The 288358-nt window shown below is 34.4% G+C and overlaps 9 protein-coding genes across 13 annotated transcripts in view; 3 read left to right on the forward strand and 6 right to left on the reverse strand.

Annotated features, from left to right (window-relative positions):
- Positions 1 to 19298: 19298 nt before the first annotated feature.
- On the reverse strand, positions 19299 to 36502 carry LOC128212149 (uncharacterized). Its single transcript, XM_052917443.1, has 3 exons — positions 36453 to 36502; positions 24142 to 25047; positions 19299 to 22492 (listed from the first exon to the last, which is right to left on the reverse strand). The coding sequence occupies exons 2-3, from the start codon at positions 24808 to 24810 to the stop codon at positions 21242 to 21244; spliced, it is 1920 nt and encodes a 639-aa protein (XP_052773403.1). The 5' UTR covers positions 24811 to 25047; positions 36453 to 36502; the 3' UTR covers positions 19299 to 21241.
- Positions 24966 to 72662, reverse strand: LOC128210730 (uncharacterized). The gene is made up of 12 exons (XM_052915084.1): positions 72547 to 72662; positions 62108 to 62169; positions 53956 to 54073; positions 53019 to 53249; positions 50554 to 50714; positions 49783 to 49876; positions 48353 to 48504; positions 44831 to 45043; positions 43692 to 43897; positions 42456 to 42680; positions 41748 to 42143; positions 24966 to 25047 (listed from the first exon to the last, which is right to left on the reverse strand). Exons 1-12 carry the CDS (start codon positions 72608 to 72610, stop codon positions 24966 to 24968), a joined length of 2004 nt encoding a protein of 667 aa, XP_052771044.1. The 5' UTR covers positions 72611 to 72662.
- Positions 72663 to 78191: 5529 nt separating this feature from the next.
- LOC128211756 (RING finger protein 37-like) lies at positions 78192 to 81897 on the reverse strand. Of its 2 annotated transcripts, none has more exons than XM_052916796.1 (2): positions 81840 to 81897; positions 78192 to 80853 (listed from the first exon to the last, which is right to left on the reverse strand). In XM_052916796.1, exon 2 carries the CDS (start codon positions 80789 to 80791, stop codon positions 79055 to 79057), a length of 1737 nt encoding a protein of 578 aa, XP_052772756.1. In that variant the 5' UTR covers positions 80792 to 80853; positions 81840 to 81897; the 3' UTR covers positions 78192 to 79054. The 2 variants fall into 2 exon arrangements, with proteins under 2 accessions (XP_052772756.1, XP_052772755.1); XM_052916795.1 differs by having other exon boundaries at positions 81747 to 81880.
- A 2035-nt stretch (positions 81898 to 83932) lies between these two features.
- Positions 83933 to 125356, forward strand: LOC128211323 (disintegrin and metalloproteinase domain-containing protein 12-like). Of its 2 annotated transcripts, XM_052915985.1 has the most exons (21): positions 83933 to 84076; positions 84628 to 84731; positions 92909 to 92985; positions 98517 to 98598; positions 99087 to 99169; positions 100006 to 100121; positions 100561 to 100634; positions 101856 to 101939; positions 103056 to 103127; positions 103733 to 103902; positions 104833 to 104917; positions 105654 to 105787; positions 106250 to 106264; positions 112809 to 112980; positions 113710 to 113805; positions 114565 to 114696; positions 115118 to 115293; positions 116861 to 117065; positions 117849 to 118035; positions 118702 to 118834; positions 119559 to 125356. In XM_052915985.1, exons 1-21 carry the CDS (start codon positions 83992 to 83994, stop codon positions 121033 to 121035), a joined length of 3759 nt encoding a protein of 1252 aa, XP_052771945.1. In that variant the 5' UTR covers positions 83933 to 83991; the 3' UTR covers positions 121036 to 125356. The 2 variants fall into 2 exon arrangements, with proteins under 2 accessions (XP_052771945.1, XP_052771946.1); XM_052915986.1 differs by lacking the exon at positions 106250 to 106264.
- A 1394-nt stretch (positions 125357 to 126750) lies between these two features.
- LOC128211777 (pentatricopeptide repeat domain-containing protein 3, mitochondrial-like) lies at positions 126751 to 147035 on the reverse strand. Its single transcript, XM_052916828.1, has 23 exons — positions 146965 to 147035; positions 144568 to 144904; positions 144039 to 144104; positions 143078 to 143182; positions 142156 to 142279; positions 140880 to 141006; positions 139847 to 139934; positions 138218 to 138275; positions 137211 to 137296; positions 135877 to 136039; positions 135138 to 135224; positions 134702 to 134797; positions 133931 to 133959; positions 133474 to 133580; positions 132521 to 132602; positions 132250 to 132343; positions 131880 to 131962; positions 130412 to 130485; positions 129179 to 129253; positions 128435 to 128488; positions 127879 to 127942; positions 127383 to 127492; positions 126751 to 126898 (listed from the first exon to the last, which is right to left on the reverse strand). The coding sequence occupies exons 1-23, from the start codon at positions 147027 to 147029 to the stop codon at positions 126865 to 126867; spliced, it is 2208 nt and encodes a 735-aa protein (XP_052772788.1). The 5' UTR covers positions 147030 to 147035; the 3' UTR covers positions 126751 to 126864.
- A 2905-nt stretch (positions 147036 to 149940) lies between these two features.
- Positions 149941 to 154763, reverse strand: LOC128212197 (hydroxylysine kinase-like). 3 transcript variants are annotated; one of them, XM_052917524.1, is made up of 6 exons: positions 154677 to 154763; positions 151980 to 152202; positions 151710 to 151823; positions 151344 to 151474; positions 150728 to 150899; positions 149941 to 150496 (listed from the first exon to the last, which is right to left on the reverse strand). In XM_052917524.1, the coding sequence occupies exons 2-6, from the start codon at positions 152200 to 152202 to the stop codon at positions 150015 to 150017; spliced, it is 1122 nt and encodes a 373-aa protein (XP_052773484.1). In that variant the 5' UTR covers positions 154677 to 154763; the 3' UTR covers positions 149941 to 150014. The 3 variants fall into 3 exon arrangements, with proteins under 3 accessions (XP_052773484.1, XP_052773485.1, XP_052773482.1); XM_052917525.1 differs by lacking the exon at positions 154677 to 154763 and adding an exon at positions 153344 to 153396; XM_052917522.1 differs by lacking the exon at positions 154677 to 154763 and adding an exon at positions 153266 to 153379.
- A 5360-nt stretch (positions 154764 to 160123) lies between these two features.
- On the reverse strand, positions 160124 to 180312 carry LOC128211520 (homeobox protein Nkx-2.5-like). The gene is made up of 2 exons (XM_052916415.1): positions 179585 to 180312; positions 160124 to 161954 (listed from the first exon to the last, which is right to left on the reverse strand). Exons 1-2 carry the CDS (start codon positions 180156 to 180158, stop codon positions 161365 to 161367), a joined length of 1164 nt encoding a protein of 387 aa, XP_052772375.1. The 5' UTR covers positions 180159 to 180312; the 3' UTR covers positions 160124 to 161364.
- A 33217-nt stretch (positions 180313 to 213529) lies between these two features.
- On the forward strand, positions 213530 to 223711 carry LOC128211893 (uncharacterized). Its single transcript, XM_052917006.1, has 4 exons — positions 213530 to 214279; positions 216198 to 216307; positions 218220 to 218422; positions 221001 to 223711. Exons 1-4 carry the CDS (start codon positions 214125 to 214127, stop codon positions 221781 to 221783), a joined length of 1251 nt encoding a protein of 416 aa, XP_052772966.1. The 5' UTR covers positions 213530 to 214124; the 3' UTR covers positions 221784 to 223711.
- A 22253-nt stretch (positions 223712 to 245964) lies between these two features.
- LOC128211535 (adhesion G protein-coupled receptor A3-like) overlaps positions 245965 to 288358 on the forward strand; it is a 55035-nt gene continuing 12641 nt past the window's right edge. The window contains exons 1-12 of the mRNA XM_052916439.1: positions 245965 to 246744; positions 250618 to 250689; positions 264496 to 264567; positions 268346 to 268417; positions 275740 to 275811; positions 276317 to 276480; positions 276855 to 277011; positions 277858 to 277984; positions 278671 to 278928; positions 279486 to 279653; positions 280881 to 280975; positions 281681 to 281927. Coding sequence (XP_052772399.1) covers positions 246425 to 246744; positions 250618 to 250689; positions 264496 to 264567; positions 268346 to 268417; positions 275740 to 275811; positions 276317 to 276480; positions 276855 to 277011; positions 277858 to 277984; positions 278671 to 278928; positions 279486 to 279653; positions 280881 to 280975; positions 281681 to 281927 — 1824 coding nt within the window. The 5' untranslated portion in view covers positions 245965 to 246424. The remainder of the gene's footprint in view (positions 246745 to 250617; positions 250690 to 264495; positions 264568 to 268345; positions 268418 to 275739; positions 275812 to 276316; positions 276481 to 276854; positions 277012 to 277857; positions 277985 to 278670; positions 278929 to 279485; positions 279654 to 280880; positions 280976 to 281680; positions 281928 to 288358) is intronic.

Raw genomic sequence — 288358 nt, forward strand, 5'->3', positions numbered from 1 at the left:
TCTGTAGTTTTACTTAGTTTGACAACCTACACCTTACGTTATGCAAACGAATTTTGAGTGTCCGACAAGATACCTCTAACGCGGCTGTTCTGGGTGAACTTGGGCGTTTTCCACTATCTGTTTTATGTAAAGTGGGAGCTCTTAAATTCTGGTGTAAGGTTATAAATTCCCCAAACTCTATTATAAGATCTGTTTATGATAAGAATGTTAGCGACACTGTATTCGTAAATATGAATATTAAACTAAGTTGGGTTAAAGCTGTTAAACATCTACTTAATGAACTTGGGTTTAATTATATTTTCTAACATTTTAACTACGAAAATTATTATTTCCCATTGCTTAAACAAAGTATGTTTAAACATGGTTCAATATTGTGAATTCACAGAGCAAATCTGAATATTATATTAAAAAAGAATTTAAATTTGAAAAATATACAGATACCATCGACAAAGAAAATCATTAAATTGCTGATCAAGATTCAGACTGAGTGCCCAGTCCTTAGAAATTGAAACTTGAAGACACAATAACATTATTAGCGAAGATAGAAAATGTAATCTATGTACTTTCAATATGGTTGAATCAGAATATCACTGTTTTATGTATTTGTCCTTTATATATGGACCTTAGAAACAAATATACCATAAACAGATCGTTTAACACTATTGGAAAATTTGTATCTACCTTCTCTAGTATAATTTTAGGACTAATTTTAGGATTTTAAGGTTTGTTGTTTCCGAATGAAAACTGGACCTATAATGATTGGCTAACATAGAAGTAATTATTGATTATAACTACTTAAAAACTGTTTCTAACTAAACTGTTGATTAATTAATTATGCATTAGACCAACAATATTCAGCGGGTAAAGCTCTTAACGCTTTAAATGTTTCATTGTTTAAATGTAAAGAATACAATTGAAAGCCTCATAATTTTATATTATGCCAGTTGATTGATGCTTTTGTAGGATCTATATTAAAATATTCAAGTGAAATATGGGGTTATACAAAATCGAAAGAAATAGAACGAACTCATTTGAAGTTTTGCAAAACATTGTTACATGCTAAAACTAGCACTTGTAATGATAGTGTATATGGATAACTGGGTAGATATTCTTTATAAGTTACGCTCTTTATCTTGTACCAGTAGTCTCCACAGTGTCTGTTCGTCTGTTCGCATTTTAGATAAACATACTACTTAAATAAGATAGTACAGTTTTGGCTCTTCACATTGTACAAGTATTCTCCATTGAATAATCAATTAGATTAACAAACATATGATCAACAGACACTTAACTATGTAGATCCCTGTGTTGTGTGTTTCTCATATATTTTTACACACAATAACAATAATTATGAAGTAGTGTTTTCTCTCTTATACAGAGTGACTGGTTACCATATGCATTAATCCGATCTATGTTTCCATCAACGTGTACACTGTTATCGGAATAAACGCTAACAGTAGCTTCGAACATACCAAATCCTGGTGTTGTTAGAAATTGCACAATATATCGTTCTGAAGCACTTGAGCCCGCAGACGATGTATCTTTTGGCATGTTTGAATCCTCAAATGTGATGATAAATTTTCGAAATGATGTTATGTTATGAAGCGCACGGATAGCACAGCTTTCTTCCGTCGACACCAACTTGTTTAATCTTTTCACGCCCGTCTTTGCCAGCATTATTGCCAAACTGGTTGTCGCTGATTCCTGCACTGTTGACCAACACACACAATACTTGACCGGAATCCACGCGTCCTCGCACGTTCTAGTTGAAGGAATAACTTTAAAGAGACTTATTCCACGGGTCTTGCCATTATGGAATGACTGGGATGGTGTCATAATTTTCTGCTCCATAATGTCAGTAAGAGTTTGGTGCAGATCAAAATTCGTTGTTAATCTTTGCGTATTAGATAGCAAAGACGTTTGTGCCCTTGAAAACCTTTTCTTGAAATCATGTTGCATAAGAATCTGTAATAATGGCATTCGATCTTCTAAATATCCTGCAGACGTGTGTCTTATATTACTGAGTCTTTGCCCATGGTCTCCGAAAATGAGCAGTGTTGTATTTTTTAAATGCTCTTTCCTATTCATCCATAAAACAAACTCGCTCAAGTCGGTGTCGCCGTGCTGAAGGTTGTGTTCATTGTCATGGCATAATACGTTGATCATAGACACCGCAAATCGACGCTTCTTCTTGTACCGACTCAGAAACTGCTTCAAATAGTTGATTTAAATCGAGTGCCTTGACTTTCCGTTATAGCAGAACTCGTTGATATGTGGGTATGATTTCTGTTCAATTTCCCTTAGTTTCAACTGAAAAGGCCTCGTGTAGGATTTTTAAAACCTCTAAATCGGAAATTGAAAGTATCATATTCCGGTTTATCTTCAGCGTAAAAGGTTGCATACCCGTTTGATGAATAATTGTTCCACAGAAATGATACTGACTCGAATGTTTCTACCGCAGGTAATTCAGAGACATTTAATCCCGTCAACAGTGGTATCATATTTGGAAATGTGTTTTCACCAACCTGCAAAAATTGAAAAAGGTACAATTAAATTTTTGAACTACTTAAAGTAATGTCATCTTGTTAGAATATTGTGAAAAAAATATGTTTTATTATCGAAAATTGTTAGTAAACATTGATATATCTTGCATAATGAACATCAGTATCTCTTAAAAAGATAACCATCGTGATGTTTTGCGATTTAAAACCATCTAAACACAAACACAGCAGAAGATACAGAAGTTATATATAATGTGCATATATAAACATACAAGATACAGTTCGTTCTGTATATTGCAATGTAGTTGAAATATATCTTAATGGAATATATACAAAAATAATCGAGGCTTTAGAGAGGGGGCCTATAAACAGGCCAAATGCGTATCTAAATAATGAATATAATGAATATAACATGAAACACCCATGTTGGTGCCTCTTCATTTAAAATGTAAACTAATCAAAACCTTTTATTAGCTTTGTATTTTATGACGAAAATATTTTACGAACTACTTCTACTAATGTAACGGCAAACATCAGAGGTTGTTTTCGATGCAAATTGGCCAAGGTACTTCGAATGATGCATGAATGTTTAATTCACATAAACTAAAAAAAGTGTATTTCAATCGAGTTAATTGGTAATAAATTGCAAAAAATATACTTACTTTTATGAGTCCTTTGAAATCGTATAGAGTAAATTGGTATGTTAAGATATACTTACTTTAATGTGACCTTTGAAATCGTACAGAGTAAATTGGTAATTAATTGTTAAAAGCATACTTACTTTTACGTGACCTTTGAAATCGTACGCTTTAAGAGCTTTCAGTATTTCCATTGTCTTCGGAAGTCTACGAATGGCGGAAGACCGATGCCAAACAGAATGACGCTCATTTGATGTGGCGACTCGTCTTCCACGGGTGTTTCGCGGTGAACAGACTCTGGAGCGATGTTTGTGAATATATGATGAAACAGCATTTTCTTGGTTCCGTTGCGGTAGCATTTAACGCTGATAAAATCATACCTTGGTCTTGTCGGTGGTTCCAGAATATGTTCAAAACTCATTGTAACAGCCCGTCACCGTTTGTACGTCTAACTTCCTGTGAGAAGCATTGTATAGTAGATTCTTTGATGTTCATGATTCGCAAAAGACTTTCATTGAACGCTAGTGTGCCATTATCCATCTGGTATATTCGATATAAAGTTGAATTACAAACCAACGGGGTAGGTTTATCCAAGTACGAACGAATGGATCTGTCGAAAGGATTCAATTTTGGAAAAGAGCATCCACTTGTTGCATATGTAACGCTATGTTTATCATTTGTCTGAATAATAAGTCTTAAAAAGGTACCGCATACAATACATACTATCAAAACACGGAATATATGCGTCCTTGTTGGTTTTGCCATTTTCTGTCCAAAATTCATATGGCTTAAAGTCTTTACAGAAGGGACATATTAGTGCAGTTTACAACATACAATGCCAAGCTAAACATTGTTCAGGGCAGACGCCAGCTTCGGGAGAGAATAAAGCTTAATCTTCTTGGATGAAAACCTGGTCCTCATCCGGCGGGAAATGCACCCTGAAGCGTAATAAACAATCGCCTATCACAGAAACATGGACGCATGACAAAGCTTTACTGTGTTTGTGTTTTATTCTTTTTCAATTATTATTTTTTCTTAATATCATGAAATCTTCATAAAGCTGAACAATGCATTAATTTTAGAGTGTTTTTTTACTAAACTCATAAATCCTTTCCTACTTTTTTCATTCCAACAAACATTAACCTTTTAACGAGCGCGCTACTTCTCTAGAATTCAAATATTTATTATTGTGTATGCTCCATTATATACAAAAAGTATTAGCACCCGTCGACATGTAGCAAATACAATTGGGCCAAATTCAGAACATCCACTCTCACTCACACTCCAACCACTTTCCCGTAAGGGTCACTGTGATCACTGGAGTGAAATAAGGGGAGTGACACTCAAGTGATCTGTTCGTATTCACACTCCTCGCTAACACTCCACTTCATCCAGTGACCAATACAGTACAAATACATGTATGTATTCATGATCATATCGGATTATCTGTTTGACAATGGGTGTGTGTTTACATTATACAATGTAAACATATGTTTATTTGAGATTTGAGTACCTTATTGTTAGAAATAGCGACAATAATCATTATGCTGAAACTGAAATTAACATTTTAAAACAATTGGTTAATAAAAAAAAACATTCTGAATTGTAAATAACTGATGCAAAATGCATTCAAATGCATGTCTTTTTGTAGTTGTTTTTTAAATATGTTGCCGTTTTCCATTGTATCACGTGATTTAAATATGTTTTCGTTTACAATCTTGCTTTTATATTCTGCAAAATGCGGTCTTAGCGTTTGAAAATAAAAGAAGAAAGTTGAAAACACTTAATAAAAATAGCACATGGATAGAATCTACTTCTTATAGGGCAATTTCACCTCGGAGTGAAAAACAACTCAAGAAATGTACGAAAAATAATAATAATAATAATAATAATTATTATTATTATTATTATTATTATTATTATTATTATTATTATTATTATTATTATTATTATTATTATAAAAATGATGAAAGCTGCCAAGTACGTGAAGTAAGCGGCCTGTTGGCATATCGGCCTAGAGGTGTGAAGTAAGCAACCTGGCGGCCTAGCGGCCTAAAATTGTTTCCTATTTCAATGCATTTTATATGCGGTTTTTTTTTCTAAAACAAAAGTAAATCAAATGTTCTCATTCACAAATCAACATCCTTTAGCGAATATCAGCATTTCCCCCCACATTTTAGACTGCTGGAGTTTTGTTTGTGAAAATGCTGATATTCACTAAATGATGTTGATGAACTTCGGGCTGCTTAATCGCCTTTTTGAAACAACTGTTAATAATCGCTTCAGAGTGATACATTTTGCATTAAACAATTATTTTAGCATTGTTTTAGAAGAAAGCTCATATAAAATACTCAATGTTAATGTATGAATAAAAAAAGATTTATCATTGTTTTCCAAGAAAACGTATGAACAATTACATTGAAATAGAGAACAAGTTTAGGCTACTAGGCCGCCAACTTCACGCCGCTAGGCTGCAAGGCTGCAAGGCCGCTAACTTCACACCGTTAAACCGCTAGGCTGCTAACTTCACAGACATAAAGTGTATATGGGGAAATGGGTAGATACCCATTACATGTTAGTCTCTTTATCTTGTACCAGTAGTCTCCATATTGTCTGTTCGTCTGTTCGCATTTTAGATTAACATACTAATAATATAAGAAAGTACATTTTTGGCTCTTCAGCTTGTACAAATATTCTCCATTGAATAATCAATTAGGTTAATAAACATAAGTTCAACAGACATCTACTTAACTATGTAGATCCCTGTATTGTGTGTTTGTCATATATTTTTACTAGGGATGGCAACGAGTACTCGGAAAAAATCTATAAAAATCACAAAATACACGATTTACAGACGAAGTAACAGATCTGGTTAGTTGCCAAGAGGACAATTTACGGTCCCTCTTATCCCCGCTGTGTACACAATTGACCCTAATAAATTAGTTGAGAGTTGCAAACTGTCAACAAATGGCCCTTATTTCCAATTAGCACTAATGTCAAATAGCGAAGTTTTGATAGCGGAACTTTCAACTACACAATTCTATTGTTTACCGATTAGAGTCCTTTCACCAAACAGAGGACGCCAACGAGCGAACGAGTAGCGACTGTTTCGGGCATTGATTTCTTAATGGGCAATGATTATCACAATTGATTGGTTGATATCTTAAATGAAGAATTATGAATATTAATGAGGTAAACATCAATAATACAGTACGAAGTATTTCGTTCTTTATTCTTATGTATGCTATTAATTTTCGTTCATTGTAATTCTGATTGATGTTCATTATAAATTTCGACTATCTAGACGCTCGAATAAAATCCGGGTACAACTTTCAAGCTATATTGTAGCTAATTTGCAGTGCATACTTATATGTAAAATCATTCAAGTGAAATGAAAAAGACAAAATTAAAAGCATGAAACAGCATTTGTTTTCCTTTTATTTAATTTTCTGTTATAGTAAATAATGAAAGTCTAATTTAACGATGACAATGACCAATTATACGACCAACGCACAGCACAATATACCCCATGAACGGTACATGTATACGCGATCTTGTCTTTCCAAAAAACAAAATATTTTTTTTCCGAGTAATCGAGTACCCGAGTACTAGATCGAAAGAATACTCGAGTACCAATTTTACTACTCGTTGCCATCCCTAATTTTTACACACAATACCAATAATTTTGAAGCAGTGTTTTTCTCTTATGCAGGCTGGCTGAATTGTATGATTTATGGTGAACTTGGTTTAAAACCAATTTCCATACAAGCTAAAACTAGGCTTTTGACCTTTTGGAGTAAAATAGTAAATTCTGCTGATGTGAGCAGCAGCAAAATTAGTCATTTATTGTATAATACTGCATATTCTTTGCACAATGATGTTACCTCTGGCTTAAAGTTCCCATGGCTTTCCTTTGTTAAGAATTCTTTAAATGATTTAGGATTAAGTATGTCCTTTGATTTGCAACAGGTTAATAGTGTTATTGTTTTTAAAAATATGGTTAAAAACAGATTATCTGACCAATTTATTCAAAATTGGTATAGCATTGTTTCAAATTCACCAAAATGTCAAATGTATAAAGTATACAAAAAAGATTTTGGGTTTGAAAGCTATATTGATATACTACCCAAGGATCTTTCATTGTATTTGCTTAAATTTAGAATTATGAATCACAAATTTCCTATTGAAGTAGGGCGTGGTCAAAATGTTGAGAGATTTTGTAGAACATGTCATTTTTGTGTAGTTATAGTTTAGGTGATGAATTTCATTACTTGTTTGAATGTCAACATTTTTCAGACGATAGAAAGAAAAATATTAAATTGTACTTTTGTCGTAACCCTAATTGTATTAAGTTAGATCAATTAATGAACAGTAAAAACAAAAATGAACTTATTAAACTGGCTATATTTTGTAAATCCCTTTTATCTAATGTCAAATAGTCATTCTCCTTTAAAAACAATACGACTTATTTGTCTTAGTATTTCCTATTATAGGATACTGTATGTAATATATGTCCACTTTGTTTATATATATATGTTTAATTAATTGTTTGTTAAAGCGTTATTGTTCTGATCACATGGTTGTAATAACCCATGATCTAAATAAATCTTGAAATCTTGAAATCTTGGTTACCATATGCATTAATCCGATCTATGTTTCCATCAACGTGTACACTTTATCGGATTAAACTCGGTATCCTTCATAAGAACCATTGTTTTCGACATTTGTTAATTCTTTTCGGAACATTAAAACAATATTATTCATTTTGGTCAGTCTTATTTGGGAGTAAGATAGTTGTTAATCAATTAATTTATCGTAATTGAAACTATTAGACGATGTTTACATATCAGTTATTTTCAATATAGTATGTATTCACTTTTACCTGAAAATATTAATTTAAGAGAAAATAACATGATTGCTTAAATCCGTTTACAACTGAAAATTGATAGATATATATGTAACACTTATTTTCGTCATTTATATTAGTATTGCTTAACAAAATAGAATTTGATTCGTGTAAGAATTATATAGAAATAGGTTTAAAGCTTTTTATTAGTTCATTGCAAACTTTTGAGAAATCCAGTGTAGTGAAAGTGGCTACATAGTTATATAGGGAAAATATGGTAAGACAATTATCACGAATTAGAATATCGACTTATGGAAGGGTATTGACGTAAAAATTGCATTATGCTTTATGACATTTGTATTATGCTTGACGGCATTCCCGTTCGGGTATTGAACCTTAAAATATGCATTATGACATGTCGTATTGCATGATGGCATTTGCATTCTGGATTTTGACATTCCAAGCTTGTTTAGAGCTGTTACAATAACAACATAACATACTAACTTCATGTTGTTTAAATGTCTGTGGACGTCATTTTCATCTTTCGTTACAATCAACATAAATTCGAAATTTGACCAGGCCGAATAGAAATACAAGTACGCACAATGCAACAATCACCAAGCATTGTACAATTATCCGAATGAAACAGTGCAAATTAGACAAGCCGAATGACGCAACCCATGTCGGGGGTTTAACGAATTATATGCATTGCAGTTACTTCCCTTCTAAATCGGTCATAGCAATAAGTTGATGTGATTTGTGTATGCTGTATATTTATATTTCGACTGAATATATTCAACACTCATGTACAAGTTCCTAACCTACACCCATAACACTGTCATAAATGGATCAAAAGTAAATCCGATGACAGATGATACAAGGGACAGGATATTACAGCTTGCCAATAATATTTTGAGCTACCGCATGGAAAGTACCTTGTGGAATACCATTTTCAGACAATACAGTAATGCACCAATCAATTGTAAACCCCCCCCCCAGGTCCAGGGAATAGCGGGGACATTGACTTTCGGTACAGCCAAGCCCGGGCAAAGTCCCCGCCCTGCAGGGCGGGGACCAACTGCTACTGAACCCCCGCCAAATGCTCCAAGGGACTCTAGGTAAGGCCCATTCCCCGCTGTATTTGGCGGAAGACAAAACCACCACATTCACCCGGTATTGCGGAGCCACCTGGAAGGTAAAAACACGGCCCATTTCCCCGGCCATCTCTGGTATAGTACAATCGTAGATTTTCGACATTTTCCGTATCATTTCGTAAAAAAACGAGGAAGCGCCATCTACTGTCTGTTTCGTCATAACATCTTGTCACAAACTTCGAATGCAGCCAGGCAAGAAAGAAGGATATATGTTTACACACAAGGCATGCAAGAACAAACGTTGCAATGATATACGCGATAAAAAGCACCCAAATTGTAAACATAGGCATGCATTGTATCTTAATAACATACCATCAGGCAACAAGCAATAAGCAGAATGGAACGTACAATGCTAACAGGCGGAATAGAGGGGTCATAAGGCAAACTACAAATGTCATCAAGCATAATGCATTTTTTTGCGTCAATACCCTTCCATATCGACTTACTTCCTACATATACGTTAGGATAATTCTTCCCCTTTAATATGATGTCTTTGTTTTAAATTTTTACATTTTGGTCCTTTTTTAGGGTTTTGTTGGTCTAACAAAGCTACATTGATTTTAAGAAGGAGCAAACATTTGAAGTATTTTAGACGTCCGATCACTTACTCTTAGCTTCATGCGGATTACAGTGCAGATTTTTTTCTCTTTTCAATGCACTATTCGAATATTTTTTGGTCATTTTGAACATTTATGTCAAATCGATGCCCAGACCTGTGTATTCTGTACGATATAGGTTTTATTGCCCCCTCCCCCCCCCCGCGCATGATCTAAGCGGGGTGGGAATAATCCATCGGCAAGGTAATGACACAGTTTTTAATTTTCTTATGAAACGTTACTGTTTTAAGTTTAATTGGCAATACATATGGATTTTGAACTATAAGTGTGTGTATAGATCTGCATCGAGTCAACATGCTATATAGGCAATGCTTAAGTTATGTTTCTTAAATGTTTTCTTTTATTGTTAATGGATTTTATGTTATCTCAACATTAATGATATTTTAACTTGTTGCCGTATAAGAGTACACCGGTACTTAATGATTGGGACAGCCGATTATATTTTTGTGCTTTTTTTCTGTCCCTTTTCTGAAATTTCACACCCAATTTTTTTACACCTCCTTGTCCTTGGAAATGATCAATTATGGATAATGCATACTTTGATAAGATTTACCTTTTGCGTTTTATCTTTATTAAGGATTGTTGGGAAAAGAGTGAGGTTTGTGCACATAAACTGGTTTAAACCCCCAGTAATTTTACATCTTACTGACCGTTCCAAGGCGGTACCTCACAATTCCTGATAAACATACCTAGTTGTTTATATCTAGTGTGTATGCACTTTATTGTTTGTGGAGTTTTGTGCTGTTCTTCTGGGTTTCTTGTTTGTGATTTTATATTATATGTCTTTGGCGTTTACCTAGTGCCACTAAACCGGGTTTATGTTTAAACTTCTTGCTACTGAGCTTGTTTCTGTAGCTTTTTGCATAAATATGGACTGCTAACATTAAATACCATAACATGAAATAACATAAAATAACATAACATAACATAACATACCATAAAGTTTATTCTGATGTTAGCATGAACAGAACAGAACAGAGTTTATTCGACTTAATTTCTGACGGTTTCGATTCTCATCATAAAGATATACAAAATACATCAATACAATTGTAAAACAATAAGCAATACACAAGTATGAGTTGCTACATATGACTTATCAATAAAGTGACAATTAAATATTAAGCAATGCATGAGTTCATAAAGATGAAAACAAGAGAACAAATCCTAATATTTCATCGAATCATGAATATATAATGCAAGGAAAAAAATATCATACTGTGTTGTATAATATGTTATTTCTAATTCTATATGTATATTTTCTAACATTCATGTATGTTAATGGTATAGTAAAATAATAACATTAATAATGCTACAAACATAGAATGCAAAATAATACGTGAATTTCGACACATGAGAGTTAAAAACAAAAAGTAATATATCACACAGGAATGTTGATTGCAGAGTTTCTTACTTTATTTCCCTTAATGAAATAAGTTGCTATTGCGTGCAGTAAGTGTTTGTCGTTGTATTCAGCATGTTTACAAAGTTGGGCATATTTGGTCTTCTCCGATAATACAAAGGAATATATTGTTCATGTAATTCCCTATATGTTGGACAAATTAGAACGAAATGAAATTCGTCTATGTCATTATTTCCACAAATAATGCACTTCCGATCACTTGATGCAGTGTTCTTATTTCGTCCTTGTTCTACAAATAGTTTGTGTGAAGACAATCAAACGTTACATAAGTCTTGTCGATGTTCAACATTTGCTATAAGTAACAGTGACAGTGCAAACGACGCTTGAGCTCCCTCTCGCCAGTACATAATGTAGAGGTCCTAAAATCTGAGTTTAAATTGTTCGTTAACATCAATGGGATTACTTAAAAGGGATTAAACATTTATGTTAATAAAACAAAGATATGCATTTTTCAAAAGAAAAAGACAAGGGCTAGCTTTGTCTGGTCATTGAATAGTCAGAACAAAGAGATAGTTGGGTATTAAACTTATCTACAATGGTTCTTTAAATAATGATGTTAAAATGACTAATGAACAAGCCTTAAAGGCATATAGTAATCTTTTAATCTCTATTTAGCAGAGTTAAGCTACATGTTAAGACGAAATTATTACTATTTGATTCTTTAGTTCTGCCTATTATCAGGTATGGTTGTGAAGTCTGGGGAATCTATAGTACATGTTGACAAGCTACACCTAAAGTTCTGTAAACGAAGTTTGGGTGTCCGACAACAGACCTCTTACGCGGCTATTCTGTGTGAACTTGGTCGTTTCCCACTATCAGTTTTATGTAAAGAGAGAGATCTTAAATTCTGATGTAAGGTAATGAATTCCCAAAACTCTATTATAAGATCTGTTTATGATAAGAATGTTAGAGAAATTGTATTCGTAAATATAAATATTAAATTAAGTTGGGTTAAAGCAGTTAAACATCTACTTAATCAACTTAGGTTTAATTATATTTTCTAACATTTTAACTACGAAAATAAATTTTTCCAATTGTTTAAACAAAGGCTACGTGATCAGTATGTTCAAACATGGTTCGATATGGTGAATTCACAGAGCAAATTAGAATAGTATGTTAAGTTAAAAAAAATAATTTAAATTTGAAACAAATATCGTTATAATCGACAAAGAAAATCATCGAATTGCTTTATCAAAATTCAGACTGAGTGCCAATTTTGCCAAAATTGAAACTTGAAGACACAATAACATTATTAGAGAAGATAGAAAATGTAAAATATGTACTATCAATATGGTTGAATCAGAATATCCCTTTTTATCTATCTGTGCTTTATATATGGACCTTAGAAACAAATAAACCATAAACATATCGTTTAACACTATTGGAAAATGTGTATCTGACTTCTCTAGTAATAATTTTAGGATTATCAGGAACCTAGCAAAGTTTGTATTTTTTTGCCATATCCAAACGAAACAATGTACTAGCTGCTGGTGTCACTTGATTCGTTTCAATGTTACATACAGTGACATTTTGAATGTATTAGTATATGTGTGCGTTTATATGCGTGAATGTGAGCATGTGTGTGTAGTCATGTGTAGCTTACAGTTATAGTTATCAAATACGTATATGTTTGTATGTTGATAATTTTCTTTTTAATTTCCTAATTTACTCGGTAAACCTCGTTTCCGCAAAACACCCTACGCTCGGGTCGGGATGAGCCTATATTACACTCATGACCATGGAAGATTCTTATATATCCTCCAAACAATGTTCGTGTACAAGTTTTTACAAGTTTTTTTTGGCAAATCGGCATCTTGCCTTTGGCCGTTTAAACATTGCATAAATATCGATTTGGCCAGGACACAAACTTACATAAACACATATTACAAATATGCTATAAAATGCATATGGAAATATATATATATATATATATATATATATATATATATATATATATATATATATATATATATATATATATATATATATATTGACAATTGAAATTATCTATATTGTATTAACGAGTTATATTATACCAAATATATCGTTATTAATTAGTGGCATTACTATAATTTTCATAATAACCATTTTAATCAATATTATTGACATAACTATTATTATTAATTAAGTAAAATTAAGAAGCAGCCAAAATTTGGAGTTTTTACTCTCGAAATTTCATAGCATCGGAAATAAATCTAGCAACATTGTTAATAACCTTAACATTTTGACAGGATAACAAATTCTTAAATTTAAGTAAGCTAGGCCAGTTTGATTTTATTCCATGTTTTCTTCGCATATCACTCTCAGCGGAGCAGCATAATAGAAAGTGAAATTCTGACTCAACAGCATTCTGTGCACATAGTTTACTTTTACGTTCTGCCCTTGTAACATTAATGAATCTACCTCTTTCAACTTCCAAATAATGTGAAGATAATCGAAATTGTGACAACTTTTGTCTAAGTTTAACATTATAAACACAATCTAATTATTTTTCGTATTTAAATTCGCATTTAAATGTTTTATAGTATTCCATTTTGGGTTGATTAGGCAATATATCACTCCATTGTTGTAGGTATTGATCTTTCAGTCTTTGCACCAAATTTGGTATATAATTGATATCAGCATTACATTCAAAGAAATTGTTACTATGGCCGAGATTATCTTACACCCGTTTGACTGATGAACACCATAGGTTTACATTTGTATTATTAGCGATATTTCTATTAAAATCATTATATAAATTACATTGTTCAGTAAAAAGTTAAACATAAGTGAATCTGGGTTATTCATAACCTCAGCCCAGTAGCATAAAGGTGTTTGTTTACATATAACAGACGATGGGAATCGACCCAGCTCAAAATAGCTGCATTTGAAGTTGGGGGGGGGGGGGCGTATTCTTAACAGCAATTTACAAAATTTTGAGTGCAACTTGTCGACATCATTTGAGTTGTAAATCCCCCATACCTCTGAGCCATATAAAATAATTGGTACAACAAGTTCATCAAAAAGAGAGTTTTCTTTTAACATCTATATTGACACGACTAAATATCGATAATAAATGGTTATGCTTTCAAAGTTTGCTCATTTAATGTATTTATTACCCGTGATAAATTACCTGTGCAATGAAACTTAATTCTTAGGTAACAGAATTCAATGACAATTTCAATAATATCACCATTAATAGACCAAATGAATATACAATGGCTTTTTCTTTTCTCAAAAATACATACTTTAGTTTTGTTTACATTTATCTTTAAACCCCATTTGCATGAATATTGTTATATAGTGTCTAGTTGTAATTGTAAACTATCTGCACTGGTAGTGAACAGCACAATATCGTCAGCAAATAGTAAAAATTATTTACATATAGAAATAATTTCATTTATTAAGACGGAATAAATTGTTTTCTCTTTTTATCTACGATTTCTCGGAAATACTTCCTAGATACGGGTAAACACACGTGGTTGCCCGGAAATCAACATGCGGAACGCTTCGGTCATCCGATTACTTGACCACGTGACTAGCCCAGCACGTTCTTTTCTCGCTAACCTTCGAAGGAGTAACACGTGGGGAAAATACCGAAAAAATATTATTTATTTGTTTTTGAGTTAAGTTAAAAGTTTGTGAAAATGCCAGGACGGGGGAGAGGAGTTAAGAGGAGGAAAACTAGGCAAGCGGAAACGGAGCCAGAGGAAGAGCTGAGCAGCCCGCTGGACGACGTGTCCAAAGGTAATAAAAACGTTGTTGACTTTGAAGAGATTCTTCAAAGATCAAATGTGTTAGAAACAAATACATCGTTTAACATAGGGTGTGGTGCGGTAGCGGGGAATACCCCCGAACTTGTAGCAGCGTCCTCCACCGTCCCTCCCCTGCCTGCCCCCATTACACATCTGCCTTGCGCGCCGGGGGGACCTAGTCCAATTAGGTTAGCCCCCGACGACGTAGCAGCCCACGTCCCCGACCTAATTAGAAGTCAGATCAGGAGGGGAATTCGTAAATTTGGCTCTGCTTCTGAAAGGTTCGCTCGAACTTACCGATTTCTGTTCGGGAACAACTTTACAATTGACGGCGGAAGGCCAGTTGCTCTCTAGGCCGAGGGAATGTAGGGATAAAATCGGCACGATCGAGAAATGGACCGATGCTTTTATTATATACATGTCCATATACATTCAGGCCAATCCATCTAAAGCATCCGAGCTACTGCAATACATGTGGACGATTAGAGAATGCGCGGGACGCCAGGGCGGGCTGGCGTGGCGCAGCTACGACGAACAGTTTAGGCTACGGCAGGCATTCGAACCCTCATCATGGGCACATATTAACACGGACTTATGGTGGCGATGCATGTTAATGCCGGCCGCGGCCACGCCTGCCCCAAGCCCAAGGGGAACCTTTCCAAGCAGAATGGCGAGAGTGTACCATTTTTTCAACATGGGCAGCTGCACGTGGCCTAACTGTAGGTTTCGGCACATTTGCTCTTCCTGCGGCCAAGGTCACTCAGCATCAGTATGCAAATTATCTAACCGCGTACCACAGCGCGCCCAGTCATTTCATACGTCACAACATTTCAATGTCCCGCGCCAGCCCTTTCGCGGGCGCCATCCCACCTCATTCAATGACAACATTAGGGGAGCAACACCACGTCATTTCTAACCCGAATACTTGGGACATCGCGCTTTCACCAATCGATTTGACTACATTACACATTCACTTATCTTCCTATGACGAACAGGAGGCAATTTTCTTAGAAAACGGGTTTAAACACGGGTTTAGTCTGCAATACCAGGGCCCTCGCCTGGGTAGGGAAGCCACTAATCTTAAATCAGCCAGAGAACAGCCAGATATTGTAATCGATAAAATTAATAAAGAAATTTTAGCTGGCAGAGTAGCGGGTCCTTTTGTTGTTAAACCATTCAAAAACCTTGTAGTTTCACCCATAGGCTTGGTACCAAAGAAAGAGCCAAATGAGTTCAGAATGATACACCACCTATCCTACCCTGCCGGATCCTCAGTAAATGACCACATCGATCCGAAAAACGCATCCGTACAATATACAAGTTTCGACGAGGCGGTCAAAATGATACAAACCCTGGGCAGGAATTGTAAGGTTTTTAAAGTCGACATAAAGAACGCATTTAAACTGCTACCGATACGACCGGAGGACTTTGAACTCCTCGGCTATAAATTTAATGACCGGTATTTCATTGACAAAACACTTCCTTTTGGCGCTTCAATCAGCTGTGCGACTTTTGAGCGTTTTTCAACTTTCCTCGAATTTTGCGTAAAAATCAAATCAGACTCGGGAATGCTAATTCACTATCTAGATGACTTTCTAGGCGGGGACAAAGACACAACAGCGGCTAACGCCCTACTCCAGTTGTTTATAGAAGTAATGCAGGAATTAAAAGTCCCCTTAGCCCATGAAAAAACCGAGGGCCCTACAGAGGTCTTAGTTTTCCTAGGTCTCGAACTTGACACAAGGGAAATGGTAGTACGCGTACCGACGGAAAAAGTCGAAAAAATAGTGGGGTATATCCAAAATATCATGGCCAAACAATCAACTACTTTGAAAGAAATGCAATCACTGATCGGGTCCCTCAATTTTTGTTGTCGTGCGATACCGTTAGGGCGCCCCTTCTGCAGGAGACTGATTAACTCAACATGCGGTCTAACCAAGCCTTTCCACCACGTCCGTTTAAAAAGGTCCGTTAAGCTAGACTTAAAATTATGGCTCAATTTCTTTAAAAAATTCAACGGCATTTCAGTATTTCATGACCAATTCTGGCTAACAAACGATGACGCAGAGTTATATACGGATAGCGCCGGGGGAAACGGACTAGGATTTGGCATCTACTTCCGGGGGCACTGGGCATGCGCACGCTGGCCCGAATCATGGGAGAAGGAAGGTTTACTCAAAGATATCACCGTCCTAGAGATTTTCCCTATTATGGTTGCTATTTTCATTTTCAAAAAAGTAAGATTTAATTGCGATAATATAAGTGTCGTCCACATCCTAAACTCATTTTCAGCCAAGTCGGATAAAGTGATGGATATTCTTCGGGTTTTGACATTGAAATGCCTCCAGTTCAATATTCTTTTGAGGGCGTCTCACGTACCTGGTTCAAAAAACTTCATATGCGATGCCCTTTCACGCTTCCAGATCGCGCGTTTCCGAAAGCAAGCACCGGAAGCGGACGCGGAACCCCACCCCATCCCGCCCCATCTTTGGGAAATCTTCAAAAAAGAGCTGACACACTTTTGCGATGTTCTTTAGCAGACAACACGCGCAGGACATATACCACAGCGTTAAACGCGTTCCAAGCATTCCTCGCGAAATATAACTTAAAACAAAACATGCCGATACCCGCACCTTATTTAGTTTGGTTCATAGCATACTGTTTCGAAAATAACTGCGCAGCGAATACAATAAAAACTTACGTGGCGGGTTTAAATTACATACACAAAATAAACGGCTTTCAGGACATACACTCTATGTTTGTGGTCAATAGGTTACTCGAAGGTTGTGTGAGAGCTAAAGGACATTCGCGGGATGCGAGACGCCCCATAACAAAATCAATATTGACCGAAATCATCGCAGCATTGCCTAGTGTGTGTTATAACGAATTCGAAGCTAAGGTTTTTAAGGCAATATTCTCAATGGCCTATTTCGGCCTCTTCCGCATCAGCGAACTGGTAGCGACCACACTTAGCGGTTCGTCCAATCAAATTAAGCGAAAAGACGTAGCCATCACAACCAACGAGCAATTCATGTCGGTGACCTTACGAATACATAAAACCAGTCAGCACGGTCCACCGATCACGTTGAAACTCCCCCGGGAAAAAACACACCCATGTCCAGTATTAGCTATGTTAGAGTACCTGTCACTTAAACCTGCGGGAACATCAGCCTTTAGTCACAGCAACGGACTTCCGGTCACTAGACAACAGGTAACCGCTGTCTTAAACAAATGTCTAACGAGAGCCGGCCACAGTACCCAAAACTTTAAGACTCACAGCTTCCGTATCGGCCGTGCGACCGACCTAGCCATACGCGGCGTACCAGAGACAGACATTATGAAACTTGGTCGTTGGTCGTCCCAAGCATACAAGAAATATATCCGTGTGTAAGCTAGAAGGGGCGATATCTGGGCCTCACGCATTACATTCGTACAATTAAATAACATTTATTAACGAATAGAATATACAAAACCCGCACTGAAATACAAATTCAACGCAACCCTACATTAAATAATTATTTCACTCGTAACACGGTATGTCTAATTCTGTAATATAGATATCTGGGTTTTGGGCGACTCGCTACCCAGGCGCGCGGGACGGTACGCACAGGAGAGGGGCTCGCCGAACCTGCGGTTGCCGCGGACCATCGCCTGGCTGGGCGTCGGGGGCATCGGATGGGAACGTTTCCGCAGGTCCGTAGAATCCAATGTCCTTTTGTGCGAGCCACCCAAAATAATAGTTTTGCACCTAGGCGGCAACGATTTAACTGTGTTTCCGCTAACGAAAATATTTAACTCAATTACTCGCGAAATACGCTACCTTAGATCCGCATTTTCCAGCGCCGTTATAGTATGGGTAGATATACTAAATAGATTTCAATGGCGAAACCCACGCCAGTTAACGTCATCACAAATCAATAAAAAGAGAATCCGCGTTAATCGCCACGGGCGCAGTTGGGTAAGGTCGACAGGCGCACACGACACGCTATCCATAGATATAGGTTTAGATACTCCGGGTTTCTTCGCGGCCGACGGCGTTCACCTGTCGGCAGTGGGCAATGCTATGTATATCGACGCACTAAGAGATGTTCTGCTTAAGCACATAGAATAACGCTCCGTAAAGCGCAATTACATTAACATAATCTCGCGGTTTAAAAAAATATATATATATTCAGAATTTTGGTGGATAAATTTAGAAAATTTATTGTGGCGTAAAATTCTGGCGGCAGGCGAATAACAAATCTTTTAAACTGAATTTAGCCAGATTTCTAACCAATACTTATTATACAAGGTCTGCTCTCCCAAACTGCGGGTAAAGGAACTTCGGCTCAATTGTCTTACTCGTGGTGCTGGGACTGCATTCCAATTAATTCTTATTTATTTGCATTAGTTAGGTAACGCCGTGCTGTAAATGTGTTAAACGTGTCTATGTGTAAGTACGCTTGCATGCAGGTGCCGGTGCTTTGGTTCACCGACCAGACATGTGTCAAGCTTGTTGTGTCATGTGTATAAATGTACGCTTGCATGCAGGTGCCAGTGCTCTGGTTCACTGGCCAGTCATGTGTCAAGCTAGTTTCCGTGTCAGTCCCCAGACTTGCATGTGGCAGAAAACCGCGTGGTGTTTTTCTGCCCATTCAAAACATGTGTCAAGTCAGGGACGTCTGTTTGTTTTACTGTACGTGTATGCACGGCGAAAAATTTTCACTTTCGATACGCATAACTTGTTCAACTGGTGCCGGGATTTTACGTCACAAGCCACATGACCATTTACGCCACTCTGATAATCTCTTTACTATATATGTATATTGCCATGCTATGGACAATCGCATTGCTGGTGTTGTTTCGTTTTGTTACATAATAAACAATAAGTTATTGTATGGTTTGTCTGATTTATTCAAATCCATTTAATAATAGCATACATATGGATATCAATCGTATGTATTCTTCCGTAATGTTGGTAAAATCTATACAATCTTTAATGTCATTTATAAATAATATAAACAATACTAGAGACAAGTGTTCGCCCTGCTTAACACCATGAGTAATATTAAACATTTCAGAAATGACATACAAGCAGAATCTTTACACAAGACTTAATATTGAGATTAATAGCTTGAATCATTTTAAGCATTTTGCAACTCATTCCAGATTTCAAACGTTTATTCCAAAGCGCTTCCTGTATGACAGTATCAAACGCTTTTTCGTAGTCTATAAAAGCACAATACAACTTGGATTTATTTTTAATAACATTCTGAATAATAGTATGTACTATAAAAATACAAGCAGTTGTGCTACAGCTATCTCTTGCATTGAAATAGAGAACAAATTAAGATGAGTTTAATATATGTTTTCGTTCACACCACTTTATTCTATTCCGTAAGGTAATTGAAAATATGTAATCAAAAATATGTATTAATGTTATCCCTCTATAGTTAGCAGCACAAGGACGATCACCTTTCTTAAAGATAGGAACCATGACGCATTTACACCAAGCCTCAGGATAAATTACTTTGTAAAAAATAAAATTAAAAATCTTAACAATACTGTTTTCTATATTTGTTGAAGACCTAGAATTGTTTTTTTACAAGATAGCGTTGATTCAATTTTAAACTTAGATAAGGTTTATTAAATATGTTACTTTTTGCCGATGATATGGCAATTTAGGACAAAAAAACTGAATTTCAACACGATTGTAACACATGGGGTATTAAAGTAAACACTGATTCAACCAAGAGCATGGTTTTCCGTAAGCGCGGTGTTGTTGTTTCCGAATGAAAACTGGACGTATGATTGATGGGCTAACATAAAAGTTGTTAGTGATTTTAACTACTTAAAAACTGTTTCAAACTATACTGTTAATTAATTAATTATGTATGCATTAGACCAAGAATATTTAGCGGATAAAGCTCTTAAGGCTTTAAATGTATTATTGTATAAATGTAAAGAATACAATTTTAAGGCTCATATATTGTGTCGGTCGTTTGATGCTTTTGTAGGATCTATATTAAAATATTCAAGTGAAATATGGGGTTATACAAAATCGAAAGAAATAAAACGAACGCATTTTGAAGTTCTGTAAAAGGGTATTACTTGCTAAAACTAACACTTGTACTGCTAGTGTATATGGAGAACTGGGTAGATACCTTTTATATGTTAGGCTCTTTATCTTGTACCAGTTGTCTCCATATTGCCTGTTCGTCTGTTCGCATTTTAGATTAACATACTAGTAATATAAGAAAGTACATTTTAGCTCTTCAGCTTGTACAAGTAATCTCCATTGAATAATCAATTAGGTTAACAAACATAAGTTCAACAGATATGTACTTCACTATGTAGATCCCTGCATTGTGTGTTTGTCATATATTTTTACACAATAACAATACTTTTGAAGTAGTGTTTTCTCTCTTATGCAGGCTGACTGGTTACCATATACATTAATCCGATCTATGTTTCCATTAACGTGTACACTGTCATCGGAATAAACGCTAAAAGTAGCTTCGAACATACCAAATCCTGGTGTTGTTAGAAATTGCACAATATATCGTCCTGAAGCACTTGAGCCCACAATTGGAGACAATGTATTTTTTGGCATGTTTGTATCGTCCAATGCCATGATATATTTTCGAACTGATGTTATGTTATGGAGCGCCAGGATAGCACAACTTTCTTCCGTCGACACAAACTTGTTTAATCTTTTCACGCCCGTCTTTGCCAGTGTTCTTGCCAAACTGGTTGTCGCTGATTCCTGCGCTGTTGACCCACATACACAATACTTGACCGGAATCAACGCGTCCTCACACGTTCTAGTTGAAGGAATATCTTTAAAGAGACTTATTCCACGGGTCTTGCCTTTATTGAGTGAAGAGGATGGTGTCATAATTTTCTGCTCCAATATGTCAGTAAGAGTTCGGTACAAATCAAAGTGCGTTGTTAATCTTTGCGTATTAGTTAGCAAAGACGTATGTGCCCTTGAAAACCTTTTCTTGAAATCATCTGGCATAAGAATCTGTAACAATGGCATTCGATCTTCTAAATATCCTACAGACGTGCGTCTTATATTACTGATTCTTTGCCCATGGTCCCCGAAAATGAGCAGTGCTGTATTTTTTAAATGCTCTTCCCCTTTCACCCATAAAACAAACTCGCTCAAGTCGGTGTCGCCGTGCTGAAGGTTGTGCTCATTGTCATGGCATAATACGCTGATCATAGACACCGCAAATCGACGCTTCTTCTTGTACCGACTCAGAAACTGTTTCAAATAGTTGATTTGAGTCGAGTGCCTTGACTTTCCATTATAGCAAAACTCGTTGATATGTGGGTATGCTTTCTTTTGAATTTCCCTCAGTTTTAACTGAAAAGGCCTCATGTAGTGATCAGTGGGAGGATTTTTAAAACCTCTAAATCGGTAATTGAAAGTATCATATTCCGGTTTATCTTCAGCGTAAAAGGTTGCATACCCGTTTGATGAATAATTGTTCCACAGAAATGATACTGAATCGAATGTTTTAACCGCAGGTAATTCAGAGACATTTAATCCCGTCAACAGTGGTATCATATTCGGAAGTGTGTTCTCACCAACCTGAAAAAGGTACAATTAACTTGTTGAACTACTTACAATAATGTCATCCTGTTAAAATGGTATGAAACATTTAATAAATGTTTTATTATCGATAATTGTAAGTAAACATTGATTGATTTTACATTTTGAACACAAAAATCTCTTTAAAAAACCGTCGTGACCGGAATGATGTTTTGCGGTTTAATACAATAGAAAACAACTAAACAAAAACACAGCAGAAGATACAGAAGTTAAATACATTGTACATATATAAACATGCAAGCCACAGTTCGTTCTGTATATTACAATATAGTTAAATATATCTTAATGGTATATATTTTCAAAAATAATCGAGGCTTTAGAGAGGGGGCCTATAAACAGTCCAAAAGCGTATCTAAATAATAAATATAATATTTTTATAAAACACCCATGTTGGTGCCTCTTCATTTTAAAATATAAACCAATCAAAACGTTTATTTAGCTTTATATTTTATCACGGATGTTTTTGGTTCAAAATATAGGTCAAAAGCAATAGTAAACATTAACGACGATCATTCCTACTTGGGTCGCACCTTTATATTGGTTTGTATTGTTTTGTCGATACCAAGGTCACCTTCAAGTGACATTCGGAACACGTCGACCATTCTCCGTCGAAAACAACCTTTGGTGTATAGGGACGGTTTACAATGGCTAGCTGATTTACATTAAACTACGCTGCAAGTAGATCGCGTAGTAATTTCAATTTAGCAGTTAAACTATAAATGACTTTACTCTTGTGAATCTTAATTAAATATGCAATAACAGTTTTCACAAGCAATATATCTAAACTAAGTAACACAAAATACACGTTAAAACACTTCAGTTAATTAATACTATTATTCAATATTTTACGAACTACTTCTACTGATGTAACGGCATACATCAGAGGTTGTTTTCGATGGAAATTTATCAAGGTGTTCCGAATGATGCATGAATGTTTAATTCACATAAACTAAAAAATGTATTTCAAGCGAGCAAATTGGTAATAAATTGTAAAAAATATACTTACTTCTATGTGTCCTTTGAATTCGTATAGAGTAAATTCGTATGTAAACATGTACTAATCATAATGTGACCTTTGAAATCGTATAGAGTAAATTCGTATGTAAACATGTACTAATCATAATGTTACCTTTGAAATCGTATAGAGTAAATTCGTATGTAAACATGTACTAATCATAATGTGACCTTTGAAATCGTATAGAGTAAATTCGTATGTAAAAATGTACTTATCATAATGTGACCTTTGAAATCGTATAGAGTAAATTCGTATGTAAAAATGTACTTATCATAATGTGACCTTTGAAATCGTATAGAGTAAATTGGTATGTAAACATGTACTTATCATAATGTGACCTTTGAAATCGTATAGAGTAAATTCGTATGTAAAAATGTACTTATCATAATGTTACCTTTGAAATCGTATAGAGTAAATTCGTATGTAAAAATGTACTTATCATAATGTGACCTTTGAAATCGTATAGAGTAAATTCGTATGTAAAAATGTACTTATCATAATGTGACCTTTGAAATCGTATAGAGTAAATTCGTATGTAAAAATGTACTTATCATAATGTGACCTTTGAAATCGTATAGAGTAAATGTGTAATTTATTGTTAAAGTATACTTACTTTTACGTGACCTTTGAAATCGTACGCTTTAAGATCTTTCAGTATTTCCATTGTCTTCGGAAGTCTACGAATGGCGGAAGACCGTGAGGCTGAATCGATGCAAAACAGAATGACGCTCATATGATGTGGCGACTCGTCTTCCACGGGTGTTTCGCGGTGAACAGACTCTGGAGCGATGTTTGTGAATATATGATGAAACAGCATTTTCTTTGTTCCGTTGCGGTAGCATTTAACGCTGATAAAATCAAACGTTGGTCTTGTCGGTGGTTCCAGAATATGTTCAAAACTCATTGTAATAGCCCCGTCACCGTTTTTACGTATAACTTCCTGTGAGAAGCATTGTATAGTAGATTCTTTGATGTTCATGATTCGCAAAAGACTTTCATTGAACGCTAGTGTGCCATTATCCATCTGGTATATTAGATATAAAGTTGAATTACAAACCAACGGGGTAGGTTTATCCAAATACGAACGAATGGATTCGTCGAAAGGATCCAATTTCGGAATAGAGCAACCATTTGTTGCATATGTAACGCTATGTTTATCATTTGTCTGAATAATAAGTCTTAAAAAGGTACCGCATACAATACATACTATCAAAACACGGAATATATGCGCCCTTCTTAGTTTTGCCATTTTCTGTCCAAAATTCATACGGCTTAAAGGCATCTAGAAAAGTGAAGACATGAAGCCTTAATAGGGCTTTATTGAGCATCGGTTGAGAGCCCGTTTAATACAATCTTCGTTAAAGTGTTATTTGTCAAGGAGACGGCCGGTGAGTCAACCGACGATCTTGTCCTTAAAGTCGCCGAGGAGGCTGAGTCCTAAATCGCCAAGAGTGACATCAACCGGTCCCAGAAATGATCCCCTCCACCATATGCCCCAGACGGTTTATCGCGCGACAGCCTGAAAAGAAGGGACACATTAATACAACAGACAAGGCCAAACTAGACTTTATTAAGGGCAGACGCCAGCTCAGGGAGAGAAAAAAGCTTAATCTTCTTGAATGAAAACCTAACCCTCATCGGGTGGTAAATGCTCCCATAAGCGTAGTAAACAATCGCCAATCACAAACACATGGGCGCATGGCAAAACTTGATCGTCCTATTATCATGATCAACTCCCTCACAGACCTTGAGAAATATGGCCACAGGCTTTCAAAGTAAGTTTTCATTGTTTCCTTATCCATAGGAAACACCCAATGTTTCTACTACATCCTAGTTTATATTTAATATTTTTTTTTATTTTTGAATTATGTGGCAAAACTTTGCAATGATAAATATTACATATATGTAAAAGTGTTAATGTTCACTTCCGTCTAGACTTGAACCTTACACAATGCGTAAACGTGTACGTATATAGTGCATGCTATAAAACTATTGTTTATATATTCATTATGTATTAATTACTATGTTTGTGTTTTATTGACAATTCAGTGCCGTAGCTTTACTGCCTCGGTGTATTTAGGCATATAGCAATTTATACAGCTCTAAAAATAACTCTTTTCGACTCTTTTCATTTCCCTCATTGTACACAAACCATCGAGGCGGAATGTCTATATTTTAAAAAAGAACTGAATATTAGATATAATATAATAAGCTCTACAAACTACGGTACCATACCGTTTAATGTTGACTTATTGGTTATGTAACATTTAATTAGAAAGATATCACGAATCAATATTTTTATACATGCACCGGGCAGAATGTAAACAAACGGTGCCAGAAATAAACGAGTTCTAATGCGCCAGCAACCCAATGTTTATGATTTAACCAAGATGACAGATTGAAAGTACACACTATATAGATACTTGTCATGAAGAGTATGAAAATTATACACCTTAACCATAACTAATATAATATTAGGTGGAATTTATCAAAGTCGTTACACGTGCCACTCGGCGCTATTTTGGTGTATGAGTTTATAAATCTTAAATATACGCATGAATTTATCTAAGCCCCCGTGGTGTAGTGGTTACGCTTGAGCGCTTTCTAGAAAGCTGTAGGAATCAAACCTCTTGGGCGATAGTTCGTGTCACATTTTTTTCTGTTTCAAAATTGAAATATTTTTTTTTTCGCTGTTTCAAAGAACAGAATGTTACAAATAAGAATACCCGAAAAAAATCTAAATATCTATAAAATTGAACTACATATTAGAAATGAGGATATGTTTGACAAATTGTACAATCGCGCAGTAAATATTGCTGCATCTATTGAAGTCGTGCCGTCAAAGCCAAATACAGTTAGCCGACAGGGACACCATGCAAATTCATCTTCGGATAAAGCCAATGTCCAAAACCATTACAGATTGAATTATTACTTTCCATTCCTCGACCACATGATTTCACACTTGAAGGCACGATTCCCTGCTTAACTGGAAGGCGCACTTAAGGGAGCTATTCTTCTTCCTGGACTCCGCTCAGATAAAATCAAATAAAGGAGGCATTTCTAGATGACTTGCCGAACCCTGGAGATTTGAAAGTATTGAGATGGACCTTGTTAAACAAAAACTGTACCGAAGTCATGACGCCGGAAGAAGGTGCAGCTGCATGTGACTTTTTTTGCGACTTTTCCCCAAAATTTCAAGAATATTCAAATTAATTATGTGTCTGCCTGTTGGTTCTTGCACTTGTGAAAGGAGTTTCTGTTCACTGAGGCAGCTTTTGACCTAGAGTCGGACATCAATGGGTGCCTCAGGACTTAATGGTTTGACACTTGCCTACGTCCACAGGAACAACATTTCTGTTAACCCTAAACAAATTATTCAGTTGTGGGACGCCACAGGACACCATCGCATAACACTGGCATTCAAAAATTAAAGTGACGATATGTGAGACGTTTAGAAGTAGGTTTATGTTATAGGTAAAAAGTTATATCACTAAAAATGTCAACATTTTTATGCATTTAATTCCACCAAAGATACTCCAGAATGCAGGAAATCGCTTCTTGCAAAAAAAAAATCCGGGGGAGGTGGGGGGGCATGCCCCCGGACCGCCCTAGACCGTTCTACCACGGTGTCTTTTAAGTCTGGCTACGGCACTGAAATATTTCAATTATTATTTTTTCTATAATCATAGAATCTGAATAAAGCTGAATAATGTCTTTCAATTTCAATGCCTCATATATTTAGTATTTATTTCATTTTTTTTCCTAAACTCATAAACCATTAAGTTCTATTTTCATTCAAAATAAAATAACCTTTCAACGAGCGCGCTTATTCTCTAGAAGCCAAATTTAATGTTTATTATTTTGTACGCTCCATTCACTGGCACCGGATTTTCAAACTTAATCATTTTTTATACTAACATGTGTATATTATACAGTACAAAGTGCATATTTAAAAAAAAATAGTTTCCAATATTTTTTCACACATTCGGTATTATAATTTTTAGTAAGGAATTATAAGATTTTATTTTATTTATTAAAAAAATGATTAAGTTTGAAAATCCGATGCCATTGGCTCCATTATATACAAATAGTATATAAGCACTCGTCAACATGTAGCAAATGAAACGTTTGTCTGTAGTTTGAAAATTAACAACTGTGCAATCTGTATAATATGCATACGAGTCATTTTTCTGTGTATCGGTTTCAATACAAATGTCATTATGTTAAAAATATAGTAAGTTTATATTTGCATTTCGGTTTGTTTACGGTATACGGTCAATGGTTACAAATATTATTACCCAGCTGTTTTTCAATCTCTAACACGGCGAGCGAAAAGGCCGCGCACGCAAACTCTTTTATAATATTTTTGAGTGTAGATATCCATATTTGATAATTTATTCATATTCTGGATCCACCGACAAGACCGACGTTTGTTTTTATCAGCTTTAAATGCTACCAAAACGGAACAAAGGAACGGATGTTACATCATCTTTTTACAAACATCGCTCCAGAGTCTGTACAACGCGACATATCAGTGGAAGACGAGTCGCCACATCATATGAGCGTCATACTGTTTGGCATCGATTCAGCCTTACGGTCATCCGCCATTCGTAGACATACGAAGACAATGAAAATACTGAAATATTTTAAAGCGTACGATTTCAAAGGTCACGTAAAAGTAAGTATATTTTACCATACCAATTTACTCTGTACGATTTCAAAGGACTCATAAAAAGTAAGTATATTTTTTTACAATTTATTACCAATTTACTAGCTTGAAATACATTGTTTTAGTAAGTATATTTTAACATACCAATTTACTCAGTACGATTTCAAAGTTCAAAGGACACATAAAAAGTAAGTATATTTTAACAAATTATTACCAGTTTACTCGAAATACATTTTAAGTTTATATGAACTAACCACTCATGTATCATTTGGAACACCTCGGGCAATTTGCATCAAAATCAACCTCGAATGTTTGCCGTTACATCAGTAGAAGTAGTTCGTAAAATATCAAATACTATTATTAATTAATTGAAGTGTTGTAACGTGTTGTTTTTGTGTTACTTAGTTTAGATATATTGCTAGTGAAGTACGTGTATATTAATGCAAAAATAATTAAAATTCACAAGAGTAAAGTCATTTCAGTTTAACTGCTAAATTAAAATGACTACGCGATCTACCTGTAGAATGGCCGACTTTTCCCGAATGACACTTGAATGTGACTTTGGTACCCACAATATAAAACAAACCAATATAAAGGTACGACCAAAGTACGAATTTTCGTCGTAAATGTATACTATGTCTTTTAACTTATATGTTGAACCAATAAAATTTCTTGTTTAAATACAACATACTACATGCCACAGTCTTGTTTTAGATTATTAATTATTTATATATTACCACGTGATTAATTGGGTCATAAATGCTACGTCGGAAGGCAATATTTTGCTTCGATTGAAGACTAAAAACAATGATATCTTTTCATTTTCTTTACCATTTTAAATGAAACAGCGCAGTCTATGCCGTTTACGGAGCCCCGCCTTCGGTCTTTTACCAGATTTTGATTGAGAGTTAAGTTTCTTATAACATTTCGACAAACCTTTTCACGATACGGCCGTCTGACGGAGCACTGTCAAATCTTTGTTTGGGAAACAGGCTTGTCGAAGTGTTTGAAGAAACTTATCATCTTATCAAACTCCGGTTATAAAACAAAGGTGGGGCTCTTAAAGTGGCATAGACTGGCCTTTGTTTCATTTAAAATGGTGTAGTGAGCGAAAATTTATCTTTGATTTAAGTCTTTATTCTAAGGAAAATATTGCCTTCCGACGTAGCATAAATGACGTGATTTATTACGTGGTATACACACACTGGTGGTTCTGGGAAGACTTATACGCTTCTTTTGTTATGTTATTAAAACCATAAATGTACTATGCTACAATTTATTTGTATAAAGGAATTTGGAGCTGTGAATATATTAACACTTAAAATGGACAAGATTGCAAGAAAAAAAATTGTTAGAAAACATATTACACACATCAAGCGATGGAAGTAGTAATATTTGTCGAGTATGATTGTGAAAAAACTAAAAATGACATGATTTATTACTTTATTCATGGTAAGCATAATAATTGTTTCGTTTGTTAGCGTTCTAAATAATATTACAAGACAATAAAACACATAATATCAGTTTGTTCCCATAAGGTATTTTTGAATCCCACCGAAAAGAGAGCATGACATTATTCTCACTGAGCAAAATATTCGCAAATCTCTTTACAATTCAGCATACCATTTTATTTGATTTATTTAGACAAACCAAGAAACTTTTATGGAACATAATAATATAATGGGGTGTTTTAATTATATATCTGTAGAAACACAAAGCAACCAGACTACAACAGGTACACCAAATATTACTAGACACGACATTGTGCTATCAGCCTTTGTTTAAAAGAAATCAAATTAATTAACTTTTGGTGGTCCTAAGGAACCATATGATTTAGACTATGAGCGGAAAAGGGTTTTGCTCCCCCCCCCCAGAGGCAATTTTGTAGTCCATGATTTTATGAAAGTGTATCATCTTACAAACATTTTAAGACATGTTTACGACTTGGCCGTCGGGGCGTTTGGAAACCTTTAATTGCAAAGTTCGTTACCAAATAATTTTAAACTTTCGAACATAGCTTTCACATGTAAAATACTGTTTTATAAAAGAACAAGTGTAGAAAACTGTTTTAATTCAATAATATATGACGTAATTTTACTCACCAATAGCTTTTCCGCTAAAAAGATGTTTCATGGCTCACTTTACTGTAATTTACGTTACTTCAAAACTTGTAATATTTTATGACGAAAAACAAGCATCGAAATAACTGCATCGATTTGAAGAGAAATCTTTAATTAGACATACTACTTCAAACAGTACTGATGAATAAGACATAATGCCAAGTTAACATTTCACATTAATATTACGTTACATCATTAGAAAATTATGTTGGCTGTTTATACATATTAAACAAATAATGCATATAATGAGAATTTATCGTCATTTTGCAATCCTATCTATACAATGATCCTTGTTTATGGCACAAAAGTAATTTACAAATATAATTTAGAAAAAACAATCACATTTTATGATGAATGTGTATGTAGAATACGATACTTTGTAAAAAATACGGTACAGACAATTTCTTAAGTAAACAGGACTAGATTTATTAACTTCACACTTGACACATTACAATTACAATATGTTATTAAAAATTGAATTGCAAAAAATAAAATGAAAGATCATAACATCATTAAATTTAAATTAAAGATATGTCACAAAAATACTAATCTGCATATAAAATACTTTACTTCAAATTCAATAACATGACTTGACATTTTGACTCGATAACTCATCAAATTCCATTCCTATATATTTTATGTTAATGGCCTAGAAATATCAATTACATTCTTAAATGGGAATACTATTGCATCTGTCAATTGTAGTTTACGTTACCAGTGTTAACAAGAATATCCTTAACCATGCAACGGGACAATATATAATATAATTGTAGACAATATGTTAAAAATCACAGTCTAGAAATTTGCTGTACATGCTCGTGCTCGTTTGTTCCTTTGCATGCGGTTCTCTTACATGACATTAAATCAACTTGACATTTGTTAACAGTGTGTGTCATATACGTGACAAACTGTAAATTGTAATGGTCATACATCTTACCAATTTTGCATAATTTACTTGAAAAAAATGACTACACATTTTTAAAATAATTCATTATAGTTAAATTTTGAAAAACATTCTGCAATCAGTGAAGTCAAGTAACTTCATTTAATGTTCGTAATACTTTTAAAGATGTACTCTTATATGATATACCCCAAACAATACAAATGTTTTAACAAACCAAAGAGGATAAATAAACGTTGAAAATAATTGTCCTTATAAAGGATACCGAGTGTAGACGACACGGTATTCCTACCTTATGAGACGAAAATATATCACAGTAAATCTTTAGTACTCACCAATCTCAGAAAACTGCGTGTTAAGATTAAATACACTGTTACAATCTTGTTATCAGTAAATAACATTTTCAAAAAATGCATTATTGCGTGAGTTTCAAAAGTAAAAGTTTTTTCACTCAAACTCTATGTTTGTTGTACATGTGTGTGTATTGATTTGAACTTTAACCGATATGATCGTAATAATAGCAACATCCTGCTCAAGTCTGTATCAGATTCATCTTCAAATACGATGTTGACCAGTCATATTATCAAGCTCCACTTCCTCGTCATCCTTTTCCGTATTTAATAACTTCTTGTGATACAATCTTACCACATGTCCGCACGTTTTCGATATTACTTTTATCCAACCACTTCATTTTATATCTCGAAGTTGTAGTGGGTAATTTTTCATGGAAGTATTGCCAGACGTACAATTGTTGGTCGATCATGCATGTTTTGAGTGCTCTACAACTCATGTTGATACTGTTATAGGAGTCTAAAGAGAAACCTTGAGAAAGTTCTTTTTTGGGGGGCAGAAATTGTCATATCTCAATTTGTTCACCTGTGTATATTTTGGTTTACCATTCAGCAGACAAAGCATTTGATTTTTTCAAGAATGTGACCAAGTTTAGACAGTGAACCAATATGGAATTGGTAAAAGTCCTTTTCCAGGATTTAAAGGGGCGCCATTGTTGTATCACACCTTGTGAAGCTAGGAAAGGCTAATATTACTGAACAAATATCTTCTTTTTTGTTTTGACCAATTTCATTTCAAAAGAAAAATCGCCGCTTGTTACCTACACCAGTATGAAAAAACCTGAAAGACCTCGCTCTTGAAAACCACTAGGACATCTGGAGATTTCACAATGAACGTTTTAATGGCTGGCTGTTGTTAGGATGAAAACAATACCTTCTTGTGAAATATTTCAACATTGGCACCTTCAAGCCTTGTAAGATTTTAACATATTTGGTTTAAACAATATTTATTTCGATATAATATTTACAATTAGTTTAGTTTAACAAATTTGAGCATAATCCAAATTAACAAAGACCAAATACGTAATGCATTGAAAGAGAAGAACATGTAAATTATGCACAAAACAATAGTGTACACAGAATTGAGAAGAAAGCCTTGGGGCTTATACTATGTCTCTCTTCTGTATGTCATTCACGCTGCTAGGCTGGTGCGCAAGTTGCAGTGACTCGAATAAATATAATCTTATAGTCGAATGGTGCAAACTATGCTGTGTAAAAACAAGTTGTTTTAGTTTGTAATCAATTAGTTAGAAGGAAGAAAGGATAAAGGTTGAAGAAAATGAAGGTGTGATAAGCAAGGTGGTACAGGGACTGGTCAGATAGAGGATCGGGATAAGGTTTGTTGGAGCTTGTACTCAAAAACGTTTAGATTGGCGTATATAGTTCTGGACGTGGTTAAAGATAAGTTTGCTCGTTTGATATGAAGCTTCCTTCGATCCAAAGAGTAATAGTGGAAGAGACAAATGACCAACGGTGGATAACTGAACAATGAGATAATTTCGTTGGACGTTATATAATGGACAGGTGAAGAAAAAGTGGAAAGTGTCCTCAATTTCACCGCATTGACAATTAGGGCTGTTGACAATATTTTTTGAGAATAGATGCTCGTTTAGGTTGCTGCAGTGCATACGCAACCTCGCGTGATTGACACAAGATTTGCGGTCACCTTCGTAGTAGAAGTCAGGAACTTGTTTTTTGTTCTTATTAAGTTTGTATTTGAAAGAGGGCACGGATGGCGATGTACGAACTTCTTCCGGGAGTGCGTTCCATGCGGATATAGTTGATGGCAGAAATGAACTCGTCAACAACTGTGATTTGCATGAAATGTTTCGAAGGTTAGCTGCATTTCGAAGGTTATACGAAGTAATGTCGCCAACTCTTGTTGGAATCAGAGTAGTTAGATATGCTGGTGCAAGAGAGTGAAACATCTTGTAAAATAGGATAAGTTTATGTTTACGTCGCCTTTCTTTGAGTGGCTCGATTCCAGTTTCAACATAAAGATTTGTCAAAGATACTAAACGAGTTGCACCGGATATAATTCTGGCCGCCTCATGTTGAACTTTTTCTAAGTCATCCTCGTCAGCTTGCGTCAGATTATTCCAGACAACATCGCCATATTGCAACAAAGGCCTAATGAATGTGAAATACAGAACCTCAAGCGATTTACGATCAAGAACGTATTTGAATGATCGCATGAAGTGAATTCGCTGCCAAGCCTTCTGTTTGACGGATTGAATATGATCGTGCCAGGAGCAGGTGCTAGAAAGTGTGACGCCCAAGTGTTTATGAGTTGTAACTTCAGATATTTCTGTATTATTCATGAATATTGAGGGGTGCATATGCCTATTAGACTTTCTAGTGAATAATAGCGATTTGGTTTTTGCAGGATTGAATGTAACAAGCCATTTCTCAGCCCACATATGAACTTTGTCTAGGTCATTAGTAAGTTGCTGTGCAGCAGACACGGGGTCTTCGACAATTATATATAAGGTTGTATCATCTGCGAAGAGTCGAATATGTGATTGTATATCATCAACAATGTCGTTAATGTAGATAAGAAAGAGCAGCGGCCCAAGAATTGAGCCTTGAGGAACTCCAGCTGATATTGTAACTGTATCAGACATAGAACCAGAAAGAACAACACGTTGTTTACGTTCACTGAGATAATCACGAAGCCATAACAATAAAGAACCGGTAATGCCACTTTCACGAAGTTTATGGATAAGACCGTCATGCCATACTCGATCAAAGGCTTTCGAAATATCACAAAATACTGCTCTTACTTAATTTAACATATTTCTCTTAGAATAACAGGGTCTCGAAACTTTTCTGCAAAATTGTCAATTTTCCCTTGGTCAAAAAGTAAACATGACATTTAGGTTACTAGTATATCATTATTGCCCATTAAAGTCATCCATCCGTAGCAGTTCTTGTTTCGGGACCAACTATCAAGAATGTTGGCGCAGTTCTTTTTTGCATTCAACTTGCTTGAATAAATCAGGGTGATCAACCAGCTTTCCGAATGTATCAGGTACTCATGGTAGGCTTTGAAGTGTTGCATTGCCGACATATGTTTATATATTTCTGTTTTCAAATGTCCATATAACGTTCTAACAGTTGAAGCAGTGAATAATCACAGTTTTAGCATCGGCTTATCACATGGCAAGAATATAAATGGTAAATATATATGTCACAACTACTATCATTATAGAGCACACATTTTCGCTTAACACTCCTTCTCATTGTATTTAAAAGGTATGTAAAAATGTAACATATGGAAACACGTACGGACGGACATGTCCGCCCTTCGTGGGCGTAATGAAAACGTTTGGTAACCATTAATATATATTATGCTAAAGCTTGAAAAACAATATAAACACATAACTTACAAGCATTGTCATAACTTTTTCTGTTTTAAAGACAAAGTGAAGTCTGGAATATAATTTTAAAACAGGAACTTCGACAGATTAACGACAAAACTTAAGAATAGTTTAACATATAATCGTGCAATTTTATTCAAAATTGTGTGTGCTTCCAGAAATCATCTCTTTACATTTGAATATTGGCAAAAGCAGATTGTATGTCAATAATACTTTTAAATAACGGGATATCGATTTCATTTCAATAAGGGTGTATTACCCCACCCTTTAACGAATCGAATACTCCTTTGTTAAAGTTCATTGTGTACCTGAATCCAGCGTAGCAAATAATAATTATCTTTTTTTGTAAATCTGAGTATCGATCAATGTTTATGTTTGAGACCATGAATTCTTCGTTCGAAAAAGAGTGGATAAAGCCTTTGTGTATGGTCATGCTTTAGCAGTACAGTGTTATAACTGGCATGTTCATTCCCCGTTTAGCCGTTTTCCCAACACTGCACGAATTGCCCTCACGTCACTAAATGCATTATTTGTGATAATTGTATCTTGCTTTGTGAAAAAGCTTTTATTATTATAGATACATACAAATTTTAAACATTTGACTGTGGAAACATTAAACTACTTCAATAAAACACAATTTCATTTTCATTATCGAAATAATATAGTTTAAATTCTTCACAACTCGATATTTGCTCTTTTCTGCCTTATAATCCAGCCCTTTTCTGCTTATTCATGCCCTTAAAAGTCTGGATAAAACAAGTTCTGATTTTGGACGGTGCGCAAAAGAATATTCAGAAGTGTTTAAATTAGTTAAACTCTCTTACAATCAAGCTCAATATGCCTGGCCAAGCGTGGAAGATATATTCATACATTTAACGCCGATGATATGAGTTTTCCTTGCCTTATGTCTTAAACAGGTTTTATTTTTGAATGTTCGAATACTGGAGTTGTCCTTGTATTTTCATCGTATTATTGAACTTCTACCGAACATGTATAGGAGTGGTGACAAAATATATTTCAATGGTTAAAATTGTACGTTATTCCAAAAAATGAAAAAAAGAACAAAAGAAAGTGAAAAAAAGCACACACGTTTGTCATTAAACTTCAAATTTCTGTCGAGTATTGTTGATATTTAAACCGACCCACTGTACGTGAACAAAAGGAAAAATGTTTTACGAGAATGAAATTTCAATATAAAACAAAAACATATCGATTTTCTATGAATTATTAGTACATAAAGAAGAAGTTAACTTAAAACACAGTTTGAAGATAAAACACAATTCCCAAGTTGAATAGACCTAAGTTTGCATACTTCCAGCACACGATAGAATATCAACTAATATAAAACGAAATATATAAAGCAATGTAAAATACATGTTTTTCATAAAAATTGAAATCATTTTATTCCTTTTATTTTCTATTACGTGTTTCAATAATTATTTTGTTTCAAACCTTTTTATAAATATTTATTAAAACGTTTAATAAATGTAAAATTATTACTTACCTTCATATCCTAAGCTCAACACTAATAATCACGTTTTGCCTTATATAAACAAATATAGTACATGTTGGCTTTCTCAATTCTATAATTACTCGATGGGTTTTCCATGGATTGTATTACAGAGAAAGTGCCACATTGAGGCACAACACGGGAGCTGCCTTGGTTAAAGTTATGAAGCAAAATAATAAATAAATAGATAATAAAGTACAAAAAGCATCCATATACTGTATACAAATGTTGACTTCTGGTCAAAGTCGGTACAGAATTATACTTCACACCTGCACACTTCTTACGTAACACAGTAATGGTGTTCTCGTTTGCTGTAGAATTCATCATTTCAACTAACGTAATATTTTTTTACTAATCTGTCCGTCTATTTGAGTGCAGTACGGCAATAAACTTGACATGCGTATATGGGTTTGTTTATACAACCATATCTATTAACCAGCGTATAGCCTAGAACCTTTAATAACATTATGTTATGACGCGTTTTTTTGGACATCTGCTACGTTTATATGCAATATTTCAATTTGCTGTCAACTAAACACGTCATCAATTAGTGTTTCATGATCTTATTTTCATGGAAATCTCGATAATCATTCGGCATTGGTATTTTGTTTCGATGTTTCGTACTAAAAGTCGCATCCTTGCAACGGTATAGCGGACTGTTGCAAACGTGGTGCGTGGTCACATGTATGCCTTTTCGAAGACCGAAGATAGTTAATACCGCTAAATTATTCGTTACAAATGTGAACATTTGTCCGAATATGTAGTCAGGCTTGATGTGCGAGAGGACGGAACCTTGCTCGTAAACTGAACTATCGCAAGCAATTGGATTTTGTCAAATGCACCCTATGCTTGATTTGTACATTTAAACGTCACATTCTTGTGTAAAAGCTTGTAGCCATGTCCTTGGCAACTTTTCCATAATAGTTGGCCATTCCGAGCCATGCTCGTAGCTGTGTTATATTATCTGATCATCTAGGAGCTGTCACAATCGGGTAAATCTTCTCTTGTAATTAATGGGTACCATTTTCCATAAAAAAGTGTCCATTGAATGTTATCTGCTTCTCGAAAAATCGGCAATTATACAATCATGCGTGCAGATTGTATTTACTCAACATTTGTTTATTCAAGGAAGGTGTTTGTCATCTGTTTTGCGTGTGATAATCATGTCTTCCAGTACGCAGATGGTTCCGGATATGCCCTTCAATATCTGGTCAATAATACGTTGTCATATTGCTGTACCCATCACAAGAACGTTCTTCTTTTATTTCCCACTATGGCAAAGGTTAATGTCAAAGAAAGAAGAAAAGTAGTGGATCTGTTATCCATTTGTCAGTATGACATGGATTACAAGCTGTAGTGTATATATGAACAAGTTAACCAGAATTATGAAAAGATAAGTGATGTTGAAGCAAAACAAGCAGCATGTTGTGCAGACCTGCAAATTGTTAACAAAAGTTACCAGGAGCCGGATTTCCAAATGAAACATATTGAGGAACTTTGTAAAACACAGATAAACAATGGACCTCAAAGGTAATAAAATACAAATCGATTGATGCAGGAGCACGAAGCATGAGGAATAATGAGTAGTGTATGGGTTGACATAAAGGCTGCGTGGAAAACAGCTAGTTTTTGATTTCATGGACAATAAGCTAGAAATCGACACGAATGACATGTACATAGAGCGGGCGCACAAGAATGGGGACATATACAGAAGGGACCCAAAAATACCTATGGTGCGTTTCGTTTTCTTCTATAGCGTCAACATGGCGACAAAATACCGTACAATGCGGTCCCTGGTTTTGAAGATTACTCAACACGTGCTGAGGTTGAGACCAGTTTTGCGGTACACTAAAACCTACGTTACGCTACATTCGGCGTGCCTGGGACGTTATTCGGCCACCGGTTTCTGAGGCCGCAAAGTGCGTCCAAAACTTTACTTTTTAGCCGGTTCTGCCATACCTTATAATGGGGAGATAATGTCGGAGATATCACCGGAACCACGAATGCGGGGAGGTCCGGACCAGTCTTAAGGTGTCTCGATTCCCTACGTTACGTATAAACCAATAAAATAATATAAATTAAAAGTATTCATATTTCCATACCTCCTCTTGACGCATATCTGCAAAGCGTTTAAAATGGAAAGGGTGGCTCAGGTCAGAAGCAAGTACATTTAAACCTTTATGTGTTTATGGACTTTTACTTTTGTTATGAGATATAAGATAAAGGTCAGTACGTAAAAAGTCTATTAATTTAATAGGGATTTATAAAAGAACGCACTTGGTTACTTTTTAGAATATCTTGAAGCAGAAATACGCTGAATGCATGACGTCATAATTGTGAAAACACCGTGCGACGGAAACCGCTTGAAAGTTTTTTCAAAATCTGTAGCTTTTAAAAATGTGATTTCACCATGGCAAACACATGGCGATGACATGTCCTACATCGACGTTTGTGTTGTGGTCGTCGGCCTCACTTAAGTTTCTTATCAATTTGAACGACTTGGAATTGAAGGCACATTTGTTATGGTCAATAGATGATCACATACGATCACTATGCCAAAGGTTAATGTCATGTTGACCTTTACCATGAAATTAATAACTTCGGAACGATTTGTTTTGGAGTCCTCTAACTCTTAATGAACATTGCTCAAATCCATCTTGCCTTGGTCATTTGAAGATCCCTACTGAATTTGGGGTCAGTGGGGCAAAGGTCAAAGGCCACTGACGTGGTAAACTTTGTTTTGAATGAACATATCTAAGAATACAACCGATACCCAATTAAGCACAATTGGATCATGTGTACAGCAGAAAAAGTTCTTGAAGAAAACATATTTTAAACAATGGATTTAAACCGGACGGCACTAGCATAAAATATACACAAAATGTTTCCACTTGCAACGGCATGTTAATTTAAAACATGTTATTGCTTAATTTCTATGTGACATCTATGTGGTAAGATTCAAAAGAGAAAGGGAATAACAGGCCCAAGTAATCGACCGTTAGTAATAACCTGACATTTATAATTTTCGACGAAATGTTTAATCATTAACTGTTCTTCAATACTTTTCATAACAACATGTATCGAGTTATGAATGAGTGTTTTTAATGAAAACATTTCTTTTATAACAACTTCTTTAAACCTGCACTCTCACAGATTGAACGTTTTGACAAGTTTTTTTTTGTCTTGACAAAAATTTAGATGGCAGCTTTTTACATTTAATTAAATAAAACATGGATGTGTATGTATTTTTTTCTAAACCGTTAGTAACGGTTTAACAATTAAACATTAATTTTCGAACAGAAATATGAAATCTACGATCTGATATTTTGTCAGCAATCTTATATCATTGGTTTGCAGATATTTACGCCATAAAATTCTGTTTCCAGGACAAAAAAAAGAAGTTGTAAAAATGGTATGTCTGTGAGAGTGCAGCTTTATACATATACTAATTTTGGATTGCAACGTTACCAAGAGTTATAACTTAACTGCCTTTTGATGCTTCACAGATGCTCAATTGAAGAGTCATAATACAGTTTGATAAAATCTTTATTTTTTATTTTAATGAATTAATCATGTTAAACATATTCCACTTCAATGATCAAAACAAAAACAAACACACAAAACATATGATTTGTGTACTTCATTGATATCTTTTACAGGTACGTCGAGATTATATTCACAGCGTATTTTTACCTGTGCACAAATCATATTCTTTTCATGGTTCTGATCATAACAGTCAAAGGAGTACTACATACTACTGCATTAAAATCAAAAACAAATGTTAGCGTCAACCTATTTTGAGCCCCTTAAAATGGAACATCTCGTGTTCGGCCGACTTACTTGTATCCATGAGGCAAAAACCTTGTAAATGTTAATCGATTAACATAAGCAGTTAGTAGATTTATGCATGCAGTATCATTACATCGTAGTAAAACAATGCATTTTACAATAATACAACCAAATACCAGTTTGCAATTGTATGACTTATATCACAGAAAGTTAACATAAATTAAAACATACTACTAGAATATGAATTACTTCAGATGAATGATATAGTAACAAATTCATTTTAACAATTTTTCAGGATAACCCGTTTAGTTTTGCATAGGTGCAGGATCTTATTTCCAATGGTGTCCATGTTCATTGTCCGAGCTGTAATCAAATACTATTTAGTACACTGAATTATTCGAATTTTATGTTATGTACCTTGATATGTCGATTTATTATATGCATTCGCACTATAATCAGAATCACATAATTATAACATATTTACAACATGTCAGTTCTGATGGAATTTTTTCCACAAGATAGTTATTGAAATACTTCACAAAAATATAAATATTAAATAACAAATTAATTTATAAGTGGGCAAGTTCTTGTAAAGAACACTTATATCTATTCAATAACTAAACCTTATGAATACACAAAAACAGATTTCTCAGATTTCTCCATATCCTGATATATATATAGATATATATATATATATATATATATATATATATAGAGAGAGAGAGAGAGAGAGAGAGAGAGAGAGAGAGAGAGAGAGAGAGATTTTGTTTCTTTGGTGTTTTTTGGAAGCATTAAGATCCAGTGTTTATATGTTTCATCTCAAGACAGGTAAAAAACTACTAGGTAAACATAAATGCTTTCATATATTCTTCAGCATTTATTCAATCTTTATGAAACCCAGTCAGAATATTTTTCAATAAGATGTTTAAGAGCAATGTAAATATAGGTTTTCTTTGGTCATAAACTAGATCAAATATTAAGAAAAAACTTTGTTCAAGTTTTTTTTAATTCTATTACAAATTCAACAATGTTATCCAATCTTCAGGAAATTAATTCAGTTTATTTCTCATCATGATATTTAGGACCAGTGTGAATTTTGGTCATCTCGGGTCATCAACTATGTGGAATCCTTGAAACTATGGGTCAGCAGCATTTACCTTTACATTATTATATACACATCCTGCTGCAAAGTGTTACTTGTCAAAACATCCGGTTGAGATGCGAAACTGCATTCACCTAGTGTGAGTACTTTACTAAATCAGTTTGGATACTAATAAATCCGAAAAGATACCATTTAAATGTTATCAGATCAAACAAAGGATGCCACTCAAAATCAGAAACATAACAGATAAACATAACATAATAATAATTATACAGTATTGTTCAAGCGGTAAAAGTGTTTGTATCACATTCAGTCCTTAGCTGTTCAAAGCGTTCGAGTTGGAAATACAAATTAAAGTAATTTAAATTAATCGCCAATGTTTGTACACAATTAGATACCCCGGATAATACTGCGCTCTGTCAAACGCAACAAAGACAGCGGGGTCAGTAATAGAATCAACGCATGTATCAAAAAGGTCATGCATGGTTCCTGGTTTGCTCGGTGGCCTTCTGTGGTCATTATTTCCTCTTGTGTAATCTCCGACGAGAACTGACGTGAGAAACACGAATCTTGACCCTCCCGTTGTGTGTCTGTCACTGTAGGAAGCGTCTCTGGCAAAGTAGGCACCGTGTCCGAAAGCAGTGCCGTGTTTTCCTGAAACACGGGGGTCAATGTTATTGATGCATATTCCTCTTGCTGCTTCTAAAGTGTCCGTTCCGTGAAACAGCTCTCTTATTTCAAGATCGTTATCTCTTCCACGTCGTTTTGCCTTGATCTGCATACGTTTTCGTTTGCTACGCAAGAAATCAAACGGTTTAATATAATAATGATAATGTTATACAGGAAAACTGATACAATTGATAGAAACAATGGTAGCCAGTCAGGAAACTCAACGAGTAAAACGTTCTCAGCTTAAAGCTGATTAGAACATGATACGTAAACATTCTTATTATGAAATTGTAAAATAACAATTACATGATTTATAAACAAAACACATTTTACGCCGAAATATGATAATTTCAAATTTACAAAACAAAACATGCTACCAAATATGAAGACAATTCATCTTCTATCAGAATCTTAAAAAAAGATAAAACCCAACTCACCTAATGTATTGACCCCATAGGTCAAGAATTTGAACTCTATAGATAGCAGGGTTATGTATGTCATCCCTTGACATAGTTTCAAAGAACTTGGCTGCCACAGTTTTGTATTCTTGACCTAGGGACACTTTTACAAGCTCAAAGGAGTGAATACTGTCCTGTGGTGACCAATGGTGCGGTGTTTCAATATCTGCCTGCATCGGTTCAATAAGTGAAAGTGACTCGGGTCTGAAATAAGCAAGATCAAGAGTTCCAAGTTGTGATATTGGCCTAGGTCTGAAATCAGCGTGCTTAGGGATCAAGTAATAAAAGTGGTTCAAGAAATATGCATGATAGGGAATAAAGTAGTGGACGTGGCTCAGGTCATAAATAAACATGATTATGGGATCAAGTTGTGAAAGAGGCTGAGGTTTGAAATAAGCATGATAAGGGAATCATGTAATAGAAGTGGCTTAGATCTGACATAAGCATAACTAGGGGATCAAGTAGCGAAGTGGCTTAGATCTGACATAAGCATAACTAGGGGATCAAGTAGTGAAGTGGCTTAGGTCTGACATAAGCATAACTAGGGGATCAAGTAGCGAAGTGGCTTAGATCTGACATAAGCATAACTAGGGGATCAAGTAGCTTAAGTGGCTTAGGTAAGAAATGAGCATTATAAGGTAATCAAGCAGTGGACGTAGCTCATGTCAGAAATAAGTATGATTAGGGGATCAAGTAGTGGAAAAGGCCCAGGTCAGAAATAAGCATGATTAGTGGATCAAGTAGTGGAAAAGGCTCAGGTCAAAAATAAGCATGATTAGGGGATCAAGAAGTGGAAACGGCTCAGGTCAAAAATAAGCATGATTATGGGGATCAAGTAGTGGAAAGAGCCCAGGTCAGAAATAAGCATGCTTAGGGGATCAAGTAGTGGAAATGGCTTGGTAAGAAATAAGCATGCTTAGGGGATCAAGTAGTGAAAGTGGCTGAGGTATGAACAAGGTCTTTAAATTTAGAAAACAATTTTTTAACACTATTTGCGCTATTGTTTTTTACGCCCATATGTACGTTGATCGAAAATACTACAATTAATATAAATGGATTATATAGTGTTTTTGAACTGAAACAAACTAATAAACACGCAAAAATGGAATAATAAACTCGGAATAATTTATGAGTAACAATAGCTAAAATGTTTAAACAAATTACACACTGAAATAAAATATCATTTTTTAAACATTTGATTAATGATATACATACCCAGTTTGATAAATAATGTCGTTAGGCATAACGAGCAAAGGACGTCTTCGAAGTTCTCGTGTCTTGCTGGTGACAATATTTGTCTGTGTCATCTGCTGCAAGTCCACATCATATAAGTAGGTCCCATCTTCAAGAAAGAAGCTATAGTATCGTTGTTCAGTTTGTTGAGTTCGGTATCTTATCTCTAACGTTTGCTGTAACGAGTCCTGCAAAGATTTGTGTGCAACTCAATTTTAAATTCATCAAATATGAACAATAGGAACATTTTTTCCATGAAAATTGGCATTTATATCTTGTCTATGAATAAACATGTGAATAAATATACCTAAATGCATTTTATATTCGAAACAAACACCTGCCAGTTGGTTATTCGACCATTACCAAGTTTGTCGTTGGGAATTCAGACTTCACCTTATTGTTAAGTCAAAGGTTGTAAAGAAATATCACGTATTTTGTCTATTTACCCATGTACACGTATGTTTTTTTTATTACACATCCTGTTTTTCGTACAATTGCCAGTTGGTTTATTGAAAATTAGTTGGATATTAGCATATGACCAATCGGCAAATTTCGAATATCCAACTGGCGAATGCAGAAAAAATACTCAAATAAAACAGTTTTTTCACACGAATATCCATCTGTGTACATGCATGAATATACATGGCGTGTAGTTTCTTCACATGTGTACCTTGCAACCATAAAATATGACAAATTTCAATTTCCAAATACCAACTGGTTGATAGTTGGATACTGGCAAATTACTGAAAAGGGACGAGTAGCTAAACATCAATATCAACCTTTTTCGATTCCTCAACTGGCGATTGCTGAATATTCAAATAACTAACATCCAAATAGTAGGTAGTTGGATATTCGATTCCTCAACTACCTTACAACTTTACCGTCATATTCATAATTAAATCAGAGGAATATTTATGTAGACTTTGTAAACTACCTCATTGTCCACCGATATCATTACCACACTGTTGCCAGACCAAATGTGCTCAACAATAGTATTCATCATTTGAATTGTTTTTTTTTTCTACGAAGAAAACATGTCGCTCTGAATTAAACTTTACAGCAAGACCCAGACAACTTCTTTCATTAAGCGATTATATTAAATGCATCGTTTGTAAACGTACAGGTGTAAACTTATTCCATTCGTCCTCGTCGTTTTGCCAAAACCATCTCCATTGTGTATCAAATTTTATTGGAGCTTCCCAAACGTCCTTTTCAAGTGTGTAATCTGGTGTTGACAAACGACGAACAGCCACCGGCTGGCTAGATCCAGCCTGAACTGCATAGAGGTTCGCTTTGAATTGAATCTGGAACACTACTTCCTTGTTCAATACATTCTGAAAAAGGTGTAATGTAAATTGGTTGATCAATTGCTTACCATCAAAAGTCTGCTTGTATACATTATTAATCATTATTAGTCATCTCTGAAATTAAGTCGTTCTCCTGAAATTGCCATTGTCAAATTTTAAGATACATATTCTTAAACACCTGCTAAGTTCACAATTTTCGTTCCGGTGTAACATGTGTAATATTTTGAATTTTAATATTTTAAATAAATTTGACGTTAGTGACAATATTTTTTTAAATAAAGTATTTTGACTTTATGTAATAATAGATTGTAACCTTTTTGAAAAATTGGCCCCAATAAGTAGCAAATTTCAAAGTTAAATTGTTACTTAATCTTGATTTTCTTAATTGAAAAAAAATGAGTTGATTGCGATCAACATAATGTTTTCTTCCATATAAAGTCCAACTTTTACATAAGTAGGAATAACACACAATGATACTTAAAAATATAGAATGCGTAGCTTTATCCTGCTATTAGGGTTAAAGGTACGGCTTTAAGGTAACCGATGCAAAATTATTAGAGATTTAGATGCCTTGTGACCCCAACAACCATTATCTTTCATATGAAAACTACAATATATGTGGTCACCAGGCATCAGAATAATTGTACATCGTTTACTTTAGACTGAATAACAATATGTTGCCGTAAATTTCGTGTTTGTCTTTTTTGGACTTTCCTTCATGCATTTAAATTTAAATAATATCACCTCTTTAATTTAATATCTTTATAATGATGCATTGTGCTTGCATTTACTTATTTAATTTCATAAGCCAAAATATGCCTTTTACTCGAATTTACTTGTTTAATTTCATAAGCCAAATTTAAATTGTACTTGCATTGAATACAAAGCAGGGATGCAGAATATGAAAACGTTCTACTCACGATATTATATATTTCCGTTCTATCTGCACTGGCACAAAATTTGTCCTCGATTTTCACATTCATGGGCAAACTAGCCCAACTTTTATCTGCCAAATTTATTTGCCACATATACGGCAATTTCTGATCAGGATGAAGAAATTGGCAGATTGGGTCCTTACAGCGATCTTCAAGATATTTTGTGCAAATGGTTTCCGGGCCATCTACAGAAAAACATTCATTATTTTTTATTTATTATAGTTTGAAAACAACAACAACTTTAAAGTTGGTCCTTAGGAAGCATTGACACTGTTAATACAGTCTTAAAATTGTATCTTCATATTTTGTGTAGTATCATGTGCGTTCAATTAATCACCTTTCAGTACAACAACTGCTTTGCATGTTTTCCACGACATCGTTAAATTTCAGTGTAAACTATTTTTTCATACTTTATGCGGTTAAAAGGTATAGTTTTATGCAATATTTGATGTATGGGAAATAAGTGATACGTCTATTAGTGAAGAACTAATATGCAAGCAAGGGGATAATTTGATTCTAATCAACTCTATTTCTATACGTACGAGTAGCTGCACGTACAGGTAAAGGTTGCAGTTAAGTTTAAAATGCAATGCATTTTTTTGCAATAATTGCACAGCACATGTTGGACTAGTGTTTTCATACATGATATATTAAACTAGTACAAAGTGCACATACCTGGGTGACGTAATGCACATAAAAGTTCACCCATGTACATGTATCCATACGCATAATGTTTCGCAACCTTTACTATTTAACAGTATCAGCACTTGTTATGTAGAGAACAAGGATGATCAAATATAAACAAACCACGTTGCCCTGATTTTCCGTAATGTATCATCGATGCAGCAACTGATGTCGACGTCTCCGGCAATAATTCTGTGTCGGTTGCCATGTCAGTTTCAGTTCGAGGCCTTATCTCCTCTTCTAAAATAAGGTTAGTGATTTGTCTTTTAAGTCAAAAACAAATTGCTCATTTGGCTGAATTTCTCGAACAAGTGTACGTGACTTATAATAGGATAAAGCTAAGCAAACCCATTTTGTTTTGGTATGTTTTGGTATAATTTCTGTAATATTCTATATTTAAGGAGTGTAAAGATGATGAAAGAAAATTATTTTTATAATAACACGATATATATTTGTTTTGTTTGTTTTACAAATTGTAAATATTTTGGCTAAATTATATAAGAGACTAAATTAAGTTTGTTATGCTTAAACCTTTTCTAGAAATCGGGCCCTTGTACTTAAATGTTGACACACCAAGGTAAAGCAATTAAAATAAACATAATTGTAAATGATCCGGTTATATACTTAAAAGATAGTTCAAATCCTATGATTGTTTTAGTTTGATTTCCCCCACAAAACGATTCATACAATAAAGAGTTTCATATGTACATGCTATTATATATTTTATAAAGTTATAGAGTAAAATATTGGACTTAAATTAGTATTGTTTTGCAAAAGCATTTGAACAGAAATTAATGTGATGTTTTGGTATCACAACATACCCTATAAATTGTTCATGTTTTTTTTTGCGATCAAATAAGACGTGCGCTTGAAAAATTGTTCAAATTATACCTTATGGAAGATAGGCGTTATGGGGTTGACCTGGACATCGCTCATAATCTTTGAATCTCAGCTCCTGAATTGCAATGTTTCAAAATTACACGAACATTACCTACAAATGCAAGCCAGTAACAGAAAAATCTCATATATATATATATATATATATATATATATATATATATATATATATATATATATATATATATATATATATATATATATATATATATATATATATATACCCTTAAAAGCTAAAACCTATCCAACAGCCTCTGTGTATACTGCCCCGAGAGTGACTCACTGGTAGAGTGTTGCTTCAGGTGTGGAGAGTAGGGGTTACAAATCGTAAAAACCAAAAAAACGTTAATATATAGAACCATTTGCCCAACGCTCGGCATTTTAAGGCTAGTTCTTGGTTAATGGTTTACTCAGTACTGGTTTAACCCAGGAACGTTGTATGCAGTGCATCGGTGTTATAAACAAAGCAAGCTAAAGAACCAAGAGGTCTCATCGCAAAAAGCTAGCGTATCGCCCCAGGATATCTTTTATCTCTGTCAGCTTCTTAAAGTCTTCTAATATCTGAATTTCACTGGGTATTGCAGTCCCTTCTATGTTATGTAATTTGATGCATTTAAACGAAAAACAGCGTCAGTGTAACATGAATTATCATCCGGTCGTTTTGGCTTGGGGATACTTTAATTTAAAAAAGCGATGTCGACACATTAGTGTATTTTAGTTATCCACAAAATACTTTTTGAGTAAAACAAAATATTCGTCAAAATAAGTTGCTATAATGGTTGTTATAAATGTATCTTTAATCAAGTTATATATGTGTTACCTCTAAACTTGTGTGTGTGTACTCCGCCATGGCGGTGATACAATAATGCTGTGTGTTGACGGTTTGTGTCCATTTTTTATTTCTAACTATGGTGTCCAGGCCATTAAGTGGATGAAATTTCACATCATCTGGGAAACGTCTCAGTGTTATGCCTGAAATGTTAGCAACTCGATGTTTCACAGAACGAAGTTATGCTCGTATATATAAATGTACTTACGGCTCAAACATGTAGATACTGTTCAATACTATATGATTAACATGTACACAGCCATTCTATTAAAGAATTATAAGAGACGGATTGGCAGTAACATTATTCTTGCCTATCTCATGTACAAACACTAAAACAATGAAACAGTTACTTGTTTCTTAGCAGCAGTATTTATTTAATAACATAAAGTTTACTTTCACGAATTACTTAAAAAAGTGCATGTCATTGAAAAAGAAGATTTGATGTAGTTTAAATATTTAAAAAAAAACTAAAAGATTGAATAAGAGCAAACAATTTATTTTTATTTTTAAAGGCTAAAATTAAAGTTGTGTGTAACACTTACCTATTACCTTAACTATATAGAACATTAATTCTGCATTTAAGTTTTTCCCAGCAGGATTTTGCTAGTGCATGTTGAAATGTTTTTACATAGGGTTCTGGGTGAGCAAAAAGAAACTCAAATTTGGCCATCTCTGGCATAGCACCAAAATGAAACATTTATACTTTGAGCATTATTAATGCGAAAAGCTACAGAAACAAGCTCCGCAGCAAAACATTTAAACATAAACCCGGTTTAATGGCACTGGGTAAACGCCAAAGACATAGACCATCAAAACAAAAAATCACAAACAAGAAACATGGAAGAACAGCACAATACTCCACAAACAGTATAATTTAAACACATAAATAATCGTCAGCCAAATGAGATTCATTCTAAATTGATCGCGATATATATATATATATATATATTGAGCTCAGACTGTCTAAACCTGAAGGTAAATTGTAATAGCAAGATCGGCACTCGAGGACCCTATAATATTTACTGCTCTGGAAAACGTACTCTCCCATTTCAATTAACGCTGTATCGTTATATATAGGTTTTTAATAGTAAAGGAACTCGTTCAAATATATAATGTTCGAAACTTGTTTATATGTCAATTTAGATAATTTCCTTTTATGAACATATATAACACAGCAACTGACAAATACTAATTTGATAATAATTTTGTAAATTAAAGCATCAATTCATTCAATTTGTATCAGCGTAATTAAAGCCAACGGCAAACAAACATATTGTTTGTTGCCATTATCTTTTCACATTCCACATGTATTTATTTTTGTCAATGTCCGACCCATTAAAACGTAAACGAGTCCCTGTAATGAACATTTGCAATATTTTACTATGTCTCTATGAAATTAGCTTAAGATTGACAAAACCCACGTCCTTCTTGGAGCCTTTTAATTAACGACGTTTCTCTTCCCTTCGGCGGCTTTGGTTTCCCTCTGTTAAACAAGTAGTCCTCGGATCGCAATTCCTGTAACAAATACATTGTATACAGCTAAAGACAAGTCAAACAACACCTGTCAGATACAAGAATGGTATGTTTACCCTCTCAAATGCTCACTTTTGTGGCAATTTGAGCAGCAAACCATTGCGGAGCAACTTCTTTTTTTCAATCTCTTATAAAAAAAAATATCTTAAAATAACCAAATACCCTATAAGTTGTATTCTTAAGAAGATAACTCCATATGAGCAAAAACAAACGAAAAAGCTGTTAGAGTCACGTGCCTTAGGATACTCTAGTTTTGATAGGATAAGCTTTTGTGTTGAAGGTCACTGTGGCCGTGATCTTTGATCTACTGACCTCAATGAATAGGGTCCATCTGCTTGTCATGACCAACCACCCTTAAATGTTTGAGGACTGTAGTCTAGTTATGAAGTGTACAAGCTTTTTCGTTTTCAAGTTCAGTGCGAATGTTATCTTTCACATACTGCTCTCTAAATGAATTTGGTCAACTGTAAGGCAATCATCTTACCTTGCCAAATTTGACAACCTTAGTCCAAAGCGTTTTCTAGGTATCAGAAGGACCAACGTGTGCAAAGCAAAACACACGCCGCTCCTTCGAAGTGTAGTGAGTGTGTGTGTGGGGGGGGGGGCGTACAACAGCTCATAAGCCACGATAAGCTCAATGAATAAATGTTTATACACACCTCTAAGGAGAATTCTTTATGGTCTTCCATCACTGTAATGCACTGATACGATACGTTTTCATTTTGAAGCACTCCATTCTTTACTGACGTGTATAATCCAGTGACGGGGACAAACTCTGACGTGGTTCCAGAGGTTTCCTCCCTTAAGATTGCCGCCAGGTCTGACAAATACAGCATGTTTAAACTAACTTGTTGTACAACAATCATGTGCCTCAACGTGTTTCGAATAATTGATTCAGATGTAGACCGTTCCACAGCGGTAACCAAAACCTATTTACTGACTACAGATTTATATCGTATCTATCGTTGATTGTCTCTTAGCCTTTGACCTTTGTGAATGCTTGCACCTAAGCTCGTTCCTGCAGTTTACATTGAAGGGTAGGTAAAAACTCTCCTCCTGTAGCAGGACTGGACAGATTTTCATAAAATATATCAGGGCAACTCCTAATTTGAGCTATTTTTCCTGTAATATCTCACTGGTCAAATGGTATAACGATCTATTAAATAGTTTATTTTCGTTGAATTAATTGAAAATACATATTATTATATTGAAAATATCTTTACTTTTTTAATTTGACTATGAGATCTACTTATGTTATGAAATTACTTAAGATGTTTTATGAATACTACCTGATTTACACGTTTCTTTCCAATCTTAGTGGATTCACTTTGTGTGCTCATGTTTTATATTTGGAAGTGAGGTATGGTTTGTGTATTTATATCAATGTCTTTAGGATCATTGTCAAGTGCTTCTAAGCAGCGTTTATATTTGATATTTTGGCTACTGGGCTTGCCCGTGACATTGTACTGTTCGGTGTAATATAATGTGAATATGATATCCTATCTTTATATACAACCCGATGAAGGCCAAGATGGCCGAAATGACGTTTTTATGTGTTAAATGTTGAGGTTGGACTTCTATTATAGAATATTATATCAAATAGTTGTTACATGTGTTCACTGTGTGTGGCAATATGATCTCAATACTGTTTAACTTCTTTTGATATATGTATTTTATATGCCAAATTATGTTAAGCACACTTAACTCTTATATGCAGATGATTCTACTACTTCAGGATCCGGCAAACATTAAAATGAGATAGAGTCTACGCTTTGAGCTGTTAATTGTTACTTGGTAGCTCATCAGCAACAAACGAGCCCAATAGTTGGTTAAATACTCAGGTACAACATTTGATAAGAGTTTATGTTTTTATGTTATGGTTATGCATGTTATCAAGCTTAAATATTCTGTATAGAAAACGTGATTTCCTTACACGCCATACCATGGAATTTCTGATTATGTCCTCTGTTCACAGTCCTTTTGACCATGTTTCAATTGTTCTGTGTATTCTATTACTCAAGGATTGAAAAACAAGCTGCATGTTACCCAAAATCAACTAATTGGATTTGTTTCAAATTGTATGGAGCTTTTCACTTAATATCTAAATTGGCTACCTGTGTCAAGTACAGTGTTTGTATTGCTCTCTGTCATGGTAAAATATATCTTTGAAAACATGTCCTTTTGAAAGACGTTGCAACTTCAGTTCATGATTGTAGCACTCGGTTTAGAGAGACCAGATCAACTTGTGTAAATGATACATTGATAAAGTGGTTGCTTTACCTACCTAAAGGTCAAAGGTTTTTGTAAGAAGTCATTTGCCTATCGTGGTTGTTCATTGTGGAATGAGTTGCCGCAATATACGAGTAATATTAAGTCAATATATAGTAAAAGTCCTCTGTAAAAACGCAATGTTGGATTAAGGCAATTCTTTTTTTATTATATTTGCTTTAATTTGGTTTCTTTTCATAGAGTTTTAGTGTTTTTATCGTAGGAATTATTTGTTACACACTTTCTGTGGTAAAACTGTGTTAGGTTTAATAAGTTAGATTTTTTTTTGCAATTTACACCTTCGGCATAACACTTCAATGTTTTGTTTCAGTGATTATTTCATCTGTCCGTGCAATGATAAAAGATATAGATTGATGATTGCCTTTTTAATAAATGTTTTTCTTTGCTACTGTAATATATGTTTAACTGTATGTCAAACCATTTTTTTTCAGGAAAGACTACAATGGAAAAATAGGGATAAGCAATTTCTGTTTTGTGATAACCTTTGTGTATCGTGACATTTTCTTACTTATGCTTGTTGTTTAATTTCATGTATAATGGTTCATATTGTGTACAATCAAACTATCTATCTAATAATACCTGGGTAGGTTTGATAAAGCCAGTGTCCGTTTGTCTAATTTGTTTCATTTTACTCACAACTGTCTTACCAATTTATGTTACTCTACTCATGATAATAACCATGGATATGAAAAGTTTTTCTCGACATGATAACCTAACGACCAATGGACGTAAAATATACTGACTTTAAACTTCTAAGATAATCAGAACTTCTTAATGATTATTCATGAATTTATAAAGGCGTTCCCAGACGAAGATGCAATAAGATTGACACTACCTGAAACACTTAAATGGGCGTGTCTTGGTTCAGATTTTACGATGGGATGCCTCCGCCTGACGTCGGTTTGCAGTTCAATGTGTCGTCGACGATGTTTCTTCTCCTTTTTTTCTTTGTCAGGTGCGAGGCCAATGTCAAAGCGACCAACATGGGGATAGTCTGCAGCAACGTTCATGCTGTGTAATAAGTCTACGATTCCTGACTCATCCAAAACAGTGTTGTTCCGAATATCTGCCAATTGAAAACGAAAGAAAATAGTTTTTAAAGTTCGGGATTTTCACTTTGTATTATTTTGTTCTGATCGTGACGACACGGTAAACCATTTGAATTTGAATACAGTGGAACGACATTCATCTGATAACATTTATAATATAGATTCTATTATTATAATTGCACCGCGATATTAGATATGTATATAGCGAAACTTATACTGTCTCGTTTTAAAGGTTCAAATCCTCGAGATAGATTAACAAAATAAACGTATTTATGTTAATGCATGTTTATGTTTTACTGATTTGACTGAAATTATAATGACGAATCGTTGCATCTCTCTAACTGGCTTCCTATGATTAGGTAATGTAATTGCATTACTACTTTTTTGTCTATGATCATGTGATGCCATAATTTTACGCTTTTACTTTCTGCTGTGATCAAAGAAATTTACTGCATTTTTCTTACTCTTTCCAATAATGGAATTTCATTGCATAACGCTCATTTTCTTCTATGATCATATGATTTCACTGAATGATATTTTGTTTCTTTCATAATGGACTGTGATCGTTCTTCAGATATTCAAAGAATTGCATTTCATTACTCCTGGTTTATTCCTATAATAAAGGAAATGTGTTGCATGACTGCTACTTTCTTCCTGTAATCATGGCATTTATCATATTACTCTTATATTTCTCTATTATCATAGAAATTGCACTACTCTTACTTTCTTCCTTCTCCAAGGTCTGGTCCACTTGTTCCAACAAGCTCTTGCCCCGTGAGCATTGTTTTTCCTGGTCATGTTCATAGTCCTTTATCATATTCTGTATCGCCTCCTTGTTTGTCTTAAAATATATTATTTATATACACTTAATTGATAACTGCACTTATACGGATATCATCTTTGTTATACGTGAAAGTAATTTCACTTGTTAATAAAACTGATACTATTTTCATGGTTTGGTTTATGATGTTCAAGCATTTATATATAAGACACAAACATTTGCTTTGAAAAAAACAACAATTTAGTGTCTTTGAAAAGAGTAAAATGCAGATACTGCAAAAACGAAACAAAACAAAACAAAATACTATAAATATATATATAAAAAAATCTTTGGTAGAAATATCCAATGTTTGAAACACTCACCTAAATAAGCGTACGTAATTTGGGGGTAAAAAAGTTATTTCATATAAAATCAGAAAGTTAACGTGCGACGACCAAATGACAAAAACTCGAAATCCTTCCAAATGTGTTGCACACGAGGTATGGTTTTTTTTGTAAGATAAATACTTATGCGAAAAAACTTCATTGTGGTTGTAAAATTTGAATTGTTTGTTACACATATCACTTGAACGTATCGACAAACTCATCAACAAAACAATCAAAAAATTTATCAGTTAAAATATGAAGGTTTTGTTCATAAAGGTGTGCACAACATTTCATGTTATAGACTGTTTGTCAATATGTCAATATGGACATGTTAACGACTAAAATGGAGCGATTCAATACTGACAAATAAGACAAATGATAATACGAATACTTTTATATCCAAGATATATTTTCCTGTATATGCGATATAGCATACTTATCATACATAAACGTGAACTGGTATGCCATTTCCTTGGTATGTTTATCGTTGATTTACCCCTTCACGTACCCGAATAACACTTTACCATTGTGTGTTACCAATTGGCTTAAAATATGTGTATATTCCATGTCGCCTTTCAATCGTAATGTTTAAATCTAAATATAGATACTAAAGATTCTTGATATTATTCTAAGACCAGTGGACTTAATGTACAGTAATAAAAGCAACAACAATTTTTGTTTAAATAATGTATAACTAAGGTTTTTGATGTTTAAAAAAGTATTTATTTCTCTTCATTAAAATAATATCACAATTTCATTGAAAATTCAGGTTCCATTCTGAATAGTGAAACTAAACAAAAGCGCCCCGGATCGAAGGCCATACGGTTCTTCGTGTTTTCGTAAAAGAGGCTAAGTTATGGGCCTTGATATACATGTGCATTTGTTTCATTTGAATCCCTCGAACGGTAATGTGAACTATTTTCGGGTCATGGTCAACCTTCAGGTTTTGGAAAATACATTTGGTCGAAAAAACCCAGCTACTTCTAAACTTCAAGGATATCTGATTTAGTTATGTCGTTTAGTTTTTATTGATTTGTTGAATCGGTTTGAAATGTAATTAAATTGGAGAAAAATCCACATCAAAATCGATTTATCGCTTCAAAATCTTAATTTCAAAATTTATATGAACAATTCAAGGTACAGTGTCAACTTTGAAATCCACAAAACAATACTTTCTTCAAATTTCTTTGCAAAAAGACTGAAATCAAATGAATAACATAGAGGAAAATTTGCTTCTGTGGTTTGCGACACACACAGAATAACCTTCTCTGTTGCATCTATCTCTTGACCACATATCCACTGTGGTTGGAATATTTCCAGAGTATTCTCGTCCATTCTTTACATGTTTGTTTTTTATAACTTGTGTATCTTCATGTATATGTTATAATAAGGATCCAAACGCATACTATGGCTACAACAACAAACAAAAACAAACCATTAAAAAGCAAATTGTGTAATCTGCTTTTGATTTAAACAAGTCGTCTAACAGCTGCTATAGGATTTGAATGCTGCCCGTAAACGATCTAAATCTATTTAACGTATGTAACAGATACAATGCGAGGCAAAGCCGAGGCTAAAATTGGTGTTCGTCCTAGCGAAACGGTTTCTTATGTCCGTAAAAGGACACTTTTGAAGTTAAAATGAGTAATTGTATCCGACTTATATGACGATAAGTGTATTCCATACATATTAGAGAGCAAATAAATGCATTAATAAATAAATGAATACAGATTTATAAATAGATGAATAGAAATATTATTTTCGAAAGATAAACATTAGATTATTATCACGGCATTTCTAAATAAAATGCACCTGCTAGTGGGATAACTCGAAATTCTCGTGCACGGTCTGCTTACAACCGTAAGAAGACACTTTTTCAATAGATCTACTGTGGGTATGGTCGTATAAGCATTTTTACAAACCTATTTTAGTTTAAACTAGTTACACTGAGTGATAAAATGTCTGATAAATTGTGTTTTGAAATAATGACTACAAATCTTCATTCTATACAATATACTACATTAACTGTAAACATTGTACTTTCTTGATTTTGATTAGCTATAACATATACATATTTTACACAAAAAAAATATACTAAACCTACTAAATAGTGTGTTTAGTAAGGTTTTTTTTTCTCACATATATAATTTAATAAGAACCATATTCACATTGTTATAATTAATGTATTATATTCATGTTTCTTTATGTTTTCGTATAACATTTTAATACGTACCCTTTTGAAATAACATAAATTTATGCTTGCGTTTTCATTCTAAGCATTTATGTGTGTGTGCGTGTGTATGTTCTTTCAGAAGGCCACATTGTAAATAAGTCGTGTGTTATGTTTGTTTATAATATAATGCCTATGTCTTAATGTGTTACCTTCTTTAAATAAAGTTATTATTATTATTATTATTATTATTATTATTATTATTATTATTATTATTATTATTATTATTATATACAAGCTATGCCACTTAAAAACCGTTTCTTTGTCATTTTATACCCTGTCTTGTTCTTATTACAGGTGCATGTAAACAGTGCATCATTTTCAAAAAAATGTGCATGTATTCAATATAGTTTCGATATCGCTTCCCGTAACAATAATAATGATAACCTACTTCAAACTCATCGATTGCCTTTACACAGCCAAACCAATAGCCGTATTCATGAGTTGACGTTTACAATAAATACTTAAATGGGTATTGAAAATAACGTTGTATTTAAATTTGAAACGGTATTATATAAATTAAAACTGCTTTCTGATTCTGATGATTGCTATCATTTTCGCAATAAGGCAAATAAAAGTGTTACATACTTGTAGGTAAATATCACATATATTGCATAAAAACTGTGTTTGTTTGCTGTTGAAATTGTTTTTATTTTCTAAATGTGTTGTATTAACCTGATCCTACTTTATAAACATTAACATATATACCATTAAAGCTGCACTCTCACAGATTTACCGTTTTGAATGTTTTATAATATTTTATGTCTAGGAATGAGCCATTGTAGTACCTTTTAAAAGTTTTTTTTGTTGAAGGGACTCGCTCATGTTTTTTCAGGCACTTTTGGTATGATCAAATAAAGTGGTGCAAATAATTAGGAGCGTTAAAATTAAAATACAAAAAGCTGGACTCCATCAGCAAAAGTTTTGATATTTACTCAAATATCGTCTTTGAAGACCAATATTTGCTGGTGTGTGATTAGTTGATTGAAATTATCACATGATAATATCAATGCATTGTTAAAAGGTCGAAGTATCTCTCACGTCTGTATAAGTCGTGGTGGCCTTGTTGTTAAAGGGTCGGTTTTTGATTATACCAGCGTTGGTTTGCATTCCACTAAAACAAAGTATTTTTGTACTATAATTGTATTTCGTATTGTAGTTTCGATATCACATAGTAAAATAATGATAAAATAAGTGTTTTCATACGTATAAGTGGGACAACTAATTTATGGTCCACAAAAATGAGCGAGTGTTAAGGATTTTGCAATTAGGTAAACCTACTTTTTGCATAAGTATAGGCAACTATGCCATTTATTGCATTCACACCGTGTTTTGTGATCACTTTGGTTTGTAATTATGTAATAAGCAGAAAAGTATTGTGACACAATCATCACGATTTTTTAACAGAATTAGCTAATTGTTTTAACTATGTTCTAGGATATATGAGCATTGCTTTCATATTGCAAGTTTATTGTAAGAGTAAAATTAATCCAATGAAACCCGATATTGAATGAGGACGTTTTTTTCTTTTTGAAGTACGTTAAAAAAGGCATGGCCTTTGTCAACACATTTCCATTTTCTGCGTAATTATTTATAAATATCTTTTCCCCTCGGTTCCTCACCAATATTAATTTAAGATAATTTGGCTTGCTTTCAAATTTACCTTCGCGTTGCAAATTTATGAACGTATTTAAATAAAGTGTTGTTTAGTTTGCACTATGATTTTAAACCGCAAAACACCGTACGTTCCATTTTGTAACACCGCCGATATAATAATTTAAGCATATCATGTAAAAATTAGATCTTGAACTACCTGATTTCGATTTGCGGTACTTAAGTATGTAGGTCTGCGGCTAACAGCTAACAGTCTTAAATCAACACAGCAATATATATTTGCTCCCATTTGAGGCTTAAAATACTTTATATGAAAAGAAATCAAATATTTCACTATTTGTCAAATGGGGTTTAAATTTTATAGACCTCTAGATCCTAAAATTTATTAAATTAGCAATGTGTGAATGCTTCTCTAATTACGACCATTTAAGGAATGAATTGCGGGGTTGATGTTCATATCCCCGATAATGACATCAACCCCGCAATTCATTCCTTATATTTACACCATTATTTTATTCAAGAAACGTTAAAAAAATACTTAATTTCATTTCGGATTACCTTTCAGTAATCCTTTCTAACTCATTCTGTAAATAGGACGACCCGACTGTTACCTGAAACATTTTTTTTTTCAAATGACGTCACAATAGCGCGGGAAAAGATCAACCACTTGAAATCACTTTTAAACGTAAAACTGAAACACTTTTGGCAACAAAACGTTTAAAATATAATAACCTAGCACTGTCTAAATACCCCAAACAATAACAAGAACAATAGTTTTCATGTATATTGTTATGAGATGAATTGCGATCCGAACATATCCGAAGATGCTGCGTTCATCGATTGATGAACGCAATTGCCGAAAGGCAGTTCATTTATGGAATGGAAGTTGAGGTGTAAATATATATATAACGCAATAAGTATACTGTTATCCACAGTACGCCATAATAAACGGCTATACCTAGAACACAAAACACTATAACCAGTCTATATAATGTGAACATATCAAGGCTGCATCTCAATAAGGAACAAGTTTTCACAGACGAAATTTGGCATATAACTAACTTTTGCTAAAATAAAGTATTTGTAACATTGATGTCATTGTACAAATTAACTTCAATTCAGAGACATTATGAAAATTTTGAGTGAGCTGTTACGTTTTGTAAATAAATTGTACTGCTAACAAACAATTCGGAGACTTGGCGTTTGCTAACTGGTTCGATAAAACGTATTACGATTACAATCAATATTGATTATCATTTAAAATTAACAAATAAAAAAATATTATGTAAAATCTTACATGTTGTACACATAAATATTGCCTTATTGCAATGTTAACGTCTCACTGGGGCTACTATATCCGCTGTACGGTAAACCACATGTTACTATCTTACATACTGTTAATATCTATGGAAATCATGTTTTCCAATGTCGTTATACTGGCGTCTTCGTTGTTGGCGACATGAAACGTTCATGGCCGCTTTTTAACTGACATGTATTAATAATTCTTACCAAATGCGGACACAATGTTTGTTTTGAACATTTTCTCGACTGAGTTCGATTAACAGCAAAATCTCATTTTTAATATCATAGATGTATACCAAATCTCTTACTTGAGCTTTTCTCATCCAATTTTGACCGACTTTGATAACTTAGTTTATGGGCATTAGATTTTGAATTTACAGCTTGATAATCACACTATAAACTCCAGAGTATAACATTCAACTATCAAATGTTGACCAAATTCACATTGTCTGCTCTTTAAAGCTTCATTCTCACAGATTGAACGTTTTGACAACTTTTTTTTTTCGTCTTGGAACGAGCCAATTTTTGCGAAAATCCATGGAAATTAGTTATATAAGACTGCTGACAAAAAATTACATGGCAGATTTTTAAACTTAAGTGCAAAAATTGATGTTTAATGCATTTTCTTAAACCGTTTGTAACGGTTTAAGCCATAAAACATTAATTTTCGAACGGAAATATAAAAATCTACGATCTGATTTTTTGTCAGCAATCTTATATCACTGGTTTTCATATATTCACTCAAACATTTGCTTTTTCCAAGCCAAAAATAAAATAGTTGTAAATACGTTTTATCTGTGAGAGTGCAGCTTTAACTGTGGTATTTCATTTACGTCCAATTTATTATTAATTTTTATTTATTACATTTCAAAAAGGTGGCGCTTCAAGCAGGCGATAATTCACTTCTGGTTTTATCGGCCCAGTTGAAGTTATAAACATCAAGTTGATATCATGTTTACAAAAAAACATCTTAAAACAATAGTATTTTATGTTTCCTAAATCTATTTGGTCGAATCTCCATAAACTGAAATTGTGACTTGCATTATAAGTCCGTGATTTTTGTAAGTCTAATTAACCGCCTTCTAAAGGTAGTTTCCCATTGCTACAAAGTGTTCATTTTCCCGAAACAACTCTAATATGTTCCTCATACGGTACAAAATATTTCTATGAGTGATTCAAGAAGTAATGTTTTTCTTGTAGAACAAATAACAGCTGATATAAATAAGGAGCTAAAGGGGAACTTTATCAACATGCAGTCCACGGCAATTTGCCTGACCCCTAAAAAATAAAAGTATTTAAAATGCAACCAGATTAATACGAAAAATGTCCCCAGCGATATGTAGCTTGTAGGACTCTTATGTCAAAATAGTAAATATAAATAAAATCACATGAAACCAAAAAAAAAAAAAAAACAAGTGAAAAATATGGAAATCGCAGATAGTGTGGTGTTTGAGTTCTGAAACGTTAAATAGGCTGAGCTATATTTTTACATGTGTCAATCCATTCCTGTGTACTGCCAATCGGAACACCTCGGCCATTTTCCATCGACAAAATCCCCGGACGAATGCCGGTGCATTAGTAAAAGTAGTTCGAATAATAAAAATAATATCAAGTGTTTGTAGTACTTAACGTGTTATTTGTAGTATTTACTTTTACTTGAGTTTCACTTAAGTGTATAATAGCATAAACAATTAAGTCCTTTAGCTGCTAACTGCTAAATTGAATTGGCAGAACTGTTAACTGTAAATAATTCTGACATTGTAATTCGTCCATAACATCTGAGGTTGTTTGCGATAAAAAGGCCGAGGTGCTCCAATGTGTGTAGAACCTGGTCGGCGATAAACGATGTTGAAAAAGAAAATGTTTAGAATTCCATAACAATCTATATTTTCATTAATCTGTTGTATGTGCTTGAATGGCAAGTGATCTTTCATACAGATGGGATTTCCACCACATGTTTGATTGTATCTATCTTGTCGAATGAATGTATAGTTTGCGATATGTAAATCATTAAATTGATTATCATCAATATCGTAATGCAAAAAAATTTAACAAAATCCAAAAATATATTTAAACATTTTGTTTTTACCGTGAAACTTCAGTTATTATCTGTCTTGATGAAGAAAACATTGTCAACAAAGCCCAAAGCGGTTGTATAAGAGTTTTCGGGGACACATTGTTGTTTGGCTTATAAATATTTATTACTGGTTTCATGGCAAAACGTACTGCCCATTCTAAACTATTCAATATCCTTAATCTGTTTTATCCTGCCAGACTTCGCAGACTTCACACATTTGTTTGCTTACTTCGGCTGTCTTTCTTTTACCTATTGCAACCTTTTTTGCGTTTTACCCTCTGCATATTGTTCATTAAGTAGTGCTACTTGTCTTAAATGATAAGAAATATATACATATATTGAATATATATTGAATATATATCTATATATCTATATATGGCGACAACCCAAAGGTTAAACACGTAAAGGGCAATACTACAAGATGAGTGTTATTTCAATGTATGTTGTATAGACTTCTCTTACATTAACTTAGTAAAGAAATGGGCTATTTGAAATGGTTCACATACCAAATCAGAGTCCACCTCTTCGCTTTGAACCTTGCTTCTTTGTGCCACCCTTTGCAATTTTTCTGCAAAAGTAAAAGAAATACAAAAAAGCGTTAGCAAGGGGTCCAACGTAAAACATTTTAAGAAATTTTAAGTGAGGGACATACTCAAGGCGGAGCACAATTCTTTGAGTATATTGGATTGTTCGAAGGATATTTATCGCAATATAAATACGCCTTCCAAGGGGTCAGAAGTATTTTAACCTATGTTTCTAGAGGCATTAACAAAAAAGTTATTAAATGTATAAGCTGAACGATTGTTTGTTTACAAAGTGAAAATAGAAAATTGCGTGGCTTGAAACCGTGTTTTTAATTAAAATATACTGTTCATGAACCTATTATAGCTAAATGTTGTATATTTTGCATCTTTTTCTTAACGTCGTCTTGTGCTCTTAATATTAGTATTATCTGGGCAATTGTGTTTTTTTTTTTAAACTTTTTGTTTACGTGGAAGTTTCATGCAGTTTTCTTTTGCTGAAGAATAAGAATAAGAGTGGGTTGACATAAGTGTAATTAAGAGCATTGTGTACATAAAACGACTCAATTTGGTTTGATGACCGGTTGCTGTCGAATAATATTAAAAACGATGAATAGAATAATCACACCTGATGCGACAAGCATAATGCAAAAGAATGTCAATGTAGGTTAACAGTTCAACTCCGAACAAAGTAAATGATTCAGAATGAGAGTTACAAATTTACGTAGTGTTAAATATATCAAACATTTATCCAATAAAGTTTGTTCAGTTAGCGTTATTTAACGGCTTATGGGTCATTTCTTGAGGAGTCTTTTTTAGAAATTACTTTCTTACCCCCGTGTGTATACAATCTTACTTAAGTGCATGATTTTGCGGTAATGCTGATATTTTGTGTATTAAAGCGTGATGCCGCTGCAAAACAAATAACAAATATATATACATTGTACATAAAAGAAAGAAATAAAAGGGCTGGAAGCCTTAATAAAAATAAGGTCGGATGTCAAGTTTAGGTCGGTCCGAAAACAGATTTGCTATGGTTTTGGTTAGATACAATTATTGTTGTAAAAAATAACACATGTCTTATATAACGCTGGCTCGATTCTGTTTGATGAAATATACAACTTTGCATGTTTCTGAAAAATTGAATTGGAAAAATTAATTGCTTAATTGTACCATTTTAGCAATTCATACGTTGTTTTTTTCGTAACACAATGTCTATCTGTTAAGTTGGCTTATAAAACAATGATCCCCTTTCTCTCTTGATGACGTAACGCGTACATCTTCACAGTTAACGAAGCTAATTGTATTAAAATTTCGCAGGTTTTATTGCGATTCTTATCGGATTTCTTCTTAAATCTACTTTCAAATACAATCGAAAACATTCGATACAGTCGAAAATCGTCATATCGAAGTCGTCGGGACCATGATAAATACTTCAAAAGAACACTCGACATAGCCGAAATACAAAAAACTTGCAACATCCAACAAACATTGACATAACCTGAAAATCTAGAATACAGAGTTCGACTTAACGGCCTTCGACTGTATGTTTATTTATTTTTTTGTTTATCGATTACAGAGTTTGTATAAAACAACATACCTTATACACCTAAAAGGCTTGAGAATGTCCTATTTTTATGTACATTTATTAAGAAATAACTATTAATGCCTATTCAAATTAAGTTTTGTTGCTAAGCTTAATGTCAATTAAGTTTAAGTTTTAAAGCAAATAGGCGCTAAAGAAAATACGCTCTTACACGTGTTACATGATGTTGTGCCAATCCAGGTAATATGTTCATAAATTGATGTCCGATGGTTTAAATAATACCCCAATTTTTCTAAATATTTTCAATAGCCTTTACAATTTAATTTTGACAATTTTCTCGATTTTTCCTATTCGCAAATCTAATATAAAATAAGGCGTGCTCTCAAAGTAATGCAACCGGATGTATACATATTTTCAACGAATTTGACTTGTTCGTTACTCTAATTCATACTGGTCACAACTCGTACTCACATGGTTATGGTCACTGGTAACATTATTACGATGCTTCATTTAAATACTTGAATAAAGGAGTACTAGGTGTGAGGTTAGTTAAAAATAACAGTTGTTTGCAAACAATCAAAGGGCGTAACTCCGTAACAATTGAAAAATATGAGCCTTACTACAGCTCTGAATAATTGTTACTAGTAACCTGTGTATATCTGAATTGTTATAAATTAAATTTCGAGTTAAAACCAAGGTCAAGGTTTTGATAATACCAAGGGTATGCCTTTTATTTGCAATAAAACAACTACAACCAAAGATGATTCATAGCAGAGCAGGAAAATCATAATAAAAACTAATTTTATTAAAAACATTTATTTTTCAAACATGTTAAAACAATGTGAAAATAAGCATTAGTACATTGTACATTGAATATTGCAATCTTCTTATGTTTAAATTCTATTGAAGGAATTAAATTTACTTTTTTGTTTAATGAGTAGCGCAGTATGTAATTTTCATAACACAAATTCAGAAACTGTGTATGCTTGACAGGGTTAAGAAACGGACTTAAATACATACAACACTTTTTTTAATATATATATTTCATTCAAATAATATCGTGTCCAGTTTGTTTTCTTGTTTACAGAGCCATTTTAGAGGGACTTAATCATTCAAGGTTTTGTGTTTCAGACTATATTAATGATAAAAACATTATCAAAAGTTATCAGGGAAACTAATTTTGTTGATATTGTGTATCTAAAGAAATGGCCCGAGAATCGTTAGAAACACTACTTAATTATTTTAGGCTTTGATTTACCAAATTCTATTAAAATGAACATCTATCAGTGCTTTCTGAGGTTTTCTTCATAAATAAAATAACAAAACTCAATTTGAACAAAGTTTGAAGAAATGATTGCTGAACCAACATAATTGAGTGAGTCTCCTTGATGAACAAATTGTGAAATTATCAGAAACATTTCCATAATTTAGCTTCGTCAGTGTGGAAACGGTTCTTAATCTCAAAAAGTAGGGGAAAGGTCTTGTTGCATCCAGCAACTCGTGTGCTTGTAACCTGTAAAAGATATGTATTGAAAATGAATATTTTGATCCAAACACATCATTTGCATGCATACAATGTTTCTGAAAAGGCTTACAAATGAAGTTAAGAAGACCCATTTCTTAAATATTTTAAATGACGTGAAGACAAACCATTGCTTTATTAGTTTAAATGACATGAAGGCTACCCGTTTTTCAAATATCTTAAATGACATGAAGACTTCTCATTTCTCAAATGGTGTTTAGAAACATTGAACAGAGTTATTTTGCTAAAATCAGCAGCTGCCCTACTTTAGTATTAACAAATACATGCTTGCACTGCATGTTTTCAATTCTGTAATGGAATTCTTGTCCAAATATTGCATTAGTTACCTTGACAATTGACATCCTAACAATCCTGATATAAATAACATAACACTTAAATGTTAAACCATTGGAGAGATTTACTTAAGTTACGAGATAACTCTGGAACAGCAAATTGGCTGACTTCAATTTGACATGTTTTTATTAAAAAAATATTAAATTGTCACAGACCTTCATTATTACATAACACCGGACAAATACGCAATTCAATGGTTTTACACAGTATAGAATTACTTGAAATACCCAAGAAAATAATGTTACACAGTTTATAATTACTTCAAATCCAAATTGCAAAGGCTTTACGCAATTTAGGATGCATAATTATAAAGGCTTAAAAGCCCACAATTTATTTTGACCTGAGTATCTTACCATGTTTGCAAGCAACTTAAGAAATAAATGACTCGTTGCCATGTCTATTGGTTGACAAACTTCTTAATAACATTGTTCTGGCTAAGCATATCGCCAAAAGGACTACTTCGTTCAAATAATTAAAGAATGATCAACCATTCTACAGAACTGAAAACATAAACAATTGTCTTTTTTCTTTTTCAAAATATTCAGATATTTTTTACATAAATTATAATTAGATCAATAGTAAATACTTCAGCTAATGGGCTTTTAAGTTCTTTAGGGAAATACCTTCAGTACTAACTATTCAATTATTGAGTGAAAATATTTACAAAATATTAGAAGATGATTGGTGGTTAATTGTTCAACCTTCGTAATAAATAACATACTCATATTCATTTAGTTACTTATTAACTGTGAACTATGCTGTCATATTGCCTAAAAATTCTTATTGACCGAGGCGATATGATTTTTTATTATATGCTTTTGCCTGTGAAATAATATAAAGACCAACTCTTTCAACTGCGCTTTTGATGAACCGAAAACCCCAAAGCAATATGTTATTAACAAGCTACATGCCATGCATTGCAAAAATGTAGACCGGGAGTAAAACAAAACAAAAAGACGTGTTCGAGCGTTAAAAGCTCATTTATGACATGAACCTAGATGACATGAAGTAAAGTTTTAATGCTAAGAATGGGCGGAGTGAGCGAAACAAATACAAATTCAACAACGTTACTATTCCAGCAGTTGCTGTTGCTCCTTTGAACAAATTTATTTAATTTGTAATTAATTAACTATTACCTAAATACATAACGTATACGATATTCTTTGTATGGAATTTAATTTATTTCCATCTTACCTGAAATATTTCCATTGGTGTTTTAATTCACTACACCTAATAGTTTGTCTTCAGTTCAAAATAATGGACCAAAGATCCGCCTGCTTCTCTGAAATCCATGTTCACTATTATCTATCTTTAAAATAATAAACTCCTTTAGTATTCGGTTTAGCTTCCCTATTGAAACAAAAGGTATACCATTGAAAATGTCTTATACTTTACCGCTTTAAAAATTGATTGGTGAAAATGTTGTAGCTAGAGTGGTTTGCAAAACTATGAGAGAATTCATGTTTAGAGTGAAAGACGCTGTGGTGCTAATGAATGACAATTCTAGGGTCAAAACTTTGTGTTAAAAACTACAATTAGCGGGTATTTCTACAAGATCGGGTCTGGAAAGGACACACTCACTGTTTTGATGCCGCTAGAATGGTGTTGGGAACTAGTAAGTAACAACTAACTATGTCAAGTGACAACTGAAAGAGCACCAGCTCATGCTCACATTATGAATGTTGTTCTGTGCATTTGTCAAACTAGCTACCATACAGTAGCATGAAGCTGCAAGAACGTTGGATTTGATTATGTAAGGCTTCCTCCGCATGCAAAGGAGTCAGCTTTGTGTAAGCTTTGTAAAGCTGACAAAGAGTTTTGAAAATTCTAGAAATTCTCATTTTCGTTAACTTTTACAAACATTTTATCCCAAAAATCATAATTTACAAAATACGGTGTTTCTATACTTATAAGGTATATTATAATGTAATATGATATCAATTAAATATAGTAAGTCTGGTAATGTTATTGCAAAATTAGAGACAGTCATTGGCAAATTCCAGAAATTCTCGCTTTTATTTATTTTTCCAACAATTTACCACCCAAATCACAATTTGCACGATGTAATTGTTCTATCCATTTAGTTAATCAAATGTGCTGCCTGATATGACACAAATCCTCCAAAAATATTTCAGTGCATATTTTTCCTCCTTTTTTATTTTCCCTGGACTAAGAACTGGTTGAACATGGAATGTCATTAAAATGCCAATGTTCGGGTATCGGTTGAAGCGTTTTACTGTGTGCAAGTCTGTGAAATGAAAATTGAAGCAAACATTTTGATAATGGTATAAATTCTGCGAAGCCAATTATGTGAAAACGTTCACGAAAGTTACACTTGTCTGGGAATTAATCATTTGACAAGGGCCATTGACAGGTCTCCAAGGAAATTGACTCCTACTTTATAAATAATAAAGGCTTCCTGAAACTCACAGGTCTATAATTAATAGTATTTACACCTTTTTCCGGTATCAACCATGGGCGCGGGGGGACTTTGTTAATCTATGAAGCGCGAATGCATCTGTCAAAAGACAAATCGTGCCATAGCTTAATCTCATTCGCCGGGTTTAGATAAAAAAGGAGACCGATTTTGTTTGGATATTAAATATTGAATGACCGTTTTTGTACAAGAGCTCTTTTACGAAAGTTTATATGGTATAATTTCAATCAGGAGGTTTGTGGGTGATGTGATTGCATTGGTGCTCCTCTATTTTATACATTATAATTGGCAGAAGTTACGTTTGGCCTCAATGAAGCGGCAAACACTTGAACAAACCTCCCGCTGTTTCAGTTTCAATCTTTTAATCAGCCATGCTGTTAGTTGACAGGTGTTGACACATCTATTTGTTTATCATCTATGAGTATGTCACAATATCTCAACAGCCAAAGTGTCGGCCCGCATGCTATGAAGCATCCATTGTATTGCTGTCATAAATTCCCACTAAGCCATGGTTTTGCATTGCGGGAGGGGAGACCTCTACCGCACCTCCCTTTCAAACTTTAAGTTACAATCTGTCACACAAACACGGTCTTACATGGCAAGAGGGGACACCCTCCCCGTTAAAGTAAACCTGATAGGAAGTGTGTGCCCGGTATGGGGTCTGAACCCATGAACACCAGAACGCAAGTACCATGCCCCAACCAACCAAGCACCCGGCTGCCAATCCTTACATGCCGCCCCCAAGACTACACGTCCACCTTGTTAGTGTAACACAATGGCCCTCGCCAATATTAAGTAACTGTTTATGTCATCATTCATATCTTTACTTACTAAGTGGTCAAACCATTTTCATATGAGTTCCATTACCGTTACCGGCAGGTGTCGATTACATATTCTAGGAAAAGATGGAACAGTCAAACGATTAAGCATATGTTAAGGATGGCTAGAAGACTTAAATAATAATTATCAAAGAACCTGCCTTTTGCTAGACTCATATCTTACTTGGTACCATCGAAGACCAATCGACTTCAACCCTAGATCAACCGCAAATAGCTAATTTAAGTACTGTCCATGAACAAAATGAATTACCCTGATCACTAAATTTCTGTCACAAAGGGCCCAGCTAAACTTGATATCACTGTAACTATTGATTGATCAGCTCCTGTTTGTGGCGATAGCCATTTAAACCCTTTCATTATTGTCACTTGAAGTTAAAGGTATCCGATGAAGTCATCAAACTATTAAGGTGAATTAAGAAACACTTCCTTAATGGTGAACTGCAATTGAGGTCAATTGGGAAGTATAAAACACAAATCCGAAGCTAGAAAGTTTAGAGTGAGTCAGTCAAATTGAGTCTGGGATCATTTTTGCAAAGTGGTTAAAATCTGAAATAATGTAATTGGATTAAAATATGAGGTCTACGGACCGTGCTAAGATCTGAGAGTCAGCTTTACTCTCGTTAAATAGAACAAAAATGATTACTCAGAAATAAATAACTGCTAACAATAACACTTGTATCATCGGACGTACTTGTTTGACTTTATAAACATACGATTGGCTTAGTGTATAAAATGCGAATTGGAGTGAGGTGCTACATTAGTTACAATCTCTCAAACAAGACACGGTGCTTCCTGGCGGAAGGGGACATCCCTCCCCGTTAAACCTTTTAGAATTTTTCTCTCATTCAGAATCGTTGTTGCATGGTAGGTGGGAAATCTCGCCACACTTTTCCAGTACGTACTCTTAGTTTCAATCCATCTATCAGCCATTCTATGGTGTTTTCATTATTATTCGTTATAGTCACTCAGTCTGGTAGTGGCCTGCAATCAACCAATCCATCTTTTCAGTTAAAATGAGTAAATGTCTCACTAACTGAGTCACTCATTTAGTCATAGTGATGCAAAATTAGAACGTCATTATGTTAAACAAATTCATGATCATCCCAACTGTCAAACTGACAGTATGGATTACAAAATATGCATACAGTATATTTCCGTGAACAGCTTTGCTATATGTTGGCAATGGTCGAAATTAAATCGATTATCAGGAAAAATGCATGACAAATATCGTCCGAAATATATTCCGAATTCCAAAGTAAGAATTAGGCGTACCAAAGAACTTAAACTAAATAATGACCTTCGTTTTTCGTTCGTATAAATATCTTCAACGAAAAATTGAATACAAAATATATATCTCCCAAAGCCTATAGAGTTATGATTGTTGTGTGTGTTAGTTTACACAGAGTTTTCATATTCTTTGAATTGAATTGAAGCATACTTGAAAATCTATTTTGGATCTACAATTTGCATCTGGTGGCTGCATTTTCAATGTAAATATTTGTTTACGGAAACGTCCAAGTAAACGATGACGAAAACTACCGAATGAAAGTTCGTCACGCTCCAAGGAAATTTGGTGTCCGGCATTCGAGCGACAATATGGTTTATGAACCGAACATTGCTGTTTCTATCACATTTACGTCTTTTCTCACGGTCATAATGGTTGCACTTTTGAAAGAAAGTAGTGCCCAGTGTCTACGTGCGTAGCCTTAATAGGGCTCTAGCGAGCTTCGCTCGGTTTAGAGCCCTTATTAATTACCAAACGCCAACGTTTTTCCGAACCCCAACGTTATTTGCGTATAAATGTTTATATGGGGAATGTCCTGTGTACATAGATCCCTGAATAACTTATATGAGCGGAATTTCCTAGCATTCTGTCTAATCAACGCAATCGTTGCTAGATACATTTCTTGCTCGATTTTTTCTCGATGGCTTCACTCGCTCATATGTTAATTACAAACTATAAGACCGCGTTTGAAATATTGCTGCTTTAAATTTTCGGTTAGAGTTTTGGTCAAAACATCGTTTTAACAAATCTTTGAAATGATATAGAAAGTCACAGTTTGGTATCCAATTTTAACGTTTTAAGATTTAGCACCTCTGCTCCGGCTTAAGTAATTCATTTTCAGGTAATGTTGTATTCAGCCGTTGAGTTCTTGAAATTACGTGATCAGTTTATAAACTTTATATGTTAGTTTTATTTTCTGCTTCATTGTTTTTTTAAGTCGATGCTGCGTTTAACAAGCTTATATTTTTTATTTATTTTTTTGCAGTTATGAGACACGTGTGAGGTTTAAATCCAGTTTAAATCCCCATATAAACTAGTCTAAATCTTCATATTAACTAGTCTAAATCTCCATATAAACTAGTCTAAATCTTCATATAAACTAGTCTAAATCTCCATATAAACTAGTCTAAATCTCCATATAAACTAGTCTAAATTTTCATATAAACTAGTCTAAATCTCCATATAAACTAGTCTAAATCTCCATATAAACTTTTCTAAATCTCCATATAAACTAGTCTAAATATCCATATAAACTTTTCTAAATCTCCATATAAACTTTTCTAAATCTCAGTATAAACTAGTCTAAATCTCCATATAAACTAATCTAAATCTCCATATAATCTAGTCTAAATCTCCATATAAACTTTTCTAAATATCCGTATAAGCTAGTCTAAATCTCCATATAAACTAGTCTAAATCTCCATATAAACTTTTCTAAATCTCAGTATAAACTAGTCTAAATCTCCATATAAACTAGTCTAAATCTCCATATAAACTAGTCTAAATCTCCATATAAACTTTTCTAAATATCCATATAAACTAGTCTAAATCTCCATATAAACTAGTCTAAATCTCCATATAAACTTTTCTAAATCTCCATAAAAACTAGTCTAAATCTCCATATAAACTTTTCTAAATATCCATATAAACTAGTCTAAATCTCCATATAAACTAGTCTAAATCTCCATATAAACTAGTCTAAATCTCCATATAAAATAGTCTAAATCTCCATATAAACTTTTCTAAATATTCGTATAAACTAGTCTAAATCTCCATATAATCTAGTCTAAATCTCCATATAAACTTTTCTAAATCTCAGTATAAACTAGTCTAAATCTCCATATAAACTTTTCTTAATATTCGTATAAACTAGTCTAAATCTCCATATAAACTAGTCTAAATCTCCATATAAACTTTTCTAAATATCCATATAAACTAGTCTAAATCTCCATATAAACTAGTCTAAATATCCATATAAACTAGTCTAAATCTCCATATAAACTAGTCTAAATCTCCATATAAACTAGTTTAAGCCCCCAGTCGACTCGTGTTCCAATGAACTCGAATTTCACTTAACGTCCAATGGCGATAATCCCATTTTTACCGGTAAAGCTATTTCGATACGTGTGTGAAATGTTGGTGACGTCTGTGCCCCTCATTCAGTTTCGTCTATGCCTCAGAACGGGGTTATTATATGAAAATGCTATTAATTGGTTTGTCCCTGTTGTTTTCATTGTACAGTGTTATTGAAAAAATACATTATGAAATGAAAAGATGTTTTAGTTTGATGGTCGTAACATAATCTAACTTAATAGTTATATTAAAATTTGTATACATTGTAGATTCCAAAATGCGTTTATTTATTAATTAAACAAAACCTTGAAGCCAATTAAACGTTGCACATCAGAAACACATAGCTTTATAACAAAATAAACTAATACCTTTAGAGTGCTTCGGTGACAAAACAACCATTTCCATGCCAGGTTGTTTAAGATTTGATGTCATTTTTTCCGCAATAGTCTTGTATATATCTTGTTTTTCTTTCGAGGAAAATGACTCTTCTATTTTCTTTCTCTGTGAAACTTTCTAGAAAGCGTTGAATTTTAACGGCAATGCCATCATCTTGTACTGTGCTTTCCACAGTGTAACTGCGTTTCCCACATTTTTCGGACACTTGACAGACTAGAATAAGGTTAAATGAATAAATAAAACATACACTTATAAATAAGTCAGTACCTTGCTATATTAACTATAATTTTCACTATAATGTTATTGCTGACAGGCTGCAACTTCTTCTTGTTATTTTACAGTTTGCCCAATGAATATGCTAGGCGCGATTTTACGACAACGCATAAAATACCGTCATTTCCAACTCTGATCCCCAAAACTAGGTCATATTTAGATACCAATGTCAAACTCCACACAGCGGAAACTTATTTTTGCCGTACAGTAAATGTAGATATGTGTAAATAACGATGTTTTTCGTAAATCCAGATTTGTTCGCGCTTGGTGTCCTGAATCTGCTCATCAAGAGAGAACACTGCCTAGGGGATTATAATTATGTGTCCAAACAAATAAATAGACTCTTAGAGAGACTCTTATCAGTTCATGTGAACATCGTAACTAGCAAAAATACAAAAACCGATTATCTAATGAGGATGCCCAGTATCAAATTATATGGCAAATGACAAATGGAAATCTATACTTTTCTTCCTTAACTTACACATTTCGTTAAGGAGAGCCCAACAGCTTTGCCTTGTAATACCAACATAAACTTCAAAGAGAGCGTGGTCGTCATAAGTCCGCATTACCTCTTCAAGAGGTTCAAATAAACTCCCAAACTTTCCCGAAAGGTTGTCTTGTACTAGAGAAATAACTGCGCCTATATCGTGACACTGGATTGATAGAACGAGACAACCCGTGCTGACCTTCGTTATCTCTCTTTTTTCTAAAGAAGAAAAAATAACTTTTTTATTAAAGTAACTATGTACTAATATGTTTTGGTTTAAAATATGAAGAGAATTAGTGCAGAAATAAAATTGAAACTACAAACACAGTTTTGACAAATGAACAAACTTACCGTCAAATAACTTACGAACAAGGGGCTTGACTTCAACGTCCAGCTCACTTGAACTCCGGTCAGCTATAAGCAATAATGAAGCAAATAAGCTATATGCAAATATGCCGTTTTCTTAAAACTGTAGACCATATTTTTGTAACATCGAGAGTATGAGATTTAGACACAAGACGCAAACCTGTATATCTTAGCTTGATAAATTGAATAACAGAACAGAACTGGCAGTGAAAGTTGCATGTTAGTTACCCGTGTGCAAACTTACTAATATTTTCCCTCATCACTCGTTTTCAAGATCATTAATATCAATGACCCTTTGTCACATTTGACATTTTGCTTGATTTCTCACGCAGATGCTAACATACTCAATACATTAGTTTCTTTTACCTGGCATCGCTTCACCATGCTCTAATGCCTGTGAAAATGGTCCACGAAGTTGTTCCGTAATGGCGAGTTCGTCTTCTTTATTGTAGTTTCGAAACATGATCATGACTTCGAGAACTTAAAGTAAAATATTGTTCATATGGCATACATCTTGAAAAAGGTTTGTACAAAAGAACATTAAACAACGAATATGAATCAATAATTGAGTGAACAGTTAATAAATTCCGGATGGCTGTTTTTGCAATTCTGTTCCAGTGATCCCTTTACCATAATGCATGAATAAATACTTGTTAAATCAGTCAACAATTTTATTATATGGCGCTGTACTCTTGCTGGGTTGAGAATCATATGTGCACGTTTCAACAAGGAAAAAACTCTTGTAAATTGAGGTAAACGTGTTAAGTGTCCCTAAAATATCAAATAATATAGTAAGTATAACATTAGTTAGGGAACGGTAGATTACTTGGTATATTTACTAACAACCCCTTTTTCTGAATGATCATCTGTATTTGCTGCAAACCGTTTTCAACCGCTGCGTCAGCTAAAACAGGAAGGAGCTATTATATATCAAGACATAATGATTCGAAATACGAAAAAAGCTGTGAAATCCCCCACTAGCAGAAGTGTGTCATTGACTGGTCAATGTGTATTTTAAAATTATAAAAACTCATTACTGAAGTATATATTGAAAGTCAGTTGTTTTATGAATACTAAGAAAACATACTCACCCTCATTCATCACGTCAACTGATTTGCAACCCAACTCTGAAATAAGACCGTTGGGATAGACCTGCTTCAGGATTTCGTACTTATCAAGTTCTTTTGAAAGTGATTCTTTCAAGTCCGGCTCTTGCATGTAGTCACATATTCGTTGCACAGCACCGACAATACGGCCAAAAAATGTGAGGTAAGTTTGCTCGTCCATTGTTGGCGTTCCCATGTGAAACAGTTTATTCCTCAAACGAATAAGGTTACAGATGTCATGTTTAAGTTGACAGTAAAGCGGGTGGTGGTTTACTTCGCATGCATTTGGAAGTACAAAACCAAAAAAGAGGAAAATCCCACTTGGTCAAATCTTTGCCTTGCTTGAATGGATACAGAATTTTTTTCTTGTTTATATCGCTTCCAATACATATCAAAATATTTTGCATGTTATGATTCAAAAATTCATCTAGTGACCAGGGTTGATTCTGATGATCTTTTGGTGTGAGCTCCCTAACTCTTTTTAGTAGAAGATGTAATAACACTTGTCTACCACAGTCGGTCAGTGCAAGATTTACTCTGGAAAAGTATTCTTTTTTTTCATCCGCCGTATTTCCTGCCTCTGCCATACTGTCCAATCTGAAAAAAATAATACGGGATAATCTCAGAGGTTATGTATTGAATAATTACAAGAGTTGACTATTTGAGAATATAGTACTGCCCCACACAGTGCGGTAAAGGGCAAAAGACAGTGTTTACTATTATTGCAAAACTGTTGGCAGCAGACATGCATAAATGCAACATCCTCACATGGTTTAAAGCCAATTTATCAGCAGTTTCTAAGGACCATGTAACTTGACCATAGAAAAGAGAAAAGGGGCAGTTTTGTCCACAAATGGAATTTTAATGACCTCTTCTATAGTTGCCTAGCCCGTTCCATGAGACAATTTTAAACCTAATTTATCTTACAAATTTTTTTCCACTTATTTATAAATTAATTTTTAAAATGCATTTTAATGAATTTTCACCCTGTATTGTATTAAATTAAAACGTATTTAAGATATGGCATACCTCTTTCATCAAGTAAAATAACATGACTTTATTTGTATAAGCACTCCGTATGACATATTATTTCTATAAAAACGTTTGCTTTTTATGGTACGTTTTAACAGTTACGTAATTTACACCAATTCGCGCGGTATGGAATATTAGAAAACCTTCATCGAACTTAAGAACGATGATTTACCAACTTTCATCTCATAAACAATCATTATACATGGAAGAAATAGTACAGATAAAACTTAAAAGTAACTACTTAGGGTAACGTAGTTTAAAAGTCCGTTACTCACTTATGACCCTTCCCTTAGAGCGTAAACATATCTCATTTTGTGGCGTTTTGCTTAAGCTTTAAGAAAATCATAACGGGGGGGGGGGGCAAATTCGCTAATCATTAGACGATTACAATATGGGGAAGTTACCAGATATGATTGCGTTTAATCACAACCGGCAAATGGTGATACATTTGTATTACAAAACTTGAAACAAATATATAGTCTAACAGATTGAATATTCAGAAAACACGGGAGAGTGTAAACACACAAGTAGATGGGCTAGTTTCTGAAAATGAGTTACTTGAAGAACTGAAGAAACAAATAATTACCGGGATGTAAAAATATAAAAGAACATTTTCAACAAATGACGGATGAATTAATTGACATAGATGAGTTACAAACAGAATTAAACAGAATTTCAAACTAACATCGTACTCAGCGAGATGCTCAACATTATGCTTTAGTACTGGGTATACACAATTAAATAAGCTCCGTAGAACCGTAACGAAACAAAAGGACGCTATGGGTGAATTTGTTTTACTTAAAGAAAAAACATTTCAACAGCTTATGTTTGTTGCCGAAGTATTATTTTTAAGAAAGGAAAATGTAAGAACTTTTAAAAAGATAGATTTAAATGTTGATGAGGGCATACGTAAACAATTTAGAAACTAATTTACAGTTATTACATACGGGTGTTTAGAAACAATAAAGCAGGGAAATACAGAACAAAAAAAATGCAACTTAATGATTTAACCTTTCTGAGTGGGAATCCTGGGTGAATTTGTAGGTATGAAATAGATCACACTTGAAAAAATTATAAGTCAGGAAATAGTAGTTTGTCTTTGTGGTCAGCTGGAAGACCTCAATGTAAAATTTATAAAAAAATAGTGGATGTATTTACAAACACGGATTACATAAATCCCGAAGTTAATCAAAATTTTACTATGCTTAATAGTCATGCGCGTGGTATTCGCTTGCGCACATGGGCAGAAATTGAGTCCGTTTTAATTTTGCATTTTTGTCAAAACCTATATTGTGTGTATGGAAGGTTTAGAGTGGTGCTCCCGGTTTATACGTGACTGCTGCATGTGTCTATAAGTAGCCCTGACTCATCTTACCATGTCATAACCGGCGCGCCTAGAATACGGGTTAGGAACGTTTTATCGAAAATTAATAATTGTTTGTATTTAAAGAGGATAACCTGTTTTTACACATGGTGTCCTGACGTACGGAATGAGACACGTATGCATTAATATGGATTTTAGCACCCACATCAGGGATTTTGGTTTCTGTGATAAAGATAAATGTTTGACACACATGTATAATTTAGGAGATACGAAGCGGACTCGAAATTACACCTTCTCATGTCCAATATGTATGACCAGTCATTTTAGAATCCCTTTAAGCACGGCATGTTTACATCCAAGACAAGTCAAAATACAGGAAATATTGACCAATGATACTTTTGACCTACATTGTGTAGTTGCATTGGTCTTCCATCTGACAGGCCGGCTTCACATGTCGAACATTTGTGTCAAAATATTTAAAACAAAAGACATGCATGGTCAAGTTACAGCCCGGACAAACCAAAATACAAGAATTTTCGTTTTACCTTGACCTCTGACCTACTGACATTGTCCTTTACGTAATACACGGTGGATGTTTGGGCCAATTCATTTTACAATATATGCATGGTCAAGTTACAGCCCGTGTAAGTCAAAATATATGGAATTTAGACCAGTTCCGTTTGACTTTGACCTACTGACATTGGTATTGAACGCTGTACACGGGCTTCTCATGGTGAAAATTTGTGCCAAGTTGTTTCACCTCTTCATGCATGGCTATGTTACAGCTTAAACAAGTCAAAATACAACGATGTATACCACTAACCCTTGAGTACGACCTTAACAGTATGCCTAACTGGCATATGTCTTGCACATATCAAATATCGGCTTCTCATGGTGAACATTTGTGTCAAGTTATTTTAAAATCCCCAAATTTTTTATGCAAGGCCAAGTTACAGCTCGGACAAGCAAAGGTTTCTAAATAATATTTTGGGTATAATACATCTATATAGGTAATGACAAGTATCAAAAGAGCTTTAAAGCTTTATTAAACTTAATACAAATTCATAGTTGTGATGCAATATGCAAATAAAATCATATTTCATGTACTTTTAAAAGGTAAAAGTTTAAACTAGTATATATACTAGGAATTCTCCCATTCTCATCATGGAACATAGAAACAAGAGCACTACAAGTGGATGCTTCTGCTCTTATGTTTTAATTTCAATTGGACAAGTGACTAAACTCAATAACAGTAAAAGCCAGAGATGTGGACCTTGCTAAACATGTCGCTGGTAACATGTCAAGTTTCATGAGCATATCTTAAATAGTTTTTTAGTTATGACCAAGTTACCAAGTGTAGGGGCGGGTCCTGGATTTAAGATAGAGTGGGCTCATCTTAGGGACATGTATTATAGGGACTAGACATGATATAGGTGGTTCTGGTGACCTCCCACAATACAATTTTGGCTTATTTTAGTATAATACGGTGCAATTTTATGTATGCTAGATAGATATGCATATTTTTTCTACCATATTGACAAGTACAAAAGATAAGTGGGAAAGGGGGGACAGATGCACCCTACCAATGGTGACAACAATGACAATGCTCTCACCATTACTCAACTTCTTTTCTGTGAAAAAGAAAACAAAAAATGGAAAAAATTCCAAGAATTTTTTTGAAATAGTATCAAGAGTTATCTTTGAATTTGAATAAAATGATTTTTTCTAATCATATTTGATTGATATCATATAACATACAATGTAGATGAATAAATACATTCTGGAAACAGCACATTTTTAAATTAGCCAGTTGAGCAACATGAATATTTAAATAAATGTAATATCATCATGGCAGTCACATTGGCTTGCATGCAAAAGTTGCTTGTTTCAACTCAAAATTGCCTAACAAGTTCACTCGAGTTGTAACCCATGCTACAAATATCACAGACCATCTTTGATTGATCACTCCCTGCCTTGTGTCTGGTACAATCCCTACACAGTAAATGACCACAGGGGAGCTGATACTTGACAACACTGCTTTCATCCAAACCTATTTGGCATTTAGCGCAATGCGTAAGCTTGTTTGTCAAATTAACTGTGTCTTCATTTGGTGCTGAGTTTGAAGAGGAGTTTGATGACTTCTTTGAAGTGAAAGATGGAAGGCTTCCCAAAGCAGATGACAGTGCCGAATCCAAACTTAGAGTCAAATCAGTTGCATGTGTAGATTTACAAGAAACAGTTTTCTCTACAACTTGATTAATAACACCACTAGATGAAACATTAGCTGTGTGCTTTCCAGTTTGGTCAAATTCTTTATGCTTACTTTCTGACCTACACACTTTTGGTATTGTTGTTTCTTCAAATGCTTTACATTTCGAAACAGTGGCAGAATACTTCCTTTTTCTTCTTACGCATTTAACTGGCTCTAAATCAACATCAGTTGCATTTGCCTTATTTCCAACTTCAAGCGACTGTTCATGTGTACTACATGTTTGGTCAACATTTAAAACAGGTCTGTCCATACTTTCAAAATCTGCCAACCTACTAGACTGAAGTTTAGCTTGTCCTCTCTTCTCGTTGGCTCTACCAAGGGTCCTTGGTACATGCAGTGTATCTGAATGGTTCAGCACAAATGCATCAATACGAGACTTTAAAGAGCTATTCACCAGAGGTTTAGAATTTGCAGTAAAAGGTAATGCAGTGAATGGATCAGAGGGGGATCGACCCCATGAAGCTTCTATATTAACAAACTTGTCCAATGTCAGTTGATCAATGTTCTTCCCAGATGGTAGTAAGATGGGCACAGTCATTATCTCCAGAGTAAGACTGTCCAAAAACTCCTCTGGAATTTCGATCCCATTCAGTTCAAGTGAGGTGGACACTTTTGACAACTCAGATAAACCATCATCACTAGCTTTATCCGATGGTGTTTTGTCATTGTCAGTAACTGTGGCCTCAGGGTGACCTGTTTTGTTATTTTTTGATAATGCTTTTGTGTATACAGTTACAAGCTGCTGCTGAATGTTCCTGGGAACACTGTTTGAAGGAATACCCCACACTTCTAATGTCTTTATTGCAGCCGCTTTGCTACCTTTAGTTCTTTGAATGCAAATGGTCAAGTGGCCTACATTAGTTAAACCACCAGGTTTTCGAGAATTCAAGTTGACATTATAAGGAAAGCATTTATCTGGATGTGCCAGTTTGCCTTTCAATCTAAACAGCTTGTTTTCAAAGCATGTTATTAATGGTTCATTTTGACTGGCAGATCCTGCAAAGTTAAACAATAGTCCATCTGTGTTAACACATTTTAGCTGGCATCCATAGAGCCATGATTCTCTCACAACCTTGGTCGCTGTAAACAGCTTTAGCTCACATGATTTTTGCTGTCCAACTACAGGATCAATTATAATTCTACAAATGGATATGTTACATGGAAACTGTAAGGTAATATTTACTGGAGGTCTAACAAAGTGGTCTGAAATGTAACCTCTTTGTTTGGCAAATAGGTCATCTGAGACCAGATTAGTAACCTCATTTCCATCAAAGCAAACTTTATCTGCTTTAATCAATGTACCGACAGAATGATGACAAAAATTTATCAGCATCTCTACTGCTTGCTGGTGATTCATTCAATCAATTGTTCTCTGTCACAAATTTTAACTTGCAGCCTAGAGGGTATGACAGGTGCTATCTGAAATACAAAAATGTGGCATTTACCAATCAGTTTTTCAATATACATGTACTTATATTAATAGTACAAACTACATGATAATCTAAAAACAATAAATGGAAGATCACATTTGTTTCATGTTATCTTGCTGTATAAATGAATGATGGAAATCTTGCAAATTGCCCAAATAAACTAACTCATCGAGGTACAATGACTGTGAATGAAATACCATGTACACAAATCATGTATAGGCAATATTGGAATTGATTTTATAATTTTTCTTCTACATGTACTACTACTTTTTGCAAATAAACTGAGCAAAATGTACTCGTAAATCAGTTAAAAAATGCATGATCACAATGCCTTTTTTCAGAGAAAGTCAATTTACACCACCCCAAAAGGGCCTTCAAATGAATGCGGGTCAAAAAGGCCCACTTCCAGAAAGGCCCGGTACCAGAAAGGACCAGTCCAAAAAAGGCCCAATTCTAAAAACTGTCTTGGACACATATTGTTTTCCTAAACCTATAGAAGTGGATCATTTTTAAATATACAGAAATAACTTAAACAGCGTGACAACTTTTTTGACCCGACAACCCTTCAAACAGTAAGTTTTCTGCACATCAAAGATTTTTGTGTCACATTGCCATTCCGGTGAACGTAATTTAGAGCTTTAATTTTATTGGCCAGTTAAATTTTGCAATTGATTTTGAAACTCATTTGACAGATATGCTTGGACTTAAAACTATGATCCTTCCATGCCTTGAAATGCGAAGTTCATTTTGAAAATGTTCATACTTAACCTCTAACCTTAAACCCTAGTAGGCAAAAACTTCCGCCACTGAACTAATAGTAGTATGTAACCTATACATATACATAAACAAAGGTGATAATCAAATTAGATTTCAATCACTCACATTTTTTCTACACATCGGGAATATTATTGTCATTGTATTATTGCTAGTGTCGAAAACTTCATAGTGAGTGGTTCAAACAACATTTAGTTTTACCTTAACAAATGTTATCATCTTTGCTTGAAAACATATGTTCCTTAAAAACGTAATGGTAGACACCCAAAATGCGTAATATTGAATTTTCTCCTGATATATATTTGCATGACATTTCAAATTAATGCTTTTAGAAATCTTTTCACATTGAAGACCATAATATGTTATGAGGTCAATAAAAAATAAATGTGTATCGTTAATACTGTTTGGTGTATATGTTGTATTGGTCTAATTTATTAGAAAAAAACTGTTGATGTTAAAACTATTTTATTTTATTTTGAACATTTCTACCATGTAAGTATATTTTCACATTAACAAAGTTTTCATTAAAAAACGTCGACGTCCTTTATAGGTTACGGATGGCCAAATTCACGGCCAAGACGGAAACGGATGTGTACAGGTATAACGTGTTCTTAAAACCCCAGAACATTACCGAAAAGCCAACCTTTCCTTTTCTAATAAACTTTATATATATTTACATACTTAAGATAGCATATATATGTACCTTCTGTTTCAATAATAATATCGATGTTATAGAGGACAAATTTCAAGTATTTTAATTTAGAAGTATGAAGTTGTCTTGTAAAATTCATACTGATTGAAATACAAGTAAATGTTATATAGTATCATATAGTAAATATGCTGTTCGTGTAAAACAGTGTTGTTGTTTGTATTTATCTCATATAGCACGAAGTTCTATTAGTTTTAACATATGCATATAATTGTCTCTCTCGTTTTATATATATTTAATAATTTTAATATCATATATTTAATAATTGCCTGGTAGAAGTTATCTCATATACGGTATCATATAAAGTAACGTAGTGCTTTTAAGCATATATATTCATATATTGGCGTTTATGCAATTATGCCTTATATACTTCTATTATGTGTGAAATTTGTCAGAATTTTTATCAAATATATTATGTCACAATTTGTCATATGTACACAATTATTTGAACTGTAACAGACAAAAACAACTTCATTCACATAACAGCAACTTTTTAAAATATCATAATTGGTTACTTTCAAACAGCTGAAAAAGTACAGAAAACCGAAAGAAGACTTAAAGAGGTAACACAAATACAAACCGTCATTTTTGGTTTATTTTGATGGACAGTTTTTTAACCCAAATCAATTGTAAACATTGCCTGTTAAAAGCAATAACATTGAAGTTGAGTAACAGAGATACATTTAGGGTGGGAATGGGTAAAGGGGTCTAGAATAATGTTTCTCAACAATTATATGCTCAAAGTTTTTGTGTGTATTTCAGTGAATTGGTATTGTAGCCAAATAAGCGGTAGTAATCATGAATAGCCAGGATAATCAAATTGCTATCACACAAATGTATAATAATAATAATAATAATAATAATAATAATAATAATAATAATAATAATAATAATAATGATAATAATAATAATAATAATAATGATAATAATAATAATAATAATTATAATAATAATAATAATAATAATAATAATAATAATAATAATAATAATAATTGAGTTACACAAAATTACTATTTATCTACATAATACCCTATTGGCAATGATTTTTCAAGAATAAAGAAGGTTGAATTTTGTATGTCATAGTCCTGCAAGATGCGTTCTCACAGCAGCTTTATGTAAAAAAAAGCGTACAAATACATTGTGCATTATTGTTAATTAATACTGGGAACAATAATTAATATTAGTTATGTAAAGAGAACTTTTGAGCAAGATTCTGTAATAATATTGGTCATGAAGAAGACTCGTATGGCATAAGTTCTAAAATAAGAAAATCTATTCAGCTCTATAGGTTCACGTTCGGCAGTAATTAAGTTAAATATTCATGGTTGCAGCCAAAAATGGGAATTGGATTTGGATATAAGCCAATTGCAACACTTTATCCAAATGATTAGGTTTCAAATGATGTTAAACATTTTGCAGCATTTTTTCGTGAATTGTTGGTATGTATTCAACTGTCTAAACAGTGTTCCATACGCCCATCTTGTTGTTTTGATAAAAATGGCCGAGGAGTTCCGAATGCTATACGCCGTGACAAATCAATACAGTTCCCGTTACGCACTTTAGAAACCAAACATAGTTGTCTGTAACCATTTTTCGTTTAAGTCGATTACTAAAGTAGAAAAGCAATAACATGAATGGATAAAGATGAAGACCAATTTGTATTACTATTTCGTCTTCACTCAATTATTTGTTATAATTTACTCATATAAAACAAACGAATTTAATAAAGGTAAGTTGAAAACCAAAAAAATTATTAAGATTCTTTATTCAATTAATTATTGATTAAATATTACGGAATATGTTGCTGATGCAGGTTTTGCATGCGGAACTGTTCTGACATATAGGTTGATGTACACAATGGGATGGGATATTATTAATAATCTTATTAATCAGTCTACGACGTTAAAGTCAGTTTGACAATGAAATCTAACTTCTGACATACTGGTTCAGTGGTTGGCTACTGAATAAATGTAATAATCTATACAAAAACATTCAATAAAGCATTCTGATGTTTTGAGCTTGCAACATGAATAGTTTGTTAACCAATATACTTGATTGATATGCAGCGGTCAGTTGTAACAACAGCCCCCCACCCCCACCCCGGTCGGGGTAATAGCAGGGACTTCAATTTTTGGTTTAGCCTAGCCCAGGTAAGATCCTCGGCCTGCAGGGACGAACTGCTGATAAAATCCCTGCTGATTTTTGTTCCAATCTTAATTGGTCTTTAAATATTTAAAATTGATGCAATGTATAATGTTATGTTATATGTTATAATTTCAGGAAAAGTTAAACACAAGCCTCTTGTGACAGAATTCTCACAGCATGAAGTAGTGTATCCCAGGTTGTTCAAAGATGAGACAGAAATTCCAATGATTAAAAATGAGGTAGGTACATGGTACACATGTAGATTGTTTGGACAGACCAAAACTAGAAGTATTAATATAATTAAGTGACGTCTAAAACAAAAAAAAACTTAATACAGAATTAGAGATGTTCAAGCATATATTAAAAAGGGATTTTTTGTCCGTAAATACTATAGATGGAAACATCCAGGGGATTAGACAAAATGCAAGTTTTATTGTCTAAATCCCCCCTCCCCCTGTAGCAGGGAGGCATGTACAAATATCTTGGGGGTGTGGTCACGCATCATCATGTACATGTAAGTGTAAAATGGCCTCTTTGCACACGGTATAGAATAATTTGAATTGTCTCTTTAAATTCACATAAATGTCAAGTTAGGTTTAATTATATATTTATTCAGTAATAATGAGACGCCTTGCGCAATTTTGGGCCTTTGGACATACATTTGATTTTACTCTTTCAGATGTTTCAGTTCACAAATCAGAATTCTAATTGCCTTATGATTGTAGTTTATATCCTAGCATGGAACATAAATAAAGTCTTAAGAAAAGTATGATAAATCATTTAATGCTTTTAGTATTTTTAAACAATCTAGCCGTCTGAAACAGACACTTTTGAAGCAGTTGATATAAGTGAGGACAAAAGCTGTTGTTGCTATGGAAACATGAGTAAAGTTATTATCATTACTGGTCCAGAAAATGATGCTACAATCGACAATTTAAGGAAAAAAAATTGAAAGATATTTACACACATTCCAAAAAAGAATTATTTTTTGTATTTCCTATTTATGATTATTATATTTGTAGTTAATTTTTTCAAGGCCAAAAAATCGTGAGTTGCAGCTCAAATCATATAAAACTGATTACTGAATTCAGTGCGTAGGAGAGATTACATAATGTTCAGCCACATTCCTAATTCTTAATCCAAATTCTATATTTTTTATGATTTTTTTTTTTATTATTTCATAAAACAATTTCACCCCTCATGTATGAAAGACTTGGCAGAAAGCAACTTAACTACATTCTTTTATCTTTTCTGTCTATTTTTAAACTATATACATTAAAGTTTTCTTGTTTATTTTTAGGCAAATTTGAATTCTCATATCAAAGTATTTAACTCAAATTTCTCGATAAGAAAGGCTCTAATGGTGGAAAATAACCCTCTCTGACACATATATAATCATACATTGACAGTCATTGTACAGAGATTCAATGTACTGTTTCTCATCTCTGTATTGCTTTTATGTGGGAAATAAAAAATATTAGTGGATTAAATTGAGAATTTAATGAATCCAGTTATTAACTGTAAATGCATATTTTATGATTTCACCTACATAATACCACATAATAATAAGTCCTTGAAGCATATCAAGGCAGCTAAAAATGACAATTCATCACAAAATGCATGTCATAAATTTCTTTTTATTTAATAGGACATTGACAAACAAAATTCACCTGCTTGAATAATATTCTAAATGCGCTTGAGCAATAAAATTCTCATAAAATTGTTGTATGAAATCTTTTGTTAAACTTGTCATACAAAATTGTCATGCAAATTATGTTCAACATTACATTAGAGTAAGCACAGGTTAATAATAATTGCTGTCATATTAATAAGGCCTAAAAAAATAAATTGTTTGGTTAGGGTTACATCCTTAAAAAAATAGGTAGGGTAGGTAGGCTTTTTATTTTTTTTTATTTTTTTTTTTTATTAGGTTTTATATAAGAAAATAATTTCATCATTGGAGAATGGTGTTAAAGCTATCTTCTGTATAAGCATTTAAGGTTTAAACTTAATATTAAAAAGCAATTTTTTTTTTTTTTTAATTTTTCATTTTTTTTTCAAACTGACTATAAAAACGGTAGGGTCGGCGCCTATTCCGTAGGTAGGGTCGGGTAACCCGAACCAAATGTATTTTTTTTTTAGGCCTAAGGATATATTCAGTCAATGAATTAAACCGAAATGTTAAACATGAAATCTTTATTACTGCTTGTTGTTCTTGATACATTAACACCGTGTATGGAACAACTTTTAGGACTTCCATTTCTCTTTAGCTAAAACCCTAGTGTACATGTACTGTTCCATGTTACATGAACAGCTGATTTCATAGTGTAATTTGTTACATTTAAGCATACCAATGGCATTTTTAGAAAATAAAACATATATATATATATGAAAGAATTCTGACGGTTGATAACTAAGATGATGTCAGAAGAACAGTAATTTCAAATTTTGGACAATAAAAAATGTGTCATGAAAGGCCTTCTGCAAGAGTTGATTATATACATGTATCACAGGACAGTAAGTCAGGAGGTGAACGGTTAAAAAGAGAAAACATCCATAATTAGTTACACTCATAACAGCATGATGATCCCCAGGACGACATTAACAACACTGTCACAAGACATTACTGACTAGAACACAGTCCTTCATACATCACTTAACTCATTAAAGAATAATCAGGGATGTGCCCTGTGTTAAATAATAAATGTAATATTGTCTGTGGAAGGTTCAAATTTCCTGTGATTTTTCAGCTTGGAGACATATGGTCTTCATTCTGGAACAAATTGGGTTTCTCTTGTAGTTATATGGGACCGAACACTAGGGGGTGGAGGGCAAGTCCCCCCCCCCTCCCCCCCTTTAAATAGCGCATGTTTACTTTTTATTTCAATATAGGAGAAAAATGTAATAAAATGTAATTTTCAGTGAAATAACACTTATTTGGTTTTCAGTGAAGTCCTTGTATATTTGATATTGTCTGTATAATGGATTGACTTTGGTCTTTAACTGACAAGTACATTTGTAGTTACATGAACTGTGGCCATGTTATCAATGCGAGTACATACACATATTGAGATCAAGATTTCTAGTAACCTGATTATGTCTATGTTACAAATTATATTAACTGTTTTTATTGCAAAATCTAGATAATTTTGTTTAAACTCGATAATCAAACTATTATTTTGGCATTATATATTATACTATGATTACCACTCACCAATATAATTGGAAAATGTGATCTTATGATACAATTGTTGATAAGATAGTATTGCTGTGTACATACTATTATGTCAGAAGTACTATTCATACATGTATGTATCCGTTACATACAACCAGGTCTCAAGGGCTTTCATCTGTGATATACATGTGTAACTATAGGGTTTTAGCCAGGTTTAAAAGGAACAGGGCATGCTAAATGTTGGATATACAAATGTAGATTTATTTTTAGGTATTAAACAGGGCAGGGTGGTACAAAAGAGGAGGGTGTTAAAGCTGCACTCTCACCGATATACTATTTTTACGTAAGTTTTTTATTTTTTGGCTTAGAAAGAGCAAATTAATGTTTTATGGCTTAAACTGTTACTAACAGTTTAAGAAAAATGCATAAAATATCATTCTTTGAACTTGAATATAACAATGTGCGATCTAATTTTTTGTCAGCAGTCTTATATAACTGGTTTCCATGGATTTTCGCGAAAATCGGCTCGTTTCAAGACAAAAAAAAGTTGTCAAAACCTTCAATCTGTGAGAGTGCAGCTTTAAGGGCGAAAAAGGATACATTTGATCCGGCTGTGAATTTTGACTATTATAAATTGGACAGAAGGTTTTTGGTATTGTGGTTATTTTGAAGTATGTAATATCAGGTTTTAACTGCCAGTAACAGTGTTGCCAAATGTTTGGTGGTCAATTTCCTTTTGATCTTGCGATCTGAATTGCTAACTGAGATGTCTTTAAATACTGTAAATGGGGCCTAATACTAGCTGATGGACAATGTATTTACAAAAATTGTTGGTGTAGTCAATATTGCTTTGATTTTCCGAATGGGCAATGTCTTGTGTGATTAGGTGACCGCTTCGCCCAAGAGAGCCCTGAAAATTATAATGATCATATTTTAATCTTCATCAAAACAAAAGAAATACTGTGAATTATGTAGTTGACAGTTTCAAGCATTCATTTCTATGAAGGCAGAAGAGTGTATATTCTGGTCTCCATGAGGGCAGAAGGGTGTTACCAAAAAAGGACAGGGTGCAACACCCTTCCATATATCTTTAACTAAAACTTTACTACCTGTACCATCAGTTACATACAACCATGTAACAAGGGCTTTCAGCTGAGGGTGTGCAATCGTTACAGTAAAAATATGTACCAAAATGTCACTAAGAGTATTGGTTCAATGACCATTAACGCTTAAGTACAATGTACGCCCTGCATCCTGGTGATAAGTACCAATTATACATGTCAGAATGGATGTTAAGGATCATAAACATCTTGCATCATCAACTACTGTGTTATAAAGTTGTTTTGTGTATTATAAATAACACAAGTGATACCATAGATGGTTACTATTGAAAGGTCTTTGACATGTTCTATGAACATATTTGTTAATTGTCTTATAGGTCAATGATACTGCTGTTGTAAGAAATGTATAGTGTTTTTACACTATTCACTATTCATTTTTTTGGCAGACGATCAAATTGAAAGTGTTCCTTTTCATTTTACAATAAACAGTACCTTACCTGTCTTACCTGTCTTACCTGTCTTACCCAGTACCTTACCTGTCTTACCCAGTACCTTACCTGTCTTACCTGTCTTACCTGTCTTACCCAGTACCTTACCTGTCTTACCCAGTACCTTACCTGTCTTACCCAGTACCTTACCTGTCTTACCCAGTACCTTACCTGTCTTACCCAGTACCTTACCTGTCTTACCCAGTACCTTACCTGTCTTACCCAGTACCTTACCTGTCTTACCCAGTACCTTACCTGTCTTACCCAGTACCTTACCTGTCTTACCCAGTACCTTACCTGTCTTACCCAGTACCTTACCTGTCTTACCCAGTACCTTACCTGTCTTACCCAGTACCTTACCTGTCTTACCCAGTACCTTACCTGTCTTACCCAGGAATTGTTCACTTGGCCTGCAGTTATACTGTGTTGGGAAAAAAGAGTTATAAAATATGCTCAAAACGCACCATTTCAGGCTAGAAATTGATTTAGTTCTCTTAAACCCCCTACTACCATTTTAAGATATTTAAATTTCAATTAGGAGGATGGGGTAAATGTAAAAAAGTTTTGTCCCTAAGCAACTCCCCCTCTAACTACAATTCCTGGAACCGCTCCTGCATGCCATACAATGTATCCTCTGGTCTCAGGGGGGAAAATCCCACAGAATTATTTATCTATATCAATTTCTCTACCAGCAAGGAGGAATATCCCAGAATATTTATGTGTAAAATTTGAAAAAATGAAGACTAGTTTGTTTTGAACAATATATTTTCTTACAACATATATACATGTCTTTAATACAGTGCTTTTCAGATGAAAAGAAATGCTTGTTTAAGAGCTTTTTGTCAACCGCCATTGTCATGCAACTCCGGCATTGTCAGTCCAGGTTGTCCTGCAACTTAGGAATTGTCAGACGGGGTTGTCCTGCAACTTAAGCTTAGGCATTACCAGTCATCGCTGTCATGCATAAATGCTGGAGTTCTTGAAGTGCATGTATTATATGATAAAATATTATTGCCTATACCCACAAGGAAATCTTATCTCATAACTTATGGTATTTTTTTTGTTTGAATAAGAAAAACAGACATTATGAGGTGGGATGCGGATGATCTGGATACACGCTTTTATTTGATTATATAAAATATGTATCTGATCAAATTTGTGTGTAGATAATTTAAAATTGCTATTTTGTCTCTTTTGCTGGTTACTGTCAATTATTTGCAACACAAATTCTTACACCACATTCATGTTACATTTAATACCACACTAAGGAATTACAGCATGTAAAAACAATCATATTTTCTTGTTACTGGGTAATCTATAAATCTTTCATGTACTTAAGTAAGATTCTGAGACATCTTTGACGTAATGAAACATGCTTGATTGATGACTTTTCCCACTAGATATTGATAAATTGTAGCCATATATACATGTACAACCTCATCCAAACTCTGCTTTGGTCTGGCCTTTGTTGGAACTCAAAGGATAAATTATAAATGCTGTTGTAATGCATGGGAAGTGAGTAAGTTCATTGTATTTTGATAGTTCCATGCATTAAGAATAAACCGCAGAATTGAACAGATTTCGTTATCATGTTTGATATTGTTTCCCCTTTCATTTGGGATATAATAGACAGTTCCATATATGTCCCTACCCTTTTTATGCCCCACAAAGTGGCGGCATATAGGGTTGCCCTTGTCCGTACGTACGTACGTACGATAGTCATGGAAATCGCTTTAGTCATTTAGGAGTTACGGCCCTTTTTTGCCAAAAATTCCCGAAGATTGTTTCCGATCTAATTCTTGAAAACCGTTTGTCCAATCCTCACCAAACTTTAAACACATGTTTGTGACCATAATATCTTGATCAAGTTCGATAGTCATGGAAATCGCTTTAGTCATTTAGGAGTTACGGCCCTTTTTTGCCAAAAATACTTCAAAAATATATGTTTCCAATCTAATTCTTGAAAAGTATGTGTCCAATCCTCACCAAACTTTACATACATGATTGTGACCATAATATCTTGATCAAGTTCGATAGCCATGGAAATCGCTTTTGTCATTTAGGAGTTACGGCCCTTTATTTGCAAAAAAAGACTTGAAAAATACGTCCCGAAGATTGTTTCCGATCTAATTCTTGAAAACTGTTTGTCCAATCCTCACCAAACTTTTAACACATGTTTGTGACCATAATATCTTGATCAAGTTCAATAGCCATGGAAATCGCTTTAATCATTTAGGAGTTAGGGCCCTCAGATTATCCTGAATAATCATTATGGCTTATTTTCTGTGACAAAAAAATCGAAGTGGGGGCATCCGTGTCCTATGGACACATTTCTAGTTGTAATGCTCTTACAATACAAAAAGATAACATGACATTGGTGTGGCGACATCAGAGTGGCAAATTATGTTTCGGAAATACATTTATAATATTGTCATCCTATAATTCCCCTTATTTTCTGGATTAGACTTACTGTAAATGTCCTATTAAACACACGGGGCGTGTGTCTTATTGAAACCCTGCTGATCAAGTGCTTAATAAAAACGTTTTTTCCCCATTCAGTTAACTTTTAAAATTCACAAAACTTGATGATCAGTCATTTTTGGAGTCATATAATATGAAATTCTGACAATGTTTTTGGAATATTAAATCGCCTAAAGTGGTAGATAGGTCGAAAGCTTGCGAATGACCATTATTTTTTAGCTACGATCAGTATCTGCTGCCTTCATCTTTAGGGGAAGCATGTTTAATAAGTCATCTACGGTATTCAATAGATGTAAATGTAAACATTAGAGGGTCATATCATCAAGTCTCCTAGGAGTGTATTTGTACATAGGAGCGATTTTTAATGGTAATACTGCATTGCTAGAAACCGCTCCTAGGGTCTGGATGAAATGGCCACCAAATTATCTTGTGTGAACTGAGTAGTAAATGCCCAGAATTTTGACATTGTTTGACATTCATAGCTTCTAAATGGATTTGACATTTTATAAGTTGTTGCCTTTTAGTCTAATCCACGTTACACCAAGGCTATTTGTTACATCTACGTATTACTCTACCCAATAATATTCTGCTAAGTGTAATATGAATAATTACTTGTTGTCTCCATCAACGATAATGAGCCACCTGTGACTAGCGGATCCAGGGGAAGTCAGGGGCGAGGCCCCCCCCCCCCCCAATCATCAAAGTTTACTTTTAATTTCAATAAAGGAGAATTAATTATATAAAGAAGTCATATCAAACAACCAAATTGCACCATTTCGGACTAGAAATTGCTTTTCAAGGGGAAGTAACTTTTCAAGGTTTTTCAAGGAAAAGTACCACAAACTCCCCTCAACACTTTATAAAGCTAAATAAAATTCAGTTCTGTGGTAGGGGCACAAGTCAAAAGGTTAAGCCCCCCTCTAACTTCAAATCCTGGATCCACCCTTGATCATTTAAAAAGCATTCAGCGGCTTCTGCTAATCTGTTTGTCAATACACTTGTCTTTTATAATAAATCAGAAGTAATATAATACATGTACATGCATTGGCATTATTTAAATACATGCAAATATTTGTGGACCTGCAATGACAACCCATGATTATTCAATATACAGTGTCACTGTGAGCTCGTCCAAAATTTATTATAAATGTTTCATTTTATTACAATTATATTTATCAATTCAATTTAATGTTTTGTTTTATTTTTTTCAGTACGGGCACCCAAAAGAACTGGATATCCATTTAGTAACATCCGATGGTCCTCTGATTCTACACCTGATCAGAAATAGGTATACCGTATGATGAAAACCATGTGGCATATTCTGTGAATCTGTTATTCTATTAACACATTCATCTTATGTGTATTATGATTATATCTGATAAGATCTCACATATAATTTTTATGAATGATAAGTGAAGATGTTCTCGGATACTGAAGGTGGTTTTCATGGGAGATGTGAGAATTATAGATCTGTGTTTGTTGATTAGGATTAGATGGAGCACTAATTAATTGTATTGGATTAATTTGCTGCATTTATATATCAGTATTGTTCTGTTTGACTGTAAATTAGTAAAATAGGATAAATGTGTAAATAAAGGTTGTTCAAATAGATCCAGTTTTGCCGTCACACTTCTGTTCTGACAAAATACAAGTTTATTTTTGGGACCCTTTATGTGCTAAAGCTACATACATGTATTTAGAAAAATATTAATCTTAATGCCCCACTTTCTCGAATCTTCTTATTTTAGTCCCTTATAACAGGATCAAGCTAATCTCACTACTTTTGGTTCCCTAAAATTTGGGTAATATTTTTTTTTTCTTTTTTAAAGATTTTAGACTTTAAATAGGAATTATGTTTATGATAATCACAATAAACAATTTTTGCATTTATGGAAATCATATTTAAGTTGGCTAAGCGAAATAAGCTTAGATTAAGCCTTTTAAGCTTTAGGCCAAGATGTTTGGTATTAGTGATGATTTAAGTTCAGCCTTTGCATCCTGAAATCAGTATGGAGATCTTTCAATTTTAGATTGTCTACAGTTAAAGGTTATTATTTTGCTCGACATTTGCATTATATATAGTAAGAAGAACCTTGAAACTGATATAAATGGCCTGGGAACAATTTCAAGACTTTACTGAGCCCTTATGGGACTGAATCCCTCATTCTGAAACTTAATTTGTCTAGGAAGTTTTGTTCTTTTATAGTCATTGAATCAGATAAGAGGGAATTAAATTTCCAGCAGTTTCAGCCTAAAAATTTGGAAAAGTTACCAACATAATATGCCTTGAATTTTACAGAAACAAATAATACTTTTAAAGAAAATCTTCAAATATGTTCCAAAGCGAAGTAATTTGAAAATATGCAAACATACTACTGTAATGGCCTAAAAAAAAATAAAAACTTGGTTAGGTTAACCGACCTTAAACCTACTATAAGGTATGGCACCCTTAGTTGTTTTTAAAGTTGATTGGTAAAAAAATAAGTGTTTGTTTGAATATGTTGTTTAAAAACTTTTATACAGAAGATTATTTTAACGCCATTCCCCAATGATGACAATAATAATTCTTACATAAAGCTTAATAAGAATAAAATAAAAAAAGACTACCTACCATACCAGTTTTTGAAAAGGATGTAACCCTAACCAAACCAAATTTGTTTGGCCTAAGCAGAACCTGGGGGCCAATATTCAAAATTCATTTCCTATCTTGTCAGTTGAGTCATTTTCCTAATATGAATAAAGTACCTCACTGATGATATGATTTATACATACTTTAACTTTACTGAAAGACATTGTATTCATTGGCTCTTTTAAAAAAAAAAAAAGATATACACTTTCATGCTAACCCTCCCCCCCCCCCCCCAAAAAAAAAAACACAAAAAACAACAACAAAAAACAACAACAACTCTTTGATTTAATACTATGACATTCCTTTTTTTAAAAATAAATTATGTAAGATAAAAAAGATTTCTGATGTTTGATATCAATATAAGGCCCTGTGGCCCCCAGTTATATATAGAATCAACACTGATTTTATAAATTTATCTGTAACATACATGTAATTAAAGATCTTAAAATTCTGTCCAATAGAAAAATGATTTGTTCACCTTTCTCAATAAATAAGGAAAATACTTTCTATTAACATGTGTAGAACATAACTTGAGTTGTCCATGCTTACAGATAAATGAAAAATAAACATGAGTCTTAAAAAGCATTTTTCTTGTAACACATGCTGAGCAAGACAAGGTGAAAAGACTGAGGTCCTGAGTTCAATGTTTTGTTGAGGGAAGGAGGTTGTTAAAACACGTTCATCATCTTGTTATTGTTGCTGAAATCATGTATGACTCACCCTTACATGTATGTAAGGCGTAAAAAAATTGTTTGTTTCTGGTTTTGTGACCTACCATATTTCTTTGCCCTGACCCTAGACGTTGTGATTACGTTGAGAAAATTTATTATTTCATTGGTTTGATTTTAATCTATTAAAAAATATACATAAAGTGTTTTGGGCTTTAAACTATACCAACAATGCTTGTTATAACTCAGTGTATCGTGTTCAGTGTCTACATACCACGTGATAAATTGCGTCATAAATGCTACGTCGGAAGGCAACATTTTGCTTTGAATGAAGGCTTTCAACAAAGATAACTTTACTATTTTTTCTTTCTTTTTTAAATGAAACTTAACGCAGTCTACGCTGCTTACAGAGCTCCGCCTTCGGTTCTTCACCAGAGTTTGATAACGAGATTAGTTTCTGAAAACACCTCAACAAACCTTTTCACAAAACCGCTGCCTGATGAAGTACTTTCAAAACATTAGTTTGGAAACAGGTTTGTCGAATTGTTTGAGGAAATCAATCACCTAATCAAACTCCAGTAAAGAGACGAAGGCAGGGCTCTTTAAGTGGCGTGACTGCCCTTTGTAAATTTCATTTAAAATGGTGAAGAAAAAGAAAAGTTATCATTGTTTTAAGTCTTCATTTTAAGCAAAATGTTGCCTTCTGACGTAACATATATCATGTAATTTATCATGTGGTATACACACACTGATGTTCTAAAGCATTAAATAAAACCTATAGTTTTTGGGAACAGAAAATATGAATAAAAAAGGCCAAATAAATATTCAAAGAGGATTTTCCAACCTACCTACATGTACCCCATTTTTGGTGAGCATGAAATCAGAAACACATATATTTTCTTTAGCCTATTAAATTGTTATATAAAAAAAAAGTCTGGCAAATTATTGTGGTTTCTGTTTTATATACAACTAATAGTGGGTTATTTGATGAGGTCACTTCAAACATAGAGTTTGTGGGGGGTAGAAGCAAATTATCTTGTTTTGAACTAAATTTCCAAGCAGCTGCACTATGGCATAACATAAAAAGAAAGAGAAACAAAAACAAGTTGGAAAGTACAAACAGAAATCAATTTAAGATGCAGGTCTTAATTTACTTAAATTAATGATGTCAGAAGTATATTTTCGAACATGTTAAAATGAAGGTTTGATGATATACCTGCATTAAATTACATGTATCAGATATCAATAGCTGGTTATTCTGTGGTGAATTTTATGTCTCCTTTTAAAAAAAAAGTAAACAAACAAGTTGAAAATACAAACAGAAATCAAATTAAGACCCAGTTGTTTATTATTAATTAATGATATCAGAAGTACATTTTCGAACATGTTAAAATGAAGGTTTGATCCTGAAGCATGTAAAATTACATGTATCAAATATCAATAACTGGTTATTCTGTGGTGAATTTTATGTCTGCTTTTATATTTTGATAATAAATTAAAATTGATAGAAGGGGCATTTGTAAACATCTGACATCATTCTGATACACTTTAAAAGGATGAAAGTGAAGTGGAAGTTGTAAGTGTACTCGACTGCGAAGATGTAAACATTCAGGAAACAATTAAAATGCAAATTTGCTCTGTCTTAAATTTAAGATACCGGTAACGTTAAGATTTGACTTGATATACTTTTCTATGTGAAATACACATAAAAAAGATGTCAGTTTGAACAGCGTTTTTTCAGTCCATTTTGGGGATGAAATTTGTCCTCATTTCCCTCTGAAAAAGAATATATTTCTACCCTACCCAGGTAAAAAAATCCCCCTTTTTTTAAGGAGCATCGACCCCTTAAAATTTAAGATATCAATAATGAATAAGTGGATAAGTTTCATGAATAAAAGGTTTGACAACAAGTTGAACATTATCTGAATTATGTTAGTATTTTTCCCCTTTTTGCTAAAAAGCACACAATTTTTTTTCCAAAGAGCCCTGCCACTATTTCCTTAAAAGAGAAAAAACTCAGTTAGTATATAAACTCAATGTAATTTTTTTATATAATTTAAACCTTTTTTGTGATAAGTAAATAATGCTATCAAAATATTTGTTGAAATTTTTCACAAACTGCCCGAGTAACGCAAAGAATAATGTTGAAAGAATATCACATCTCTAACCAATGTAGTATTAAATCTTTTGTCAACGGTTTCCTTATCATCATAATCTTGGTTCAAATTACTTGTGAACGTTAATTTTGTGGTTAAAAAATGTTTGCAAAGGAAGTAATTTTTGTCTGACACATCCCCTTAACAGACCAACCCTTGCAGCAAAGCCACCAGTGGAATAATCAGTTGCATTGACCCGCCCCTCTTGTAACTGGCACTACCAAGGACGTAACGCCTCATTGTGTCACTGTGTTTCTGGGTTCATGGAAGTGGATTACTTCCTACTTGGGTTACCAGATCACTTGAGTTTTTCTGCAACTTGAACTATTCTCATGAGTTTATGTATTGTTATTGTAGGCCTAATAAAAAATGGTTTTGGTATTTATGGGTTTACCGACCCTGTCCACGAAATAGGCACCACCCCTATTGTTTTATAGTCTGTTAATTAAAAAAATTAATGATAATTTAAGTGTGTTTTTTTAATATGAAGTTCCTTTCAAGCTTTATACAGAAGATAACTTTTGCACCATTTCCCAATAATGACATTAACGTTCTTTCACATAAAGCTAAATAAAAAAATAAACAGAGGCCTACCTACCCTACCTGTATTTGAAAAGGATGTAACCAAAAGGATGTCACCCTAACCAAACCATTATTTTGGCCTCATGTGCTTGTGCCCTTAAATACTGTTTATACATGTATAGTTACACCTCAACTTCCATTCCTTAAATGAACTGCCTTTCGGCAATTGCGTTCATCAATCGATGAACGCAACATCTTCGGTTATGTTCGGATTGTAATTCATTGCATAACAATATACATGAAAGCTATTGATCTTGTTATTGGTTGTATTGTGTTTGCAGGTCCCGTAGAATATAGATCAGCATTTTTAAAAGTGTTAGTTTATTATATTTTAAATATATTGGTACCAGAAGTGTTTCAATTTTACGTTTTAAAGTGATTTCAAGTGGTTGATCTTTTCCCGCGTTATTGTGACGTAATTTGAAAAAAATGTTTCCAGTTATAGTCGGGTCGTTCTATTTACAGAATGGGTAAGAACGGATTAATTTACTGAAAGGTTTTCTTAACTGAAATGAAGTATTTTTTTAACAATTCTTGAATGAAATAATGAACTATTGGTGTAAATATAAGGAATGAATAGCGGGGTTGATGTCATTATCGGGGATATGAACGCAATTGGGTTGGTCAAAGAATGCGTGGAGTCCTTCGGACTCCACACACATTGACCAACCCAATTGCGTTCATACCCTGAAAATGACATCAACCCCGCGATGCATTCCTTAAATAAATATAGATGTTTCTGCAGATATTGTTTAAAACCAGGATATTTTTTTTCTTTTTACAGTAAACTGTTCACAAAAGCCTATGTGGAGAAGACCTATACAGACCAAGACAACTACAGGTTAAAGAAGCCGCTACATAGAAAAGTAAGCATTCATATGACTGCTGAGTTATACGTTAGTGTAAAAGAGTCTGACAGAATCCTATACTGGTATTGGAGGTCGCATCGCATGTTCTTACCCTCCTTGTCACACCAAAGATGATATAAAAATGTTACCACTGGCTCCTTTGCCTCAGGCTCAGCTTTATATAGGGGTAGTACATCAAACCTTGGTTAAACCCAGAAAGTTACTTGACATGGGGCACAATTTAAGGAGCCAAGGGGTCCATTGAAAATAAGAGCTTGGGTATTTAACCGGGCCTCTTTTTCAAGTTTATTGTGAAGCTACATGTTATATATGCCATCAGGACTTTCTGAAACATCCATTTGCCCAGGTTGCTTATTCTGTAGATGTTGGCAAATGTACTGTTATCATTTTATACATCTAATTGTGTAGATGTTGTCAATCGATGAACAGGTACTTTAACCCTGAAATAACTAGGTATTTTTGCACAATGAAATGTTTGATTTCAGTTGGCAGCGCACTGTTTCTACCATGGCACAGTTGTTGGTGATCCCAGCTCTATGGTGGCTGTCAGCACCTGTGAAGGAGTCAGGTAAGGACTAGCTATATTTGAAGAGGAGGTCTGATCAGATTTTGGGGACGGATCAGCGTTGGAGTTGGATCAGAGTTGTGGGCGTATCAGATTTGGGGTTTAATTGTGTTAAATGTTGTGACTTGAGAGAGAACTGGTTCTTCCAGTACACAGATGTTGGGAAACCAGGATCTATAGTTGCTACATGCATCTGTGATGGATGTCAGGTAAGGACTAGCTATGTTTGAGGTGGGTGTTAGATCAGAGTTGGGGTCGGATCAAGATTTGGGGGTCAAATCAGAGTTGAGGTTGGATCAGAGTTGGGGTCGGATCAAGATTTGGGGGTCAAATCAGAGTTGGGGTTGGATCAGAGTTGGGGGCTGGATCAAAGTGCAGGGTTAAATGTGTTATAATGTTGTAATATAGAGAGCACTGGGTCTTCCACAGATGTTAGGAAACAAGGATTTTTCTACTATGGCATAGTCATTGGGAATTCAGGATTTTATGATGGACTTGCAAGGACTACAAATTTTTTTTTGATCATTTATACATGTAGCTATCATAGATATCGCGTGAAAAGTTGATAACTTTTAACTCTAGAATCAAATTGGTTGCCAAAACTCTGGATCAAAGCATCGCAAGTACTATCCCTGCCTGCAGCTTTGTCTGTGATAAGTACTGGATGTCACCCTGGGATAGTTAAATTAGTTTTTAGGCACACAAAAATATAGCTATTTTCGAAACTGTATATACTAGGTATGTTTGTGAATCCAGAGTTTGTTACTTTTCCTTCAATGTGACAAAAAATAAATCCTTAACTACTACCTTGACCTTTATTTACCTGTTAATCTCTTCAGTGGTCATATACAGACCTCCCAACACGTTTATCACATAGAACCAGCAAGGGATGTGGACAAGGTTGCCCATCAGTTGTACAGACAGGGTAGAGGCACGTCAACACCCTTCAAATGTGGTATGGCCTGAAATAATGATTTGTAATTTCTTATTTATAGACCTAGACATAAGGCTGTCTCTATGGGAGGCTTAATTCCACAAAAATTAGTCTCCTAAGATGATAAGGTTGAAAATTGGAGAAACAGCCCCATAGATTAAACATAATTCATGTTATTTTTTAATACATATTTTTGCCTGGTTGAGATTCTTAAAAAAAATATCTGACATTTTTCTCTTTGATTCCATTTTATAGTATCTTAGTAGTATAATTAATGACCAGAGGATAAAAAAGAAAGTAACGCTGGTGGGTTTGAAACCCACAACCTCATGGACGAGATGTAGGCATCCTAACCACAGGACCACTCTCACTCTTTGAGTCTTTAACTAAATTATTACATTTGAGAAAGTTTGTTTCCACATTTTTCATACCTTTATACTCCTGAATGTTATTATTTCAGATTCTAGCACAGAAGGGCATTCCATGCAACATGAGCCTGTGCAGACAGATTGGGAAAATTCAGTACTTAGAAGGGTGGGTATTTCAATTCCTGCCTTAAACAAATTGAGAAAATACAGTACTTAGACAGCGGGATACTTTAAGACAGCGGAATATTCCATTTCTTGCCTTAAACAGATTGGGAAAATACAGAACTTAGTAGGGTGTGTATTTAATTTCTGGCCGTAAACATATAAGGGAAAGAACAGTACTTAGAAGGCTGGATATTTCATTTCTTATCTTTAACTGATTGGAAAAATACAGTGCTTGGAAGGATGGGTATTTCATTGTCTGTTTTAAAAAAGTATTGTATTTGCTTATGTATTGCATTTTCATATATATAATAAACATGTATACCTTACACATATGTGGACTGCCTTTTTGGGAAACTAAAAATGACCTTGAGGTGATTATCAAAGAACTTTATTTCTTAAGCATGAAGTTGTGTTGATCTGTAAAGATCTCAAGTTCATATTTCAGACATTGCATTCACCACCAAAGAGAAAAGGCTATAACTGTTTCGAGAGTTCTACTTCGTTGAACCACAGAAAAGCCCTACCAATTCAAAGATAAATCGCATATTGATACAATAAATTGGGATGTTGTCATTGATAAGCTGCATTTTTCCATTCACTGACGCTCACATTTGAGGCCCTAAGAGTATTTGGTCCAGAGTTTGATAACGGATCTATGGACAAATGATATCAATAATTTGATTTTGAAATAGGTTTATGGACAAAGAAATTTCATTGGGGCCATATGAAGTATGCCATAAGTATGATCATTGAACGTGCATCACAACAGATCTCTTGACACTGTTTTAATCCGATATACAGTTTTGACATTTTTTAAATTTATGTCTCAGAATCAGCTGATTTTGGTATCAATGCCTTCAATTTAGTCCTGTTAGATAACAACAGAACAGATTTCAATTATTCGTAAAACAGCCGAAAAACTTTGATTTTCTTTAAGCTTTAGTAATATAACATCAATTCAACCATAAATATGGAAAACTGAGATCTTATCTTTAGTCAGCTTTCTTGTATCACTGACTTCCAGACATTTTTCCCAAAATGACTCATTTACAAGACAAAAAAAAGAGTAAAAAAGTTGTCAAAACAGTCAATCTGTGAGAGTTCAGCTTTAAGCAACAAACTCCTATTCAGAGCTCGCTACAGCACAGTTCTCTGCAGAGTGCTATAGAGAAAAACCTTTACACAACACACTAATGGACTTGCATTCATGTATATTTTTCAGTCTCGACGCAGTGTGCATGAACCATATGATGCAGACGGCGGGTCAAGATATGTAGAGATGTACATTGTTAATGACTTCAGAACAGTAAGTCATACATACATAAATTTAGATGTGAAATTCAGTTTTTCTTCAGTTTCAGACTGTCATAGAATGAAAAATATATAATTAAAAACTCAACCTTCATCGTACATGATTTAGTAATATACCTTTGGGAATATTTCAATCATTTTTCTTTAGATGAAATAAACTGAACATGCATTTCTTCACTACACCTCTTAAATAAATTCAATATACACATATTGCATTGAATATGAAAATTGTACATTTTTTGATATGACCCAACATTCAGTACAGGTATTTTATCACATATTCTTTGTTGTCGTCTGTTGTAATACAATAATTAACACATATATCGACACCTTAGTGCAATAACTCAATAACTACATACAGAAATAGAAGCAGATATTGACTTTTGGTACTAAAGTGATGATATATGAAACATGAAGGCGGAGTTTAACCATTCAATTACTATTTAGGTGAATCAATAACACCTCTATTCACTTTTACCACACACTAGTTATTGAATGTTGCCCTTGACAACATATTACAAAGCAGTTATGTCACCCACTACTCTTTTCATTGAAATTATACACAACCAAAAGGCACTCTTGTATAACTTCAATAGCTAAGGTTGTGGGTTAAGTGATTACCATTACATAACGGTTGAGAAATCGTTGTGAGGATAAAAACCACTGACGGAGTTCAGTCTTTGTCTTTTACCAGAATTTGATTGAGAGTTTAGTTTTTTAAAACACTTCAACAAACCTTTTCACAAAACCGCCGCCTGATGGAGCACTGTCAAAACGTTATTTTGGAAACAGGTTTGTCGAAGTGTTTGAGGAAATTAATCACCCAATCAAACTCGAGTAATAAAACGAAGGCTGGGCTCTTTAAGTGGCATAGACTGCCCTTTCTTTAAAATGGTATAGAAAAAAAAAGTTATCTTTGTGTTAAGTCATCATTCGAAACAAATTGGTGTCTTTCGACGAAGCAATTATGACATAATTTATCATGAGGTATACACACACTGATACAGTATGAAAGATTAAACGATCTTTAGTATGCAGTGAGTAATTGAGGATACCATCATACTGTAAAACTATTTGTATAATTTAATAATTCATTGATATTGTGTTGCAGTTCCAAAGCAATGGGAAAAATGAGGCTTATCAGATCAGGAAGACACAGAATATTGTCAACATTGTCAGCAGGGTAGGAATTGATATTGTACATGTAAATGATTATTTTGTATGACCCATTCATGATACATTGGCAAATTGAAGACATATTAGACTGTTTTCCTGTGAAAGTCAGGGATAATTTATTAATTTTCAGGCATTCAGAAATGTATCACTGTATGTAAATGAGGAGTTGAACATTTAGACCTGAAATTAACAAAAGACCTTTGTTTGAATTTTCTCAGGTGAAAAGTAATGATACTTCTGGCATCTATAGCATACTCTTTTTTTCAAACAATGAAATTTAAAAAAGACAATAGGTAAGTATTTGTGAATCATACCTCTTAGACATGTAAATTGAATATGGTCAGATGTAATCACAAACTATTTGTCATAAATATAAAAGTGTCAACCATTGTGCCACATTAAAAAAAAAAAAACTGAGAGTTCGCAATATCACAACACGAGGCTTTAAACAAATGCTGGACAAAAGGTTTTCAATTAGCGGTAGCAACAGGTGTTGCTACTATGAACCTTGTGCAACTTCACTTAGTTATTACTTGGATTTTTTAATTGATTTCTTTTTGTTAAAAAATGATTAATGAAATTGAAATATAACAAACATTAATTCATTTTCAGTTATATCGTTCACTAAATATCTACGTAGCCCTGGTCGGCATAGAGAACTGGACCGCAGGGGACCGATTTACAATCACAGAACAGGCAGACGAGACTCTAGAAAACTTCCTACACTACCGTCGAGAAAGGATCAACCCAGTCCATCCACATGATAATGCTCAATTGATCACGTAGGTGTCTAATAAGGCATAACAAATAAATGTTTGTTTCCTTTTTCCCGCCCTTTTCTAATTTTTCTGACCATTTTTTTCCCCTTTTGGGACAATTTTCGGTATTTCTTGCATTGTAAGGATGTAAAATGATCACAGGCATGATGCCGACTGTTTAAAGTGTGAAAATGATATAGTATACAACTTTACTAAAAAAATAATAATCCAAGCCTTTCTACCCTATATATTTTGGCTGTGAAATGGGAAACAAATAGTTAAAAAAAATCAAGGGCTGATATATAAAGCTGGTATTGAGTAATGGGCAAATTTTATCATTCAAGTGATATGGCAGTTCAGTAATTTTGTTTTAAAATAATAAAGGACATTTGTAATTGATCAATATTTCTGCACTGGATGGATATATCCACTCATTGATCTCACTTAAATGCAATGATTGAATAGTACACAACATTGATTCAGTCATTGATATTTAGACTTTTGGATGAATATGCACAAATTCTTACACTTTAGTTCATAACATCAAAATAATTCAACAAGCCGTGCAATATAAAATCCAGAATTTGAGCAAGTCAGGAAATTATTGTACCAATGCAGGGCTTGTTACCTTGTGCTATTTTTGACCACAGTTGATTATGATTTGTAAAATGAAAGCAATGTATTAATTATAATGCATTATTATGTTTAACTCATTTGTCTTTAATGATCAAAACGAAACAAAAATATGATTTATGTTCATATAAAATTATATTAGCGACTTTAAACTGGGGAATTTGTGGCTATGTATTTAAAAAAATAAATTAAATGCTAATATTTTTTTGAAATTAATATGTTTCTTTCTATCAAGTGTAAAAAAATAAATCCATATGGTGTACATTTATCCTTTCACTGTGTTAAATACCCCTATATATATAAATATATACCTATATTCAGGGAGACTTCATTTACCAATGGTGTTGTTGGGAAGGCCATTAAAGGAACCATTTGTACCTTCCAGTACTCCGGTGGGGTCAACTTGGTAAGATATCGACTTGACATGGGCAGATTGCTCAGAACTTTGTCTGCACTGGAAGTTTAATGGATACTCTTGTGATCTGCTGTATTTCTAACAAGATTGGAGACATTTGTTTCATTTGAACTTGCTTATATTTAAATATGTAAGCACATCATTAAAAAGGATAACAAAAATGAGTTAATAATGATGTTGTTTATCATGTTGTTAACTTAAACAGAGTTCTGAACAATTGTCGAAATCTTATCTATAGCATACTGTAACAGACATTTTATGCTGAGCTTAGCTTGTGCAGATATAATGATCACTGGTTGTTACATATTAACGCAATAATTGGTTCATTTCAAGACAAAAAAATATAAAAAAAACTTGTCAAAACGGTAATTCTGTGAGAGTGCAGCTTTAAATCATAAATTGAATTATTTGATTTCTTAATTTGAATGTCACTTATAAAGTGGAAGTAAAATTTACATAAGGCAAATAGTCGACTGCCTATAACACATACATATAGAATTCTTGAACATGGTGATTTTAATTAAACGCATAATTTTGCTGCCGTCAGAAAGTTGTCTGTTAAATGTTTTACTAGAATCTAGCCACAGAGTCGGACAGCAAAAATTTTTGCCCATGAGTCTTACTGTATAAATGTTTTTAATATTACTAGAATCTAACCACAGAAGGTCAAACAACTGCAGCTTTTTTCCCATGAGCCCTACTGTAACATTGTATATTTTTTCACTAGAATCTAGCCACAGAAGGTCAGACAGCAACAACAATTGCCCATGAGCTGGGTCACAACTTCGGCATGGACCATGATAACTACACAATATGTCAGTGTCCGGACGAGAAATGTATTATGGCTGCGACCAGTGGAGGGTAGGTAGAATGTTTTTTGATACAAGATTAAAATGATTAAAATTGATACAAAATATGTTGTTCATAAAGTATGAAAACTTATTGGGTTATTTGCTTATTAAAAAGGTTAAATAATTCAATTATCTGCGCTTTGTTAAAAATAAAAAATAAATCAGTGTGGAAATTTATGGCTATAAAAAGTAAGCAAATACCTGTAAATTGGTCGCTGACTGTATAGGAGATAAACTAATGCCCTTCTCATAGCTTAAATTGCTTTGGCTCATTTATGTAAATACGCTTTGCAGAATGCACTATTTGGAAAAAAAACATATAAGTTTGTAATCCATATTTATTTTATGTATTATTTTATGTATTCTTTGGAATTTAAGCAGAATGAAACATAATTTTATAAAGGAATATTTGCATGTCTATTGTCATACGCCGCTGAATATCATTTAACAGTATGTTGTTGATTCTAAACAGTTCAAGAGACCAAAGGTAATGAGGAATTTGTAGACTTGATTTTGGATTTATATGGCTGGGCTTTCGGTTTGGCTTTACAGATAAGGTCGTGCGTAATTGATTCTATGTTATAAGTGTCATGTGGCTGGTTACGCTTTCGGGTTTTCATACCCTAAAATCAAAGGTAAAAAACTAGTGTGGAAAACTGCAATTATGAAGCTAATTTAAGAATATTAAGGATCAGGGTCTGTTTCAATGATGATATTAGTTGATTTAAGTCATAATTTGAAATTATCTTTTATAATATTTTCATCATTTTACTACATATTTCAGTGTTGAACTTAAGCTAGTATTATCAAAATGAACACAAAGTTGAGGAAATATAAAACAATCAATGTGTGGCTACATTTGAGTAGCCATTTGTGATGGTTATACAGATTTAAGATTATTGAAGTACAGTACACTCCACGCGGAACTACCACTTTCCGTTTTCCTCGGCGGATTTTGGTCATCGCGGACACGACATCCAATTCATCATAATCCTCTTTCCTCGGCGTTTTTACTCGTTCGCCCACCGAGGCTAATCAGTGGACCGTATAATTACAATCGCCGCGTTACTCGGAGGTAAAAACACCGCGAAACTCGGAGGAAAACCGATAAGAATCTCCCACTGTATCTAATTTTGTTTAATTTATTTGATATGTTTTGCTACACCCGTAATTATTTATAAAAATAATTTATTTCGCGTACCTAATTTTCGGACATCCAAAGGACATCAATCGTAACTTTCACACTTACCAAGTTTCACAGACGAAGATTATCTATCTATCTATCTATCTATCTACCTAACCGTATACACCACTGTTGACAAGCTAACTAATTAATGTGATGAATTAAAGTTGGAAATGCAATACTTAAGTTACATTCGAAAACACCACTCAGACACATTAATCCTGCATAACAATATACATGCTCTCCATGAGATCCTCGTGGGTAAAACTGTGAGTTATGTGACGTCACACAGTGTGACTGTTTGATCTGAAGCCGATAGAATGTGTTATTCCTTTCAATGCATGTATAAAATGGTGTTTAATGGGATTTTAATTAACTTGATGAGGGATTTACACTTATATGCGTAATAAATAAGTTTAGAACCATTGATAACTACGGATAAATTAAGAAGTGTTAATAAGTAGTAAAATGCAAATTAAGAAATAATGACCGAAAAATATTCACACTTACTAAGTTCTCAACACCTTCATTACTCCAATCTAATTAAGTTCTCAACACCTTAATATAGTAAGAGAAAGATGACAATAACAAACACAAACGAACGCTATGGTATATATTTTAATTACATAATGTGAAAAACAACAGTTGTTTGACGATGCTGATGAAAATTTACAATAATTGTTTTTAAAAAGAAACTTACTGTACTTTGAAAAATAATTATCTAATTATTTAATACTGTTTTAACAGAAGCAATGTACTGTAGTAGCTATGCACAAAACGCGGAGTTCCGCGATTAGGTCAATAAATCGAAACGATCACCGGCGCTACCGGCAATAAAACCCTCCATAGAAAACGATTAACTCGGTGCAACTCGGCGAAATTTAGCGAGGAAAAAGGTTGCGTACTCGGCGGAAATCCGCGATAAATTAAAAACGCCTCCGAGTCACCGAGGAAAGTGGTAGTTCCGCGTGGAGTGTACTGTATTATATTATACCCCTAAAATTGTTTATTGAAACAGCCCCTAGATACATAATAAAAGTTTTACAATATTGGATAGCTTTTCTGAACACCTCTTGTATATAACTCAAAGAGGTTGACTTAAGTATAATAAATTATTTATTTTCCTGCCTCTATAATAAGGCTTTAAATTGGAACTTGATGCTGAACGTAGAATCAATTCAGTACGGCTTAACTTTCAGACATATTAACCATGTTGCGAATGGCCGATGTGCATTTGCAAGATTCTGCATGTTTTTCTTGTCTTTGCACAAGAAAAAATCTTTATATACAGCCAAGGATTTGTTCATTTCCACCTTTCCTTTATACAAAATACATGTTTAGACTGGAAAAAAGTTGCCTTCCATATTGCATTTTGATCAAATTTGCCTTGTAATACAATTATTATCGAAAGTGTATAGAAAATGAAGAGGACTTGTTCATGCTGATTGTTAATATATCTTAAACATTTATATACAATTTTTGTATATTATATTCACTCTGTTTCTAGGATAAATACCATAATATATTCATAAAATTTATTTTTGAGAAACAAATAACAAACATGAGGACAGTTGCATGTACCTGATTGATACAGAAAACAACCTTCATTGGAATTTTGTAGAAATATAAAATGGTATGTAAAGGAAGAGCTAGACATTTAATTTATAGTGGAAAACCATTGGCTTGATATACCGTAAACCGACCAACATACTTCAGGGCCTCGCGAATATTGAGCCAAGTGGGAATGTTTACATAGAGTAAAAAAATTGGTCCTTTACATCAAGTTAGAGCAAACGAGGAAATCGAGCCAAGCTATATCGAGCCAACAGGTTTCGACTGTATTGACATTGGCTGCCCTTGTTAGTTGACTTGTTGCTATGTCGGATTAAGAGTCCCTAGGGCTGTATTCAGGATAATTCCTATATTTAGTCATGCCTGAGTGATTCCATTCATTTGATTGGCCCATCAATATTACAGACCAATCAAAATGCTTAGATTCTATTCTTAAGTTTGATCTAAGTTATTTATTGAATACAGCCCCAGGATTATCACCTACTTTGTTTTAACAGAAGTATAATTATGTTGTATCCAAGTCCATGTGTATTTATTTATCCAGGGTAATTATGTGACAAGTGAACCACTCCATTGGTTCAACAGTTAAAAATATTTATTCAGGGTGGTTATAGGCTTCATGCCATTTTTTTTTTTAGTTGGCCAGAAGAGCTTATGCCATGGCCTGGTGTCTGTGCGTCCATCTTTAAACAATAGCTTGTTAACACAATACAGTTTTTAGTTTTGATTGTAAATCAATCAAACTTTTACGGTAGTTAGATATCCAAGAGAGCTCAGTTCCTTTCCTTAACCAGTCTGATCCGCTCATACATGACTGGATTATGGCCATTGAAATGCTGCAGTCGAACAAAAGTATACTCTAAGGGAGACAACTTGTACAGAGAGTTGTGTATTATTATAGTGTTACTCTCCCTTTGCCCTTTGGGGAACATGTTTTACTGTTTGCTCCCCTTCAAATGTGGGTTCAGCATATTGCCTATTTCTAGTTTGTTCATGCTTTGGATATAAAAATACCAAAAAAGTCATGATAGCAAAGCAAAGGCCCTTGTTGGTCACTTGTGTTGTTTAAATGGTAAAAAGGAACAATAATTTGGTTGCGGCATGGCAGGGTTTGCATGTCAGATGATATGAGTCACAAAACCATCCATCATACGCCCATTTCCCTATCCACATAAGAAAAAAAGAAAAGTGAAGATATAAGGCCAGTTGTTCAATCACTTTGTTTAACTTTATAACATCTTTATCATCATTGTTTTTTACTGCTCTAGAAGTTAAATGCACTTGTAATCTGCAGTGTTCCTTACAAGATTTGAGACAACTGTTTCATTGGTAGTGATTTTATTTAAATGTATATGCAGATCATTAAATAGTTCCTGTTTAAAAGCGAACTATGTCGTTAACTTTAACAAAGTTTTGAACGATCAGCTGCTCAGCATTTTGTCATAGCTTTCCTGTTATTGTAATTAGTGTTCAAATACTTAAAATGTTTACCATTATTAAATCCAATTTGTTAAAGATATTTTAAATGATGCTTTTTTTGTACTCGTGTTTAAACATTAACTGATTAAATATTTCTTAAGTTATTCCCTTTTTTCAACAGAGTAAAAAGATGTTGACATTCAATTTTACTTTAAACCAATAACTTTTACTAGATATGGGGCCATCTTATCTACGTATGCATCATATGATTGCTTTTGTAGTCTTTATTTATCATTAGTAAAAATACATAGTTCAAAGCATATGTCTTTATTGAATTCTGTTATTTTAGGCAAAGATTGTATGATTTTGCAAGTAAATAATTATTATTTATTTTTTTGACACTCACTCAATATTTAACTAAAATTCATGATCTTAGGATATTTGTCTTACGCTGCCTGGTTGATATGATGACCCTGTTACATGTTTAGTTTTTTAACAGATGCGAAGGGTTTACAGATGGTTATTTTGTTTTATTAAAATATTTCTTATTACAAATAGGTATACATTTTAGCAATGTAATATACCGGTACAAGTAGATTTGTATGTTTTCAGCGTAAAACTATGTATTAAAGTAAGTGAAAAAAATAAATCTAAATGTTTTATAATATATAATAACAAAAATTTAACATAATATTCCGACCCCAATATTCTCTAAACTTCTTAAGCTTAATAGGCTTTAATTGGTTTCTTAGGTTTTCTTTAATACATTTTAATAACCTGGTGGTGGCACAATTCTTTGAATATTTTGGAAACAAAATTTGGTGCCAATGTTGGTAAAATTGTGATAACCATTCAATACTTTGAAAAATCAAGGTGGGTAAAACATGAAGGTGGTGCTAGGTCAGACAGATTTTGATCTTGCCTGTATTTCGAAGACGAAAGGTCTTGCATGACTATTTCGAAGACAAAAAGTCTTGCCTGTATTTCGAAGACAAAAAGTCTTGCGTGTATTTCGAAGACAAAAAGTCTTGCCTGTATTTCGAAGACAAAAAGTCTTGCCTGTATTTCAAAGACAAAAAGTCTTGCCTGTATTTCAAAGACAAAAAGTCTTGCCTGTATTTCAAAGACAAAAAGTCTTGCCTGTATTTCAAAGACAAAAAGTCTTGCCTGTATTTCAAAGACAAAAAGTCTTGCCTGTATTTCAAAGACAAAAAGTCTTGCCTGTATTTCAAAGACAAAAGTCTTGCCTGTATTTCAAAGACAAAAGTCTTGCCTGTATTTCAAAGACAAAAAGTCTTGCCTGTATTTCAAAGACAAAAAGTCTTGCCTGTATTTCAAAGACAAAAAGTCTTGCCTGTATTTCAAAGACAAAAGTCTTGCCTGTATTTCAAAGACAAAAGTCTTGCCTGTATTTCGAAGACAAAAAGTCTTGCCTGTATTTCGAAGACAAAAAGTCTTGCCTGTATTTCAAAGACAAAAAGTCTTGCCTGTATTTCAAAGACAAAAATTATTGCCTGTTATTTCAATGACAAAAAGGTATTGTGATACAAAATGTTGGTGTCATCATAAGTGTGCAACAACTGTTAAAATTAGGCATTAAACTCAAAAATTATTCAAGATATTTAAATGAAACTTGGCTTATTACTCTGGCAGTGTTTTTTTGTTGTATTTAAATCATATTAAATGAAAGTTGTATTTCTCAAAAAAATGTTTATTATTTAGTACTTCCTGATTTTCTTGAGAAAATCATGGTGCTGTCACACCAAATACTTAAGGTCGTCATTTGCTCCTAAAATTGCATATCAATTTAAATTAAATAAAACTTTGAGCTTATCTTAGCAACTCTTAGTTACGTATTTTGGTCAACAGAACTCTTTTCTTCTTTATTATTCAACAGATTTTCTATTCTTGTGACTTGCCTGAATATGGTTTAACTTTTAATTCAGAAAAAGATAATGCTTGAAAATTAAGCTTCATGTTTTAAATTAGATGGTTCCTGCTTTAAATGTTTAGGAGAGCACTATGCATTAAAATTATTTGTCGTAATAGAAATAGCATAACACAAATCATATAGCTTTATTTTATTTCTGAGTTCTTTAAATTTTCGCATCAACAACAATGTTTTGCTTGTTGTTTTTTTTCAATTAAAGTACAGGTAACCATGGTAATGCTTCGTGTTTATAAAAGAGTTTCTGACATAATGATAATCAAGAGAATCAGTTGAATATTTTTCCAAAAACATTCATGCAACTTCATGGATATCATTTATTAAAGTGGATTGATAATTTGCTAAATTAATCTGTTCATATTAGATTGGATGTAACTGAATTTACTGTCCGGTTTAGTCTTAAAAAACATCTGTCATCGCCAGATACCTCCGATACACTACAAGGCTATGCTCTGTTGTGTATCTTGGGCAATTTGGCCAGGAAAATCTTGTGATCATAAATAATTTATGAGGCAGTTTCATTGGTTCCTCAAGTAACTAATGCAAATGTATGTACAGACACTCATACTTACGTTTTCCCCATTTTCCCATAGAATTGTAACATGCGATTTCATTGGAAGAAGAGTTTTCTTCCCTGCCTCATGCATATTCATATAAACAAGATTTTGTCAGTCATTTTTCCCACGGTATGTATGAAGTGTAATGGAAGAAAGTACTATGGTTGCCAATGATGGGAGTATATGAGTGTATTGATATTGTATTTAAATGGTACTGATAATAACAATACTGATCAATAATGTTACGTCTTATGTGGTTATATAATGCCAGAAGGTTACAAAGCACAACATTTTTAAGCCATTTGGTGTGACATGGCATCAACTCTTTGCTTATTTCTAACATCCAATCCAGGATCAACACACCCACCAAGTGGTCATCATGCTCGGTGCTTGCAAAACAGGAGGCGTTCGAGATGGGAATGGACTACTGTCTCCACAATATTCCTGAGACGCTATACGAGGGGCCAGTTTGTGGAAATGGCTTCCTGGAGACCGGGGAAGAATGTGATTGCGGTGCAAGGAGTGTAAGTAACTAACTGAGAGAAAATCACTAAGAAAGACTTCAATTACGCATAATTTGGGGGAAATTTCCTCAAATCAAAATGAATTACTCTGGGGTCTAATATGAGAGTTTGTTTAAACTTATAATATTTTACAACAAGTTTTTACTGCATAATATAAATCACTATCCTTGGCATGATGTTACACGAGAGTGTGGTGTTCTGTTGTTTGGGAAATCAGAGTACTGGGAGAAAACCCACTTGTTCGGCTTGGTGACCACTTGCCAGACTCACATGCGCTCAGGCCGGGAATCAAACCCAGGTGGTCTAGGTGTGAAGCAAGTGCACTAACCACTGCGCTACCAATGAACCATATGAGAGTTCTGTTTGTGGGAATGGGGAAGAATGAAATAGGGGTAGATTAATGCGACTGTGGTGTAAGTTCTTGGTGTTTTTATTCAAAAACTTTTGTCAGTGGCCATAACTTAAAAAGAAGATACAAATGGTATTCACATAAACCTTGCTACACATGATAACTATGACATTGTGAACATGTGTCGCAATTTCAATAAATGTGGTAAATGTTTTGGTGGAGTTATTCCCCTTGATCATTGATGAGCATTGGCATATATTTTCTTTGCTTTTATTTTTAACAATTTTCCATTTTGATATTGATTGATTTCACAGTAAACTAAGATTTAAGTTACTTCACCAGTGCATACTTTGTCTTTAATCAATGCCGTTTGTTTTCAGGATTGCAGTAACAAATGCTGTAATGGGACGACGTGTAAATTGACATCTGGGTCACAGTGTGCCTCTGGCAAGTGTTGCGACCTTGAAACTTGTAAGGTATGGGGCATTCAAAACAAAAAAAGAAGTAGAATTCTACTGCTTATTTTTAACCAGGTTTTCGCATAGTGAAACCTGGTTATTAGAATGGCGTACAGCATTGTTCGGACAGGCGATCGGGAGAGCATTATCAAACTTACCTATGGTATCTAATAATTTTAGTTGGGTTTGCCAAATAGTGACCAAACTTGGTATATAGGAAGAGTTTATGGAGACCTTTCATAGGATTGCGTTTGGTGCCCCTAGGGTTAAGTTCAAGGTCACTGTTACTAAAATAAGGGAAATAGTTGGAACTGAATAACTTAAGTTATGGTTGACATATTATAACTTATTTTTTGAGACCTCTATGAAGTCCAGTTTATTTTCCGGAATCAGGGGTATCCCATTCAGGTGACATTTACCAATAACATGTCAACATTTTAAACATAAGAAAATGATAATTGCTTGTTAAAACAATAATTGTTGTACAAAATAATAATATTCCTAAAGTAATTAAAAAAAATACATGAAAAGTCTGTTCCATCACATTTACTACACAGTGTTACAGTATTTAAGTTAAATAATATTATTAAAAACTAATATAACCATATCAAAAAATATTGTTATCCATCTTTAAGCACCTTTTCGCTTTGGAGATAATATATGCGGAAGAAAATACTATGATCCATTTTAATAATGTTTCACAAAAAGGTTGATCATAGAGTCTGCCGTGCTGAAGTTAATTTAAATATCCATTGAAACAAATGTTTCTCTATTTAGCCCAAGGAACCTGCCACATTATGTCGAGATGCACATGGAGAGTGTGACCTACCGGAGTTCTGTGGGGGGAGCAGTCCACACTGTCCTGCTGACGTCTTTCTGCAGGATGGGACAGATTGTGGAGGAGGGCAGGTAGGTTCGGTTTTGTTATTCAAGTTTAGTTATACCCCCGCTATATAGGAATCACACACCTCCTCATGTACTTCGGTTCCAGTCAACATCTTTGTAAATTTTTTCTTTAAATTATTTGGCAGAAATGACCACTATTCCATTCGAATGTGTCGCACGCATGACCCGAGTACCTACTTTCAAGGTCAAGGTCACAGCAACCATCTGAACATTGTATGTTTTGCTATATAAGCCTTCCTGAAAATAGTTGTGTTCGGTCCATATCTTTCGTGGTTGGATTTTAAAATTGTTTGGCAGCAATGACCACCATAGCATGAGGATGTGTTGTACATAAGACATGTGTTGTACTCTCAAATTAAAGGTCACAGTAACCTTCTGATTTCAATATGCTTTGCTTTACAAGCCTATTTTTGTTCTGTTTCAGTCTTACTGTTACAAAGGGAACTGCCGTACGCACACTGGTCAGTGTAAGCTGTTATGGGGGTCGACAGGGCGAGTGTCAGATCCTGTCTGCTTCAAGCACCTCAACACAAATGGCAGCAAGCATGGAAACTGTGGATATAACTGGACAACTTCTAGATATACACCTTGTCTTAGAGAGTGAGTTGATCAATTTTTAGCTCTCCTGTAATTCTAGGTAAAAATGTTGAGATGTCATAGCCCGGGTATCGTTATTGAAGTGCAAAAACTTGGCCATAAGGCCAATATAAATTAATTGCTAGATTTTCATCCAAATTTTTTTGAATGGGGGCGAGGGTGACCTTTTAATTTTTATTCATCTTAGATGTTTCACCATTGAATATGAGTTCATGCTCAGGAACCATATACATGAATTTCTAGATGAACCACTAACATGATCGTAACAATACTCGTTTTTACATGTGAATGTTATACATCGACACTGTAGGTATGAATAAACGCTGTTAACGGACAGTCCTGGACCAATAGGCAAATACAGACCCTAGTTCAACATTTTCATTTGCATCCATAAAATTTAATGGTCGGCAGATAAAAGAGGGGGCAGGAGGGGATGAAAATCTAGCAATTAATATATAGTCACCTTAGTCATGATATTCAAATGAAACTCTTAACACATGATGCATAGGAAGGTCAATAAGTATGGCTTTATAATTTGTTCAGCTATGCCCCTTTTTACGAAAAATCAACAGAAGACTGTTGGCATTTTTCCCACTTGTTTGTTACTTTACATTCACATGCAAGGTCAACTCATAAGTTGCTCTGATATTTCAATTGGACGGTTAGCTCACTGCACTTAAATGCTTCTTATACTTAAGTCTTGTAAAGTAGTGAAATTTGTTCACTCGCACTTGGTTGGAGTGTAATAAAGTAGTGAAATTTGTTAACTCAAACTTGGTCAGATTGTAATAAAAGAGTGAATTTTGTTAACTCAAACTTGGTCGCAGTGTTATAAAGTAGTGAAATTTGTTAACTCAGACTTGGTCAGATTGTATTAAAGTAGTGAAGTTTGTTAACTCAAACTTGGTCAGATTGTAATAAAGTAGTGAATTTTGTTGACTCAAACTTGGTTAGATTGTAATAAAGTAGTGAAAATTGTTAACTGAAACTTGGTCAGAGTGTAATAAAGTAGCGAAATTTGTTAACTCAAACTTTGTCGCAGTGTAACAATGAAGTGAAATTTGTTAACTCAAACTTGGTCGAAGTGTTCAAATGAAGTGAAATTTGTTAACTCAAACTTGAAGTGTAACAATGAAGTGAAATTTGTTAACTCAAACTTGGTCGAAGTGTAACAATGAAGTGAAATTTGTTAACTCAAACTTGGTCGAAGTGTAACAATGAAGTGAAATTTGTTAACTTAAACTTGGTCGAAGTGTAATAAAGAAGAGAAATTTGTTAACTCAAACTTGGTCGGAGTGTATTAAAGTAGTGAAATTTGTTAACTCAAACTTGGTGGGAGTGTTATAAAAAGTAGTGAATTTTGTTAACTCAAACTTGGTCACGGTGTTTATGTTTTCAGTGATGAAGTTAAATTTACAATATAAAGAAGAAGAATTTACTCTACATACTACGAATATGGCATGAGAGCCCATATTTATTGTTTTAGATACATATATTGTACACATATGCATGTTTCCAGTAGTATTTCCGGACAACATCATTATTCTATTTCAATGTTAACCCATTTCAGTAATGTGATGTGTGGACTGCTACACTGTGTTCACCAGAATGAGAAGTTGATGTTCTGGAAGGACAGTCTAACACATGCCACCCCTGCGACTTTCCTCACGATCGGCACGACAACACATGTGTGTCGGGCAGCCATGTTAGATGTGGGGCTGGACATGCCTGATCCTGGCATGGTGCCAGATGGGGCCAAATGTGATGAGAGGAAGGTATGTAGCAATATTTATGCCCTCACAAAAATGGGGGTGGTGGGAAGGGTGGGGGCATATAGATTTGCCCTTGTCCATCCGTGCATGAATCTGGCAGTGATTCCATCTGTGATTATTATACGAACTTGTGTCGCTCAGAACTCCAAAACTAGAATCATGAAACCGAGAATGTTAATGGGGTGATGAAGTTGTGCACCTGGAATTTCTTCTCTTGCTTCCAGAGTTATGACCCTTGAATTAGCAAAAAATGGCATTTCTGGACTTGTGTCGCTCATAACTCCAAAACTATATTACCTAGAGTCATGAAACCCAGAATGTTAATGATGAAGTTGTGCACCTGGAGTTTCTGTTCCTGCTGCACTTAGTAGAACAGAATTATGACCCTTGAATTAGCAAAAAATGGCCTTTCTGGATATTGTGTTGCTCAAAACTCAAATACTATTTGAACCAGAGACACGAAAGCTTCGGGGAATGTTGTTAGGGTGATGAAGTTTTGCCGTGGGGGGGTTGTTTCCAATTGCACCTAATAAAACCAGAGCCCTTGATTTTACAAAAATTGGCAATTCAAGACTTGCGTTGATTGAAATGCCCAAACTGTTCAACATAAAGTCATGAAACTTATGTATAACTCTTGATGATAAATTTCACATGTTGTCCTTCCTGAGGTGAATCTGCAAAAGCTTGTAGCTGCAATTTGTAGATAGCTTATTAAGTCCTTGTCTATGAATGTGAAAGAGAAAAAAAAATATACACCTCTACCACTTAGCATTTGATTCATTGCAGATGTGCGTAGACCATAAGTGCCAGGCAATCAGCCAGCTCAATATTTCTGCCTGTCCGGAGGGCTGCAATGACCGGGGCGTGTGTAACAGTAAGGGTCACTGTCACTGTGAGGAGGGTTGGGCCCCGCCCCTATGTGATGAAGCAGGGAATGGTGGGAGTGTGGACAGTGGACCCATAAAAATATCAGGTAAGGTTCATGTAAATAACGATCTCTTGTATTTGTGAACAATCTCAGAACATAAATTAAACGATTGATAAGGCATAGTAAATGTGTGAGTTCGTGATATTAGTCTGTTTTTGTAAAATTGAGCTTGTCCAATAGTCCAATTCTTATGGAATGAATTTTTTAAGTATGAAGAGGCATGGGGCCTTATAGCCACTTTTAAGTCAGATTTTTCAATGAGAAATTACGGCCATGCTCATTGCTATTTGTGTAAATCTTCGTACAATATTTTTCTGATTCGAATGGCTTGTGTATTGCCATTTGTGTAAATCTTCATACAATTTTTTCCAGGCTGGAACGGCCTGCTCATCGCCATTTGTGTATAACTTTGTACAATTTTTTTCAGACTTAAATGGCTTGTATATTGCCATTTGTGTAAATCTTAATACAGTTTTTTTTCCAGACTCGAATGGCTTGTATATTGCCATTTGTGTAAATCTTAATACAGTTTTTTTTACCAGACTCGAATGGCTTGTATATTGCCATTTGTGTAAATCTTAATACAGTTTTTTTTCCAGGCTCGAATGGCTTGTATATTGCCATTTGTGTAAATCTTAAAACAGTTTTTTTTCCAGACTCGAATGGCTTGTATATTGCCATTTGCGTAATTCTTCATCCAATTTTTTCCAGGCTCAAATGGCTTGCTCATCGCCATGTTGGTCCTGTTCCTGGTCATTGTTCCTCTCATATTGTTCTTTATTGGCTACTACTTCCGAGATCGACTCATTGGATGGTGGAGGAAATTCAACAGCAAACACGCTAAGTATGGAACATGCATGAAAATATGACCCTTTCTTGATGGACATAAATATGGGTTTAAAATACTATTTGAAACAATAAGGGTACCACCATACATGACTTAAATTTAATAATACTCTTGTAATCGCTCCATGGCTCGATATTGCATGGCTTGATTTTCTCATTAGCTGTTAAGGGCTGATTTTGTTTTACTCTTTGTAAGCGTTCCCACTTGGCTTGATATTCACAAGAAGTATTTTGGCTAGTCCCTGGGCTGTTGAGCAAACGGGTTTTCTACTGTACATGTTTTACACATATTTATTAGAATGAGGATTAAATTGAAGTAGAACCATGTTTGAAAGTTTGTTGTTGCTATTTTATCAATACATTTACTCCCATATTATAACGTAAAAAGTAGTCAGAGCTTTACCATTCCTTAACTTTTGTGCAGATTAATGATAATGCTATTCACTTATATGCATGCCAGTTATTGAACGTTGTTCAGGACAACACGGTACAAACAGTAATTTCACCCACTTACCTTCGTGGTTGAAATTATACACTTACATGGCTGCAGTAACTAAAACATATTGTTATTATATTTGAGTTAACCTAAGAATTAAAATAACATTAATAATAATAAAACATGTAACAGACTTATGATTTTGATGTGTATTGATAATTTTGCAAAACAAACAAAATATTGATATTTTTTTATATATATATTATTATCAATCAATGTTTTCCAGAGACCATAGCCGCCCATTGCGCCCCGCCCACCCGCCACCAAAGAGAGACCCACCTTCCTTACACCGACCTCCTGCGCCCAGTGCCCCTAGAGCAGAACCCCCACCCCCTTCGTACAAGGACGCTGTTAAGTTCAATGCCAGACCAAAGCCCAAAGGCACAGCAGGCGTGCAGATTTCTAACCCCGTGTTGACAGGAAGTACCCATGAGGAATCCAAGTCACATGTACAGCCTAGTCCAGTAGCCGATCATAGGCCTATACCAAGACCGCCCCCACCTAAACTGCCTACAAAGGCAGGGAAACAGGATAAGGCGAAGAGTTCTAATGACCAAAGTGTCTCAAAAAATACGGAAATTGATAGTAAGCCTAAGTTTGGGCAAATGTTTAAAATTCCTAGTTTTTCAAAGTCTGAAAAACAAGAAAGTCCAAAGCCAGTGCAGAAAATAGTTTCAAATCAAGAAGAACCTAGTACTGTGAAGAAACGAGAATTAACGAGAAATATTTCGAACCCGGTTCTAATTAGTACAACAGACAGAAGATCTAAGCATTTAGTGAAACTAGACAGTTTAAACGTTAACCAGCCACCCCCTGCTGAAGATTCAAGTAGTTCGTTAGCTCCTGCTCTGCCACCGCATGTAAGCTTACAGCGTAGCGAGTCCGACATAGCTCGAAGAAATCGACCCCTCCCCCCTCGGCCGATGTCAATGCCAGATAGTGAATGCGGAGATGAGCCAGAAATATCTTTTGCAACACAGGAAAGAAAATCAGTGAATATGTCATCAAATTCTCCTAGAATGCCTCAACGTCCCCCACCCCCTCCTGTTAAACCGAATTCAAACATTGACAGCACTCGTAGGACTATTGAAGAGACTCTAGCTCAGCTAGATGATATAAACATGAGTATACCAGATAGCCCAGATCCAAATGCCGCAAGAAAAGCTGCTCATCCGAAAGCTAAAGATATAAAACCGAAAACATCTGCTAGACCAGATGCTAAAAAGTCTTTATCAGACTCTCCGAAACCGAAACCACCAGTGAAATCAACAGTAGGTAAAGCTAAATCAGATCCTAAAAAGGATGCTAAAGCTGCAAAACCATTGTTAAGTGACAATACTAAACCTGCAAGTAAGTGGGATAAAGATATTAATGTTAAAAGACCTATATTTAACCCAAAAGGTAGGCCGGGACTTCACGACTCGACAAAGCCGAGTCAAGTGAAAAAAAGTGCCATGGCAAATAGTCAAACAAAAGCGTCTGAAATACCACACAGAAAACCCTCAACAGACTCGCTAGACGATGATCCTGCTGGAGGGACAGCTAGTGTAGCTGGCATTTCTAAAATGTTTGAAGGACAGAAGAAACCCCTTTTGGCAGACAAAGGAGCTAAAAAGTCGCTCTCGACTGGTGCAAATAAAATCCCTATGACACCTCCGAAACCAAAACACGGGGTTAAACAAGTGAGGAGTGTGGATGTGTAATTTGAATTTTCAGAACATACATTTGATTTCTTAAGTCTATACTGTAGATTTGTTGAATTTTTCCATGGTTTTTATTTTGACTGATATTGATAATTTCAATGTCGTGTGTTAAAAAAAAGCTAAGTGATGGGCTGATTGTTCAGAATTTGGTTAAAATTTCTGACGTGAACAGCATCTGGTGAAATATTTTATGTGCAGTGTTGATAATATTTAGAAAAAAAACCATCTCGTTATACAACAGGGATTTCATATAAACATAAATTCTGGAACACTTAACCCCCTGAAAATAATAGGAACCCAAAAAATGAAATAAAAAAGAATCTTTGCTAATTTAAATCTGTCCACCTGGGATGATAAAATTGTCAAATATAGTAGATTGTGAAGATTTTTGTTAAGCCGAATATTTGCATTAACAGTAGCAGGAAGCACCTTGAAACAGATATAAATAACAGGGTTCTACGTCCTTATACATGCTTTGGACCACGGCCCTTATTAACAAAGGTCTGAGCTTGAGAATAAGACTCAGAAAAGCAGTCTTGATTTTGTTGTATAAATGATATATTACTTGAGCAAATATAGTGAAATTTGCTGTAAATGTCACAAATCATTTGTTTTACAATCTGGCATTATATGATACATCTTTAGTCAAAATTAGTTACATTACAGATATTTTGAAACATTTACGATTCATTTTTCAGAGCCTGAAACTCGGACTCAAGACATTTGTGAATATACAGACCCTGAATTTCTCACATAGATTCAGGGTTATTTAGGATTAGGATCATTCTGTAAGCATCCCTTATCTACAGTATTCAATGATTTACGCTGTATTCTATACATTCACACTTTATGATACTGGGCTCAACATGTCACAAACATAGAAAAATGATAGGTCTCACTAGAATAGACTTATGTTCGATAAACATACTCATTGATTTTGCATTTATTCACTTGTTCAATATACACATGTAAATTAATTATGGATGCTTTTGTTATCACATTTTATTCACCTTAAAGTGATTGAATATGATTTACCATGTGTAATTATTGATTTGATAGGAAAACATTCATTTGATATTTAAAAAATGCTTCGGTGTAAATATCTTCGTAAAAGGTATGTTTTCCAGGTATATTTTATGGGATGACATTAATTTATTTGTGTGATCTTACTTCTTTTATAAACCACAGGCCCCAATTTCTCAAAACTTCTCAAGTCCTTAATTACAGAATTAAGCTAATCTCATTATTTTCTTTGTCTTTAATTTGCATAATATCAACTTCAGTATAAAGAGTTATTAGACTAAAATAGGAATTACTGATATGGTTAATACAATAAACCATATTTTATTTATCAAAATCACATTTAAGTGTGTATTTTGTCTATAAATTGAAATAAGCTACTTAAGCCTATTAAGCTTAAGAAGTTTCGAGAAATTGAGGCCAGGCGTTCTAACGTTTCAGGTTAATCCTGAAATCAGGCCCCAATTTCTCGAAACTTTTTAAGCTTAATAGGCTTAAGTAGCTTATTTCAATAAGTCAAAATACATACTTAAATTGAATTGTGACAAATAAAAAATGGTTTATTGTGATTATCATAAAGATAGTTCCTATCTAGAGTATAAAAACTCTTGAAGAAATAATTATTAAGCAAATTATTGAAAAACAAAAATAGTGAGCTTAGCTTAATCCTGTCATAAGAGAATTAAATTTTTTCGAGAAATCAGGGCCAGGATTGAGAGGTCTTTAATTCAGGCTTATGTACAGATGTTAAAGTGTTTTTTTCTTGGACAAATGCATCCAAAACACTTGGAAGTACCATTTCAATGTAAAGTCTGTTTTACATTCACTGTGATATTATTTACCTTGTTAGATCTTGCCTCATCGCTTTGTGTTATAGTGTTCTTGTGCTTGTAAATTATTGTGTAAATATACCAGATTAGGCGTAAAAAAGAATATGTTTCCGGTTTCCCGACCTACCCTATTTTTTTGCCCAGCCAGGTTTATATTGCCATAAGATTTTGTTTTTCATTTGTTTGATTTTTTATCTATTCATTCTGAGTGTATTGTTGTTTTAAAGCATTAAACCTATCGTTTTTGGTAAATGAAAAATATTCTAAAAATTGGCTGATAAAAAAATATTTAAAAAAGAACAAGTTTACAACCTACCTACCCTGTTATTTGGGGCATGTAACCGGAAACAATCATTTTTTTTAGGCCTTATCAAATAACCTGTTCATACATTATGTTAATCACTTAAATACCCCATCTTGTTAATGAAAAATCGTACGATCACTTTTCGCATCAATATTGTGAAGTGATAATATTATCTATTTTAAAAAAAAGTGTTTAATTCATCAGTTCAGACTGAATTTATTTCATTTTGCAATTAAAATGTTGAATTTAACTTTAAACACAGACAGGACATTTAACAGAAAAACATGTTAAGATTTTGTTATATCCTCATTGTTAAGATGGCTCCTATGTCTATTATATACTCATAACTGCCATAATGATATATTCTCATAATGCCATGATACCGATAGTTTATAACCTTTTTGTCCAATTATTATGAGATTTATGTGAAGTTCTAATATAAAAAGTGCACAATACTCTAGAGAAGAGGTAGTAGGTATAATACAAAATGTCAGATTTATTTAATGTTTTAAGGAAAAGCACCATGTACTTCTCTGTCAGGCCAAATTAATGTGGCTTTAACGAAATAAAATGTTTTAGTTTCAGGTTTCCTCACCTACACCATTTTTTTGCCCAGACACTAAACTTTTTAAAAATAAAGTGTTTTTGATGTTTAACAATACCAATGTTGCAAATACTGATAGTATAGGTTTTCTTAAGCATACAATTCATAGTTTTTGGTAACAGAAAAATCTCGAGAAACAATTTGCTTAACTAAGAAATAACAACAATTTTGTGACCTACCTACGCTATGATTTGGGGGAAATGAAACAAACATTTGCTGCTTTTTTATGCCTTAATAATTTGTTTGGCGTTCCCTACTTACTCACAAAAATCAAATACCAGAGACAGATTGGTTTTTAGCCGTTTCTGTGGTCCTCATTTCTTTGTGGGTTGGTAAATGCTGAACAATCTATTTATTCATCATAGCCTCAGTCTGCTTACAAAAACGTGAATGATTAATTAAACAAATGGAAAAAAATTGTATGATGAACATTAGAATTTTTTTTATTTGAATTATGGTCTTGTTTGTTATAGATTATTGTCCGTTTAGTTTTATGGTATTTTATATGGTGCTATGTATTATATGCATTTAATACATGTGGAAGAAGTGAAACTTCAGTAAGCTAGCCGCAAGGATTTGGTAAAATTTTATGTTGGGTTTAAATCTGTTGGGTAAATTTACCATTGTGTATATTTTATCTAGAATGTTGATGAAAGTGCATATAAATTGAAAAAACAACTCCAGTTATTTTAAGTTCAAATTAATTATTAATTTTGGCTAAGAATGTTTTTGATGTACGTTCATATAGCTATTTATATGTAGTTTTATATCTACTGTATCCAGTAGACTTTTTATTGGTCATTATATTCATGTGTTCATTTTAAATGTTAGTTTGGGGATTATGTGCAATAATGACGACTTGTATTTTGATAAACTACAAAATTTAATTTTTGGACTCATTTCCAGGAAATATATGTAAGTGTAAAATATAAGTGCAAATTATGTGCTTGAATTTGTTTAAAAAAAATACATTTGTTATATTATCATGAATATTTTTTAAATAAATCGCATAACTCATTTAAAGGAGAAAATTAACTACACAATTTATATCAAAACAAAAATATTGAGCTTAACTCGATCCTGACGTGTAGTTTACAAAATTGGGCAGGAAGATTTGCATTATTTTGTATTTTATTTTCCTTCCATGATGTTCAAAATAATACTCAAGTTGCAGTTTAATTACAGGCATTGAAATGATTCTACAAGTGTTCATTACTCTAAACTACAAGCATTAATCTGCAAAATTAAAGTCAGGAACTTTCAAATAAATTTTGTTAAAAGTTCATTAAACTTAATGGCAGGTATTTGAATGATTCTACAACTGTTCATTTCTAGAAACAACAGTCAGTAATCTGCAAAATTAAAGTCAGGAACTTTCAAATAAATTTTGTTCTTAGTTCATTGAAGATATAATTCATTCGTTGTCATTACAGCATATGTTTTTGTATTACTAGAATTCTTGTTATATAATTCTTTGCCTTTTATTCATTTTATCTGTACATGTATTTATTTTTGTATGCCTATTATGGAACCATTACCCAAATAAATCAATACTGCAATGTTGTTTCTTTGTTGTCTTTCATATGCATTTAACATTCCGATGTATATGGACGACGGTTTACAATGTCAGAAATCTTTACATTTAACTAAACTGCAAGACTTAGTAGATCGCGTAGTAATTTCATTTAAGCAGTGTAACTTAATGACTTGACTCTTGAGAATCTTAATTATTTATGCAATAATGCACTTCACTGGCAATCAATTTAAATTTGTTATTACCAAACACACGTTAAAACACTAGAACTGATTACTGTTATTTAAAATTTTACAAACTACTTCTACTTCGAGGATGTTTGTGATGGAAAATGGCCTCTTTTGTTTTTTCGATTAGGTCAAAGCTCAAGTTCACAGCAAATTTGTAGCTACTGTGCACGCAATAACAAACAAAATAGCCATGAAGTGGATGCCAACACTTGTCTGTTGTCACTTACCATAGCTCAACCATAATCAGAGCCAGAGTTCTTGGTCTTGCTTAACATGTGCGTATTGGTGCTGGCAACATGTGTACTGTTTCATTGAACTGTTTTTGAGTAATGACCAAGGATCAAGTCTTTGCTTGATGATGACACCAACAATAACACAAAGGCTATGATAATACCTTGACTTCTTCAAAATTGTCAAAAATGTAGAGACATAAGGAAGATTGGAAAATATTGGTACTGTTGTGACACAAACGTTAAACAATAAGGCTTATACAGAAGGTTGCTGTGACCTTGACTTCGAATGCAGGGACACAGTCTTAAGGGCAATAGGTCCTCATACTTTAGTGGTCATTTTAGTTAAATAATTTTTAAATCTGACCATGAACGAGGAAGATGATGAACAAGTTGCACTGAAGGTAAACGTGCCACAGAATTGTCAACAATGTAGAGACATGAGGAAGATTTAAAAATATTGGTTTTGTTATGTGACACAAACTATAATCAGTAAGGCTTATATAGCAAAACATACTAAGTTCAAAAGGTCACTGTGACCTTGACCTAAAAGGAAGAGCACTGGTCTTATGTGCATCAAGTCCTTATGCTATGATGGTCCTTTCTGCCAAATAATTTTAAAATAAGACCATGAATGAAAAAGACATGGGCGTGTGACGACACACATGATTCCAATTTTTATCCCCACCTCCATTTTTAAGAGCAGGTGTATTATTATCATTTATCTACATATTAATGAAATTCTGTATTATACTAGCCAGTGGACCTTTCTGTACCATTTTTTTACGGTCATTCTAAGTCTGGCATAAAAAAGTATTGAAATAATCATAAGTCTGCCGGTTAGGGACTCGTTATCATCAAAAAACTTCTTTTTACTGATAATTCACATGAACCTTACTATCACAGAAATTATTCATGATGTAAATCACAAACATTCCAAATGTGTGCCATGACAACAATATGTTTATTAATTATATTTATTTTAATATCTAAATCACTTTTTAAACACATTCAGAAGTTCTCCACTCTTTGGAGAATGACTCCTGGAAGTGGTTAAAGTCCATACGATGATCACAGTTAATCTCGCAAAAAGATGTCTCTGAGGGCATCCCTGAAAAATATATGATATTATGACATACATAACTGCGTGCGGAACTCATCAAAAACGTAGTGTAAAATCAAATTTGCCAATTCATATTCTTTATCAGTTAGAATATCTTTTTCATGGATTTTCATTCAATGGTCAGTTTAAGAAATGATAATCGGACCAATAAAGCTAGTTTTGAAATAGACTCAGGAATATAAATTTGCATATTTGACTTTATGCTTCTTTATTGGATACTATAGATTGAAAGCAGGCATATTATATGGGATTTCTCAGGAAAAATTTGTTCTACACTTAGTTAAATTCGGTATTTCTTTTTACAAATATTTTTTTTATCATAGTACGCTACACTTAAGCTCCACACTTAATTGGATACCTTCATATTGTGATATCTTGTTGTATGCAGGGTGATTAAATGGCCCTTAGACTTGACTGGGACTAAATATGACATTTGTAACTTTAACTACATTTTACTGTGACTATAACATACATTCTCTGTTTTGAGAGGAAGGCGGAGAGTTCATGCTCCCTGTCTGTGAGTAGCGTGTTCATATGTTTCTTAAACATGGCTCGACAGTTGGGCTCCATCTCACAGAGACACTGAAAAACATACAAACATGCTAATAGACAAATGTGACTTAATAATGAGCAAACTACATAATCATTTATAAAGTTCACTGTGAAAACAGCAGCTTCTATAATTTGCTATGAATCACACTCGAATCAGATTCTAGAGTGAAACCCATACTGCTGTCAATTTTGAGAGGCCAAGAGTCCAAGAGAATGTTTCCCTTGTTTTGCACTTACCAACAGTCTAATAGGTGTGACTGTGAGAGGCTGACGACTATTGCATCTTATAATATAATGAGCGGTGAATGCAGCAAGGTTCTAAGCATGAAACCCGAAACAAATATATCATTTTTCATGCCCAAGTGAAAAATTAAACGTAAGCTGCTATATGAGTACAGCCTACAAGCTACACTGACCATGAGGTTCTCATTGTCCTGATATTGGATAGTCTTGTCCAGTAGTTCCATGATAACAGCCTCCCTGAAAAACAAGAAAATAATATATATCCCATTTACTTACAACGCATATTTTATGTTGATACGACAAACACAAAAAAACCTAGTCCATTGCTCTAGGAAGTAATTATGCATTAAAGCTTTTTTAGTAAGAGAATGTCATTTTAAGAATGTTCATGCTAAAATGCACTTGTTTTTGTACACTCAGACGCAAGTGTTCGCACATTGTACATCCAATAGTTTTTAATTTATATGCCCCTTATACAAAGTGTGCATATCCTCTTTAAAGAGTGCATACATGTAATTACTCTTTAACCTTATTGAAAAGAGGCTGACTAGGCTCTGTTAGTGTTACAATAGGAAAGAAATCATTCCCAAGAGTGGCTGAGAGCCTCTACATTGATTACCATCCTATCCAACGATATTCAGAGCTGCTGAATTATCATGAGTATGAGTATGATTGCCGCTCTGCAATTTCATTGGGCGAAAATGTAAGTTGTATTCTAACCAAACTTACTTCAAGTCATATCCCCAGAAGGCCCGTTGAGCAGTGTACCACTGTACTACGTCCCTGAAGTATAAAACATAGCACAATGTTAGGTGACATTTCCTAGAGCGATTCCATTTAAACACATAACCCATGGAGTGAAGGCACTTTTAAATTGTGCCACTCCCCTACAGAAGCAAATTCACCCTTTTGGAGGTCCAAATTAATGAAAAAAGACACCCATATATATATTTTATTAAAAATAATTGCCTTCCCCCTGGGGGTTATATGTTTTACTGGAATAGCCCTTACCTTTATGGAGTAAAAGATTGAGTTTTAAATAGTAAACACGTTTCAAGCCCAAGAACAAAATTTTGGAATTTCACTGTTTGAATTTATCATGTGATAATCCAACAAATTCCATATAATGTATAATACATAGGGAATATTATTTAAGTTGTTTGATCTGTGAAGTTGTAAAACATTTACAGCGTTACCAGGGTAAGCAGATAATACAATTAAAATTTATACACTGATCTATTAAACTAGAAATTGGTTTTAATGTAAACATAACATACCATTAACTACAATGGAGTGAACATTTTCAAAACAATCATGACCTCACAATGGGTTTTTCCACTAATTCTTATATGCCAACTATCGGCACAACTTTTCCATTTACGTTTATAGTAAGCTTAAAAGAAAAAGCAATTATTTGGTGAAGTAAACTTTATAGATCTTGAGCCAAAACCAACCAATATCCTCTATTCATACCATGCTTTCTGTAGATTTTTATTGTTGAGGAAAATCTTGATTATATGGCTTGTTTTGATGTCATCGTCCATTCTCCTGGAAAAAATATATGTAAATGTAAACATATACAAATCTGTTTAAGTAATTAGGTAATAAATTACTCATTTTTTTTTCTCCACATAACAGCCTAGCATGGTTCACAATTTTAGAATTTTTACTCTTTTAGAATCATATTTGAAAAAATACATGTTTAAAATATCATAAGGAAAAACATTCAATTTAATGAATCTAAGTCACTATGCTGATGAAACTAATATGTGCATTACAACCTTGTTCTTTACATGGAATAATGGCTAAAATTCAGTGCACTCAAATATATAAAGTGAAGTCAACTAGAAATGTTTGTAAAACTTTATGCCCCCAGAGCCCTGGCTTCTTCAAAAACAAGTGCAAGATTGACATTTTGTTTTCTTACATGACTGTTTCATCTCTGAATATGTGTTCATGTTCTGTCAAATTGCATTAGGGACCATATACATGTGTTTCTAGATGAACCACAAAAACAATTGTAACAATACTCCTCTTTTACAAGTGAATGTTATACATCGACTCTGTAGGTATGAATAAACACTGTTCCCAAACAGTACCAGACCGTTATGCAAATACACCCTAGTTCAACATTTATGGGGCGGCGAATAAAAAAGAGGGGGCGAGAGGGGATGAAAATCTAGCAATAAATTTATAGTTGCCCAAAGGGAAACATAGTGCTGCAGTGTCATTATCTTAGTTGAAGCTTGTTTCTAATTATTAGGGACAAACTTTTCTAAAAAAGTCGGCTATGGCCTTATACTTGGATCTACCGATTCGTAAAAAAATCAAAATCTGGGTCATCTATTGGTAAAGGGTAGGCCAATGGAGAATTTTCATTGTTTGAGGTCAAACAGTTCTCGAGGTATTGTGTAGATTTCTAAAATCATTGGCCGAGACATTGAGCTACTGACCTCATAAACAATGGTCATATACTGGTGAAGGACAACCTATCATTTGAGTTTCAAGGTCATATATCAAACAATTTTCAATGTATTATGGGCACAAAGATTTCATAAAACTGTAGGCCATGACCTTGACCTTTGAATTTCTGCAGACAAACCATGGTCTACAGACCGAGTGACTGACCGTCAAACTAGTTAGCGACCTACAGATAATTGTAAACCTACATCCCTCATCTTGTTTGATAAATAATTTTGTATTTACTCAGTCATCATTGGTTCCCTCATCTTCCTCACTTGATGGAGTTCGTCTGCTATCTTTTCAAACTCCTGTTTGAACTGAAAATATATTAAATTATGGACATTTTTACATCAGTCATAACTGGCAAACATTACATATCATATCATCATTCATGGATCATAGTAAGTCAAGGCTCTGCTATTTACCCTGATAGCTTGGCAATTTTTAAAACCAACATGTAAATACAGTACAATTTTTATGCAAGACATCAAGATGCAACTGGATAGGTTTAAGTTTGAATATATCTTTTGTCATAATTTGAATGAGGGTAAACACAAATTACCCCCCACCATCCTAATGACAGCCAATTGGTTGTTTCCTTGCCTTAAATAATGGCTGCACTATGGCTTAATGTGTGTAATCACCTGGAATGATTCGGCTATTTCAGTAATAAAAAGGAGTATTGTACCCTGTGTTTCTTATCGTTAAAATTTCTGACAGGTAAGCTTGATTTTTTTAGCGCAGTGCGTTCCCTTGACAAATAGGAATAACCACTGCCTCTGACCAGTGGCCAGTCTAAATGAGAAGGCAGTGCATAGTTTTGTAAATTATTCATCTGGCTAACATTTCTTTTATAAAAACATGTTTTTTCAATTGAAAATAATAAACATGTATTACTATAGACGCAGCCTTTGCTCGTTGTCAAATTAATACTCTTTTAAGCCTGGTAAGTTTTCACACCAAAATGCAAATATTGAATCTGTAAAGCCTCTTATCATGTCTGTATACTATAATAATTATATTCATGTAATATTTTAATTCAAACTTCTTTTTAAACTCAAATCATTTATCCCTCAATATTTAACTTAAAAATTCCCTTATAAATACACAATGACAACAGTGTATTACCAGGACAAGGTATTTTGGTCACTATTTATGGTTTTCTAGAGCTGTTACAGGAATGATAAGTACACACAGAAGCCACCTGGACACAGGTATTGTAAACATTTCTTTGAAAATGGGCAATAACCCAAGGTGATCACTAATGTGACAAAAAGAAACAATAACATGGTCTTAAAGTGACACTCGTATTTGAAATCAATACATACACATGTCTAACAAACATACATTTTGGGTGATTAACCTATAACTACTTAATTAATAATGCATTTATGGAAAATATTAATTACTGATAACAAGATTGGAACTGTATATTGACCTGTATTCAATAGCTGAAAACGTACAAATATTAAATGACAGGTGGGTCCTAAAAGATTTACAGTGATCAACTTTCGTCTCATAAGGTAGAAATACTGTGTTTTCTGCACCTTTCTTTCAAATTAAACACAGTATCCTTCATAAGAATCATTGTATATTGGATATGTATTCATCCTTTTGTGTAAATGAAAACAATTGTATTAATTGTGATACTTCTTCGTTGGGAGTAAGAGTGCATCTGTAAAAAACATGCAATAAAAAGTACATAGTTTACCTTTTGTTCTAAACCTTCCTGTGCCATCATCTCCAGCAACTGCCAACGAACGAAGGTCATTCTAAAGCCAATCGATGACATATCTGAAATATATAAGAAGTACAGGTATGTGTCAGTGTCTATAAACAAGAATAACAAATCTTAATGTTACAAAATTAATGATGTTGTTGTGTTTTTAAACCATTGGAAACATATCGAAGGGTGAAAAAATCTAAGTCAAGTTGCTTTGGATACGCATACGAGGCCCCTGATTCTAGAAGTTCTGACTGAACTGATTCCATATATATTACAAAATTTCAGTAGGATTTCTGATTGAAAGTGAACTTTTCATACTCTCTCTTTTTAAAACTTAATGACTGAAACCACTTACCGGAGTAGATGATGGGAATCCACTGGTAAGCATCGTATTGGTATATAGCATCATACAGAGTATATCGTAAACTATTACTCGGAGAACTCAATTTCTGAAAGAAAAAACAACAACATTTTTTTGTTAATCAAAAGTAGACAAATATTTTATATTGATACTTTTATGAAGTGACCCCAAGAAATATGGTCATCCATGGAGTACAGAATAACATATTTTGGGATTTTCATTGTGTTCAGATTTATGATTGGTCATTATAATAAAAGTATCTTACCCCATGTCTTATACATTTCGTGTAATATTCCATTACAACATCTAGTGGTTTGTTCTTTAGCAGAAGGAACATGAATTGTTCACTGAAAATAAACATAATTCAAAATTTTACTTTTTTAATTTATATAAGTTTTTATAATCAAACAAACACATTCAATTACTTTTTAATAATGGCTTATAAATGGCATATACAATCAATATATTCATTATACATGACAGCTCAAGCTCCAAGTAAATGATCAGAAATTTAACCAATTCTAACACAGTGACAGAATGACTTATATTACGTAATGTGCCACTTTCACAAAGATTTCCAGGAATGACCAAATACTAACAGATTTAAGAGAAACACAGAAATTATCGAATGTCTCTGACTCTTATTAAGGTTTTGCGCCCAACACCCAACCCCAATAAGGCAAAACAAAGAAATTCTATAGGGGGAGTTTCCTTTTTTTATTTCAATAATCTTTAAACAACTATTAAAGGGTCCGGAACAATCCAATTTAAAAGTGCCGTTCTGGATTGGATTGTATATATAATTATAGTATAATTTGATTCAATGTCACAATGGTTTTTCATAAACCTAAAGGGTTGCAAATTTAATACCTGGTACAATTTTAACTGTAACAAGAGCACAGTGGATCCAACACAGTAGCTCATCAATCATATTACAGCCAAAAAAGGGGCATAACTCAACAGTTCTTAAAGCCAGAGTTATGGCCCTTGCTACACAAGTCTGCAATGGTTCAGGAAACATGTTTAAATATCTTCAACAACTTTTGAATTCTCACCAAAGTTCAAGTTTTTGCACAATGATGATGCTGGCATTGACCACAACGACACCAGGGCTATGACTAGACAAACAGCAGACAAGCTTACAGAATGAGAGCAAAGAAGAGAACCTTGTTACATATTTTTTTTTATAGAATAAAACATATTAATAGTGAAACATACTAGAAGGCATTTTCCATTTGCAGGTCAGTTATCACGTAACGAGCTCCCATACTCTCCTTCAGGTCGAAGACCTTAATGGCCACGGTAACTTCATTGAACCGGTGCAACTATATAAACAAAGAAATGAGTTAATATACTTATATATGGGACAGCTCATCTTGGGCATATTATACTATTAAGAATATTTACTACACTGAACATAATTATGCAGTTTATAGTCTCCCCTCCACCGTTTCTTTAAAACCTTTCAAATGATGCAGAAATCCACAAATGAGCATAATTGTGGAAATGTCATTCCTTTCAGTTTACATGATTTCTAAGGCTCTGCTCTTTCTCTATTGGTTGATTTGTTCTATTTTTAACATTAACACCTTTCAAAATAAACCCAACCTTAAAGAATTATATACATATCCGAAAAGACACAAAGCAGTAAAAAAATAGTAATTGAATTACTTACAAATGACATGGCTTTTGTGAAGAAGTTTTCTGCAAATAAAAGACATAAATCAATTTCAGTTTTAATGTTTCAATTGCGCTGCAGTCTCACAAAACAAAGTCAAAATCTTAATGAAAGGACAAGCCTTCCATGTCAGAGGTTGCGGGTTTGATCACCACGGGAGGATCGTTTTCTTGAATTCTCATCAAGGACACAGTACTGGTTTCTTCACAAGAAAAATACTCAAGAGTAATACATACCTCCCATCATCGGTTTTCACAATAATTTTTTTGTATAAATCAAATTAATCTAAACAAAGTTGGCTCAAACTTCCAGGGATCGGCGAAAATACAGGAATGCTTACCTTCAGTATAAACATATCAGTCCTTAACATCCAATACGAGCCAATGAGGAAATCGAACCAAGCTGTAATGCTTATCTTGAGTATAAAGTAATCGATCCTTTATATCAAGTTTGAGCCAACAAGAAAATTTAGCCAAGCAAGTTCCAGCCAACAAGGGTCAACTGTACATTAGATGGGAAACATCTTGTGTATTTTAATTGTTGAAGTACATCGACCTTGGAATAATCATCAACATTATTATGAGTGGTGTGGGAATGTCTATGGATATACATGTCTGCCTCTCACACAATTGTTTTTTGCAATTGGAGCCCCAAATGCAAGCAACTCTTCATTGCCTTTCATAATGGATATCAGACGTTTTATACTCAGGAAATGCGCATGACTGTAACAGCTGGAATACAAGCGTGTAAACTCATAATCAATGTTACCTCCAAAGTGATTCAACACCCGATCCTCTTTACGTTGTTCACTTAGTTGGTCAACGATCTCACTGATGTCTGTCACAAGGTCGACTTTTTTCCCTCCTGTAATAAGAATACAAGCAGATGCTAGCATACTTGGATTTGGAAACTTGCTGTCCTGTGTTCATTGACACAAGAACAAATGTGAACAATCCTCAAAGAAGAATAAATCTGAATCATAAATAAGATACCGTATCATACTAGGTAAAGAATGCTAGCATAGATAGGACGCAGCGGGGGGAAAACGTGAAAAAAAACAGTGTAAAAAAACCCTTCGTATAAAAGATAGGATGCAGTGGGAAAATGTCAAAATCGGAGCTGAAAAATTTAGGTTGGTAAGGTACTATAATTTCTTCTGTTTTGAAGAGAAATCAAGACAAACATACATAGATTGCACACAAACCTAGCGTAGGATTCTGCCATTTATCTGTCTCTGGATCCTTTATGGTGAGTGTGTCAAATATCAACGACCATGTCTCAAGTGTTGGCCCTGAAAACACACACATGTGAGTGAGACAGGCAGATGAGGTCCTTTGAATCTTGTTACTATCCGATTAAAGTTTTAATTCTGTAAAAATTATCACATTCACTATTAGGTCTGTTGAATTAATTGGTTGGAGTTTATTTTAAGCCTTCACAATCCTATCAAAACTGACTGGACCTGGGGGTTTTAAAGATGGACACTCTCTACTGAAAAGCTTAGGGCACTACTCAAAAGCATTGCATTCAATGCAGACACTACAGACAGTAGATATATTTTACTAACTTGTCAAAGGTTTGAATTAATAAATTGGATAATGCAACAACATCTATAGCCTGTCAAACATCAATAATATTGACTGACTCCATCATCTTTTTGGCTTAACCTTTTTTGTATCATGTATAACTAACTACTGAAGATGTTGCCTTTCAACGGATCAATTAAATGTTTGAAGCTGCAGTTGCGGCTATACAAACTGATGGTCTTTACATCTAAAATAGCATTTTGTTCTTGCTTTGTAAAACTGATAGCATGTTTTACTTAGTTTTTTTGCTTATAAAAGTATTTACTTTTAAAACCTAATAAGAATACACTTCTGACTAAATAAATACAAGCAAAATCCAAGTAGTTTCCAAATACTTGAAAGTTATAGAAAACATACGTATTTCCAGTTTCTTCATCTCAGCGATCACGCCAGGCAAGTGATTCATGAGGGGATCTGTCTCTCCACGTTTTACCAGCACTGTCTTCATAACTCTGAACACTGAGTGGAAAGTGTCCAGGTTCGGGCACAATCCTGCACCATTCATCTCAGTCAGCATGTCCTAGACATGGTAGAACTGAATCATGATTATTTTATAAACTTAACTTTCCATATAAATTATATAGAATAATTTTTAATTAAAACTTATATATTGTATGTAAGTGTTTCTTCCAAGATTGACAATGGACATAGTGTTTAATTCCCACCTTTAAGCGAATGGTGACGGGGCCTCTTTGATTTGTCTGGCAAAAAGGGGAAATTACTAACAATTTATATGTTTAAAAAAAATTAAAATGGATATTTTTAACTTGGGCCTGGAAACAAATATACTTTTTCAGGAGGGAAATGGGTCCAAAAATGGGGTGAAAAAACACAAAGGGGTATAGTATTTTTTTTCTAAAAAAAGGGTACAACAGTAAGGCGCCATTCATAATTAAGTCCTAAAAGGACACCCAGGCCATCTATGTCATCTTCTACAGGCTTATATGACAAATTTAAGTAATGCATAGGGCTTCCTAAACTGAGTATTTCAGTCTTCGAAATAGGACTTAAAGATGAACAAGGCCAAATTCTTACACTAGTGCTTGACATTCAAACTTTTAACATTGAGCCTTGCTATATAATATTTAGATTTCAAGTTAGCCCAGAAAGCAGGGACATATCAAGCTTTGGGGAGTTGGAGCCAATCGAGAATGCTTACATTCAGTATAATGAAATCGGCCCTTTTCATCCCATTCGAGCCAACAGGGTTCTACTGTATAATTAATTCAGTAGTAAAAGATTACCCACAACAAGCCTATAATGATGACATCAAGGCAATAAAAAATGCTATTCTGTTGATCTATGATAAGCCGATAAGAAAGATTTATAGTCTGTAAAAGCACATCTCTTTCAAGTGTCATTATCAAAGGATTTTCTTGCATTTGAAGAACATTCTAATTATATTTTTTTAGTTTAAATTTTATTTGTTTTGCAACAATTCTGATGGCAGTTATATTAACTTATTCTAAGGCACTGTCATTGGCATAATGTTGAGCAAGAGTGTGGACTTGTGTTGTTGGGGAAATCGGAGAACTTTAATAATATAATAATGTCCGGTTTGCTGACCACCAACCAAACATGTGGTTGTACGGTAAGCGCAGTGGTAAGTGCATTCGCTTCTCACCAAGGCGACCCAGGTTTGATTCTTGGCCTGGGCACATGTGAGACATTCTACTTGCATGACACAGTACCTGTATTTTTTCAAACTTTCTGTTCTTCATCAGCTGAAAGTCCCTCCTCATACTACCAATGAGGGCATTGTATGTGGCCAGCTCAGCTAAGTGAAGATAAAATAATTATATATATAATATACATGATGTTATGTTTATTTTTTAAAGGGATTAGACACCAGATGGTCCCTAAATCGACAAATACAATATTTCCTTACTGATGCATCACATCAGTTTCGACACAGGTATCTTCTGCAGTTTTTTCACATTTTTCCAATTCAAAATAAATTTAGTGTGATATCATATTCGCTGATAGTCAACAGTATTTCCTCAAAACAAGTCTAGAATTATCATTTTGTATATTGCAGATAATACATCACTTTTCATTATTAAAAGAATATTTTGTCGCTGTCTCAGTTGAGTTTTTCTGTTGAATAATAGCACATAATGTTCTCCCAGTTTCTAGTGTGTATATGTGAAAGTCACATGATATAGATACAGATGCTATTTTTAGATTTACTGGGATTTATGTGGTTAACAAACCCAGTAATTATTCAAAATGGAAAAATGTGAAAACACGGCAGAAGATACATGTGTGGCAAGCGATGTGATACATCAGTAAGTAAGATTTAATGCTTTATACACAACAATATCAAATTTATTGAAGTTTTTGACAATTTCCTTTTTATCTTGCAAGGTTATCATCTGGTGTCTAGTCCCTTTATTTTATTCATTTCTGGTCAATTAATTCTTAAATGTCCAAATGTAGTTGAATTAGGTTTACTGAATCAGTGCACAGTTAAGAAAAAATAAAACCGTCATTTGGAACAAACAGGGCTTTTGCTGAAATAATCTAAATTATACAACAAACAGCTTAGATAGGATATATTTTTTAATTTTCAAAAGGTAAAATGTGAAAGGATTTTTCATGGCTACATTCGACAGTATTCTTTGTATAAGGCTCATGTAATACACATTTAATGAGATTATTTGTTCCTGCTGATATTATTTTATATGCATATAAATACCAGGGAATTCCTCTATTTTCATTTCTTCCCACAACGTCCAGCACCTTGTGTTGTCAAACTGAAATATGGTAAAATTGCATTCATTTATGGAGATGGAAAAAATTGTATTCAGTTCTGGCTTGGGGAAACATTGTATTCAGTTATGGCCAGGCAAAACATTGTATTAAGTTATGGCCCGGGCAAACATTGTATTCATTTACGGCCAGGCAAAACATTGTATTCAGTTATGGCCTGGGGAAACATTGTATTCAGTTATGGCCTGTGAAAACATTGTATTCAGTTATGGCCAGGGAAAACATTGTATTCAGTTATGGCCTGGGAAAACATTGTATTCAGTTATGGCCTGGGAAAACATTGTATTCAGTTATGGCCAGGCAAAACATTGTATTAAGTTATGGCCAGGCAAAAAATTGTATTCAGTTATGGCCAGGCAAAACATTGTATTCAGTTATGGCTGGGGAAAACATTGTATTCAGTTATGGCTGGGGAACACATTGTATTCAGTTATGGTCTGGGAAAACATTGTATTCAGTTATGGCCAGGCAAAACATTGTATTAAGTTATGGCCCGGGAAAACATTGTATTCAGTTATGGCCAGGCAAAACATTGTATTAAGTTATGGCCCGGGAAAACATTGTATTCAGTTATGGCCAGGCAAAACATTGTATTCAGTTATGGCCGGGAAAAACATTGTATTCAGTTATGGTCTGGGAAAACATTGTATTCAGTTATGGTCTGGGAAAACATTGTATTCAGCTATGGCCTGGGGAAACATTGTATTCAGTTATGGCCAGGCAAAACATTGTATTCAGTTATAGCCAGGCAAAACATTGTATTCAGTTATGGCCTGGGAAAACATTGTATTCAGTTATGGCCTGGGAAAATATTGTATTCAGTTATGGCCAGGCAAAACATTGTATTCAGTTATGGCCTGGGAAAACATTGTATTCAGTTATGGCTTGGGAAAACATTGTATTCAGTTATGGCCAGGCAAAACATTGTATTAAGTTATGGCCAGGCAAAACATTGTATTCAGTTATGGTCTGGGAAAACATTGTATTCAGTTATGGCTGGGGAAAACATTGTATTTAGTTAAGGCCAGGCAAAACATTGTATTCAGTTATGGTCTGGGAAAACATTGTATTCAGTTATGGTCTAGGAAAACATTGTATTCAGTTATGGTTGGGGAAAACATTGTATTCAGTTATGGCTGGGGAAAACATTGTATTCAGTTATGGTCTGGGAAAACATTGTATTCAGTTATGGCCAGGCAAGAATTTGTATTCAGTTATGGTCTGGGAAAACATTGTATTCAGTTATGGTCTGGGAAAACATTGTATTCAGTTATGGCTGGGGAAAACATTGTATTTAGTTATGGCTGGGGAAAACATTGTATTCAGTTATGGCCGGGGAAAACATTGTATTCAGTTATGGCCAGGCAAAACAATACATTTATGTATGGCCAAATCTAAAATTACTTGCCAATTAGTAACTGGCCTAATTTACTTCCATAGGCCTAAACACAGCTTTTCTTTATATTAAAGGGGCAACATCAGCTACCCCAAGTTAATCCCCTGACATTATATAACTAACGAGGCAAGAGGGGTATCTATGAAGAAAATGGATTACCTCAGCAAGAGCCCTAATTATCCAGTTGTAGGTATCCGCTGTCCGTGTTTCTAGCTTTTCAAATACTTCCACAGCCTTGTCCAGTGACCTGATGAAATGAGCATATTTAATGACTGAATGCTTTAGTATTGTGTAGCGATGTTCTGATGATCGATTATTATCAAGAATTGATTGATTGGGCCTTAGTTGGCGACACACCTTTGTTTTTTGTCATAATCGATCATCGTTCCGATTGTCTAGTTGTTATTCTGCCTTCCTCTCGTTATTTGCGTTCAGTTAATTTCTGCCAATTTTCTCCTTTGAGTTCATTTATATACTTAAGTGTTCAGTTGTTATCCTCAACAATATGGCCAAAAGCAACAGCAGCACTAAATTATTCAAACTTAAACATAACATAAGCATATAGTAAGGATTATAAGTTATCATACAAGAATAAAACTATTATTTATCGCTTTTTAAGGTGTTGTCAAAAATTGATTGATTGTATAATCAGTTACTTGAGTAGAACCAATTACTGATAGTCAAATTGAAACCAATTCCCAACACTAGTATTGTGATTTATCAGTGTCCATGAAAGCATATGGTATTACTAGAAGTATAGTGGTGATGGACTAGTGTTCAGCGTTTTCAGATACTAAATTATAGGGTCATGGATTTTATCCTACTCGAAGCTTTGTCGATGACAAGTACTGGGATATGAAACAGCATATTAATTGTCATTTTTTTTAACTGATCATGTACAAATGTATGTTTCAATTTTGGAACTAGAGCTGGCGTAGAAGTGATGGATAACCCAAAATGCATCCTAGATGGTTAAATATCTTGTTTTGGAATGAACAATATGAGCATGTGTGTTTCAAAAATCTGAAACATTTTTTCACTTTAATGTCAGCCTAAACTTTTTCAGACCATTTTTTACAAGTAAAGGGCCATAATTTATGTAAGAAAGAAAAAACGTGCCAAATACCAGGTGCAAAAATTCCTATTCTGAAAGATTTTTCAGACCTTTTTTTATAACTATGCTATATTGCACCTTTTGCCTGTATCTTCATTGGCCAAGGCCAGCCTCTCTTCGGGGTATAAGTTCTCTGCATCCCGACACTGGTAGGCACACAATAATTCCAGAAGTCTTGTGAGGGCTTCTTCGGATACTGTCATGCCTGATGAAGGAGAGGAACAAAGAATTTGATAAGCCCCAAAAAAATAATTGTTTGTTTCCACTCTCCAAATAAAATAAAGAAGGTAAGCAGGCATAAGGGTTTTTTTAAGAACTACCATTCTGTACCAAACCCAAGGACCTATATCAGGGTATATCATGCCTCCAACATATATGACGCAACGTCATGTGTCCAGAACTGATCACGCTGTGTCCCTATATTTTCCATATTCGGTCGCCCAATTTATATCGTACCAAAATGGTGTCTATTTTCCGGTACTGATGACTACTCCGATGAATAAATGAAACATTTAGACATGTAAACAGGTTATCAACATGATATATATGTTATGGGGCTTCGCTCTCACCCGATATGGTTTCTTTTGCCCCGTATATCACATATCAGGTCACCTACTAACCTCGTAACTTATAATCTCACCATTTTAGAATATGTTGAATATAAAATAGTCAAATTTTAACATGTTCAGTCAAATAGATTCACATTTATTTAGGACATTACTAAAAAATATCCACACAAAAGCAAAAAGAATGTAGGTTTTGGGAGGAAAAAATAGGGTTGGTCAGTTTAGTGGAAACAAAGAAAATAAAATTTACGCCTAAATGATGAGCAAGCATATATATGGTACACATATTTACAATATACACATTTTAATACAGTACAAGTCATCATCAAGCATTTGTATAACACTGGATAAGTTACCCACAGTTTTGGCTAGTTTGTGCATTCAAGCAATTTGATTGGTCAATAGTAATTATTGGATAAATATTGACCAATCAATAAACAGTTTGGCTAACTTGGCTAAACCAAAGAATTAACCAGTTTAAAACAACTGACAGCAGAACTAGCTTCAAATATATGCATAACTGAAATATAATTTGAATTTAAGGTATACTCAGTAATTCTGTTTTATTTCCCCAAACAAAGGTATTCAAAATTATCTTTAAAATAATATCATAATCTTTAAAAGGAAAACATTAAGCAGTTCATACCAAAACAAAAAAGATGAGCTTACCTAATTCCTGTTATAAGAGACTTAAGAATATTTGAGAAATTGGGGACTGGCTTTTTCACAATTTAGTGTTGCTATTTCATGATTCGAAGGGCAATAAGGTGAGAAGAAACACTGCAAACCTTGTTCATCCATACGGTCATACACCTCGACAGAGTCTGCGACCTCTCGACGATCGACTCTCTCCAGTAGAGAGGCCTCACCCACATCAGTATGCACATAGTCAAGCTTCTCTGGCTGGAAGGCCTGAAAAGTAACATTACAGAAAATGGCACAATTAAACTTATAAGCTTATTTGTACATCGAATCCCTTAAAAGCCCAGTAGTTTTAGTGACCTAAACTTTTGTATGTCTTTCCAAATGAATTCTCTTTACCATTTTGACATGTTTCAAATGAATTCTCTTTATCATTTTGACATGTTTAACCCCCCCCCCCCGTATGATAAAAATATGCATTTATCGCAATAACAAAATGCAAAAAAATAGGAGGTAATATCTATACACAATCTACGTCATTATAAAATTTGTTTATGAGGTGTCTTTTAAAATGCCACAAATTCTATGTTGCTTTATATACCCGGTACTAATGATTTCAATTTTTTAACAAAGAAGTTTATGGGGTTTTATTAAACAAAATAATCATACTTACACTGTTAATTTCATTTTTTTTTCAAATTGAAAGCTTAATTATATTTAACTAAAGAAAAGGGAGGAAATAAGACAAATGGTATTAACACATTAACTCGGCAATTTTCCACTAAACAACATTGATGATTTTTCATTTGAAAATGCTTGCATCACATTTATTTTAGAACAAGGAACTTAATTTTCATTCGTGAACTATTTTTGTAAGTGTACAATCAAATTAGCTAACTGATTCTTTCAAAGCTATGGTTTTAAACTGCTTTGCAATGCATCCATATTTTTTTTTAAAGTGCATTTTCAGGCTAGTATGGAGTATATTTATAAACCATGAACCCCTTTGGATATTATTAAAGTAATAAAAATTGAAAACAACACTCCAGAGTCAAACACAATATTTACCTGGATATGGGGAACAGCATCGTCATTTCCAAACAGCTTGACATGCTTATTCACAAAATACCTTGCTGCCCTTTTTCCGGACGCTTTTGCCAACAAGCAGGCCTCCTGTAAAACAAATAAGATTACAGAACCTTGACCAAATACATGGGTGTACCTCAGGTTTCATTCTTAAAAAATATTCAGATAAATAATCAAAGCGATAGATTTTAGTAGTAACCAGCCTTATCTTTTGGAATATTTGTAAAAACATTTTAACTAAAAAAAAAATTTGCATTGTTATATTTTTCCCCAGAAGGTCTTTAAAATATCTCAGGCAAGTAATACTACAGCAACGCAGAGCAAATGCCTTGCTTATTTCATTTGTTTTTTTGTTAAAAGGTGGAATAACTAGACATTTATACACATAGAGTTCTGGGCTTCCCAGCCATTAGCGTTAATTTTTTCGGCAACACATGAACAGAGTTGCATTTAAATATCATGCACAGTTTTTTAAATATGGCCAGGACCTTTTTACCCTTCTTTACCATAGCTGATAACCTGCTACTTCCAAAAGGACTAGACCGTTTTTTCCCTAAAGTTATATAGCTTCTGAATTTCTCCATTTTCAAAAAATAAAATAAAAAATAAAAATTATATATGAGAATCTCATGATTCATTGAATAATGTTTCTGAGTGATATATTTACTGGGTAATTGATATTTTACTCCATTTGTAAAACAAAATTGTCCAAATTAATTAAAAAAGTTCTCTATGAAATTTCTCCTGAAACTGAAAAATCACGCTTTTTCACCCAAAAAAGGGTAGGGTGTCCCCATTACTGGTAAAAAGGTTGTGATGGCCAAGGGTAGAGCTGTTGCATGTCTGCGATGACAATGACACCAAAGCTTTCACAATACTGCAACTTTTTCTTTGAAAAAGATGAAAAGCTTACAACATTGTTGAAGGCAATGACGCAAATTACCTGATTGTTTCTATTAGGTATCAAGCCAGGATCATCGATGAAGGAATAATGAGGTGCAGAGGGATCCTGAAAGATGGAAAATAAAACAGTGATAAAAGACCTGTGCCAATGTTCACAAACTAATTGATTCTGAGTTTGAGACTCAGATTTAGACAAGTGACAAATTCAGTACATACACATCTATTACAAACATAAATTTTGAGTGATAATAGGTGCATAAAAAGGTGCATAAAAATGGTATTTCTACCTTATGAGACTATAGTAGATCACGGTAAATCTTTTAGCACTCACCAAACAATGTGTATGAATTGATTTTGAATAAGAGTGTCACTTTAAATCAGTTGCGCACAACTTGATCCAAACAATCACAGAGATTTACCGGTAACTGATTTGAAAATTAAAATTATGTTAAAATATTAAGTTTTATTGATTTATCAAATTACTGGTACTTCAAAAAATACTGCATATGCATGATCAACTCAAGACAGACAAATCTGTAAAATAGGATAAATGATTAGTTAAGCCTTACTACTTTAACAGTTGATGCCAATGCTTTAAGTATAGACAAGGAATCTCTTTTCTTCTTCTTAGGTAATGAAACAGGCGTCTTCCCATCCCCTTGGACAAGAATGGTTGAATTCTTGGCTATCGCTTCTTTACCAGCAGCAGCCGATACATCAGTTCTTTCAACTCTCACATTACGACTATAATAAGCTACAATTTTGGCCCTTTCTTCCTCCTGAATTACAGCTCCCAGTTCTTCGTAAGGAATCTCTTTCTTTATTCTATGAAGTCTCCCCTTTCGGACATCTGTACCTGATGGACTTGTTTCAGTAGAGTATAACTTATGACACAATACACAGGACCTATAAAACATAAACAAAATTTCCTTTCATTAATGTCATTGATCTGGCAGCTAAAGGGCTGAAATTGGTTGTCCGGTTAGCACAGTGGTTAGCACAGTGGTTAGCGCACTTGCTTCTCACCTAGGCGACCTGGGTTTGATTCCCGGCTTGGGCGCATTTGAGTTTAGTTTGTGGTCACCAAGCCGGACAAGTGGGTTTTCTCCGGGTTCTCCCACAAGGCCACAACACAAGATCACACTCTCAAGAGTGCTTAATATAATGTGGTAATAACTTGTTTCACAATCATTGTAAAATAAATATGTTTAGACTTATAGGCTGAAACTAGGTTCAAAGCGGGTGAAGCACTCAAGTCACATAACTTTAGAAAGGCCTTTGAACATATTTTTTTACTTTCTTATTGATCCCTTGAACCACTGGATCTGCAGAAATCCTGAAATCTACTGACAAATCACATCCCTGTCTTTCAAATTGGTTATAATTTTGGGTTACCCCAGTCACAGTGACTTCAATTTTGGAAATAAAATGTTATTATTCAGAATAAAGTATAGACAAGTATGGCAATTAGTATCAGGTACACATGTTTATATTGCATAATTAATGATTAGTTTGTGGATGGAATGATAAACAATGACTTTGATCAAGGTTACAGATCATTTACTCAAAATCATGTTTTTGTTTCTATACATTTTGTTGTGATGATGAGCTTTTAATGCATAAGTCAAATAAAAATTACTGTTTTGTTAAAAAATGTTATGAATTGAAAGTATTGAGACAACTCCTCAGATTCACTGCATAAACAAAATGGTGCTCCGCTACTGGTTACCCACACATTTAATAATATCGCCAAAATGCAAAAATGCATGGGAAAATAATTTGAAAATTTTCCAAAGGGTTATGTATTAGCCTTTAAAAAAAATGTATAAATTGTTCACTTACATGATGGGGTTTTATATGCAGTTCTCACAAAAGAACATGTTGCATTAAAACGGGGCTGGAATAACTGGATCACGTAAGCACATGCATCAATTGTTCAGATGATACAGAAGATTTTGATATTCGATCAATAAAATATTTATTGTGAATTTAACTTATACCTTAAGATACATAATTGCCAATTTTCATTAAAAAATACAATATTTTCATTTTTTGACAGAGTGTGTTGAAACTTGAACAAGAAAGTGATCCACTATTGGTTATGATTGCTAAGGGTAACTTGAGTGTACAGCGTACACGGCTTACAAAGAAACAACTTGAATCTAGAAAAATTGACCTTGACTCTTGAAAATCTAATTTTGACTCTTGTAGATTAGGCCTCAAGAGTCATTGACCCTATGGTTTCAAAGCCTGTTGAAATCCCTGTATAGTCTAAAAGCATAGAGTCCTTATCAGTGATTTTTTGGTGCAATTTACTGCCTTCTAAAGGCTGTTTCCCCTTGTGAAAAAATGTCCATTTTCCCCCAAAAATTATATGTTTTCCCCTATTTGATAAATGCAGGTTTAACTTTAATGAAAAAAAGCAATGAATTTCTTGCAAAATAAACAAAATCTTGACAAGACTGACGCTTTCATTGCATAATGTATCATGTATGGATAAAAACTTAAAAAGTGAAAACATGTATATTTGTTATAACATGTATATAAGCTATTTTGGACTGGTTTTGTATTTTTCCCAAAGTCGACTTTTTTCCCCAATTTGCAAGGCACAGGCGGTAAAAATAATCCCACACAAAACCACTACTTATTAATATTATTAACTCTATGATTTATTTGATTTCATGTGTTTGAAGTGAAGATACTTTCATTTTGCCCCATTGTATATATAATTATTTGAAAGACTGTTCGAATGGGAATGGAATAAAAAACTAACACGGATTGCTATTACATTATAAACCAGATGCCAAAGTTCTGCACAATGTTTTTGTCCGAATTCTTTATCCGAAATAATATAAATTCACATGTGTCAACTATATTTGAAAATGTAAAAGAAAATGAGGATATAATTGCTACAGCAGAAATTTGTTTTTTTTATTAAATATGAGGTTTAAATGCTGATCAAGTACCTTTGCAGTAAAAAATTATTCTTGATTTTTATGAAGTTCGACCTCAATCCCATGGAGGCCGCCATGTTTGGTAGCAGACAACAGTTTGGCGTTAGGAGAAACACCACATATCCTCAAATATTTCCTACGCAGTAACCTCCCCTGGCAAGCAGAACTAAATAAACTTTTATTTTGATTTTTCTTCTCTCTTTTCTGTTTGATAGTTTTTATCATATTTCAGTTATTGAAGTTGAATAGAGGTCTTAATATAAAAATTATTAAAAAAGACAATTTACAATATTTACCCAGTGCTCTAGCTAGGCCTAAATAGCGTGGGGGGATACCCTTATCCGGTACCCTGCTGCCTTTTTCAAATCCGGACTGGAGTACTGTTTACCGATATGGTATTTCATGCATCACTGCTTAGAGTTTTTTATCCATAAATGCTTGCGTAAATCACCTGTTTGACGCCGGCACCACTGTGACGATGTTACCCAATCAAATAACCAAGTGTTAAACACAATTCTAAAAAGAAAAAAAGTACGCTGTACCGGAACGGACGAATACATTGAACATTTATAAACGGACCAATACATGGTACAGAAAGGAACCAATACTTTGTACCAAACCGGACATAATAGGACAAATACGCTGTTCAGAATAGGACTAATTTACGCTGTGAATACAAAATAGGACAATTTTGCTGAACATTAGATCAGGAATAAAACGCTGTACATACAAAATATGACAACTACGCTGAACATACAAAATCGGACAAATACTCTGTGCATCCAAAATCGGACCAAAACGCTATCCATATAGAACAGGATTAATACTCTGTATATACAGAATAGAACTTATACGCTGTACATACAGAATAGAACTAATACGCTGTATATACAGAATAGAACTAATACGCTGTACATACAAAATAGAACTAATACGCTGTATATACAGAATAGAACTAATACGCTGTACATACAGAATAGAACTAATACGCTGTACATACAGAATAGAACTTATACGCTGTATATACAGAATAGAACTAATACGCTGTACATACAGAATAGAACTAATACGCTGTATATACAGAATAGAACTTATACGCTGTACATACAGAATAGAACTTATACGCTGTATATACAGAATAGAACTTATACGCTGTACATACAGAATAGAACTTATACGCTGTACATACAGAATAGAACTAATACGCTGTATATACAGAATAGAACTTATACGCTGTACATACAGAATAGAACTAATACGCTGTATATACAGAATAGAACTTATACGCTGTACATACAAAATAGAACTAATACGCTGTATATACAGAATAGAACTAATACGCTGTACATACAGAATAGAACTAATACGCTGTACATACAGAATAGAACTTATACGCTGTACATACAGAATAGAACTTATACGCTGTACATACAGAATAGAACTAATACGCTGTACATACAGAATAGAACTAATACGCTGTATATACAGAATAGAACTTATACGCTGTACATACAGAATAGAACTAATACGCTGTATATACAGAATAGAACTAATACGCTGTACATACAGAATAGAACTAATACGCTGTGCATACAGAATAGAACTAATACGCTGTACATACAGAATAGAACTTATACGCTGTACATACAGAATAGAACTAATACGCTGTACATACAGAATAGAACTTATACGCTGTACATACAGAATAGAACTAATACGCTGTACATACAAAATAGAACTAATACGCTGTACATACAGAATAGAACTAATACGCTGTACATACAGAATAGAACTAATACGCTGTACATACAGAATAGAACTAATACGCTGTACATACAAAATAGAACTAATACGCTGTACATACAGAATAGAACTAATACGCTGTACATACAAAATAGAACTAATACGCTGTACATACAGAATAGAACTAATACGCTGTACATACAGAATAGAACTAATACGCTGTACATACATAATAGAACTAATACGCTGTACATACAAAATAGAACTAATACGCTGTACATACAGAATAGAACTAATACGCTGTACATACAGAATAGAACTAATACGCTGTACATACAAAATAGAACTAATACGCTGTACATACAGAATAGAACTAATACGCTGTGCATACAGAATAGAACTTATACGCTGTACATACAGAATAGAACTTATACGCTGTATATACAGAATAGAACTAATACGCTGTACATACAGAATAGAACAAATACGCTGTACATACAGAATAGAACTTATACGCTGTATATACAGAATAGAACTCATACGCTGTATATACAGAATAGAACTAATACGCTGTACATACAGAATAGAACTTATACGCTGTATATACAGAATAGAACTAATACGCTGTACATACAGAATAGAACTTATACGCTGTATATACAGAATAGAACTAATACGCTGTACATACAGAATAGAACTTATACGCTGTATATACAGAATAGAACTAATACGCTGTATATACAGAATAGAACTAATACGCTGTACATACAGAATAGAACTAATACGCTGTACATACAGAATAGAACTAATACGCTGTACATACAAAATAGAACTAATACGCTGTACATACAGAATAGAACTAATACGCTGTACATACAAAATAGAACTTATACGCTGTACATACAGAATAGAACTAATACGCTGTACATACAAAATAGAACTAATACGCTGTACATACAAAATAGAACTAATACGCTGTACATACAAAATAGAACTAATACGCTGTGCATACAGAATATATTAGGAATATATAAGGACTATTGACATTTGCATTGCCAATGTGTTGGGCAGAAAACGACCAATGCAATGTACGGAAATAAACCAATACATTCCACAAAAGAAACTCACACACTGAATAATACATACAACAGAAATTAATTCATATCATGCAAAGAAAAGGAGCAAAACATATAATAATCACGTCGAATTTATTCATACAGAGTTTATACAATTTATATATTAAGCATTGTTTATTTTTCGAAACGCATTGTGTTATAAATTTCATTTTTAGGCGTGAAATTGACGAAACTCCGTGCTTTCTATACCAAACTTTTAATATCATAACATTTGAGTATTTCATTCCAATGTCCGAATAACTCTTTTTTCGACATACTCCAAAGTTTTCTTAACACTGGCCATCCACGATCTGCAGTTTTTAAACAGTAGGTATTTGAAGGATTTTTCTTGTGTTCTAGCGCTCCATATGTAAAGGACTGGGCCAGTCTAGCCGCTATGCACTCCTTTATGACCTTTGTGTCGGCGCCATTAAGGTCAAAGACACTCAAGTATCCCGCAAGCACGTGACCGCCAGCGTCTAATGGGTCAAGGCCGTGTTTGCTTTCAATCATCATATATGCCATTGTAATGGATATTTCAAACACATGGTACTCGTAAACTAGGTCACCAAAGTCAAGGACACCAATGACGCCATATTCAGATGGAGTAGTACTAAGGGTGCCATCTTGCGTTTCTCTCCGACGGACTATAATATTGCCTTCGTTCAAATCACCATGGATGGCTCCTAAAATGAAAGTAAATAAGAACAAAAAAGCGTATGTATGTGCACTTCACAAAAAGTAACGAAGTAGATATTTAGCAGTTGTCATGGCTGTTCTGTATTAAATGTACGCGTATGTATTATTGCGACATGATGAACTAAATTAGTAGGGCAGTACCAACAACTGTATTACTTTTATTGACGTGTAACAAGCACTAACAACTGTATAATCCTCGATGTACCGCATAACCGTACCTCTTTGCAGCTGGCTATTTTCAAGAACGTTTGTTTTGAATTCTCGTATGACGTCACGAATCAATTTTCTGTCTTCACCATCATCAATGACATCAACAAGGCTCCCTAAATCACCGACCTCTCTCAGGTTCCAGTGACGTGTGTGACATTTCAGGGCGTCTGGGTAGAAGTCCTATAAAATATACAATAAAACGTTTTAAAATAAACGATATAAATATATATAAATATATACAGTCGAAACCCGTTGGGTCGAACTCCCAGAGACCGGCGAAAATACCTCGAGCCTCGTAAAAATCGAGCCAAGCGGGAATGCTAACCTTCAGTAAATAGAAATCGGTCCTTTACATCCAGTTCGAGTCAACGAGGAATTCGAGCCATGCGATTTTCGAGCCAACGGGGTTAGAATGTAATAATTATGCTTGCCAATTGTAAGGCTTACGATAACGAACACATAGCCAAACAAATGTAAAAGGACAATTTTATAGATAAAAGGTAAGGAGGAATACAAACTATATAAATGAAATACATCGAATGCATCGTTTAAAAGAATGGCATGTTTAAGCTTTGTAAAAAAGCTAGTAATTTTCAACAGACAAATCAGGTGCGTGTGACGAACCTTTAGCGCGCGATCAATTTTCGCCGCCATCATGCCAACTTGGAAACACAAATCCGCAGTGTATGGTTTGTTGTCCAGTGTTTCTCCGGGTACAAATTCGAATAGGCGAACAAGGAATTCCTTTGTTTCACCTGGAATTGAAATGAAGAAATAAATACCATCGCTTTTATTTAGTCATGTAAAGGTATACACACTAAAGCATGTGTTATAACTGCAATCCAGGATCCGCCCCTAAAGGCTAGAGCAAGTTAGGAAGATGACTGACTTGTGCTTTTATAACTAGAAACACGCGAGTTTCATTTGTTTTAATTTATTTCTTAACGATTTAACAGGGGTAATAGTTAATATATTATCTTACATCGCTACCTGTTTTGTTAGGAAATCGTTGGAGAATGTATTGTCTTCCATCTTTTGTAAGAACCGGACGTGACGTCACTATTTCAGCTCTTGCGACGCACTCAATAGCTCCATGCATAACGTCTGATATGTAAAGACATTATCACATACAGTACATGTGCAAGTACAGAGTTTTTATTCCTGGAATACCAAACATTCTGAGATTACTATACCAGTCAATACTCGTGTAGTGATATTATCATGCATATAATTGTAAAATCACAAGTCCAAAGTACTTACCAACAAATTCTTCTCTTTTTGAATCGACAGTATTGAGAACCTTGAAAACATAACCATTTGGTGAGACCTTTACTATGTTTTCATTGGTCGACAAGTCACTAACGTGCACGAGGATGTTGACGTCATCATAACTATCAAGAAACATCTGTTTAGTGACGCGCATGCCATAAGCATCGAACACAACTCTCATGACGTCATGTTCTTCTAGCACTGGTCGCTCCATCTGTAATATCATGGCAGAGTAAAGTCACTCGTTCACGTCTGAGTGGTCAGACATTGAAATATCATTAAAAATTCAAAATATATTTATTGTTTGTAAATTTATTGATTTTACAATATTACTCTTTTGATCTTTTGGAAATATTGTATTCATTTTCACATTAAACATATTTTGACCCACATTAATTATTAGTCATAATTATTAAAAAATGTGACAAATATGCTTTATTTTCACCGAACAGCGTTTGTATTGGAATTGAAAATTGAATGATATTAGGCATGAATTTACAAAGTCATGTTTACAAGTGCGAGTATCTTCCGGTTGCTGTTTGTTCATTTAAATACGTCAAATTACTTAATTTCAAAAACGCTGCCAACATTAAATATTTGAACAAGTCCCCAGCGCGAAAGAAGGTGATAGTAAAATATATTCCAAAATAATATATATGTACAAACATAACTCTGCATGGACGTTAATTGTCCTGAAAATATCCGATTGGAAGATAAATATTGCAACGAAAGTGCAGGCAGGTATCTTAAATGTTTTATAAAGGTTGACCATAGTCACATGTATATTCATTGGTGCGAAAGAAAAAATAAATTTTGTCTTTCCCCAGAATAACGCGTCCCAAAGCACCTAATACCCTCCGTTGCATGATACGTTATGGTGAATTTTTATTTCTTCAACTCATTGAAGTGTGTCCGACAGTGACAATGATTATGAAAATACGGTGTTTTGGTAGATATTTAGTCATTGTATTAAATTAATATTTCCATCTAACAATTTCGTCATTTTGTCAATTTAAGGCGATTACCCAAGGCTTTGTGTTGAGTATTTGAACAAAAAGCAACTAATGTTTACAAATGTGGTTTGTTGCCGTAAAGCTGTGCGGCTTTTCTCTAAAAATAGATGTACGTTTGTGTACGTATAATTGAAAAAACAACAACATTAAAATTGAAGGGTTTTGTCCTACGCACATAAAATACAAAACACTCTGTGAAGAAAAACGTAGTATAGCATTGAGGAAGTAATTATATAATATAAATATTATCTTAATAGCACTTACCAGGTGTAAATATCAACAATAACACGGCATTTAAATAATTTTGTCCGCCATTTTGGCTACAGGCAAAACAAAACTCACTTCAACTTGTACTCCCCTATACACTGCCTTGCAGAACGGCTCGCTAGTTTTACAAGTATGTACTTTTATGCCAAAGATGTTGCTTTCTATATGTATGTATCCGTGCCTATATACAGGAATTTGACTTAGTGTTTGGTCTCTTGAATCATATTAAAACCAGACGGATAGTAAAGGTGACCATGATTTTGTCCGAAATCGCAATTTTTGTCGGTAATTGATTATAAAATGACTTAAATATATAATTTCAGACCAAACACTGAGTCAAGTTCCTGTGTGCTAACGCGCATAATAGAGGTGGCAGTTTATTATTGTAAGAATTGAACCCTGAGGACACCGTTCGACACCACAGGAATTTGACTCAGTGTTTGGTTTAAAATGATATATTAAGTCATTATATGACCATATATATAGATAGTATAAGTGACCAGGTCTTTGTCCGAAATTGATGTTTTTTTGTCAGTTTTTGGTCATATAATGACTTAATATATCATTTGAGACCAAACACTGAGTCAAATTCCTGTGTTCGACACTACATAAACGACAATGTCTGATGAGTGTGTCTATTAAAATATTGTAATTAGTTGCATATTTTCATCAGAAAGTAATTTAAACTCCTATTTTGTTATGATTTTCATATTTTGAAGATATCGTCAAAAGACCACAAGACGATGTTTATTGGCAATACTTGAGCAGTTTGGCACAATAACTTATTCACGTTGTCGAAGAATTTTGACGTTTGGAAGCAAACGGACTTTAAAAGAACATATATCGCTCGTAATATTGTCTCAACTCTGAGCTACATAAACACACAGTTTTCGAAAGTTGAAATATATACATAATTATATATTGGCCTTTTTCACCAACTATGACTTTTGAATTGTGGTAGAGCAGTGAAAATAATTCAAATAAAATCGGGCAACTCGGGCGTTTACCTTTTCTTATAATTGCAAACATTTGTTACCAATGATCTTTGATGTTTGTTTGTTTTTTAAAACACTATTTCTGTCTAATTCGATAACTTTTTAGAATGAACATTCTTTTGATGAGATTTCGTTCACGCAATCGTCTGAATCCGATTTATCTTTTTTAATGCCCAATTGATTAGAAAACTGATATTTGCTCTTCATGGACTCCAGTATTTAATCTGTGTTCACTATCTTGCACCGTATGACGGTGCTTTTGCAAACAGTCGCGTGAAACAACAGCGAGCCTTTGACTAAACACATGGTACGGATGACTTGTAACTGCTAATAACCTTATAAATGCAGTCGTTATATAGTAATGCCCCCCAAAATAAGACGGTAAAACTAGGAAGAAAACATAGTTAACTTACATGTCGCAAGTGAATGCTGACAGCAGCTTGAAGAATATGACTTTGAAACAGTTTAAGAAAGTAGAATCCTAACACGCTCCTTGACCTATTTACATGTATATAGTTTAAAGTCTATCAAGAGGAAGAACTCTGTGTTGTTGCTTGGTTCAAGATATTCAGCAGTTGTTTTCCTTGATGAGAAATCAAGGCCACACCAAATTAATGTCTCGGACATTGGCTTTACTGCATCGATTTTTCAAAACAAATATTTGTTTCGTCAAATACCTCTTCGCCCGCTTCTAGATTTTTTTTTATATCAAAACTGTATGTGATCTAATTTGCGTCAAGCACAATCATTCTTAAATAATTGATTAAAACCCGTATATTAAGCGTAGTTACTAGGGTGAATCAAATTATGATATTAAATAAAAGTGTCGACGTAATCGGTAGTCGACATTAGGGGTAAGTTACGAGGTAAGTAGTGGACCCGATATACGGGTCAAACGAAACCATATAGGGTGAGAGCGAAGCTCAAACCCGAATATGGTTTCCTGCGCCACATAAATGACGCAACGCCATTGGTCCAGAAAAGGTATACGGGGCGCAGGAAACCATATTCGGTTTCGAGCTTCGCTCTCAGTCGATCTGGTTACGTTTGCCCCGTATATCCCATATCGGGTCACCTACTAACCCCGTAACTAACAATAATGGGTTGTTCATGTATGTGTATTTTTGGGCGGGAGATATCTGAAACATCATTTTGTTTTAATGTTTACCTATAAGATGTGTATGTGACTGTGGGACTGGCCATCACAAGAGCTAACGAATGTTTAGCTTACCCATGAAAAGCAGTCATGCGTGAAAGGTTAGTAATTAAGTGAGTGATATGTCAGGGGACAGCAGGGGCGGCGCTAGAGTCGGATATACGGTAAGGACCATACAATATAAAACAAGACTGGTAGTTTATACGAGTTTTGTAACTTGGTATTTTAATTAATGCAAATATGAAAGACTCCTGACAAATCTTGTGTAAGGACAATTAAAATATAATCATAGTTTGTTCAAATATAGAATCACCCTGCGTTATCCTTCAATTTAGCAATGGAGAGTTACTTCCCTTGGAAGACAATTTGCCATGAGTGTTTTATTTGCGGCTCATTTTCTTACGGATTTAGACAAGATTTGTGAATATAAATGTGAATTAATTGTAAGATAATTTAGCAGAAATTAAAAACAAATGTTTCTCTTCATTGGCAGAGTATTCAGAATTTAATAATTATTATGTAATTCGTTTATGGCCCACGGTAACATTATCAAATTTAGATAATAAAACATCATACATTATTATCATAAGGCCTAAAAAAAATTGTTTAGGGTAAACTTCCCAACATTTCTAGGTAGGGTAGGTATCGATTTTTTTTTGATTTTTAAAAAAAAAAATCAAAATCTGTCTTAAGTTCAGAGTGTTTTCTGGCACATGGCAGTCTTTCCTACATTACTGTCATTGCCTGACTTTGTTTTATCATATAAACAATAATTCTGATTAAAATCTGCATTTATCCGCCCTTCGTAACTCTCTATTCGCTAACGAATAAAAAAAATTGTGTAAAGATGTGATTGTTTGACTTTTACCATACAATAAATAAACAACGACCAGAATGTGCGCAGTGCATGTGTGTGAATCTTCGGATGCAATTTTGTAATCGATCACCGATACTGGCATATAAATGATAAACAAACTACGTTATAAGGTGTAAATTAAGAAATTTTAGTTTTTCATATACCTGTGCACACCATTGTAAACAATTCTCCTGGATAATTCTCAATTAATTTAAAAAACAAAACAATACTGAACAGATTAAAACAGAATTCAGAGAAAATATCTGTGAGTGTTTTAAAATATGTTTAAACAATCTAATGTAATTTTTTTGTTGAGTTTTGGTACGCATTCATATTCATTTTGGTAAATTTAAAATCAGTCCATTTTCATCGTTTCATAGCTCCTCATAATTTTTTTTTTAAAATCTTTAATTCAATGATCATGACATCTTATGGGTTTGACCTGACTCACTGTTTTAATTCAACTGGATTACAAACCAAGGCAGGCAAGTCAGAAATTGAGGGACTGGCTGTCAGTAATTTAATAAACACGATCATTACGTGGTAAGATTCCGAACGGTTAAATAAGAGGATTCTCATTAATCTCTTCTTATACACAATTTTGATGCTGTAAATGACCACATTCAACGCATGTTTGTCTCTCAGAATCTGGTTTTGCAGCCTATCCCAGAATGAAAAGAAGCGAAAGTCAGGGGCGGTTTCAGGATTTTACGATTAAAGGGGCGCAACTTAGTGTTTCATTATTCTGAGTGTTTTGTAGTTCTTGTTTGTTACCATCGTGTGTTGTGCCCGTATGATGTTAACACTTTTTTGATACATGTTGTGACAAGTGTTGGGTTGTGAGCCCACTGACTGGTTTGAGCCTCCAAAGAATTGTTGCTTAGTCTTCACATACCGCGCCAAGGCAATAACCCCCATTCGGAACTCCTCGGCCATTTTCTACGAAAATAGCCTCGGGTGTATGCCGGTATATCAGTAGAAGTAGTTCGTAAAATTTTGAATTATATCATTAATTAAATGTAGTGTTTTATCTTGTATTTGTGCATCTTAGTTTAAATTGATTGCCAGTGAAGTGTATTATTGCAAACATAATTTATATTCCCGAAAGTTAAGTCATTAAGTTTAACTGCTAAATTGAAATTACTACGCGATTTACTTGCAGCGTAGTTAAAGTATACCGATTTCCGAAACAGTAAACCGTTCATATACACCCGAGGTTGTTTTCGTAGAAAATGGCCGAGGAGTTCCGAATGCAGTTACCCCAACATTCACCAATGACGCTATTTCAGTATATTATGTGTTAAATGTATGTTGTCTTGTAGCGCGGTTCTTCTTGCTTGGTTTTGGTTAAGGGTTCATGCTGGTACCTTTAAACAGGGTTCTGGTTACAGTGTAGGTTACTGCATGGGGTTGTCCATGTATCTTCGATTCTTTCACTTACACTCTCGAACAAATGTACAACAGTCGAAGAATAATGGTTTTTATCAGTTTTTACCATGAGCTGTTTTGTTTCTTTATCCAAAAAATGTATTTTCTTCAAATACCACGAATACAGAGTTAATGTCAAAACCCTTAATGTACACACATTTGGGAACAGTCATAAGAAGCATCAGATCTGTATTAAGTTATTAACATGCCTACGTCTAAAACCTATAATTCTTTAAATTTCATATACCACACGGGTAACAATTTCAATTTTAGCTCGTCTGGTATGATGATAGTCCTAATATATCATTGTCAACGCCAGCGTGCAAAAAAACATTAACCTTTGCCATAAGTAAAAAGACATTGAAGATGTTCAAATGGAACTTATTGCACATACTGTCAGAGACAACACGCATGTTCTTGCAAGGCCCTTAACCCCTGCTTTGTTACCATTATTGAGTCATTACGGCCCTTTTCAATTCAGGCCGATGGCACAGGTTTCGGTGCTCTTCTGACATACGTATATATTATTCCGCTTAAAGGGACTCGCTCATGTTTTTGGACCAACAATTTTTTCCCCCGAAAATGCATCTGAAAACACTTATTTTATAATTATTTTAATCTTTGATACCGAAATTGCATAAAAATGGAGTGCGGATGGAACCCAGGCCGTTACAGTCAAGAAAAAACGATACCTTTACCGCTCGGCCAAGAGAATCATACATATCTTGATGTATATTTTAACCTTTATAAAACACATACAGTCGATCCCTGTTGGCTCGAACTCCTAGTGAACTCCAAGGGACCGGCAAAACGAGGAGATCGAGCCAAGCGAGTTCGAGTCAACGGTGTTGAACTGTAGAAAGCATCAAGTGATAATTTCAATCAACCAATGCCGCTACAGCCTTTTGTTGAATTGCGTTAGAAACGGGTTTGGAAATCCTGGACTTCAAAAACATGATTTGAGCAAATGTCAACATTTGTTAAAGGGTTCCAGTCGTCGCTATCTTTGTTTTAACACTTCTGATGGTTTGACAAACTTTATTTTCTCGTTGACCATGAACGAGTCGATTTCAAGGTTGAGTTCAAGGTCGATAACAAACAATTTTAACAATTACGGAAACTGATTACAGAATGCAGAAACCAACCTCACTGAGTTTTTTTTCGTGTAGGCACTTTTCGAGATAAATGCCATTTAAACTTAATTGACTGGAATAGACATTGTTTTATACTCCAATTCCCAAATGTTGACTTAATACTTACGTCTTGACTCAGATATCGTTTCAAAATAATGTTCAGTTTTCGTTCTTGTGAAAGTAAATGGACAGAAAAGATTGTAATTGTATTTCTTATTTTTTACCATCAATGGTTTGCAAGAAAACTAAGATTTTTACTATCCGGATTTAGAATCTGCCTTATGGGAACGCGTTGTAAAAAAATCTTGTAGCGATCTCGTATTTAGGAGAGATTTTCAACAGTAGAGCTGCACTGTTTATGAAGATTCCTAGTAGCGATCTCGTATTAAGGAGAGATTTTCAACAGTAGAGCTGCACTGTTTATGAAGATTCCTAGTAGCGATCTCGTATTAAGGAGAGATTTTCAACAGTAGAGCTGCACTGTTAATGAAGATTCTTACACGCGATCTCTTATTGAGGAGATATTTTTAACAGGAGAGCTGCACTGTTCATGAAGATTCTTAGAAGCGATCTCATATTTAGGAGAGATTCTCAACAGTAGAACTGCAATGACTATGAGAGTCCTAGTAGCGATCTCGTTTTTTCGGAGATATTTTCAATAGGTAATTGCAATATCAATGAAGAATCCCAGTGGTGGTATTGAATTTAGGAGAGACATTGTTAACAGTAGAACTGGACTGTTAATCAAGCATCCCATAGTAGCGATCTCGTATCTAGGAGAGACCTATCTCATATTTAGGAGAGATTTTTAACAGTAGAACTGGACTGTTTATCAAGAATCCTAGTAGCGATGTCGTACTGAGGAGATATTTTTAGTAGTTGATCTTAACTGTTGGTACAGAATCCTAGTGGCGATCTCGTGTTTAGGAGAAAGTTTCAACAGAAGACCTGCACTGTTTATCAATAATCCTTTAGTAGATATCTCGTATTTAAGAGATACTTTTAACAGAATAGTTTCACTGTTTGTGAAGATTTCAAGTATCGATCTTATATTTTGGAGATATTTTCAACAGAGAACTATACTGTTTATGAAGAATCCTAGTGGAAATCTCCTATTTATGAGTGTTTTTCACCTATCACAGTAGAATCGCATTGTAGGAGTGATTTGCAACAGCAGACCTTAAAGTTTAAAATCGCTCCTATTTTCAAAGTCTTGATTACAGCTCCCAGACTTTGACGCCAGTGAAATGTGTTGATTACTATGGGATAAGCAAACAATTGCATATGAATTGATAAAACTTTATTATCTCATAAAATTGTTTCATTATAACAATTATTTGCAGTTAACACATACATAGTATATACATATATTCATCATATATACACATTGAGACAAACAGTTGCAATATAATAATATGAAATGAAAGGAATAAAATATAAATTGAATATTGCATCTAATGAAAGTTCATGTAAAAAATGTATATAAAATGGTTGCATATTGTCTTTAAGGCAGAAACTGTTTGAGTTGCATAGAACCTTTTCAATATACTTGGCACATTAGTTATTAACACAAAAAATGACTTTGTGGTTTATTCTGTTCGTGTTGTAATTGTTGTTGTTGCTGCTGTTGTTGTTGTTTTGTTATAAAGGCAAAAAAAAACGTTTCAAAAAATGGAATTTAAAATTAATATCTATGAAAGATAGTGAAATATACGTACATTGCGAACATTTTATATAACAAAATAACACTAAAATATTAACATATAAAACCATACAATGGTTTTGAGACCAGAAAAAATCGTGACTAGGGTGAGAAAAACATTTGGCACACGGGTTTAAGCACTTTGGTGAAATAAATAATGTTAAAGTGGTGCACTTTGTTTTGTTTACAATGTTGTACACTCTTGCTCTTAAGTTATGTTTCCAACTCAAATTCAATTACTTTGTACTTGACATGTAATATGAACATAACAATAACAATATAAGAAGTGCTGCATACGAACATACGAATAAAACAGGTCTTTAATTTTCTAGTATTTGTTCATATGTATCATATTTGATTATGACCTGTCGGGGTGCGGCTGTATATTGATTATCAGTGACGTCCAGTGCCATTGTAAGGGATTTGGTTGGTTAGTTCAGTTATGTCTTTTAAATTGTCTATAACTGACAGTTGAGTAGTATAAAGTCTCTAGACTGATTCACAATTATCGTTTTCTTGTCATTGAGCACGCCCTTTCACGTTGATTACATGTTATACAAATTCAAACCAGGACACAGTAGAACGCATTTTATTCAAAATCTGGAAACCTCTGTTCATGGCAAGTCCATCATATAAATTGAAACAGTATTTAGTTCCAGCAACTCATATAAGGCATCTGGCATTGTCTTTTCATTTCACACGCGTGTGAACTATACAGAGATCTGCCTTCGGCTCTGGAACTGAGCAACGCCCACTGAGGTCAATAACTTTTAGTAGTTTGTAACCCAGAAAAATCTCTATCTGATTGACAGATATTCATTCATTGTCACCAGGCCCTGATACCTGATTGGTGCATTGGCGGCTGTTGAACGTAACTTCCGCTTTGTGGGGAGATCTGGTTCACTCCCGGAAGCGGTCCCATGTTGACGTTGTTGTAGGAAGGCGTCGTATATGACGTCGAGTAGCTCGGGAACATATTGACATTGTAGGGTGTGGCCTGATAGGAAGGCGGCATATTGGCGCCGAGCATACATGGCTTACCGTCCCGCATTGTGACTGTCACCGGCGCCCGTCGGGGGACGGACATGGTGGACAGTTCGAGGTTCCGGTCTAGTTTTTGACGCTTACATTTGTAGCGGCGGTTTTGGAACCATATTTTGACCTGCGTGGAGGACAGTTTGAGCATGTTGGCGAGCTGTTCTCTTTCCGGTGCCGACAGATACCGCTGCTGTTTGAACCGACGCTCCAACTCAAATACTTGTTGTTGTGAGAATAGCACGCGTGGTTTCCGACGATTTCGCTGTTTGCTCATCTGGCAGTCGCCCTGACCGGAAGTTCCCTCCTTCTTTACCCCACCAACCGATGATTCGGATTTCTCGGACTCATCGTCATCAGCTACCATGCCGGAACTGGAGTCTGGAATGAGAAAAAAGAATCATTTAATTAATTAATTATTAAAACATGAAGATTTATGAGAAATAAAAATAACATATTAACAACATTATTTAATTATTCTCACTCTTCGACTTCGACCAATATACACGGAAACTACGAACTTCTCTGTGCTATCCTTTCAAACTATGTTTTATTTCCATCAAAGACATGACGAAAAATGTCTCATTAATAACACAGTAATATAAGTTTTATTAAAACAGCTTGCCCACTGAAAGAACATTCGGAGAATTCGGATCTGAGGCGTGCACGCAATGTTTTAATAAACGCATTATAATTGTCTTCATTTCGCTCTGCTGATAAGCCCAGCCAACAACATAAACAATGTAGTAATTTAGGTGGAGACGTATACCACAGCCCCCAGTTGATTTTGATAAATTGTATTCTAACGTCGGGAAAATGGCTATTGTGCTGGGGTTAGATATACTCTAGAATAAATATTTGTCTCGGTTTATTTGTCTGTTTGTAACAGAGATACATTCCTCATACGCTCCTGCAATGTAACCGTTTGTCTGCAGCCAGTTTCAGATCTCCTAATTCCTCTACGATTCCCTTAATTCAAACTGTAAGGCATCTTGTTGTATTAAACGGGAAAATGGCAAAAAAGAAAGAAAGAAAAAACAAGGAAAAGGAAACAAGTGATTGAACGATTGTATACGTTAAGAACATAACTTTACTTTTGACACTTTGAAATCTGAAATTGACACAAATTGCTTTTAATTGAATGAAATGGTTTTCAAATGTGATCTTTATGATGCTTGTTGTTGTTGTTGTTATTGATGATGATGATGATGATGATGATGATGATGATGATGATGATGATGATGATGATGATGATGATGATGATGATGATGATGATGATGATGTTGAAGTTGTTGGTGATGATGATGATGATTATGATGATGATGACGATATGATGATTATGATGATGATGATGACGATTGTGGCAGTGCTGCTAGTGCTGCTGCTGCTGCTGCTGCTGCTGCTGATGATGATGATGATGATGATGATGATTATGATGATGACGATTGTGGTAGTGCTGCTGCTACTGATGATGATGATGATGATGATGATGATGATGATGATGATGAAGCAATATTAATAACCAAATGAAGTTCGTGACGGCCAAATCTATGATTTACGTCGATGCTGGTGGTGACATTGCACGATTACCAAGTGGTTCCAAAACATGAAAAATATTTGGTACTTTGACATTATTCAATTAACAGTTTCGCAGCATTTAAAGCTTAGTTTCATGTTTCATGTGGCCAGCTAGCAGGACTTTGGGCGTTTAGCTGGGAATATATACTTGTCATTAAGTAATCACATCTAAAACCTTACCCCTTCCCTTTACTGCAAGAAAACCCCCCTTCCTATCCCGTTTCCATAGGTTTTTATCCCATCATTTACTTTTATGTAATTTTTATGTATCTTAAGTGTTATAGAACTAAGTCATTAGGACCGTTACATTACTGTAAAGAAAAACACATGTTGATTTATTTCCAGAATATATGAATAAATTCAGTTTTTTGCCTCACAGATGTTCGCGTCACAAAGACGAAAAAGCAGAAACTTTAATTTGGATCTTCCTTTCAGGATATTTCAAGTATTTTCCACCTTTGTTACATTAATTCAATCAACGTTTTATTATTTATATAAATGAAATGAAGTACCGCGGCATATTACCAGTCAAGGACTTGTGTTTTCACATCTAGATTTGTTTTGTAACGTGTACGAAAATTAATAGTTTGTGCAGTTTTCAAAGATGTAAGACGTTCATAATCAAGATAATTATTACGATAATACAAATAGGAATATCTGTTCTATAACACATAGCAAAATAATATAAATATCAACATTGTTTTCAAGAAAACATCAACCGGTAGGGGTAAAACTCCCCCTTTGGATTCAAGACGAACTTTTGTCACTTGGGGATGTGACGGGGTCAAGCCATAACGCAGCATTTATAGGGCGCGGGCAAACCTTTATAAACTCAACAACAACAACAACAAAAACAACAAAACATATACACATGGGTGTTGTTGGCATAAGAGGTTTTACTCATTCTTGTTGCTAATTATTGCCTAACTAAACCGCAAAAATGTCGACCATCTCACGTTTGTCATTTCTCATTTTTAAAACTCATTATAGAAATCCCATTTAATATAACATATTTCATTTAAATGACGACACTTTATTCTCTGTTTAATACCATTTTACTGCAATTTAATTAATTTGGATCTCAAACCCAAAATTCTCTAAATTTCTGAAGCTTAACTGGCTTAAGAGCCTTATTTAAATTAGCCAAAATACACACTTTAATGTGGTTTTGATAATCGAAAAGTGGTTTACTGTGATACTCATAGAGCTTATTATTATAACAGTATTTAATTTAAAGTCTAAAAAACTTAAAAAGTTCATATTATTCAAAATATGGAAACGCAAAATAGCAAGCTTAGCTTAAGTCTGTCACAGTATAAGGGACTTCAGACGTTTAGGGAAATTGGGGTCTGATCTCAGATATTCTTTTATTCTTTGTCTCTAAGTTATTAGCAGTAATTGTTAGACGTAAAAGATAACTTTTAGTGGAACAAATCTCCAGGTGGGTGTGGACAATTGCACGTGCACATTTTTATGTCCGTCAAATCGCACGTACGCCTTTATTTCTGATTACATCGATCATATTAAGGTACAACAAAGGACAATGAAGACCTTGGTGTTCTTTTTGTAATCGAACGTTGAGGGCATATGAATATCTATGTACATGTACATAGATGCATGCATGTATATTTACCAATTAACAAGAAGGCCGATTTGCCTTCGCAAGATGATAACCATTATAGAAAATACACTAATATTAGAAGTCATAGCCTATTGTATATCATGTGATCTTTTGGTCACAATTTAATTACAAATTCCATTAAAAATAATTACCATAATGTAGATCGTGTGATCTTTTGGTCACAAGTCAATACAAAGTCCATTTAAAAACAGTTATAATATTCATTAGGCCAAATAAAGAGTTCCGTTTCTGCTAGCATCTCTGAATAAATAGTGTAGGGGAATAGGCATAACTTTTTTTCTATTTCTTGTTTTGAGAACCGGGACTCTGTACCAAACCGACCTATATCAGGGTATATCACTATTGCAGAATATCTAATAAATAAAATGGTATTTTTTTTAACACGTTCACTGAAAAAGCACATTATTAGGAAATAACGAAAAGACATCCACACTACGGCCGAAAAAGTGAAGTGACGGGAGAACAAAAATAAGGCAAACATTTTTTACGCCTAAGGTCAAATTCCATTTAAAAACACTTATAATTCTAAGTATTCATTATCTTTTTTTGCTTTGAGGTCTTCAAATCGTGTATCGTTTGTTTACACTGTATGTGTTTTAAGAAAATAAAGGTCAAACATTTAGCCTGTCTCAGTAAAGTGCAGTCAAAGTATTAAAGTAAACAGTTGATCCAATTCAAATGTTATAGATGTTTACATGAACCAAAGAATAAAATATTCTGACACGGTAGCACTCGTTACACCCAGGCGCTACCGTATAGTTTTTGTCACACAACATAACACAGCGCTATCTGATCAAAATCGCCAAACACATTTTGCACCCATTGACCTTAGTCCTATCCCCGGTACCATGCGCTAGTGTTTATACGTCTGTTCAGGACAAGATAAACGTTCAAACGGCGTATGAAATTCCCGACACGATCTAAAGGCACATTCAGTCTCGGCTTGTTTAGCGCATATGGAGCGTGATATATTCTAAGAGATTTTGCGCGAGTTTTACCCGCTTCCGAATCCCGCCATGGTAGAATGTGTATGCACTGTTTCTATTATGAAATAAATGATTTTATGAAATATGACAGCGAATTAAGGCTAATAGATGTATTTTTTTCTTTATTACAGAATTAATGATGAAGCTGAATATGATTTTTTTTATATTGTAATATCAAGTTCACGTAATGATTTAATTACAACAGCGAAATAAATAACTGATACACAAGTGATAAACAAGAAATTTACAATGAAAGTAGATTAAATCATAAATAATTAAAAAAATGAATAAATAAAAAGAGAAATAAATAAATAAATAAATAAATAAATAAATAAATAAATAAATAAATAAATAAATAAATAAATAAATAAATAAATAAATAAAATAAAACAAAGTAAAATAAATAAATAAATAAAAAGTACAAATATAAGTAGATAAATAAATAATATATAATAAAATGATAAATAATTAAATGAATCTGTACACTTTAACTTTCTATAAAGTACAGTGCATATAACCTAACAACGTTTTCTAAAATAAAACTCCATTTGCAACATTATATTTCTGTCTCCTTTAAATCATTTGGATTTGATGTACAAACGATTAACAAAATGACCATTCAACAGACAGGATGGGTATATTAAGAGATTTCTTGGATCTGCTAACATCAAAACAAGCCATATTCCTCGCCTGAACACATTCTAATGCCCTCCCCCTATCATTTACAAATTACATTAATCTTAATGCCTCCGAGTAGTTTCAACAGATAGTTAATCTCGTGCTGTGCTTGTGATAGGAGCCAGAAATCTCGTCCCAACTCTCGGAGTCTACAACTGGTGTGGAAAACCGCGAGATTTGACAAAAAATACAAAGATATGTTCTAAGAATCTTTACAGATATGCTTTGACTGATATTTATTTTATGCAAATATCATTATAAATATACGTAAATTTTCGAAATTGTTGATTAAAATAGTAAGAATAAAATGCATACGTGACAACGGAAATCATTCGATTATAGTGATCAAGTTTTCCGTACAATCAAAGATCAGATGAACAGTAAAATAAATTTGTAACATGTAAACGAATTTTATTTTTTGTTTTCCTCTATACTCTAACCTCCATATCGGAACGGTATGAAGAAGGCGGAGATCAACCGTGCTATAACTTTCGTTCGGATACATAGCAACGCTATTCACTTATTCGTACGTTATTTATTGAACATTGTCATTGAAACAAAACAGTTACAACGCCAGCTGTAAGCCCCCTGTAGCCTTGGTGTATACTTTTAATATCTTAGGTAATGCTTGCAGTAAACAGTACATATTTTAAGCTAGTGTTGATAAACCTATGACCTTGTTGAAAAAAATGATACTAATAGCCTATAAAAAATAGACTGAAAATAAGATATTGAATAAATAGTATCATATTTAAATAGCTATATTTACGAGGATAATGTCTGCAATATAGACCAGTTGTGTTGTACATTCTGGCGCATCCTGACTTTAAATCCGTTTAAATGATTAAAAAAAATGCTACATGTAAAATAACACACGCTGCGAAAATGTGTGATTTTTACGAAAAAAGATTATAACGTCGTCTTTCGTTATTTAAAATTTGAGACCATTTAATGTGTTCTAAATTAATCTTACGTCCAGCTGAGTTCAAAGCGGAAGGAAAAATACCACCAAATTACTTGAAATAAAGCCTGTGTGTTATCTCTTAGTCTGTAGCTAAGTTATTCCTTAACTACCGAGATAAAATCATTTATTTCATATTTTGTGTTTCGAGTCTGATTTTCCCATTTTGATATCTCCACGAAATAATATTTTAAACTTTCATTGCAAAAGTTTACTGCGTGTAAGAAATATTTAGGTAGTTATGATAATATTTTAGAACATTTTACATCTTTTCGTGCTGACGTTCAGTATGCATGTATATAATAAATTCATGAATTTGCTTATCATTAATTATATAATGATGTGAATAACTTTGAAATAAGATTATTTTTTTATAGTTATAGTACTAAAACATAGCATCTGTCGAACTAATGAGTTAAATGAGAACATTAATACCGAATTCAACACACAAATGAACAAAACATGATAACTTCTTACAGAAATGTGTCTATGAATGTACTGGTCAATGGCTGATTTTAATTTTCGACCAATGTGATTGCAGAATTTTTCCAAATTTTCGAAGTCTTATTTTTCATATCGACCGACGTTTTATTTGCCGAAATTATTGGTTGAATCGCCAATATATTGGTCGTTATTAAAAAAATGTAACTTAAAATTTGTTTCGACTAGTTTATGTTAGTAGTGTGTATGAGACAACCAGATGCTTTAAATAAAATTTCATATGCATTATATAGTTGTTGGAAGTTACGGGATACGTTTTGTAAGATGATAATCATGTAAAAAAAACAGGGTGTACATTTGACAAAATACTTCAAATAAAAGAAACCTACGTTCATATTGCTGTATATACCATGTATTATGCAAACACATGTACAGTGATATACGCGAAAGAAAAAAACAACAACAACAACTAGAAGTCAATAAGGCGGGGTATACATATCTTAAAGTCAACAATAACATTTCCTTGACGATTGGTGTCATGCTTATTTATTTCAAAAACAGTAGTGAACGCTATGGGGTTTTATTGAACCATCCGTCTGTTTGAACAAGGATTAACTTGTTAGCATATTGTCTAATCTGTTTACTTTACCATTCAAACGGTATCTAAGTCCGGATGGCATCGGGTTTCGGATCCGTTAACCAAACGAATCGAAACAAAGGGGAGGGTGTAAAAGTTAGCTTTAAATCCGGATTCAGCAACAACAAAACGTCGCTTTCAATGCCCAAAAAGGGCAATTATAAACACCGAATTATCTTTCACTTAAGTGGTTGAGAAAATATTTTCGTCACATGAAAATTTGTCAAACAGGCTAAAGTCAACTGATAATTACTCACAGAGTCTCGCGAGCATTTCCTTCGTTAACCAGTCACCGGAAATAAAGAGCAAAATCTGTTTCCGGTGATAAAAGTTTGATCTACTCGTAATTGGGCCTAAATGTAGGATTTTGTCAAACATCGGATACAAAGAAAAGTTAAGATTAGTTCAGACGGAGATCTATATCTGATTAACTTCCTTTACAGTCATTGTCTCTTTGTTTATTGTGAGTAATAATTGTTCACAAATGTCACATATTCAATAGTTTCATAGAAAAGACACAGATGTTCAGTATTGGATTATAAGTATCTTCCATGGCCGAGAGTGTAAGATAGGTTTATCCCAACCCCCGCATAGGGTGTTTTGCGGAAACGAGGTTTGAGCGAGGGTTGGAATGAATCTAGCTTATACGAGCGGACATGGTAGTTGCCTTTTTTCCGGGGCACCTCGGTTAAACAAAATTTATGAAAAATACGAGTACTTTTATTTTGGGTAAGATAAGGATTTCCAGTATGGCCAAATATTTGCATCTACCAATATGGGGTGGGAGAAATTAATAATCTTGTATCAAATCGGATTAAGGTTACCCATATGGTTGTAAACATTTAAACATATTTTCTTTGATGTTAAAATCCCCAAAAACATTTATGTTATATTTCAGATTGGATTTGTTGAAAATACACATCTGAAGTCATGATAAATGTTTATAGAAAACTTCCAGTAGATGATATGTCTTTTTACTGCTGAATGCTTGAGGTTATCTTTAAACCCGTCAATACCGGAATGACTGGTGGATAGGGGCACAAAAGAACTATTTGTATTGTTCCTCCGGCTTTCATCTAATTTTGGGGACATCTACATTGCTAATACTGATAATTTGACAATTTTCCCAAGGTAAAAGAAACTTATAATGCAATTTAACGAAGTAAATAATAAATTCAAATAATCAGGTTTGCAACAAGTGCAATGAAAGTTTTCACATGAGGAAAAAGTAAAGAAACACAGATCTATGTGAAAGACACACTGATAAAACTATCCACCCAGAAAATTAAGATATTCGTTGCTAACATTTTTCGCTGGATACAGTGGTTTCCCCTCCTGTTGTGAATTAATCGAGTTTACATCCATAAAAAAGATAGATGTGGATAAGATTCTTTTATTTTGTCAGATATCAACGTTTGAAATCTGTAGATAATATCCCGAAAATCTCCACAAAATGGCGAGTATAGATGTAAAACACAATTTCCACAGATTATTCCTGATTATGAGCAGTGGGCGGGAGCCACAAATATGTGAAAAAATAGTCTATGTTTCCATGCATTTTTAGTCTATACTTTTTGTTTGTTTTTAAGAAGATACGTAAATATGAATAACAAAAATTTCTAACCTAATCACCCGTTGAAAATAAATAAACACAAGACTTTGTACATATGTTCACTTTGACAACGCGTACATGTCCCATCATTCTGGCTAAATGAATGCTGAGTTATGTCCCTTGCTTAGCTTTTTAAAAAACGATTTCATGAGCGTTCAGCGGCGGCATATTTTATCACGTATATTTGTTATAATAAATAAATTAATATATTCATTTGATTTATTCTATGTAACAATGTATATAATTATAATTTCTCATTGTACGCGGCACAACGATTAAAACTATGATTTAACATAAAATAAATGAAATAAACTAAACCTATTATCTGATGACAATTTTAATCCTAAAACTTCATGTGATATCAATTTATAATTCTTCGACCGCCGGAGAAATTCTGCGATTATATCAAGGTTTTCATAACTTCAATATAAGCTATAAATTAATCGTATAGATAATGCACATGCAATTTCAAGCGGAGATCACATGGATAAAATCATACTTGGTAGAACATGTTGTGTAAACTTTGAGGCACCAAGTGCAATTCAACTTGTTAAAGGTACTTTCTCATGTTTTTGAATAATGCACTTTTTTTGTAAGATGAGATTAAGTGTGGCAAATCATTTTGAGTGTTAAAACTAAGATAACAAAAGCTGGGACCCTTCAGCAAATGTTCATATTTGCGTAGATATCGTCTTTAAAGACCACATTTTTCAATACCGTTGAAAGCGTGAATGGTCACTTAATTATGGCTTTGTTGTTACGTAATTGGTTGATTGGCATTATCATGTGATTATATCAATGTATTGTTAAAAAGTCAAAATATCCATCACGTTTGTATATATTCAGGTGGCCTAGTGGTGAAGGCGTCGGTTTTCTATTTTTTCCTTGACTTTATGTGATTCGCACCCCCAATAAAACCAAAATACGTTTTTCATACTATAATGTTTTTTTTCTGCAATTTCAATATCATAGAGAAAAATAATTACAAAATAAGATTTTTTTTGCAGATGCATTACCGGTAACACTAATTTTTGGTCCAAAAACATGAGCGAGTCCCTACATGCATAGTTTATAAACGTTAGTTACAATCAAAGGTATGCTATACATATAAGAAATTTGAAAGTATCTTAATCAATGTAATTGTATGGATAGTTTTAAATATGATATTACTTAGATAGATTGAGAAAAGTTAAAACTATTAGTTTTCCGAAGTGATGGTTTTAAATTGAACAGACATGGATTTGATCCCAATATCACAAAAAACTCCAGTCAAATCTTGATCTCAATCTCAACTCATTTACCACATAAAAGCATATTACGATTAAACAAATCTTGTACGTTTTTATTCTTATTTTAAAATCGATTTTTCCGTTAGAATGCGTTGATTGACCATTTGTCAATATATTCAAGACAACTTATCATAGACCCCAAAATGTACGTGTGGAATTGTATTAAAAAATGAGTCGTTCTCAGTTAATTTTTGGGCTGTAGAATATTTTTACGGTAGTTTTGACCATTTTTAAATCAACATATTTGATGAGATATTGTGCACCTCAAATGTGTATTTTTTTTTTAGAAAAACAACAACTTCGATTTATGTGGTAATACGATTTGAGACTTAGTTTTTTGTGATAGTGGAGCCAGATTTATATTACTACTACTTAAACTATCTCAAACTACAAAGATCTTTCAATTCAAAAACACTACAAATGTGTTGGTTCTAAAGATTATCGTTTCTTAAAATTACAGATAACACAATGTTCACAATTGAAATTCGATGTTGTATAATTGATCGATTCTTAGAATCTAATTGTTTTATTGCTTGGGTTAAGTGGTCTATTGTAGTTGACGGAATGATAGCAGTCATTAAGAATATCTTTATTTCATTGGCGATTGGCTTAAGTATGCGGTAATAATAATAACACGATTTTAATGACTCGACAGAAATGTGTTGAACCACTGAATACCCAAGGTCCATGCCGATAACCCGTTGGCAAGTAACGTACACGACTTTATATACATTTATTTTCTTTCCTACAGCTAGATATATAAAAAAGTCATTATAGATGAGCACGATTGTTCGTATTGAGGCCCCTTAAAGCTGCACTCTCACTGATAAACCGTTGTTACAACTTTTTTTGTTGTCTTGGAATGAGAAAAAAAATGCGTAAATATCTGCAAACCAATGATAAAAGATTGCTGACCAAAGATCAGATCGCAGATTTGTATATTTCCGTTCGAAAATTAATGTTTTATGGCTTAACCCGTTACTAACATTAAACATTAATTTTTGAACTTCAATATTAAAATCTGCGAATATTTTTTTGTCAGCAGTCTTATATAACTGGTTTCCATGGATTTTCGCAAAAAATGGCTCGTCCCAAGAGAAAAAAATAAAAAAGTTGTCAAAACGTTCAATCTGTGAGAGTGCAGCTTTAAGCACTTTAGTTCTCGTGTATTGCTTTTAAACGGCCACACAGTAAGTATGAGATCTTAACTATATGTATACCTATAGGTAAAAGAAAGTTACCCTACATATACAAATGTATTAGTATGATAAGATAACGTCACATATATATAAGCATAATAAAGTTACTTAACGTAGTGAAATATATAAGCCATACGAAAGTTACTTCACGTAAATAAGCATAAAGGAAGATACTTCACGTATATAAGCATAAGAAAGCGGCTGTACATGTATAAGCATACGAAAGTTACTTCACATATATAAGCATAAGAAAGTTACTTCACGTATATACGCATGAAAAGCGGCTTCCCATATATAAGCATACGAAAGTAACTTCACAATTATAAGCATGAAAAGTGGCTTCACATAATTATATAAGCACACTAGAGTTACTTCACATATGTAAGCATAAGAAAGTAACTTCACATATATAAGCATAAGAAGCTTCACATATATAAGCATACGAAAGATACTTTTCATATATAAGCATAAGAAAGTTACTTCACTTATATAAACATAAAAAAGTTACTTCAAATATATAAGCATACGAAAGTTACTTCACATATATAAGCATACGAAAGTTACTTCACATATATAAGCATACGAAAGTTACTTAACATATATAAGCGTAAGAAAGTTCCTTCACATATATAAACATAAGAAAGTAGCTCCACATAAATACGTATACGAAAGTTACTTCATGTATATTAAAGTGGCTTCACATATTTAAGCATACAAAAGATACTTTACATATTTAAGCATAAAAAGGTTACTTCACATTTATAAGCAAAAAAAGTTTTTTCACATATATAAACATAAGAAAGCTACTTCACGTGTATAAGCATACGAAATACACTTCACATACATATATAAGCAAACTTAGATCAATGGAAATCTGACGCTGAGGTGACATGTAGTGGTTGGTACAAATTGCTACATCAATAAAACTAAACCGAATCATACTAAACTGGCACCTAAATGTATACAGCCTCTTTTTGGCTTATCATGAGGGTGCTTAGGCATACAGAGATGATGTATTCTGACGTTTTAGACTTTCAACCCCTACTAAACGAAATTAATACCCGCCCTCAAGGAGGGTCCCCGTTACTCCCTACTAGGTCTCGGAAATATTTATAGCTCTATGACCCCTTTCCGGGCCTTATTCTCACACAAAATCCCTCTCTGCTCTACGGGGACTACAATTTAGGGGGCAAATATTAATGAAAAACATCAAACACATTTCTCTTTTTCTGCTAAATGAAAGGTATGCCTGACACTATACTTCGTTCTAGTTTTTGTTGAGTTTTAAGTACGCGTATTAAATTATTGCATGTTTATTTTAAAGGTTTTCTTTCAAACTGCAACATAATGTTTATTACATTACTTTAAACGATTATAATAAAGCTGTTTTATAACAATGATATCAAATAAGTTTAGATTCCGGAAATGACTATTTTGTTTCGAAAGTGTTTCTTTTCTTTCTAAGGATTCCAGTGATAAAACCGTTTGAACCCTCACCCCAACCCACGCCTTTCCCGGTTATTTTTCAAGATGTTATTACGTACATTAATATTTGTCATATTTAATAGAACCGTTTCATTTTATAATTCCTTAAGTGAGAAACCGAATTCTTGCAAGAAATTTTCCATATTTTTTGTGTACGAATTATTAGTCTTAACGATGCCGTCGTATTAAAAAATAAATGCCAACATACCAGGGAAGAAAAAAACTCAAAGATATTGTTTGCAACATGGAGCATTGTGAGTTTTGCTACCATAGGTTCATATCGGTACGAAAACTATTTCCCGACGATAAAAACTATCGGATAACCCCGTAAACCTTTATATAACCTTTCAACCATGTCGGCATTATTCATAAAAAACCTTCCCACTACGTCGATAAGTATAAATATGTGCTTGTAAAAATGGAACAAAGTACAACTAAAAAACACGGCTTTCTTTTATCTGATAACAAAATGAAAGCGATGCTTTTTTTCCCAACTAAAACATTTTTTTCGCATTCTTCACAATGAAAAATAATGATAAAAATCAGAATATGTTCTGTGTTTGTTTTATGACAGATGTTAATATATTGACACCTGAAGTATTCGGCAATGTATTTCTACAGCTTTTAAGGTGAATTACAAGCCCCTTTCAGTGCAATTGTAGTTCGGATTCCATCATGACGTTGCCACCCGGCGTTTCTATGCAAAGACGCAAGCAAGTTAACACTTTGATATTTCAGCCGTTTCAGTAATAATCAATTAACAAATAAACAATTTAAAAATATTGAATGGTAATATAAAATGTATGGTATAAAATAAGAAACATAGCACGCAACTTCGGGAAATATGGTAATATAAGGACCGGCCAGTCAGCCCCCAAAGGTGAATGGATCTCGATTATTGCTAACGTCCATATACACTTCCGGGGGCTGACTGACCGGTCCTTATAATGTCATATGACCCTCAATGGCGTGTAAGATTACTTAATATAACCAGCGAAAGAAATTACAACTTATAGCAGTCGAAACCCGTTGGCTCGATATCACAGGGACCGGCAAAAATACTTCGAGCCTCGCGAATATCGAGCCAAGCGGGAATGCTTCCATAGAGTTAAAAAAATCGGTCCATTACATCAAGTTCGAGCCAACGAGGAAATCGAGCCATGCGATATCGAGCCAGTGGGTTTAGACAGTATATGATAAAAGCAATCCCAGTGTCTCAGAAAATACAAATCCTACAAAAACTATCTCAGAATAAGGTCTACATTCCTTTCTCTTTCATGCACAGCGTGAAAATAATTTGATTTTGCTTGCTGAATATCAATTTGTGTGTAAAATTCTCATATTTTAAAGTATGATATAAACCTGTGTATTATATAAAAGAACCTTAGCTTTAGCGCAATTTATGATACGAAACTGAGCACATTTTAAACCAAACATAAACGATTTCAATACGCATTTCAGATCTAAGCAAAATTGAGGCCACAATTATCGTCAAAACGTAATTTATATATTTCTACATGTTTCCGTTTAAAACGATGTCTATGATAAAAACCACTAATAGCATAGAAAAATGCCATAAAGCATTTTGAAGAAATTTTTACTTCCTTGTATTTGAAAGACTTTTATATTTTCCATACAGCGGTTATGATTTATTTCGCCTGTTTCGTCGTTTCTGTCCGAACATTCTCTTGGACAATGGTTTATTGTTTTAGAAATTCATGGGAAAGTTTCTGGATGGTTAGTCATTGTTTTATTACAAGCGTTTACAATGAAAGAAGGAACTTCAAATGGTTTACATGGAAATGAAAAGCGCAATATTTTTTTCTTCTTTTTTGATACCACACAACATGAAACTTAAGTTTATAGAACAATACCGAGTATGTTGAGTAAATGTATGGAAGCGTATACAGTCGAAACCCGTTGGTTCGAACTTGCTTGGCTCGAATTTTCTGGCTCGAACTTGATGTAAGGGACCGATTTCTTTATACTGAATGTAAATATTCCCGCTTGTCCGAGATTCGAGGTATTTTCACCGGTCCCTGGAAGTTCGAGCCAACGGAGTTCGACTGTATTCTTATATACTGATGGTGTGGCTTTGTAATCCCGTCGACTAGATGTAACACGACATTTTGCAGAATCAATGTCGACTTGTCCACTTTTTAATTAGATATGTAAGACTTTATTTTGCCGAAACAAACACACACATACAAAACTTACTGGAGATACGATATGGACTTTGTTGTACATTAAGTATTCATAACGCGTATAACCTTATCTGTCGACAAAAACACAATGATTTGATAGCAATGAACTCCTGCTTTGGTGTCATTTGACCTGTACAAAATTTAGTGACATTTAACTTTAAATATTTGTTTTTTCTTCAGATTTATCAAAGGGGTCACTCCTACCAACTAGTTATGCTAAATGTCACTAAATTGTGTACAGGTCAAATGACACCAAATCTGGAGTTCATTCCCATCAAATCGCTATGGACAAAAATAGGTCTAAATAAGTGAATAAACTGATAAGTACAATATGTCGTCAAGTTGACATAATACAAGTCGACAATTCTGCGTGGTGAATACAATATACGCTTCCATAATTTTGACATGTCGGTCCTTTTAATTAATGTTTAGTTTTTAAATACTTTGTACGCGTTAAAGAGTAAAGTTACTGCGTTTTGTTTATCGTAGAATTGCAATTTAAAGACTCAGTTCTAACCACGAAAAGCCTTTTAATTTATATGGATATTGTCCTAAAATACATGATATGAATAAAGATGCAGAAAAACTCATGTTTTGTTATATTTATTTATTTATCCGTTTCGATGTATATGCTTCCTTTTACTACTCATACTAGTTTAGCAAAAAAGCCTTAGTGGTAAAATAAACTAACTGAAATATACTCAATGAATCAATTTTGGCGCATTCGTCAGGATCGATCTACATTAAAGTAATGAACAGGAAATTTGAAAATCCTCTGTTTTCATTTTGCTTGCTGATAGCTATTATGTTATATAAATGATCGAATCTACATTACAGATAAACAGATTGCGGTTTGTATTTGTTTTCTGTATTTCAACTAAAATCGAAATTGAAAACTGATTTTGCCAAAAAGTACATTTTTTTTTTGTTTTTCGGTGTTATAATAACAATTTCTTCATCTGCATTTTAAATTTCGTAATTTGTAGCAATATAATTTGGGGTAACCAGGCGCCAAAATTTGACATTAGTGAATAATAACAAAATTGAAACACTGACTCACAAGGTGGTGAACGTGCATGCATTAGTTGCCAAAGTGTAAATCCCTCGTTTAAATTTGTAGAATTTTTCATTCTTTCTTAATTCATTATAATTAGCTATATATAAAAAAATTCCCTCCACCTGTGTCCTCAGAAAACGTCCAGACCTAGCGAGATGCGAGGAGGAGACGCGAGAGCGCCACCTTGTGTAAATATATCTGGGCGGATGGCAGACCATAGCCTAGCACCAGGAGTTAGGCTAGTTTTTCTTCAAGTCTGATTTCAGAATTATATGCTGTAAGACGCGCATCGAGGAGAATTAGAAAATAATTGGTTGCTTCAGAACAGTTTTTTAATTAAATGCAAGGTCCTGCAATGCAAGAATCATAAAAAGAGAAAAACGAATCAAATATTATTCACTTGGATAACGGAACACGGTTAACATCATTTAAATAAGCATAGCTACGTTTTCTAAAAACGGTTATGGCAAACAAATAATTATATATTTTTATGAAATATCCGCTACAGCAGCCAGTTGATTCTAATCAACAAGATATACAATTTGTTTTCATAAATGTTAAAGGATGTATTTCTAAAAGAAACGGTATATTTGTCCTTAAATACAAAAAGCTAATAAAGGAACAAAAAAGTAGTATTCATAAAAAATGAAGACTCAGCACTGTTGAACAACAAATGGGAAGATATTTGATCGAGTTCTTTTCGCTAATGCTTTATTTAAGTCTATAAATGATGAGTGACTGTCGAATTTAAAGAATGAATTAACAATTAATTAAGAAATTCAGAAATAGTGTGCTTTAGTTTCATTGAGAAGTTTCATTTTTTGTTTTGTTTTGAAAACGGGTAAAATAAAGTGACATATTTTACCCCAAAAGTCTGCGTAAAGCCAGCCTCGTCCTACTATCAGCAAGCAAGGACTACCAGACCCGGAGCTATTGTATTACTAAATACCACGAACCGCGATAACTACCTGTCTAAACACATTTTTTGTAGACCTACATGACACTTATAAATGCCATCTTGGAAACTAGTTTAAAGTCTGGTATGATATTGTTTTCTCTCTTATTAGTATTTGTCAAAGTGTTTATGCGCAATTGGCTTAATTTTCACTTGAATATGTTCAAACTTATTGCTTGCCGATTGAAGACCGAACCCATTAAAGGCGGCTTTGAGGCGGCGTCGACCTAAACCAGCAACTTGTCTTTCAATTGAACAAATATCATAATTACTCATTTTAAAGAGATATTAAAATAATGTGTTGAACATTTTGCGAATAAAGAATAATTATAAGAGTCATAATTCAGTTGACTTTAAACAAACTTGTTGTAGTTAAAAGTATTGTTTAAAACGGTTTAAAAACAATCAATTTAAGCGAATAAGAATGCATGGAAGAAAATGGTGTTTGAATTTTGTTTACATTATCTCCAAACCCGTCTTATTTTGGAACGGAACGAATGCAGACAAATTCACACACGCATACTAACATCATCACTTACTGATAAACAATCACTATCCGGTGTTGTGTAGTTGTTGATTAATATGTTTGTTCCTTTAAATTTGAAGATTTCAAAAATGACAAATGAATCAACACTGTCGTCACATACTCCTATCATGTGAGTGTTTCCTTGTTTTCGATTACAAGCTGTTGTTATCTATTTATATTATTCCAAACATCCTTAAACATATCCTTCAATTAAATTTGTCTGCAGTAAATTCCTGTTTCTGGAAACCTTAGTCCAACATGCGCATTTAGCTTACCCCAAATAATAGAGAAAATGACAGAATCTATACACAAGACCAAAAAATGAAGGTACTTGAAGAAAATACAAATTCTTAGAAGTGGCCACTAGAAAGTTAGATTTTCTTTGATAATGCAAAGTAGGAGAGCACTGGATAGTCTTAATTTCTCATACAACATACATCAATTAAAAGTGTGCATCTTGAGTTTAAAGTATCTGCTCTCCCATTATCAATCGGCGATCAATCGAAACACCTTTAGTGAATAGAACCAATGTAAGAGTTCCATGGAAGAGCTACAAGAGCTTCATAAAGAGATCAATGGTGGTAATATGGAACCGTTCAAGACCCTCTTCTGATGTACCCGAGTGCCTACAATTGACCCAAACCTATGCACGAGAAGTGCACGTGCGAATTTTGTTATCGATTTTTTTAAGGACTATCTACCTTGACAAGAATGGTTGAACTTGTTTTACACGAAATTGTAAATTTTCAATGTAATCTCACCTTTTTCTAATAAGCTATCCTCTGGGTTTTCTTCTTTGATAATTTGTGATGACGGCAAATTTTGTGGTGTATTTGACGTCATAAGCGGCCCGGAATCCATATTTGCTGGTGGCGGATTCCCATGAGACATATGTTGACTTCCTGGATGCATCTCATCATGGTCGGACCCAGGCGTTGGAGGATTATGGGTATCGTATGGATCTTGTTTCGGTGACAAATTGTCCATCTGAGCACTCATCTGGACCGGAAGTTGCATCGCCGATGAAAGTGACGTCATTGACGAGACACTCGGGCTGCACGTGAGATTCGTGTACGTCGGTTGAAGTGACGGTGCCGTATTGTTACTGCTATATAGACAAGCGTTTCCACCAACGTTCCCCCCTCCGTTCCCCATCATGGGGGACATAGGGGGCCCTAGTTGATCACTTAGTCGCTGGGTATCATAACCGAAGTATCCCCCAGCATTCATATTAAAACTATTAAAATCCATTCCATAATGTGCCTGCTGCTGCTCCGTCCAACTAAGAATGTCCTTCACTGAGAATGGCGTTGAAAAACTGTGATTGGAATACATAGTGCTTTCAATGAGATGGAAATCTTGAAAATCTCAAAGGAATACGTTTATCTCTAAAGCATAACTTCGAGGGTATATAACTTTGAAGATTTGCAAAAGTGGTTACCACTTAAGTCTTAAGCAACTTCGCTTGTGTGAATCTCGTAAATTGTTAGTGTTTAAACATAAGCAACGTGTTGTTAAAACATCCCCTCAGCATCCGAGGTCCATTCCCAGCACTTAGACGCAATTCGCTGGTCCGCCTCCGGAGCGTGATTAGCCAATAGGAATCCGGATTGACTCTTCGCTTCAGCCAATGAGCGTTCGCCTTTATCGCTTGTGCGGTACAGTTATACAAATAAAACTTCGCGATGCTTAGGTATATCATGCGTTTTGAATCTTGATATTTTGTGTGTTTACAACTTCTTTGTCAAAATTGTGATTTTGTATTAAGTATTTTCTAAAGGTCTACTTATCTTTTGAGTAGGGAAGCACGCGCTTTAAGACTCCTGAAATTTAAAACACAACAAAGCACTTTGAGCTGGCAAAAATAATTTCTGGTTTTGTTTTCATTTTAAATTCTGTTTTAAACAAGGATGTTAAAATCTTTTGTGGGAATACCGGATACAAATAATATGAACGTTTTAATTAAGCAATATTTAGAAACAATTAATGTATAAAATGCATGTGAACCATGTCATCATCATCATCATTATCATCATCATCATCATCATTATCAACATCACCACCACCACAACCACCATAACCACCTCCATCATCATCATCATCATCATCATCATCATCATCATCATCATCATCATCATCATCATCATCATCATCATCATCATCATCATCATATTCAGAATTTGGTTACAGTGTCGTAAATAAATCATAATTTTACACACAATTAACATTAAAAGAAGTGAATACAGTTACTTCCTGTACGTGATATTTATTTCTCAGATACATTTGCTAATGAACAAGACATTCAAACAAAGAAATGAACATGAAAAAAGTCATTGTAAACGTCTTTATACATCAAACAAAAAAGAAACATTAATTTGATCAGACCAGATTGAAAATAAAATATCCGGAATGACAGAAATAACGGAATGTATGGGTAGCTTATTAGCCCACAAAGCCAGTTTAACACAACAGACAAATAGCCGACCCCCTATCAAAAATAGCTCAAGAATAGGTTCTGTTGGTCTTGATATAAACCATTGCATTGATATATCGATTTTCTCGTGCCCACAATTCTTCAGTGTCCCTTTTATCGTGCATTATCGTACACCCACTTGTACTCGTGCTGATAGAACGGATTTGTATTATTAGGAAGTCATTTGTCCCTTGCGTGAGGCAGCTTTTATAAACAAACTACCCGTCTAGTCACGTCGATGCCAGCCTTTCTCATACGTTTTTTTATACAATACATTGTAAAGATGGACAAGGTTTTATAAAATTTTATACAAACACATATATCAGAGTACTGACCCAGGGTAAAATGTTTGATTTGGGGACTCTGGGTTGACTATCTCATGTAATTAAATGTTACTCATATGATAAAACCAACAATGCTACCAGCCCTATCCAGCGGTCGTCGGACATTTATAAGATATTTAAAAGTATTTGAAACTATTGCATATGTTTATCTTTAAAACGAACCAATGAGCTAATCAAATTAATTTTAATTTAGAAAATGAAACCATTGTAAACCACGAACTCATTTTAACAGATCCAAATTAGGCTTTGGCGCGAATCGAAAAAAAAACCCATCTAAAATGAAATAATACAATGCAAGAAAGGAGATAATCAGTTGTATAATTATTATAGTGTCCGTATATAATACTCAATTATTCGTACGACAAGAAGGTTACAAGTTCGGCCGATAGCATACATAAAAATCAAACATACTCCACATATAACATCACATATAGCATTTATATAAGAACACAAAGAAACGACTCAGAACTTTATGACAATGGAGAATTGTGTTACACCCATACTTAGAGACGTGAAGTCTGCGGTCGGCCAGTTGACATCTCCGACACAATATAAGGAAGAAAATCGTATTTATTATGCAATATCCTACGAATCAGTTGAGCAAGTACTTAGGGCGTAGGCGTTTACAGATTTTTGCATTATCCCCATGGGTGTGAATGGTTTAGTGGTTAAGGTGTACGCCTCTTACCCAAGAGGTTTTGGGTTCGAGCCCTACCAGGTGTACCTTCTAATGGCCTCCCAAAATCAACACCAATACTGGTATTACTGATGAAACGGACTGAATATAAACATAAGCTTTCGTCACAATCGATATAAGAGAATTAGGATAAAATGAAGACTAATTTCCGCAATGGTAATGAACTGTTTTTAGTGTACCCTTTATTAAAGAGCAGAATAAGAAGATAAATGCGTAAGATTTATCACTGATGTTTGAATTTGAAGACAAAAGATACTGATCACCACTTAGGACCGTCATTTTTGAAGAGATTCAAAAAGCATGGACACGTTCATACATATTTAAATTGTTAATGTTATTGCTAAGTACAATTTGGCTGAAAGTTTACTTATTATACTTCATTAAAAAAAATAATGTTGTGTTGTTAATGTTAAAGTAATGTTTCAATGTCAGACTCGGTTACTCCTTTTTTCACACACATGTCTAGCTTATGCTGCGCATCTTTGTTCAAACGAAACACAAACAGTCGAACAAATATAATTTATTAACTTCCAACATAACGGACAAAGACAACCGGGATACAATAAACAATGGAGAAAATAATAACCCACCAACGGTATGGCACGGAAAAGGATCTACGTCAAATAAATACCGAGAGTAAACAAAGGACAAAGTGCCTTTGTATTTAGTGCTCTGAGTTTTGTGTTTATTTTCCGGTCCCCGGAAACCCGACTTACGAAGCCGGAAGGACTAACAAGAAATGAGGAAGGCAAGACAAACTGATTGTTCGTCACATTATTTGCTGTGAACTTGGCACTTATGCTGGTTTACGTACAATGTTTATATGAAATTGTCAAAATTGTGCTTCACTTTCTTTGTCCAAATAATTGTCGTAACTTATTGTCTTTCTAAGTGTACGATTTGTTTTACCCAGATTTACAATTTATTCAGCCCAGTCTAACATGTGTTATCTAATGATACGATAGCCTTAGCATCATATGAAAGAACCTCGGACACTCTCTATATCTGTATAATTATGAGTTTGCCTACCATAATAATGAAAAATGGACCTTATAATTATGATGTTTTTTTACGTTCACGTTCAAGAAACGAAGATGGCTGCATGTCTGCGTATGATGTCTTACTGTTAATTCTAAAAATTGGAATAACTTTTTGAATTTATATATTAATTAAGTTTTATCCAATTAAACTTTGTTCACCCCGCACCGCACCCTCCCCCCCCTCCCCCGTGCACCAAGAAAATATTTGCAAATACGTATATTTGTGCAAACATTGTGTTGGTTTAAGTGTGTGTGCGTGGGGGGATTTAAATCTAAAAAGATGCTCATGGTCATGTATATAACTACTTAGTTGCATAAACGTTTAACGTAGTAAATGTTTAGTAAGGCTTAGCACGGTTTTGCTCCAGTGAAAATCAATGCATGTGCTTCATTCATCAAAAGTACATGTTATACATGTACAAACAATAGTTTTTGTGTAATATTTCATTACTCATTAGACACTTTGGTGATGTTAACGATTCAATTAATGTATAATTGTGTTATATTTCATAAGCCTATATAAGTCATTAAAGGTTTAATGAAGAACGGGGTTATATCTTTAAAAGTATATATCTTTATAGATGTGTGAGTTATGGAACAGTGCGTTTTTATTCAAATTAAATTCATGGATGCAGAAAATAATAAAAACAATCGGAGCAAGGGCACGAATAAAGGTTTACTTGAACAAAAAATGAATATGTATACTCTTGATTGCTTGAAAATAAACATCACAAAAATAGGCAAATTCATATAGATAGTGTTTGATGTCCTTCGAATAAATGTTGTTATGTTATATCCTTTGAATCAAATATATTGCTGTTTCAATGGAAATAAAGGAAACCCAGAAAAACGACAAACCTCTTAAAGTGGATAATACACTGCCACAAAGTTTTAAAACAATGCAAAATAAGTGGATATTAAAAATGCAGTGTACTGAATATTTTCAGATACAAACATAAACTACAATCTAAACTCTCTATGTCGAATTCTGTTATCTCGATGTTCTGGTTATGTCGAACTTTAAACGATTATGTTTGGTTTACAAAGACATGTTTTGCATGTCGGTTATATCGAATATTTGTTATCTCGAAATATTTCTTGACTGTATCTATTAGGGTACTTATAACACTTTTCAAAATCAATTGCGAAGTAAAAATAATATTGCGATAAAAATAGTATTATATTATAATATATCATCTATGCTAATGATTACACAATTTGTTGAAAAAAGAAATCAAGTTTTAGGTAGAGATATTTTCAAACCACACAACAAAGGAGACGCATAGTCATTTTGACCCGTATGATTATGTCACATGATTCTGTTACAACACCCAACACACGGTTGTATGAGAAAGGATCAACTTTCAGGGCTCTACAATCCAAGAGGCTGTCGATATGTAAGCTGCAAAAGTGTAGTTTTACATGGAACTAAACAGAAATGGAGAAATGTGGTCTGCATAACAAAACTGAAAGAAAAAAGAATACAGGCAAGCTTGTATTTTCCAGATTGCCGGAGTAGAAGACAGAGACCGGTATTTGCGACTGGCTGGCTACAGGTCGTATCGCCGTAAAATACACACAACCCTCGTCATGCGCACACGCCCAGTGGCAGTCAACAGTTATGAGGTGTTGACATGTCGGCTGACGTGTAATTAGGACGGTTTGATTTTTTTCTTGTTTGTATACATTCTAGATGAGCATGAATCTTGGAAGCACAAAATATATACCGAAGTATAAATGTGGCAATGCCATGTTCATTGACGGTAACTGGTAAATGTAGCACTGTCAACGCTTTTCAATCATGATCATAACATATTAATTATATGATACCGAAGGGTCTGAAAAAAGGATCTGAAAAAAGTCTCGTACACGTATACATAAGAATCCTGATAAGAAACAAACAGCGATATATGGACAAGAATTATCATTGACCATATTTCATGTCATTGAACAAACATGCTGGAAGATAAGAAAGTAAAGAACAATGTCCAAACATTATCTTTCACACCACATATTTTTAAAGGTAGGTTTAAAAAATAAATAAATGATAGTCAAAATGGCGGACGTAGTGCTTAAGTACACACGTATTTATTGACTCAATTACTTATACACTTTTAACACGGAATGTTCATCTTACACATCTTAAAAGAGTCTTTTCATCTGTCAACAATGATCTCTCCTAATCTCTCTTGATAGAAAGTATATGTTGTCACTAGTTGTCAGCATTGTGTAGTGTAAGACAATAAAAAGATGTTTGTAAGTATAATTATAACGAAGTATGAACAATGAATTGAGAGAGGGGTCATTCGGATCAGCAGTCATGTTTGAATTCGGAATGTTCACTGAGAGCAGGATGGACAGTAAGACACCTTGGAGTTCCTTGGAAGGATTTAAAACAGAGCAGTTCTACTTTTGAAAAAATGTTCATAGGAACAAACTGCTCCAATGTGTCCTGAGAATGCCTCCAATGTGCAAAGAAATAGATAAGCGTAGCATAGAATCACGTTATGGGAGGTCCTGGTCATAGAGAAGACGATAAACACGCACAGCAATGTATTTGAAAGATGCTCAATAAATATAGTAATACTACTTTTGATACAAAAATGTTGCCGCATTTAAAAGTGCCTCAAAGTCAACTGCTCACAGGCTTAATAAACGCCAACAGGACTTTTATCCTTTCTGTCGGCGTTGTCCGTCGCCACGACATTCCCTTATCACATTCTTATTCACGATTGTCCAATGATTAATCATGTGACGAATGGCATAAATTTGCTCAGTGGATAGTTAATTGACGACAACTTTCCTGATCATAATAACTAAATATGGACGTCCTTTTATACCGTGCCCACATTGAGACCAAAAAGGTCTTCTTTTTTTTTACTTTTGATGCGTACCTTTACCTTATGATTTTAGATCACTTTTAGCTAAGTCAGTATTGTTTTATACTGTATGTTTCATAGTTTATTTCAAATACATAAAATCTATAGGCTCATGAGTATACATCAGTGCAATACATAAATATAAAGGTACAAATCATGCACCAATTGTTAGTCACACAAAAATGAATGGACATAGTTATATAACTTACTCACAAACTAAATATGCAGAACAAACAGCATGTTTTATACAACAGTAAGGTGACAAATATCATAAAAAAATACCTATAAAAATATTATACATAAAGTATTGAGTGCTCATTTCAGAACATTGCTAATTGTCTAAGTTTTGTTTTTTTTTGTTTTTGCAATTGAGTTCAAACTTTCGTTCAAATAAGATATTCCATTAGAGTTTAGTATTAACATATATGTTGTCTTCTTAAATAACTATATATTGAACCTTCTAACAAAAATGAAACTCATCTCCAAGAGCATGGCATGTTTGATAAAATAAAATCCCTAACAGATAAAGCAGCATCGTTATTTCATCTACCGGCTTCAATTACTAAATAATTTATATCAATGAATACACACCGTGCACTTGCGAGATTTTTTGCTATTCTTGCACCGTTTTACCCAATCGTTTCCTCTTAGTTGGCGCCGCTCATTTCCCAACGGTCCCTCTTCTTCCGTCCTCCCTAGAAACCAGAACTGCTCAGAATAAACACACCGTGCGCAAAAATGCATTAGACGGGTATAAATAATAGAGTTGTCAGCCGCGCACAATTACTGTAGATAAATATGTCAGTCCTCACGTTTGGGCGCGTATATCACCTACGCCACACATAACACAATTCCAGGGAAATGGTCCGGTCGGTTCTTTATTTAAAAGTATGTATATTGTATGTTCTATACCGTTGTTTCGCGTAAATGAGTGATGTAAATGTTCTGGTTGGTTCTCTATTAAAACGTATGTATATTGTATGTTCTATACCGTTGATTGATGCATGAAATCATGAATGTGTTGTAAATGGTGCTCTAGAACAGCAAGCATAACATAAATAGAATGCAATAACTTGTCTATTGATACTTTTGATAAGCATTGATTGATATGTAATGCATTTCGAAGATCATTTCGTAAGTCTCTTTAAACATTCATGCCTTCGTAAGGTATCTGTTCTGTCAATAGATTTCATGACATTTTGAAAGATGAGTTAAAAGCCAAAATGAAGGTGTCTGTTTATAAAGCGATTTTAGCTTTTTGGAGTTGGCACATAAATACCATCAATTACTGGCAATGTTTCAAGCGTATCTATAGGGAAAGTCAGTTTGATTAATATATTCTCTAAAGTTTATGCGTGCAGTATGAGAGTTCAGTATAAAAAGTAATAAATGCTTTACCTCATAAATTTCAAAATATAACTTCTTCATGCAAAATCAATGTACCTCAATGACATTTTTCACATTGAGAGAAAATATTCAGACGATTTATGTGATATGTTTACATATACATCTTGCCCCTGTTTAATGTATTATGTACAGTGTCTACGTACTTATAAATGACCTTGTGTGATTTCAAAATATTGAAAATGCTTACGGATGATGTATGTGTTATAATCCTTATTTGAGTGTTAGTAAGGTACGGTGGAATATATGTGACATGTGTGATTTGTTTATATCGTGGCTACCACTTACTATCCCGCTTCCAAGACTTAGTAACCTAGTGACCACGTCTTAGTTATCTGGTTGCCACGACTTTGTTGTTTCAACAACTTAGTATGCCGTATGCCGTGGCTACAACTTCGCTAATGAATATATATAGCCCGGAATTAACTTAACTGGGTTTTCCCATGCCGGTACAAATAAAAGGTGAATATCGAGCTATTGAAATTCATGTAACAGTCCAATGACTCTATTGTCTCCGAAGTAAAGTGTGTATATAACAACGGTTTAATTTTATTTGTACCGGAGGATTAGGCTGGGAAAACCCGAATAACTATAATTCCGGGCTTAAACTATTAGTATTGTGGACGAGGACGTAATTCGTGGCCACGATATACTAAGTCATGGAAATAAATTTGTAAGTCGTTCCCACCAGAACACATGTCACCGTTATGCCACCGAAGTACGGTGTATTTTTTCAACATACTGTTGATATGAGTTTAATTAACATTAATGAGCATTTATTAAAGATTATTAGAGTACAATGTATAATACAAGATATATATGACATACGAGGTTCACTACAAATACCCAAATGTATTTATTTAAAACCAGTTCAGGGGTGGTAATCATCAACGCTTTAAGTCATTTCTTATCTCAAGTCACATTTCATAGTCATATCAAAATACATTAATCATGCTATTTTACATGAAATTATGCATTTTGAAGTTGCTGGTTTCTTAAAATATAGTAGTTTTGACATTTACAAGACAAATGTGTCATATGACCAATGATGTTTTTAAATTAGAAAACTGTCTTATGTTAGGAGATGACTTAGGATGCTTTATGAATCACGGTTCAGAACATGTAAACATTTCCCTCCAAAATATAACAGGCACACAGTTCAAAGCTTTTACTACAATGTACCTTGTTTTATTGGACACCAATAGCTAAACAGAACCAAAGACATATCGGTTTCCAAAGATTATTTTCTACATTAAAGGGTCATTAAGTGCATTATAAATCAGCCCTGTGATTTCCGTATGATTTTCATGCATCTATTATCATCTTCAAAGCCACTTCATTTACCAATTGAGAGAACGTTAATGAGTTCGTTTTCTCCAAACCTTGAGATGTCAACGAGACTTGCAGCAGTGCATAGATGCCTTTTTTCTTGGCTATCCGAGATAATCTGAAAATTTGTATCAACACAAATCGCCATGATGTATATTTATTTTGTATTTTCAAGCAAACATATGGCCTGTGCCATAATAAAACATCCATGTTTATGAAAAACAATAGATATTCATTGTATATACAATGTATTGTTCTTAATCGTTTTCATTTCTTACAAATTATTATCTATAATTTATGCAGAAATATATTTACATCAAAGTGAGTGACGCACATGTATATGATTGAAGCTATATTGTTATATACTGAACTTTCAGCGTAAACTTTTTTCATATAGTTAGTTTTTTACATAACTATCACCAAAGCATTTGACACAGTAGATCATAATAAGTATGCCTTTTAAAACCATTGAGTGATATATATGAAACTGTTATCGGAAATCAGTCAAGTAATTGAGTTATGAATCAAATATATGTACTTTTACTTTGTGAAGGTATTATTTGTTAAAAGCGCGTTTTGCATTGGTGCCATACAAGGCGGAGTTTTAATCCATAACTATTGAAATATTACAATATATTGATTAATTGTGTGCGATTTGAAACCCTTTTTTGCAAAGACATTCTCAAAAATAGGGTAGTTTTAAGAAGTTATGAAGTACACAACTTGTGCGAGCGTATATAACAAATAGTTGTAGGTTATTTTTCATTAAACAAATAAATTCCAAATACACAGAAAAAAAATCAATACCGAAGGACGTGGAACTACTTTGATTTACTAGTAACTACCTTACGTGAATGCCTTGCCTGTTCATATTAGGAATTTAGTAATTGTTGACATTTATCTTCCTTAATCTTCAATCAAAATGATTGGATACAACTAAAGCAATGGTAATACAAGATGTTACACTTGTAAAATCGCTTTCATGGTAGGCATTGAAAGTCTTCTTCCTTTGTAATGCATTCAAAAATACACTAAACAAAATTCCTAACCGGCCACTTAGTAAAGTAACCTTCCTGAAAAGTGCATGAAGTATAATCAATATACAGTTCAGTATTCAATATCCGCTATCTCGTGGCAATAGTCTTCAAAATTTTCAGCTAAATCGAAGCATAAACGGCAGAGAAAAAAAACACAGTTCATATGCGGTTACTCCCAAATCCAAAAGTCACAAGGAAAAGAAATAACAATGCAAATTCCATAGGGAATCAAAATTTTCATTGTATTTGTATTTTTAGCAATCTTTTGACTCAGGCTTTGTTTCACATAGATGGTAATGTTAAAGTTGAACATTCATTTGAACTAATTAAGCCGTTGATGACTGTGTTTCAGTCTCACATATAATGCATTTAAATCATTTTAAAGTGATTAAGGGTGGTATTTTTTATTTTTCTTCCTTTACACGCTATGTTATATTTTGTGACTTTTATGATTGAGAGTGTTGTCATTTGAGACACTGTATCTTTTTGACAAAGCGGAATGTGTGAACAAAGTTTTCACAGCATGTGTACGAGGTAATGGTCTTTCTAAAAACTAATTTGTAATGATGCTTATTTCACAGGGAAAGGAATATTAGAATATTACTTAGGTGGCCGGTTAGGATTTTTGTTTAGTGTATAGTGTAAGTTCGTATTCATTTTGAGCTTATCGAATATATACAGTAAATTATAAATTTTTTATTTGTTCGATGCTAACATCCTCGTGGTTTAATTTCTTCGCACCGTGACTCCCATCCATGAAAATATTCTATCACGCGACAAGACCTGGTAATGCATCTATTAATCATAAATATAGGAATAATACTTGGCTAAATGAATCACATGCAAAGTCAACATGCAGATACTTTAAAGGGGCTCGTGAACAGGTTTTATGATGGCATTAATTTTCTATAGAGTTTGTTCAAATTGAGATATTTGTCTTACTTTTATGAACAAACATAAAACAACTTGTGAATATGAACTGACTCTAGTAAATCCAAACTTAAAGTTATTCAATTTACAGCAAAATAAGCTTTTTCTGTTATTTTTCTAAGAAAAAACACACAAAAACAACAACAAAAAAACAGTAGAGCTCTTATTGAAACTTTTGACGATGTGTTACTATTGTAACAAGAATTTTGTTCATATTTCATATGAATTTTGTTTTCCGATTTCTGACTATAAAACGTGAACGATTCGCTTTAATAACACGTAATGTGAGTACTTCATCATTAGGAGAAAGCAATATCCAACTTCAAATATGCCCTCCGGATCTTGGCCAAGTGTCTGTCCTCGGCATGACCATCGGTAGTCTATTACAAATGATCAGCTGAGCACTCTGATATACATGTATTATTTAGTATTAAGCACATGATACGCAACTAGCGGATCTATGAGGGAGGGCGCACCTGGCGCACGCCCCCCACCCCACGCCCTAAAATCGACTACTTTTTATGTCAATATCGGAGACAAAAGTTATAAAATACGCCAGAAATCACCATTTTTGTCTAGAAATTGTTAAAATTTTCTTAGGGGACTACCCCCAACCCCCCTGCCAATATTGCCAACATTTTCAACTACTTAATTTTTGGTTTTGAGGGGGGGGCGCATGTTGTGCCCCTAGATTACCCCCACTCCTCTAACGTCAAGTCCTGGAACCGCCCCTGATATGGATCAAAACTTAAACGTATTTTTTATAACACGCAGTTGATTGTTTCAGCGCATGATTATGATAAACGCACTTTTGAGCTTATGTCATTGGATAATGATCCATTGACAACAGTTATATTTTTAATTGTCTGTCATACCGCAAAATGCATTTGTAAATTAATCGTTGTACTTCCTAGTAGTAAGTGGTTATGTGGATAATTGTACTATTTTAGAACTTAGACAAAGAATGAGTCAGTAAAAATAGTTTATTTTTATTTCATTTCATTTCTTCGATGGAAAAAAACAAAATAAGAATAAATAAAACAAAAAATAATTTGCGGAATACTTTTCAAAACATCATGTTCAGAACAGACGAGATTTTTCCAAAGAATGTAAAAAGAATAACACCAACAAAAAATACATTATACACTCTTTGTAAAAGCGGAAGAGCGACTCCCTTTAACCTTTAACAGTGTTTTGGTTTTAAAAGTTTGAATGCACAGTATTCAATGAATTCATTTTTAACATAATAATATAGAGGCTGAGATCGGTCTAGTTTTCTTAGTTTCCTTCTCTTTATAATACCCAACAGGTAGTAGTTCGATCCCAATGGTGCATGGTCATGATGAACTCGTAAGGCCGAAGGAATGGAGGATCTTTCCGAGAGTAGATACCTATGCTATGAATTTGTTTTGAAATACAAACTTGTAGTTTGGTATATTGAAATGAAAACGTAAGAATGTGTTGGAATCATGGAATCCCGCTATTGAAATCTCTGTACTGGTTTTTACACTGGAACGGACTCGCGTGGGATTCTATAAGCTGTCACATTTCGTCACAATCGAGCTAAAAGAAATTAGTACAAACTGAAAAATTAACAATATAATAAGGGTGAATGAGAGCTTATACTCGTATAAATTCTTAATTGTACATTGTATACTTTATTTAAACATAATTATAACGTATTTCTAGTTTTAAAACTGTTGTTAATTATTATTTTACCGTTTTATAAAGAATCACGGACACTATCTATATGAGTTTGCCTATAATTGTATAGGACAATAAACTTAAATAATCACCTTATATAGGTTCATGCGTTCAATAAACTAAGTTGTCTCCATGTTGTCTCGTTCGCCCAAGTGCACCAGGAAAACATGTTGTGTGTACGTGTTTATATAAAAAATATTCAACTTAAATCAATAATTTGTTGATGCAAGGGGTGGGTCGATTCTTTTAATAAAACAAACTGCTCATGGTCATTTTGATAATTACTTAGTGGCATAAACGTATTGACTTGTTAAATGTTTAATGAGGTTTAACACTGTTTTACACCAGTGAAAATCAATACATGTGCTTCAGCCATCAACAGTATATGTTATACATGTCGAATCAATAGTTTTAGTGATATTTCTTTACATTTCAGTCATTTAAATTATATTTACGATTCAATCAATGTAGATTATTTTAATAAACCTATGTTTATTTATGAAAGGTTTTATGTAAATTGAGGTTACTTCTTTTAAAATATAGTCCCTCACATACGTATGGACTATGCAATAGGGCGTTTTTAATTAATTCAAATTAAATGTTCATCATGGTTGCAGAAAATTACAACACGACAAAGTCATAGCATGGGCATAATTAAAGGAATTTCAACAAAGAAATGCATATGTATACTCTTAATTGCCTAGAAATGAATATTGAAAAATAGGCAAATTCATATAGAAAGTGTAAGATGACTTTATACACCTGAATACGATTTTCAGTATGTTACTTATTTATTTTTATTCATCTCATATACAGACTTGGTAGCAAGGTAGTTGTAACTCAAACATGTCGATATTTTGTGTGTGTGTGTGTGTGTGTGTGTGTGTGTGTGTGTGTGTGTGTGTGTGTTTGCAACAAAATAAGACTTGTGACATGTTATTTCGTAATGTATTTATTCATTTATTTTGAATAATTTGTTCGTAATTTCGATTGATAAAAGTGAATGAATGTTTGCATTAGTCGCTATTTAGTACACTATTCGGCCACATGGGTCTATGGCCTTGATAATTTTTTTGTTCTGTTCATGACGGTGAAAAAATCGCTGAAAGTGTTGAAAGTCTCGGCTCGACACGCTTATTTTCAAGTCTGTTCTCAGGCAATAAATATCGAATCCAAAATACAAAATCTTTCGAGTGGCCTCAAACTGTAACCGATAAAAGCCTGTCATTACTTAATAATCTAAATTGACGAATTTTTAATTCAATTAGCCAGTTTCATTACAGTAACTGATAAACCTATATATACTAGATTATATAAACTTTGCTTTCATCTCGCGAGTTTATTGCTAGTGTAAAGTAACTTTTATTTGTTAAGGACGTTTTGGTAATTTTTAGTAGGTAAATTAAGACAGGGTCTTTTAGTCAACACATTTCCAATATCTGCGTTATTATCTATAATTATCTGCTTCCCTCGCTAGCTTTCAAATTAACATTAACGTTTCAATTTTATGAACGTATTTTAGATAAACTGGTCTTTCAATTTGCACTTTTTTTAAACTATATAACACTATACGTCCAATTTAATAACCCCGAAGCTTTAACTATTTTAACATGCCATGTCTTATAGTAGATCTCAGGAGGCCTGATTTCGATTTGCGGTACGAACAGAGTATGTATGTCTGCGGCCTCAAGCCTAAAATACGACAGACATACTGCCTTTAACAAGACAAAACTAATCAATATTTATTCCTAGAGAACCAGCTTTGCAGTCCCATAAAACAAACACATCCAAACAATCATCATAGATAAAAACACATTTAGGGTGGCATAGAAGTGACATACGTGTTTTTTAATCTCGTTAAACAACCAACTTATCTCGTTTAAACTACTTAATTAGTTGTTAAAACGACTAAGTAACTCGTTCAAACGACTGATAAGTTTCTGGTTCCTCTTTAAATGAGTTACTAAGTCGTTTCAGCGTGAAACGTATGTCGGTTTAACGAGTTAGTTAGTCGTCTTTACGAGTTACTAAGTCCTTTAAACGAGTTACTAAGTCCCTTAAACGTGATACGTATATCGTTTTAACGAGTTAGTAAGTCGTCTTTACAAGTTACTAAGTCCTTTTAACGAGATAAGTTAGTCGTTTTAACGAGTTTGTTAGTCGTCTTTACGAGTTACTAAGTCCTTTAAACGAGATAAGTTAGTCGTTTTAACGAGTTAGTTAGTCGTCTTTACAAGTTACTAAGTCCTTTTCACGAGATAAGTTAGTCGTTTTAACGAGTTAGTTAGTCGTCTTTACGAGTTACTAAGTCCTTTTAACGAGATAAGTTAGTCGTTTTAACGAGTTAGTTAGTTAGTCGTCTTTACGAGTTACTAAGTCCTTTTAACGAGATAAGTTAGTCGTTTTAATGAGTTAGTTAGTCGTCTTTACGAGTTCCTAAGTCCTTTAAACGAGTTACTAAGTCCCTTAAATGTGATACGTATGTCGTTTTAACGAGTTAGTTAGTCGTCTTTACGAGTTACTAAGTCCTATTAACGAGTTAATAAGTCCCTTTAACGTGATACGTATGTCGTTTTAACGAGTTAGTTAGTCGTCTATACGAGTTACTAAGTCCTATTAACGAGTTACTAAGTCCCTTAAACGTGATACGTATGTCGTTTTAACGAGTTAGTTAGTCGTCTATACGAGTTACTAAGTCCTATTAACGAGTTACTAAGTCCCTTTAACGTGATACGTATGTCGTTTTAACGAGTTAGTTAGTTAGTCGTCTTTACGAGTTACTAAGTCCTTTTAACGAGATAAGTTAGTCGTTTTAATGAGTTAGTTAGTCGTCTTTACGAGTTCCTAAGTCCTTTAAACGAGTTACTAAGTCCCTTTAACGTGATACGTATGTCGTTTTAACGAGTTAGTTAGTCGTCTATACGAGTTACTAAGTCCTATTAACGAGTTACTAAGTCCCTTAAACGTGATACGTATGTCGTTTTAACGAGTTAGTTAGTCGTCTATACGAGTTACTAAGTCCTATTAACGAGTTACTAAGTCCCTTTAACGTGATACGTATGTCGTTTTAACGAGTTAGTTAGTCGTCTATACTAGTTACTAAGTCCTTTAACGAGATAAGTTAGTCGTTTTAACGAGTTAGTTAGTCGTCTTTACGAGTTATTAAGTCCTTAAAACGAGTTACTAAGTCCCTTAAACGTGATACGTATGTCGTTTTAACGAGTTAGTTAGTCGTCTATACGAGTTACTAAGTCCTTTTAACGAGATAAGTTAGTCGTTTTAATGAGTTAGTTAGTCGTCTTTACGAGTTACTAAGTCATTTAAACGAGTTACTAAGTCCCTTAAACGTGATACGTATGTCGTTTTAACGAGTTAGTTTAGTCGTCTATACGAGTTACTAAGTCCTTTAAACGAGATAAGTTAGTCGTTTTAACGAGTTAGTTAGTCGTCTTTACGAGTTACTAAGTCCTTTAAACGAGTTACTTAGTCCCTTAAACGTGATACGTATGTCGTTTTAACGAGTTAGTTAGTCGTCTATACGAGTTACTAAGTCCTTTTAACGAGATAAGTTAGTCGTTTTAATGAGTTAGTTAGTCGTCTTTATGAGTAACTAAGTCCCTTTAACGTGATACGTATGTCGTTTTAACGAGTTAGTTTAGTCGTCTATACGAGTTACTAAGTCCTATTAACGAGTTACTATGTCCCTTTAACGTGATACGTATGTCGTTTTAACGAGTTAGTTAGTCGTATATACGAGTTACTAAGTCCTATTAACGAGTTACTAAGTCCCTTAAACGTGATACGTATGTCGTTTTTACGAGTTAGTTAGTCGTCTATACGAGTTACTAAGTCCTTTAAACGATGTGACTTAGTCCCTTTAACGAGAAACGTATGTCGCTTTAACGAGTTAGTTGGTCGTCTTTACGAGTTACTAAGTCCTTTTGACGAGATACGTAAGTCGTTTTAACGAGATAAAAAATAACGCGTATATCACCTCTTTGCAACCGTACTTATCCGATGCATTTAAACAAACAATGCTATCAAATATTCTTCGTATTCAGTATGTTTTTTACGACATGAACTGTTTCAATTTTCCAACAGATCATCGGTACCAACAGCGCATTTGGACTTTAATCTAATCCAAAAATAAATGCACTGAAAACCCCTCCATTGTTTTTATCAAGAACAATGTGCATCGCTTATAATTGTTAAAGATCACGTGACTGAATTGAATTTGCAAAGATGTTCACATGAACTCAATGATTCGGGAAGAGAATAAATTTCCCAGATAAACGATTATTACTCAATAAGCTGCGAAAATGGGTCGTTAAAACTCCCATTTACTGCACAAGATATAACATCTTTTATTTCAGTTTCGGCTCAGAAATAATAAATCTAGCACAAAATATAAATTCCTCATATAATGCATTGTATATTTTATAATGCCAGGATAAATTATTTGCCGTGTATCAGTGATTTGCAATCATAATTAGGAATTTATCAAGACAATCTTTTGAGCAGTTTATAAACTTTTATCCTATAGAAATGAATTTAACTAGATACGGAGTCTTTGATACACCGGGAGCCCGGATAAGAAAAATACAAAATAATAAACCGGGGATAAAAACCGCATGGATGCGATAATTTTAGTTCCACGCAACGTAAGAAACAGTCTGAAACATGCTCACAACGAGCAGTCAGTCCTTACAAACGGTGTTTTCTTGTAGTATAACAAATGCACTTTCTTTTTTGAATGTTAAGCCTATGAATGGCACAACATAGACATTAAAAAAAAAACTAGAAATAAATGATTTCGATATTGGCTGAACATTAATTCGTGAAAAAAACAACTTTTGAATATATATTGATTTTTTAAAGCTGGGCGTAGATATTGTGATTATATTCGAAAATTGCTATGGCCTTAGTGTTCGGACGTTCGTAGATTCTCTTTTTATAAGAAAATTACAAAAAAAATCCATTCCAAAAGTCATAATTGAGGATCATACGCTTTGCAAACTTTCTTCCATAGAATGACGAGAGTACCATTTAATACATTGGTTTAAACAGCTTTTGATTTCAAGAGTTCATGAGATAGGCCAAACTATTCGAAAATTATCATTTATGACTGCAGCCTAAATGTCTCCGTGTTCAACTTCATATCGAAAGTATGGCTGCAGTACGCCTTGGCTGGCAAAACGTCTGACTGTGCTGTGGTTTTCTAGTCGTGAAACAAAATGGGAAATTATGTCCTGTCTTACTTTCCCTTGTAATATGTAGGACAGGGTTAAAGCGATTGTTAGTCTGCAGTTCTCAGCGAAGATTTTCTTTCTTGGGATGTTCGAGTATTCACGCATTTGGTTCACACAAACTACTAACTTCATGTGTGTATATGTTTTCCAGTTCGTTTGTTCAATGTAGTTAAGGCGTCTCCACTTACCCCACCAACCCTTTTTTTCCCCTAACGATTATAATCCTTTATTTTGCCGAAATGTTGATTTTATTTTCGTTTTTATTTTCTTAAAAGTGTTCAATCATGAGTGAACATGTTAAAATTTGAACAATTTATATTCGAAACTTTCTACAATTGCAATATACCCTGAAATGGTCGTTTTGGTACAGAACTCCGGGTTCTCAAAGAAAATAGTACAACAATGTTGTGCCTACCTTCCGACCCTATTTTTTGTGCAGACGTTAGTGGAAACAAAGATTTTTTAGGTCCAATGACCGGTGCCTTAAAAATCCTAAACTGAGTTTATATGATTAACCAGAAGTATCTTTAAAAAAGATGCTCGGCCGTTGAAAACCACCGGGGTGGCTAGTGTTGGAATGGCTTGAATGTTCGACATGTAATATAGATTGTTAAGATGATGTTTGTGTTCCTGAGTCAGTGCAGCGCTTTTGAAAGGAATATCATAACCATGCACAGTATACAAGTGTTACAATATTTGACTTAACACGTTTTATATTTCAATACAGACAAAAATAGCCTCTCAAAGGTAACGAAACGCCATGTGCTGTATTATTATATTTTTTGAAGGGCGTTTATATATATGACCAACGAGAACTAAGTTCTTGAGATCATTCGTTTGGACTATAATGCTTGACTTCGAAGGTAGTAAGCCAGTTTGCTTGCTGCTTGCAATAAAATGCTGTAATACTATATAAAAATACCAACTTTGATCAAATATCATTATTAAACATTTAACAAATTTATACTACATAATGAAACATGAAATAACTAGTCATACTACTTTCTTTAAATATACAGCAATTGATCAGCAGTATCCATCTATTTCCATATCGTCAGCTAATTGGTCAGCACTTTAGCATGACCGGAAATGACGTTTTTGTTAGGTAGGTCTCAGCGCAAAGAAGCAAAACAAAGCAGGACAGTTTTGTTTTTTTATTTAATATTTACAAATATTATACAACACAGCTCATTGTAAATATATAAATACATATCATTGAGACATTTATATAGTGTACTTAATATTTGTATAACATAATATTTGTTTTTTTAAGTATTGATGTATGAGTGGTATCACATGCAAGAACATGTTGTACAAAATTGTCTATAAAGCTGACTGTCGGAGCAGGTAGCAGTTATTTAATATTTTAATACTTAAGTGTTTAAAGAAAAGATAGAAGATAATAAGGGAGAAGGGAAGAACGGATAGAGAGGATAGAAAGGATAGAAAGCAGGACCGTATTACTATCTCATGAACTCTTGGAACCATTAGCTGTAGTAGTGACAGTAGTGAATGGTACTCTCGTCATTTTATAAAAGAGGGCTTGCAAAACGTATGATCCTCAATCATATGACTTTCTGTATGAAGATTTTCTTTCTGTGGATGTTCGAATATCCACGCATTTGGTTCACACAAACTGCCAACTTCATGTGTGTATATTTTTTCCAGTTCGTATGTTCAAGGCAGTTAAGGCGTCTCCACTTACCCACTAAGCAAAATGAATTCCGAAAACAATGGGTATACCATATTTAGCGTAACATTCGTTGGGTTTACCCTTAAACGATGACCTGTCTTACTTTTCTGGAAAAATCGTTCGCTGGGAAAGAAATAAAATTCTTCAACTTTTAAACAATCAGAAACATAAAGAGCTCCTTTCCGATTTGTTTAATTTGACTAATTTTAACAATGACCAATTTCATCTCTAGTTCAAGTATATTTCTCTGAATATTACAGGAAGTGATATCAGACAAAGGAATTATAATTACCGATTGTAATTTTACCGTTAACTTTTGTATTATTAACCTAGATTGATTAAGAAACAGCTTAGCTGGCCATTAACGTTCACTTGTTATTAGGGATGGCAACAAGTAGTAAAATCGCTACTTGAGTACTCGAATAGACCTCTGATTGAGTACTCGAGTACCCGGAAAAACTTGAATTGTTTTCCGGAAGTGAAATGTACCCTGTACGTCAGTCATCGTTAAATTTGGTATTTCCATATAAGGTGTTTTTCCATCCTTACATAAGTGTCGACTTATGCACTTTATCAGAAATATTTATAACAATTATAAAATGTTGTTTCATTTATTTCATTTTTGGTTAGTCCTTTTTATTTTATTTTATATGAACTTATCACACTACAAATACAGCTCATGCGAAGTAATAAATACTAAACATGTACAAAATATCACAATTCGTTATAATGGCACAATTATAGGCATTTTTCACACTCTTGAATAAAATAAAGATAAATGTATCAATGACCAAATTATTTTCTTTTTTTATACACCCAACGAAAGTGTATTATCGAGGCCATACATTATATTTAACTTCATCTTTAGTTTTTAACTGCATTCATATTGTTCTGCATTTGTTGTCTAATCCAAATATTGACAGTTGTAGGTGAAGACAGACAGACAGACAAACAGACAGGCGGGCGGGCGGGCAAACAGACAGAGAGGCAGGCAGGCAGGCAGGCAGACAAGCAGTTGTCAACAACACATATGTTGATAATTATCTATGTCAACGTATACATAGTAACAAACAATGTTATGAAAACACACACACACACACAAGTAAATACATTACAACAAATTGGTAACAATTGAAATTGTTTTAATCGATCTAAGTCAGAGGATGAACAAATTTAATATATAAAGTTCTAACATTAATTATGGAGGATCTTACTTAAAGAGATTCTTTAACAAACAAACATAGTTTAATAAGCTCAGCATTATTATTTGATTGCAGCAATAGTAAATATTTAAAAACAGACGGTCTTATATATAGGCATTTCTTCCTAGTATCATTAAAAAGTTAACATGCCAAACAGTTGGACGTATTGCCAACCAAGGCGTATTGCAGCCATATTTTTATATTAGGTTAAACACGGAGACATCAAAGCTGCAGTCATAAACGATATTTTTCGAAAAATGCGGCCTATCTCATGAACTATTGGAACCATTAGCTGTAGTAGTGACAGTAGTGAATGGTACTCTCGTCATTTTATGAAAGAAGGCTTGCAAAGCGTATGATCCTCAATCATATGACTTTCTGTATGTAATTTGCTTATCAAAACAGTCCGAACTAACGCCATAACAATATTCGAATATTACCACAATGTGTTTACTTTCTAGCCGTTTTCCTTTTTCCTCCCAAGTATATTGTACTTTTCATATGATAGGTTACAAATTCACATTAGGCTTATCCCAATTCTCTTTCGTATTTTGATATTAAGGTTCATCTAGTATTGCTTTGAACGAAACGAACTGACTGTTAAATAAACCATAAAACAAACGAGGTTGTTTTTGTACGTAAATGCCCAATTTCAGTTGAATAATGATTAGCTCAAATTCCCTTTATTTCTTCCTTCATAAAACTGACTCGTTTTTCATTGACAAATGCGAAGCCGAAGACATAAAAACATACGAAACGCATCTGTCAACAAAATACCATCAAAACATAGAATAAATCGCCAAAACAACGTAGTCCAATTATTGTACAGTTAACTACACAGTTACTGCAAAGTTATTAACACTTGGGTGGATTTTCTGCATGTTTTAGCAAAGCATAAAGGGTGAACAGCGAGAAAAGACGGCAGAAACAGCTCTAAACTGGCTCAGAAAATGCCTCCTTCGCCACATGGTTTGAATGAGCCAAAGGGGAATATAATGGCGGAGTTATAAGTGATATGTATATTAAATATAAGTGGCTGGTAATTTCGACCTCTACTGGCAGCTGCTACATTCAGGAGGATCAAACGGTCGGCGGGCTTGCGGAGAACAATCGTGTCCTATGAGCTCCCGGAGTCGCCTCCGCGGGGGGAGAGAGTTTGATTGACTGTTCTTCCAGGATTATAAAGAGTAATTTGGAGATGAATGGTACTGTTCTACAAAGTAAAGCAAACAGTCCTGCAATGATACAGGATTTTTAGTAAGAAAGATAGAAAGGTAGTGCAGTCAAATAAACTAGGCATATGTATAAACCGACAAATACAGATTCCTTTTCCATTCTTCGATGATTTCAAAAGGTACATATTAGTTTTAAGTTTATCCAATAGAGCAGTTATATGAGTAGAGAACAGAAATGAATTGCTAGGATTTTGAGGACATAACGGTCGGAGGGCCTGGGTGGACTTCATTCACGCTATTGGTCAGTTATTAATAACAAGTAATCCGATTAGGTACACCGTTCTTAGATCCACTTAAGACCAATATTGAATAACAACCCTTGGGGAAAGCAATCAGAGCACGGGAGCCACCAACTACGTAACCGACCAACCGTCAATTACCAACTAATACACATTCGGAGCTCCTCGGCCATTTTTATCGAAAACACCCTCGGATGTATGCCGGGATATCAGTAGAAATAGTTCGTAAATTTTTGAAATATATCATTAATTAAATTTAGTGTTTTAGCTTGCATTTATTGATCTAAGTTTAAATTGATAGCCAACGAAGTATATAATTGCAAACATAATTAAGATTCCCAAGAGTTAAGTCATTAAGTTTAACTGCTAAATTAAATCACTACGCGATCAACTTGCAGCGGACTTAAACATACCGATTTTTGAGTATGTTAACCATCCATATACATCAGAGGTTGTTTTCGAGAACAATGGCCGAGGAATTCCGAATGACTTATTAATTAAGAGGAAGTTAAATTGTAGACACTGTAGTTTTAGTTTACGTTACTCCTGGCAAGAAACGAACAAAGAAAAACCAATAGATAATACAACTATTGTAATACCAAAGATCATGATATCAAATAACTGTCGCTATAACTATTGACCACTAACCTGTCCCCAAATATTTCAAAACTCTGAATATCTACACAATGTACGATATGATACCAATGTTAATAATCATACTATATTATTTTAACGAAGTATTAGATGAGTAAATTTATAATCTTGAGTAAGTAAAAAAAGAGACCAGGTCCAGTGTTCAATATTGATCTTATACGTATCCTTAGACATGCCTCAGTGATTCCATTCAGCCAATTGGTCAGCTAAATAAACAGTCCAATCATAACGCTAAGATTCTAATCTTAAAATTAAGTTCATTCTAAGGTGATTATTGAATATAGCCCCTGCAGCGGCTGGCAGCTGGCATATACTTATTACTATGTTTGTATCAAGTGTGAAAATACGAATACGCTTATAAAAAAAAAAAATGAAGAAATTCGAGTACACGTTTGGCCTTCGCTCATGGTATTTGAAAATACAACCAAAGTAGCATGAGGGTAGGTGAACGATATAGTGTCTCAGTGTACTCTAAAGAATAACGTCATTTACCCTTACACTTGAAGCATAACAAGAGTTCATTCGTATATATACTTGATATGCACCAACGTTACCTGAAACTTATATGTGTTAAGTGATACAACTCCAATTTATTACAATAGCTATGCCATTAAAGTAAACAATTACACTGCCTAAAGATTGCGATAGAGAGGCTATATGCACTACTTTGCACATATTATTTTTTCTAACAACTGCCATTGTATAGGTAATTAGATAAATATCAATTGTCTCTGTGGGTGAGGTATTTAGTCGATGTTGTACAAATATATATATACACTTTATACAAAAAATTGGCACAGGCTTAAATGTAGAATATATGTTGTTATAACTTACCACAACCTATTTGTTAGAAATAATAGCGATATTTTGGCTTTTCCTGAGCTGGGAAATGAGTTGCCTCGTAGCTATTTAACGAGAAAAACATTGAGAAGGCTTATTATGTTTTGCTGTACAGTTATCATAGTTTTGTTTTTGTTTTGATCATTAAAGTCAAATGAGTTAAACATAATAATACATTATATAGTTTGGCATGAACCTGTAGTGTGCCCACTCAATGCCGTATTGTGCAGACATGGGCATACGGAGTGACACACTTCCCGGACTTGTTTTTACGTTTTCTTATGAAAACAACTCAATGTTTACCAACACAAGAAACGTGCTGTCATCTTAAGAAATAGTCCATATCTACGTTAATTACTGTCACTGGCGAGAGTCATTGCATTTTAACATTTTTTAACTGGCGTCGAGTATGTTCTCATGTCATGTTTGTTTACAAATATATGATAATATCATACGCTAGTGCCAACTTTCAAGTGACTTCTGTTCATTTTTGTTTTATTAAATATTAATATTGATAAAATCAGAGAACTGCATAGTAATTACCCCATATTATGATTCCAGGCAATCAAAAGCCGAATGCCAAGACACCGACCCAACATACAGATAAGGGTTGGTAGCAAAATTCATTACGATGTCATTTTACTTCAATGTCTTGGTAGATGAAAAAAATTCACTCACGCGAAATGCCAACCAAAGCGTTTTCCGATCGAAGACTGATAAGTTATTTTACCCTAAGGCAAGTTTAATAATGGGGATTTAACACCGGTCTAACACCCAAAATATCAGCATTACATCGCTATAGTGGTATCAGACATGTCTCAATGCTAAATTTCATACTGCTTGGAAGGCTTATCTTAAATATAAATCTAAAATTATATGAATGTTCATGCGTGCACAACGCAGCGTGATAGGCTACGGTATTTTGGAAATTTATTTTAATATGTTTGGAAGATATTAATCATATTCTACTACCCCGATACCCTCTGAGCGTTTAGAGCTAATTAGCTGAGACTAGACCTACAGTTTCTAAGAATATATTTACAACTTTATAAAAAAACGACTTAATCCAATCAATGACAGCTAACAGCTTTCAGGTCTCATGTTTTTGAAATGGTATTGGAGGTATTGAACAATGTAAAGGTCGCGGATCCGTGGTCGAGTGGTACTTCTCCGCCACACCACTTAAAGAAAACTAATCGTCTTCCGGAAGGGACGTTTAATGGGGGCCCCGTGTGACAATGTTATACACTGGTGCACGTTTAAAGAACCAGGTTACAGGGTTATATTCTTTCTGTGCAATATGCTCAAGAACTAAATTGATGAAAATTTTTATCGAAACACTCACCGAATGGGCCTTGCCCGAGAGCGAGTATAAATAAGCTTACGCATCACCATTAAACAATACTGAACAATATTTGCATGAGATACCGGTAGAGATCATGGCGTGATGATTATGTCCATTGAGGTGGTGTCCGAATGCGCAAATGCTTGTGTAAAACCTAAGAAATTAAAAATACAAAAGTGATAAACTCCTTGTACTATACATTTGATAGCATAATCATTGCCAATGTTAAAATAATATTTCAACATTGTAATGAAAAGAAACACATTTTGAAAAGTTTAAATACATTCGAAAAGCCGAGTTCGATTTTAAGAAAAGGAAAACTACATTGTTTTTCACTAATCTCACATATATCTAAAACTAGTCCATTTTTTATTATTGAAATTGAAAACCCCCGTGTCTTTATTTTTTGTATGGGTGAAATTTGGCCTATATCGAATTTAAGCAAATTAAACATTTTCGTAGATTAGCTTGTTAGATTTTTTGCTCGTTCCATTCATCTTCAGAATCTAATGCGACCATTGCTCAGAAGGTTTTTAGAAGTCAAAAGGGGCAGTGGACATGCGTTCTGCTCTTTGGCATGGAAAAATGATATAATAAACATTGTAAAATTGCAAAGATATTTAGCGAAAAGAGGGAGCAGCTGAATTGAAAGCTAGTCTGATGCATGTGTGTTCTGTCGGTCTTGTCTGTACGTATTGTGTCTATCTTTCAGCGTCTGTTTGGCCCTAGTCTTGTGCCTCAAATCATTGTTTGTACTTAACCTTTGTGACAAGCTGTTAAAGATACCACTTACTATTGCAAGTTGAACTAAAAAAGTGGCACACCTTTAAAGATTACTCTTACAAATTCAAGTTGATCTGAAGAACAGGAACAAAGTGTTACATATGCCACTTACTTTTGCAAGTTGAGCTGAAGAACAGTGACAAGATGTTAAAGATACCACTTACTATTGCAAGTGAAACTGAAAACAGTGGCATACCTTTCAAAATGCCTCTTACTAATGCAAATTCAATTAAAAACAATGGCAAGCATTAAACTTTACCTCAAACTGATGCTAATTGAACTGAAACAGTGACAAATCTTTAAATACAACTCTTACGTTTGCAATTTAAACCAGAATCGGTGACAAGCTGTTAAATATATCACTTACTATTGAAAGTTAAACTGAAAACAGTGGCACACTTTTAAAGATTACTCTGACAATTTCAAGTTCAACTGAAGAACAGTGACAAGTTGTAAAAGATACCACTCACTGTTGCAAGTTAATCTGAGAACAGTGACACGCTTTAAAAGATGTCTCTTACTAATGCAAATTCAACTTTTAAAACAGTTGCAAGCATAAACGGTACCTCTTATTGATGCAAATTGAACTGAAAACAGTGACAAACTTTTAAAGAAAACTCTTTTGCAATTTGAACTATAATCGGTGACAGGTTTTTAAAGATACCACTAACTTTTGCAAGATAAACTGAAAACCCTTCTAATTGATGCAAATTGAACTGAAAACATTGACAAACCTTTAAAAACACCTCTTACGTTTGCAAGTTGAACAGAAATCGGTGACAAGTATTTAAAGGTACCTCTAATTAATGCAAGTTGAACTGAAAATAATGAAACACGTTTAAATACACATCTAACAAATGCAAGTTGAACTGAAAACAGTTACAATCTTTTAAAGATATATAGATCTTACTGCTGCAAGTTCAACAGAAAACAGTGATGATATTAGAAACAAAAAACCTCTAAATTTTGTAAGTTGAACCAAAAAAAAAAGCGCATGGCAAAACGGTTAAAACGCCTAGTTTTTATTTCGCAGGTATGCTTGAAGAACTTTAATTCAAAAATTGCAAAAACATATATTTAAAAATGTATAAATCATTAAAACTAGACATTTTACATAAGAAGTACATCTTTTAGCCTGCTTAGTTTCAAAACATGCCTCCAAATGCTCGGTGCTCCTGATGAATCTTGAGTTTTAGACCGTCTCAAATTAACAGAGCTAGCGACGTCTCGGATTTTGACGGATGCTTACATTTGTGTTAATTATACTTTCATTACAGAGATGAACAGTTTCTTCTATACGTTAATTGAAACGGGTATAACTCAAATATGAAATGATGGTTCGCCTTTTGCAAGAGGATAAATGAATCATTTTTCTGACAACTTGGAATGTGGAATAGGCAAGAAGGGTTCCATAGCAGTTACAGTTAAATGCTTACGGTTAAACCTCTCTGTGTCGGCAATTATGACGCCCTCTTTTGAACGTTATTTAAGCTTGCTTTGTAATGCGATATTTGAGTTATTGTAAGTTGGATTGCAACCTGTGCTACATACATTCAGAATAAGTTGGATGCCGCTTTAAAGATGCATTCCTACTCCCATCTAAGATTTACCAAAATTAATACAATTGTTTGAATATACCAAAAAGGATGAATACATATTGAAAACAATGGTTCTTATGAAGGATACCGAGTTTAATTTGAAAGAAATGTGCAGAAAAAATGATAATCTACCTTCTGAAATGATAGTAGATCACAGTAAATCTTTTAGCACTCACCAATCATTTAATATTTGTGCGTTATTAGCTATTACATTCACGGTTACAATCTTGTTAATAGTAATTAATATTTTCCATAATGCATTATTTAGTAAGAAGTTGAGGGTGTATATCACTCAAAATTTATGTTTGTTATACATGTATATGTATTGATTTTGAATAAGAGTGTCACTTTGATACTATAAGGCAATTTTCGAGTTGAATTGTCCTTAAACAAAAGGAATCCAAATCAACAAAGACTTAGCCCTGAAGATTTCAATGTTGAAAAAGGGGGATTTTTTTTACAAGACTTTACAATAAATCATAATTGCAATACATCTGCTTTCCCACCGTTAGGTTAAAAATGATATTATTCCGGAAACCGTCTCGTGCAAAACCGGAAATTGTCGCCAAATTTCGGATATGCTCGCCATTTAAAACATGTGGTATACCGTTAGATAGATATAAAGATAAGCTTATAAAATTATATGGAAGTGTGTTTCATAAATACGTTTTCCAAACTCAAGTAGGCCAATTAATAATTCAAGAAGTTTTAAACAGCAAAAATGCGCAAACCGTTTTATGATTGAAAGTCGGAGAACGTAACTCAAGGGTCCTAACGATTTCCAACATCTTTCCTCAAGTATGTATAATTTATTTTATGAAATAGGAAGAATGAAACGATAAATGAAAGACTTCCTTCGCCAAGACCAGGAAGACATTTCGTTAAATATTTTTAACACGTTGCATAAATCATGTTCACGAAACATTTCGTTTCCCGTTGCAGGAACGCATTAATACAAGGCAGATTTTAGTTTTAGTGTTCATGGTATTTATTTCTTGAATTGTTCTTTGTATCGTAACAAATCACGTCTCATAAATAAAATGTGGAATATGGTTTTCACTTCGTTGATTCGTCTATATATCACTACAAATCACTTTTCACAAATTAAATATGGAATTATGCGATCCTTGTTTATATTACAATTTTAGCATTTGTAAAATTGTCCAGACGATGACAATTTTCAAATTTCTGTGGAAAACACCATGTAAGAAATTCGTCATGAAGCACCTTGTGATATATTGAAATAATTTATTTGCAATCCAATGTTGTTTTTTATAAGGAACATAACGATTTTATACCAATACTATGGAATGGTAACTCATATAAATAGATGATGTAATCATGAAGTTCTGGCTATTTTTTTTTTTTAAAGAACAATTCCACTTGTTTAATGTCGACTTGCGAGGTATAACACGACAATTAGCAGTAATTATGTCGACGTATCTAGTTAATAAGTGAACAAATCGTCATAATAATAGTTGCATGACGTGTGATCACTCGCAAGGCAACATTAAACAATAATATAATAAAAACTACAGGGACAAGCCCAGAAGTAAAAAAAACACCATCAAAATCAACCTTGTTTAGAGACACAGAGCATAGACCAATTAGAGACACAGAGCATAGGCCAATTAGAGACACAGAGCATAGGCCAATTAGAGACACAGAGCTTAGGCCAATTAGAGACACAGAGCATAGGCCAATTAGAGACACAGAGCATAGGCCAATTAGAGACACAGAGCATAGGCCAATTAGAGACACAGAGCATAGGCCAATTAGAGACACAGAGCATAGGCCAATTAGAGACACAGAGCATAGGCCAATTAGAGACACAGAGCATAGACCAATTAGAGACACAGAGCATAGGCCAATTAGAGGCACAGAGCATAGGCCAATTAGAGGCATAGAGCATAGGCCAATTAGAGACACAAACACATACGCATCACATACACAAATATCAGTCGGATCGTCGGCCATTTTCCTTTGAGAACAACCTTGGATGTTTATGGACGGTTTACTTTGTCAGAAATCTTTACATCCAATTATGCTGCAAGTAGATCGCGTAGTAATTTCAATTTAGCATTCCAACTTAATGACTTTACTCTTGAGAATCTAAATTATTTATGCAATATTACACTTCACAGGGAATCAATTTGAATTAAGATGTACAAAATACACTATTATTTAAAACTTTACGAACTACTTTTACTGATGTACCGGCATATATCCGAGAGGTTGTTTTCAATGGAAAATGGTCGAGGTGTTCCCGATGACAAAAATACAAACCACACAAACAAGTCAACATGACTACGCGATCAAACCATCTCCATGTACGATGTACTCTTCCATACAATTCATTTAACGTGATTTGTTTTTGCCTTTTGTTTCCGATTTATGACAAAATAAATCATCTGCTTTATAGTGCATTTAATTTAACGTCATTCTTGGTCCTCAGAACATTTTATTAATCTTAACATAACTTAGGGACAATATGCGCTAGTGCACTTTACCCAAATGGTGCCTGTTTTATTTCAATCCCCTTTAAAACCATAAACCTTTATTAATACCCACAATATCATTATACAGTTGCGCCATTATGGTCTCATAAATGATACAAAAATATTATTAATTATCATAAAACCTTCCAGCAAAAAAATCATAATAAAATCTATCGCTCGTAAAACCAAAATGCACCGTTATGAAAATTGTAAATATATTACAAAACGCATTAAACCGCGTAACGGATTTTCTCCTAAGCTTTGATATTGTTTGGACCGGGAATAAGCCCTGGACTGGTTCCACTTAGAACTGAAGAGGTCGCCTCTTCAAGAACTAATATACAGTCTATCAAACAGAGCAATACCTTCTCCGGCAGCTGTTTGCTTCGTAAATATTCGGGTATACGTTGACAATACGAGGGGTATGAATCAATTTAAAAGCCGTCGGGAAAACATAACTGCAACAATAATGACGGCAATGGATTGCCGACGACGTAAATTTAATTAGATTGTTGGCACAAAGAGAATATAATCCCATTAAACATGGGCTGAGAAAAAGAATTCCTTGGCTTGTTGGGGAATGACAGTAGGATTGTGCTCAGGACGTGTATGGTCCCCGGTCAATATGTGTATGAATTCAAACATTACAGATACATCTTTAAATATAAGAATAATAAAGGTCATAGTCAAATACACTAAAAACCAACAAGCCTATTCATAGCACAAATAAATTGAAGCCACCGTGTTTGACCATTAAAGGTTTAGACTAGTTTTATTCAGAACTAATATATACTGCTAACTTAAAGCTGCACTCTCACAGATTGAACGTTTTGGCAACTTTTTTTTATTTTTTGTCTCACGGTAAATCTGTGAGAGTGCAGCTTTAATAAGCTATAGAAAAATATCTATACTAGTATTATTCACATATACAATTATGCGAGATTCCTGTTCCTAGATATAAAGAAAACAATACTGGTCACTATTTTGAGAAGTAACGAGACCTTGTCTATATGTCGTGGCTCGAATTCAAGTTCCAATGGTCAAGAGATAGCCGTCAATATACCACAGACCATCCCGAATTGCATTACATTACAATTACCTCTTCAAATGGATGACCAGCAGCTGGGCCAGTATTCAATATTGATCTTACTCTTATCATTAGGTGAGCTAAATATACAGGCCAATCAAAACACTCAGTTTCTTATCTTAAATTTAAGTTCAATCTAAGTTGCATATTGAATACGGCTCGATTTATATTGAAAAACAAACATCGAATGTAATGAAATAAGAGGGACATGGATTTTGGAAAACATATATAGATTTCAATAATGTATTTGGTTCTACGCAAAACGCGTTACAGAGTATCAATGATGTGCAAGGAAATCTTTGAAGTATGTGTGTTCATTCGTTATCCCCAAACAAATGTCAATATTTAAGTGCCACTGAACAGATCTTAAAAATTTTGCTCTTCGAAATACAAGTATGTAGTACGACAAGGTTACGCACTGTGCTCCCTAGTTTTTTTGCTTTCTGTAGTACGAGACAAATTTGTAAAAAATGTATAAGAATAATCTGATAGCCGATTAATCTGTATGCTAAATGATGATGCATTGTGTCATTTGAGCGTTATTTGCTTGCTGCATTGCAAATGTAAAATAAATAACCAAAGCAAAAATCATTATTTCAGTTTGTAGATCTGTAGGAAGCGCTTTAAAGGTACTCACTCACAGATTTTATGATGACAACTTTGTTAACCTTGTTAAAATCGATTTGTTTGAATTACTTTTAACAGCCACTGACAGGTACTTCTTTTAGCAGAAATTTGTAAATCAAAGCCTTAAATAATTTCATTTTCAATAGCGTTACTATTGCTTTTCGGCAAAATAAAGCATTTATTTCACGCTTTCAGATGTTTATTAACAATTAACCTCTATTTGAAGTTCAAAGGATTTATAATGGCTGCAGGTATTCTGTTCACATTTCACACGTTAATTGAATTGTTCGATGGCTTACCATATAATACATGAACGAGTCCCTTAAACACGTATGTATCTAAAATGCATATTGCATACATACACGCATTACCCGCTATCATACAAAGCTATCCATAAATATAAAGGGTAAACCAGGGGCGGTTCCAGGATTTGACGTGAGTGTGGGGCGTAACTTCGGGTAATAACATTTTGACATGCGCCCCTCCCTTAGAACCGAACTTCATTTGGTTTAAAGTGTTCGCAATGATGGGGGGGCGGTTACAGTTTCTAGCCCGAAAAGGTGCAATTTGGGCGTACGTTATAACTTTTTTCTCTTATATTGAATTTTAAAGTAGACTTGAACGATTTCAGAGGGGGGGATGTGTGCACCGTGGGGACTGCCCCCCCTCCCCTAGATCCGCTAGTGTTTAATATGTTAATATATATATAAGGGATAATCCTACAGACAAAATAAACTTTTACAACACATTGAATAAACAACTGATGGCAACGTGAAAATTATTCAACTTAAGAATAATAATTTTAGATTAATTTTCTTTAGAATGTTAATGCATTTTTGAAGTGAATATTTGAGCTATATTACACTCTAGCTATTTCCATGGAGAATTTAAGTTCTTATCCGTCGTTGATTAGAGCCATTAATAAACACATAACATAAGATCTTAATTTTGGTATTTCAAGAACCCAACGTTTTAACATGCAAACACAGTTGGTCTAAAACATATTTATTAAAAAAAAAATATTTTCAATTTCGTAATATACAAAGTTTGAGCATATTCGAAGGATTTACATTTACAATAGTATCAGAAAAGTAGGCAAGTAAATAAACTAAAATATTCGCGCAGAACTAAAGGCGCACAACATCATCTTATACGAGACTAATGCAGATTTTATTTTATTTTAATTATAACGCATTATTATGCTTAACTCATTTCACTTTATTGAGCAGAACAAAAACCATATTATTTGTCTACAGATAAAAATATATTAGCGAATTTTGGCGTTTTTTTTTATAACTGGGGGGGGGTTTGTGGCCACGTAGCTATTAATTGAAAAAAGTAAAATTTAAATGCTTTGTTATTTTACCTGTACACAATTCATGCGTTGTTTTTATCATTAAAGTCAAATGAATTATACATTATTATGTACTAAAATTGAAACAAAAATACATCTTTTTTTCATTTACCTATATTTTGCGCCTTTAAGAAGGACGCTTTGACGCGCATATGGCGCTTGGACATAAAATAAAAATCATAAATAATTTACAAAGAGAAGGCTCTACAAACAACGAACCCACTGAAGATACACACATTGAACGACTCGCCAGAAACATATATTCTACACGTATTAAGAACGTTTGAAATATGATTCCAAAATATTGACAGACTGACGACTTTATTTATTGAAATGAATAGATATTTGAAGAAATGAGATCTAGCGCGTTGGCTATTGACGCATCTTTTTACTCGATTGATTTCATAAAGACCGCATTGAATGCATTATTTACACGTATTTATAACCGATATTGAAATCATAGAACCTGAATCGAGACCTACTTCAAATTGATGAACAGAAATGGAATTCTTTTCAATTTTATTCCGATGAAGTTTATATACTATGCAATAAAATGCAATGAAATTGTGAAAATTAAGAAAAATGAATAGTGCTTCAAATGTATTCATAATTTATTAAGAGGGATACATGAATTTGTAGAATGTACAGTTGGATTAAAACTATAAAAAAGCAAAGACAAGAGTTATATTCGAAATATCATATAGCAATAAGTGTATATTATTTACAGACGGACTTATTTAAAAATAGAGAGAGATGGGTTTGTAAAAAAAAATGATACTAAAGTTTAGGGAGAGCTTTTTCTCTACAGTACTTTTGAACCCAGGAAAATGAGCCCAAGATAAATTGTGTAAGACAAAAAAGAAGCGTCCTTGAAAGATTGAATGAACTTATACATTCTGAATATTAGACACAAAGGCCGAGTGAAAATATAAACTTGAGAGTAAATGATAGGAAAGGCAATCGGCTTGCGTATGTTTGATGTTCATACTTTTTAATGAAATGTGTGTTAGGATACGCTATGAATCATTAATATAAAGAGACATCCGTTCACATATCGACTATGGCTAAGATCGTGTCTACAAAGTTTGGAGACAGGCGACTGGTTAATCTTCCTCCAGTGAACTTTCAGGGAACAAAGACGCCTAATGTTGAGACCATAGCTCCTCCCGGATACACTGCCCAGGTGGACGATAACCCGCCAGTTCTAGCTAACAGGTAAAACAATATAGTCGAACCCCGTTGGATCGAACTCACAGGGACCAAGTCAAGCGGGAATGTTTACCTTCAGTTGAAAGAAAAAAAAAGAAATCGGTCCTTTTACATCTCGTTCGAGCCAACAAGGATTCGAGCCAAGCGAGTTCGAGCAAACGGGCTTTGATTGTATAACAAAACAACTACAAGTGAAAAACATTTGGACAATTGGATTAATTATTTATTAATCGGATTAATCGATCATTTTCACAAAATTTAAAAGAATACAGATTGTGTCATTTGGCATCTAGTTAGTAGATACAATAACAACTAACAACAGACACAAATATGTCAAATTTTGAACAAAATTATATTTTTAAACAACAACAACATAATTCGATCAATTGATATCGGCAAAACGGCGTCGCTGATCGTTGACCCATCGCCGATAATCGGCACGCCACTAGTGCCAATTACTGATTATAACAAAGTTACATGATTAACGATAATAATAAGGAATATTTTACCGGCACATCAAATATAGAGACCTATCCAGAGGCTCGACGAAACATGTTGTCACCAACCACAATACCTTTGACCATCTCTTATTAATCAATATGGCAATTCGCTCAGTGGAGAATGAAACAATGCCTAAAGTGACACTCTTATTCAAAATCAATACATACACTTATATAAAACACATACATTTTGGGTGATAAACCTTCAACTACTTACTTAATAATGCATTTATGGAAGATATTAATTACTGATAACACAATTGTAACCGTGTATTTAATAGCTGAAAACGCAAATCTACTATCGTCTCATATTTTCTTTCAAATTAGCAACCTCTATCTGTCGTTGTTCTGCCAGGACCGACTTCTTTTTACCTAGGCGTAATAAACAATTACTTTTGGTTTTGGGTTTCCCTACATATCGTGTTTTCTTTTACCGCCGACCTAACAGAACTTACGGGTATGATAATGTTGCTCCAACATGAACCCCGACCTGTCGTTTATCTTACAATTATTCCCGGCTCGAAAACTCCATCATATTAGAAACGATATCGCTTAATACTGTTCATAGAACGACCAGCCCCGGCCTGAATGAAAACAAAGGTCTGAAACAAAATTGCAACAAACCGTCTTGTTTGCCCACATTGCACATCTCCCTGTTGGAAACACGATAGTGCCAGAGTAATATTCGTATCGTTAGCATCAACCAAAACGAGATGGTGACAAATAAGAGCTGCTACCTGAAAAGCTTGACCACCCTATCCACAGGTTAATAGCTAGGTGTGTGTGTGGGGGGGGGGGGTGCCAGATACATGCTGTATAACGGTTTTTAATATTTAATTGTTTTTCAGGGAATTTTGTGTTCGGCGGAAAGAGGTAAACTTAACCATGTTTGAACCCATGGAATATGGAATATGGTAACCCCGACCTGCTCTTTTATCTACAGGGTCGATAAAGCTTTTTGATTGTATTTGTGTTCCAATGCCGTGGCACAACGAATGCAATTTACCTACCGCATTTCCATCCTCAGGTTCGCCAACTAACGCTACCAAAATTGGACCCTGGCAACAGCAGTCCAACCGGTCGCTGGACCAACCTATCCCAAGATAGAATTAAGTCTATATTATGAATAAAACATACATCACCGTTCTTTACCATCTCATTTTATGTCGACATGATTCACCGTCCAGTCGGGAATGACACAGTGACAAAGGAATATTCTTAGCGTAAGCAGTAACTACGACCAACTAGTATTCCGACCTTAATTCTGGTCTATCTTATTTGAACTCAGAGTACACCTTTCTGTTGAACACGCGATGGTACCTGACGGATATTCCAACCCTGAGCAACTCCGACCTATCCATCCAAGGCCGAACAAAGCTTTATTTCCTACTGAATAACTATTTGTTTCTCTTATTCATCAACAGGGTTCACCGACCTGTCGGGAACGAAATTGTACCAAAGGATTATTCCTACCGTGGCCAGCAGCCCCGACCGGCTCCTATTCCAGCATATCCCCAGACCCGACGGTACAGCGGTAGGTATCATCAGTGCTATCTTTTAACACGTATTTTCAATGATTTTTCTTCTGCTGATGCGTTTTCCGATCCCCAAAACCACCACTACTACTACTTCCACTACCCCTACTACCACTACGTCCACTACCACTACTATCAACTACAACAACTACTACTACCACCACTACCACTACCACCACCACCACCATCACCACTACTACAACCACCACCACAACCGCCGACGCCGCTGCCGCCGCCGTTACCACCACCACCACAACAACAACCACCACTACTACTACTACTACTACTACTGTTACTACTATATTTATTACTACTACTACTACTACTACTACTACTACTACTACTACTACTACTACCACCACCACCACCACCACCACCACCACCACCACCACTACTACTACTACTACTACTACTACTACCACTACTACTACTACTATCACCATCATCATCAACATAACCACCAACAATAATCACTTCCACCACCACTATCACCATCATCATCACCATTACCACAACCAACAATCACTACCACCACGACTTTTTCTACTGCTACAACCACCACCATACCAACATCAATGCTTTTACTGTTACCACCACAACCAAACCACTTCTTATACATTTACTGCTTCCGCCTACACCACCACCACCACCACCACAACGTTTACTACTTCTACCGTCCCCAAGTGTATCGTATTACAATTAAATACTGTTGAGAGTGCTGCAGGGGGAAGAACTCTTTTAAAAATACATGTTTTGTCTTCTAGAATGGCTGCCCTTGTCAAAAAGATAGAAAACATTTATTGACGTACTTTCAATACATTTTTTAAAAAAGATAAGATATTTCAAATTATTTTAAGTGTAAGATTTCACGGCCTTCAACCCGGTTAAACACTGGGCGCGGGTTGAGCCTGACTAAGTTCCGGGAACAAACTGTAGACACTGTCAATTTACACGTTTTATTGTCAATAACTCAAACAACGCTCATACAACGTTCAAACATCAAACAACGTTCAACGAACAACGTCAAACAACGTCATATAAAGCACAACATACAACGTTCAACTTTAAACGTACAACTTTCAACGTACAACTTTAAACGTATAACTTTCAACGTACAACTTTAAACGTACAACTTTCAACGTACAACTTTAAACGTACAACTTTCAACGTACAACTTTCAACGTTTCAACGGTTATCTGAAATTAACAATGAACTTAAATTTAATAATGGTTCACAATAGAAAATGAAGATTTAAAACAAACAGGTATTAAACACTCATTAGATTAGACATTAAATGAACTTTACGTCGGCACAAAAAATAAGATATTGCCATATCAAACTAAAAGAAAATGCTAATGAAAGTTTCAAAGCAAGAATTATCTGGTTTTCATTACTTTACCCGAAAAAATGATAAAACAATAAAAATGCATTTTGCACATAACATATAACATAATATACGAGTAAAGGATAACATAAAATACAAAAACATGAACTTACTGAACAATGCTATCTTTATTCCCCAAAAACTTAGAAAAGACAATTACAATGTAAAACGGTCAATCAGCGATCTTTTTGCGCATTGAAGGCAGAATGCAAATTCAGACTGTTGTCGCCAAAATATTCACTATAGGTACTGGTTGACCAATGAAATGTTGAGTATACACCATGGGAACGGATCTAAAAATAGGGCCTCCAAATAATTATAGTCAAGCCTACATTCCTAGAAAACTCAAAAAAGCACAGAGCAAGGGTGTGACTGATAACCCTGCCAGCTGTAAATTGCTAGATAAACAATACAATGAAAAAACAACAATGTCGCTATCGAACTGGGTCGTTGACCACCTAGTCTCCGAACATTAAGTTTTATATTATTTTATTATACTAAAAATTTAATATGTTACGCTTTTTCAGGAAATATTGTAACAGAGACATCACCGGCTACGATTGGGGATCAGATATTCAAAAATTTGTTGCAAGAAGCGAACGCCAAAAGCCTGCAGGGGTATGGCCAGGGACAGTATCCAGTTATCCCTCCTGTAAGTGCGGCCCAACCCTACCAGTACTACACCAACCAGGGGCTTAACGCGATGCAACAACAGCCGCCTGTGCAGCAGGTAAAGTAAACTTGAGCGTTAGGGGAGGGGGAGAGGGGAGGCCAAAGGCAAAACAGCCAATGGAAAAGAAGTAATAATGATAATCAAAAACTTTAAAGGAACACGAACAATAGTAGAAACAAACAATCTTAATGTGACTATATTTCGTCGTTCACTCGTTGATAAGCCTGTTCCCAATGCTCGTATCCTGCCCATGTAAAGCTATAGGTGTTGTGTTTTTTTTTAACTTTTTCTCAACAAATCTTACGGGGAAAACATGTTTTCTTTACATCGTCGGCAACCACGGTACATTTTCTAATACACTTCATATATGATACACACCGAAGCATAGCACAGAAGCGTATCCGACAATGGTTTATTCGGTATGATATACCATCAACTCCTCTGAGAAACACCGTTGTAATCACACTCTTTAATCACTATTTCAAAGAGAAGAATGTGATATGTGCAAAATATGGTCCTACAACTCTTCCTAATTTTTTCATAGAAATACTTGTGATCTGCAATCCTTATAACACATTGTAGACAAGTGTTTCAGCTTCTTTGATTTAAATGTATCAACACATCATTGAATAGTTCTCCTTTAAACGATAACAACGAAGCCGTTAAAACGGTGTTAACTTTTACCAAGTTCTGAACAAAAAAGCCATTGTCTTAACGAATATTTGAAGGTCGGGTGCTGGCGGAAAACTATATTAGAAATAGAATGTGCATTTTTGCGTACATGTCTTTAAAGTTCGAAATATAAGACATTCGCATTATGTCGTATTCACATAAGCAATGCTTGATCCATCATGGTATGAACTTGCCGAAATACATTTACCATTTATTATCAATTAAAATGAAACAAAATCTTACCATTATTATCATCAAGGGAGACCATTAGGATACGCATTTGGTATACACAGCATACGTCTTATCGGAGACTGTTTGCAGGGCCCATTCCACGCACCCAGAGCGTATGGAGTGTTCAGAACTGCAGCAAAATGACACAAAACTATGCCTAGGACATGTTCCGTGCGCCTCGAACAGACGGTGGTGCGAATAAAGCAGTTGTTGTAAATGTCATGGTGACCTTCAGTAGAAAGATAGTGTGCGCTCTCAATAGGCGCCAGATCCGACTCATGGAATCTAGATGTTTTTAAGCACAATAAAACATTAAACACAACTTATTTCTTTAATTTGACAATACCATTTGATAAATAACCCGTCTGAAGTATAGCATAACACTGATAATACTGTCACCATTTGATTCTCTTTTTGGAGAAGAACCATTCCCTTTGCTTAGTCCCCCTGGAGCGTTCTGTGCGTATAATTGGACAGTCTGTATATATTCCAGTCTTTATGGCTTCTCCTGCAAAACAAATACTTGTACCCAGAATTTCAGTATTCTCTAAGAATCACAAAACAATTTAGTGCTATTCAAGTTCCAAGTAATTGCACTTCTACTATGTGTCCCCAATTGCTAACACTTTTGATAAGTAGGGAATGGTATGGGAAAACATCGCAAAAATGAAAACAAAGATATTGTGAATAACATATAAAAACGGTTGCTAAATTTCGTCATTATTTCTCGTTACAAACGGTCTTGAAATGTAATAACAGCATGAAGTACATAAAGCAAGGTAAATATTAATTCGATATTGAGACGTCGAGTATCGATACGTATCGCTTCTCTATTGACGTATCGATATTGAGACGTCGAGTATCGATACGTATCGCTTCTCTATTGACGTATCGATATTGAAACGTCGAGTATCGATACGTATCGCTTCTCTATCGACCTATCGATATTGAGACGTCGAGTATCGATACGTATCGCTTCTCTATCGACTTATCGATATTATCGATATTATTGCACATATTTATAAGTAACGGGGAATAACCTACCGTGAAACAAGATGTGTGTTAGTCTGGTTCCCTGCTTACTGATATTCCATACAGTGCCGATAACGATAGTGTTAGGGGAAGGAACTCCAGATTAGGCACCAATTTCTCGAAACTTCTTAAGTTCCTTATAACAGTATTAAGCTTATCTCACTATTGTTGTTGTTCTATAAAATGTGTTATATTTACTTCTTCATTTTTTTTTAGAAATTATGTAGAAATAATCTGTATGATTATCAGAATAAACCATTTTTCATTTATCAAAATCCATTTTCAGTATTTATTTTGGCTAATTGAAATAAGCAACTTAAGCCTTTTAAGCTTAAGAAGTTTCGAGAAATTGTGTCCAGATGTGTGTCTGACCTGTACCGTATATTGATATTGTGCTTTTTAAGCCTGTTGCTGCAAATGTGTGAAGTGAATATAATTTTATTTCAGGTTTGTTTTGTATCCTAGTTTAAATACATAGGGCGCATGTGAGTTAGGTTTGTGGTCACCAATCATGAGAAGCGGGTTTCCTCCGAGTACTCGGTTTCCCCTACGACACAAAACCACACTCTAGCGTAACATCGTGCCAACGAGTGTGATTAATATAATGTAGTAATAACATGTTTCACTATCGTTGTAGGATAACTAGTTTAAGCTAACACATATAAATACATATTAAAATCTACTCTTGAAAATATTCCAGGCTCCCCAACAAGTGCCATATTTCAACAATCAGATGCCAGCTCCTGCTCCCCAACCAACAGTACCTGTCGCACCATTCCCTGGTTACAATCAACCATTTCCTGGCTCTAACCCAAATGAAAAGCATATATATTATGGACCGAATGGTGAAGTGCTACCCGGTCCTCCCCCGGGATTTAATACGACCGGTTCCGTGAATATTCAACAATATCCTGAAGATTTCGCGATTGAAGGCATGTTGCACCACGGAAAATTGACGACTGTGAATTTAGTCGAAGCTTCACGAGGATTTCCGAAAATACCCGACTATCTTATAAAAGACCTCTTTGACAAATATAAGCAGTATGAGAGAACTATAGTTCGTATTGTGGTACGTAGTGGACAAACATACGTTCACGCAACGCCAGATATGGTTGATGGAGCCAGTCCGCCACAGGGAAATCTGGAAGCTGAATATGTTCCTGTTTACCTTGAAGAGGGTGAAGAGTTCAACTACGATAAGTTTATGCGTCAGTATCAGACCGGAAATTACCGAGCGATCGGTCCTGGTGGTGGCGGAAACAGTCCGAGAAGATACGGAACACCGAAACAGGTACCTCGGTCATATCCGTACAATGATTACGGAGATGACCGAGCTTACACGACCGACATTCGGCCAAATACGATCGACCCGATGTCACATCTTCGTTGGCAGAGGGAGGGAGACAGGCGATCTACAGCCTTTACTCGGTATCCAGTTGAACAGCCACAGACACGGAATTATAGGTCACAAATGAGAAACTAAAACATGACGCGGCCATCCTAAGGATACATGTTTACAATTTCCAATGGACAAGAGTAAATGGATAACCTTTTAGATTGTAAGAAAGGTGAATATTTATCAATTACTCAGTTCTGTCAACTTTCCGAAATCTATGTTGTAAAGGAAGTGTTTTAATGTACGGAATATATAAAACATATTTTTTTTATAAAGAATTGTTATCAATAACAAAAAAAAAACTTATTAAGTTTTAGACTTTGTCAATGGAAATCACCGTGCTTGAAACCCTTTATGGTCCCGCAGACATTCAATGCGATGTGACCTATTGGCTGCCCATTCGGGTGACGAGGGATACAGGTTTTATTTAATCTAGTTTTAAAATGTGTCTGACAAAATGGCGCTCTCTTGATTTAATATGTTTAACCGGTGTATGTCAATTCATGTTAACCCTGCTTATTTCTATACTTATCAGAACGTTCAAACTTGAACCTATTTAGCCGCGTCTTTGATGTCTTGCATCAGAATTAGTCTTGTTTGTTTGTTTGTCCTGTTTCTTACAAGAGACTCTTGACAGGAAGTCTCGAGATTTGATTGAAGATGTGAACTCATCTTCCGCTCTTCACCCACAGTGTATTAAATTAAATAATTGTACTTTCTTGTTGCAAGTCCTTTAGAATCATCAGTACTCAATCCTTGAGTATCCATTACTAATCTTTAAAGGGACTGTACACCAGTTTGGCACCAAAAAAGTTTTTTTTCTGAGTCGGAGACCGGGTTCGAACCCGTGTCGCTAAAATTGCAGTCCAGTGTTGTATCCACTGTGCTACGAAGGCCTACTCCAAACTAGTGGAATATTTAAGCTATCTAACTTGGTAATATCACGTGATGACATCGACTAGCCAATCACGCATAAGGAATGAATTCTACTAGGTAGACATACCTAGTAATCTTTTTTAATGGAAAAACGTGAAATAACTGCTCAAAATACATTAATTGTAAACGTTGTGGTACTTCAGTTAGTAAGTTTTAATGCATTGTACACATCAATACCAAGTTTATATCAGTTTTCGACAATTTTCGATTTTTCCCGCTATTTTATCATACGGAGTACAGCCCCTTTAATATAATAATACTATAACCGTGATGTCGACCGTGTTATGCACCAGTCAATTGTAACCACGGCCCCCAGGTCCGGGGAATAGCGGGGACTTTTACTTTCCGTCCACCCAAGCCCGGGTAAAATCCCAACCCTTTTGTGACGAACTGCTGATTAAATCCCCGCCAAATGCCCCCGCGCCCAAGGGACCCTAGGTAAGGCCCATCCCCCGCTTTTTGCGCTAAGACAGAACCATCGCATTCATCCGGCACTGCGGTGCCACTTGGAAGGTAAAATCACGGCCCATTTCCCCGGCTATCCCCGGTATACCCCCGGACCTGGGGGCGTGGTTACAATTGACTGGTGCATTACACTTATGTCTTCCAATAACAGTTTAATAAATCAAATCAAGACTGTCTTCATACTGTGCTTGTAATCTGTGCACCTAGTGTTCTCTTTTGTAGAATGTATTTCTTAACATACTCGTACATGTATGTTCAAAACTGTTGAATTGCCTACATTTAATTGTCACTTACAGTTGCTGTAAATATTTGTAAATAAACAAGACATACCATTACTGTTGGAAGCTTAAATGCATTTCAAACCGTTCAAAGACTATGGGGCCGTTTCATTTTGTTTTTTTGTTCGGATTTCATCATTTTGTGAGAGGGAGGTGAAAGGTGATTTTTTTTATTCTTAAAGTGACCATCTTATTCAAAATCAATACACATACATGTATAACAAACATAAATTGAGAGTGATTAACCTTTAACTACTAACTAAATAATGCATTTATGGAAAATATTAAATGCTGATAACATGATTGTAACTGTTAATTGCTGAAAACGCAAAACTATTAAATGATTGATGAATGCTAAAATATTTACTGTGATCTACTATAATCTCAAATGGTAGAAATACTGTGTTTTTTGCACATTTCTTTCAAATTAAAATACGTTTCTTTCATCAGAACCATTGTTTTCGACATGTATGCATCCTTTTTGGATTTTTTAAATAGTTGTAAATCTTATGTGGGAGTAAGAGTGCATCTTTAATATTTGTTTAAGGTTACGTGATCCTAACAGTAAACATGTCATATGAACAAGTCAAGTAAAGTCAAGAAATTTATTTAGTAATTTAAGGCCACCGGCAAAACATCGCGGCATACATAATTAAACATAATTAAACCAATACTATACGAGTTATGCCCAAAAATAGATTGAAGCAGATATATACAACATTCAAGCAAAATTCTATCTTTTTATGTTGTCCTAATTTCTACAAACAAAAAATGCATGATATTCACAGTCTAAGACAGTTGTATGTTCATGATCATAACATAACATTTATATACTATCATACTTGGTGTGTTTAGATGTCGACCAGTTTCTATTCTCCATTCGTGGTTGGAACATCGAAATTTTAAAAGTTCTACCTCATGTGTAAATGGTATGGCTACTGATGGGTATCTTTCAACATTTAAAAGTTTTGCTATAAAAATAACGACTAGAATTGCGTACAGATGCAATCCAGTTCTGGTTAAAATAAACAATTATTCTTTAGAAAAAAAAACACGTTAATACCTGCTGCGCAGGTTTTATCATACATAAGAAAAACAACGTCCTATTGTTGGCATTTTTTGAAGAACTGAATCTTTAGATGGAGTTGCAGAAAGGGCCAGGAATAAAGTTGTTTCAGCGTCATACTGTGGTGAAGGAACCATACCTTGGTCACCTGTGGCTACAATCAGTTTATCATTGGTATTTACATAGACTTTATGATCTGTCAAACGTTGTAACAGTTCTGTTTTGTCTTGTTTAATTCTCAGAAGAATAACTCATGGGATTACATGGGATGTTCGTGTCTGAAAGGATCCCTCTGTGAATTTCCCTCTGTGCAACATTGCAGCAGATTTCAGACTGTCAAGATCATATGCATCCCAAGCAACACATCCAACCTCTGGAAAGTTGAAAGGTGATGACCCTTACATGGGTTGAAAACATTAGTGAAGTGGTCTTGGAATGATTAACAACCTGTTGTTTTCAGCATATTAACCCTGACTTCTTCGTCTATAACTTAGGCGTTAATTGGAGAATGTTCAGGAGTGAACTGTGAGTGAAGTTCAAGACAATGCCCATGATCCAATTTGGTGTCCAATCAGACATTTTCAAACTATGCCAAGAAGGAGGAAATTCTCATGAGCAGAGGTTACCATCACATACTTCACATGAAACGTACATTTAGAAAATAGAGCAAATCCCGTTAAAGGTAGCCACTCTGCTGTTTTTCTTTGGATTACTATTTTGGAGGCTGTCGACTGAAAAGATGGAACTTTTATTTAAGTGTTCCTCTAAGTGGTTTGTCTTTCCTTTTAAGCTGTCAGCTACAAACGTCGTGAACTGGTCCTTGCCCGCTTGTTCAATGTTTTTCACAGTTTGAATAACACTTGTATTTAGAATGTTTCTACTATTTCAGTCTGGAAGATCACTCCAGTGGTTTGTCCTTTAATTGGTACCCCATGTATTAATGGTATCCCTCAATGCAAGAACAGTCATGTGTCTTTAATCTTTTCTGGGCAATGCTTTGCCGTATATGTCGGTGCATCAGGACTTCCACTTTGCTTATGCTTCAACAGAATGATGGAACATTGAAATGCATGCACAACCACTGGCTACTTCAGGACCAGACACCATCCAGCTTTGCCACTGACCGGCATTTTTACTGAATCCTTATGCTCCGCCATCTGCTTGGATGAGTATATTTTTCTGCTCATGTGCAAAGTCAAGTGCAAAAGCAGGAAATTAACATTGAGTTCTGAGTACAAATTCACCTTTTGCAAACAAATAAGCAAATGCTGGGGTTCTCTGTTCCATCACGGATATGAACAGGCAACCAAAGAGCATTATTTGGATAATCAAGAAAAAAGAAAAAAAGGGACAAGAAAGGCAAAAGAGCTTCATTGTACAAAGCGAAAACTACCTTCACGCAATGCTCCCCCCCCCAAACAATATGAAAGTCATTGCAAACCACAGCGCAGAAAAGAAGGAAGCAGTTTATTTTTGAGATCGCCAATTTTCAAATGTGGTGTCTCTGACAAGACATTTTTATTTCATTAGACAGAACACGGCACGTGCAGCAAATTATGTGCATAGAAAGTTTTGCCAACATGTGAGGACTACATTGGTATGTTCTAGACCATGACTGCGTAAACCAGTGTTTGCAATATCTATCAGACCAATTCTACTTAATTTATTTGCAATTAATGACATGCACAAACAGGCGTTTGACTAGGATTAAGAAAATCAGTTGTTTTTCTAATAGTCATTGAGTGTTAAATCATTGCTAGTAATTTGACTTTATCTTCAAACAACGAGGGCACTTATGTCTACATTCTAAAAGTTGGTTTGCGATGTTAAAAATACACTAATTTTTCTCTCCTAATGTTTTCATTACAATGCTATCTGGAAAATAGCATATTTATAACAAAGGGGGATAACTGCCTTTATTCAAATTCATTGTCCATCATATTTTATGTAGGCGAATACACGAAAGGAAAATAATTAAATTGGTTATAAAAGATACAAAAGATATTTTTTTATGAAAAAAAATCGTTGTGCAAACGTTCACTTTGTTCGGCTATCTTGGATTTGTTTGGCGTGGGTCTAGGGCTCAATGTTCTTTGATAGTCCTCAATATAACGTGTACCAAATTGGTGTTGTTTTTTTTTTCAAAAAAATTAAAGTAATTTGGTAACAATTTGATTTGACTAGTAGCAGGAGACTTGAAAATATTCGCTCGCTATTGTTACGTAATCCTTTTTCATTAAAACGGACATTGCGCTTCTGAGTTTCAGGTCCAAAACGTGTGTTCAAAATACAGTCTGTTTCCCTTTGGTATCAAACTGTGTATTAGTTAGTTACCTTAAGTACAAAACTTTATATCAGTCGATTTCCTTGGCCACAAAACTTCATATCAGTCGTTTACCTTTGCTACCAAACTTCAAATCAGTCGGTTACTTTTGCCATCAAAACTTCCTATCAGTCGGTTACCTTTGCAATCAAACTTTATATCAAACGGTTACCTTTGCTTCCAAACTTTATATCAGTCGGTATCAATTGCCGCAAAACTTCATATCAGTCGGTTACCTTTGCCACAAAACTTCATATCAGTCGGCTACCTTTGTCACCAAACATCATATCAGTCGGTTACCTTTGCTACCAAACTTCATATCAGTCGGTTACATTTGCCACCAAACTTCATATCAGTCGGTTACCTTTGCCATCAAACTTTATATCAGTCGGTTACCTTTGCTACAAAACTTAATGTCAGTCGGCTACCTTTGCCATTAAACTTTATATCAGTCGGTTAACTTTGCCATCAAACTGTTTTCGGTCGGTTACCTTTGTTACCAAATTGTATATCAGTCCCCTACCTTTGCCATCAAACTTCATATAAGTCGTCTACCGTTGCCATCAAACTTCATATCAGTCGGTTACCTTAGCGCCAAACTTCATATTAATCGGCTACTTTAGCCACCAAACTTCATATAGGTCGTCTACCATTCCTACCAAGTTTCATATCAGTCAGTTGCCTTAGCCACCAAACTTCATATACATGTAAGTCAGTTACCTTAGCCATCAAATTTCAAATAAGTCGGTTACCTTAGCCACCAAACTTCAAATAAGTCGTTGACCTTTGCCACCAAACTTCATATAAGTCGGCTACCTAAGCCACCAAACTTCATATAAGTCGGTTACCTTAGCCATCAAACTTCATATAAGTCGGTTATCTTTGCCACCAAACATCATATAAGTCGGTTACCTTAGCCACCAAACGTCATATAAGTCGATGACCGTTGCTACCAAACTTCATGTAAGTCGGTTACCTTAGCCACCAAACATCATATAAGTCGTTGACCGTTGCTACCAAACTTCATATCTGTTGGCTACCTTTGCAACCAAACTTTGTAACTGTGTATGTTACCTTTGGTACAAAGCTGTATATCAGTCAATAACCTTTGCTACCAACATTTATATCAAGTTTCAACATTCATCTATCTACCTGGTTAATGCAAAAAGACACCCGTGGTATGTTAATAATTTTATCTTTATAGCAGTTCATCTTAGTAAAAATAAATAAAACAACCCCTTAACAAGTAATTTCAATGGGCCCGTTCACCCCCTTCTGGAATCACTATTGACCTACAGCTGTTATTGGAAGCCGCCCTCAATTTCAAGGCTTCCTGAAACAAACATGTAAATATTCAATGTATACTGATTTATTGTTTCAGGCACATAGTTGACAATATTTCTATAGACCGAATTTACCGTTGTTAACATGAAGGAACTGAATAGTTACTACAAATTATTATGTAATACAATGTATAATAAATTCACAAACAAGCGGTGCTGCAAATTTGAAATGTGATACCCCCCACCGTAAAAAAAAATGATTGTCGAAGAATTAAACGATTTAAGTATGTTATTAAACATTAAGACAGAAATAGAAGCTTATCTTGAAAAAATGCTTATTAATATAATTTGGGTAGAAAATTAAGTTGAAATTGAGATCACAATTTCTTTGTAGTATTGACCGATATTTACTTCATAATATTGTATTCAGCAAAAACAATAGTTATCGGTCCAAAAGAAGAAAAAATAGCAAAATAAATTATTTTATTTAAAGGGCAATAAAGGTAAGGTGGAAAGACGGACGGAGGACAACGCCAAATATATATATATCCCTCCACCAACTTTTTGTGCGGGGAATTTGGTGTTGGAAGTGGTTATGGTTGTTGTTGATGATGTTTGGAAGAAATGAAAAGCTATATTAAATAACCCCTTCACGTAACGGAACTCCATAAAATAGTGTATGATAGAATATAAATCACACACCACACTGTACGTTTGTTATTCAATAATATGTTGAGGATCGTGTTTATTTCACATAGTCCTATAACATATTTTACACCATACCGATAATTTCTTACCCCCAGGCTTGAACGTCCCGTTTCTGAAAATGCCGCCAACTTTCCCAGCCCAGTTAGTCCCGTCCGGCCATACGTAGCCCCCCACCAGTTGGCCTCCTGTCAGTAGAAATTTCAAATGAAAATGAAATGAAATTCAGATTGCTAATAACTATTTAGGAATTGTTTTACAGCGATGGCTCTTTTTAAGATGCCCAAAGTACAATGGCAGGTCAAGCATTAAAGGCAATTTTTAAAATGAACATAACTATATTTGTATAAATTCACTAATGTTACTTTAAGACATAAGTAACTAGTTAACCAGTCACTGCTGTACAGCTAAAAAGGTAATAGGTGGCAGTTCTTTTCAAGCCAGTTTTCAGTCTTATGATATATATGTTACCGAAAAACATTCTCGAATATATATAATTATACTTACGATTTGCAATTTTTGCTTAGTAAGTCGTAACGCGGATCTTATCTAGTTAACCAGTTAGTATGTTGCTTACTACGTGGAATTCGCAAACCATAACTAGATAACCTGTTAGCGCCTGAATCTGGAATGCATTTATAGGTAACTGGTAACACGAATCGTATCTAGATGACCAGTTTGTAATGTTACTTAGTAGGTGGAATTTGCAAATCATAACTAGATAACCAGTTACTGCTAAAAGCCAAAAATGCGTTTATAGATAAGTGGTAACACGAAGCCTATCTTGTTAACCAGTAATTGCTTGTCTGTGAAAGAAATGCTTGCGTTAAGCAGTGAACTGACCGTTGATGATGGGAGATTCAGACATGTTGACGTGCAGCTCTAGGCCGGTTCTCACACCGGAAGGGGCGGTGTACCAAGCGCCCACGAAACCCGCACCAGGTCCCGATTGCTCCGCAATAGCTGTCAACCCTTTAAGGACTAAAAATTGAAAAACAAAGTGTTCAGTTGTTTACACCATTCACGACCTGCATTCTCTAACTATATACGCGTTTCACGTAGCTCGGCAAAATATCACTTGGGCGAGCTAGCCAATTGAACCACTTGTTTACTAAATCAGACAGTCTTTGAGAGCATTATTTTTAAATATTCACTAGCGGTTTTGGGGGGGGGGGAATCGTCCGAGTTTCCTTTTTATTTCAATATAGGAGAAGAAAAGTAATAAAATACGCACAAGATGCACCATTTCGGACTAGAAAGTATTAAAATGTTCATGGGGGAGGACCTTAAAACCCTTCTGCCAACACATAAAACCAAATAAATTTCGTTTCTGACGGAGGGGCGCAAGTCAAAAGAGTACGCCCCAAAGTAACGCCCACATCTAACGACGAATCCTGGATCCATCCCTTATATTGATGTCATTTAAATAGTTCAACTTTTCATTATTTATTGGTTTACACACCCGACAGGTCACTTCTAAAACACAACGTTTGCACCACCTATCCCGCCGGTTGCATAAACACAAGCCATTCGAATCAAATTCAAAATAAGTACGAAAAAACTAAAAGCAAAAAAGTATTGCTTAAATGATGTGTATAATGTCAAACATTTGCTAATTATCTCAAACCAAATATATATATATATTTTTAACCAGGTTCTCCTCATTGGAAAACTAAAGTTAGAAAGTAAGAAGATTGGAAAATTGGTTGGGCGGGCGGACTGGACAGTAACTTGGCTATGCATCGGGTGATTTGTTATACATATCTTGGCAGAAAATTCATGACAAGACAGTGTGCTATAAGCAATGACCATGTCTGTAGGTCAAGGTCAAAATCACATTTTAGGGTCATTGGTCAAAAGTCCTTGCATTTTGACTTGTTTTGACTGTTACTTGGCCATGCATTGATGATTTTGAAATAGATTGGTACAAATGTTAACCATAAGGTGCCGGCGTGTCACAATTAAGGGTCATTGGTACAACATACGTGTATTCTGCATAATCCGCGATGTCGCTTGGCAGTGCATTGGTGGATTTGTTTTACTTGGCAGATATGTTTCTAATGATAAGACAGTGAGATGTGCCAGACCCGTTTCACTACGTCAACGTTTAAGGTAAAACAAATACCCTTGTATTTTTTTACTTCGCGTGGCTTCTATTTGTCCATGCGTTTTAAAAATATCCATATGTTTATCAAAATTTAGCTTTTCGCCTAAACAAAGCCAATAAGAAAGTTACATATTCGTTGAAACACTTTGATACTGTTTCATCATTTTATTAAGCGGCGGGCTTGACATAGTTGGTTATTCGAGGACACCTTAAGCCTAAGCATATAATGTACATCAATACTTAGCCTTGTCCATCAAAATTAGAACGCCAGATGATCTAAGCTACTTAATACACGCTTAAGAAATTTGGACCAGATGGCAAATTTTTGGTATAAATTTGAAAACCATGAAATAACGCGTTGTGGCCTAACATCAATCACAAGGTGATTTAAATAATTTAAATGTCAATATATACGCTATCAAAATGTCATTTAAAGTGTCACAATCGTGTTAATTCGATACTAATCTAATGCAATGTCAGCGAAAATGACAAACGTATGATTTATGTATGATTTGAACAATACATGTATTTCATAATATTTTTCACTGGACAAATAGTTTGTTTTTCAAAGAGACGCGCAATTAAATGGGATGCTGATTTTTTCTCTCGAGGAAGGTTCGCGCATCACGTTTATGACTTTAAAGATTCCGAGGAGAGCGGTTATTCCCAAAGGTAAACCCTCCCTATTCCTGACTTCAAATTCTAAATCCGCCCCCATTTAATCCTCCAAAATGTAAACCATACATTAGCAAACCATCCCCTTTTCTATTTTTGTTTGTTTGAAAGAGTGAGTGATATTTTGGTGAAGGTGTCCGGCTCTCACCCAATAGGTCGTGGGTTCGAGATTTCTCCGCCACCCCAAAAGAACACTTCTTCTGGTTTCTACTCTGAGGCGCCTCATTCAATAAATTATCAACTTAAATCAATCTTAAATTTAAGAGTATAATCTGAATTATGCATCAGTCCATTGTTACCACGGCCCCCAGGTCCGTAGAATAGCGGGGACTTTGACTTTTGGTCCAGCCCGGGTAAAATCCCCGCCCTGCGGGGACGAGCTGCTGGTAAATCCCTGCCAAATGCCCCCGCACCCAAGGGACCCAATTAAGACCCATTATCCGCTATTTTGGCGCGAAGACAAAACCACCGCATTCACCCGGCACTTCGGGGCCACCTGAAAGGTAAAAATACGGCCCATTTCCCCGGCTATCCCCGGTATACCCCCGGACCTGGGGGGGGGGGCGTGGTTACAATTGACTGGTGCATTACATTGGACTGAAAAAATGATTGTCCAATCGACTAAATCGATTTATATTTTTAAAATCGAGCAAAATATGGAGAAACGGCTACAAAAACATAAAATAACATATTACCAGTTTTAATTTGTGTCATGGTATCATCCGAAATCTGTGATGCCGCGGTCAGCAGCAGAAGGCTGGCCAACGCTGCAGTCCACATGGCTATTAAAAAACTAAGCAGGTTTTCAAACAAATATTACTTCTCTTCTCCATAAAGTAATTCACGAGTTCTCTAAAAACCACACAACACGTGGTGGAGTTTTATCCGCTGGAGTATGTATTGCTATTTTTCTTGCATTACGTATACGTATTTTGTACGGAATTTATTTAAAACCTCGCCTTCCAACTGGACTCGTCAAAAACATCTTCATGAAATACATTAAAATTATAATCTTTCGGTCATATATATATATGAACGCCATATGTATGTGTATTATCCGTCAAACACATTTTGTGAAAAATAAACTACCAAGTGTCAATTTCATCCATTTTGTTGATTTTCTGTTAGAATATATAGAAGTAGACGTCCTGACTTATGTATGACCGAACATGTACATTTTAAGTTTGGCCTAATATTTAATTAATACTCTTGACCTTAAATGACACATTGAAATTTAGGCAAAGCTATAAAGAAATATACTTGTCAGTTTTACATGCTTTGAGATCAGATGAACCTATACATGTACAGTCTAAACCCGTTTGCCGCCTAGAAAAACACCTCTACTCATAACTTGTAGCCACTTTAATTGATGTTAATTATATCCATGTTCATTGTATTTCATTCTTAAACAAGTTTCTCATATATAATATAAGTATATAAACGATCTTTCGAGTTTACTAAAGATTTTGTTTACTGTGCCTCCAAAACAAACAAAAAACAAGACAAGAGCTACACAGAGAGCGACGGAGCGAACGCCAATACCCGTATGTTGCCTTTTTGTTTTGTTTTTTCAGTTGAACAAGGGGCGCAGCTTGACAATCATTGAAACTATAGTTATGGACCCTACTTCACATGTGCGTAGTGTTTCTGGCAACATAGGCACTACATTTACTTTAACGTATAAATGCATTGTTTATCCTTTCTGTATATCATATATATGGATTACAATAAAAACCAAATCGATGGGTAATAAGGACGGCAACTCAATGCTCTTTTCTGTTTTGCCTATACGAGAACTTACTCCAACTGAAAAAGAGTGGTACGAAGGTTACATGTCAATGGCGTTTTGCTAACGGACATGTCTCGACATTTGTCGACATGAACTGTTCTATGCAGGTTACTGTTTCCAAATAAAGACCAAGGGATGTTTTCAAATATTTTTAACCATTCTCGCCTTTAAAGTGTAACTATAATGAATGGATATCAAAATGGAATACTTGATTATTGCATTCCAATTAAAATTTTCAAAAACCTTAAAACAAACGTTAAAATTAAAAAAGTAGAGTGACCAGTTATTTAAAAATAGTCAAACGACCCTGTTATTGTCTGCCATTTTAATATGCATTATGAGATAGATACTTCGGAAGCATCATACACATGGGTATGGACATATTGGTTTTGGTTTGTTGGCAGTGACGACAAAATGTTAAAAATCACAGAGTGATCAATACCATCCCCGCAGCAATTGTAGTTTAACACGAAGTTGTAGTATGGAACATCTATGCCCTCTGATCCAACTGAGGTGAAAACCATCACCTTGTTAACGACCTTCTCTGAACTTTTCTACAGTCTCTGATTGTACGCTCTCAGGCATTCATGTAAACCAAATAGCAATGCTGGTATTAAGTCGTTCTGGTCGATCTAGTATGCTTTTTTCCTGACTATTTCGTTTGCCCTTCTGAAATATACTAAATATGTCAATTTCCAAGTACATGTACAATTAACCATGAATTAAACAACATTAACAGTAGGATGCATTCTTGTATCGAACTGTGCAATAAGTTATGTACCTTCGTCCGCTCCGCGAGCTTGTTTGCCCAACAGTGGATGCGCGGTGAAGCCTATATCTTGAAAATCTTGGTCGATATGCTTCGCAAGACTCTGGATGTTTCCCGCTCTTTAACCAACACCATTGCTCTGGACTCATTGCCATTTTCCTGGCTCATCTGATGCAACTAACCACTGACGATCTTCCCATTTGGATCCCCATTGCCCTTATCTCTTGCTTTTTTCATTAGGCTTCCTTGAACGTTTGTTAAAGATGCAGTTTTTTATCAATGTTACATCTTTTTCATAACACATTAAAGAGAAAACATGATTAGCCCAAAACATTTTGAATGACATAGTTTTCAAAAAAATATACTGATTTAAAATTAAATAGTCTATACTCTTAAGACTTGTATTTCAAGAGGAGGGAAACGGCTATTTGTCAAATTATTATCGTATTACATGTTACATTTACCTAACCACTGCTTGTAAAGGGTTTTTTCTTGAAAAGTGTGTTTGTTTTATGAACGTGAAGTCATGTTTATCTGGCAGATACTTCATGGCGTGTTCCGGCTGTAAAAGGTTATTGACTTTCAGGGCGGAATTGTACACATAAAAAGCATGCTTTTGGTTTACTTTAAAGTGACACTCGTATTTAAAATCAATACAAACACATTTATAACAAACATAAATTTTGATTATAAACCTTTAACTACTTAATAATGCATTTATGGAAAATATTAATTATTGATAACAAGATTGTAACCGCTTAATTAATAGCTAAAAACGCAAAAATATTAAAAGACTGGTGATTTGCAGTATTAAACTATCGTCTCGTGATGTAGAAAGGGGCGTCTTTTCTGCACCTTTCTTTCAAATTCAACACGGTATCCTTCGTAAGAACCATTGTGTCCGATATTTAATCATCCTGTTCGATAGCTGTAAACAATTGTTTTAATTGTGGTATAACTTATTTGAAAGTAAAAGTGCAACTTTAAGCATATTACAGTGAACACATTGATACAGATGCTCTTGCCCGGAGTACATTTTGGATTGCACATACAAATTAAAAAAAAATATGTATCTTAAAACTGCTTTAAAAAGAAGATGCGTTTATCAATAATTTTTAACCTAAAATAACTAAATAATTTAAACTAGTTATGTCAAGAGAATGGATTCAAGCAGATATATCAACATTCTAAACGTGATTGCCTCCCTTTATTTGCTCATTTTCTAAAGGAAAATGGTCAACATAATTTATTAAGACAATTTACATAGAGTCTCATAATTTGTTGTTTTCATAAGATTATAAAAGTCATTTTGTTATGGATCATATATCTGTCTCATATTGTAAATATTATGCCAGTGATTTTTTGGAAAAAAAAATTTCCGCCTGTGCCTTGCAAATGGGAAAAAATTGACATGGGGAAAATAAAAAAAATCAGGCCGAAATAGCTAATATAATGGTAAAACATATACTATCATATTTTGGAGTGTTTAGATGTCGACCAGTTTCTATTCTCAATTTGTGGTTTGAACATCGACATTTTGTAAGTGCTACCTTATGTTTAATTGGTATGGCTACTGATATGTATCTTTCAATATATTTTTTTTTAATGAAATTAGAGACTAGAATTGTTTACAGATGCAAACCAGTTCTGGTTGAAAAAGTATCTTATTAATAACACCAGAAAAAGAATCTTATACATAGAATATGTAACAGTGGTTTCCTAGGAAAGAAAATTTGACCAAGATTTAATAACATGGCATATTTTACGTTGTCCCCAAAATCATGGTAATACTCATGATGACATAATCAGATTAAAACATAACACTAGCAAGAATATTTTTAAAAATAAGGCTGGAATATAACCCACAGCATTTATTATTTTCAAGTTTGGAAATAGATGACTCTACTTCAGATGAGTTAAAGGGATCGCTATTTGTGCTAGTAGTTTCGTACATTTTCACCATTTGGATCAATCTATAATGCATCGTGCCATTCCTTGTCAGTAATAGTAAAGACAGATATTTATTCAATCTTTCCAAGTCCCAATCGCTTCCAAAATGGTGTAAGGTTTGCGCTGTATATTAATTTAAATATGTTCTTACATTGATAATCGTATTGCTTCACACAGCAACATTTTTAAACGCTTTGCGCCTTTCTTTATTTCTTCGAAGGTCATTGCAATTGTTAGAATAACGAAATGTGATCCAAACTTTATTTCAGACGGTTATCCTTGCCACCAAAATTCCTATTAGTCGGTTTCCTTTGCTACCAAATAAAGTATAAGATCAGTTGTTTACATTTGCCACCAAACCTCATATCAGTTTGTTACCTTTGCCACAAAACTGCATATTAGTCGTAGTCCTTAGCCACCAAATTTCATATCAGTCTATTACCCTTGCTACCAAACTTCATATCAGTCTGTTACCATTGCTACCAAACTTCATATCAGTCGGTTACCTTTGCCACCAAACTTCATAACAGTATGTTACCTTTGTCACCAAACGCCATATTAGTTTGTTATCTTTGCCACCAAACTGCATATTAGTCGTTGACCTTTGCCACCAAACTTCATATAAGTCGTTGACCTTTGCCACCAAACTTCATATTAGTCGTTGACCTTTTGCCACCAAACTTCATATCAGTCGGTAACCTTTGCCACCAAACTTCATATTAGTCGTTGACCTTTGCCACCAAACTTCACAACAGTCTGTTACCTTTGCCACCAAACTTCATATTAGTCGTTGACCTTTGCCACCAAACTTCATAACAGTCGTTGACTTTTGCCACCAAACTTCATATTAGTCGATGACTTTTGCCACCAAACTTTATAACAGTCGGTTACTTTTGCTACAAAACTTTATATCAAGTAATCACATTGATCTATTTACATGGGTAATACAAAAAGACACACATGGATTTGTTTATATTTGTATCTTTATAGCAGTTCACCTTAGCAAAAATAAATAAAACAATCCCTTGATGAATAAGTGCAATGGGTTTGTCCACCCCCTTCTGGAATCAGTATTGACCCACAGCCGTTGGGGATGTTATTGGTAGCCACCCTCAATTTCAAAGCTTCCTGAAACAAACATGTAAATATCCAGTTATTCTCCGGACAATATCGTATAATACAGTATTTATCACGCCGTAATTCAAATTTGATAAGAAACGTTTTATTATGACACAGAACAAAAAAATCATGTTTCGAGGATCTTGTTTATATCACATATTGTCCAAAATTCATATTTTACACCATGCCGATAGTATCTTTATTTACCCCCAGGCTTGAATTTTCCGTTTTGGAAAATGCCGCCCAGTTTCCCACCCCAGTTGGTACCGTCTGGCCATAAGTAGCCCCCCATCAGTCGGCCTCCTGTAAGTAAGTAAGTAAGTTCTTTATTATCGTTACATGTGCATAACACAAACGTTATTCACATGAGAAATATAAATGATGATAACACCCGGCCCATCGGGCCTATAAGTCACCTTTATGTTAGCTTGTCTCAAGCATTGGTACATATATTAGCATATAAAGTTATGTAAGTTGCAGTGCTGTTTCTCTTTTGTAAGGGTTCTTAGCAGAGGTTGTTTTAATTGTGGATGATATTAATAATGAAAATCCTCTTAGTAAAAAGTTTATATGCTATAAAGACAGCTCGTAAAATACAGTCGAACCTCGCTATGTCGACGTCGGATAAGTCGACTTTCCGGTTATGTCGACTTTTTTCCGGTCCCGAATTCATTCCTTCTTGTTCTATATAAAATAAATCTGTTTGTGTAGATTTTTTTATCTCGACTTTTCCGCTATGTCGACCTCGTTTGTCAGTCCCAGTGTCACACATTTCCTGTGTTCTTTATGTCGAACTGTAGATCGAGACGTAGGTGTGAAAGTATTCATGACGGTTTGCGGCATGTCGCAAAATACCGTGCGTGTCAATATAATAAACTGTCATAATTGGGGGATACAAAAATGTAATTGGTAAGTGCGAATAATTAAAGTTGCTTGTTTATGTATTAAATCAAAGAGACATTTATTGCTCAAGCTCTTTGGTATTGTATAAAACATGTACATTTTATTGATTAGATATCAATTCCGAATGGGAACAGAAAGAATAACTTCAAAATGTCAAATGTTAGTTCCACTGCTCTCTGGTCGACCAATTCAGAAGGACCCGGTATAAAATCTTACATTGTACAAATGTATGCAATTGTGGATTTATATGTGTTTTGTGTGATCCATAAACGTAAAAGAAATAAATTTGACACAAACAATTCTTCTTTTGTTTCAGTTTATATTTCAATAATAAGTTTGCTGTTTTCACGACGAAAATATTTAAACAAGACCGTTCAATTGTGGATGTAAATATCGTACAATCCAACTCAAACGTGTTGGGATTGGTGAAATTTTTTGTAATTCGGATGAGTCGACTTTTCGTTATCTCGACTTTTTTCACTAGCTCCCGAAAAAGTCGACATAACGAGGTTCGACTGTAACTTCACATTGCCCTTCACTGATATACGCGCACACACGTACACACGCACATACGTGTTCACACACGTTCTCGTTCATTTACTCCCTCCATTAAACACTCAGTCAGTCATTCAGTCAGACGGCTGGTCGGTCGGTCGGTCGGTCGGTCGGTCGGTCGGTCGGTCGGTCGGTCGGTCAGTCAGTCAGTCAGTCTGTCAGTCAAAAAGTAAATATCATTTAATTATTTTCATTTTTCCATTTCTTTTCAGTCATTGAGTCAATCACCTTAAGTTTACACTCACTTACTTAATCAATTATTTCAAAAGTCAACGACTAAGTCAAACAATCTGTCATTTTATTTATGTATATCTTAATTTATTTCAGCCACCTTTTCAGTCATTTAATAAAAAGTAAACAACGAATCATACTCGTGTATTTATTCAAATAGTGAGAATGGTCCGTGGCGACATAATATATTTTATATGTTGTGTTGCTAATCAATCAGTCGGTACTGGTTTTGCATTTATTAATTCGGCTTTAGTTTAGACAAATTGTTTGTGTCTCTGTGCCTGATTTGTGCTGGACTGAATCATATACAGGTCATCAGAAGAATATTCAGAGTCAGATCCAGACACAGTTTCGACGGATTCGTCAAAAAAACTCACGACCAAGCTCAGCAAAGCAGTCGGCTTTGTTGATGTTGAAGTCATAGAAGACCTTCGATGACAGCCAGCTTCAGTCGCTGGTTGTAGCGGAAAGCTGTGTTGTTGCTTCTTTTAACAATCTTGAAGCGTTTCTGAACTTTGCCGAGATGAGCAGAACAATCAGGCTATAGGCCTCTTTAAAAGGCCCTTCAGAGAATCTCTTGTCGAATAATGATAGCATTTGGAAGGTATCTTCTTGTATAGGTATGAAGTTATTTCAAGATTGAAGATGAATACGACTATTCGCAGTAGAAAATGTTCTTGCATATAACCGTTTTGGGAAATGCAGTGCGTTTACACCCCAAATCGGAGAGTTGACACTTAATTAACTCGAGTCGTTGATGCAACAACAGAATGATGTAATTAACAAGTTAGAGAGCCATGATTATCATTGCAATCGCTTGTCTGTGAAAGAAATACTTGCGTTAAGCAGTGAACTGACCGTTGATGATGGGAGATTCAGACATGTTGACGTGCAGCTCGAGGCCGTATCTCTCACCGGAAGGCGCGGTGTACCGGGCGCCCAAGAAGCCCGCACCAGGTCCCGACTGCTCCCCAATAGCTGCCAATCCTTTCAAGACTGAAAAATAAAAAATATTTTCTGAAACGAATGAAAAGAATACAAAAACTCGAACAACAACAGCAACATCATCATCGACAGTGCCACCACCAGTGTCAGAACCACCACTGCAGTCCACCGAAAATTCATGTAATCACACAGTTAATGACCGCCAGTTCTTGTCTAATGACGTGGATGATTTCATTACTTAGAATATTAATATTAACAATGATTTTTTTAAATAAATTGAATGAATACGCAACTCGTGAAAATCTGTTTTCTATTGACCACCCGTGAAATTTAATTCGATCTTCCATCGAAGTCCGAAGGACTCCACGCGTACTTTGACCAACCCGATTGCGTTCATATCCCCGATAATGACATCAACCCCGCAATTCATTCCTTATATTTACACCAATAGTTCATTATTTCATTCAAGAATTGTTATAGAAAATACTTCATTTCATTTAAGAAAACCTTTCAGTAATCCGTTCTTACCCATTCTGTAAATAGAACGACCCGACTATAACCGGAAACATTTTTTTCAAATGACGTCACAATAACGCGGGAAAAGATCAACCACTTGAAATCACTTTAAAACGTAAAATTAAAACACTTCTGGTACCAATATATTTAAAATATAAAAAACTTACACTTTTAAAAATGTTGATCTATATTTTACGTGACCTGCAGACACAATACAGCCAATAACAAGATCAATAGCTTTCATGTATATTGTTATGCAATGAATTACGATCTGAACATATCCGAAGATGTTGCGTTCATCGCTTGATGAACGCAATTGCCGAAAGGCAGTTCATTTAAGGAACGGAAGTTGAGGTGTTAATAAATATATACGCTCAAAATGTCATTCAACGTGTCAAAATCGTGTGAATTCGATACTAATCTAATGCAGTGGATGTGAAAATGACAAACGTATGATTTATGTATGATTTGAACAATATTTCATAATATATTTCACTGGGCAAATGACCCTTACATGGGACGAATACTCTTATGCCAAATAGTTTCCGTTTACATAGTACAACTATGAAAAAAAAATGTGTGTGTTTACTTTACTGTAGAAAATACGGTTGTTGATTTCTTCAATTTCGTGTACTAGTAATTTTTGCCTCGAAAATACGTCATCACAGTGACGGTGCGAAAATATGACGGACTGTTATTTCAGTTTTTGCCCCAACACATGTTTTCCTATTTTCTTATTTTCGCCCCGCCATTTTGTGTATTTTTGTATTGTCGTATTTTCGCTATGAAAAATCAAGAATCAGCCATCATAAGGTCATATATATAATGTGATAAAAAAATCGGTTGTTTTCATTCAAATGTAATCAAATTTGGCTGAAAGGTGTTTAAAAAACTTGATTAAACTTCATACGTCATTCACAGTCTTAAAACATGTGTTTGAAAGTCTATTTTTGGTAGGAATTTCCCAGTGTTAATTTAAATAATTCAAATGAAAATTCATATAAACAGAAAAAAAAACAGATGTCTCAAAATGTTTGGATATCTTAGTTAAACCATTTGGCAATAAATAAATGCACAATTAATTATTTCATTTTTATTAAAAATAAATCTTTTTTTTTCCAAGAAGCACACACATAAGTGTGACGCTTATAAACAACCAATTTCTCGAAGAGGTCCACGCATCACGTTCATTATTTTGAGGGTTCCGAGAGGCAGGGTTATTTCCCAAGGTGAACCCTCCCCCTTTCCCCCACCGCATCCCTACCTTCAAATTCTAGATCCGCCTTTATGTGATTATCAAAATGTAGACTATGCATTAGCAAACCATCCTTTTATCTTTATTTTTGTGAAAGAGCGGTATATTGGTGAAGGTGTCCACCTCGATTTTAAGAGGTCGTGGGTTCGAGATTTATTGCCCTCTACAAAAAGGACACTTCTATTGGTTTCTACCCAGGACACGGACTCAATAATTATGATTTATATTTTCAAATTCGAAATAAATTAGATTATCTTAAACGACTACAAAAACATAAAATAACATATTACCAGTTTTAATTTGTTCCATGGTATCATCTGAAATCTGTGTTGCCGTAGTAAGTAGCATAAGACTGGCCAATGCTGCCATCCACATGGCTATTAAAAAACTAAGCCGATATTTAACAAAAGTAATCCACGAGTTCTCCGAAAATCACATAACACGTGGTGGAGTTCCGCTAGAGTATGTATAGTTATTTTTTCTTGTATTTCTTATTCAAATTTTGTACGGAATTCATCTAAAACCTCGCCTTTCAGGTGGAAAAAAACTTCTTCATGAAATACAATCAAATTATAATCTTTCGATCACATAGATATTATCCTTAAAACACATTTTATGAAAAAATAAACATCTTAGAGTCAATTTCATTTGTTTCGTTTGTTAATGTTTTAGAATATACAGAAGTAGTTGTACTGCATTGTTGAAAGCCGAGCATGTGCATTTAAAGCTTGGCCTAATATTGAATGTGTCATAAAAGGTCAATCCTGTAATGCTTGACCTTTAATGACACATTAAAATTTAGGCCAAGCTTTAAAGGGAAGTACTTGTTAAAGTTTTACAATAGTTCGTTACATGCTTTGAGATCAGATGAACCTATATACATGTAAAGTCTAAACCCATTGGATCCATACCGCTTGGCTCGTTTTTTTTCTGGTTGGCTCGAACTTGATGTAAAGGACCGTTTTTTTATTCTATGTAAGCGTTCCCGTCTGGCTCGATACTTGCGAGGCTCGAAGTTTGTTGGCCAGCCACTGGGATATCGAGCCAACGGGTTTCGAGTGTAAAGTTACAGCCTTTTCATAAAGAGATTCAAATTTTTTTTTTTAACAAATAGAAAAAAAATGACAAAATGCTCTTTGTTACGACTTAAATTTATTTTTGCCATTCATAAAATGGCAATCAGTTAAATGAAAGGTAAGATAACAGTAAAATATTGTTCTTGTTTGCCGTCTAAAAAAGACCTTTGATAACTGTTGTAAATCTTACCAAAGTGCATTATGTTTGCAACATATGTACTTTATTTGATTTTAAAATATTGAAATTGAATTTAAAAAGGCATTGTTAACCCTTTATGTATTCCATATGTACGTATTATAATGTAATACCGAAACGGTGGATAATTAGGACAGCAACTCAATGTTTATTTCTGTTTTACCTATACGAGAACTTACTCCAACTATAGCTAAGAGTGCGAGCTAAAAATAAGAGTGGTGCGAAGGTGACATGTCAATGGTATCTTGCTTACGGACATTTCTCGACATAAACTGTTCTAGGCAAGTTACTGTATCCTAATAAAGACCAAGGGATGTTTTCAAATATTTAAACCATTCTCGTCTTCTAAATGTAACTATAATGAATGGATATTAAAATGGAAATTTTTATTTTTGCATTCCATTTAGACATTATTATTTTTTTATTTAAACAAACATAAGAATTGATCAGAATTTAAGAAGAAGCCAAACGACCCTGTTATTGTCTGCCATTGTGATATGCATTATGGGATAGATACTTCGGAAGCATCATCAACATCAGGGTATGGGCATATTGGTTGAGGTTTGTTGACGACAAACTGAAGAAAATCACAGTCAGAGTGATCAAAACAGCAATAACACCGCCGGTTTGAGGATAGGTGCTCGATTAAGGGGCTTGATGGTTCTCTTGGAAAAAAATCTAAAAGTATATATGTTATATACCCTGGCACATTAATCCGAAGTAGAAATGCACACACATTAATAAAACAAGATGTTTCCAAGAGTAATCTTACGGCCCTAAATAGCTCACCTATCCTCAAAACAACACCAGACACTGCATGTGTGAATAACATACGAACGATGACTTTGTATGGTAAAATCATGGCTTTGATCCCATGTTTTTAATTCGGAGACATTATTGTCTTAAAAATGTTACCTTACGTGCTTGAATATTTGCCTTCTTGTTATACATTTTGCAAGGGACAACGTATTCTAATTCAGTTATTATACAGCATATAAGAATTATATATTTATACATATTTGTGGAAAACACTCAAGACAAGTTACACGCAAAGTATTTGTTTAAAAATTCCAACAAAAATTGATACAATTGACATATTGTTTGATTATATAACCTTATAATATCAGAAATACTTCATTATCATTGATTGTACTGAATATACAAATGTTTATGTTACACACTTTTACCTTTCATTAAATAAGACTTAAGAAAATCAATTAAAGTTAAGAAACGGCTTAAGAAGCTTAATGAACACGGCTGCGGGCGTCAAAATCACGAAAATACTCAATCTCAATTCATTTAACTACATCATAGCATAGTATGATTTAAAACAATTCATGTTATGTAGGTTTTGTTTAAAACTCGGCCTAAAAAATACATTTGGTTCGGGTTACCCGACCCTTCCTATGGAATAGGCGCCGACCCTACCGATTTTATAGTCAGTTTGAAAAAAAATGCTAATTTTTATTTGCTTTTTACTTTGAAGTTGAAAACCTTAAATGCATATACAGAAGATAACTTTAACACCATTATCCAATGATGAAAATGACATTATTATATAAAGTCTAATAAAAAAAGCCTACCTACCCTTCCAATTTTTGAAAAGGATGTAACCCTAACCAAACAAGCCTTTTTTTAGGCCCTAGACGCCGACTGGAGACATGTCGAGTTCATTGAAAGAGCCTTTGACACGGGCATACTGCTCTGATATGCAATTGCAATACAGAATAACATTGAGCTGTAAAATGCGTGTACCTGCAACACTACGCCCTGCGCTGGAGCGGTATGGTGAACCATATTGGCATACATGTATTTTTTTAATCCTATAATGAATGGTAAGACAAGGATCATTTAACCTTTCATTTTTTAGACTGGCCTTGATCTTTGAGGTTCCTATCTCGATATTGAGCGAGACCCCCCTTCTCATCGCTGGGGACCTTATATGACTTTTTTTTTAAATCAAATAATGTATGTTCAAGATTCAGCCTTGTGCGCGACATGGTGAACATTCCTGGCAAGAGTTTTGAAAATCCTACAATGGCTCGTCGGGATACAGCACGGATAAAGTTCAGTCCGGAGAGGACGCCCGCACGCACGCAAAAACATACACAGAACCACCATTGTGACAAATGTGTTTCGCTAAACGCAAGGACGCTCTATAAAAATTGTTTCTCAAATAATGTGTTGATAATTATATTTTGTAATTAGCTCAAAGAAAACTGACTCAAGAGCAGAAAAGTTTATGTACATACTTTTCTGTAGATTTTTTTCTGCGGAATTTTGACCAAAGTCAGCATATTCTATGAGAGAATGCATTTAAAATGAGTAAAAACATATACTGCTTTGATTCTTATGTTATGTGGTAAAACAAGTTGAGATTGAGATTTGACTTAAATCTGTTTATGATATTTTGAATGGATATTATATTAACCACCTATTAATGGCATCTTAAAATACACTTCCATTATGATGATTCGATACCAATGCGGCAGGCCTAATCTGTCTGTGCAAAGACGTTGTTTCTATGTGCATATGATATGGAAGTTCATTTACCATGATCATTCATTTTAATAAGGTTATATGTAGGTAGGCTTTAATACATTGTCCTTATTTTAACTCTTTTAGTAAAATTTCTCCGCGGTAAATCTTCTTTCACATTTTTAGAATTACAAGGTAACATAAGAAAAGATAGATCATAAATAGTTAGCTTGTCGGATTTTACAACCCTTTTTAATACTTCAGCTCCTATTTTCTTCTGTGCCTTTCTAAACTTCGTCTATGTTAAGCGGCATTTGTCGGATTTTCACAGTGGTCGTACATGTGTGTGAAGCCATATTCCTAGTACGCGGAATAACTTTGTCGAATTGTGGTCTTTTTATAATATAAATTAACCTCACGTTATCCACTTAATGTTAAATATTTATTACACACTGGTGCCGTTTTTAAAAATCCAGAACCCGGAATGCAGGGCTTGTACGTGTGCTTGTCCTTATTTCGAACCCACTGTAAAGGGGAGTAACTGCTGCGGGAAGTTTGCCGAAATGAAATCCAATAAAAACTTTTTGCACCACCCTGTAGTTGGCTAGTCTAAAATTAGAACAGTGTGACGTCACATGTAAACTCAATCCAAGATGGAGACCGAAGTCAATTAGCGAAAGGAATATCAGTGAATTTGACCGAATCTTGGATTTATTCGAGAAAAACAGGAAGTGATACGAATTCAACACACGTGGTTATTCGCAATGGATATAACTACAATAATTAAAATGTGACAGCGTGCTCATTGTTTTGCCTACTGTACTGAATTTGTTTGAAAATTGGAATGATAAGTAACCTGTGTTTTGGTGCTTTGTATTGTATCTTCGGGTGCAGATGAGTCGTGTTTTATAAATGTCGAACTTAGACTAAGATAATCATGTAACACATATCTTATTTGCCTAGAATAATGATGAGACTATTTATATGTATGGAAATGTGCACGTAAACATTAAAAATGTAGGAATATACATCAAAGACAATGAAATTATGAGTAATGTAATTTTCTTTTTACATGCATTACATTTTCTTAAATGACAGGTATGATTAGATGACAAAAATGAGACTATTGCAGATCTGTGTATCGTACACATTTCTGTCAGTCTTCTTCTTCCAACTTCAAAAATATGAAGCAAATGCGTGCTCCCTTGGTTGCACGTGCACAACCATCCCTGCACGTGATGGGGATGCGGTTGATGAAGATGATGAGGGTGGGGATGTGACAGGAGATAATGTGGGTGATGAGGGTGAGCTTACCTTGCCCCAGGCACCAAGAGGACGAAAAGTATCCTGCTCAAACAATCCCTACCCATTTACATCCATAGAAGAAGTTCGAACGGCAATTACAATACCTTTGGATACCATTTACTTGTAAGTTTTCATAAGTGCATTATTCTAAATATTTGTGCATACAAAGGATGATTTAAACAAATGAAACAAAAAATACGGCAAATCCTAAAGAAATTCCCTAACTTGGCTAAGTTAGGTCTATTGTTAGACTAATAATTGCATGTATCTATCAATGGTTTGCCTATTGGTGAGGGGTAGGGGAAATATACATAGGACAACACTTGATTCCCGACAGGCAGGATTACAACAGAACCTGTGGCTATGAAGTCGACACTTTCTACACTAGACATGTTTTGGCTTTAAATGGGCTTTTAAATGTTGAATTGATTACACTTAAAACAGAAATTTTACCCTTGCACTTTGGGTGGGATTTTCACAGCAAAATTGCCTGTTTGGTCAAGTCCCCTGTAAGTGTGTGCAGCCTGCCATTAGCCTGACCAGGACATTTTACCAGATAAAGTTAATTCAAGGATCTTAGTCATAACTTCACAAATTTAAATTTGAAGGGATGTCATTGATAAAAAATGTTTGGTTAATTGTGTTTTCTATTTGAAAACTTGCGTATGAGCAGTTCTTACAATGATACCATATAAGCTAGTTTTTTAAGTTAAATGTAACATGCTCTAGTGTCTAAAATACGAATAGGCACAACCTATATCACTGAACATGTATTTTTTTCTGTTACATATAATTAAACTAACATTTATTTTATTGGCTTAGTCTAAGTGTTAAAATCTGTTGATTTATTTCATTCACATTCTTATGAGTCAGAGTGAATTCAGTTGGAAATAATGGATGTTGAATAGGGGTCTGAAAATCATGCAATCATGCATGCTCTCTTTTGACATCACTTTGATTTACTCACTGCATTATGGATTTTCTTGGGGGAACATGATTTAAAAATATGTGATGCACATTTTAAGTATTTATGTAACAAATTTAATTTTAAGCTTAAGAATACAATTTTGACTCATTAAAAACCTACCTGTGTACTTAATAATAATTTCAAGCTGATATTGAGTATGTTAAAAGAAATCTTTTATAAAAGATATTATATATCAGCATTTATTCAATGAATTGTCAGAATGTTTTTTGGTTAACTGTACAATGTACATCTTCAGTTTGCACATTGCATGTACATGTATTGAATATATGTAACATTCATGAATGATAATAGACTTGGGAAATGTTGATATGACTAATAATACAATTGTACTCTATACACACAATAAAGTCAGCCTCTTTAAGTACAAGGCTTAAAAATACATTTATCATCTGCTGGTGTAAGTACATGTATAAGAGGGATTGGCATGATGATTCCTTTGATTGCTAAAGCTGATAGTGCGACCCCTAATCTTTTCAACATGGTAATAAAGATATCAGACAGGGCTATTGATATTGAATTTGGACACACAGATTTTACACCTGGTGGCCTTTGATATCAGTGTGGGGTCTCAGGATTATAGCCATAGAAACATCAGTTGCAAGTTTGTTGCAAAAAGCTTTTGATGTTTATATTATAAATAAAGTAAACTATCTAGATTGGAAAGGCTCTTAATGGAATCTGCATATTTGCTTTTCAAAATGTAAATGCTACCTTTACTTTATACTGACATACATAAAATGTACATTATACATCATGTATATAATGTTAAAAAATAATTGCAAAGCATGTATATGTACAATAACAATTAAACATACCAGTTGATGCAAGTTTAATAATAATAATTACATGATCAGATGTATGTATAATTTTGTAGTTCAGTAGTACATATAATGTGAATATGGCATAAGTATTTAATATGGAACTTATTTAACAAGTTTAATTTCTAAACTTTTCTCACCAGTTCATTAATTTCTATGTTGTAACTAATGAATTATAAATACTGATCTGATAATATACAGTGGAACATACATTTTCAACTTTATATCAGCTATTAATTTATGACTTTTGTCTTCCATGTTATTGCACTAGTTGAATATAAAATATATATAATGATGTTATTTCCCAAAAATGTCATTAATAATGGTTGATTTCATATCTTTTATTTAAAAAATATTTTTGTGTTTTACCCCAATCAATTTAAATCAATTTTAATAGATTTTTATAAATCATTTGAAAAAAATAAAGGGCTTATAAACTTGAACTAAAGGCTAAACCAAAGATTTTTTCTAATATTTTCGCCGCCTGTTGCCTACTTTAGGAAAGATAAAATATCATACAGAAATAGCTACCAGGTAATATAATTGAAAAAAAAATGTATTTCTTGTCAAGATTGTTTTTATTTCTAACAAAAAAATAAGCTTTTTTATTTATTACATGTGGAATCTATAAATGTATATTTATCAAATTCAGAAAATATTATGATTGTTTGGATTTTTTTTTTAGTTTTGCAAGAGGAAACAGCCTTTAGAAGGTAGTAAACTGCACCAAGAAAAAACATTGAAAACATGTATACACATAAATTATAAACCTAATCTGAATGATAATACAAGACTGAAGTTACCAGACTTCCCCTGGCTCTCACAGTATCATTTACTGAGCACATTCCTCAAGGAACTCAAGCAGTGGCCATTATGTGCAATTTTCATACTTGGATAGAGTTTTGATTGAAAAAACAAGTGCTGTTAATCATTATAAACTGAAAAACAACTGATGGGCAGATAAGTGTTGTTGTTTGTGCTGCGAGAAAAGGACCATTAGTTTATATATGTCCTAACTGCAATTTTTTACATTGTAAAAGGGGCCACCGTGGAATTGTGAAGGGCCCCATTTTCAGTCGAAAAAAAATAGAATAGTATAGACTCATATGTGATTGATCTAATAATCCTTTTTTTGCTCAATTTTGATCAAAACATCAACAGTTGTATTCTTGCACAGTTTTATGGCCTTCAGAGAAATTTTCATATTCAGTCGTTAAAATTAGACTTGAATGCGCACACCTTTACTGTACAGTAGTGCGAGCCAATAATTTTTTTTAACAAGCTTTATTACTGGTCAGGTATATGAAACGAGCTGGAAATTTTTTAACCATGCAGTGCATGGCTTACAGGCTAGTGCTAATTTTAACCACTGTTCCATTAAATATAATATGTTAGTACATTATCAGTCAAACTCTTTATGAAGAATCAAGATATTTTACTCCTTTGATAAATTTATCTAACTTTTGTGATATGAATCAGGGATGCTTTTTGCTATTCCTAGTCTGTTACCATCAGGATTCAAGCTCTGAAGCAGCTCTCAAACCTTTGAACTATGAGGCCATGGCTTAGTGTACCTTGAAAAATTATTACCTAGAAAAAAAGAAGCAATTTTGTTGTAATAATGTAGTCTGCAAGGAAGGCTTTTTTTATATCTATCGGCATGGTTTTATATTTATATTTACTTTTCGTTTCAGATATTTGCCTTTTAGTGAACATTGTTTATATGATTTATGTTAACCACCTTCTTAATTATGTACATGAGTACATGTACCATATATTTGTCCTTGAAAACATTCATGCCCTAATAAAAGTACAGGGGGCCATTTAAGATATTTTTTTCTGATTATCTACCTGGAAGTTGAACAATGCTTAATCTTACTAAAAATTTGTAAAAATGCAGCTTTTTAATTTTATTCTGCTGTGACTATTGTATCAGCTACCATTTTGTTTCCAGCACACCTGTTGATGATGTCATATTAATTTAACCCACTACCCTATTGTGCAATGGTTGGCTACACATAACTAATATTACAAACACTAAGTATTTATTTCATAATAAGCATTGGGGGGGGGGGGGGGTAAATAAACTTTACATGCACCCCGCACGTCCATTAGGACAAATCAATATGTTATGAAAAAGAGAATGTTGTACAATAATAGTTTGTAATTATTTGTGTATATGTTTTTCAGGGACCTGAGCAAGAATGAGATCGCCATAGTGAGAAAAGGCAGCTTCAGTTCCCTGTCATACCTTCAAAGACTGTAAGTGGGTTGCACTTATAAATGGTATTCTTTAGAGAACCTACATTTCCAGCCATCAACCTTCAATAAGTGCTGCCCTTTATCATTAAGGAATTGCGATTTTTCAACTCGAAGTCCTGAACAAGACATGATGTCATTATTTGGTTCTTCTTGTGGTGAACACACTTCATAAGTGATTGTCATTTGTAAAATCTTATTAACTAAGAAGGGTTCGCTTGCTGTGCCCATATTATCATTAAGTTTTAAACAAAATGTTCTAGGAATGTAAGTGTATGTTGTTATTGGTTCATCAATTACTGAGGGTCAGTTTTGTACTGGAAAATGTAAGCTTAATTTTGCCTTTATAAGTTTAAGTCCATATAACTTAAATGGTGGTCACTTATAAACGTTTTGTAATGTCACTGCCATTGTGTCTTTTATACTATCATCAGTATGGTTTAACCTGTGGGTAAAAACTTTTATTAAAAATTCATTCATTTACTGGTCCAATTTCAAGATAAGAAACAAAATATTATGAATACAAGTTCAACTTCTTAATGGTAACATCAGTTTGTGACAGTTTCTGTTACACCATAGCATCATTGTTATACCAAGATTTATTAATTTTTAAATGTATAGACCAAGGTCTAAAACTAATTATACATACTTATTAATTTTTGAAGGTGTATTTTTAATGTACCAGTATTTATAATGAGCAAAAAGTTCATATTTCATTAAGACATGAAGCAAATATCTTCCTTTCATCTTAAATGTTGATAGTAAACCATAAAGTATATTCTGTGTAATTATATTTACCCCAACCCTCATAATTGTCAGCTCTTAGTGGCAATGAGTTCAAAGCTAATAAAATATAAGCATTTTAGTCCTACGTTAGCGGATCAAAGGGCTGCACTGTCATGATTGCGAATCTCGGTTTATCTTTTCATTCTCTGTGTTATTAATTTTTGGTTAGATACCACTGATTTTAGATTGACGCTGATGTTTTTTAAAATTTTGATTATTAGTTACAACACCTGCCACCCGAGTTAATGTAACTAATGTACACCTTTGCGTACCTTTGCATACTGGGAGTTGTATTATTTATATCACAAGTGTTGTGGGTGAAATAACTGTTTTGTACTATTTTGTCAAGATGTCTGTCACAACGTTCAATAAGTATAGCATGCATATATTATATAATTGAAAAGTATCTTAATTTATCCGCATGCTAGTAATAAAATGCACGGTTTAACATTACTTATCTTTAAACGCTCAGCTTAGCGTTTGAGTTCATGAAAAATTCATCATTTGTACATCAACACCATATTTCTTGAACCACATATATATGACTGATCATGTTCCTGAAAAGTTCATCATTAGTTCTTGAACTAAATCTTCATCTTTTTTAGCAAAAATTGAAAACATACTGTTCATGAACTGCTCTTCAATGGTTCATGAACTTTAGTTCATGAATCTAGCCAGTTATAATTCATGAATCTAGCTATCAAGAACTGTGCATGAATTGTGTGTAGTTCATGAACCATTCATGATTTCATGGACTTTGAGGTTATTCACCGCCGGTTACTTAAATTGTTACCATTCCAATATTGAAGACATCCTAGTTATTATGTCCATACAAAAACAGAGAATGATATAATTCATTTTCAACCTATTCAAACTTTTATTCAAATCAGCGCAATAACTTCAGTACGCTTAATTAGTGCAGGAGAAGATTAAGGATTTTAATGACGTCAATATGTACAATGAAAGATCAGGTAAATATTAAAAAAAGATCACATTAAATAGAAAAAACCCCATCAACAACAGCTAACAAACTGAAGAAACGATTTAAAATTGCAATCAATGTGATTGTTACATGTACCTACAATTATGTGACAAGAATGAAAGTTAAACTTAAAAAAATATTTAAGTAAATTGCAACACACAGAGTATTATATATGTCTTTGTATGTAATGTGATGATAAAAGTCTTATAATACAGAACCTGAAGATATATTTGCCTTTAAATACCTTAATTTTAATATGAATGTGATGTTTGTTCTGAAGATATATTATTTGCTTTTATAAACCTTAATATGTTCGTAATATTTGTATGCAAATAACACCTCCAGTTGAATAAATTGTCTCTATGTATAATTTTATAATGGAAGAATATCCTTCTATTTCAGACATTTTAGAGGTTTTTTTGTTATGCATCTGAATTAAGAGTGACTGTTTTCCGATTTAATTAAATTATGGATAATGTTTGAATTATTGAAGAGCTTCCTTTGCATAATTCCTAGTATATATAGTGTAATCAATGAATATTCTGAATCTGACAGTCTATCCTGTTACAGTCATCGAAATTTGACATTTGGATGAATAATCGCGAGCCAGCTTATGATGGCTTCAACAAATTTCAACAATATATATATATTACTGATATATAAAATCCAGAATTTGAACAAACCAAGAAAGCATTCACAGAGCTCATGGCCTGGCTTGTCAGTGCTGGTCCGTTTATAATATATTATGTTTTATATCATAACATGTACTTAAATGCCCTAGGCTGGTATGTTCAGAAACATGTGGAGGTTTAATTAAACTACTCATTTACATACTGAAAAATGTCTGATGGTCTATATTGAAAGATAAAGCAATAATTTATCAACAAAACTATCAGAGCCTCATATATTTTTGTATGTTGGGAACTATTAAAAATCCAAAGAGGCTGCCTTGGCAAGAGTTCATGAAGACTCATAAAAAATGCGGCAGTAAAATATATGTGAAGATCATGTAGATATAAAAGATCAACTGCTTTACCTCTCCGAAATTTGTAATAAAAGTTGGATACTGTTTTGAAAATAAAAACACATCTGAAATGTTCTGAGCTTTAAACAAAACGTATATGAATAATTAATTGTCTAATTAAATGTTGAGTCATTAGCGTTTAGAATTTAGGATGAACAAGTTCAAAATTTAATACTCTGAGTGCTTGGTGTCAATTTTTTTAACACTGAGCAAGTCTGAAAAGCATAACTTTTGTTACCCAAACAGGGCTTGAAACAGGGCTTGCGGGCTTGTGCTTTTATTTTGACTAATGTTTTAAATGAAAGATAACCTTTTAAAAGTAAAAAATAAGTAACTGGTTGTCGTTAATTATGGATTCAAATCTGTCATTGTGTGATGTAATGATTTTTGAGTTTTATAAGTAACAGGTTAACAGAATGCATTGTTTTAAAAGAGACTGGGTTTTTTTGATAGTAGAACACAGTAACAGTCCCTGGACTCCCAGTTAAAAGCTCTGGATATGGATGATGCTGTTACTATCAGCTAGGGTCTGGTTTGGGCGAGAGGCTGGGGTGGGCAGGGCTTCAGGGGAATGATATCTCCATGGCAAGCCAGAAAGCTGGCATGTTGTAACTTAATTTATAAGGGCAATTTTAATAAACTCGTCTTTTGTGATTTCTCTGTTGAAGCTCAAAACCAGGTTGGCACACGCGGACGCTTAACAAACTGACATTTCCTTACAGGATAGTTGGGTTTTTTTTGTGTTTTATTTTTGCTACTTTTCATTATTATAAAACATACAAAGTGATGTTCGTATTAACTCAAGCAAACGTGTGAAATGCATGATAGCTCATTTAGAAGATGTCCATGTCAAGCTTCAAGTATAAAACATAATCATTCATACTTAAAGGCCCATAATCTTTATTGTTCTGTCTATATATATATTTTAAGAAAAATCTGAACATTTTGAAAACATATTTCAAGGTGATTAATATATAGAAGTTATTATTTATTTTAGACATAAACTTAGTTCTATAAATATAATGAAAAATAAGTTGATTACAAAGGAAACAAAATCTGCCTGCTGGCAACAGGACTTTGGGGGGCTACATTATCAGGGACCATATCTATTATACCATGGTACACCATAACTCTGAGAGGATTTATGTGAGATATGAACACAATTTTAAAATTGAAACAAAAATGTCCCCATCTGAAGGTTTTATTTATTATTGTTGTTGTTTTTTTGTGTTTTTTTGTAAAACTGTTGTGGGTTGTTGGAAGATTTATCAATTTTGTCGGCCTCTTTTTTGCTACTGTTAGGCTGCGAGTTTAAGCTGGCTATGAGGAACTTTTAAGTAATTGAACCCATTCTTTAATTTATTTATTTCTAAATACTGTTTTAGAACAAACAATAAATAATGAATTTGATCCCAAAGCGGAAAATGTCCCTTTAATATAATTTATAATCCTGACTGTATTTACTAGTTTTAATTAATTGAATACAATATAGGGACATTTTATCACATGCTTAAAGATAATATTTCATCAACTTGTGAGGCAAATTTATTTTCAGGTATCATATTTTTGTAAGGGTATCATGTGTAAATTAATGCCAGGTAGCTGGTTATAAAAACTCTTCAGCATGCTGTCAATGGCTACATTTTTTGCATAATTATTCAGTCTTGAATGGTGACTTTGATATCCGTTTTAAGAAAGGAAATATGACAGTATTTCGCTATTTTTGAATATTTAAGCTTAATATAGGTTTATTACGCAATTTTGAATGACCTTCTGAATTCAAATAATGCCAGGGTGCCTGTTACTAAGGTAGAATTTGATATGAAAGTTTGTTTGCATCATATTTCTGTGCAATATTTCTCAATCTGTTCAGATTTATACTATAAATTATAAGCGTGCATGGACTTCCTGAATAATTCTTCTTTAAAAAAGAGTTTGAGATGTTGGACAAGCACTTTACGTAGTGGAAATGCAGTATATGTTTGGTAAAGATGTTAAAATGTTGAGGCTTCTGTCAGTCTGAGGGATTTTTCAGTAAAAACTGAAAAGAGGCATAATTATGGCCTTTTCTTTTTGGGAAAATTTTCTGCAATTAATAATTTGTCACCTTAGTGCAATTACTCTCTAACTGCATATAGAAAAAGAAGCAGATATATATACATTAATGTATTAATTGCGTCCTTAAATGCACTAAGTTGACAAATTAAAACATAAAATTTGAAAAATTTATATATTGCATAAATTTAAATGCTTCAACCACATTAAAAATTTTATTCAAAATAAGAAGGGATCGACAAAGTCATTCAATTAGAAACAAACACATTCAGCGCATTCATAGAAACCATGGTTGTTATTTTTTTTTTTAAAGTGGAAAGCAAAAATTAATCTGTAAAAATTTGGGAAAAACATTTTTTTTGGGAAGTAGCCGAATTTCTGCCTCTGTTTAGGAGGGCTTTGCTATATATGAAAGAAAACTTGGGGTCGATATTGATAAATTTATGCTTGGGGTCTCATAAATTATTTTATTGTTTTGATGGTTCATGTTAGGTCCATCTCATATCTGGCATGTTCTGCATTTATGTGCTTGGCATGAAAACTCATTGCCTGTTTGATGTATTAACACTCTCCTTCTTTGGTGTCCTTTACAAATATTTGGCTTCGTTTGAAGTTCCAAAAAACGCTTGCAAGTTAAACACTATCAACGGTTTGAAAATCTGTTGTATGATCATTGAGTAGAGATCTTATTTTAGTGCTCAGTGATAATTTTTTGGATAGTATTTGCACTAAGTAAAGATTACTCGTCTTGTACAATTCATAATGCATGCACATTAAATAGATTTGCAAAAAAGTCATAACATTTAACAAAGACGTTTTTTGAGAAGTGGAAAAGAAATGGTACCCTTTATTCCTCTTGTTCACATATTTTAGAGTTCACAGACACCCAACTGATCTTAAAAAAGATTTACTTGACAAAAATTGTGTTACAAGTTAATTAATACCACTTATTATTAAATCAACTATATTACGTATTTGACGAGATATGGGGACAATTGCGGTCCAATACCTGTCAATTGAAGCCCTTTCGGGCTCAGGCAAATACAGATTACCTCGGACAAAAAACTGGGCCAATATGAAATCACCTAATTAATAACATTTTAATATATATATCACTTTTGCTTGCTAAATGTTGGGCAATGTTAGGCAGGAGAGTGGTCTTCTGTTGTGGGGGAAAATGAATAACCTGTAGCAACTCAGTCTTGTCCGGCTTGGTGACCTCTAAGCTATATATAGCTTGGTGCCTTTGATTGAGGCGACTGCGTTCAAACCAGTGTCAGCACTTAAACCAGACAACCCAACTGACACTCGCAAGACTGGTAACAAGGCTGACACTCTTATTAGTAACAGTAACAGGCGTATACATCCCTGTAAATCAGTAACATGTGCATGTAAAGGCATTTGGATTTTCTTACAGTCTTTATTGTTGAAAATGTGGAGTTTTTCTGATATGAGATTCTTGATATTTTGGGTGGAAAAAAAAGAAAGATAAGAAAAGGTTGGGAGGGATGAGAAAACTATTTAATTGCCTCCACTGTGTCCTTGGTAACCTAGTTCCGAAGAGTTTTGCTCTATGGCATTTTGGATTGTTTCCTGCTAAGAATCGAAATATTTTTTCCTGTGAAAATCATTATTTTCTTCACACATAAAACATCTCTTTTTAACAACAAGGATATAGCTTGAATGAGAATAGCAGATGAATCAGGCTTTTAAACTTGGCCGATTCGGCAGATAGGGGCAAATTGGCATGGCCAGGATCGAAAATGACCTGTATTTCAAAAATAAAGTTTTTTTACCATCTAATTTTCAGCTTGATGGGGTATTGAGTATAAGCCTCACTAACGTGTCATTTGCATTGTGGTAAATTGTCATACACTGTGAACAAACTTTATCTTTGGCCATAATATTAATTCAAAAACTGTTGAAAACTTGGTACACAAATAGTTGCAAGAGACTTAATATGCATTAAATGTACAGCAAAGCCCATAATTCTGGCTTAAATAATTATTGAGCTTAAATGATAATGGCTCTTAAAATAATTCCACTGAAAAACACAACAACAAAAACAATAGTCGTGGGTTGGCTTTCGCTCCACAGCACCTGTTCTTAAAATAGTTCCGCAGAAAAAAACACAAAAAACAACAACAACAACAACAACAATATCAATAGTCATGGGTTGGCTTTCGCTCCACAGCTCCTGTTCTTAAAATAGTTCCTCAGAAAAAACAACAAAAAACAACAACAACAACAATAGTCATGGGTTGGCTTCGCTCCACAGCTCCTGTTCTTAAAATCGTTCCTCAGAAAAAACCCACAAACAACAACAACAACAATAGTCATGGGTTGGCTTTCGCTCCACAGCTCCTGTTCTTAAAATAGTTCCTCAGAAAAAAACACAAAAACAACAACAACAACAATAGTCATGGGTTGGCTTTCGCTCCACAGCTCCTGTTCTTAAAATAGTTCCTCAGAAAAAAAACACAAAAAACAACAACAACAACAACAACAACAACAATAGTCATGGGTTGGCTTTCCCTCCACAGCTCTTGTTCTTAAAATAGTTCCGCTGAAAAAACAAAACAACGACAACAACAACAACAACAACAATAGTCATGGGTTGGCTTTCGCTCCACAGCTCTTGTTCTTAAAATAGTTCCGCAGAAAAAACAACAACAATAGTCATGGGTTGGCTTTCGCTCCACAGCTCTTGTTCTTAAAATAGTTCCGCTGAAAAAACAACAACAATAGTCATGGGTTGGCTTTTGCTCCACAGCTCTTGTTAAGTATCAGCTGTTTGTAGACAACTGTCCATAAAATAATGCCAATATTGTTTACCCCCAAAAATTTGTAAGCTCTTGGAGTTCCTGAAAATTCCTATGGAAATTCTTTCCAAATAAGAAAGCTAAATAGATATAAGGACCTCTAATGGCACCTGGTAACCCTGGCAAAAACCACTGTATTCAGAATTTTAATCTGAGCATTTAATTGAAATTCTGAATAAATAGTACACAACCCGGTCATTGATTGAGGATCATGTTGGACTGCCAGAGTTTTAATTGCTTAAATCAACTGTTGATCAAGTCAGGACAGTTCTAACTTTTTAGCAAGAATGTTAACAAGATGCCGTATTTATTTCAATAAGAATTTTCAAGTTTCATTCTGATAATACCACAAACTGAAAGCCCACATCAGATCAGCAAATAACATCGGTTTATGTTGCAATAAAAATGGTAGATGAAAAGGCAAACAGCAATCAACACGCCAGTCCTGGATTCCTGAGTTCCATTTCCACAAAATGTTCCCCCATTTCCCCTGCTTTGAACAGGCTATGCATTTTCATGGGCTCCCCATGTAAATATTTATAATGCAGGAATACACAGACTCTTCAAGCATGATGCATGTGTGTTTCCACGCTTTTTTGAGTACAGAAACCGATAAGAGGCATTATGTCGAATCTATCTTTGTTCTTTTAATTGTCTGTTTTTTTTCTGTTTAATTGGCTGTTTTTAGAGATTGATGTTGTTATGTTTAATGAAATGTCAAACTAGATAATTATGAAACCTCATATTTCAAAGCTGATATTTATACATGAATGATTTCAGTTATTGATTGGCTCGAAAATTTAAATCGTTTTGTTTTTCTGGTCATTATGAATGTATTAAATCAATGAACATGTAACCTGATGCTTTCTATAAAGCAATGAAAACTACCTAAACGTTGTCAAATAAAAGTAGCATTATGACACCAGGTCTTGATATTTTGAACTTCAAAGTCTTCAGTGACCTTAGGATTGAGTTTTGTCCAAAAATAAAGAATTTTTTGTACTTCCAAGGACTCAATTTTGGAAGTTCAGCCATTTTCAGGAAGGAATAATAATACTTCCAAACTCCATAAAATGCCTCAGAAGCCCAGCAATTTTCCAACGTCGCGTGCCTGGTGTTTCCATACTCGACTCTTCCATTAACAGACCTTATTCTTATAGTCCTGTAGAGATCTGATCATATTCCGTGTATCATGTTTTACCCATTTACGGTGGGCTGATATTTCCATTTACGGTGGGCTGATATTTCCATATAAAACATATTTCTTGCTTTATCGCTTGTTGCATGGAGACTTCTTTCTATATAAGAACTTTATGAAGCTGAAAGGTTTCCGACTTTTTTATAAATATGTGACAGTCGCAGCCCACACTGCGATTTGAAATTATAACTCGGGGTACAGCGCAGTTTTAAAATGACTTTAAATATGGATTAATGGCACTGTTGTGCATTATTTAAGAGATGTTGTTTCAATCCTCATGTTGTATATATTCGTTAACCAGGTGTTCAACAAAATGCGTCAAACATTATTTTACACCCTAGCATATTGATTGATAGTAATGAAAGTTGGTGTGTAGGTAGCTAATGTGAAGAGCTTATGTCATGGGATTGCTTTTGGGGGGGACAAGGTCAAGGTTTCTGTTACTAAAAATAGAAATATGTTTTCTGCAGGGTCAATTAAGCATTGGTTTCTGCCAAAAAAATAAGCTAGTATTGATGTATAGTGTGTAGGTAGATTATGTGTAAAGCTTGCTTGGAATTGCTTTTGAGGTATGGGGGGTGTATCATGGTCACTGTAACTAAAGAAAAATGATTTCTTCACAAAATAACTTACGCACCAGTCAATTGTAACCACTGCCCCCCCCCCCTCGCCCAGGAAATGGGCTGTGTTTTTACCTTCCATGTGGCCCTGCAATGCCAGGTGAATGCTGTGGTATTGTCTTAGCGTTAGAAATGGTCCCTAGGGTGTGGGGGCATAGTTTGTCCCCACATGGCGGGGATTTTACCTGGGCTTGGGTGGACCGAAAGTCAAAGTCCTTGCTATTCCTCGGACCTGGGTGAGCTGTGATTACAATTGACTGGTGCATTAGGTAAGAATGGATGGATAGTGTTGAAGGTTGGTGTGTAGGTAGCTTACATGTGAAGAGCTAGCTTGGGATTGTTATTGAGGGGGATGGGTTCAAGGTCAAGGTAACTGTTACTTTAATTAGAACAATGGTTTCCATCCAATAACTTAAATTATAATTGAATGGACAGTGACAAAAGTTAAATTTGTGAAAGTATAGCTTATGTGAAGAGCTATATTAAGCTTGTGATTGCTCTTTAGGGTTGGGGTCAAGGTCAAGCTCACTGTTACTAAAAATAGAAAAATGGTTTCCACTTAATACCTTAAGTCTTTTAAAATTGATGGATTGAAATGAAAGTTTATGTGTTGGCTAAGCTTATATGAAGAGCTAGTTTAATTGGGATTGCTTTTGAGGGTTGAGGGGGAGATAATAGTAGGTCAAAAAAATTGTCAAAAAAATGTTTTTTCTCATTTTCCTGCAAATAATCCTGCTATATACGCTTCCATCAGGCTAACTGCAATATCACTAATGAACGAAAAGGAAAGTTGTTATTTTATTCCCTTATGATTTATTGCAGCAATTGCTAACATTCATCAAGTTCTGTATAAATACGAAAATAGGTAATATTCCACATACATGACTAATACATGAAGTTCAACTGATAAATGAGGTTTACATGAACTGTCACAGATGAAAGGTGTACATGAGTATAGGGGCATTCTTGTTATGAGTTGTTCAGGGATGTATACATGCTTTCTCCACACAGATTTTGGCAGTTTTCAGTGGAACTCTGATGGCTCTCGATTCCCTGAAGCATGCAGGTCGATCATGCAAATACAGTCAAACTCGCTATGTCGAAGTCATTTGGGCCTCGTGAAATACTTCCGAGTTATAAGGAACTTTTGATGTAACTGAAATATAAAAAGTGTATTACTGAACCTAATGCCCCAGTCAGTTGTAACCACGGCCCCCCCAGGTCTGGGGAATAGCAGGGACTTTGACTTTCGGTCCAGCCAACCCCGGGTAAAATCCCTGTCCTGCGGGGACGAACTGATGGTAAAATCCCCGCCAAATGCACCCGCACCCAAGGGACCCTAGGTAAGGCCCATTCCCCGCTATATTTTGCGCGAAGACAAAACCACCGCATTCACCAGGCACTGCGGGGCCACCTGAAAGGTAAAAACATGGCCCATTTCACTGGCTATCCCCGGTATACCCCCAGACCTGGGGGGGCCATGGTTACAATTGACTGGTGCATAACACATAGAAAAAAGTTTGAAATTAGCTGAGAACATCGAGATAACGGATTTCGACCTAGCGAATTTCCGACTGTATAACAAAATTGTTACCATGCGTTTGGCAACAAGTTTAATCTTTCTCAAGTACACATTGGACATGTCTTTTGTTAACTATCCAAGAAGCCTTTAAGTAGGAAACCTTGAATTACAACGTAAATAACAAAAAAAATCGATAATAGCTATTCAACGTTTTACATATATCAATTTGCATGAAAAGCGGAATGTCTAAATCATTGAGATAAAAAGAAGACACTCTGCTCTGGGAATGATGGAAGTGATTTCGCAGTGGAAATGAGTTTCTTTGATGCAGTAATAGATGTGATAGTCAGAATGGAGAAGAAATTCTGTTGTAGAGATGTAGGTTTTTTGTCAGAGGAGTGAGGGGTAATTGAATCTGTCATTTGTCATCCCTCCTCTGGGAATGTTAGTGGAGATGGTTAAGAATTTCTGCCATCAGAGAGAGATCTGAGAGAAGGGTGAAAAGACACAGACACTATTTTCAGGACTTGTCATTCACCATATGTGATCATAATTCTATTTAGTTTGTCTGTTTTTCAAAGAAAACATGAGGTATTGTTATAGTCTTGATCGCGATGTCATATATTTGCTACTAAGCATATTCTGCATGTTGAATTTGCTGCAGAGAGTTCATGAAAGAAAAATGACCTCTTCAATTCATGAAATGCAATTTATGAATTGATTTGCACTTCATCAACTTCACACTTTATGATCACAAGTTCAGGTACTTTTAGTTCATGAAGTTCTTGAACTTCAATAGTTCATGAACACTCGTTTATTTACTTTATTTCATGAAGTTCAACTAGTTAATGAATTAATCAGCTATTTTTCCTTCATGAACTTATCATCAAAATGTTCATGAACTATTTCATGAACAATTCATGAACATTGCCATAATATGTACCTCATATTCAAAAATTTGGTACACATCTTGCTAGAGACAGTATATACCTACATGTATATATATGTATAATAGCAAGGCTCATAAAGCTGGTTATAATAATTGTCAAGCTTAATACTGCCCCCTGGTGGAATGAAAAAAAAATAAGAGGAGCATTGGCATTATAATAGCACCTCATCAGATTTGTTTTATAATTAAAATGTTTGCTGCTGTGATAAAAGCTTCTGTTTACGATTTCTCTGCTATATGATATACTCAGCTTTCTAGTAGAAAACTTATTTAAAAAGACTTTGATGTTTCAAATTTGTGATAAAAAAGAATGTTGCATTAGTTATATCTGAGTGCTGCCTGAACATAAAATGAAATAATAGTGCTGAAAGTGATTTGAATGGAGGTTCAAGCTTTGATGTTGATTTAGCATTAAGCAGGAACACTGACAGAGATACTGTCCTGAAATGTTTTGTTAATCATTACTGCTAATTGCCAATGTGTATTAATTATTATAACTAATTTATGCTTGCATAATAACTAATTGTTATTCTTCTTTATCAGAAATAATGAAAGAGACTTCCATAAGATATGTAGATTAACAACAATTGTAGAATTAATGTGCTCTCCACTTATATCTTGGGAATACAGTGAATGGCTTTTGATGAATATTTCTACAGAACTTGTTTTGTACCGTATTTGTTCTTATACGCACCCATACCCTTATAGTAATATGTACGTTGCTATATGTCTTTTCTGAAGTATATTCTTAGATTCTGGGACAATCCCATGCATGTACAATTCTAAGTTCAGTGTTTATTTTTAATTTTTAAGTGAATGGTGCCAGGGTGCGTCCTTCAATAGGGAAAATAAGAGTCGTTTTGGCAAAAAGGGAAAAAATACTGACATGATTCAAATAATGTTCAATGTGTTTTCAAACCTTTTATTCAACAAACCTATTGACATATTCATGAATGGCACCATATTGATACATATGCTAATGGGTACATAATGCTCCTCCATATTTTTAAAGAGTTTTAGAGTTTTTACCAGGGTTACTAAGTGGAAAAATATATACTTTTACAGGAGGGGAATGGGGACAAAAAAGGGCCGAAAAAACCCTTCAAGCCTGACTCAAAATTTTGAAAGACAATAATGTAGCCTAATTTCCTGTCATATTAGTCGCCATTTTGTTTACAGCTCACATAATTTTTGTACTCCTTTAGTTCTTTTAATTGGTAGGTTACACAACACCAATATTATAAACAAGAAATTGTTGGTTCTGCGCACAGCTTTTTAAATAATATTTGGTGCGTTTAATATGACAAATATGGTGTTTCTCAGACATCTGATTTTCCAGAGAAATAACTGGTGAATCATGGCCAGATACCAGGTTTTCTTGTTATCTTTATGACTTGAAATTTCTTTTTGAAGAACTATTGAATATGACAGATGAATTTGAATTACCATAATAAATTTTTGAAATGAGTTTTCTTTGAACAGTTTTCTGATGAATTTTTAAACTCTGTGTCCTGAAGGTGTAACTAAATGCCGCTCTGTTTACAAAGTTAACTATTTTTATGGAAGTCATATTTTGGCTATAAAACCAACACCAAAACACACTCATTCATTTAATTTCAGAGGAAACTAAGAATATCTTGCCCATTTTTTTGGCTGTTTTGTATGAATCCTAATTTCAAGGTAATTCTCCCAGCGATTGAAGGATTATACTTTGATTTTACACATTTTGTTGGGCTTTTTGCTTAGCTAATGGATAACTGTGTCTAATATGTTGTATCTTTTCCTGTTTTATATTTATCAAAGTTGTAGTGTAAACACCAAATCACAAATATAGATGTTTTATCTTTTCAGAGACCTGAGCGAAAACAAGATCAGCCTGATAGAGCCAGGAGCCTTCCAGGGCCTGACACAGCTCACCAGACTGTAAGTATGCATTTTGCTCTCCTGTTCATAGAGCTGTAGATACGCTGTCCTTCTGTTCAAAGAGCTGTAGATACGTCTTCTTTCTGTTGACAGAGCTGTAGATACGCTGTCCTTCTGTTCACAGAGCCGTAGATACATCTTCTTTCTGTTGACAGAGCTGTAGATACGCTGTCCTTCTGTTCACAGAGCCGTAGATACATATTCTTTCTGTTGAAAGAGCTGTAGATACACTGTCTTTCCGCCACAGATCACCAGCTGTAGATACGTTGTCTTTCTGTTCCCAGAGCTGTTGATTTATTGTCTATTTGTTCACAGAGCTGTAAATTTGTTTTCTTTATGTTCACAGAGCTGTACATCATTGTCATTCTGTACATAAAGCTGTTGTGAAATTGTCTTTTTGTTCACAGAGCTGTACAGAAATTGTCTTTTTGTTCACAGAGCTGTAAGGAAATTGTTTTTTTGTTCACAGAGCTGTAGAGAAATTGTCTTTTTGTTAGAACACAGAGCTGTAGAGAAATTGTCTATCTGTTCACAGAACTGTAGATATGTTGTCTATCTGTTCACAGAGCTGTAGATATGTTGTCTTTTTGTTCACAGAGCTTTAGATATGTTGTCTTTCTGTTCACAGAGCTTCAGATATGTTGTCTATCTGTTCACAGAGCTGTAGATATGTTGTCTTTCTGTTCACAGAACTGTAGATATGTTGTCTTTCTGTTCACAGAGCTTTAGATATGTTGTCTTTCTGTTCACAGAGCTGTAGATATGTTGTCTTTCTGTTCACAGAACTGTAGATATGTTGTCTATCTGTTCACAGAGCTTTAGATATGTTGTCTTTCTGTTCACAGAGCTGTAGATATGTTGTCTTTCTGTTCACAGAACTGTAGATATGATGTATATCTGTTCACAGAGCTTTAGATATGTTGTCTTTCTGTTCACAGAGCTGTAGATATGTTGTCTTTCTGTTCACAGAGCTGTAGATATGATGTATTTCTGTTCACAGAACTGTAGATACATTGTCTATCTGTTCACAGAGCTTTAGATATGTTGTCTTTCTGTTCACAGAGCTGTAAATACGTTGTCTTTCTGTTCACAGAGCTGTAGATATGTTGTCTATCTGTTCACAGAGCTTTAGATATGTTGTATTTCTGTTCACAGAACTGTAGATATGTTGTCTATCTGTTCACAGAGCTGTAGATATGTTTTCATTCTGTTCACAGAGCTGTAGATATGTTGTCTTTCTGTTCACAAAGCTGTAGATACGTTGTCTTTTTGTTCACAGAGCTGAAGATATGTTGTAATTCTGTTCACAGAACTGTAGATACGTTGTCTATCTGTTCACAGAGCTTTAGATATGTTGTCTTTCTGTTCACAGAACTGTAGATATGTTGTCTTTCTGTTCACAGAGCTTTAGATATGTTGTCTTTCTGTTCACAGAGCTGTAGATATGTTGTCTTTCTGTTCACAAAACTGTAGATATGTTGTCTATCTGTTCACAGAGCTTTAGATATGTTGTCTTTCTGTTCACAGAGCTGTAGATATGTTGTCTTTCTGTTCACAGAACTGTAGATATGTTGTCTATCTGTTCACAGAGCTTTAGATATGTTGTCTTTCTGTTCACAGAGCTGTAGATATGTTGTCTTTCTGTTCACAGAGCTGTAAATATGTTGTCTTTCTGTTCACAGAACTGTAGATACATTGTCTATCTGTTCACAGAGCTTTAGATATGTTGTCTTTCTGTTCACAGAACTGTAGATATGTTGTCTTTCTGTTTACAGAGCTGTACATACGTTGTCATTCTGTTCACAGAGCTGTACATACGTGGTTCTTCTGTTCACAGAGCTGTATTTATGTGGTCCTTCTGTTCACAGAGCTGTACATACGTTGTATTTCTGTTCATAGAGCTGTAGATACGTGGTTCTTCTGTTCATAGAGCTGTATATATGTTGTTCTTCTGTTCACAGAGCTGTACATACGTGGTCCTTCTGTTCACAGAGCTGTACATATGTAGTCCTTCTGTTCATAGAGCTGTAGATACATGGTCCTTTTGTTTACAGTGCTGTAGAGACGTTGTATTTCTGTTCACAGTGCTGTAGATACATTGTCTTTCTGTTCACAGAACTGTAGATACGTTGTCTTTTTGTCCACAGTGCTGTAGATACGCTGTCTTTCTGTTCACGGAGCCGTAGATAAGTTGTCTTTCTGCTCACAGAGCTGTACAAATGTTGTCTTTATATTCACAGAGCTGTGGATATGTTGTTTTTTTCTGTTCACAGAGCTGAAGATACCCTGTCTTTCTGCTGTTTATAGAACTTCAATAAACCCTTAATGTAATGAGCATTGATATCTAAAAATAAGCTCTGTATGTATTTGAGAAAATTGTAATAGTTATTAAATTCATACCAACCAGATGTAGTATAAAACTGTTCTGAAGCAAATTTATGATAACTAAAAATTAACAATGTCCCTTTAAAACACTAAAGTACATTTTTGGTCTTCATAATTTAAAGTGTGTGGTGGTGAAAGTTGAATATGTAAATGAAATGCTTTTTAATCGAAACATGAGGATTGTCAGCCACTTAACCCTGGGAATTAATGAATGGAAATAGAATGCATTTTTTCTGAATATTAATCAAAATATGCAATTATAACTGTAGCCCTAACTGACATGAAACCTGAGCTCTTTAAGAGACCAGATTGATGCTCTCTTATACAAGTGGTAGGTTGTATGCCATATTCAAGTAAGACATTAGGAAAATTAACGATAGTTAATACGGTTTTGTGCTCATCCCTGAAAATGCTTTCTATATCATGGGTGGAAATATGTTAAATAGTTTTAAATAACTGACTTAAATTTCAATTACCTTCTCAAAGGGATCGCTTTACCTTAAAATTATAGCGGCAATTATATTTGTATAAAAGGACTCATTGAAATCATATAGCTTTTCAGAGATGTCAGTTCACTCTTATACAAATTGGAACTGATTGACAATTCATTTTGAGGTTAACTTGTAAAGAGCATCCATTATATGCGATGGTTCGCAAATAATATTACTCCCCGCAATAACGCAATAACGTCAACATCAAAGTATGCGGTTTTTTGCTAATTAGTTGATAAAACGTTTTAATGAGTATGGTAACCTTGTTTATGGTCTATCATGTTTGGGTGACAAATTTTAGTTTGGCTCTCATGAGAAATTTAACATCAACAAATTAATAAAGAATTTTAACTAGAAGTCTGTGAGAAATTTAACATAATTAATAATTAAATTTAGCTAGACTGGTCTGTTTTTTGAAGAATGCAGGACAAGGACGCATAATAATGTCATACACTGAGGGGAGGTAGCATTCGTATCGCCTACATATTAATGATTAAAGCTAGTCTATTTTACGAAGAATACAGTCAAAGCATAATAATGTTGTGGGTTTGATCCCCACCAGGGTGAGACTGTGGTACAGTGATTTTAAAACAAAGCATCCCGTCATGATCACATAACTCAATCCCCATAGTGGTGAGAGTCAGGTCCAACTGGGGCGTGTGAACGGGACTTATCTTCCAGGGCCTCGCAAATGTACCCAAACTGTCAAAATATATCAATATTTTACTTATATTTTATTTGCTCAATAATATATTGTTCTGTACATTACAGGAACCTGTCCCACAATAAGCTGGGGAGTGTGAACAGGAGTATCTTCCAAGGCCTCGCAAGTGTGCCAAAACTGTTATTATATATCAATATTGTACTCATATTTATTTGATCAATTGTTCTGTACATAACAGGGACCTGTCCCACAATAAGCTGGGGAGTGTGAACGGGAGTATCTTCCAGGGCCTCACAAGTCTGCAGAAACTGTAAGTCATATGTACAATACAAAAAGTCATGGGGTATATAAAAGGGTTATAAGTACTGCATTTTGATCCAGGATGTTGTCATTCGACTCCAGTGTATTTTGTTCAAAATGTGCAAAAATCCACCAGGGTCAAATCTGATATTCAGGATCAAAACACAGTACTAATAACACTTTTATAGTATAAATTCCTGGTTTAAATATTAAACAACACGTTATTTCATTATAAACTTTGCAACACTGTAATTGCCAGCCGTAATGGCTTAATGAAACTTGAAGGTCAAGGACATAGTAATATAAATATTCCTTGGTCTGCTTATATTGAAGAAAATTATCATTCATTTTCCATTAATGTCACTTTGAAATTCTCATGAGAACTTCAAATTAACATCAATTTAACATTTTTTTTGAAGATTTAGCATAAAAAACAATCAAAGAAAATGTTGAATTTTGGAGTAAAGTCAAAATTTATTTTACCAAAGGAAATAATATTGCTTTCAATGATCTCTCGGTGAAACGAAATTCATCATAAATCTGTTATTTACTCAAGCTATTAATCTTAAATAAAAAAGAACAGTTTAATATTTCATGAAAGTTTAACACTGCAATATGTGCTTAATATGCTACGTCCTATTTATATCTATTTTGGCAAATAACATTTAATATTTGATGGCTGCAGTTTTACAGCCCAAAAAAAATCTCAAGAATTGGACAATTTATAAGGCATAAAAAAAATCTTATGTTACTAAAATTTGCCTAAACAAAACCTGTTTTAAAAAATGAAGCATTAAGCAAAGTTCACAAATTAAGGAATCATATAATAAAGATAAAAAATCAGCTTCTAACTGATATATTTCATCCTTATAACACATTTTTTCCCCCAAAAAATTACATCCTGTAAAATAGAATGTCTCCTTAAAACACATATTTCATTCTGTACAAGTAAATATTTGATTATTATGCACCAGTCAATTGTAACCACCGCCCCCCAAGGTCCGGGGAATAGCAGGGACTTTGGCTTTCGGTCAAGCAAACCCTGGGTAAAACTGATGGTAAAATCTCCGCCAAATGCCCCCGCACCCAAGGGACCCTAGGTAAGGCCCATTTCCCGCTATATTTTGCGCGAAGACAAAACCACTGCATTCACCCGGCACTGCGGGGCCACCTGAAAGGTAAAAACACGGCACATTTCCCTGACTATCCCCGGTATACCCCCGGACCTGGGGGGGGGGGGGGGGCTGGTTACAATTGACTGGTGCATTATTTCTCATTTTTTTGTGTAAATATTTCATCCTATAAAAGTATGTCCCCTTGTAATCACATATTTCTTTTTATACAAGTAAATATTAGATTATTATATGTCATCTTATGTCATAAACATGCCATCGATGCGGATTTATTGTATTACTTAATGGAATGTTTGTTTTAAAGCCATAAAGGCTGTATATTTGAGCAATAAACATTGTATGTGCTGGCTTATTTCGAGTATCGCTGTCTTATTAAGGTTTTTAGCCATTCATGATTTGGATGCAAAGATATGTGAGTGCATTTAATAGATCATAAACATCGAGATTATTTGATTATATTATTTTTGCATGGATTACATTTTTAAATAAAACCATAATTATGCTACTTTTATGATCCGATATATTAAAGGGAGGTAATAAAACTATGTTTTACCATTTGACATTATAGAAATTTTATTAATCATTATGATAACATAATGTCTATATAAAATAAGGCTCTAGGTGAAAAACTTAAAAAAATATTTAAACCTAAAATTTCATAACGTTAGCATTAAGCTTTTACCAGCAATTTTTTAAATTCATGATGGATGCAGTGGGCGAAATAGGCACAAGCCTGCAAGTCCTGCACTGGTAAAATGTCTTTCGGGCTTGCTCAATTTCTGAATTTTATATAGCAGGGCTTGTTCAAAAATTTGATGCCAAGCAATAGTGTAATAATTCGGGCTTGTTAATCCAAAAGTCTAATTTTGATGACTGTGGATGGGTTAATTTAAAGATTTATCTACAAGAAACACTTCTAGAGCAGTGGTTGGAAAAAGAACAAGCCCGCAGGCCCTGCACTGGTTAAATGTTCTCATCATAAAGTTTAGTTTCGTTCACTGCTGGAGTATATGTTTCAAAATTTTCGGGAAAAAATTAAATTTTGCTGTTGTTCATTTTGCTGTGGCAAAGTCAATGTTATCAATATATTGATTGGACAGTAATAATTGCAGCTATTTTCATGAAACAAACATTTTACATCAGCGAATTTGAATAATTATCTGTTTCTGAAAACCTATTCATATTCATTCTGGACATGAATTTCTGTATTTGTTCAAGAACATTTTTATCTAAATCACATCAGAAATTTTGATTTATGAGTAAATTATTGGCATGGACGTAGGGTTGTAACTGGAGAGTTTTTAATTTTGAAAGGGTGCTCGCAGCACCTGTCATTTATAGTAGCACCCTAATCTGCCCTCATGGAAGAAACATCAGCAAGTTTGCCATTCTGCCTTCATGGAATCAAATGCTTAAGAAAATCCAACAATTCTTTTGTTTTGAGATTATAAATACATACAAGAAGTTTGTACTTGACTGTGAGTTCATACTGACACCAGTCTAAGTATTTTAAATAAGCACAATATTTCTAACATTTTCTGTATTATTTTTTTTGTATCCATATAGGATTTCTGTTTCTATCAAAGTAATTGGTTATGCTGCTTCAAAAGAATATGCTGTCATTAAACAGTGCACAACACTGATGTAGCTTCCTTTCTATGATTTTTCATTTATCCCCTGATGAACGTATATCGGCGTTACAGTTTATATATAATTTTTTTTGAAAAATAACATAATTTGTTTGTGGGTTTGTTTACATATCATAATATTTTCTGTCAAATTAATGATATGCAAGTTCTTTACAGCCCGATACAATGTGCTGATTTCTCCTTTAACATCATATCCCTCTTCTGCAGCACTCAATGTCCTGGCATAAAACCTAAAGAACAACATACAGGGCATTAAAAGCTCTATATATGACTGTAGAATTTATATATAGTGGAATGTACCCCATTGGCTCCAACTTTTGAGCCAAGCACGAAATGCTTACTTGTAACCTTCTTTATAAAGAAAACTGTGGTTTACATCCAGTTCAAACCAACATGGAAATAGAGCCTAGCAAGTTCGAGCCAACGAGATTTGATTGTATTATAACATACTATACTTAATTGCAAAAAATCTTAATGGATCTTTGCTAAAGAATGATGGTTTATGCAATGGGTAGGTTAAGTTCTTCATCTATACTAATTATTCTATCTCAATAACGAAGACAGCTGAGAGCAGATATGAATCACTCTTGAGTGGGGTCTGTTTGCTTGGTAGAAACCAGAACCCAGGTGTTCTTTATGAGAGGCCTCGAGAAAGTTCCCCCCCTGGTGGGGATCAAACCCCCATTTCCTTGGGTGAGAGGCAGACACCTATTTCGCAACACCACTTGAACGGTCTCATTATTCATATTTGCCAACATCATACATAAAAAATAAGATGTCATTTATCAACAACAAAATATCATACTAAAAATGCATCATTTATAATGAATGCTTAAAACAAAAACAACACAAAGCTCGATGTGTGCCATATGTTAAAAGCCCATCTTCACGTGGTGCATCTGCATTTTAACACCCGAATTGTTCTCTCTGAGAGACTGTTAGTGCAAACAGTCCATAGGGAAAAGGAGCCGATTTTTTTTTTCACCTGCAATTGTATGTATCATAGTGTATTTTCCCAAACAGTGCAATTTGCTCAATAAATTGTTTTGTAAATATGAGATCAGGAACATGAAACGGAACCGTCTGTCTGGAGATGTGGAATAATTTAATTGTGTATTCAATAAACTGACTGGAGTATGTGGAGAAATTTCTGAGGCAAACTACAAAACCCATAAGATTTAATAGCTTTTTGTCAGAGTGGTACAGGGTTGGCCCAAAAGTTGTTTAACAGTGGATATTTTTCAGATTGCTTTTCTAGCAATAAACACCTTTTATATAAAGTAAATGTATGTAATATAAACTTCATAAACTCTTTTGGTGTTTGTTTGAAAGTTTTTCAAACAGACCTAATTTTTGTATTTATTATACCAGCTTATGGACTGTTCACAATGATTCACAATTGACCCCCCCCCCCCACTTGAAGATTGACGACACGTCCTGTTTACCTCCCCTTTGGTAATGGAAAACTAATTGAATTTATTCTCTGCTGTGCAAGTTTGAATTGATTGCAGGCCAGTAATGGAAGTGCTAAATGTGATGCACTTTTCTTTCCCAACAAATTTGATTTAAGTTGGCATAACTATTTTTGAGAGAGGTTTGTGTTAAAATGGGGAAACATAGCTAATATTACAGATCATAATTTGCTCTGTTCCTTTGGCCTTTCCGCTCTTATCAAAGCTAAAATCTCTGTGGAGGAAAATAGGTTTGACGTTGTCCATCCATCTGTCGACAACAACTGGGTTAATGGATTTTATTGACTTTACAGTTAGGGGCTTCTTTTGCTTAGCTTTCTATATGAAAAGTTCATAAAAATCCTGATAATTAGCTATTTTTCAATGAAGTTAAAACATCATAAACCATACATGTTTGTATGTCTGTCCCTCTTTCCACCCATAAGCTGGTCGGCAGCAAATACTATGTAACTACTGGACAGAAATTAATAAAAATAATTAATGAAAGTTTTGTCAACTGTTTTGCCATAGTGCACTGATGCGCCCGCATGCTTCATTTCCTTTAATTAATCAGTTTGATTAATAAGAAAGGCCAAAAATACCAGTCAGAATGTTACCCATGGACAGAAATTAATGAAACTTATGTGAATTGGGTACACCTGAGAATGGTGGTGAAGGTGAAAGATTCGTCTTCATCAAGTCAGTATTACAAGACTTATTGCCCTTTAGGTAATGAAGAAAGGGAAAATTTTAATGACTGTCCAGAGCTATTATTGTCAGACTTAAAAACAGAAATTAATCAAACTTACTTGAAATGTGTACAAATTTAGTGCGATGGTGCTAGATTTGTATCAATTGTGAAAGTAACATCAGAAGTATTGCCCATTTCATTATGGACAGATATTAGTTAAAATCACCATGATGTTACTGGTACTAAAACCATATATAGAGCTGTAGGGTGCACATGGGTTGTCTAATTTGAATCAATGCCATCAGAGTTCTTGCCCTTGAGTTAATGAAATTGTAATACTTCAGTTTGTTCCTTTGAAGCTATAACCACTAGCGGATCCAGGGGGGGGCGCACCCGGCGCACGCCCCCCCCCCCCCTAAAATTCCCGGAGCTTACATGTTCTTTGGTATGGAAACAATAAAATATACTATATTTTCCTATTTTTTCTTCGCTCGCTTCGCTCGCGTATCTTTATACAACATTGCCTTTTGAGATGTACTCGTACACAACACAGAGTGCACGCAATTTAAACGTTCCCGCCTTCCCTTACTGTAATAATTCACAATTATACATGTATCTTCCCTCGTTTTTCCCGCTTAACGAAAATATACAAATTATATAAGCCACTTAGTCGTCCTAATAGAAACCTCGTTATGATATTAGAACTATAGGTATGCCCCTGGATCTGCTAGTGCAACCTTTAGAGTGATTAAAAGTTACGCCCCCCCTAACCCAAAATCCTGGAACCGCCCCTGATAACAATTGTTTATGCTGAATATAACAGTTTTTACTGATGAAGCAAATATTAATCAATATTAATGAGGCATTTTGAGCTCACGACAGCAAATCTCATACTTCGGTTTTCACCCAATTGTTATTCATATATTTTTTTAAATAAAGCACTGTTGAATGAGTTTTGCTTAAATTTGCTTTTTTGAAACATTTGGTTCATCGGCAATCCTTTAGCAGGGGATTTCAATTCTTAATATTTGATCAAGCCATGTATTACTTGAAATGTGAAGGGCAAAAAATTAAATACATTCTACATAATTTCGGAAACTGAAACCTGAATAGAGGAAAACATACAAATCACATTAAGGGTTCCAGCTTGACTTTGGAAGCAGAAAGAAATTAACACTAAAAGGAGAAATGTCTTTCAAATTACGATTTCTTCTATAATTTTATAATGTAAGAGAAATACTTTGTCCAGACCTCAAAATATGGAGAGAAATTGGTCAGTTAAGGAAGACTTCTTGTCTTTACCATTTTAGGGAAAACATAGAATTCATAGGCAGAATTAAGTGAACCAGTCATCAGGCGCCATCACAGCGAGATCAATCAGAAAGTTATTGGGCCATATAATTCTTCTGACAATACCTTCATTAGCCGCAAGAAGCACAATAACAGTTTTATCAATGTTCGCCATCAAAGCTGATCTGAAAAAGTATTTCACTTTGCAAACAAATCATTCAATTTTAGGGCTCAGTGCAAGAGGGACACAAATCGTTCTGTTTTTTCATGGATTTACATCTGTCTTCCCCTGACCTTTGAATATTTGTTATTGTTTTGTCCTAGTCATTATTGATGAACGTTATTGTTCTATTTGATTGGCCATTCTAACAAACTCTGATTCATGTTTTGGTGGGTTTAAATCTATCAATTTATTAATGCATCAGTTAGTTGATACTAATTTTTGTTAGCTCTATTGTGGAGACAGTTAAAGGCTGATATGAATCACTCTCGAGTCCACTTCCTGGGGGCTGTTCCATTTAAACATATAACCCCCGGGGGGAAGGCACTTTTAAATTATGCCACCCCTCTACAGAAGCAAATTTACCCTTTTTGGGTCCAAATAAATTAAAAAAAGACACCCACCCATACACTTTTAAAAATATTGCCTTCTCCCCAGGGGTTATATGTTTTACTGGAATAGCCTGGGTAGAAACCAGTTCTCTAGGTGTCCTTTCGAGAGGCCTTGAGAAAGTACCCCAGATGGGATGGAACCCTCAACCTCAGGAGTGTTAAGGGGGACAACTATACCAATAGACCACTCTCACCCACATTATCACAAATGATGAAGAAATCTGACTATTTCAGGTTTCTGTCTTACAACGAGCAGAAAACATAGTAAGATGGGTCCTTCTATGGGCTGCTTACATGCCCTCACTTTACACATAAAAACTAGTGTCAGTACACATCAAGTTCAATAATAAAATGGTTTATTTGATAGTATTTTCCAAGGTTCTCTCCAACATAATACTGCATACAGAGCCAGGCTGGGGAACTTCAATCTTACCCTTACTATGCACATCAAACCAGTGTCCATCCACATGAGATATATTTTGATGACCATTTATCATGTTTTTCAGAGTTCTCTCCAACAACAAGTTGAATACAGTGCCAGATGGGACTTTCAATGACTTGCCTGCCCTCAGAAGAATGTAAGTTTTAGGGTTACTGCATTATATCGACCCAAAGGCAGAGGACCATGGGTTGAATCCACTTGATGATAAGTACTGGTTATTCAAAGAGTGTTAAATGGTCAATTACACGACTATAGCTGACAGGGGAGGCAACTCTTCTTCAAATTAAATTGCAAGTTACAATTCGATACTCTCCAATTACTCTGTATAATCAGTTGTCACCATGGGCAAAGCTTTTTTAAAACTTGAAGTGATCTGGCTTGCTGAGTTCATTTCCAGCTATCGCCAATATATTTTGTCAGTGTCTGCATATTTCTACATTGATCCCTTGCATAGCAACTGAAACTGCCTCATTACTTATTCATGATTATAAGATTTCCAAGCCAAATCGCCCACGGTACACAATGAAGCATAGTGCAGTATTGTTTTGGGGGTATTTGTTGAGGGATTCTGTTGCAAATGGTAATTTGAATGTCGTGAACTAACATGGACAATATAAAAAAATCTTTCTCTCATTTTTCAGAGATGTTCAGTCCGAGTACCTCCGCTGTGACTGCCATCTTGCCTGGATCGTTAAATGGAGCAAGGATCGGAAAGTGAAGATTCGCTCCAGCACAACATGCGCTGTACCAAGGGAACTGAATGGTGTCGCTTTGAAAAAGTTGAAGAAGAAGGACCTGCATTGTGGTATGATTTTGGGAAACATTCAATTTCAGTAGCTCTAATGTATAAACCTTTTTGAATTCATCTCCAGGTTGACAGAATATTGTTTTGAAAGAAAAATATAACTTGAAACGCCATTTTAATTCTTGTTGCAAGACTTGCCTTATGAAATGCCTGCAAACTATTTCAAGGTGGTGTGGACCATATTTAAAAGTACCAATCCATAACAGTCTTAAGTCCCCTAAGTTTTATAATGTTTGTATTTATCCTCAAACTACTGTTTGTCTAGTTTGTGTTTTTAGTCTGTAGCCTAGATAACAGTGATTTATGAACTTTTATTGAGCTTATACCCATATCACTATCTTTAACCCTTAAAATTGGGTTATGTATTATTTCAGATCGCCCACTTGAATTGTCCCTGTTCGAGATCATGCCAGGAATTGACCAGATTGTCTTTGAAGGTGATAAAATCCCGTTTGATTGCCAAGCCTCCATTGTCGACCCCAAAACTGAGATGTTCTGGCTTCGTGATGGCGCGGTGGTTCAGACAAACAGGTAAAGATAAAACAATGATAAAGTATTGTCACTCATGCTAGACCACTCTGGTTGTGTGGTTAGTCTGTTTAGTGCAGTGGTTTATTAGCACACTCGCTTCTGAACTATGTGACCCGGGGTCGATTTCTGGCCTGGGCGCATGTTAGTTTGGTTTGTGGTCACTAAGCCAGAAAAGAGGGTTTCCTCCGGGTACTCCGGTTTCCTACACAACAAAAGACCACACTCTCACGTAACATTGTGCCAATGAGAGTGAATGATATAATGTTGTAGTAACTTGTTTTACAATCGTTGTAAAATAAATAAAAACTACACCAGAAGGCACAAAGTGATGCTAAATGATGCATTGGATGTGCTGGAGGTGTGCGTCTAGCAGGTATGATTTTTGACAATCGATTGTTATCTGTGAAACCAGGAACAAAAACTAAACCGGTTACGTTTTCAGTTGATCAAAATTATACGGAATGTCTAATGATTGGTCAATTTTATCCATAATAACTACTTACCAATCAAATCATTTTAATGAGTCGACACGCCAAAAGATAACCTGTGGACATCTTAAACAATTAGCTGCTTATGACAAGAAATTGAATATTGTTTACAATAAAAAGGTTTTTTTAAATTTCTAATTAATCAATTATCATGCTTGCGAATTCAATTTTTTAAAGATTTAAAGGCTCTCTCATTTTGATTTTCGATAACAAGTTGAATCAATAATACCTAATTAATACTGTAATTCTGATCTAGCTATGAAAATACCACTTTGCTTATTCCCAATAACCGAATATGGTTTAATATAAAATTGTATACCATTTTTTCTGATCTAACAACGTATATTTCTCCAAACAGGTCTCGGGGAGTGTTCATCCACACTCGTAAGTCGCCCGATAATTCCGTCATGATGCACTCAATGGTTTTGGAGAATCTCAAGAGTCCAAACAGTGGGGAGTGGATTTGTCTGGTCTCTACACCTCAGGTGGGTTATTTAGTGGGTTTAAACATTATTTAGTTTACACCAATTTACATTAGCTCAATTATTAAATCTGTTTGCTGATAGAATCACTCTCGAATTGATCCCCTGTTAATTTAGAGACTGTGAAAAAATACTCCTGGTTGGGATTGAACCCACTACCTCTTGAAGAGGTGGACACCTATACCACTAGACAACTCCCATTCCCTAAAGGGTGTTTAATTGCATTGTTGGAGCTGTCACCGCCATCAGTCTGAAACTTGAACCTTGGCAATAATTAAAAAAACACATTGAATATAATTATATTCAATTGAAACCTGGTACACATGTTACAAGAGAAAATAATCACCGGCAATGCCAATTAATCCAAGGTGTATTATTGTAAAGAGATGCCCCTTTTTTGGCTTGAAAATAATCAACCTTGTCCTTTGCTCTGCGCCATTCTTTTTAAAGGCATAACTTATGTGTAAAAACAGGGAATACAATTTGCCATTAACATCTTGCTGAATTTAAAGAAACCAACATATGACACCAACCATTCAGATTTATTGTACTTATAAAACTCTGTTTAACAATGTACAGATCAGAAAAGATATTTCTTATTTGCTCCAACCAAAGCTGATGATATTAAAGCATAGATGCTGAGTTGATACGAACCACATCAGACAATTGACCTTGAAACTCTATTACAGGGTAATGTAACAAAAACAGTCACACTGGTTGTAATAGACAGCGACGCCCCACAGTGTGAAATGAACACTACTAAGACCAACAAGGGGGTGTACGTGTGGAAGGAATCGGTTGCCGGGATAACGAAAGAGTTGCCATGTAAACTGGGAGAGGGCAAGGTCACTCATATGTGTGATAAGAATGGTCGCTGGACGAGCCTGAACCTGTCACAGTGTGATTTCACAAATGAGCTGACAAGAAAACTACAAACATTGGCAAAGGTAACGCTGATCTTTTGCTATGATGTTTTACTAGAAAACTACAAACATTAGCTAAGGTTACACTGATCTTTTGCTGTGATGTTTTACTATAAAACAACAAACATTTGCAAAGGTAACACTTAGCATTTGCTATAATGTTTTGCTTGAAGACTACAAACATTTTCAAAGGTATCACTTAGCATTTGCTATGATGGTTAAGTAGAAAACTACAAACATTGGCTAAAGTAACACTGATCTTTTCCTGTGAATTTTTACTAGAAAACTACAAACATTGGCCAAGGTAACACTGATATTTTGCGATCATGGTTAAGTAGAAAACTACAATCCTTCAACTCAAGAAGGTACCTTGGTGATTCTGCTGTTTATGCCTTCTGCTACTTAAATGAAATAATGCCCATTAGAAGTTTCCCCTTGCTCAAATGTAACAAATCTTTATGTTTGAATTTCAAGGACACGGACTCCTCAAAGATTCCGAGTGATGCCCGTAACTTGAAGAGCCTAGTATAATAAGTCCCTTTGCTTAAATGTAAAATTATACTTTATGTTTTAATTTCAAGGACACCAACTCCTCGAAGATCCTGAGTGATGCCCGTAACTTGGAGCGCCTGGTATCAGCCCCTTTCAGAAATGCAGAGGACCCTTTGTCTACAATCAACCCAGAGTATGTGGATCTTGCCTCGTTGGCCATTCACCGACTCAGTCAGCATGCAGCCATAGGGGATGAGGTGAGATAATGTTAAAATGTCTGTTGTTGTGTTTTTTGAGAAAAAACGAGGTAAATTCATAGCATTTTTTTTTAGATATTAATTGAGGTTAATTAAAAGCCTTTGTTTTGATCTTAGAAAACAATCATGGTAAATTCCTAGCCTTTGTTACTTTCTGAGAATATAATCAAGGTTATGTCATAGCCCTTATTTTTTGTGTTAGAAAATAATGAAGGTAAATTCCTCGCCTGTGTTTTATTTCCAAATAATTAATAAAGGTAAATTCATATCCTTTGGGTTTTCTTTTTCATCAATATAATTATCTTGGAAATTCAAAGCCTTTCTAGCAAAAGCCTTGAACATCTTGGTATAAAAAACACATATTACTCAAGATATTCATATGGTATACTGTTGATCTTTACAAAATCAAGAGAGGGAGCAAGTGTCATCACTTTAATAAAAGTATTTGTTTGGTTATGCCCCATGCTGAATAAAACTGACAAACATTTGCATACCATTGCATTGCTCTTGTTAACATTACAACAAAACTGCCCATTAGCCGAATATTTTAAAATAAACCCTGTTTAGACACACAAGGCAAGGGGTCAAGCCACAATGAACTATAGACACAAGCATACAGTTAAAAACACCACAATTATACACAAAATACAAACACATTTAATACACAGACCACACATTCATCAAAATAGCTTTATGGATTCATGATGGAATTACCACCTTGGAACAGACAGTGAAACACGAATAACTGGAAAATGAGTGTACTAGGGTCTTAAACTACTTTATACGGCCATAACCTCACACTTGGTACACATCAGAATTAAAGAGCTTGGAGAAGTGGTAAGTAAAAGTAAGTCTCTCAGGAAAGACCCGTCTGTAACTTCTGTTATTTAATGCCAATGTTTGATAGCTTCTGTGTTGAATTACTTAGGAAGATCTAATATCCACAATAGTTTTCCCTCAATTAATTAATGTACAAGTAATTGATCATACTTTAGTTTTGTATATACTAGTTTCTTTTAGCTCTATAACTATTATAACAACAGCTCTTAGCTTATAGATCTGCCTCATGTCTGCTTCCATTTTGAGAGGCTGTGAGAATGTTCACCTTGTGGGGATTGAACCCTTAACCACTTTGGTGAGAGGCGGGTGATAATACAACAAGAAAACTCCCAACAACTGACTATTCTTATCCTGAAACTACTCTCATCATTATGTCTACTATTTCAGATTGTGAAGTCAGTGCTGCTCAGTGCCAGTCGGATCATGAACATCAGCGAGGATATTCTGACTGAGGCTCAAAGACAGCGCCACTCTCTTAGCAGGTATGTAACTAGATACTTAATTAGTGCATTTGATTTAATACTTAGGGATTTGAGGCTCAACTTATTAATTAACATATCATATTGATCACATTTTTTCGGTGGTGTGGATTCCTCAAGGGGCCTCATTTGTGCTGGTGATGTCACGAATGTATGATTACAGCCGCACAATATAGGTTGATGCGAAAATTATTTTTATTAATTTTAATGCATTATCATGTTCAACTCATTTGACTTAAATTCGTAATGATAAAAAAGCATATAATTTAGGTACCGCTAACAAATATGTATGTACTATTTTGGCGTTTTGTTTCGCTGTGGAGTTTGTGGACAGGTAGCTATTAATTTAAATAATAATATTATTCAACCAAATTTTGACCTTAGTACTCTGAAAGTGCTTGAAGGATTTGAATGAAACTTGGTACAAAGATATATGGCAGTGTGAGGTTGTGTACCTTGTTATGATTATGATTTTAGCTATGGGACACTTTGTTTTAAAGGTATTTCCCCTTATTTTATAAATTGCATGTGCATTCTTGCAAGTCATTGCTAGAACGAGCCATTGTTAAATCAAATGTAAAATAATAAGAGGTTTAGATTTAATACCATTAGCATTAAGTATAATCAGGGATGTGATTTGTCCGCGGATTTGCACTCCAACATGGTACAAAATTAAAGCTAATTATTATAAATCCAAATGCATTTCAGGATTTCCAAAGCAGTAGAAAGCATCCCTCAGCAAATGGCTGATAAGCCTAAGTATAGCCAATCCACTGGGTTAATTGTCATGGAAACCAGGTCGTTTCAACGGCAACAGTTTACAGGCATTCAGTGTTCAAGACTGGACCTAAAACTCGACACAACGGTGCATAAGATGGTTCAAAGTCCGACAGGATTTGTGTTCGTCTGCGCTGAGCTGGCTGATAGTGCTGATCGCTACTCGTTTATTAGACTGGTGGGTGTTAATGTTGTTATTTGGATTTGTCTTCCGTTTTTGCCCTTTAAAATTGTGATTTTTACCTTACAAATTTAATTTAAAAATGTTTATGTGCATGAGAACACAATTGACAATGAGAATATCAATGCAAACATTTAACTGAATTTTTAAACAGACATTATAAAATCAAGCATGCAAAGGGATTGGGCCACGAGTTTTGCCAACATCATTTACGGCCCTCTCCTTTGATGTTAAAATAATTATTTAAAATGAAATCGTAATGAAAATCTGCAATGATTAAATTTTTTCTCCAGAATTATTTTTTAAAAAAATATCAGGTAAAATGGATATGAAATATCTAGGGAAATGTCAGTACTGTTATCTTATTGTTATTATTATTTTTTACTATTAATATTCTATAATATTATTTGTTCTAATGAATTCTAAAAACATGAATTATTTAAATCTATTACAGACTGTCAGACTGCAAATTGATCATTCATTTCTTAATGGTTATTTTACATATTAGTTTTAGTTGAAAATGAGAATGGTCTATTTGTATAAGTGTCTGCCTCGCACTACAAAGGTTGTGGGTTTAATCCCCACCAGTGTGAGACTGGTCTAGTGGTAAAGATGTCTGCTGCTACCCAAGAGGTTGTGGGTTTAATCCCCACCAGTGTAAGACTGGTCTAGTGGTAAAGATGTCTGCCTGCTACCCAAGAGGTTGTGGGTTTAATCCCCACCAGTGTGAGACTGGTCTAGTGGTAAAGATGTCTGCCTGCTACCCAAGAGGTTGTGGGTTTTATCCCTACCAGTGTGAGACTGGTCTAGTGGTAAATATGTCTGCCTGCTACCCAAGAGGTTGTGGGTTTTATCCCTACCAGTGTGAGACTGGTCTAGTGGTACAGATGTCTGCCTGCTACCCAAGAGGTTGTGGGTTTTATCCCCACCAGTGTGAGACTGGTCTAGTGGTAAAGATGTCTGCCTGCTACCCAAGAGGTTGTGGGTTTTATCCCCACGAGTGTGAGACTGGTCTAGTGGTAAAGATGACAGCCTGCTACCCAAGAGGTTGTGGGTTTTATCCCCACCAGCGTGAGAGTGGTCTAGTGGTACAGATGTCCGCCTCTCCCTAAAGAGGTTGTGGGTTTTATCCTCAACAGTGTTAGAGTGGTCTAGTGGAACAGATGTCCGCCTCTCCCTAAAGAGGTTGTGGGTTTTATCCTCAACAGTGTGAGAGTGGTTTAGTGGTACAGATGTTCGCCTCTCCCTAAAGAGGTTGTGGGTTTAATCCCCACCAGTGTGAGGCTGGTCTAGTGGTAAAGATGTCTGCCTGCTACCCAAGAGGTTATGGGTTTTATCCCCACCAGCGTGAGAGTGGTCTAGTGGTACAGATGTCCGCCTCTCCCTAAAGAGGTTGTGAGTTTTATCCTCAACAGTGTGAGAGTGGTCTAGTGGTACAGATGTCCGCCTCTCCCTAAAGAGGTTGTGGGTTTTATCCTCAACAGTGTGACAGTGGTCTAGTGGTAAAGATGTCTGCCTTTCACCCAAGAGATTTTGGGTTCAAATCCCAAAAAGGGGATCTTTGTCATGACCTAGCAAAAAGGACACCAGTTGAAATTAGTAGAAACTTATTAGATTTTCACAGTTAGATCATTTGACAGTTTTTAAAAGCTTTTTATGCCCCCGAAGGTGCGCATATTAAAATCGCACCATCCGTCCGTCCGTCCATCCTTCCGTCCGTCCATGTGTCCAGCTCAATAACTCGTGTCCAGGCTGTAACTTTCCCTTGTGTGGACAGATTTTAAAATAACTTGCCACATGTGTTCCACATACCAAGACGACATGTCGCGTGCAAGACCCGTGCCCCTACCTCAAAGGTCAAGGTCACACTTGGGTCTTTATTCACAATGGAGTGCTGCATATAGGACATAAAGTATAGGTTGTCGTGTCCGGGCTGTAACTTTCCCTTGTATGGACAGATTTTAAATTAACTTGCCACATGTGTTTCACATACCAAGTCGACGTGTCGCGTGCAAGACCTGTGTCCCTACCTCAAAGGTCAAGGTCACATTTAGTCTTTATTCACAACGGAGTGCTGCATATAAAACAGAGAGTATAGGTTGTCGTGTCCGGGCTGTAACATTCCCTTGTATGGACAGATTTTACAATAACTTGCCACCTGTGTTCCACATACCAAGACGACGTGTCGCGTGCAAGAACCATGCCTCTACCTCCATGTATGGACAGATTTTAAAATAACTTGCCACATGTGTTCCACATACCAAGACGATGTGTCGCGTGCATGACCCGTGTCCCTACCTCTAAGGTCAGGGTCACACTTGGGTGTTTATTCACAATGGAGTGCTGCATATAAGGACATAGAGTATAAGTTGTCGTGTCCGGGCTGTAACTTTCCCTTGTATGGACAGATTTTAAAATAACCTGCCACATGTGTTCCACATACCAAGATGATGTGTCGCGTGACAGACCCGTGTCCCTATCTCTAAGGTCAGGGTCACACTTGGTTGTTTATTCACAATGGAATGCAGCATATATAAGGACATAACAGTGTGGGTTGTCAAGTATGGGTGGTATTTTTATGTTTAGAGGCAATTTAAAATAACTTGCCATATGTATTTGACATGTAAAGGCAAGATCAACTTTTCATGTACTGACCTTATTCATAGGTCAATGTCACAATCGGGGGCATTCGTCACATACTGTGACAGCTCTTGTTTGGTCTTTGAATAAGCCAATTTTTGTATGAATGTCTGAAAACCTGAGTGAAGTTCAACTGCTGACAAAAGATCAGATCACTGGTTATCCTATTTACAATCCAAAATTGTTTTATGGCTAAAATCAAACGCTTAAGAAAAACAAAATTTTGGGCAGTTTACCAAACAATTGAGATGTCTTCTATTGTGAGTTATCTAATATGACTGAATTGGAGGCATTTGATACCAAAATAAGCCGATTTTGGGATGATTATTTTTCTAAAAAGTGTCAAAACTGACAATCTGTCAGAATGCACTTTTAAATCATCAAGTAACCTCTATTTTAAAGACAGCCATGGTGTAAAGACACTTCTTGTTCCATAGTTAATAAAGATGTAAACCTTTGATACAGTCTTATCTCATGGAAACACTGAAGAATACGTGTAATGATCAATTAATTATCAAAGGTGAATCAATGACTCTCATTAATCATAATTCTGTTTTTATGCAAGGTGTACTTGTATTTATGCGTGATAAGACATTATCAAGATGAAGATAATATAGATGAAAGAAAAATGAATAATAAGTTTCTGTGTTTAGACATGTATACACTTCATACTTTGAAGCCTTTGGGGAAATTTATATTACTATTCTAGCAATAAATTTTTGTGGGACAAACGTCTTTTGCCTGAAAAATATCAATTCACAATTGTTCAATTAAGGTATGCCATCCATCGTAAGGATGCAAAGATGTGTTTATAGTGCATTTTAGATATTAGCATATAGAGATTATTTCCATGTTTAAATCATACTGATTAACCATTATATTATTTTTGCATGGATTACATTTTTGAAAAACTACATAATGAAGCTAATACTATGATAGGATATATTGAACAGAGGTAATAGAACAAAAAATTACTATGATTATAAAGCAATTTTATAAATTTGTTTCATAAATAACTTTATGTCAACATAAAAAAAGCATTCAGTAAAAATATTCAGACTGACATTTTGTAACATTAAAATAAAACTTTACGAGTAGGAAATTTTTGTATTAGTGATGGATGGATTACCTAAAAAAATTAGAAGCACGTTTATTCGGGGTAATGACACTCGTTTTTATGGATTTTGAAGTCAACAGTGTGGACTCTTTCTCTTTTTAAAAGAGATGATTTGCAAATAGGTGATTTTTTTAATACTATGAAAAAAGTGTGCATCATCATTTACCAAGTTATTTGTGGAGTTATGTTTAGTAACTGGTGTTATTTATAAAGCGATTATGGAGATTATTCATATCAAATTCTCAGCAGGGTAATAATTTTTAGACAAGAGTGAAATTTGAGAAAAACGAGCGCATTTTTCAACTATCTTATCAAACAGTTGAACCAAGATTTTTTGTTTATAGTTTCTTTGGTTTCTGGATTTTTGGAAGATTTTGTAAGGGGTTATCATTCAGATGCAGATAAAAATTTGATAATACTCAGTGAAATAGGTTTTTTTATGTTAAGAGTACTTATGTTTATAACGAGCAGACTTCAACTGGTTGCATAAAGGAAATTGTTAACTAATGTTGAGAGAGTTTTGTGGTTATGATGTTCACCTCTCACCTAAGAGGTTAAGGGTTTGATCTCCACCAGGGTGAGAGTGGTCAAGTAGTCGAGGTGTTCATAACAAGCAGACTTTTACTGGTTACATAAATGCAATTACTAGCCAATGGTGAGAGTGGTCTAGTGGTAAAGGCGACCGCCTCTCACCAAGAGGTTAAGGGTTTCGATCTCCACGAGGGTGAAAGTGGTCTAGTTGTTAAGGTGTCCACCTCTCACCCAGGAGGTTAAAGGTTTGTTCTCCAACAGGGTGAGAGTGGTCTAGTGGTTAAGGTATCGGCCTCTCACCCAAGAGGTTTAGGGTTCGATCTACACCAGGGTGAGAGTGGTCAAGAAGTCAAGGTGTTTATACAAGCAGACTTTAACTGCTTACATAAATGAAATGATTTACCAATGGTGGGAATGGTCTAGTGGTTAAGGTGTCCGCCTCTTACCTTAGAGGTTAAGGGTTTGATATTCACCAAGGTGAGAGTGGTCTTGTGGTTAAGGTGTCCGCCTCTCACCCAAAAGGTTTAGGGTTTGATATTCACCAGGGTGATAGTGGTCAAGTAGGGTGATAGTGGTGAAGTAGTCGAGGTGTTTATAACAAGCAGACTTAAACTGGTTACATAAATGATGTAATTAACTGATAGTGAGAGTGGTCTAGTGGTTAAGGTGTCCGCTTCTCACCGAAGAGGTTAATGGTTTGATATTCACCAGGGTGAGAGTGGTTAAGTGGTTAAGGCATCCGCCTCTCACTCAAGAGGTTAAGGGTTTGATATTCACCAGGGTGAGAGTGGTCTAGTGGTTAAAGCATCCGCCTCTCACCCAAGAGGTTAAGGGTTTGATATTCACCAGGGTGAGAGTGGTCAAGACGTCAAGGTGTATATAACAAGCAGACTTTAACTGGTTACATATATGAAATTACTAGCCAATGGTGAAAGTGGTCTAGTGGTAAAGGCGTCTGCCTCTCGTCCAAGAGGTTTAGGGTTCGATCTCCACCAGGGTGAAACTGGTCTAGTGGTTAAGGCGTCCACCTCTCGTCCAAGAGGTTTAGGGTTTGATCTCCACCAAGATGAGAGTTGTTTAGTGGTCATGGTGTTTCCCTCCCACCCAAGAGGTTGTTGGTTCAATCCCCCCAGGGGTACTTTCTCATAGCCTCTCGAGCACCAGTACTGGTTTTTTCAAGGAAACAGAAGTTGGATTGGTTCCATAACCTTTCAGCATTTTTCACAATCGAGCTAAATGTTTTTTGTTTTATTATAAAACTAAGTGGTTACCGGTAACCTGTTTGACAATATTTTGATAATGGTTGGTTTCCATGCAATGCACATATTAACTTTGTTTACTTGTTAACCTAGGTATCAAATTCATTTGAAATGATTAAATAATGCCTGTTTTGTGTCAAATGTAGCTTATTCAAAGATGAAATCTTGTTTTGAAAAAGAAGGGTAATCAGTTAGCAATTAAACTCAAATTATTCTCTGCAATCTTGTTGACTGGATGCTTGTACGACAGAGTACAACATGTTTGGAGCATTAAGCTGTACCTGCAGAACTGATGCTAATTGAATAAAGGCCTATTATTTTACTTTAAGATAAGTGTAATTTACCTAGGTGGTCGGATCTGTCAGGGATAATATCCTTTAAGATTATATACAAATTTAATAATTATACAAATTTAAAATTATTCTTTTACATTCTTTTGTTATTTTACATTAGCTTCATTCTATATATTACATTTGTCATGTAAAGTAAAAAAAAGTAAAAAGAATTTCTCTGTTAGTTATATAATTATGGAACAGGCATTTTGGCAGAAACACCAAAAAGAGAGTTAAATAAAGGATTTGTATAGTTATATTTCCAAATGAATAATTACACTGATATAATCATATTGATGAAATTCAACTCTTCCTTTGTAAATGTATTTTATGTAAAGGGGTGATTGGTACATTCCTGACCGACATGGTCAACTATGGTAATTTATAACATTGTTGATAACACGGTGCTGTTGATAACACGGTACAAACTCCTGTGGTTTCCTTGGGTTTAATTATTTGAATAGCAAAACTCATGGTACAAACTCCTGTGGTTTTCTTTGATTTAATTGTTTGAGTATTAAAACCTCATCAAGGTGAGGGTACTGCTAT

Source organism: Mya arenaria, chromosome 12 (assembly GCF_026914265.1).
Source record: "Mya arenaria isolate MELC-2E11 chromosome 12, ASM2691426v1".
Classification (NCBI taxonomy): domain Eukaryota; kingdom Metazoa; phylum Mollusca; class Bivalvia; order Myida; family Myidae; genus Mya; species Mya arenaria.

Excerpts from the sequence above, each read along its gene's own strand:
- LOC128211323 (XM_052915985.1), top strand. The coding sequence starts at position 83,992 with ATGAAGACCAATTTGTATTACTATTTCGTCTTCACTCAATTATTTGTT. Across the intron at positions 100,635-101,855 it reads AAAATTCAGTACTTAGAAGG|TCTCGACGCAGTGTGCATGA; the intron begins GTGGGTATTTCA and ends TATATTTTTCAG. Across the intron at positions 115,294-116,860 it reads TATACACCTTGTCTTAGAGA|TAATGTGATGTGTGGACTGC; the intron begins GTGAGTTGATCA and ends AACCCATTTCAG.
- LOC128212149 (XM_052917443.1), bottom strand. The coding sequence starts at position 24,810 with ATGCCTTTAAGCCGTATGAATTTTGGACAGAAAATGGCAAAACTAAGA. Across the intron at positions 22,493-24,141 it reads ATTTCAAAGGTCACGTAAAA|GTTGGTGAGAACACACTTCC; the intron begins GTAAGTATACTT and ends TACCTTTTTCAG.
- LOC128211777 (XM_052916828.1), bottom strand. The coding sequence starts at position 147,029 with ATGGCGGCCTCCATGGGATTGAGGTCGAACTTCATAAAAATCAAGAAT. Across the intron at positions 142,280-143,077 it reads ATGCTGTTCCCCATATCCAG|GCCTTCCAGCCAGAGAAGCT; the intron begins GTAAATATTGTG and ends GTTACTTTTCAG. Across the intron at positions 136,040-137,210 it reads GAAAGTTTGAAAAAATACAG|GACATGCTGACTGAGATGAA; the intron begins GTACTGTGTCAT and ends TACCATGTCTAG.
- LOC128211893 (XM_052917006.1), top strand. The coding sequence starts at position 214,125 with ATGGCTAAGATCGTGTCTACAAAGTTTGGAGACAGGCGACTGGTTAAT. Across the intron at positions 214,280-216,197 it reads CCGCCAGTTCTAGCTAACAG|GGTTCACCGACCTGTCGGGA; the intron begins GTAAAACAATAT and ends ATTCATCAACAG. Across the intron at positions 216,308-218,219 it reads CCAGACCCGACGGTACAGCG|GAAATATTGTAACAGAGACA; the intron begins GTAGGTATCATC and ends ACGCTTTTTCAG.
- LOC128211756 (XM_052916796.1), bottom strand. The coding sequence starts at position 80,791 with ATGAATCACCAGCAAGCAGTAGAGATGCTGATAAATTTTTGTCATCAT.
- LOC128212197 (XM_052917524.1), bottom strand. The coding sequence starts at position 152,202 with ATGGAGCGACCAGTGCTAGAAGAACATGACGTCATGAGAGTTGTGTTC. Across the intron at positions 151,824-151,979 it reads AAAAAGAGAAGAATTTGTTG|ACGTTATGCATGGAGCTATT; the intron begins GTAAGTACTTTG and ends TTTACATATCAG. Across the intron at positions 150,900-151,343 it reads AAATTGATCGCGCGCTAAAG|GACTTCTACCCAGACGCCCT; the intron begins GTTCGTCACACG and ends TATATTTTATAG.
- LOC128211520 (XM_052916415.1), bottom strand. The coding sequence starts at position 180,158 with ATGTATTCCAATCACAGTTTTTCAACGCCATTCTCAGTGAAGGACATT. Across the intron at positions 161,955-179,584 it reads GGATAGCTTATTAGAAAAAG|ACTCCAGTTCCGGCATGGTA; the intron begins GTGAGATTACAT and ends TTCTCATTCCAG.
- LOC128210730 (XM_052915084.1), bottom strand. The coding sequence starts at position 72,610 with ATGACATCAAATCTTAAACAACCTGGCATGGAAATGGTTGTTTTGTCA. Across the intron at positions 49,877-50,553 it reads ATAAAGAATTCTCCTTAGAG|GAATTGCGATCCGAGGACTA; the intron begins GTGTGTATAAAC and ends TATTTGTTACAG. Across the intron at positions 42,681-43,691 it reads GACATTATTTATCAAACTGG|ACCCGAGTCACTTTCACTTA; the intron begins GTATGTATATCA and ends TGCTTATTTCAG.